Genomic DNA, 248,128 nt, shown 5'->3' on the forward strand with positions numbered 1-248,128 from the left:
GTGAAACAGAACAAAGTGAGGCCTTCAGACAAGAGTGCACCCAGCACACACATCTGAGCTGTGTGTACCCAAATAAGCACCATCAGCTGTGCTGAGCTTTTCTGGAAGGGAGATGAGTGGGATTCTCATCACTTCACTTTAAACATCTCACTTGGCTGGTTCTCAGATATCTCTTTAATTAATGGATGGAAGGGAGCATCGTTAGAGAGCAGTTCATCCATTTCAGGTGTCTGCAGTGTGATGAGAGCAGTTCTACCCAGAGCCTGTTCCTCTGCACTCATTAGATAGAAAGCCTAGACAGTTGGCTTGCATATAAATGTCTGAAGATGAGAGGTTTTCTCACCTATCTCTACAACAGAATCTGGTGGATATTAGAGGCTTTGTGGTAGCTCTGGGTCAGATAGCAAATGCCTGAAAACATCACCACTTGGCTGAGTCATTGCAACCATGCAAGACCTTAATTTTAATTTAAAGCCTGTTTATAAGAAGTTTCTGAACTTTAGTCTTGGCCTAGAATGAGTAAGGCCTAAAAGCAGCCACTGATCCTCAAGATAAGAAGGTCTTTCAGCAGCTGTGTAATCAAAGGAAAAAAACAGCTTTTTTTTTAGATCACTTCTTTAATCTTGTTCCTCCCACCAATGCTGGAATTTGGTGTTCTGCCCCCAGATGCAGAAGGCTCTTTATAGTGTCAGCCTGAATGAGCAGCAGGAGCTTATGCTGTCATTGTGGCTGCACCTTTGAGGCACTGGAAATCACATAACTGAAAGTTGACAGTAATGAAGTTGTGCAATATTTTCAAATAGAGTTTCTGCCACCACTCAGTTCCCACCATACATAGGCAAGGATTTCTAGGCCTGTGGTAGGGAAAAGAATGAAGGGATTTAACTCTGAAGCCCTTGTTGGTATCTGGGGTCTTGATGTCAGCCCTTCACGTGGCCTTTATGAACTGTCATGTTTAAAAGGTTGCTGCCTTTGGGGAGGATTGGGAAGGATTGAGGTATTAGGGTGGTTAACTTACTGGGATGTGAAAGTTGAGTGTCTCATCAGCTCTTTGCAGAGAGGTGCTTTATCTCCTGATGCTGGTGAATAAAATAGAAAGGAACATTTTGGCTGTGTTTATTTAAACAATACAGATAACAGCAAAACACAAAATGTTCGCTTTTTTTGTTTCCCTAGATGCAGGCATGAGTATTTTTACATTATATTGTCTGTGCAATGCTTCTGTTTGTCAGAATAATTTAAAAGAAAACAGCAGTGAAGTTTTTTAGAGATCCCAACAGCTAATACAAATACTTGTCAAATCACAGTAATGGATCAGTCAAGTAGAGACAATTTTGCCTATCTGTGAGAAGCCACTTTTCAAAACAAGATATGTATCACAGAAAACAAGAGGGTAGTAGAGAGTGTTATCAGGCAAATGTGATAGCCCAGAGATGTCAGAGATAACATACCAGCTCTCTAAACATAATGGTTTAATTAAAGTCATTATTCTGCTCACCTGTCTAACATTAACAAGTCCTCACATTTTCATAGGCTGAAACTTTACTGTCTCCTGTGCTCTCCCATGGCTGGGACATTAGTGCAGGGTTCTTTGCCTGCACACAAGCCCCTGTGAATAAATAAATGGTTCTTGGGAAATGGTGTCTGTGGGACTATGGCATTTCAACATTTATAGTCATCCTGAAGCTTGGTGACAAGCAGGTACAACAAAAGCTGAGCAACAGCTTTGTGGAAGAGCACTTGACAGGAAACACAAATTCAAGTCTACAGGCACTTCAGCCACATCACTGCCAGAGCTCTGTCCCTGGATGATCTTTCTTGCTCTCCCTGGAAATTCCCCTGAGAAAGTTTAGTCAGAGAGGCAGATTTGTCAAAATGATTCAAGGAAATTACTATAAGAGCTGTGAACTTTTTTCTAGATTCATCATATTGGAGCCATTGGGCTTGATTCTCCTCCCAGACCTGCTGACCTTCTTTGTCATCATGTAGACAGGGGGTGTAATTTAAACTTTTATGTGGAAGTTATTTGTGCTAAGAACAAATTAGTGCATATAAGGTTAAGCATAAAACTGTACATTTGATCAAAAATGAGGTTTAACTTCTAAGCAATTCCTGATTTGAAATCCTACCCTGAGGCACCTGAAAATATTAAAGAGGATTTTTTTTTCCCAGAACTGCTTTAAATTTACACTCCTTCTTACCAAATGCATGTCTGCATGTAATGCTTTTTGTTATTTCAAAAAGGGAGCCCACCATCATTGCTCTACCACCATGTGGATAAGGAAAGAGTCTTGGACCTAAGGATAGGGACTGGCTGAGCTGGCAAATCAGGCATGGAGGTGGATGGAGAAGCAAGAAGTCCTGCTGGAGTCCAAGCCTGATTCAATAGCCACCTTCTCATCTTGCTCTCCTGGCACCTTACTGTCTCCCTAGGCAACTATAGATTGGAGAGGAGACAAAAAATCTGGTATACAGAACTGCAAAGCAATGACTTGAGCTTGGATGTAGGAAAATGTCAGGGAAACACAGTGAACTAGCAGTTGAAGCAGAGGCGTTGGAGTCAGGTGCTTCAGGTTCTATTTTTGGCTTGGACCAGCCATTTCACTTCTTACTTTGACTTCCCCTCTGCAAGATGAAAAATGAGGATGCCTACAGCTGCCTCCTGGGGATCATCTTGCTAAAGCCAGGACTGTCAAATCTCATATTCTGGATGATGCTCTGTTCTCCTCTGCTTTGGTGCCTGCACCTCCTTCATTTCTCTCTCCCCTCTGCTTTTTTGGGTTCCCACAGGCAAAACAAAGCAGCATCACAGCAACAAATCTCAGAATTGCTGGTGGGTGGGAGCCCACTCTGTTTCTGTATACCCTGGGGCCTTCCACCATAGCATCTGATGTGCAAAATATCCTGGGCTGCCCCTTGGGTGATGTGGGGTGTCTGTAGAGGTGGTGAAGTATACTGAGTAGAGTTACAGCCCTTGTGCAAAGCACCTCCACTCCTGTCTAAATTAGGGATGCAGTTTCTGGGCATGGGCACTAGACAGGTGCTGGAACATGCAGAGCAGAGCTGGAAAGGGTCTGGAGCACAGGTCTGATGAGGAGTGGCTGAGGGAGCTGGGTGCTCCTTTTCCTGGAGAAAAGGAGGTTCAGGGGGGCCCTTCTCACTCCCCACATCTCCTGACAGGAGGGTGCAGCCAGGTGGAGGTCAGGCTGTGCTCCCAGGGAACAGGGACAGGACAAGAGAAAACGGCCTCTAATAGCACCAGGGGAGGTTTTGATTGGATATTGTGGAAAATTTCCTCACCAAAAAGGCCCTGCCACAGGCTGCTTAGGGCAGTGGTGGAGTCACAATCCCTGGAGGGGTTTAACAGATGTGCAGAATTAGCACTTGGGGACATGGATTAGTGGTATCAGTGCTGGGGGAATGGTTGGACTCGATGAGCTTAAAGGCGTTTTCCAACCTAAATGATTTTATGGATTGCTCCGTTGTATGCCCCTGCAATGTCAGGCAGGCATGGCTCTGGAAGGGAACAGAATGAAGTGGTGAAGGCCAAGTGATGGTCACCACCTCAGCCCGGCCATCCTTGCTTTGAATGAACGAGTTTCCAAGGCTGCAGGTGTGTTCTCTTTGCTGCGTTCCCCGTTAAATCCCCGCTAATTAGGGTTCTCTCCTTTTTTACAGAAAGGACCACCAGCTCCTCCTGCCCTTCCCTTCTCGTATCAATCAAAACCGCTGCCACCTCAATTCAGGTGTGCCTACAGAGCTCCTCCTTCCCAGTGCCGCGGGGAGGGAGGCAGAGCAAAAGGTGATTTTAGGATTATTTCGGGTTTTAGGGCAGCTCGGGGCCGCGGGCAGCCAGGAGGAGCCTCCGCGCCGCCTTTCCACCCTCCCACCCGCTTTCGGGAGGCGCCGGGGCCGGCAACCAGGAGGATTTCGGCGCGGTGCGGCCCCGGACCGGCCCCTTTGTTCGTGCGGGCCCGGCCGTGAGCCGGGAGGGACGGAGGGAGTGGCGGTGCCGGCCCCGCATCCTCCTCCGCCCCCGCCGCTCCGCGCCGCCGCCCAGATCCCTCCTCCCGCCCGGGGCTCGGCCAAGCAGGGAGTGGCAGGGCGGCTGCCGGCCGGGCTGGCATCCTGCGCTGCCAGCGAGCCCCTGCCCCGCTCCGCCGGGCAGCCGCAGGGTGAGTGGGGCGGCAGCGCCCGGCCGGCGCCGCAACAAAGGAGGGATGGACGGGGAAGGTGCGGGAGGAGCGCGGGCAGCGGGGATGCGCCGCTCGCACCGATGGGCGGCTCGGCCCCGCGCATTGTCCTTGGGCTGGGAACGGCAGCGAGCATCCTCGGCGGGCCGGCATCCCGGCGGGGCTCCTCGGGCGGGCAGCAGCGGCACCCGGGTTCGGAGGGGTTCGGGGTGCGGGGCTGCGGGGTGTGCACCCACAGAGAAACCCGGCAGGGTGCGGGGTGTTCACCGTGCGGGGTGCGGGTGTTCACCCGGCAGGGTTCGGGGTGTTCACCCGGGGGGGGTCAGGGTGCGGGGTGTTCACCCGGCGGGGTTCGGGGTGCGGGGTGTTCACCCGGCGGGGTTCGGGGTGCGGGGTGTTCACCCGGCGGGGTGCGGGATGCGCACCCACCGGGAGCCCGCAGGGTGCGGGGCGGGCGCTGCCGCTGCTCCTGGGCAGGCACAGCGCGGTGGAGCGGCCAGCGAGGCAGCGGCCTGATGCCATGGAGACGGAGGTGGGAGTGGGTGTCAGCATCCGTGTCTCGGTTCCGAGCGAGTTTTGGGTTTGAAATGGGTGGAAATTTGTCTTTTGTCTTTGGGAAGCTTGGCTGTTTGCTGGCTCAGTGTCCTCGCTCGGGTTTTCTTGGCTAACGATCCCGATCTGGACATTAACCACATCCTGCAGGATCTGCTGTGGGGTTTGTCTGTTGCACGATGTGCTGCTGAGGAAGGCCCGGGCTGAGCTGGCGGCACTGGCACCGTGCTCAGGCTGTGAGATGCAGCAGGGCTCTGCCCCTCGCGTCTCCTGCCACGAAACAGCAAAGGGTGTTTGGGGCAGCATCCAGGGATGGAGGCAGAGGCATGAGCTGTTGTCTCTACAGTCTCCAGGCAGGCTGCAGCGGCGTTTTGGGAGCGCTGGGAGACAAAGCACTGTGTCAGCACCGAGTGTTATTTGCTGCTCTGTCGAGCATCCGTCTCACAGGCCTACAAACCTTGTCTCAGAAACTCATCCTGCTGGAATGGATGTCGAGTTTCACCAGTCCATCCCTTACTGCTGGCTAGAAGTGTTTCCCTGAGGGTGACTTGCAACTCAAGAACTGGTCTGCATGTGGACAGAGATAAATTTGGGGTGCCTAGCTAGGCTTGTTGGCCTCAGCCTCTGCCCTGCTGCCTGCTAACTCCATTCCTCTCCTGTTAATCAGCACAGGTCTGTCATTGCTGATGTGGTGATGCTTTGCAACATAGTGCAGCTCCTGATCTTAAAGTTGGTTGAGATTTTAAGAAATTTTAAGAAATTACTGCCTGCTGTTAGAGCCTGCCAGGGATTAGGAAGGAGGCAGTCTGCTCAAATGGCTGTGTTCTCACAAAAGTTGTCACTGCCTACCAGAAATCTCTGGGAGTACAGGACTTCAAAGGCTCAGCCCTGAGACATGGCACAAGTGACAACATCAGCACCAGCCACTGCAGCACAGCAGGGAGAAGCTGTGCTGGAGCCTGTCTCAGGAGCACTGGTGTGGGGCTGCCCTCAGTTAAGGGAAACCTCGTGTTCTTTTCAGGAGATGCTCTTAGGATCAGTATGGGTGGGATTATCCACTGGGGCTAAGGCTTGGAGGCTGCCATAATCTACTCTAGCAAGGAGCTCTTCCTGGTGTGTTTCCTCTTAATCCCCACTTGTGCTTTTTGGTTTGGCAGGAGAAGTGATGGAGAACACAGAGGGGGTTTTCTGCTACCAAGGGATGTGGTGATGTAAGGACATCCAGGCTGATTCTTCTGTTGTGTTACTGGGTGGTAAAAATGGAACAAGGCATGTGTTCCACCTCCTGATTGAGGCTGTTGGTTTTATTTATCAAAATGCTGCCTCTGTCCATGATACTTGGGGAAATTATATATATATATATATATATATATATTTTTTTTTTTTTTTTTTTTTTTTTTTTTTTTTTGAGAGGGTGTTTTGTAATTCTGGTGAGGACAGGAGACAATATATAAATCAAGTTCCATACCCCAGTGTTGGTACCACTTTGCAGAGAGGACACAATGCATGGCAAGTTTTAGATACTTTTAAAGCTCTGGGAAAGCCCTGGTGTGGGTAGCTAGACCTGAATGTGACTGCCTGTGTTAGACAATGGTGTGCACTTATCTATAGAGATATCTGTAGATATTTATACAGAGATCTATTTTTTCATGGATGCCTTTTATAAATATCTTGTGACTCTTTTCCTCTCCATCTTCCAAAGGCTCAAGAAGGACCAAGGAAGTTGCTGATATGGGTTGAGAGCACTATTTTTTCCTCTGTTGCTGATTTAAATGCCCCCAGTAATCAGTCTCTATCTGTTGTTTTTATCACTGTTCTTGTGGTATTTATGGTAGAATTTCAGGTCTTAGCCAGGGAGAACACCTTGTTTGATAGTACTGGTGATGTCAGGCTCCAGCCTGACTTGGGCTTTGTTTTACTGGTCTGTTTACTGTTTAAAACAACCACATTAAGTTGCTGAACAAAGACAAACTCTTCCATGCTCTGGAAGCCCAGGTTAGAATAAGGAGTTGGGCTTGGTCTTTCTTGTGTCCTGCTCTATTCCTGTCTTCCCCATGTGGGTCCTTCCCATCTCCCCCCAGTGGAAGCTCATTTCCATGGCTGACACTGATGGAGACGCACAGAATTGTCAGTGTATCCCTGCACAAAGTCCCTTTCTGCAGCACCCCCGTGCTCTTGGAGCCTTTCCCTGTTCTGCTGAGAGCAGCCTGTGTGCTCTGTGGAGTGTTGATGCTGAACAGGACAAAGCAAAATCATTTCCCTCATAGCTGGATTTAATTTCTTGCTCTTACGTGATTGTGCAGTAGCTCTTGTTGTGGAAAAATGACTTTGTTGCATGTGACTGATACTTTCTGCTATTCCTGAAAAAAAACAATCCCCTTGAAACCTCTTTTAGATAAAACCTAGAGCAAACTGACAGTGTTTCTGCATCAGACTTTTGGGTAATCATTCCTGTACACTGGTACAGTTTTTTATTATCCCAGTCTAAATAAGTGAAACTGTGGCTTGGTTCAGATGCAGCATAAGCAAAGAAAGATGTGTGAAGAAATAAAGCCAACTTTGTCATATTTTTGTTCCTTTTTGTTGTTGTGGTTTTTTTTTCTTCAGAATGATGGAATTAAATATGATGCTGACTTGAACTGGCACTGAAATTAAGTGGTATTTTCATTTCATTTTATTAATTTGTATTGAGCACTCACCTGCATAGTTGCAGAGAAATGTGGCACAGACTGGCAAAATTCCATGTTGCAGTTTCTGAGCCTGTCATGGAGTCTCCATCTCCTCACCCTGTCTGCTGAAGCACAAAGAGAATCTAAACTTTGGTTTATTTTGAGAGTTTATGCTCTGAATTCTTCTGCTGACTCCCTTGATGATAACTCTGTTTGTGCCTGTGAAAGCCAAATGATTATTTTTGAAAATATTTATACTGTGTGTCTATAAAACAAACACTTCAGAAGAATTTCCCAAGTGCTCTGATGGGTTAGATATTCAAGGGGATAGTGGTGCCATCTCTGCCACTGTTTTTGCAGAAGTCTTGAGAAAAATAGTTTATTTCTATCTATTTCTCCCAGGTTCAAAAGGGGTGCTGTAATTCTGATCCCCTCTGAGGTTTGTGAATGAAATGCTCTGGGAATGTTGGATATGTGCATTTTGGAACTTTTAAATCCCTTTTTGCTCCTTATAAATCACTTTTCTCTGCTATCACACATGCTTCCTTTAAAAAGATGATACAAATTAAATTGCATTGCCTATGCCAGAACTCAAAATTAATTCTATTTTATTTTACTGAATAACTTGCATAGTGTAGTAAGGACCACGTGGATATTGGTTACACTGGAAAGATTTCACAGAAACTTCAAGAAATCATCTGATCCATCTGTCTGTTCCAGATTGGATCTGTCTTCACCTGTCATTCAAGACAGAGGTTGGGAGATTTTTATTTTTCAAAGAATACTGTAGCAATGAAGGAATTTGCACAGCCTTTCTGGGCAGTCTGGCTCAGTTTGAACTCTTTTCTGTAGTGCATGTTTCCCCTTTGTTGTCATTGTCACTTTGCCTATCTGCATGTTTCTGTACAAAGGCCAAAGGTGTTGGACTGATAAAAACCAACACAATTTCTTTTGCAGTGTGAACTTTTGCAGCACATCCTCTGCTGGGGCAGGGAGGGCTTCCAGAGGCACCAGCTCCTGACACAGTCACTGACAAAGGATTTCTCTGGCTGATCTGTTCTTTTTCTTCCTTTGGCATATTCCCCCCCCATTTATCTGTTGCATCATGCTTTGACAACTCCTGTCCCCTGTAATTAGTACTGGAGACTTTTCAGGAGCCTGACAGGCACAGAAAGCAGCAGCACCTTCCCATCCTTTGTGAACACTCACACCCATGACCTGCAAGTGCCTCCCCTGGATGCAGGGACTCTCCTGGTGTGGAACAAACCTCCCTAGTTAGAGAGGCCTCTCCAGTTGTGTTTGTTTAATGGGCTTTGCAGCCTCTATTTGACTGTTGTGTGTCATGTACTGTGCTACCTCTGTGGCTCCTATCAGCATGAAGCTGGCCCTGGTGAATGAAGCCTCCTCCTTGGCTATATTTAGCATTTAGCTATTTGTTTTATAACTGAATTCCTTACTATGCAAATTGGAGCAGGTCAGTCTGCAACCTTGGATAACTGCCCTTTTTTTTTTTTTTTTTTTTTTTCCCTCTGGACTTTTGTTTCCCAGCTGGTAAGTTTGGCATGTTTAGCTGATGACCCATCCACCAGTCATCTCTAATAGAGATTTAATGATGGAAAATATGGAAAAAGGCAGGCCTGTGTAGAATATGCTGGTGAGACAGAGGAATCCTGTTGGAGGAAGGATGTTTTGCCTCTTACTCTTCATTTTCTGTGTGTTTGTTTATGTGGGCTTTTACTTATTACTATGTAATACCTTTTTGAACTTGCTGAGTCTCATCCATAGGAAAACTTTGTTTATATGTATACATATATTTATGTATGTTTCTAGTAAATAATACTGGCAGTATCAATGCCTCATGCAAGCTTAGTCTTGATGTCTCTGAAACATCTGCAAGCACTATTCCTTTATTTATCTCTGAATCTCTCCAAAGCACACTGGGAAGGTGTAGGAGCACTTCCAGCACACTGACATGGAAATGTCAGAGTCAAATAGTGCTTTTTGGTGATCATATGACTCAGGTTTATGGAGTGCTATGATGCATTCTGCCTTAGGGTGCTGCTGGCAGCTTTGATTGCCATTGTTAGAAGTGACAACTCAGTTTTTGCCCTTCCCCTTTGGTTGAAACATGACCAGTTGGTATTAGAGATGTTGTGCCCCTGCTCTGCATTGTGATGTAGGGAGCTGGTTTTTCTAAGGGCACTGCACTTGCTTGGCTAGATGAGATGATATCTTGATCTCTGTACAAAATCCTGGTTGTGGCTTTGCCTGCGTTAGTGGTATAGGAACAGCCAGTTTCTGTGAGAAGTGAAGGAGCTGCCAGGGACACCTGGTGACTCCAAAGCTCCAGCTGGAACATGTAGTGCTGTGCTACTCCAGGAGTGTGGTGGGCTGATCCATCTGTCCTGCCTACCTGCCTGCAGGCTGAGTTCATCACTCCTACCTCCAGAGAAATGAACAATTAAATTGTATTTTTAGCTCTGCTCTGTCTGTCCAGACCCTTTCCTTTTGGCTGTTGGCACCTGTACATCATGGACTGCTGTGTGTGCTTCTCAGTGGCACGGCAGTGTGTGGATGGAGATGCTGATTGAAACCAGGCCATGGAGCTCTGCAGCTCCTGCTGGGTCTCTGCTGCTGTGGAGGGAGGCTGGGACTGACAGCCTGGCCCAGATGTGGCAACCTCTCCTATTCCTGCCAGCCCAGCACATCCTGGAGTGGGCATGTTCAGTCTCCACACCTCTGTGCAATCTGCCTGCATAGGGTGGGGTTTTATCTTCTCCTCCCTAGAAACTGCAATCCCCAGCCTCCCTATGCAGGACATGCTAGGGAGCCAGCTCTGGTGTCACTGTCACTTTGAAATCCAAAGTAAACATTGGATTTTGCAAGGCAGGGTGTGAGGGAAAAGGATCTGTGTGGCAGGAGGAGATAACAGATCAAATTGGACCTTATCTGTCAATATCATAATTTGCCAAAAATTATGATGTTGGTCATTGATAGGGATGTAATTTGAATATGACAGGGGTGTGATTTGAATAAGACATGCTCCTTCTTGTACTCTAAGATCCATGAGCTATCCAAACTCCTGTTGTGTGAGATGAGTGAAGTTACAGGTGGTAAATTAAGAAACTCTATGATTAACACACACTGACTGAAAGCAAACTCTCCAGATTACTGTTCTCCTTGTCTGCACCACTGGTTGTGGTGGGAGCTGTGTGGATCTGGCAGTGTTTGTAGAGAGGCTCAGGAGAAAGCAGCAATTGAATGCACATAGCCCAGAGGTCATCTGCTGCAATGGAAGGCTGAGTTTGGGCTGTGAATCAGCAGGGAGGAGGAGGAGGGTGCTGCTGGGAGCACCTGTGTCCAGCATTGCTGCTGCCATCAGCAACAGGGAGCAGGGTGCCTGTGTGGGAAAAGGGGACTGGGGTTTGCACTTGGTGTCCCAGAGGGAAAGTGGGTTTGCTGCTGCTGAGTGTCTTTGGTTTGGTGGCCTCAGATCTTTAAAGAGGTGTAACCTGCTGCTCTGCCCCCCTCAGTGGACAGGCTGGTGCTGTTACCATCCCTCTGTATGCAGCAAGGACATTAGTGACCCCTGTGGAAGGAAACAGGAGTCCTGGCTGTCTGTGCTGGTTCTTAGCTATGGGGCGATTAGAGGATGGATCTTTAGAGGTGCCTTCCAACCCACCTGGGTCTATTATAGTCTGTATTTACTTTTTAGCTTATCTCCTGTTGTATCTTAACACTCAGAGTGTGAAAGTGGGCTAGTTATTCTTTAAACTTTTGGGAGCAGTTGCTTTGTTTGATGGAATTAGATTGTTAGTATCATAGTATGTGGCATAAAGTTTGTCCCTGGCCTGGTGAGACATCATGGGATGCAGAAGCACTTTGGGTTGCCCATGTCTGGAACAGACTGAATTCAAGTGGGGAGGCTTGGAGAAGGTCAGCTGAGATGACCTGGGAGCTGGTGAGTCTCAAATCTCTGGAATTCTCAGAGGAAAGCATTGCTTGCTCAGAATGGCACAGAGGAGGCAGACAAAGGGCAAAGCTGTCTCCTGGGAGCTGGGCACAATGGGAGGGTGTCAGAGTTGTGCAGAGGGCACAGGAGGAATGTGGGCAGAAGGTTGGCTTGGGTGAATCTGCACTGGCAAGTGGTGGGGGGTTTCCTGGGCAGCAAAGGCTGAATCTGTTTGGAATGAAATATCTTGTGCAGCGGTTTCATAACTAATGGAAAGGGGCTGCAGCAGGGGCAGGGTTACATATTCCTGTCCTGCATCCCTGCTGAGGTTTGGCAGCTTGTGGAGAGGCAGGGTCAGGTTTCCCTTGGTGTTGCACTGGGGTTGTTCTGAGGAGATTCTGCAGTAGGTGTAACACCTGCAGTGGCCCAGGGCAAGGTTCTGTTGGTTCCTGCTGGGATGGCCAGGTCTGCATCACAAAAAGGATTGCATGAACATGGTGCCTTTTCCTAGGGCACTTGAGAGTGTTTTTAGACCAGTGTCTAAAAACATTAGTGGAGCACAGTGAGGAGTTTGTCCCAAGGTACACCAGAAACTTGTTGTATCCCAGTCTTATTAACCAAATCATCTGCAAGTTTAGTGTCAGTCACTGCAGTGCCATCAGACAGGCTGAGCCTGTCTTGTAAAAAGGGAAAAATCAGAAGGGACCCAGGTCCTGGTTTTGTTTCATAATCAAAGTTCAGGACAGAGGTTAGATTATAGAAGGGCATAAATTACAATTCATGTATTAATCTGAACTCCAGTTAGTAACAGATGAAGTGCCAGTGTGAACTTTAGTACTATGCTAAATCAGCAGTCAAAAGCTAGGAAATTCCAGTTCTGCATTCCAAAAATGCAGATCCTTCTGTAGCTCTGCACAGCATGCATAGCATGCCTGGGTTGGTGTATAGCTCATATTTAATCAAAGAAATTGTTTCTCCAGTAGAAAAATACCAAACCATTATAATGGAATATATATGCCATGTATCACTGTGTTTCCTGCACTTGGCTTGCTCTCCTCGTGTTTCTCCTCCAGATGCTGTTTTTGACAAATAAGACTTCCTGTGAATAGGGAACTTGGATTTTATCAAAGCCTCATGAATTGCAGAGAAATCTCTAATAGAACTGAGTGGTGATAAATCAAGTCTGAGCTGACCTGCAGGACACCAGCTGTGAAACCTCTGTGTATGTTCTGTTCCCTTCCCATGTGAGCCTGCAACTTTGGTGTCATGGCCCTAATAAATCTCTGCAGGGACACTGTCCCCTGCCCCCAGGGCTGAACTCGAGGGAGCAGAAACTCAGACAGAACCAAGACCATGTCCAGGATTTTCCCACAAATTGGAGATAGTTTTGCTCTGCAATTAGTACAGAACTGTTGTTATCTACTGTATCACAAGCAACGAGCACAAGCTCATCCAGCCCATAAATTACTCCAAAGGTTATGTAATGACTTCCTTGGATGTACTTTGGCTTTTTCTTTCTGCCTCAGGATTTGCATTGTGGTTTTTAGAGTGCACTAGGAGGGTTTTTCACATTGCTCCTTTAAAAACTCTTGTTCTAGATGTAAATCACAGGATGTTTAGTCTGTTATAGATGTTAGAATTTGTTTTAAAAATACCTGAGCTTTTAAATAAAAGTCCTCTAGGGTTTCCCTTGGCATTCTGTGCTAATTATTACAAAACTTGAGTGAGCAAGAAGACGAAACACACCTTCTCTAGAGGTTAACAACACTTCACACTTGTCAGGGAAACTGTAGTGACAACAGAGCTTTATGGCTGAAAATCTCTTTGAATTCTCCAACTGCAAGAGAGAAAAAACCTGCTGGCTGACAGAGGGTATTCCCTGTTTTTCCCTACATGTGACTGGAAGCAGTGTGAGCTGTATGAAAGCTCCTTTCATTCCTGCAGTACTGTCTCCATTCCCTCTCTGGGAGAAGGAAAGGTTTCCTTGGAAGAGGAGTCTGACCTTAATTAAAAATGAGTGTCTCATTTCCTCTATACTTCAGTTAAGTGCAAGGATTTGCTCCTAATCTGCCATGTGGCTCAGAAATGAGTTTCTGGTCAGGAGTGACTCCTCAGAGCAGTGAGGAGGTGATGGCACAATTACCTTGGATCGGATGGAGCATCTTAAGGAATTAAAAGATAAAATTGCCTTTTCTTCTCAGCACAATCTGTCTCTATTAGCAAAGCTGCAGTTTGGCCTTATCATATCCTGTCTCTGATGGGATTCATTTCCTGTCCCTTTCACACGAGCCTGAGCGCTTCGAGTCTGGCCCCTGGATTTGGAATTCTGTTCTGGAAATCCCTGACCCATCTTTGCAGCATGGTCAGGGTTGTGAGCCTGGGGCACCAAATCTTTACTTGCTTTTGTCCCTAGCATGGGACACTTGGCAGTAATATATCCAGGAATAAGAACTCCAGGAGATGAAAAATCTCATTTCACTGGTAGTGGGAAGGTGCAGAAAAGCTTGGAAATATAGAGTGGATGCAACCAAATGCTCAGAAACAAGAAATAAAATAGCTTAAAAAAAATCAGTACCTTTAGGCCAGTAAAGGTTTTATATAAGGCTTAATAAAGGAATACCAGATTTGGCTCTGAAAGCTTTTTGCCTTTATTTTGTGTACAGAACTGCAGTGATCAGGGGATCAAATTTCTTCTCTAGCATGTTATTTTCAGGGAGATGTTGAGCTTCACATACTGTTCTGAATTCTACATGAGTCTTCTCTTATAGGGAAATCCCTGTGCCTTGCCCAGGGTGTCATGTTGGGTAAACACTTCTTCCATCCAGATCCAGCCAGAAGGAAGCACCAGGCACAGGATGGGATTCAGGCCAACTCAGTCTGGTGTCTGGAAACATGTTCTTGTGTTTTGCAGTTGTTGCACTCAGAAAGTTGAGGTGAGGAGATCCTTATTTTGTGGTACCCATAAGGGTTTTCCTCTTTCCTCTTTGTTACTTTTGCCCATCCTGGATAGGATGTTATTCCATCTGGCAAGTCAGTACTCATGAGCCTTCCTGAGGGTAAGAGGGATGGATGAAGCTGAGCTGTGGATAAACTGACTTCTTCTTCCAGTCCTTGGTTTGTGTTATTCCTCTCCCATATTTATGAAATAATTGACTCTAAGCACCTTCAGTTGTTTGTTTTGAATGTGTGCTGCTCTGAGGCAATTATCCATGAGGCCTGCCAGGCATATCCATGTATATTGCTCCTGGTGAAAGGTATTTCTTGGCTGTACATCTGTACTTAATTGAGAACAGTTCCTGTCTCAGGTTTGGAGATGAATTTTCAGGAGAATAGGCTCTGGAGTGAGTGTTTCCTCTAAAGAGAAAAGAGCTTCAGTACCTCTCTTTTCTGCTAATGAGAGAAATGGATGTTGGGGGTGAAAGTGGAAAAAACGCCCCAAAACTGGTTTATTTAAAAAAAAAAAAAAAAAAAAGGAGGTGCCTACAAGGTACAGGAAAGGATTGAATAAACGCTGGATGAGAACTCCCAGAAATTTACCCTTCTACAATAGCACAAAACAACTCAAAAATTCCCGGGGAAGAAGAATCCACGGGCTGAGAGAGTGGTCTGGAAAGCAGAATGGTGTCCAGGAAGGGGAAAAGGAGTTCATGTGGCAGCCCGGAGCAGATGGGAAATTGATGAATTTCTGGTCTGGGTCTCCTCCTCGCAGCAGCCAAAGTTGGAGGATTCTGATGTCCTTGGGGGATTCCACTGTCCTTAGTGGATTTTGATGTCCATGGAGGATTTTGATGTCCATGGAGGATTTTGATGTCCTTGGAGGATTTTGATGTCCTTGGAGGATTTTGATGTCCTTGGAGGATTCCTCTGTCCTTTCCCGTGCTGGTTCAGCTCCCCGAAGTCTCCGGTTCGGGGCGGTCCCGAAAAACAAGCCAAGCCAAAAACAGTTCAAGGGAACAAGGAACAAAAACAGAGGATTCCCGGCACAGCCTCCGGGCTAGGGGAAGGAAAGAGAAAAAACCCTCTTGCTTCAAGGTAGTAAAAACCCCAGTGTGAGAGGAGGAACGATGGAGCACTGAGCGCTCCAGCCCCGCCCCTGCTCCTGTTGGAGCCACCGCAGCATCTCTGCCCCAAAATCATCGGCTGGGAATGGAGTGTCAGCATCACATCCCCCGACACGGCTCCCTCCCCGAGCCTGTGACTCACTCTCAGCTGTCCCCTTCTCTGGTGGAAAGATGGGGAAGTGAATGTTTTGGTCGTTTGGAGCAGGGTTTAATGTTGTGCATTCCTGGGATGCTTTTCTTGGTTGTGGGAACAGGCAGGACCATTCATTCCAGTATGGGAGGACTGCAGGAAAAATCTGGCAGAGATGTAGAAAATGCTTGTTGTCTGTCTCATCTTGTAAAAGAAACAAAACTAAAATAAATAGAGCTGGTGGCACTGGAGTATCCAGAGGAGCAGATGGGGTTTTCTTTTTACAGTGTATCTGGAAAAAGTCACATTTCCATTGAGTTTTTGCAGGAAGGCAAAGTGTGCAGGTAATATGGGGAGTAGGAATGATAAATAACATAGAGAATAGAAATTTTCAGTTCTCCTGAAGTTTCTGGGTAGAGCTTAAAGACTATTCTGACTTTCAGTATCAGGGAAGAGAGATGGCTCCTGTGTTTCTTACACCGTATATTTGCCTGTGTTCAGCCTCTACTGCTGGAAGCAGATTCTAGAAGAGCTGGGAGCAGGTTTTTCAGGAGGGCTCTGCTAATAGAGCCTGTTGGGAAGCTGAGGGTTCTGTTTGGGAGCTCAGAGCATGTTGTTATCTCTAATGGAGCAGGACAGTGCCCTGTGGAGATACTGGCCTGGGTCCCAGCCAAGGATATTTCTGCAGCACACAAGCTGCATCACTCAGTCAGGAGCTAATGTGGGACTAGGAAAGCTCAGGCAGCATTGCTGGGTGGTGAGGATGACCTAATGGCATCATTTGGAAGAGCTCTGTGCTCAGAGCTTCCTAAAAATCTGTTCTTATGTATTTGTGTTGAAGTGGGGGAGAAGCTGGTGACAGAGAAGGAGGATCTGTCCCCAGCAGCAGGCACAGACTTCCTTAAAAGCATCCCAGACATTTATTTTTATCTGTGTAGTACTGACAAACTGCATTTATAGTAAAATTGACTCCAGTTCATCCTTATTTGCTGTGTGGTGATGAGTGTGGTCAGCCTGCACTTGTGACAGTGACACTTTGGATGGTGAGTTTGCCCTGTGAGACCCCCACACTGTCCCTGGCTGTGGTCAGCCTGCAGTTTGTGACAGTGACACTTTGGATGGGGGAGTTTGCCCCTCTCAGAACCCCCCAAAAGCTGGCATGCAGTGGGCACAGCCAAGCAGGGGATCTGCTTTGATCCCTAGTACCACTGGACAAATTTTTGAATCTGTTTAATGTGACCCCAGTGAGTGTGGCCATGAACTGGTTGTGGTGGTTAAAAAGCATAAAAGCATCTCTCTGTTCCAAGGGGAGAATGATTAGCAGCCTGTGGGGTTCATTTGGTTTTAGCATTAGTGTGTTGAAAGCAAATGTGTTTGTGTAAAGATTTCTGGCAAAAATATTTATGTGGTGGGAATACACTTCCTCTTGTTTGCCTCCCCAGTGTAAAAATATCCAGTTGTCCTGAGAAGAAGCAGAAAATCACAATATCCTGTGATGGGAGTGGACAGCTGATCTTTAGGGATAATGAGATATGGAGAGAGAATGAACTGAAGTTCCTGTCTCCTCAAAGATGGGCAGCAAAACAGAGGAACACACTAAATTCACAGTTCCCTAAAGTTTATATAGTGCTGGCTGCAAAGTTAAGGATCCAGAGATTCTCTCTATCAGAAGACTGAAAAACTGTAAAATCCTTTTTATTCTTCTGGTACCCTTTCCTACTTAAATTCTTCTCTACTACTGTTTTTTTTTTCCTTCCCTGTGTCTTTTCACCTTCTTATCCACATTCCTGGTTAATTCAACCAGCTGTGTGGAAGCACCAGCAGCCCCAGGTTGCTTAATCCTGAGAACAACATCAAACCTTGTAACCAAAATGTAGGACCAGGTAATGAGTAAATTCAGGAGTGAAGCAATGTTGTGAAGAGGGTGATGGATTGAGATCTCAGGTAGAGCACATCACCTGCCAGCAGAAGAGCTGGAAATCAAGCTGGTCTGTACAGTCAAAGCCAGCCCTGGGCAAAATGTGTCCTATGAGATGGAGTGTGTGGGAGATGCCACATCTGATGGCTTGACAGATAAAAGGAGCCTGGCTGATCAGTGTTTCTCACCTCCAGATTCAGTCCTTTTCTCCCTATTTCATGCTGAACAGAGCTGGAAGCTGCAGCCTCCTGCCCAGCTCTGACAGCTGTTCCTTGCCAGCTCTGTTGCAGGAAGGCTGCTTTTCCTCTTCTTTAAGAAGAATTTCTTGCTCTTGTCTGTTATTTCTGCTGTGGGTGATGTGGTTGGAGCATCCTGCCTCTCATCCCTGACTTCTGCAGGTGTCTGAATCCCCCCCAGGTGCTGAACACAAAATTCTTTGATCCCTCAGTTTTTTGCTCCCTCCCCAGGATGTCTCTGCTGATCCCTCCTTCCTTTAAGCTGATGTAGGATCACTGACTCCTACTGCACTTTTAGATGTTTGTGAGCCCTCAGGATCACAGTTTTGGAATTCTCTCTGTGGTTTTCCCTCCTCTGTGTCTGCTTGCAGCTTTTCCTGGAGCCCTGCCATCTGTGCTCGCTCTGGCCCAGCCTGTGTTGAAGTCCTTACTCATGCCTTAATCATTTCCCATCCCACTATTGCAATTCCCTCCTTGTACCATCTGTAAATCTTTGCTGCAGTGTTTCTCAGGGGTGCTGCCTCCCTCCTTAGCCCAGGAAGCAGTGTCTCCAGTTTCTGCCTGGTCCTTGGATTGCTCTCCTTGCTGTTAGTTTACACTGTGCCTGGCTTACTCTGCTGCCACCTTTTTTCCTCCACATCCTTGCCTGCTGACTCCCAGCCTCAGCTTCCTTTTGGCTGATAGGCTCATTTTTATTTATTATTTTTCTTTATCCATTAGGAATGTTGCTTTTTTTTTTTTTTTTTTTTTTTTTTTAAACAACTTAGTCATTTCCTTTATTTTTCTTTTCTTGTCATAAAATTGTGCTTGTTGATGCAACATCCTTGCAAGGAATTTGGAGGTTTTATTCCGTTTGCCTGCTGGGAAGGGAATGACATAAGAAAGGATTGTGACTTCATTAATAAATAGTTGGTAGAGTTATGCTTAAATTTCAGAACTTTGGGGGGTTTTTTCAAATTTTCTTGTAAATCCATAGGGTCAAATACTCTTTTTTCTGTGATAAGTTTTTGGATTTGTCATTAAGGACATTGGGTTCATCCTTCCTTCCCTGTCAGTTTGGAGAGGCTGGTGAGACTGGGGCTGTGCATGAGAGGTGGTGCCTTTTGTGAGGGTTCTGACTGCACAGCAGAGGCTTGGCAGCTGCTGAACTGAGCTTTAGAATTTAAAACCAATCAAAACCATTTCAGTTACTCAAATCCCAAACTGTATTTAAATTCTTGTTTAATGGCTCCAGGAAGTTTCAGCTTTAGCCCAGGGCTTTGAGATTGATGAAAAAACAAAAATTAACTTGAAGATGGGAGATGAGGGAAATATCACCCTTGAAATGAAAGGTTCTGACTCTTCTAGGGCTGTGAGGACAGGGCTGGGCACTGCTTTTTGGGAGCCTGGTTGTTGCTGTCCCACTCATTCTCTATCTGATTCCTTTGTGCTCTTCTCTCCCAGGTGTGTGACCATGGAAGAAGAGGTTCACCATCAAGAATCCTGAGCAGTGACACTGGGACAGCTCTTGGGACACTGGCAGTAGGAGCCTGAGACCCAGGAGACAGGAATCATGCTGAAACCAAGTGGACTTAAAATCCCAGGCAGGGCTGGGAAGCACTCCAGCCCGGTGGGACGGGCATCAGGGAGCGCTGCAGCTGCTGCCAGCACGGGCTCTAAGGAAGGTAAGGGCTCCCTGCAGGGCTTGGGCTGGCACAGCTGAGTGCCTGCCTTGCAGGCAGTGGCCTGGTGGAGCCAGGAATGTGAAATTCCCCATCTGTGTGTGGGTTGGTGGATCAAAACAAGTGTAACAAGTGAATAAATGGGCTCCCTCTCCCAGTTGATGCACAAAACAGGCGAGCTGTGGATGGGTGCAGACAGATGGATCTGCAGAGGTGCCTACACAGACATGGGCAGGGCTGGAATTAGGCAGATGGGAACCTCCCCCATGGCCTTAAATGCTGCCCTGTAGCCACAGCTATTGGCCTGTGAGGTGTAGGAGTAATAACTGAGCACTTAAGGTGATTTGGCCTGTGCTATTTATATCAAATTAGTGCCTTTGTTTGAACAGGAACATTTGAAGCCCTAGGATTTGAATAATGACTTACTTTCACATACCTACACATGCTTGCTGCTGTTGATCCATATCCAGTGTATACATAAGCTATGCAGGCTGCCACTATCAGTATAATTAACACTTTGAGAGCAGTTGAGGGTGTGATTTGCTTAGGATTCAATTTTCTGGCTTATTGGCTGCTGGGTTGTTTTTTTTATTATATATAATTTAGTAGATATCAAAGATGGGAGTTTTGTGTGTCATGTTTTTCATTTCACTTTGTTAAAAAAGGCTTTCTTCTTGCTTTCTGGGGGAACACATCAGGATGATGGCAAAACTTGTGCTTTCACTATATTACACTTTCATTTGAGAAGGTCAGTGGTTGCTTCTTTAGATCAACCTCTTGTCCTTATAATTCAGGCCACTTCCTACATGCCTGGTGGCTTTGCTGTGTGTTTCAGTATCCAAAATACAGAACATTTAGCAGAATTAGGAAAGCCTCTCAGCATTTTTAATCAAGGGGATAATATTTGTCAAAATTTGCTTTAGCATGCTCAGACAAATTAATAATGGGATAATGATGCTGCAAAATGAGGGTCACAAGACAATGCTGCCTCTTGTCAGAGTAATGCAGAAGTGTTTATTATTTAATCAAAACAAAATAATACCCATCTCTGAGTTTCCTGTTTAGCTTGGGCACACTGGGATGGTGATTCAGGCACAGGATGTTCACCCACAGACTCTCCTTGCTGCTGTGCTCCCTTATTGCACATCAGGGGCTGTGCTTTGCTCATGGATTCTGTCAGCTCAGCTCTCTTCTTGCAGTGACCAGCAGTGTATGTATAACCTCTGCCACTGTAAATTCTTTCCCCAAAGAGAACTGTAAAAGCCACAGGTCTAGCTTGGCTTTTTTCACATCTGTAAGGCTTTGTTTGAGGGGCCAGTCACTGCTTGAGGTCATGTGCAGAGCTCCAGACCCTTTGGTGGGTTACAGCACTGTAGGGGTTGGAAAGGTGCTGCTCTTCCCTTGCTAAAAGCTTGGCCCTGTGTGTGGATATTAACAAATATTTGGATTGCAGTTTTGTGTGAATGGGTTTTCATATTAGCCTGATTTCTTTATTTTGTACCCAAATCGAAGATACTGAAATATCCTTTTATTTGTTTGCTATAGAGAAGCATAAACTGACAAAGGAAAAGTTTGATAGGTTTGGCTGTGTATTTTTGGAGTTACTCTTCTGATCCTGCATTTCTGAATTTCCCCCTTGTTTCTCCATGCCCTCAGCTGTGATTGAGAAATGAGCCTGAACTCCAGTGATGTGCCAGTCTAACTCCCCATTCAGCCTGGATTTATAATTGCCACGTGTCATGGAGCTGCTTTCACTTGATTTTAATCACATGAAAAACACCAAAATGAGGGGAAAGATCTGAGGGCTCTCTTGTCCCCAGAGGCTTTGCAGTGGCACCTCAGCAGGTGCATGTCCTGTGTAGGAAAGGGTCAGTCAGTGGCAGGTCAGGGCAGCCTCTGGGCTGAATGCAGTGCCTGTTTGCTGGAGTTCCCTTGTGCCTTGTTCAGCTCCAGCCTTCTGTCACCAAGGGATGTGCAGCTCCAAACGGAGTCTGAGCTTTGCTGGAGGAGTTCTGCATTTTATTCCTGGAAGAAGGTGGGCATGGAGAAGGGGAGAAGTCCTGTGACGGTGGCTGGGTGCTGTGTGACAGAGGTACTGCTGCTCCTCTGCCTCTCAGGATGGTGCAGGAGGCTTTTGGAAACTGGGGAGCTGCTGGAGCAATCACAGCACTGAGCCCTTCCTGCCTGGGAGGGAGAGCTGAGCACGGGGGGGTTACTTTAACAATCTGGGCTGGTGTGTAACAGGGTTTGTAGTGTTACCCCTGACACCTTCTCACTCAGTCCTGCTCAAGAGCTGCTGCTCTGTCCCTGCATGGCCTGTACCTGCTCTTCCTCCTGCAGTTCTCTCCAAAAGCCTGGCCAGCTGCCTCTTGCTCCTCTCCAAAAATAATAATTTTGTGATCAAAATGCGCATCCCAGAATCCTGCTGACTTGCCTATGTGCCCCTCTCTGAGAGCAGCAGCATCTGTGCTGCTGTGGGGCACAGCACACTCATGGGATTCAGCCTTTGGTCAGGGAAAACTCCAAGAGAAAATACTCTTTTTTTTTTTGTGTTAAAGTGGTTTAATTCTATTCCAAAGTGTCCACATCACTGAAACCCTGACTATAGCAGGCACTGACTTGAATTTTGGGGATGCCTGCAGCCAAAGAATCTGGTGGTAGATGGATGTGGAAACTGGATTTCATTAAATTTCCTGGAATTAATCAGATCTGGGCCACTAAACTTTATATGCTTTTGCAAGATGGGAAGAGAAGGGAATTTGTGATGAATGGGCCCACAGAGCCTTCCCAGCTGGTGGAACAGGTGAAAGCTGCTGGGAAGAGAAGCATTCATATTTCAGAGTGGGTTTTGTGTGCTCAGAGCAGTGTTAGAGTAACGTGGTTGGAAGAGAAATTTGCCTTTCATACTTCATGTGGCTGTCAGCTGGCTCTACTGTTTGTTTATAGTTCTTAAATCTCTTATTCAATTAAAAAATTCTACCAAAAGACAGAGGACAAAAGAAATATTTGTATTTTCAGTGAAGCTGGGCAGCATTGAGACTTCAGTCTTTGCTGGAGGCAAAAAAGCCCAAACTTATTAAATTTTCTGTGAGACTTATGTGCATCCAGTCAGAACCCAGCACAGACCTTGGATTTTGCAGATGGATCCTGTTATTCTGAACAGGCAAATGCAAGTATCTGTCACATTAATTTCATATTTAGGCATGGCCAACAATATCAGAACTGTTTTTCAGCAGTTACCTAGTTTTATTGCCAAAATTATGCTTTGATAGCTAAACTATACAGCATATTGCTGGGAGCCTGGCAGTGCCTTCTTGTTTTCATATAAGTGTACATGCTTTATTTTTGATGAAGAATAAATGCACATGGCTAATTAATGTTGGCATAATGGCAACTGTGTGTTGCTTTTGTTCACTAAAAATAAGAGTGAAGCAGACTGGAACGTTCCCAGGGCCATTAAAGAGAAAGGGATGACTAGCTCCATAGGGTAATTTAACTAAAATATGCTGTAATGAGGGTCTGATAAGGCTGAGCTGGGTATCAGGTCCTAGTTAGTTGCATTTGGGTTTTGAGTACTGATGGGTTGAGTTTTTTGAGTGTTGGGCCCCCTTTTGGGGGGCAGTTACTGCTGTGCCCCAGGGCTGAGTTTGCACAAATTTTTATTAAAAATTTTATTTTCAAGAAATGTGATAATGTTCTGAGGGCTGCTTCTAGTTTGAGACTCAGCAATTCTGTGGCCAAGTCTCTTTTGATCTGTACCTGCATCAATCCTGCTGGAGGACCTGGAATCTCACCACCACCTTGGCACTCTTGTGCATTTACTGCCTTGCTCTTGCCTTTCCCAGTGGAAAATCTTAATTTCTTTTTATTTATCTGCCACAGAGTTAACAGCAACATCTTGGTAAATTGACTTGGTAATCAGTTGTTCACCCCTGGAGTTTCTCAGGATGTTTTTTAAGTTAGATTGGCTGCATGCATAGGAGTAAGAAGCAATTTCTAAAATTTTCTGTGGTAAAAAACAGAGGGAGGGATGGTGTCCCTCCTGGGGAATTTATGCCTCAGTAATAAGGGAGAGCTTGGGGAGGTTGCTCTCAGGTAAATATTGATGGTTTGATGGCATCTTAACACAGGCTTTTTTTAAATAAAGCTGCAAGAAACTGCTGAGGCGCTCTGATTTTGTATCAATCTATTAATTCTAATTCCCAAATAAATATTAAAGACACTAAACCACTGTTTTGCCTGCAACAAAAGAAATAGGATTGCAATGTCCAGAGCAGCTGATTGACTGGCACAGACACAGGGACCTAATTCTTGTCTGTTCAAAGGCTTTGTGCCTTTTGATTAATATGAACTTGGAGTGTTGTGTGCTGGTGAATTGAGAGAGAAGACCCCACATCACAGGGCCAGGGGCTGCTATTATTTCTAGCAAACATTTGGTTTTGCTGTTTTGCATCAGGCCTCATGGAGTGATCAGTATTGTCAGCTCCCATCTGAGTGCTGTCCTCAATTAAATCCCTGCTTCAGCCCTGGGGTTGGATTAGTGATCCTGCTGGAAATGTCATTGGTGAAGTTTGATTAGCTCTTGCTTTGTGTTAATGGCTCTGTGTCATCAGTTCCTTGGGGAATCAGGTGGTTGAGGTGCCAGTTTGAGGATGAAATGCCTCTGTTGCAGTGGCAGCAGATTAGCATCCCTTAGCAGGCAGAGCTGCAGGATCCAGGTGTGCACAGGCAGGCAAGGAGTTAACAGGTATCTGAAAGAAAACAAGATTGTTTTGGACAGGAAAAACTGCAAAGGAGATTTGCTGGTTTACTGATCCAGGGCTGAGGTACAGCTGGGGAGTGGGAACTGCAACATCCATGGGAGCTCCTCAGCATCCATGGGAGCTCCTCAGCATCCATGGGAGCTCCTCAGCATCCATGGGAACTGCAACATCCATGGGAGCTCCTCAGCATCCATGGGAACTGCTGAACATCCATGGGAGCTCCTCAACATCCATGGGAGCTCCTCAGCATCCATGGGAGCTCCTCAGCATCCATGGGAGCTCCTCAGCATCCATGGGAGCTCCTCAGCATCCATGGGAACAGCTCTGCTGAGGGATCTTTAGAGCCTGTGTGGGTCATTGCTGCTGAGGTTTGGCTGAAGTGCCCTGTGTGGAGGTTCTGTCCCTCCATACAAACCCAGCTGCTCATGGACACAGATGCTCTCATGAGACCCTGAATATTTGTTCCCATCCTCATGGCATATCCTGTGCCAGAGTGTTCTGGCTTGGTTGTGGGCTTGTTTTCAGCTCACACTGCCTTTCATGAGCTGCTCTGCCTGCCATCTGCACTCTGAAGTACCTTTTGTGCTGGGATTTTTGAAGGTGGTGGTTCCTCCAGCCTTTCTGGCTCCCCTCCTGAAGGGAAGAAGTACCCTTGGTGGCATTCCTTTCCCAAGAAGTGATTCAGTGCATTCCAAGCAATATAAAAAGGGCATTGAATTAATCTTAGTTTAATCAGCTTTACAGGTAACATACAGAGATAACTGTGAGTCTAATTTTAATTGTCTTAATGATTAGATACTCTTGGAAGGATTTGATGCAGTTAATCCTTAATATTCAGCTCGTTCATTGTGGATGAGGCATGAGCACACACCAAAGACATGTGGAGGTCAGACACCCCTCCTGCTCTCTCTTCACAGAGCAGCAGGGAAAGAAAATCTGCTTCCCACAGATGTTCAGCTTATGGAGTTTGGAGTATAATGAGCTGAATGCCATTCAGCTGGGCTGTGTGAGCCTGCAGCAGCATCACTGTGGTTGTGGTTGTGCCCATCAGAGTAGGGCTGCAGCTTTGGGGCAGGATCTGCTCCTGCGTGTTCTGCCTCCAACAATTGCACTAATCCTGCAAGAGCAGATTAATCATTAAAGGCCTGGGCCAATATTCATTGAAATTAAAGGAGAGAGTCCCTTTGGCATAGCTGGATTTGGGATGAAAGCCTGTAGGATTAAAGTAGCATCAGACTGTTGGTACATAATATTTGCCATAGGTGGGAATTAACCATCACACACTGACCTTGCATGTGAGCATCTTCCTTGCAAGCAGTCAAGTAGGTGACTTGATCTCCACAAAAGCCTTAAAACATTTAGAATACAAATATTATTCTCTATTTATTTTAATTTCAGTAGGATATTTACTTTTTAATGAAGATGCTAGTAAGTAAATTAAAAGAGAGAAACTGGTTTTTATGCAGGAGTGAGACCTGTAAGAAAACATTGTTTATCACAACAATCACTCTAAAATAATAAGAGTTGTCAAAATTGAGCTGTCTGTGACTTCATCAGCTCTATTCAAAATACAGTTGATGGTCTCTCTGCTACAAAATGTGTTTGGCAATGTTGTTTTCCAGCACAGTAAATGTGTGTCCTGTGTGCTGCATCTGGATTTTGGACTGGAGGATGCAGCAGAGTGCTTCACTCCATGGATGTGTTTGCAGAATTCTTTGTGAGAAAGGAAATATTTGTGAATGGGGATTTTAAAATGGTCTCAGAGGAAGGCAGTGATGAGCTTAGCCATGAGTACCTCTTAAAAGCTGAACCTGCACCAAGGTTCAGGAGTAAATTTGTGAAGCAGAGCTCTGCCAGTGCTCCAGTTGTAGGGCAGCATTATGCAGAGTTAACTCTGCTGCAGGAGTGTTCCCAGCCTGCTTGAGCAATTCCTACCAAGCAGGAGCTGTAAGTCATTCTCACTTTCTGTAATTTTAAGCCTCCTGTGCACATATGAAACCTCTCTGTTCAAGGCTCTGAATGCATCACCACCTCCTGTAAAGCTTGTGAGGAAGGTCAGTATTGCCCATGTTTTACACAAAATACAACTTGAAGAAGTCTTGCCCATGCCATCCTGTAATCAGATGTGAAAGTGGAAGTTATCTTGGCCAGCAGATTTTTCTGGCCTTTTGTCCTCCCAGCCCTGGCACAGGAGCAGCCGCTTCCATCTCTGCTTCCCCTCATCCTGTTCATTGACTGAAGTGTGTCTGTGACCATTAGTGCCTTTGGAATTTGGCTGAGGGTGTGCAATCATTGAGCTATAAGTTTCTATTCTGCACATGCTAGTCTTATTTCACACTTAAATCTGCACAATTCTTTAGGATTCATGTCCCTGAAGATAACAGAAGCCTTTTGTATAGCTTATATCACAGAAATACTTTCTACAGAATATTTTGTTTGGAGATATTTTCTCATAAAAAAAAAAAAAATCTTGCCAGAAATTAGAAGGGTTGATAGAGATTTGAACAGAAGGATTTCAGGTAGAGGTGGTATGATATTGAGAAAATTCTGAACCCTGAAATGGGCTTGGGAGTATCATCCTCAGTGACTGACTCCATCCTGGCTGGGTGTTCAGAAGATAAAAGCCTAAAACTGATAATCTGATGAAGTGCTGAAGAAGCAGCATGAGAAAGAGTCACAGTCCACATGTGAGTCTTTGATCCTGGTGAGGTGTACTGGGGATGGGGCACAGTGAGTGCTCAGGGTGTCTGTGGGCCCTGTGCAGCTCAGCTCATCAGCTCCCCAGCTCTATCTGTGATCTCTCACTTCACACCATCAGTTTCCCACCACCCTGGTGGCTGCTCACTTTCCCCACCATCACTCCTGCAATGGTGTCAGGTGTCATTTCTGGTGCTCTCTGAGGCTTAGATGTGTTGGGTTTGAGAACACTTGCTGTGGGGGTCAATGTATTTTAGGATCAGATCTGTTCATGATCATGTTTATTTTCAAAAAAGAAAGAAAAGACATCCACTGCAATTAGGTGACGTGCCTGTTCATGTACAGCTCATTGCCTTTTGTATTGGATACTTAGCTGTTTATGGCAGGTATTTGGAATAAAGTAGATGACTCAGTGTTAATCTGCTCTCAAATATCCTTTTTATTAGATTAGGCAAAGCAGAGCCAGCCCAACAAACTGCATTCTGCATAGCATGGGGCTGTGTACAATCAGTCCATTGTGTGCTCTGTGCATGGATGTATGGCTGCAGGAATAAATGGCTGATGGAGTGATGAATCAGAGCTGTGTTCAGTACAGTGCAGCCCCAGGACTGTACCCAGGGTTTTTGGCTGTTATGAGGTGATGTCTTTACCTCTGCTGTAGTTCCTCTGGGATCCTGGGGTGCTGCAGGTGGCCCCTGGAATCTCCTTCTTTCAGGTGGATGACTCAAAGAGATGCTGCAATTGCATTGATTTCATGTTTCTACTGAGGAAGGGGGAAAACTACACACAAGGGAGAAAGCCTAGTGCTTGTCTGTCTGCTGGTGCCATCCCAGTGGTTCAAACCCTGTTCTTAGCACCACTGCTCACTGAAAACCAGCCTCAGCATGCAGATAAGGAGCTAACAAATACTCCTTCATTCTTACATGTCAAATGTAAAATTTTTCTACCTCTCTCCTCAAGAGTAGCTGCAGACAGGGCATGAGGAAATACCTTTTGTGGCTGCAGGCTGGCAGCTTGTACAGAACAATTGCTGTGAAGATTATCCCAACTCCTGGCAGAGGCAAGCAGAGCAAAGTAAAATTGGAAAGTCACAGAAAAGCTTGTGGTTGTACCAAAGAAATATTTCTGAGGTTAGCAGGTAGAAATGAGAAGTGGTTATCTGCCAGGAGAGTAGGAATGAGGAAGATCTGACTGCTGTGCAGTGTTGGTGCATGTCTGGCCCTTATCATGGGGAGATTCCATGGTGCCAGCAGAGCTCACTGCCTGAGCTTGCAGCTTCCAGTTGTACAAATGCCCCAAATAAAGGAGCTTTAAGCCTGAGCTGGGGAGTGTGGAACTCTGCAGGGCTCCAAGTGCAGTGGGAGCACAGGTGTGAGTGGCACAGCTCACCACCTGTCACACAGGGAAATGCTGCACTGGGCTGGTCTGACCTGACTGGGGGAGCCACAGCACTGAGCACTCTGAGGAGATAATGCTTGTACAGAGTGCAGTAAATATTGTGCCCACAGGCAGTCTGTGCCAAAGCTGGAGCCAAACTAGACTGTCTCCTGCCATTTAACTCTTTTTTCCCATGGATTGTTAGAGCTAAGTCAATCTGTTGTGCATGGCTGCTCAGGTTATGCCCCATCAGTAAATACCCTGAGTTATGCACACACAGCTTCTCCTACATCTTGTTCCCAGTTCAGGGAGCTGCTGGGATCCCCTAACCTGGCTCCAGTCTGATCAGGAAGCAATAATTGCCCTCTGGACAAAGCCAGGCTCTTTTTTTGGTGCCTTCTACTCAACATTTGATTGGGACTGAGCTAATGCTATCATTTCTGAATGAGTAAGTCAGTGCCTTTCTGTGTGCACCTGCTTGAGCAATGTACTGCCTGGCTGCTGCTCTCAGTTGGTGCTGCAGGAATGGTCCCAGAGTCCATCCAAGTGGGTTTTGTGTGGGAATGATGCCTGAGCAAAACTCCAATATGTAAGAAGGCTGTGAAATTTGAAAACCCTGCTGCTCAATTATTTCTTCTGGTGAAGGGGAAAGTACTATGCTTTACTTGGCTGCTCTTTACAGTGTTTGGTGCTCAAGATAAATTTCTCCAGTTCAGAACAGTCCCAAGACTGTTGTGCTCTCAGTGCCAGTGCTCTGCCTGGGAAATCGTTTATAAATGTCTTGTTAAAGACCTGTGTCTGCCTCCTTTTCTTTCTTTTTGTCATTGGATCAGCTCACTGAGAGCAGCTGTCTTCACTTGCACCACAGTAGCCCCCAAACCACACTTGTGCCTCCCAGATTCCCAGGGCAGACAGCTGTGCTGGGGTTTGTGGGCACGGAGGGCTCAGGCTGAGCTCCTGCTCAAGCTTCTCCCTGCTGCTGTGGAAAGAAAAGGCTCCAAGGAATCAGCTTTGTGCTGGTTTTACAGAGAGCTGGGCATTCCCAGGGGTGGTGTGACCCTGCTGGAAGGAGCTCCCTGTGCTGGCAGGAGCCTCTCCTGTGAGTATCTCCCCCTCCCCTGCTGGGGCCATCCCATGGGTGACCCTGGGCTGCTTTCTAAAGCTCCTTTCTGCCCTTAAGTCTTTCATTACTTGCAGTGCTCTGTGCCAGGTAACCCAGTTTGGTTATGGGGCTAGTGGGACAAAACTTAGTGAGCCTTTAGAGCCAAGGGCTTGCTTGGATGGAAAACTATGTTTTCTTGTCAGAATAACTTATGGTGAATAAAGTGAGTAAAGCTTTCTTTAGTTGAAGTGATTTTATTGTTTATTTAAGGAAGAATGGAGTCTGCTATTTTGTAATGCACCCTGGGTTACTTTACTATACTAAGCTGGCATTTATTAAATTCTAGTTTTGCAGATTTGTCTGTATGTTATTTCTAGAGATGAGAGGTGGCACATGCTGAGGAAGAAGATATGGGTGCTCCAATCTTTGTTAAACTTGCAGAGCTGTTAAAATTGTGGGATTTTTGTTTTCATTCTTTTTGGTGAAAAGAGGGTGCTTCTCCAGAGATGTAATATATAGGCCCTGTTTAAAGGCTGAAAAATGTTAAATAGAGTATTGAAAAGTGAATGTTGAAAGAATATGGTTTTAAAAATAATAATTACATAAAAATTAAGACTGCAATCTTGAGATGAATAGATCCTCCATATGCTGCAAGGTAATTATCCCTCAGTGAAAGAAATCTTGTGCATTTTCTATTAGTCACTTGCCTCCCTTGTACTGCCAAAACCAATCTGCTTTGCATGTTTCTTTGAATACTGTTGTTTATTTGAAAAGAAAATGGAAATCCTCACACTTAATTATATAGTTTGCTGTTTGTTTCTTTTCAGAATTACACTGGATTTGATCTAGCATAGCTGGTAACCCCCCCAGCTCCTCCATCCCTCCTGTCTCTAGCAGGCACCAAGAATGTGTGTCTGTGGCAGGGCAGATTTTGTACCAGTCAGCATCTTGAATGAGACCTTTATAAGAAAGCCTTTGTTTGGGATGTCTGTTTGAGGTTCACTGCCCTTCCCAGCTGCCTCTCTGGGGGCAAATATTTGTCTCAATGGGCATCTCCTTCCATTCAGTGCAAGACATCTTTGCAATGGTCCTTACTTGGTTTTGCTTCTCATTCATAATTCTCATTCTTATTATCCTCCTCCTCATTGCAGTTTTATTTCTGGATATGCCTCCTCTCTTCAAAGGGGCTAAACACAGGGATGCTGAAGTTGTATCAGATCTTAATATCCACACCACTGGGATTATTCCTGGGAGCAGCAGGGGCTGTGGATTTTCAGGGTACCAGATGCAGAGTTTGCTTCTGTGCCAGATCACAGCCCCAACTTTTCAGCTTTGAACCTGCAGAGCTTTCAGTCGTTGTTTCCAAGTCAGCCATAAATCTCTGGGGCTCCTTCCTCCCACAGTGTGCTGCCAGGCAGTTGGCTATTGTCTGCAAAGTATTGCTTTTTCTCTCAGGCACCCCTTCCCTCTCTGCTTCTGCCTCATCCTTGAAAGGGCTGTGATAAATCTTGCAGAAAGCAGCTACTTCATTGCTGTGCTCGATAATTTGAATTTGGATGTGGCAATGGGCTGGCTTTCACTTGGTTGCTAACAGTGTCATGTCTGTGTAATCCAGGTTGCTTTGAGAAGCTCAAATCCCCATGTGGGAACCTAGAAATTCCACGTGGCAGGGCCTCACCATCAGTGCTGTGAGGCAGCAGATCAGCCCTTCTGCAGGAGCTGCTTTGTGCCTGTGTGGCTGCTGCTGCCAAGGGAAGATCCCTGTGTCCCTGCACAGCTGGCAGCTCTGGAGCTGCAGCAGGTTGTGCTCTGGGGCTGTAAGGACAATGCTGTCCTCCAGCTCTCAGGGAGGTGGTGGGTGTTGGATGGGAGAGTGTCACCCACCACAGATGTTTGGTGCCCTGAGCAGGGATAGTGTCTGACCCTCATCCCCTCCTGAGCATGGAACCAAACAGTGAGCCAGGCTGCTCTAATTCCTCCAGGGCTCCTGCACAGCCCCTGTGGCAGTAAAAGCAGATGTTTTTCCTTTTAGCTGGCACCCCTGTGGCCAGCTGTAGGGTTTTTCAGACAAAATCTTGGCTTCAAATGGGCATTGCAGTCCCCTGGACTCAGGACTGTCCTGAAGCCCTGCCTGGCTGGGAGGAGCAGAGCTGGAGCAAAAGTTTTTAACCAGTCTGGTTGAGATGCTCACAGGCTGCAGAGCTTGCTGCCCTGTCACAGGTTAGTGGTATCTCCAGCAGGGGCCACAGGTGGAGTGAGTTCAGTCTTGTGGTTCTGCTGGGCACCTCCTGGTGCTGGGTAGTGGGTGAGGAGATTATTGATTGCCATGGAGAGGGAATGCAGCCAGGAGTGGGTGGGCAGCTCTGCTGCATGTCAGGCTGTCTTGTGATGTGGAGATGCTTGAGGGTAAAAACCTCTGAAAATTAAAATAGAAAGGGAAAAAGACCTTTTTTAGGAGCACTGTAAAGCTCTTCTGTAAATATACTTATTTCTCCTTCCTGACACAAGATGCTACTGCAGAATCTCTTTTTTTTTTTTTTTTATTTGGTTGTTGTTTTGTTGGTTAGTTGGGGTTTTTTTTTGTGTGTGTGTGTGTGTGGTTTTGTGGGGTTTTTTGTTTTGTTTTTTTTTTCTTTCCTCTTTCTTTTAAATCGAGTGTGCCTCCATTTTATCAATTAACTGCTTGTCTCCTGATTCCCATGGCAACACAGGAGGCTGTTGCATTTCTGAGTCCTTTGGCAGTTGTGGTGCCTGGCAGTGCCCTGGGACACAAAAGGGTTCTGCAGGGAGTAGGAAATACACTGAGCCCTGCTTCTCACACCGAGCTGCTCTTCCCTTCCTCTCCCTCCCCTGTAGATCCAAGTTTCCTTTCCCTTTTGTTTCAGTTGCCTGCTGTTAAGGAATGACCGGTGGAGTGCTGTGGGAGGTCAGGAGGTGTGGGGGCAGTGAGGGGTGGATGGGTTCAGGTCTGCACTTTAGCACAGCTCAAGGCTGAGCTGGTGTCAGGGATGCTGCAGAGCAAGTGCCCCTTCCTCCCTCTTCAGCTGCCAGAGCTTTCTTGAGGGAGGTTTTCTTGCTTCTGTGCCACACAAAGCTTCTGTTCACTCCTTTCTGCAGCAGTTTCTGAGAGCTGGAAGGATCCATGCCCTTTTTGCAGAAACCCCTGTGCTTCAAGGGATTTTGGACACATGGATTTCATTGACATGGTAACAAGAGCCTGTGAACAGGCTGAAACTTCAGTTAAACTTTTAACCTCTCCAGCTCTTGGCTGGCAGGAATTGGTCAGTGTGGGTCCCTAAAAGTGATGGGGTGAGTTTGCAGAAAGAGCTCTAAGCACCAGGTTTGCCACAGTGGTGGCTGATGTGAGGCTTTGTGAAGGCCAAAGGGAAAGCAGAGATTTGGAGCTGGGTAAGATGTGCTGGATGCTCTGTGTGACTCCAGTTTATGAGTTGTTGCTCAGCCCTGGAAGCTGTGACCTACAGGAAGCCCATTTAATCCAGAAAGAATGAGCCAGCTAATGAACACAATAGGATTGTGAAGTTGGGAAGCCTGAGTGGAGCAGATCCTGCTCCCTGCTTGTTGTGTCTTGGAGCCTGGTCCCACTGAGAGGGGGAGGCAGTGGCTGCTGTCAGAGTCCTGACTGCAGTGGGGTCTGTGCTGGGCAGAGCAGCACAGGCAGAGCCTCTTGGATCAAGCAGCAAGAGCTTCCTCATCCCTGGCCTGCAGGTGAGTTAGAGGCTGACAGTGACCTGCAGAGTGTTCTGTGCAGGTACTGCCAGGGTACAGTGTACCCAGTTGGTTCTGTTTGGAGTGTTTCTCTTGCATAACTCTTCTCAGTTTCCTACCTGAGATCTTGTTTTGCTTTGTTTTGCTGTTTCTTGGAAGTTTTTTCTTAGTGAGATTTTTGGAACTTGACATTTTTCTGGGGAGTCTGACTAGAGCAAGAAGACTTTCCTTCTTCAAAACAGCAAATCCAAGTGACTCAGACCAACAGACCAACTCCTCAGGTGCCTGTAGGCTGGAAAAGCTCAGAGATCTGTGGTGGTAATCCTCTTGGGTGGCTTTCCTTCAGCTGTAGGAGGTGCTTGGAGAGTGGCAGTGCCAGTGTCAGGTCTCTGAGGGCAGTGCCATCAGCTGCTCTCACTCTTTGGGCTATCCTAAGACACTCATGGGGGTGAAGTCAAGTTACTCATTGCTGCCATTTGCTTTCTGAGGGGCTGGTGACAGATAGCAGGATCAGAGCTTAGTGTGCCTGGACTGCTCTGGTTGCTGCTGACCATCTGGTTAATGGTTTGGTAAAAGCCAAGAGAAGTGAGTTCAACTTGATCATGGTTACTCTTGGCTTCTCTGAAAACCTGCTGCACAAAAGCCCATTAGCTGCTCTGTGGTTATTATTTCATGTGTGGGTAATGAAAGCCATGTAAAACACAAATTTCTACATTGTGGCCATAATAAACAAGGTGAAGCTTCAGGCAGTTCCTTATTTACATCCTGTATTTTGAATAATTCACCTCATGCTCAAGAATAATGATGCTTCTGCCTGCACTGCTGAGGAGCCTGGGATGAGATTTTCCTGAGATGTAATTACTGTAGTTCAGCATACCTGCCTATCAGACAGGCAGAGAGCAAGAGTGTGTAAAGTTGCATTAAAATTGTGGCTTTTGGGGGCAGACAGTGTTGCACCAGGAATCCAGTGAACTGTTATTTATTTTTTCCTGGTCTAAGTCAGTTTTGAAGTTGTTTGCTCTTGCAGTGAAATGCAGTGAGTCCTAATGCAGTTTGAAATCCTGCTGTAATGTTTGTTCAGCCTTGGGCAGCCTTCCTGCCTTTCTTTGCTTGAGCTTTGCTGCTGAAGGGTCCAGCCACATTGCAGAGGTGCTTGGGAGAGTTAATGTGACCTGTATCTTAACCATTACCTAACACCCAAAACTGAGAGCTGTGCTGAAACTGAGGCTCCAATAAGACTGGAAAAACAGTTTTGATCTCTTCTCAAGTAGCAGAATCCCCCAAATTTTATGTGCTTATAGTTCCCTGTGCAGTAGGTTGAGTTTGGTTGTTCTTGACACTGTGCATACATGTGCTCAAACATGTCAGTGTCAGATCTTCGTGTGTTAGGGTGCTCTGCATGAAACCAGGGTGTAAGTTGTGTTTCTAATTTAATTTATTCTCCTACCTATCACAGACCTTGTTGGTGATAAACCCCTGTAGCCAGCTTTGGTTCTTTAACTTCTTTATCTTCTTAAAATGTAACTTCCTTATCTGACTGCTTTACTGTCTTGTACTATTAAGCATTGAAATGACAGCAGTGGCCTTATTTTCTGCCTATGATTGTTTTTATACTTCAGATGGATGGAACACTGTTTCCTTCACACTTCTTTTTATTTAAAGTCTTTTGTAAAGATCAGAAGCTCGAAGCATCCTTATAGTCTTTGGGTTTAATTTTTTTAAGGTGAAACTGGTTCTTGGATGTAGTGTTGTCCATCTGATGGAGCTCATCTTGGTGTACTGTCCTATAGAATTGAGAGTGACACAAGCCAGAAATTTGCCCAAAAGCCTCCAAACTTCTTGATGAACACATAAGGTTGAGAAAGCCTTCAAGGCAGGGTCCAGCAGCCAGGAGAAGGTTCTCCCTGGGGCTGACTGAGCTCTGCTGGGAGCTCCATGGTCTCTGTTGCCACCAACATTTTCAGTTGGGAATTTTCAGCTAGGGACAGTATTTACTGTCCTTCCTGTGCCCAGCATGGGATTTTCTTGAGCATTCCCCATGTGTTTTTCATGTCCCCTTTGGCTGATCTTCTCAAGAGTTGTTCCAGCTCCAGCCCAGTGAGTTGGCTGGAGATATTTCTGTTCATGAGAGGAGTTTGTACAATCACACCTTAATTGCTGCTCTCTTCTTGTTCAGATAAGGTTCAGACCAGGCAGAGGGGGCCCAAAACTGGTGGCCATAGAAATTGTCAAGTGTTGACTCTGAAGTCTAATAAGACCCAAAATATCAAAATTGATCCCTGTAACAGATGATTCAGCAGAAATTAAGTTCTTTATGCTATTGGTGCTCTTTTCTTTCTTCTTCCCTAGACCTCTAGCAAAGCTTTGAAGTATCTTGCTTTTATGTTTTCCCTCTTTCTAGGAGCTGAGCCTGATCTGTCAGGCCCATTACTTGTGGAAGAGCTGTAGAAGTGTTGCAGACTGAGCTGCAGTGATGGCTGAGGCTGAGCAACTTTCACAGTTCATTACACATAAGCACTCAAGTTTGGCTTGTCCCTGCAGCTGCTCAGGGTGTCCTCTGTCAGCTTCTCTGGTAGCAAATAAAAATTTTTTCCTGTAGACTTTTCTGGTTGATAGCTGCCAGAAACTTCAGCTGGAAGTCCATTGAGCACAGGATATTTGGGACCAAGTCTCCTGCAAACACCCCTACACCAGCTGTGTTGGAGAACCACACTTGGGACATCAGGGCTAATGGCAGCTGAGGATGGCTGAAGGTCCATGGATGTGACCTGCTGGATCTTACTTTGCAAGCTGATTTCCTCAGTTTCTGTTGTGGTTTCTTTTAGGGCTTTATTCAACCTTCTGCTTTAACCCTCAGAGTTTTAATGAAGTTCACGTGTCCTTGTCATTTGTTGCCTGGACCCAGGCTGAAAGCACAAAGTTTGTGACAGGAGGGTTTGAGAATGGGGTCAGCAAGACTTGGGTCACTGCTGTCTTGTTTTCTTGGGTTGACTCTGTTCCCATTCAGGCACCTGTCATGTGTTTAAGGGTCTCCTTTTGTATTATGGAGAGTTTGGCTCAGCTGGACAGTGTGAGCAGAGCAGTGAATACCAGCATCACCTGAGGTATTGCTTCCCCAGGCAGCAGAGAATTGCTGAAAGGCTGATGCTGGGAAAAGGGCACTCTTTATTGCCAGTTGTATTGAGTTCCATGCACATTGTGTGGCCCTGGAGAGCTGAGCATGAAGGTCTGTAGATGCTTCCTGTTTAAAGACAGGTGTCTGCCAGTAAAGGCAGGAGCTTCTCTTTGAAATGGAGAATGTAAACCCCCTCCCTCCAAATTACTATAATTTTGAAATTAAGGGACTCTCAGGCAAAGATATGGGAATTAGGAATAACAGTTCTTTACCAGGAAAATTAAAATAGAAATGCAGTATTACAAAGAACAATCCCAAAACACTGCCAGAGTCAGAATCCAAGCTGACACCCATCAGTCAGTCAGGGTGTTGGCAGCAGTCCCACACTGAACACAGCTCAGGTGTCTGCTTGCTGCAACATTTGCTCCAGCAAAGGGTGCAGTAGCAGCTGGGAAAAATGGGGAATTTGTGGATGCTGCTGTGTGTTCCCACAGGAGCTCTTAGTACCATTGGTGGGACACTGAATGGGGTTCTCATAGTGCCAAGTACTAAAACATCAGTGCCTCACACTTAAAAAAAAAAAAAAAATAAAAATTATTTTTTTGGGTAAAAGGATGTCTTTGGCTTCTTTCTGCAAAGCAGCAGTTCATTGGGCTCTCTTTGGTCCTTAAGCACTTACCAACACTCCTGTGCTGTTGAGCTTATCCACACTAGTGTAGCTCCACTGGGGCTGTGAGGGGGCTGAGGTATTGTACAGGAGATGAAGATATAGGGTCATTTCTTTATGTTCTGTGTGGGACCTGTGTGGGGCAGCAGATGGAGATCCTGTGCAGATGCTTTCCCACCAAGGAAGGTGAGTAATGGAGTCACTGAGGTTTAATCTTCACAGGGTGTACACCTGCAAGCTGAGTTGTTGTCCCACGTTTCCTTTCTGTAAACACCTTTTCCTGGTGTTTCGGCTTCCTTCTAGGATTCCTCCTTATACCCAAACCCTGTTTTTCCTTGATTCACAGGCTCACCTTTACACAAGCAGGGTGCCACATCCGCCGCCAGCGCCGAGAAGTCGGGCTCGAAGGTCGCCGAGGTGGGCGACGATTTCCTGGGAGACTTCGTGCTGGGCGAGCGCGTCTGGGTGAACGGCGTGAAGCCAGGAGTGATCCAGTACCTCGGGGAGACGCAGTTTGCCCCGGGCCAGTGGGCTGGGGTGGTTCTGGACGAGCCGGTGGGTAAGAATGACGGCTCGGTGGGAGGAGTGCGCTACTTCGAGTGCCAGCCGCTGCAGGGCATCTTCACACGGCCGTCCAAGCTGACGCGGCAGCCGCTGGCCGAGGGCTCGGGCAGCGACGCGCCCTCCGTGGACTCGCTGACGGCCCAGAACTTGTCCCTGCACTCGGGGACGGCCACGCCGCCCCTGTCCAGCCGCGTGATCCCGCTGCGGGAGAGCGTCCTCAACAGCGCCATGAAAACCGGCAACGAGTCCGGCTCCAACCTCTCGGACAGCGGCTCCGTGAAGAAAGGGGAGAAGGACTTACGGCTGGGGGATCGAGTGCTGGTGAGTGCATCCTGAGGGAGAGGTGTCTGCCAGTAAAGGCAGGAGTTTCTCTTTGAAATGGAGAATGTAAACCCCCTCCCTCCAAATTATTATTATAATTTTGAAATTAAGGGGTTCTCAGGCAAAGATATGGGAATTAGGAATAACAGTTCTTTACTAGGAAAATTAAAATAGAAATGCAGTATTACAAAGAACAATCCCAAACCCTGCCAGAGTCAGAATCCAAGCTGACACCCGTCAGTCAGTCAGGGTGTTGGCACAGTCCCATTCAATGGTGGCTGCATCCTCCTGCAGGGGCAGATGTGGTTCAGCTGGAGCAGTGCTCCTGGAGAAGGTGCAGTTTCCTCTGAAGGTGCAGGGATGATGTGGAAAGGTCTGGCTTTCCTCTGGAATCCAGTGGGAAGAAGGTCCCTTGGTGTCCAAAATCTCAGTTTTTATCTGGGTAGGAAAGGCTTGGCTGCTCCCCTGGCTGGAGCATCTCCCAGTGGGATGATGGAATTTTATCAGTCATGCCCTGGGACTCAATGGGCCAGCAGCAGATATCTCCTGGAGGGAGGATGGGCTGTGGGAAGATAAAGATGATTGCCCAGCTGGTTTAAAGATGGCCCATGAGCAGATAATGTGTGCCAGGAGATCAGGGGCACTGCCCCACCTGGCTGCAGCAGATGGGGACAGAATTCACATTTCTGGCCACATCCTGTATTGCACCTCAATACACCCTGGAATGGCAAAGGACAAAGATTTGTCCCCCTGCTGAGTGTTCCTGGTCAGCTTCAGAATGAGATGAAAGGAGGACAGGGTTGGTGCTGAGGTGTGGGATGGAGTGAGGTCCTGGGAGATGCCTGGGCCAAGCAGGCATCAAACATCTACACTGTTATTTGGGATGCTGCTTCTTCTGAAAGTGTTTCTTTCACACTGGTGCATGTGTTCCAAAATAATTCTTGTATTCAGGACAAGTCCTGAACTGTTAAAAAAATGTCAGAGAGACAGCAACTGAAATATGAGGGAAATAGAAGCACAATCATTTATTATGTTCTAATCTCATGGTACTCCATAATGGAATGTGTTATTTGGGCTTTCAAGGAATTTGCAGCAGTGTCTTGTTGCATGTTGCTGTACATAATCTGAAAGGACTTGCAAGAATCTCTCCAGCTTGTCACTCTTTCTGGTTGTTCAGTTTTCTTATGTCAGATGTGACACAAACCCCTTTCCTGTACAGAGAGGAACTTCCAGCAGTTTTTAGAAAATGGCAGGACTTTGGGAGAGGTTGTGATGGATGAGTTATACACATCTGATTTCTGTTGTTATTTTCATTATTTGGAATAAACTACCTGATGACTAAGCCAAAATGCCACACTTGTACTAGGAATGGGTTACTGGAAGTTTGCCACCAAGTTTGTAATTTGTGTTGTAGCAAAGGAGATGGAGAAGAATGATATCAAAGACAGGAGGACTGGGTTCTGTCCTGCAGCTCTGTAAGAGAGTTTAGTTTTGTTAGTGTGTGTGATACATAGTGTGATACCAGATATTGAAAGAACCAAGCATTTGGGCAGATCTGTAGTAATATCTGTGGATCTAAAAGGTAAATGTGGCTCTGACCAACAGCTGTGACAGGTTGCAGAGGGATCAGTCTTTGCACATCCTGGATAATGTGAATCCCATTTATCCATGTGCTCCTGGATACCTTCATTTGCACCTGGTTCCAGTACAGCAGAGGTTGTGGGGAGGGCAGACAGACTGACATCTGTTCAGTGGCAGGTGTTTGGTAGAACTGGCTCCACAGTCAGTGTGAATCAGGAGTGTGTGCAGGGACTGTCAGAGCCAGTCTCAAATGTCCTTTTGGGACTATTGTTGTGTTGTCCAATAGTTTTTATTTTAGTTATATAAAATATAAACAATGTAAAGTTGGTTATTTTCAGAGGAGGGAAAGTGAAGATTGGTTCTGCTTGTGCTCATTGGATGATGCTCAGCAAACCTAGTCTGAATATGTAGGTCTGTAAAGTTGAGAGAGTTTTATTTTCTCAGATTTTCCCCAAAATGTGAACAGGAGCTGACACTTGCTCAAAGGTCTGTCTGCTTCCTGATTTCAGCAGAGCTGGCCTCTCATCCCCATCCCTGCTGGCAGCAGAGCTGCTGCTGTCCCTGCAGTCCCAGGACAGGGTGGGCAGGGAGAGGGGGCAGCACCATTCTCTGTTTGCCTCATCTTGGTGTGTTACAGCAGGGAGAAATGAACCTGAGGGTCTGTGCTCTTTGGATGAGTTTATTTGCTCCCATTTTCTGCTTTCCCTCTTGCATGGAGTGTCCAGGTGACAACTTATGATTTTAGAAGCAGCAGTCATTAGAAGGCAAACTGTAAAATATAAAATCTATGGTAAACCTGGCTCTGTTCTTGCTGAACCAGGCAGGCAATGGAATGTTCTCCAGACTTGTTTTACTCCTTTCTTCTCCTGACCCTAAGTTCTCTGAGACAGGACCTGTTCCCTGAGCACTCTGCTCACCTCAGTGGAGTGAATTTTGGCATAGCCACAGCATACAGCCTGGGAGCATCTCTCCCCAGCCTTCTGTTGAGTTGTGTTTTGGGAATGGTTTGGGTTTTTAATTTGTTTTAATGAGGGTGAATTCCTTAAAAGCCTGTCCTCCCTGCCTGCTAATTTATCCACCTCATGTTATTAGATAAAGTTTGTGACTTGTTAGTGTAATAAATAGCTCCAAAAGAGTGAGCCTGGGTTAAGCTTAGTCTCTCTCTGGTTCTAGCAGGAATGCTCAGCTTACAGAACATCAGGAATTGTTTGCACACAGTCATAGAGATCCAGGAAAAGAACAGATAATCACAAGAAGAAATAATTTGCTGTTATGGTTCATTCACATGTGCTTGGCTTGGCAGCTTTTATTTTGCTTATGGGAGGTGTCAGTTCATCATGTTGGGTATTAGAATACATAAACAATAATTCTGAATTACCCTGAGTTCCCTCAAATTCCTTGAGCAAATCTTTGCTCATCTTCTATGGGCTGGTACAGTTTTAGTTGTCTTTATTACTCTTAATGTTTGCTGTTCTCAAAGAGTGTATTTCTATTTGAGAGTGGCTTTTAGATGTATGGGATCCACCAAAGGCTTTTCAGATGACAGAGGATGTTTTTTTGTTTTTTTTTTAGTGGTGATGGAGCACAGGGTTGCAGGGGACCCTTCCAGGTTGTCAGGACACCTGGTTCTCTGAGTCTGGCCATTTCCTGATGGTGCCTTTCTTTAACTTCAATAAAGTCCATTATAGCTTGAAGACATTTTTGCTTTTCAGTTACTTTGTTGTGAAACCCTTTCTGACTCTCCAGCAGTTGCAGAAAGTGACTTTCAGCTTTCCATTAGAAGCTTTCCATTAGAGGAGTTGGATAATATTTGCCTTTGGCACTCAGGCTGTTTCCCAGAGATGTAAAAATTGCATTAAAGAGATGAAAAATCCACCCTAATATTGTAGAACTCATCTCTTGAAGTCTGGCAAATAAATGTGGGGCAATTAACCTTTGCTTTAGTGACAGTGGAGTTCCCAGAATGGGATAATTGCTGAAGTTCTGTTAATGTGAGGCTGGCTTATTGCCTTTCTGCAGGGAAAGAAGGGATGGAAACAGAGCACTGGAGCATTTTCTGCCTGGGAGGAATTTCTGCTTGGTTTTTTGCCTAAGAAAATGTATTTTGCATTCTTTGTGGAGAGGCCTTCTTAGCAGCTGAACTCATTTCCCCTTAGATGCCATTGCTTTCTGAAGAACTGAGGAAAATAGGTGGTTTTATTATATGTCAGCCTAAATAAAAAAATAATTTAAACAAAAAAATTCCTCTCAGAATAGGTATTCTGCCCTTCAGCCATGCTTGTATTTCCTAACTGGGATTGTGCACTTCAGCATTGAAATGGAGTAACAACCAGGACTTTTTAAGGGCCAGGTATATCCAGGGGCTGCCTCAGGTGCTGAGGGGTGTTTCCCCAGACACCAGGATGGGTTCCAGCTTTGTGACTTTGCTGGAACTGGCAGATGTTCAAAGGGGCCAGCAGCACTCTCAGGGAGTCTCATGCAGCAGCCCTTGAGCTGGGCAGGGCTGCTGGAAATGCTCCCTGGCCTTCCCCTGAGCCTGTGGCTCTCATCACCTTGTCTGCCTGCTGAGAACTTTGCCTGCAGTGTGTTGCAGCCCCTGGCAGATGATGGAAGGCACTCATAATTAAACTAATCAAGTTCTCTCTTCAGTATTCCCCATGTCCCTGCCACAGCCCTGAGCTGCAGAAAGCACTGAACTCCTGAGTGAGGAGTAATTTCCTGAGAAGCTCCCTGCAGCCTGAGCCCTGTCCTTGGGCAGAGGCAGCTCCTGCTCTGCTGCCAGAGCCCCTGAGCTGTTTCAGTGACTCCTAGTCAGAGCTCTTTCCTCTATATAATATTGTTATCTAATAATGTCTATATAATATTGAAAGGGGCTTTTTACAGGAGTGTGTAGTGTCAGGATAAGGGGCAATGGCTTCAAACTGACACAGTAGGGTTAGATTTGATATCAGGAAATATTCTTGAGGCCCTGGCACATGTTGTCCAGAAAAGTTGTGGCTGCCCCATCCCTGGCAGTGTTCAGGGCAAGGTTGCATGGGGCTTGGAGCAACCTGGAGTAGTGGAAGGTGTCCCAGCCCATGGCAGGGGATGGAACAAGATTCCATTTTTATGGAATAGAAGATGGTTTCATAGAAACCATCCTGTTTCTGTGCAGTGAAATAAAGAGGGAAATAAATAGCCCAAAGCAAGTGCCCTGCCCTGCTGCCACATGAGCCCTTAGAGGCTCTTTGTGCACACCCTCCTAACCATTCATTTGGGCTGAGACTGCCTGGCCCTTGTCTGCTGGGTGCAGTATCTGCAGTTCAGTGGAGCTGGAAGTGGGCTGTGGTGGAACAAACTGTGTTACTGACAGGGCAGACTTGGTACCTGAGGCAGCCCCAGGAGGGATGCTGGAATTCCAGGCTTTCCTCTTGCACCACCTCCCTAGGATATTATTTTCTCTCTGGTGCCTGACAGATAAATGCACAGAAATGTCTTGCATCAGCAGTGCTGTCAGACTCATTGCTGTGCAATGCTGACTTGTGCTGTGGGGATGGAGGCACAAAGATAAGTGGTTGGATGAAGAGAAACTATAAAAATTCCTGTAGCTTCACATACAGAGGGCTGGCCTGTAATTACAGGCTGGCTGTTTCTCCTCTTACCCTAAAAGCCAGTTCTGGCATTCTCAGGTGACATGGTGTTTATCTGATCAGATAAAGCTGCTGATGGCCAGATGGCACATGCAGGTAAGTTGTATTTACAGATAAACCTGACCACAAGCCAGTTCTCCACCTTCCTCCAGCTGCTGCACTGGCTGTAGCTGGGTCACAGCCCCAGTGTGTGATGGCCACATCTCCCATGGGTTCACACATTTACCCCCCTGCATTTACAGGTCATTATTTCAGGTTATCTTAGTAGCTGGACCCACAGCCTGTGCCTTTGCCAAAAGCACCCTCTGTAAATCAGTGTTATTGCACAGTGATTTTCAATGCTTGGAAGAGCTAAACTGTGTATGATGGGAAAATACAGCTCCTGCCTCTCTCAGCTTGGGTGGAAATAGAATCCTTCAGTGGGTGGATGAGTATGGGGAGGGGGAAATAAAGCCAGCCATTTATCCCCAGGGGAAAGGATGGTTGCTCCAGTTTACAGGCTGGATAGAGCCTGCAGGTACAGCTCAAACCAGAGCAAGCCACACTTGTCCAGTAAAGGTGGTGACCAAGTTCTTGTTGGCATCATCCCATAACAGAGTGGGATAAGCTGATGTGCTGCACACAAAAAGTACTTGAAGATCTTTAGAATGTGAAGCAAGTGTCCTGTGTGTGCTCTTTTCCCCTGCCCCCTTCCTTCCTCTTCCCACAGGGGAGCAGCAGGACAGTCTCAGGGCTCTCTGGGACCCAGGAGCTCTGCAGAGCAGGCACACCAGAGTGTGATGGGCAGCTGATGTTCCCACCTCCACCCTCTGGTCAGCAGCCCTGTCTTGTGGAAATGCTTTGAAAATCAATTTAAATGGGTAAATTAGAATGTTAAACAGAAAGGACAGTGCTGCCTCTGGATTTCTGCATGGAATGTGATCAGGCAGGTGCCTCAGCCATTGCTGACCCCTGAATGTGTGTGACATGTTTGGGGACAGTCCCTGTTGGCCTGAAAGGAACAGAGAATTTTATTTTTCTCTTCTTCCTGAGCAGTATGGGAGTGTGTAGTAAGCAGAGCAATGCCCACAGGCCATGGGGTGAGGGAAGCTCCCAAGGGGTTCTTGCTTGGAGCAGGAAACTACTGTGGGATGAGCAGGGCCATGAGGAGCAGAGAGCAAACACAGGCTGGAGGGGCACTGCTCACAGCAGCCAGGCTGAGATCTGTCCTGCTGCTAGTTTGGTAAATAGTTTAAATGAGATGTTAGCTCTGTTGGAGACAGTGTCAGGAAGGGTTAGCATCATTGTCTTTCCAGCCCTGGGATACTGGTCTGGATCCCATTTTGTCATTTTGTTGGGAAAAGCACAGTAAAATGTGATACTACAATTAGCAGGGAAGGTGTGGATGTCCTTCCATGACTGCATGGTGCTGCTCTGACTGTGCAGCAGACACAGACCTGCTCAATATCCTGGCCTTCATTTTGCTGGAAGGTAGAGCCCAGGACTGTCCCTTGAAACTACTGGGGATGTTTCATTGGGGAAAGGACCAGTCAGCAAGACAGTCTTTGTTTTAAGGCATGAAAAAGGGGGCAGAGACCTTCAGCCTGGAGCTGAATGTTCCAGGAGCTCCAAGGTGTGTGCCTGAGAGGCTGCTAAAGAGGAAGGGCTACCACAAGCTTGTTTAAACTTAACCATGAATGTTTTTACCTGAAGTGGAGAAACTTGGAGTGTTACACTGGTCAAAATAATCTCCAAAACAAAAAATCTAGTATCACTGTGTCAATATAGTTTCCATTTTTTGGAACTTCCAGAAAAAGCTCTTTTTAGCTGTTTTATACTTGGTTTTTGTTGTTGATTTTCCCAAAACAACTATAAAAGCAATAACACTTTATATTTGGTAAAATTCCATTCTCTTGGGCATGAATAATCTCAGCAATAATTTTGGTAAGGTAACTATTAAAGGCTTCTCAGAAAAGCTCTGGGAGTTTTGTTCATTTTTTGAGTGAACCTTGTCAGCTCTAAAAGCTGTGACATGTCTGGGCTGGGCTGTCTGCCCTGTGTCCTCTCCCAAGGTGATACCTCTGATTTATTGAAGGGTCTGATAGAACCAAACATTCTGTTCTGATGAGACCATTTCACACACAGCACAACCTGCTGACTGGCTTCTTCAAAGCATTATTTATTTTAGCAGCATTAGCTGAACAAATCTGCATGTCTGAGATGGGTGGATTTTTCTGGGCCCTCCATCCATCAGAGTTTTTGCATGGCTGCCAAAAGATGGGAAATTCAGCAAGAGGCTCAAGCACTGGCATGCAGATGTGAGAGGCTGACCTTGGCTCCTGACTGCCCTGGGGGAGCCCAGGCTCTTGGAGAGCAGATGTGCCAGCCTGGGCTTGGGGGAGAGCACGATGCTGAATGGCAGGGTGTGTTTTACAGAGAGGAAAACACACACAGAGGGTGGAGAATAATGGAAAGGGAAAGCAGAACACACTGCTCTGGAAGGAGGGAATCATGTGGCTGTTCTGGGGAGTTTTGGACTGCTCTTAGAGTCCTCTCTGGCATGGGGCTTTTGGCTGAAAACAGCTTTCTCAAATATAAAATACCCATAAACAGTGATGTGTACAGAACTGAGGGCTCCTGTGTGTGGCTGGAAGAGTGGGACCCTGCAGTAGGATGCCATGGTCTCACTGATGGAAGGAGCTCTTTGGTTTTTTAAGGCTTGCATGAGACTCTGTCAGGGTCATATGGCTTGGTAAATATCTGACTCAACACCTGGAATTAAAGCAATAAAAATAAAATTGGGAGGGCACATCAGCAATGGTAAGTTCCTATGAATGACATTAAGATTAATTACACTTATATTGAGTTCAACTTGCAGCTAAAGAAATGTATTAGAGTGGCATTAAATTATTGCATTAATATTAAGAGGCTAAATTTGTATAAACTCAAATCAATCAAAATAGGGACTGGCATTTAACTGTGAGTGTTAGGTGAAGAATTCACTGCAGCTGTTCAAATCAGTAACTTGCCAAGTGCCTAATACTGAAATTGAATTGTCCTTTTACTCCTGGGCACAGTGTAGAACCAGAAAGTTTTCTTATGATCCTTTTCCTGCTGGCAAATATTTTACTCTATCCTGTAGCAAAGAGAACATCCCCAAAGATTTTCTTCCATAAGCAGCAGTGCTTTGAATCCCTAGTGAGAGAAATTCCAGAGGACTAACTCAAGCTGTGTGCTGCAGCCTCCCAGGACTTGAGGTAGGACCCAGAGTTCAGAACTGTGCTGTTTAGTCCATAAAGGTGCAGTTATTTTTAGTCTGGGAAACTCTTTTTTCCTTTGCATAAGCAATTTTTTTTAGGGATTTAGAATTGGTAAATCTAACATTCCCACCCTGGAATACACAAACACAGATATTTCTGCATTGGGCTGTCACTGTTTTCTGTAGGAAAATAATTCTCTGTTGATACCTTTTTATATTCAGCTTAATATTAAGAAAATTAATAACTGCAGGATGAAACTGCCAATTTAATTTTAAACTTAGGTTTAAGCTTTCTTCCTTGAATTTAGTCATTAGCAGAGAGAGGCTAAAAAGGCTTGGATCATATGCTGATTTACTTGAAGTATGAACCTTTAGAACCACTTTCCTTCTTTCCTTTTTCTCAGCCCAAGTGTCTGAGTGGGAGTGTTTAGTGCAGAGGCAGCTGCTGCTCAGTGCCACAAACTCTTGGAGCAATAATCAAAACAGCTCCCAAGGTTCCTGACTTCCCTCCTTGAGCCTCCTCAGTAAGCTGCAAACTTGGAGAACTTTAAGTGTAAATTCAGGAGAAAAAGGTGGGATTTATTCTTGTTCTCCATGGTGGGGGAAGAAAGCTGTGCTGGAGGATGCCTGGCAGTGAGCTGAGCCCCACTCCCATGCAGTTTGTCAGCACTGTGAATTGCTGTAGGAAGTGCAGATAAAAGTGGAACAGCTCTATTTTGGGCAGTTTCTTCATCCTGGGAGCAAGCTGAGGAGCAAGGAATGCTTTCCTGGCATTTCCTTTCTCTTGCTGTCATGTCCCAGCATTGCCCAGAACTGTTGGCTGAATGAGCACAGGGCTGAAAACCTGGCAGTGCAGTCATGGCTCTCCAGGTCTGAGCTGTGCCTGCAGGGCTTAAACTCCTTTGTGGCCTCACCAGTCACTTGGTGCAATTAGTTGACACCTTGAAATATGTTTTCATTACATTTGCTCTGATACCTTCCAGGCAGGCAGCCCCAAAATCACTTTGTATTTATTGGAAAGACAACTTTAGTGCTGGGAGAGCTTGATGTGAGAACTGAAACAGAAAATACAGATTTCTTGCCTCCCCTCTCTAAATACCTGTCCCAGCTTCAGTCCCCTTGTGCCAGTGCATCTCTAACCCTCAGCATTTGTCTCTGCCAGGTCGGGGGCACCAAGACGGGCGTGGTGCGCTACGTGGGAGAGACGGACTTCGCCAAGGGAGAGTGGTGTGGAGTGGAGCTGGACGAGCCCCTGGGCAAGAACGATGGGGCAGTTGCTGGCACAAGGTACTGTGGGCCCTGACACCCAGCCCAGGTCCTGCACACTGCTGGGGTGGCTGGGGGACAAATGCCATCAGAGCTGGCAGGAGAGGTGGGGCTGTGTTGGGCTGGGAGGGAGAGTCTCATCTGGAGTCTCTTTTGGACAGCCTTGCAGGGAGATCAATGCAAACCTCATCACTGGGCCACTTTAAAGCAGGATCAGATAACTTCTGTGGAGGAGGAACTGTAGGGAGAGAAGATAACTTACAGTGGGATTTGATTTTTGCTAGAAATTGACTCTGTTAATTGTATTAACACTACTTTCTACCACACATTCCCGTCATAAACTTTCTTCTTGTGCTGTCACACTGTCAGAGCTACAAAAGACAAAGATTTTACTTTATTTTCTACTCAGCTTAATGTTTTATTCTGTTCTTTCTGGGAGCAAATTTCCAGAGAACTGAAAGAACAGTTGGTGGTTGTTTTCTGTCCTTGTACTGATTCTGTAGTGTGATAGGTGCCTGCTGATTGATCTTACCACCTCTGATTCCATAGGCACCTCCACTCTTTTCCAAAAAATACCTTGTTAGTCCCTATAAAACTAGGCAGGGACATCTCACAGGCTGGCTGGAAAGCTCTTTCTGTTCATGTGGGATTTAGTTTATAGAATGACCCAGGCCTTGGATCTTGATCTTGGTGGTGTTAAATCTGAATTATACATCAGCTCTTTGGTGGTGCTTCAAATAGATGTGCAACTATTCCTTGTCCTACACAAGTTCCTTGAGTGGGAAATACTGTTGGTTTCTTGGAGCTTCTGAAGGCAGTCTGGCTTTAGAGGTGAGATTTATATTTCACAGAAATAACTAGGTTGGAAAAGACCTTTGATACCATCAAGTCCAACCTATAACTTTGAAACTGAGGAGCTGAGAGTTCCTGCCTTGTTAGATCTCAGATTCTGTAATGAAGGTTCTTTATGCTGGGTCAGCCTTGTTTTGTCCAGCACCCATGTGCTTTCATTTAAATGAAGAGAAGAGCTGTCTTGTTCAATGTCAGGGCAAGAAAGCAGTAGATGATTGGCAGCAGATGGCTGAGTTTCAGCCTGTTCCCAAAATAAAAGAACCAGGATGGTAGAGAATAAATCATGGAGTGAATGCAAGTTCCTGCTTCCTTTATCATACAGTTCAAACTATCAGGAAGATTAATCTTCAGGGTGCTCAGAAGTTATTTATTGTCTGTGTGCATGTGGAAGGTGTGAAAGGCAGATGTGAGTGTAGTGCTGTCTGCCTCTCATCTTTGTAGCACTGTTGCTGTGTTTTGAATCTCCAGCTTTTGGGAGTCCTCTGTCTTCTGAAACTGCTGCATCTTGGCTGAGGCTGTTCTGGTGTGTGCCCTGTCTGCAAAGGCTTCTCCTTTGTTTCACACTGGTTAGAGCAAGGCTGCAGCATTGTCCATGCCTGTCCTTCATCCAGCCTTTTGATTTTCTTGTATTTTCTTGTGCCCATTTCAACAGCAGTGGTCTGGAGAAGCTGACACAGTGAAACCAACTCCCTTGGTGCATGTAGGCACCCCTCAGTCTTCCCTGTTTGCTGTGGCAGCATGGAATTCTTGTGGCTGTCCTGTTCGTGTCCTGGCAGAGGCTGTCCAGGACTCTGCAGTCTGTGCTTTGCTGGTGGTTGCCATCTAGTGAGCATCCCTGGCCTGGCCAGCAAGCCCAGCACTGCCTGCTGCAGATGGAGAGAGAAGCCAGAAGTGCAGCTCAAGGCCCTGGGGCTGGTGGGAGCAGCAGAGGCAGCCTGGAGCCTTTGGTGACATTGCCCACCTCCACCTGAGTTGGTGAATTGGCTGCAATTTGTGGTGGGTCAGTGATTCTGCTGCAGGCTCAGGTGTGGATGTGCACCAAGGCTGGGCTCTCCCTGCAGCTCTGGCTGTTCAGTGGAAGCTGCAGGCTGTGGATCAGTGCCAGGGGACAGGGGATCACTGTGGGGAGCCCCTGTGGACATCAGGTGGTGCTGATTTGCACTGAGTTTGCTGCATCTGCCTTCCTGTCTGCCCAGGAGACTGCAGAGCTGCTGGTGTGCTTTGGTGTCAATTCCACAGAGCAAGTTCATGTACTCATCTCTAGTAATTTAAATGTTGCCTGCTTATTTTGCTGTTCTCTCTCTGCTCCAGTCAGAGTCCTTGCTCACTAAACTGCCCAGACCTTTTATTTTTGCATTGTTTTCAGCCTTTTACATTGAAGCTTTTTCCATCTATTTCAACATTTCCTGTGCTGTTTTCCACCTGCAGTTTGCATTGCCATCACACCACTTCTCTGCCCTGTTTCCTCTCTGTGATGTGAGCACAGAGCTCCTCCACACTCTGTGAGAGCAGCTCTTGGTTTTCATGTAGATTTTTTTTTTTTCCTGCCAAGTGGTTTGGACCCAATTCCTGCTTCTGAATTATAAAAGTTAATTGCAACCACTTTCAATCTGGACTGAAAGAAAATGGGCAGGCATAGTGATGCAAGTTTGAACTTGCTAAGAGCTGTCAGAGGCTTTTAAGGGAATTAACATTGGAGATTGTTGTGCAGCCAGGAGCACCAATCTGTGCTTACACCAGGCTGAGCTGTGGAAGGGGCTGCCTGTGCCTGCTGGAATTTGGGAAAATGATGCTGAGCAGGGCTTTGGCAGGTTTGCAAGAGGCCAGCCTGTGGTATGGCTGATTTTCCAAACCCAAGGGCCTGTGTTGGCAGGAAGTTGAGGAGGCTGAGAGATTTGGGGGTGTTTAAAGTTTGTTATAGAAAAGAAACGCATCTGAGCTGATGTTTAAAAATTAATTTAATTCTCATCTGGCTGGAGATCAGGCTGTTTCCTGGCCTCCCAAGCACACAGGGGTCTGCCTGTGACACAGCTGTGTGGCTGCCAGCACTTAATAAAGGGGAGTTGGGGAAACAGCTGCTCACATCTGGAGAGAGAGAAAACTAGTGCTAGTAAAACTGGATTTACGTAATTCAGTCATTAGAACCTGTTTTTTTATATTAGCATAGGACAGATTGTTTTATGAGCCAGTATTTAGTTCTGTGCTTGCTGGGAAGCCTATGAGAAAGCTCTTAGAGGAGTTTTTTGGGTTGGCTGCTCCCCTGAAATGGGGGACACAGTGCTGGAGGTGATCTTGCTGCAGTGCAGCTGGCCAGCCCAGATGAACCTGGTTTATGCTGGTCAGCCAAGGCCTGAAGGAGTTTCCAGGGTTTGACACTGAATTGTGGCTCATTTTTATTCTGGAAGAGGGCTCTGGAGAAACAGAATCATTGGGCTCACTGCAGTTGTGGAAGAGACTATGCACTGTAATTATCTGATCCTCCCTTTTCCATGCTTTCATCCTTCCAAGTTTGCTTGCAGAGGAGACAGTTTCTCTGCAGCCCAAAGGAGGTGGCACACGCTGGAGTTTGATGTAATGGTATTTTTAGCCTCAAAGGTTTGAGCTGTTGTGTTCTCCTGTTTGTGTAGGAAAGAATTTTACACTGTGGAAGATTTACACAGAACTGTGTGATTCAGATCTTTTTATTTGACAGAGTCACAGGGTGGATCAGGTTTAAGGGGACCACAGTTGGTCATTGAGTCCAACCTTCCTGCTCAGGAGGGATTATCCCTGAGCACATGGTATTGTGTGCAGAAGGTTCTGGAATCTCCCCAGTGTGGGAGACTCCACAGCTTCTCTGGGCAGCCTGTTCAGGGCTTGGTCACTACAGGGAAGGAGTTCTTCCTCATGTTTAGTTTGAACTTCCTGCCCATGGCCTCTTGTCTCATTGCTGAGCTGCACAGACTAGAGCCTTGTCCACCTCGTGACATCTCCCTGCAGACACTTTACTACATCACCATCTTCAAAGCAGGGTGTCCTGGTTTGAAGGACAGGTGTCTGCCAATAAAGGCAGGAGCTTCTCTTTGAAATGGAGAATGTAAACCCCCTCCTTCCAAATTATTATTATAATTTTGAAATTAAGGGGCTCTCAGGCAAAGATATGGGGATTGGGAATAACAGTTCTGTACTAGGAAAATTAAAATAGAAATGCAGTATTACACAGAACAATCCCAACCCTGCCAGAGTCAGAATCCAAGCTGACACCCGTCAGTCAGTCAGGGTGTTGGCACAGTCCCATTCAATGGTGGCTGCATCCTCCTGCTGTGGCAGATGTGGTTCAGCTGGAGCAGTGCTCCTGGAGAAGGTGCAGTTTCCTCTGAAGCTCCAGGGATGATGTGGAAAGGTCTGGCTTTCCTCTGGAATCCAGTGGAAAGAAGGTGCCTTGGTGTCCCAAATCCCAGTTTTTATCTGGGTAGGAAAGGCTTGGCTGCTCCCCTGGCTGGAGCATCTCCCAGTGGGATGATGGAATTTTATCAGTCATGCCCTGGGACTCACTGGCCATGAACAGGAGATATCTCCTGGAGGGAGGATGGGCTGTGGGAAGATAAAGATGATTGCCCAGCTGGTTTAAAGATGGCCCATGAGCAGATAATGTGTGCCAGGAGATCAGGGTCACTGCCCCACCTGGCTGCAGCAGATGGGGACAGAATTCACATTTTTGGTCACATCAACCCAGCACACAGGTAAAGAGCACAGCCAGTTGGTTGGTGAGGAAGGAGTGCTTGTGCTGTGGCTGTGTTTATGTTCTGGGATATGTTCTGGGATATGTTCTGGGATATGTGCTGTCCAGGCTACCAGCTGTGTCTTTCCTGGCATCTTACCAAGGTGCACCTGAGGTGTCCCTGCTCAAACACCACAAATGCAAACATGGAGACTGCAGCACTACGAGTAGGAAAGGAGAATAATCCAACAGGAAACCATGGCCCAGCAAAGCAGCTGGAGATGAGCTGTGGGCTGGGGCTCTGTGCTGCTGGCAGTGCCAAGGCTGCTCTGCCACTTCTCCCTGGTGCCTCTCCTGTGTTCCAGGTACTTCCAGTGCCCCCCCAAGTTCGGCCTCTTTGCTCCCATCCACAAGGTGATCCGCATCGGCTTCCCATCCACCAGCCCTGCCAAGGCCAAGAAGAGCAAGAGGATGGCCATGGGGGTGTCAGCCCTGACCCACAGCCCCAGCAGCTCCTCCATCAGCTCCGTCAGCTCCGTGGCCTCCTCGGTGGGCGGCCGGCCCAGCCGCAGCGGGCTGGTGAGTGCTGCTCCATCAACCTGCCTTTGGCACCAGCTGCACCAGCAGCAGGGTTGGGGTGCTCCAGTGCAGATTTTAGGACTTTTTGGGCCATTTTCAGTTTGATTTTTAGAGGATTTTTTCGTTTCTCTGTGCAAATTTTCAGGGATTTTTCTAATTTGTTAGGCTGAATTTTCCCTGGATTTTTCCTGGTGCTTTTCCCAGCAATCCTTGGAATTTTGGTGGAGTTTGGGTGTTTTAGTACAGATTTCAGGAGGTTTTGGGCCATTTATTTGGGTGATTTGGAGGCTTTTTGGGCCATTTTAAGTCACATTTCCTTCGGATATCTGGTGAGTGCTGCTGCTCCAGCATCAATCTGCCTTTGTCACCAGCTCCACCAACCAGCAGGGTTGGGGTGCTCCAGTGCAGGTGTTAAGAGTTTTTCTGCACATTTTTTGTGCTATTTCTGGGGGATTTTTGCATTCCTTAATGTGAATTTTGAGGGAATTTCCTGAGTTTTTTAGGCTGACTTTATCCTGGATTTATCCTGGATTTTTCCTGATGTTTTTCCAAATAATCCCTTAAATTTGGACAGGTTTGGGGTGCTCCAGGGCAGATGTTAAGAGCTTTTCTGCACATTTTTTAGCTATTTCTGGGGGATTTTTGCATACCTTAATGTGAATTTTGAAGGATTTTACTGGGTTTTTAAGGCTGAATTTATCCTGGATTTTTACTGTTGTTTTTCCAAATAGTCCCTGGAATTTTGACAGGTTTGGGGTATTCCATTGCAGATTTTAGGACTTTTTGGGCCATTTTCATTTTGATTTTTAGAGGATTTTTGCGTTTCTCCATGCAAATTTTCAGGGATTTTTCTAATTTGTTAGGCTGAATTTTCCCTGGATTTTTCCTGGTGCTTTTCCTAGCAATCCTTGGAATTTTGGTGGAGTTTGGGTGTTTTAGTACAGATTTCAGGAGGTTTTGGGCCATTTATTTGAGTGATTTGGAGGCTTTTTGGGCCATTTTAAGTCACATTTCCTTCGGATATCTGGTGAGTGCTGCTGCTCCAGCATCAATCTGCCTTTGTCACCAGCTGCACCAACAGCAGGGTTGGGGTGCTCCAGTGCAGGTGTTAAGAGTTTTTCTGCACATTTTTTGTGCTATTTCTGGGGGATTTTTGCATTCCTTAATGTGAATTTTGAGGGATTTTACTGGGTTTTTAGGATGGATTTATCCTGGATTTTTCCTGATGTTTTTCAAATAATCATTGAAATTTTGACCCATTTGGGGTGTTCCAGTGCAGATGTTAAGAGTTTTTCTGGACATTTTTTGTGCTATTTCTGGGGGATTTTTGCATACCTTAATGTGAATTTTGAAGGATTTTACTGGGTTTTTAAGGCTGAATTTATCCTGGATTTTTACTGTTGTTTTTCCAAATAATCCCTGGAATTTTGACAGGTTTGGGGTATTCCATTGCTGATTTTAGGACATTTTGGGCCATTTTCATTTTGATTTTTAGAGGATTTTTGCGTTTCTCCATGCAAATTTTCAGGGATTTTTCTAGTTTGTTAGGCTGAATTTTTCCTGGTGCTTTTCCCAGCAATCCTTGGAATTTTGGTGGAGTTCAGGTGTTTTAGTACAGATTTCAGGAGGTTTTGGGCCATTTATTTGAGTGATTTGGAGGCTTTTTGGGCCATTTTAAGTCACATTTCCTTCGGATATCTGGTAAGTGCTGCTGCTCCAGCATCAATCTGCCTTTGTCACCAGCTGCACCAACAGCAGGGTTGGGGTGCTCCAGTGCAGGTGTTAAGAGTTTTTCTGCACATTTTTGTGCTATTTATGGGGGATTTTTGCATTCCTTAATGTGAATTTTGAGGGATTTTACTGAGTTTTTTAGGCTGACTTTATCCTGGATTTATCCTGGATTTTTCCTGATGTTTTTCCAAATAATCCCTTAAATTTGGACAGGTTTGGGGTGCTCCAGTGCAGGTGTTAAGAGTTTTTCTGCACATTTTTTGTGCTATTTCTGGGGGATTTTTGCATTCCTTAATGTGAATTTTGAGGGATTTTACTGGGTTTTTAGGATGAATTTATCCTGGATTTTTCCTGATATTTTTCCAAATAATCACTGAAATTTTGACACATTTGGGGCGTTCCAGTGCAGATGTTATGAGTTTTTCTGGGCATTTTTTGTGCTATTTCTGGGGGATTTTTGCGTTCCTTAATGTGAATTTTGAGGGATTTTACTGGGTTTTTTAGGATGAATTTATCCTGGATTTTTCCTGATGTTTTTCCAAATAATCCCTTGAATTTTGAATCATGCTGCTCCACTGACTGGCTGTTCAAAGCTCCTGCTGTGATGTCTTACTGAGCAGGGTGACAGTGTCCTGGGCACATGCCTGGGGTTTTGGCAGGTGCTCAAGCAGGCAGAAAGCAGAGCAGTGATATTATTAAAAGTTCTGGCTCTGCTGTGGTGTCACTGCAGAACACTCTTGGCTGGGGACAAGGGTGCAGTGTCATTCCTGGGAGTGGACCAAATAACCCCATTCTGGTCTCCACTTGAGCTCAGTCTACCCAGCTGAGCTCATTTCTGGGATTTCATCAGTGCAGGCCATCAATAAAATCTGTCTAGGAAAGCAGATGATACAATGCATGATAATTTTTCCTGACCCAGTTCCCACCCCATGTCCTGTCCTTTGGGAAATGCTGCTTTCATTGCAGTGCAGAAGAGCAATTGAGCATTGTCCAGATGTTTCTCAGACTAATCTCCCCTGTAGGGCCCAGAGCTGGAAGTGCAGCTCTGTTCAGCTGAATCATTAGGTGAGCAGCACTCCAGATTTTACAGGGGGCTTCAGCTGTTGCAGACTGTCGAGGACACAGCTTGACCCCATCTGTGTTGGGCTCTCTTCCCAGCTGACAGAGACCTCTTCTCGCTATGCCAGGAAGATCTCTGGCACCACAGCTCTGCAGGAGGCCCTGAAGGAGAAGCAGCAGCACATTGAGCAGCTGCTGGCAGAGCGGGACCTGGAGCGGGCAGAGGTCGCCAAGGCCACCAGCCACATCTGTGAGGTGGAGAAGGAGATTGCTATCATGAAGGCCCAGCACGAGCAGGTAGGAGGTGATGTGGCTTTTGATCACCAGCTCTCAGATATCTGAATGTTTGATATCCCCTGAGAGTGTCAGATCATGGTGTTACCACTGTGTGTGAAGCTTGGGCTCTGAGTTAATACTGAGAGCTGGGGCTCTTTCTCCCCTCTCCCAGTGGCACATGTGCTGTCTCTGCCAGGAGCAGGAAAAGGCTGTGCCAGAGAAGAGGCACTAGACAGGTTGTGTCTGGTGGATCAATACATTTCAATGCTAAAATGCAAGTGGAAGGCAGATTTGTTCCCTTCAGCCCCTGAATCTGCCTGTGGCTGTGACTGCATTGCAATGATTTTGTGGTGCTGAGAACATCAGCTCAGTTCATATGGCACTGCTTTCCCACCAGAGAGGATGTTTTTATAACATCAATAAAGGCAGGAAATCTGGGAGGAAAACAGGCTGATCATATTAGGCTGGTGTTTCTTTGGTTTTTGCACAAGCATTTATACAGAGGATATTTTATGCATTAAAATGCTTAAAGAGAGTTGTGTTTGTGCTGTTTATCAGTGTGTGGTTCTTCAACAACTGCTGCTGTCCTAAATTCTTTACTTGTGCTTGTAAAGCCAAGTGAGCAGCCTGGGAGTGAGGATGGCACTGTATGTTTGTGTGGTGGCTCACACCTTTCTGTCAGAAATGCAGGAGAAATTGGGAAATCAACTGCAAGCTGACATCCTTCTTGTGTGTTGTGTTTCCCAGTAATTATCAGTAACAAATGAATTAATAGGAGTCTGAAATATCTCTTGCTTCATGACTGGGGCTGAATTGCATTGATAATCTCTGAGCAGATTTTCAGAACTTTTCATCCTAAAGTTCTTAACTCTAATCAGAGTTGGATTCTCCAAAAGGGCCAGGTCAGGGAGGCACTGGATCATTTACAGCTGCTGGAGATGGAGCAGTTTCTGTTGTCTTGATCCCTAAATCCTAAACTCTTTGGAAAATGTGCTCTTACCACACCATCCTCTAAAACAGATCATCAAAACTTTCTGTTCCCTGGTTCTGGCCTTTTCTTCAACAGATCTGTACTGCTTCAGACATGGTTAACTTTTGTGTCTTGGGCTTGTTTTTTGCTCCAGTATGTCTCAGAGGCAGAAGGAAACCTCCAGCGAGCACGAGCCTTGGTGGATGGGATGCAGAAGGAGAAAATTGAGCTGCTGAACCAGCTGGAAGAGGAGAAGAGGTAAGGCAGGAGTGGATGTGTGTGTCCTGTGTGGGCAGTGATAGAGCCTTCAGCTGGTTTTGGCTAAAGGAGACAGGATGGAATAAAAATTGGATGATAAACAGGCACGTGCACCTTGGGCCAGCACAGACCCTCCTGTAGAACCTGGATTTACAAAGACACCTTCTTCCCCTCCTTTTGTGATGGGCTGGTTTGAGGATGTTCTCTGTGAGGAAGGGAAGCCAAACTGGAGTACAGCCTTACTGTGGTGTGTGATTCACCATCTCCCCACATCCCAGAGGCCCCATCTGTGCAGATATCATTTCCTCTCTGGAGAAGAGTGATGATCTGCATGTCATTCTTAGAGTCCAGATTATATACTCCATGTATATAATTAAACCCTTCAGTGGGAATAGAAAACATTTCTGTGTATTAAATAACTGAAAACATTGTTGATTTCAATTGACTGATGGCCCTCCTGTGGGTGAAATGTTCTTTCATGCATAAATCTCCCCATACTCCTGGTAGGCAGCTGACTTTCCCAGCTCCAGCAGGCCCTTTAACCCAAGACAGCTGAGTTTTCCTTTAAATATCAACAGAGGCCTCCCTCTTCTAATTAGAGGAGGTTTAGACAAGGAAGCTTGTTTATGAAGTTTGTTATGTACACTCACAGCTATTTTTATCTGTAACAGAACCATAATCCTTACATCTGGCTACTAGCTAAACATCCTCAGCCTTCTCTTTTTTAATCAGTAAAAAAAAAAAGAGGGATGAGTCTAGCAGAAAATTGAAATATTTTCTACTGTTACTGGCTTTTCTCTTCCAAAAGAGAAGAGTTTCCTCAGCATGTCTGTCTTGATGTGGGGGTTTTTTTGTGCATTTATGCATGGCTGCCCTCTACAATCTCTGGGGAAGGCTCTTCTGTCTGCCAGGGTTGCTCAGAGTTTCCACACTGTGGGAACATTAAACACTGCCCACCCTCTGCCAAGGAGGCAGAGGATCCAATTCCCTTGGAATATTTTGTAAGGACCCTGTGCTTTTGGCACAGGAATTGCCCAGTGCTCAGCTGCAGGATAATAAGGTTTAAATAATCCAAACCTTGTGGTTTGCTTGTTTTCAGGATCCTGTGTCAGAGATCAGTAGCTGTGTGTCTGAGAGGATGTACCTTGCAGAAAGGTCATGTAGGTGTGGAAAGCTGCTTGTAACTCTCCTGCTCCATGGGTCTTGCTGCTCAGTTTCTGCTGAGCTGCTTGTATCCTAAGGTGGTCTGTGTTCCTCTCCTCTCAGACTCTGATTCTGCAGGCCATGACATGATTTTTTTAGCATTATCAATATTTTAGCTTATCAGTAGTTTTTAGGCAGCTTTTCCATTTGTTGATAATGACCTCTCCCTTGATGGTTGCAGTGAAAAGGCTCATGTGCAGTGGCTGCTCAGACAGAGGGTGCTGAGCTGAGTGTTCCTGATGCCTCTTTGTGTCCTTCCCTTCCCCAGGAAAGTGGAGGATTTGCAGTTCCGTGTGGAGGAAGAATCCATTACCAAAGGGGATCTGGAGGTAATTCCTTATGGCCCTGCCAAGATGTGGGGTCCAGAGCTGCATGTGGGGCCTCACTTGAGTAACTTCTGCCCCTTTTGCTCCCCTCTAACAACACTTTATAGATGGCTTTGGACCTGCTGTGAGCACCATGTTGTTCTTTGGTGGGGTGCCCAAGGACTGTTCACACTTGCAGCTGCCTGGAGTTAATCTGTCTCTCTGAATTGCCAAGCCATGTTCAAATCTGTATCTCAACATGTTGGAACATACATTTTTCCACTCTAGGAAAGAACTGACAGTTCAGTTCTTGTCCCAGTGGTATCCTGCTCTTAGCAGCTGATGGGCACACAGTCTCCTGGTGGGATGCAATTGAATTCCAGCCAAAATGCTGTGCACCCTGAGGTATCCTCATGGGCAGTGCACTGCCCTGAGTGTTGCTCAGTGATGCTGTTGCAGTGAACACTGTGCAAACTGGAAGTGATGTTTGGATGAAGTGATGTTGCCCTTTGGGTGGGAAGCTTTTCCATGGGGAAAAAGGAAAATAAAATCTTTCTGTGAAGGCAAGGCTCTGCTCTCCAAATGTAAATCAAGGGAGTTTTCCATCTCTTTAGCTGGAGAGCCAGGTTAGTAACAGCCAGAAAATGTCAATGGTCCTGCTCCTCTGCTTCACTGTCACTCAGCAATAAAAGCCCAGGAAAATGGGAAAACCAGGAAATGGGTATGTTGCTGTGGCTGTGATGCTGTTGGCATAAACCTGTCTTCTTCATCCAGAAGCTGAAGGAGATGTTTGGCAGGATGTAAATTAGCAGTGCCCTGATAGAAGACCTTTGCAGAAGCACAGCAAGTGCAGTTTCTGCCCATTATGTGGATGCAAAATCAGATTTCTGTTCATCCCTGAGCTGACAGCTTTTCCACAGTGCTTTAGAGAAGGGTGGTTGATCCCTGCATCATTCCCTTTGGGAGCAGTGAATTGTCCCTCTGTAAGCTCCAAGTGTTTAAGCCTGGCTGTGTAATTCTGGGACCAGGGCTCGCCAGATGATATATTTGGATTTTTTTAAATTTTTTTTTAAAGCCACCATGCTTAGCAAGATGATCAAATGCTATGGATAAGGGCTCCCATTCTCAGTTTGGGACTCAGTCTTGGATTTCATTTTCCTTTGGGCTGGGAAGGAATTGTTTTGCAATGGGGATGTGGCCAAGCTTTCAGCAGGACATTATGGTCCTGTCCTCACTTCCATGCTTGTCTGTACAAGAGAACAAATAATTTAGGAATGCTTGATTTCCTCTGATCCAGGGAACTGGCATGCTCTCCATGGGTCCAGCATCAGTCCCAGCACAGGCATTGGCAGAGAGCTTGGCTGGGACCAGTTTTTACATCTTGTCTGCCTAATTTGTATGCTCAGAGTGAATCATTGACCCACTAGTTAATTCTCACTTTCCTGCTTTTTTGTAGACAGTTAAGCTTTCCAGAAGCAAGTGATTAACAAGAGAAAAAAACCCCAAAAGCTCTTATTGGAAGCGAGGAGAATACGTGTTCATGTTTCCTGGGAAATGTTGTTCTTGATATTTGTTGTGTAAAATCACAACAAAGTCATGCAGTAGCTGCAAGCACAGCCCTTGGCATCCCTCTCTGGAGCTGAACTAGCCAAAAGCAAAGTCCAGTGACAGTTCTCTGCTTTCCTCTGGTCTTGTTAGTTCTCTTATACCAGCAGCTCTTCCAGGTATTCAGAGGGGAGTGTTTATTTTGACTTGGCAGGAGCAGACATGATGTCAGTGGTAAGAACAGATTCTTGCTCTGGGGTTTCTGCTGAAGGATTGGCTAAATCCCCTGAGGTTTGTCCCAACAGCATCCTTGCAAGCAAGGTGACCAAAAATGTCCATGTGTTGGTGGCCTGAAGATTCTGATCAAGGTTTTGGATCTCTGCTAGAGGGGCTGTGGATTTAGCCTTGAAATGAGTTATGAACTCAACCCACTTTTGGCAGCTGATGCTGCAGTGATTTGGAAGATGAAAACCAAATGTAGGAAAAGCTCTCAGGAAAGACTTTTTGTGGTGGGAGACCATGGTTTACAGGAAATATTATCCTCATCAAGGAACTCATGCTCATCTCCTGGATTCTGCAGCATGCCTTGAATGCCAGTGGCAAGTCAGTTTATAATTTGTGAACAGTAATTTACAGCTAATAGCTACAAGTCAGTCTGAAATTCATATCTGGGCTTCCTCAAAGTGCAGGAAAACCTTGGATTTGAGGTTCTGACTCATACTAGCTAGTACTAGCAAAACAATTTACATAAAAATAATGCAGGATTGAATGTAAATCAAAGATTTAATGACTGTAAAACAGTTCATCTAATTTTTCCCGTGTTTTTTTGGTTGGTTGGTTTTTTTCCCTCTATTTTCATATGTTTTTCCAGATCTGGAAAATATCAGGATTAATAGATACTGAGCAAGAATATCAGGTGGGACTGAGAACTTGACTGGGCACTTGTGTTAACCTCAGGAGCCTGGAGAGAATCTCTTTGAGAAGTCCAGAGATGGGTTTTGTAATAGGTCAGGTCTTCAGGTAGCAAATATCTGATGAGCTGCCACAATTAATTAATTGACATCAATGGAATATTTATTCCTCTTAGTAAAATCAGTCCTGGAGTTCCCTCTCAAGATGTGAATCTTTGGGCTTTACAGGGAGCAGAATTAATTTTATTTAATTAATTAAATGTATTCTTTTTTAATTAGGATGCAGTAAGGCAACTTTTACACTGAAGCTATATAAATTGGAGTTTTGATAATATTTGGGCTCTATACATGCACAGTGATATTTTGCAAGCATAAAACATGGATTTTTATAAACTTCCATTTCTATCATTTGTACACAACTAGCCAAGCCTTGCTTTATTGTAGGGAAGGGCAGAAAATCCTTAAAACTGGCTCCAATAGAAAGAGGGGGAAAGCAAATAATTTTATGAAAAAAATGAGGAGCAAAAAATGGGGTTAAAAATTATTCTGAGCAGGTTTGTTTGTTTTTTGCTTGATTAATTTTTTAATGTGATAGATTAATTTATGTTTAATTCTAAGGAATTAAATTTAATTAAAGGAATTAAATTCTTGTAAGCTAACAAAATGTGAAGGCCAGAGTGTGCATGCACCTTCTGTGTCTCCTCTCCTCTTTTATTTATAGAGAATTGTACATGATATTATGGGGGTGGCTGTGGAGTGCTGAACTTTGCCACCAAGTGCAGATTTGTGGTCCTTCAGCTTTAAAAGTGAAGGGCACTGAAGCAATGCCAGAGCCAGTGCTCCTGGGTTTGGGTAGATTTCATGAACTTCTTGTGCTTAGTTGAATCATTTGTCAAAAAAACAAAAACAACCTTGAAAACAAACCATCAACCAACCAACCAACCAAAAAACCCAAAACAAACCAACCAAAAAAGTTCTGTTTTCTTGTGCCAAAATTAGTAGAGTGTTACTTTACAAAATCACTTTGCAATTCATGTCAAACCCAAAGCACTGATTTATAGAACAGTTTGATATCTCCATTCCCTGATCTCTTCAGTGCAGTGCATTTTTTGGTTTACAACATGCTATGTACAGTATGACCTGGGTTTTTTTCCCCACTTAGTGCAAGATTCACATTGTCTCCAGAGCAAGAAGAGGATGGGAACTTCCAACTCTTTTCAGTCTACCTTGTGATTCTTCTTGAGGAAAGATGTAGAGAATTATTGCAATGCCTTTGCATTTGTACTGGTGGGAGCTTTGCTTTTTAGGAAGTGTCTTCAGCTGATGCAGGAGAACACTGAAGCAGGTTTCTAATGCAGAAGGATGTTTTCCCATCACAGACTCCATCTTCTTGTGAAGAGCCATATGAGTACCATGTAAAATCCCACAGGGACCATTTTCTGTTTGGCTGGATTTTTCCTCCTTGCTTGGGTTTTAATTCTCTTCCTGTTGTGAACTGCCTTTCCTTGTCTTGTACGCTGGAGATGATGTTGCAGCCTTCTCTCTCCCTCTCTCTCTCTCCCTCCTGCCCTGCTCCCACCTCCATGTCTCCCCTCTGTGAGCAGACTCAGACGCAGTTGGAGCATGCCCGAATTCGGGAGCTCGAGCAGAGCCTGCTGTTTGAGAAGGCACAGGCTGAGAAACTCCTCAGAGAATTAGAGGACACCAGGGTAATGGAGCCTCCCTGCCCTGCCTGCACACAGCTTGCACTGCCCTGGTGCTCATGATGCCTTGCTTTGGGTTTCTTTCTTTTGGTTTTTGTGGGGTTGATTGATTTGGCTTGGACTTAAGCTTCCTTGGTTGTTTTTTTTTTGTTTGGTTTTTTTTTTTTTGCTCTTTTTCCCAGAAATAGTAGTATGATATGATTTCTAGCTTTGCTTCTCTTGTGGGGAGCTTGTTTCTCAGATTGAGTTTGCTTCTCTGCCCCACGCCACCATCTGACACATGAGCTCTGACAATTCATTTTTCAATTAACACATCCCAGTAATATCCACACCCTGCACAATTCATTCTGCTTCGAGGCCTCCCCGTGCTGTAAGAGGAAATAACATTGCACTCAACATTCCAGTCCCCCTGCCAGCTGTGGGAGCTGCCATCTGAAGTGGAAAGTGCAGGTGCCCAGCTCTGATCCTTGGCCATGCCTGCAGCTGGACAGATTGCCCAGAGGAATCCTGAAAGCAGCCAGATGTGGAAAGGGCTTTTTTCATGCTGGTGTGGTGTGGGAAGCAGCAAACTTGCTGCAGTGAGCAGCAATGGGTTTGAGAGCTGGAGAAAACACAAATGTGAGGGTCTCCAAAAGGTCTGGATGGTCTGAAGCCCCCTGTGCCCATGTAAAACAATGACCACTGGCCTCCTGGGCTGCTGGCTGCTGGGGAAATGGCAATTGAAATGGAGTGAAATTCATCTCCTGGAGTTTGCCTCAGTTTCCTTCTTTCTTTTGCCTTTTTCTAATATTCCATCCTCTTCTCCATCCATAGTGGCAGCACCCTGTACTCCCTGTGGCTGGCAGGGAGTTCAGCCCTGCCAGGTTGCATTCAGATGGCAAAACATGGATCCATAGCCCTTATGCTCAATGTGTGCCATGGCCAGATTTATTGTCTTGCATCCTCTAGCCTCCTTTGTTATTTTGACTTTGCTAATAAATTCTAACAAGTCCTCATATGTAAAAATCCCTTTTCCTTTTTACACCAGGGTAAACAAATTCCCTTACAGAAGAGAGGTCTGCAGGCTGAGGATTGCTGAGCAATAAAGGAAACATGATATGCTTAATGCTGGTTTTGGTGCTTGTGAAATTCCTGCATGTGCAGTCACATCTCCTCTGTGCATCATCTGGCAAGATGCCTGGTCTGGAAACATAATGCCCTTCCAGGACATTATTTTTCATAAACCACTGTTGCTCCCTAGTGAATTTCAAGGGTTATTTCCAAGCTGTTTTTCTGTGGAAAGCAAGAGGTTTGTATTGGGAAAAATAAATTGCAGTTGGCACAGACATAACTGTGAGATGTGGGTGCTCAGGTTGGAGGGCTCTGGGTGTTCTTCTCTTTATCTGAACTTTGACTGACGCCCTTTGGATTTATTTCCACCGGAGAGTGGTTGCTAAAGGGGGAGGATGCAGTGGTGAGGGGGGCACTGACCTTGTGCTGTTGCTGTTTGCAGCTGACCACGGTGGCAGAGCAGTCCCGGATCCTGCAGCTGGAGGAGGAGCTGAGCCTGCGGCGCAGCGAGGTGGACGAGCTGCGGCAGTGCCTGCAGAGCTGCCAGCAGGCAGGCAGCCCCCAGCACAGCCTGGGCTTGCACTCTGAGGCTCTGAGGCTCAGGGACCAGCTGCTGTCTGCCAACAAGGAGCACCAGAAGGAGAGCAGCCAGCTGAAGGAGAAGTATGAGAAGACACTGAAGAAGTACCAGCAGGAGATGGAGAAGCTGAAGGCTGTCAATGAGAAGTACTCGCAGGAGATCGTTGACCTAAAGCAGAAAGTTCAGCAGGCCACTAATGAGAACATGGGGCTCATGGACAACTGGAAGTCCAAGCTGGACACCTTAGCTTCTGACCACCAGAAGTCTCTGGAGGACCTGAAAGCCACACTCAACTCAGGCCCTGACAGCCAGCAGAAGGAGATTGTGGAGCTGAAGGCAGTGGTGGAGAGTATAAAGCTGGAGCACCAGCTTGAGTTGGAGAACCTGAAAGCAAAGCACGACATTGAGACAGCTGTCCATATAAAGGAGAAAGAGAGTCTCAAACTGAAGCTGCAGGAGGCTTTAGATGAAGTGGAAAAAAGCAACAGCAACTGGAAAATGCAACTGGAAACCAAAAGCAGTCAGCACCTTCTTGAGCTCCAGGATGTGAAGGACAAGTGTCGAGATGCTGAGCTGAGGGTGCATGAACTGGAGAAACTTCATGGTGAATACACAGATCAGACAGAAGCAATAGCTTTCTTGAAAGAGCAGATATCTTTGGCTGAGAAGAAGATGTTGGACTATGAAACATTACAGAAAACAGAAGCCCACAGCAAACAGGAAATCCAAAGATTGCAGGAAAAAGTGCTTGTCTTAGAGAACAAGCTGCAGTCCATGGAGGCCCTGCATCCTTCTCAGCATGCAAATGTATGACTTTGGGGTCATTTTGCTGGTTTATTATCACTGTTGGTAACTCCTCAGCTGCTGCCTTGTGCAGTTTTCTGAGGCCTCTAATATCTGGATGTTTTTTCCTTGCACTGACAGTGCTCTTTCTCCACTGCATCTCCATGCTGAAGGTGCCCTTCCACTCTGGAAAACCAATGGGACAATTAGGGAAAAGGAGCAAGTGGGGCCACATCTGGGTTTGGAGGCTGCTGTGGCAGCAGACCAGGGCTCAGGGTGGGCTCTCCTCCTGAGCAAGCAGTGTTGTGAGCTGGAATCCATCATTCCTGCAATGCAAGGAGCTGCAGCAGTCTTGGTGTGCTTTGGGCAAGGCCCTTTAGGGGTGCTGGGAGAGTCAGCCTTGCTCAGCACCTGGAGCAAGAGAGGAACAGTGAACTGTGGGATGGGGTGGGGATGTGCCAACAGCAGGGCAGGGGCTTCACAGCACATGTGGGATACTGGGAAAGGCTGGTGCTGAGGATTATAGTGGAAAAGCTGCCAGCAAGGGTCAGAATGGCACCAGGCTGGGGAAATAAAATGCCTGATTGAATATGAGACCAGGGAAAATATGAAGGGGTCAAATTACTGTGGCCTTTGTGTGTCTTTAAGACATCTTTTTTTTTTTCTTTTTTTTTTTTGCTATTTGCCAGAGGATGTATCATCCTGCCCTTGTGCATGGCACAGGGAATCATGGCTGGTTCTGCTCTGCAGGGAGATTGCTGCTTATGGCTCTGGGCAGGGCCATGTTTGTGTTTGGATTTTGCATGAGAAATGAGGAAAAACCCAGTTTACATCCTGTGGGGAGGCAGAAAATTAAGCTGTGAAATGTACACATTTTAAGTATACTGTGTTGTAATTTCATTGGTGATGTAGTCTCTGTTCCAGACAGAGATGCCAATGAAATGAATTCTGTGCCTGTGTTTAATTTCCCCATATGAAGAGCCTCACTGAAACCAGTTGCACCTCCAGGGAGCAAAGTCCAACCCATGAATTCCATGTTGTCTAAGTCAGAACATCACACCTTGGAAATAGGCACACTGAGGGCAATAGGGGCAAAGGCCAAGGAGGAATCTCCAGCATTAATAGTGTTTGAAGGGTTACTCCAGCATGTTTCACTTATTAGGGACAGTTGGGCCCAGTAAGTACAGGACCCTGGGAAGAAGGAGTTGTTATTACAACATGTAACACATTATAGCCAATATTCACACAGAAATGAATGGAAAAGAAGAAGCTGGAGGCTTGTTCCAGAGCCCTTTAGATAAATGGAAGGGCTCTGGGGAATATTGATACTGGATTAGAACCAGGGAAGTCTTGAAGTAATTATTTCAACTCTGTGTCAATTAAAATCAGGAGAATATGGGAAGAAATATGGGTGAAAGCTTTTGAGTATCATGGGGAAAATTCTATTTAAAATTATCTTAGTTAATTTAAAGTGACTGCAGTATTCACTGTCCAAGCATTTTAAACAAGCAAAGGTGTCTTGTGACCATCTTTCCTGAACTTCCAAGGGAGAACCACAACTGTGCTTCCCAGGAGTAGTTAAATAGTTTTTTCCTTGCCAAAAGTCCATCAGGAAACATGTTTCTCCTCTGGAGGTGCTCGTGCTTCTGTCTGACTTGTCCCACAAGACTTCAGAGAACTGAAGGGGGCTCTTGGCTGTGGCCACAGCAGCTGCTGGGTCTGGGCATGTCCTGAGGTCCCACCAGAAGCTGCTGGGTGGGAAGAGGTGGGGAGGGCTCAGTGTGGCCCCTGCCACAGAAAGTTTGGCATTGAAAGCTCTGTTTCTCTGGCTTTTCATTGCAATGTAGAAACGAGGGGGGGAAAAAAGCAGAATCCCCTGTATGGACCCAGCATCTGCTTGTTATTATTTTTATGAATGCATTAGTTCACTAATAAATGATTATTTTATCGATGTTTTTATAACTTCTGCAGAAGTTGAGGAGCTCAGTGACTGGTAGGTCTCAAGCTGCATGCTGGAGAGCATTTGCAGCTGGGTATTTGCTGTGGTTGACCAGAGGTCTGAGGGACAGCAGCTCCCACCCCTCTGCATGTGCAGAGCTGGAACCAGAACTTGTGGGGAAAAACCTGAGCTCTGCTCCCTCCCAAGGGAATCCTGCTTTGTGCTCTGCTGTGAGTTGTGTCAGCCTCACTAGTACCCAGCTGGACCCTCAAAAACATTTATTTCCCTCTTGGGAAGGATGTAAAACATCCTAACTTGGACATGGGTTACCTTCTGCTTTGACTTTGGCTTTGAATCTTTGCTAAAGGGTTGGTTTATATCTTACATTTTACATTTATTCCAGATGATTGAGACTAATGATATTTCAGAAGAAAAGATAAAGATGAAGCAGACTATGGAAGGTATGAAGCTATTATTTTTACCCTGTTCTAGTGACTCATACACTTTCTCTTTTTCTAACTTTGTGCTCTTGCAGGGATGGCTGCATGGCAGGGGTTTAGGAAGTCACTTCATGTTAAAATTTGCTGGATGAGATTTGTTATCTGGATTTGTTTTTTTCCTTCTAATCAAGCTGAGCATATGCAGGGGTGGATGTTTTTACCTGTGTTAGATACTCTCCATGCAGATGGTGCAGGTTGGAGACATCTGGGGGAATAGGTGCATTTCCATCACATCACTGATTTTTACAGCAGGTAAAATTCAGACATTAAATCACTGGAGAGGCGTGATGATGGTAGATATTAATGTGACAGGCTTCAGATAATGATAATTACTTTTTATTAAGCTTACTATAAATCAAATCCATCCTTTTAACAAAATGTGAAACTTATACACTCAGGAAGCTTCTATAAAGTGTATTTCAACTTGAATTGCCCTCAGCCCTCTCACAGAGGGTGGTGAGCTGTAACACTGAGTCTGAGCAATAGCAGAGCTGGATTCAGAGTATTTTGTCCAATTTCCATTGCGCTCAGTGCAAGGCAGGCCCTGTCCCTAAGCCTTGTCTGTCTTTGCAGATATGGGATTGTGTAGAACACATTCATGTTATTCCCCATCCATGCAAGTGTCCAAGGCCAGGTTGGACAGGGCTTGGAGCAGCTGGTCTGGTGGAAGATGTCCCTGCCCAAAGCAGGGATGATCTCTAATTTCCTCTCCAAACCAAGCTATTCTCTGTTTCTACACCAAATTGTTTGCTGATTGACAGGTAATTCCTGCCTAGTGATGGCAGAGCTTAACTGGATCCAGCAGCCACTGCTCTAAATGGCCACTCAGCCCAAGTGTGCATTGTTTCCACACTGAATAAACCCTGGAAAGATGTACTAAAAACGGCCAGGTCAGATTTCAGCCACAAAAGCATCAGACTTCAGATCTCCAGCTCTGAGCATGGAAATACATCAGTTCCAGAAAACACGTCTTTTGAAACAGTCTCTGCCTTTCACTATAGGAGGTGGCACAAAGAAACGTGCTAAAAGCTCCTTTTGGGTTTTTTAATTAATGTTTTATTGCCTTTCCCCATTCCTCCTTTGTGGCTGCTTTCTTAACCCTGTCTGATACAACTTCCAGTGTGCCTCCCACCTCCAGGAGTGGTGAGATTTCTCCTGCTGCTTCTCTGCCAGCAGGGTTGCACCACCACAGTGCCCACTGCACCCTGACACCTTCCCAGTTTGCACAAAGCATTTTCCAACCCTCTGAACCTCGTCCTTTCATGCCCCCACAGACCTCCAAGACAAGCTGAGTAAAAGAGACAAAGAGGTGTCATCCCTGGTGACCCAGACTGAAACTCTAAGGGCCCAAGTAAGTGGTAAGTTTCCCTAATCCAGTGTTGGTGGGAATTAAATGTTTCCCTGCTTGTCCTATGCACTGGTGTTGAACAAGAGCCCAGAGCTGAAAAAGGCTGATGTCAAACAGGATGCTGTTGTTTTTTTAATGGCTATTGCTGGTAAAAATTAATTCAGGAATTGAATACAAACTGCACAAGATATTTGTGTCCTGTGACACAAATATGTGTCCTGTGTCATTGTTTGTGTGTAAAGCTAATGAGGCAGAATTCAGTTGAGCTGGGTGTGCTGGTTCCAAGATCTCCCCTTAACTACAGCCAGTCAAGAGCTAATCAGGTCTGTGCTTTTAGGAGTAGGGATTGGGAAAAGGCAAAAAGCAGGAATATAAGTAAAGGACTAAGCCCTGAATCCTCTGCTTCTCACAGCTCTGGAAAATAAATGCAAAACAGCAGAAAAGAAGGCTGATACAGTGTTCAAAGAAAAGAAGAGGTTGGAAGGAGAACTGGAAGCCTTGACCAGGAAAACACATGATGCCTCAGGGCAGCTGGTCCTGATCAGCCAGGAGCTGCTCAAGAAGGAAAGGTGAGTGTGCAGGTCTGGAGGGCAGAGCTGGAGACAGAGGGGCTCTGTGAATATTCATGTTCCTTCTGGGCACAATAATCGACCCCAGAAGAAATGTAGGGTTGCACTGTTGAAATCCAGCTCACTGCTTTCCCTTCTTTAGAGATGCTGATGTGTGAATTAGGTTAGAATTGGAGGCTAATTCCCAAAAGGCACTGCCCTTTCAGTGCTTGCCAGGAGCTGCAGGCCAGCTCAGTTCCCTGTGGAAGCTGGATGAAGCCATGTGCGAGGCAGCCAGGCTGGGGCAGCTCCCGGTCTCTGAGCTGCACAGCGGGACAAGAGTTGGGTGGGATTTGCTCTCTGGCCTTGCTTGGATCTGTGGCAGGGGTGGAGGGAGCACAGCCCCCTCGGTGTGTGCTCGGGGAGGTGCTGACGCTGCCCCGTGCTTGCAGGAGCCTGAACGAGCTGCGGGCTCTGCTGCTGGAGGCGAACCGGCACTCGCCGGGGCCGGAGCGCGACCTCAGCCGCGAGGTGCACAAAGCCGAGTGGCGCCTCAAGGAGCAGAAGCTCAAAGACGACATCAAGGGCCTTCGAGAGAAGCTGGTTGTGCTGGTGAGGGCACTGAAACCCTTCCTGGGCATGCTTGGAGGCTGGAGGGCTCTGTGCTGCGGGGGGACTGGGGAGGAGGGTCGGAGCCCTTGGCTCTTGCTCCAGGGCTTTGTGTTTTCTTTGTGCTGCTCAGCATCTGGTGGGAGTTCTCTTGACAAGGGCTGAGCTGTGGCCTGGCTTAGCAACACCTCATTAAGCAGCAAAGATATCCACATGTCATACAATCACAGAATGTCCCGACTTGGAAAGGCCACAGGGATGATCAAGCCCAGCTCCTGGCCCTGCTCAGGACACCCCAACAATCCCGTGTGCCTGGGAGCAGTGTCCAAGTGCTCCTGGAGCACTTGGGGCTGTGCCCATTCCCTGGGGAGCCTGGGCAGTGCCCAGCACCCTCTGGGAGAAGAACCTTTCCCTGATATCCAACCCTAGACCTCCCCAGACACAGCTGCAGCCATTCTCTGGGTCCTGTCCCTGGGCAGAGATCAGTGTGTTCCTCCTGAGGATGCTGCAGACTGCTGTGTCCTTCTCAGTGTTCTTCTGTTCCTACAGATTTTAGATCCACGGCTAAATAGAGCTACAGTCTGTGGGAGAAACTGAAGGTCGTGCAGCTACCCCACGTGTTTTACATATTCTCTGATCCAAGAATAAGCAGTGTCCTCAAATTCCCGTGTTCTCAGCGTCCTCCAGTGGCTGAGATGTGAATAATTGATCTGAATTGATCAGCTGGGAACAAACTGGTTGTGTTTCTGATCACTTGATGGGAGCTGTGCTCTGCCCTGTGTTACTGTACGGGGCTGGAGCGGTGGAAGGACACAGAAACATGACTCTCTCCTGCATGGTGCAAGAAAGAGCAATTTATTGAAGAAAGCCATGGCTTTAAATGAAAGAGTTCCTGTAAAACAAAACAGAAAATATTAATTGGTCAAAGTGATTTACCAAAATAAGAGTATTGGTCTAATACAGATACGGACAAAAGACTCTCTAACAATTTAAAGTTACAAAGTGTGTGTTTATTCAGCGCTGGGCAGCAGTGAGGTAATCCTCTAATAACACTGCTAAATCACAGGTGATCAGAGTCTATTTATTGGCAAAGGATTCAAACAAATACATATTCATAATAACAGCCCCTCCCATCCCCACTTCCCATGGTAATAAGCTAGAATAGCTATTAAGCATTGATTGACTTCTTAAATTAAGTCTGGGGTCGTTTTCGTGGTTAGGGGTCTTAAAAAGAGGAAGTAAGGCAAGTCTTCCTCACCCTAAACTCTTGACCTTTTCTATCACTGACAATACAGATGATTTCTGGGGATAGTCCAGTTTTTCAAAGAATGGGTTTCTGGTTGCATTATCTATGTTTCTTTGGGTCTGCTCACTAGTTTCATCTTTTCCCATTGTAAGCACAGCTGAGAAAACAAAATGACAGACAATCAATTATTTAAGTTTCAGATAACTACTCCCTACCTAGCAAGGTAACTAAAATCCTAATTTTCTAAGATTATTGTTTCAAAAGAAGGAAACACCTCTTATCCCAGGCTTTCTCACTGATCCAACAGGCATTTATATTTTTTTATAATTCTTTCTCTTATGTTTACATTAGAGGAAGGTCTCTAGCTTGGGAAAAAACGCTAGCTGAGCCTGAGAAAGACTGGAAAAATCCTCAAGATTTTTCCCTGTGCCTGTAACAGCCACACCCGTGTGCGCTGCTGCAATCACAGCGCGGTTCTAGGCATGATGCGGATTTCTGCCCTGAGTTTCTGCAGCGATTGCTGCTATAACATCCTGCTGCTCTCCCTGTGTGCCCCAAGGACAAGGAGAAGGTGTCGGAGCAGCGGCGCTTCTCGCTGATCGAGCCCTCGAGCGAGTCGGAGCTGCTGCGGCTGCAGCAGCGCCTGGTCAGCACCGAGGACGTGCTGCGGAACGCGCTGGAGCAGGGACACCAGATGGAGAAGCTGATGGAGGCCATGCGGCTCTCCTCGGAGAAAACACAGGTACCACCACCCTGGAACAGACCTTATGAGGTCAGCTAAGAGATGCCTGGTATTAGTTTGATATATTCATGCTTAAGAAAATGTGGAGATACGACAGAATAGCATTATGTCTTCAGCTACAATCAAAGGTGCAAAGAAGCAGAGGACTCCTGTGGGAAGGCAGGCTTCAAATTTCTACTGATGTCAGGTTTTTAAAGAGCTGTTTTCAGGGAAGTCTGGATCAAAGCTTCCTAGTTTCAGTTTGAAATTGTTCACCCTTCCCCTTGTGAAGGAGAACTGTTACCCAGGGGCTTTCAGGCTTAGGCTGAGGACATTGCTGGTCCAAACAAATCCTGCTGCAATAGCTAGGGAATTGATGGTTCTGCCCCAGAAGCCACATGTAATTCTGCACCACCTTCCAACCTTCTGTCTCCTCTGATGGAAGCAGCTGTTGCCCAGGTATCTGCCTTGGCAGAAAGAAAATCTTCACCACCTTCTTGTGTTGGGAGATGCCTGACCCACAGCTTTGCAGGAAATAACAGGGATTTGGAATTTGGATGTTTTCTTGAAGAGTTTTAGTGATTCCTCTGGGAGCCTTTTTATTTAATTTCAAGCAAATTGCACCACTTTGTTCATTATTGTGACCATGTTCTGAGCCAGACTTCAAGCCTGATTTTTGATATCAGCTTTGTGGTCAGTGCTCAGATTGGGTGAGTTGCAGGCAGGTAACCACCTGTGGTGGGGTGCTGAGCCCTGGCAGCAGCACTGTTCTTGCCATCCAGGCAGGATCCACTGCCTGGCAAACAGCTCAGTCTCTTATCAGAGCTGAGTTTGAATTTCTGCCTGGTTTTTGTGATCAAACTCAACCTCTGTCCTGTAGGGTTGATTCTGCACCTTTGTGGTCCCAGTGAGGATGGAAACTGGGACTCTTAAACCCTGCAGTCCTGTCTCCCCATAATGCCATCAGCAAATGTGACTCTGATTGCCAAGGCCTGAGCACCCAACATTGGCAATGCTGGGGCTTCAGGCTGCAGCTTTCTTCTCTTGCTTGTGCTGGCTGTACTGTCATTGGGAAGCTGAAAGGCTTCATTCTACTCTGTTAGAGAAACATTATAAATGTTTAAAAGTTCCTGTGCTTTCTGAAGATGGAACAGTCTGTCCTGGTTGCCAGACTTGTCCCCAGAGATGGGAAATGGCAAATGTCCTTTTCAGTGCTGGGTGTTCAGTATGCTGTGCTTTGCAGCTAACACTGCCCCTGGCTGGATTTGTTTTTGGTATTTAAGAGTTGGGGTGAATAGTGGGTCTGTGTCCATAAGGAGCCTGGGGGATGTTTGGTAGCTAAGAGGGATGCAGTCAGGCACGTGGGGATGGAGCCAGGGTGCAGAGGGCAGGCAGCTTCTTGCCAGAAGTGGGGTGGGGGTTTTTGCATCCTCCTTTCCTTGTGTGGAGTGGGCAGCTAAGGAAGGGCAGAGCAGTCTTGCCAAATTTCATTGCTTGTAAGCAAAACCACCAGGATCTCTTCACCTCTTCAGTAAGTGTTGTCTGTTTTCCATTGCAGACTGTTGGAAATTCTGGCTCTGCTAATGGGATTCACCAGCAGGATAAATCCCACAAGCAAGAGGTAAGTTCTGAGCAGGGTGTTGTTTAAAACAGTATCTGCTTCATGTGGTTGCTTGCCTGCTGTGGTGGGGACAGCACTTGGCTAGGGGTAGTTCTGCCAGCACAGTTTGGCTGTATCATTCTCACAGCAAGAGCAAGAGGCTTTGCACAACTCCAGTCCCCAAATGTGGTGAGAGCCTCACTAGAAACCTCTTGAAGCCATGGGGAAGGTGGTGGTGAGGGGTGCAGTGCAAAGGGAGTTTCCCCACAGTCTCCTGGCTCAGTGCTGTGACACTTCTGGCAGCCCTGCTGGAGCCTGCTCAGCCTCACACCTCTGCTGTCCCTTCATCTGGGTGCCATTTGTGGGACATGCTGTCCTGGCCTCCCACAGCAGGCTCCATCTGCCCATACTGGGAAAAGCAGTGGGCATTCTACTCCATGCTTCTTCCCAAAAAAGCCTCTGTGCTTGTCCTCATTTTGTTTACCAAGATCTCTTTTCTTCTAGGAGAAGCTCTGATAGAGAAGAGGTGAGAAGGATCATTTCACACCAGTATCAGCTCCTCTGCACAGTCAGGAAAAACAGCACCACATCTGGCTTTAGCACCTCCAAAAGACCACACACAGTATTTTCACTTTAAAGCAGGACAATGTTTATAATGTACTAACTGATATAATCAGGACAATCCCAGAGTCCAGTTTTCCAAGACAGCCATTGTTCCAGGAGGGAGCAGAAAGACCTCTCTGGGTTTGGTTTCTTACTTGTATTGGTTTTGACTGTGGAATTTGTATTGTTTGACTGCCCTTGTCCCACAGCTGACATTCTGGTTTGGATGACAGCTGCCCTGGCCTGTGGCTGAAGTGTCAGTGGGTCCCAGTAACCCCCCAGGAGCTGCACAGGGATTTTTGCCTGTGCTGTTCAAAGCATGTGCCCATAGGCTGCACCCTTCCCACAGGGTCCATCCCTTCCCTCCCACACACCCTGGTGTCCTGAGGACCTGCACAGGTCAGTGAAACCTGCTGGGCTGATGATGTGAGGTTTGGGGACATGTTCCCCTCGTCCCTTTGTGGAAGACATCACTGTTTCAGAGCAGAGGCTGCACTTAGTTCTTGTATTACAGCATGTCATGGGAAATGATCCAGTTTCAGAGGCATATTTATTTTGTTTCTTCTCCCCTGCCATTTGGGGAAGAAGCAGTGGTGGCTCTGAGTTTGGGGTCAGGCACACCTTGCCTGGGTGTTCTGTCCTGCAGTGAGATCTCTGAGCAGGCCTGCTGGAGTCCTGTGCCATAGCCAGCTGTCCAGCTCAGTGCCCCTCACTCCTGGGGGCTTCTTGGGGTCTGTTCTGAGCTCAGGACTCCACAGATGCTGGATCTCAGCATCACTGGCCTTGGAGCTCCATGCTGGGAGCAGTCAGTGTGGGACAGATGCATTGAGCAAATGGTTCCCTCCTTGCCTGTTTAATTAACAGCTAACTGCAGATTGCCTGGTGCTTTCCAGAGCTGTCCTTGGCTCTTCAGGGTGATGCCCATCCCTGCTAGCCAGGATGGATGAGGTGGAGGTGCTGCTGTGAGCCTGACTTTGATGGCTTCAGCACTCCTCTGTGCAATACTGAGTGTGAGTATTTGGAGCAGAGGCAATCCAAGACTGGAGCCCGCACAGCTCCTGTGTCTGTACCAGCAGAGGATCTTGTTCTTGCTTCCCAAGGCTTTACTCTAACTTTGCACCACAGCTCCCAAGCCATATGAGGGCAGAGGAAGGTGAAAACATGCTCTTAAAGGTCTGAAAGAGCCCAGCTCAGGTTCACTGGTCAGTAGCACAGGGAACAGTCACAGCAATATTCTTCCAGGCTTCTCCCAGTTAGTGCCCAACTCCTCCAGTCTTCACGAGCTCCTGTGCTATGATGGGGCATCTGTGAAAGCACAAGATGGGAGAGGAGATGTGAGCCAGACCCCAGCAGGTGAGCATGATGCCACATCAGCTCCATTGCTTTTTGCCCTGATTTCCCACCAAGTCGTGTCACTTTTTCTGAGTGGGTTGCCAGACTCCTGCTTCTTTGAAGGATGGGCAGCCTGGGAAAGATTTCAGCTTCATGGCTGCAATTTTACCATGGGGAGAATGACATTGAATACTTGACCCTTCTCACCTGATGCAGGTTTGGTGATCTGTCCTTCAGAGCAGGATGGGAGAGGAAGGGGACTTCAGGGAAGTAAAGCAGGTCAGAAATCACAGCAGAAATCTGCATGTGGTAGCAGGAGGCAGAATGTGGGATCGAACTGGCTGGAAATAATTCACATAGGATTCCATCCTGCCTTGTAGAAGTGTTTCTTCAGCTCTTACTAATCACCAGGAAGATTGCCACATATCTGCCTAGCTCTGGGAGTTTCCCAGGGGATTGTAGGAGTGGTCTCCATAACCCTCCTGGTTGAGTATTCATCATCTGAGTGGTTTTGGAAAGTCCCAGAAGGAATTTTTGTTTGTTACAACTCTCAAGAGTGAATACCTCACTGCTGCTTTAAAGAATTTAGAGCTGATGTTTCCCAAAATGCTCCTGTTGGCTGGATGGTCTCTGAAGTCATGTCTGCAGAACCCCTGGGTTTCCTGGGCACCTGCAGGAGGGAGGCTCCATTCTGGTTTGTAACTTATTTTCCCTTACGGGTCTTCTAGAGACTTGTGACCAGCTGCCCTCACCTACAGCAGAGATAAGTGTGTTTCCCACCTTCCTTTGGCTCTGCACAGAGTGGGATCCCCTGGGAGTGGCTATAGGGACCATGTATTTGGTTCTGTTGATCAGATCTAAAGGTGTCAGGCTGGAAGAGTCTCTGGCTCCTGCCTCTTCCCAGGGCCCATCCCCTGAGAGCAGCTCAGACCTGTGGCTTTTCCCATTCAGCTTGGGAGACAATGCAGAACAGGAACAGATGGGCTCAGAGTTAGTGCTGATGTCCTTCTCTGGCTGTAAATGACTCTGCTGGTCCCTGAGGATCAGCCAGGAGCTGCTGGCACTGCCTGGCTCTCTGCAGGCTGTGTGGTCCCTGTTGCAGGGCTGAGGGTTGAAGGCCCCCACCCACTGGGGTGCAGGCCCATGGGAGCTACTCCCAAATAGGACCATCCACAATGCCAACAGGATATGCTGTTGTGTGCTCATGTGTGCTTAGCTCAACCCTGAAAGGGGCCAGGAGGGGTTGGACTCACTCACTTCCCCTCCAAAATTAGCACAGGCTTCCCCAGGGCACCAGCCCCTGGCTGCCCTCCTGAGGTGGTAAGAGACCACTCTAGGGACAAACTTGGAAAGGACAAAGGGGGAGATTCCCCAGCCCCTCTATTTATTTGTAAGTTTAAGTGCTATTTTTACCTATGTGGTGGTGTATAAAGTACTTCATGATACTTGGTCTTACTGGCTTGGTTCTTTGGGACAGAGCTCAGGGCACAGGAGCAGTGGTGCACCCTTGTCCTGTTGTTGATCCAGGCTGGTTCCTGTTTGTGCCTTCACTCCCCCTCTGGCTTCAGCCTTGCTCTTACCTCGATCCCTGAGAGCTGGTAAGGGAGGGCTGTGCTTTCCCCAGCCTTTCTCCCAGCCTGAGGATGCTGTGCTGGTTTTCCATCTGGAAATGGATCCTGAGTATCCTCTGAGCCCCAGAGCAGCAGGGCAGGGTGGGGAGCAGGAGGTGACAGGCTGCTGGAGCCCTGGGCTCAGGGAAGGACCAGGCATTACCCTGACAGTGATGCTTTTCTGCTGAGAGCTGAGCCTTTATCCAGTGAAAAAAACCAGCTTTTGGAATGGACACTACTTAGTATTGAGTGATTTCTTCTCTGACTCTCGAAACCAAAGGGAAAAGATCAGTCTTGCTTGGGAATGTCAGCTTTGTCCCTCCTGCAGCACCCAGAGAGCTGGAGCAAGGGGCAGCACCATGCTGGAATGCTGGTACCAAGCTGCCTGGGTGTTACAGCTCCTGGAATGACAGGTGCCAAGCTGCCAGCCAAGGCCTTACAGCTCCTGCCTCCCCCCAGCCACCAGCAGCTCCTCCTGCAGTAGAGATGCATAAGGGTTTCATTAAACAAAATGATGCAAATGACACTGTAAAAGTCTTAATGAAAATGCCAGTACTCCATTATTCAGCAGCTTTAGCAGCTCAGCACTATCTGTAGGGAGTTATTAATACACTAAGATCCTATAGGCCTCCTGTAAGTTACCAGAGAAAAAATGATACTAGATGTATAAATGGATAATAACCTTTTACCCATACAGTATGTATTACAATTTTGTAGCTTAGTCATTTTTTGGCTATCAGATTTTGTTAGTATGATACAAAAAAAAAAAAAAAAAAAAAAAAAAAAAAAGACAAAGTTTTGACTGCTAATGTCTATTTTGTTATTTGATTCATTTTCTTCCTCTGTACAAATCTGTCTGTGTAACTCCTCCACATCTGTATTCATGTACCATCCCCCTTGTCCTGGCTTGCTGGTGTGGTGAGCTCCTACTAAACAATAAACTCTGTGGCTGAAGTTGGACATGCTGGGGCTGCTGGGGCGTGTTCAGGTGTTGTGCAGTGCACAGTGTCCTGAGCTGGAAGGGGGTGGGGGCTGTGGCACTGCTCCCCCTGCCCTGAGCCTCAGCAGTGACCTTGAGCCATCTGGGTCTGGGCTCTGTGAGTGGCTGGGAGGCTGCAGAGCTGCCCTGGGCTGAGCTCAGCTGGAGCATTTGCTCTTGGCTGTGGGGACAGCCAAGCCCAGCACCATCTCCTGGCTGGGCAGCTCCTGCCAATGACTATCTCCCAAGCCTCAGAGTGGTTGTGCTATTTATTAATCCATGATTATTTTCCATCTAATTGTCTCCTTGCTGACATATGCACAATGCCCTGAGTGTTGCAGGGTGCTGTGCCAGACCCACCTCCTGCACCTCAGCACTGATCCATCCTTGTTTCAGCAGTGCCACCTTCATTTTGCATAGACTGTGCTTGGGTCATCCCCATTCCTTCCAGGTCATCTACCACAGAGCTTCAGAGCACATGGAAATGGGGATTGCAGTGAATGAGTCCAGGACAAGCTGCCACCCCCCAGCCCCCTGCCTCTCTTCCCTGTGTTCCCACCACGTGTCCATGTGGATGCTCTGAGCATCACAGAGTTAAGCTGTCACCCATGAGGCAGGACTGGACAGATTTATGCCAGGGCTTGGTGCTTTTTTCATGGTACAGCATCTCAGTTGGGAATTTCCTTGACTGCCTGTGCCTGTGCCCTGGCTCAGCACTGCCCATATAGCAAGGGAACTTCCATCTCCTCCTGCTGTGTCTTCCTGCATCCAGGGGCTGTAATTCCTTTACAGGAAAGTATTGCCAGCTGCTAAAGATATAGGGGAAATTTGGAATGATTTTCCCCTTCCTTCCTGGCTCCTCCTTTTCCTGGATATAAAATTCTCCACTGCCAAGATTATCTGAAAGTTTTAAATTCTTCCCAAGAGCAGCTGAGTTTTGCAGGTGCTGGTTTTGTTCCAGAGCAAGGAACCAAGAAAATTACAGGTACCTGATGACAACAGCATGAAAACTCTTCATGCAGCCTTATCACAGAGTCTGTGCAGATACCCCTGATTTCCCATTATTTTCCTTTTTTAAGGTGGGTAAGACACTCTTGTCTCTCCAGCAGCTCCCTGCACACTGCAGTGCAAACCAGCAGATGGAAAAGCAGCCCTGGTCAATGGCCCTGAGCAAGCAGCTCAGAGCAGAGTGCAAAGGCTGAGTGAGGCTGTTAAACTGCAGACAGAAACACATCACTGCCTGTTCTGCCTCAGCATTGTCTGTACTGCCCCACAGTACTCTAGGCTAGGATTTTAACTATTAGAGAGAAAAAAATGATGTAATGGTGTTTATGATGCTGAGAAAGCAAAATGGATGGTTAGGACCTATTCTAAAAAGGGGGAAGGTGTGTCCTTCTCTGTACTTACTACAGAGGCACCTTCTGTACAGGAGGAATTCCCTTCAAAAATCCAGCAGTTCAGAATTGAAACTTGCATGCTTTTATTTGATCTGAATTTCCTGACCTGTCTTTTGTAACAGATGTTCCCACAACATTGTGGAAGAATTACAAACTCCAGAACTTACTTTCTTGAGTGTTTATTTCCCTGTCATGTTCTGGCTCTTGGACAATGAGTTAGTCTGCTTAGCAGGGGAAAAAGCCAACCAAACCCACAAAAAACTCCAAAAAAAACACCAAACACCCGTAAATGGGACTCTGAAGTGATCTTAATCCAGTGGTTTGTGATCTAGGACAGAAGGAATACTCTGTCCCATGCATCCTATTCCCAGAGTGGGTAGGAGCAGCTGCTTTGAACTCCCAGAGCTGCACTAGGCTTTGTCTCCAGGTTTGCCTGGAGCATTGTTTAAGCTCCTTCTCCACCAAACATTCCCAGTGCAGGGCCTTTCTTGGCAGCTGGATGTGGAATGTCCAGGTGGTCCTTCTGAGGAGAGCTCCAGGAGTTCCATGGCTCCAAGAGGTGACAGAGCAGTGGGGTGCCTGGTGCTCTGTCAGCACTCACACAGTGGGTGCAGGTTTGCCCTGGATCCCCGTGGGCAGCACACGAGGCACAGGGGCCCCAGTGCCCCCAGCCAGGCCAGCTCTGGGAGCCAGCATTGCCCAGGGAGCAGGGACTGAGCTGGGGCTGCAGGGCCATGTCAGGGGTCCAATGCAAGTTCTCCTCCAAGCTGAGCTACGACATGGTCACATTTCATGGCCACAGCATCGCCCTGGGTGACCTCAAGCACCAGATCATGGCCTGTGAGAGGCTGAAGGAGCCAACCGTGAGAGAAGCTGTGTCTGCTGCACTGCTGGAAGTGTCCAAGTCCAGGTTGGATGGGGCTTGGAGCAGCCTGGTCTGGTGGGAATGCTCCTTTACCTGTCCCTGACGGTGGAACAGGATGGTGGCTGAGGTCCCCCAGCCCAGCCGTTCCATGGCTCCATTGACCCTCCGTGGGCTGGAGCCGCTGGTGCCCAGCAGGGCAGGGGGCGTTGCCTGGCAACGGGAGTTGTGATGAAGAGGAGCACGGGCAGCGCAGGCTCCAGTTCTGCAGGGGATGAGGAAGGAGCAAGGAGCTGCTGCTGCTCATCCTTTTCATTGTTGCTTTTGCCCATCGCTGCTGCCATCCCTTTGGTTCATCCCTTTCATCATCCCTTTTGCTCATCCTGACAGACCCAGCTGGGCAGGAAGGCTTGTGATCAACCATGGATGAAGAGACAAGCAATATCCCTGCAGACACGGCAACATCCCTGGAGGCACTCAGCCTCCCCCAGCTGCTGGATCTTGCCATTGGGGCACCTGAGCGTGGCACTGTGCATTTTGCAGCCATACGAAAACTGCTGGAGGTTGTGCTGATGCACCTGGACTCGCACTACCTGACCACCCAGGAGCCGTGGATGGGCCAGCTGGGTGGCCCCTCACTCGCCGACATGGCCTCTAGCATGGATCAGATGAAGAAGGACTTTCAAAACTACAAAAAAAAGTCTAAGGTAAAGGCTCTTGCCAGCCCCCTGGGTGCTCCCCCAGCAGACAGCCCCTCCCCATTCCTCAGAGAGCAGTGCTTGGCACTGCCCTCACTGCCCAGGCAGAGGCTGAGCCCCTGGCAGCAGCTCTTTGCCATCTGCATGTACTTCAGTGCCCTGGCACTGAGGCAGGGTGCAGCAGGTGGCACTGGGACTCTTCCTGCTGACCTGGCTGTGCCATGGGCTGCCCCTGGCAGGGCGGGACTCTTTGGGGTGTTGCTGCCCTGGCTATAAGTATGACATCTCTGTTTCTCGGACTGTTTCACAGGGTCATCAAGATGATATTGGTGGGATAAAGGCAGAAAATTCCCGTATGGCTGAGGACATCAAGAACATGCAGGAGGCACAGGTCTGTGCAGATCACTGTGGTCCTGAAGGTCATATTCCCCACACACACTGTCCAGAGTCTTCTCTCTGACAATGCTTTCTCCTAGGCAATGGCTGCTGCCAAGCATCTTCAGGAGACAGAAAGTTTAAAGACTGCCCAGCGTCGCCTGATAGAGGACATGAAGAAGATCCAGAACTCACGGGACGAGGTGAACTGATGGGAGCACTTTGTGGGTCTGAGACAGCAGCCAGCACCCTGGGCTCTGCCAGCTGGAGGCTCAGTACCCTTGGCCCCCTAGATGAATGGAAAGTGCTGCCTGCAGGGCCCTGCCAGCCAGGCTGAGCGCTGTCCCCAGTGCTCTGCAAACCACGGCAGGGGTCAAGGCCTTGCAGGTCCCCAGTGACCCTCCCCAGAGGCTCACTGCCACCACACCTCTCTCCTAGGACATGGCTGCCGTCCAGGAAGTCCGGGACGGGATTGACAAGATAAAGGCTCAACTGGCCCTCATAGAGGAAGAAATAAAGAAGATAAAGGATGCCCTTGCTTTAGTGAGCTGCTGGGTGTTGTGTTCATCTTTGGGCTCTCATGGGGAACTTCAGAATGGCTCCACAAGCAGGATTTGGGGTCAAGGTCTCATGACTGGGTGGGGGGCACTGGGGCTTTCTGTGCAGCTGATGTGCTCCCATGCTGGAACAACATGATGTCTGTGCCCTGACTCTACTGTCACTGGCCTTTCCAGTTGAAGAAGCTGGAGGAGGACATTAAAAAGCTGAGGACAGAAACAGCCACGTGGAAAGAAGAGATTAACAAGGAGATCTCTCAGAAATTTGAGTAAGAGGGCAGAAGTGGGTTGCAAACCCTGCAGGGCTCCCAGTGGATCTGGGAGCATCCTGGTTTGCAGGCACAGGTCAGTGCCAGAGCAGCCCTGCAGGGATAACCCTGCCCTTGTCCCCATCTCTGGCCAGGGCTATGAAGCAGGAGACAAAGCGTGAGCTGAAGAGGATGGAGGAGCAGCAGGAGATGAGGAATGCCATGCTGCAGCAGCTGGTGGCTGAGACAGCCAACCAGCTGAACGAGCAGGTGAGGTCCTGTGGGAGGGCTCCCACCACCCACTGGCTGGGTAATGTTGGAGGTCCATGCCCCATCCTCATGCTGTGCTGTGCTTTGCTGTAGTGTGGGAGAGACCCAAACTGCTCAAGATTGGCCTGGATCACTCAGCATCAAGGACAGAAATTAAAGCCTTTTTGCAAATGCCCTGTTGATATTTAGGTCTCACAGCTACTGGCTGAGTAATGCAGGTCTGTCCCTGTGGAGCAGACAGACCCCCTTTGGTCAGCACCTTATGTTCTTCCATCCCTGCAACAGAATCAGGAGCTGGCACAGCAAATGGAAGCCAAATTTGTGCAGATTCAGAGGGACTATGAGAAGCTCAGCTTTGCCTCAGGGAGTCTCCAGAAGGACTCTCAACAAAAGCAGAAAGCAATAGAGGTGTGTGGCTGAAACTGCTGTGTATCAGAGCTTCCCCCAGTCTCAGCTTTTGAACCCAGACAGCGATCACAAGCAATCTGTCTCCCTGCCCTCCTGCTCACAGCACTGTGCTGGTTCCAAATCCCTTTCCTCAAGGATTTTGGGGAGGGGGAATGGGGTGTGCTCCCTGCTCCTGGGTTGTGTGCCCCAGGAGGCAGCTCCAACCCTGCTGTGGTGTCATGGCTTCCTTTCTGTGCTGAAAGATGCTGTTCCAGTCTCTGGAGAAGCTGCAGAAGGAGAAAGCAGATGAGCAGGACATGTTGGCAGCAATAGACCTGGTACAGTCTCGAGTGGCCCCTGTGCCAGCCCAGGGGTTCCTGGGGAGGGTGACAAATGCCCCTTGTCCCTTGAGGGGCTGGGTGGCACAACTGGCCTGGGGGAGGGAGGATTTCCTGAGCGTGTAGGGTCCCAAACCCTTCAGATGGTGGGACCAACCTCACTGGGATGATCAGGGGCCACAGCACCCTGAAAGGGCCATGATGGCCTGGAAGAAGCCCTGCTCCCCCTGCCCCTCACATGTGCTGGCCCTCCCTGCTGTTCCTCAACCCTTTCCCCACTGTCCTCCTGCTGTTCCCCTCTGCTAGAAGGCAGACAAAGCTGCCTTGGACAGCAAAGTCGATTCCAGTCAGTTTGAAGAGAACATGGAGCAGCTGGATGAGAGGATGCAGGATTTGCAGAGCCAGATTTCAGACCAGGAGCAGCACTGGAACGAGGTGCTGCAGAAGTTCAGTGATGCAATGGAAGGGAAGGTGAGGGCTACCTCGCTCCCCACCATGAGAAAATGGAACCTTTGGGACCTGACAGCCTGAGGCAGCATCCCCCTAAGGATCCCCTCCAGGCTTTTCCCTGGAGACTCCACATTGCACCCCGGGGCAGCTGGCTGAGGCTGTGCACTGTTTACAGATGGATCGGATGGAGCTGAAGGCTTTCCGTAAGCACCTGGAGGAGTCTTTGAACAGAAGCATTGACAATTTTGAAAAGAGAGTGAAAGATGACGGTGGTGCTGGGATTAAGAGGTGAGTTCAATGGAGATTCTGGTGGCTTTGGGGACACCAATGGTCCTGCCCCCTCCAGCTGTCCCGTGGCTCTCTGCAATGGCACCAATTTCGCTGCTAAATGAGCCATGGGGATGCTGATGAAGCAGCTACACCAACTCCTTCCACCAGCAGCAGGATCCACACAGGAAAGGAGGCACCAGGAGGGGGCAGCTGCAGGCCAGAGCCCTCCCACAGCAAAACAGGGGTGTGGGTGCAAAGGCTCCCAGAGCCAGGGTGGGAGATGACAGCTCCTCCTCCCAGGCAGGGTGTGGCACGCAGTGTCCCAGATCTGGGTCGTGCCCTGCCCTCCTGGCCGGGCACACGGGGATTTGGTGCCCCAGAGGGGCTGAAAGCAGTGCAAGGGCTGGTGGGGACGGTGACAAGGATGCTGTGCCCTTCCCCTGGCATCAGCCAGCAGGTTGGGGATGGGGAGGAACAGGCTCAAGAGCCCAGGGTTCACCCTGCAAACACCCCCTGTGGCTCTGGGCAGTGCCAGGCCGGCAGCTGGCTGCTACCAGCGAGCTGCTGCCTGTGTGCTGCAGGGCTGTGGCCCCAGGAGCTCAGCCAGCCTCTCCTCTCCCCTCCTCAGGCAGCTGCCAGTGCCCTTCTCGTGCCTGTCCTGTGACCGCATGCTCTCCATGCAGGTTCCTGGCCCGTGAGTAGCACCAGAGCATCGGGGGCAGCGGGGCTGCCATGGGGGGACATGGTGCCAGCAGTGCTGCTGTGCTGGGCACAGGGTGACAGTGTCTGCTCGGGAGGCTCTGATGTGGGGAGCCCCCTCTGCAGCCCTGCCCATCAGCAGGGGGTGTGGGCACTCAGCCCAAGGGCTACAGGCAGCAGGATGCCATGGGCTGCAATCCTATGGGTTTGGGAGTGCTGCCTTGAGCAGGCACAGGTTGTTTGTGCCCTGGCACACATCTGTGACTCCTGCCCTCCCCAGGTACCCCGAGACACTCCCATATTTGCAGCCACTACCCCTCAGCATGGAGACCCGGCACAGCCAAAGGTAGGGGCTTTGGGGACACATCCCTGGCTCTGGGAGTGCAGGGTGGCCCTGCCACAGCAAGGAGGGCCCTGCCCTGTATGGGATGGGTTTTTTCATCCTGCAGCAGGAGGACAGGAGCTGGGAGGGACATGCCCCTGCAGGCAGCACCCCCAGTTCCCTCCCTGGCACAGCAGTGTCCAGCCTTGGATGTCACTGAGGGCACTGAGGATGCTCTGCCCCTTCCCACAGGAGGTCAGTGGTCCATGGCAGTGTCCCCCGTGTGCCTCAGAGCTGTGGGGACTATCAGAGCAGCAGCTCCACAATGCAGCACATCGTTGCTTCACCAAATACAAGTGCACAGATGCAGCGTCTCCTGGTTCTATCCAACAAGGTAGAGATGATGAAGATGGTGACACAAATGAGTGACTGAGGTTCCATGGCATTGCTGACTATCCAGGGACAATCTGTGCCTTCAGTCCCTGGCCAGAGCTGGGTTGGGAGGATTACTGGGGCATGCTGAATCGGGCCCTGCATTGCAGCAGCTGCTCTCTCCTTCACAGTCCAGAGAGACCCAGCTGCTGGGCAGTGGTGGACTCATCCCGAGGGGCCAGAATGACCAGCTTGCTGTGGTGACCAGGGCACAGGATGAGTCAGGTGTGGCTCTGTTAGGGCATGGGGGCTAAGGAGGTGAAGGGATGGATTGTCTGCTGGGTTCAGGCTAAGGGATGAATAGGGCTCTGTGTGCAAAGCTGGGCATGGGTATTTTGTGTCTTGGGTAAGGAGGCGCAGAAGCAGAATGGAGCAGGAGCACTGGCACATGGGGCAGCTGAGCTTGGAGCTGGAGTAAGGTGGGGAATGGCCGTGGCTAGTGTGGGACAAGAGCTTGTGTGCTGGTGGGTAGGGCCAGCCCCTGTCCCGCGGGTCTCTGGCCAGGTAGGGGGTCACTCCTGCTGGTCCCATTCTGGGCGGGCAGAGCTGCTTCATCCAGGGGGCAGTGGGGGCTCACCCTGCTCCTGAACCTCCAGGCCCTGCCGTCTCACGGGTTCCCTTGGCAGGTACAGCCCCCCAAAACACCTGGGCACCTGGGCTGGCCCAGCCCCGCCGGACAACAACCACCCCCACCCAGCTGGACGGGACCCAGCGCCCAGTGCTCTAACTGGGACAGTTTATCGGAAGCCAGAGAAGCCCGCAATGACGGCCACTAGAAACATGACTCTTTAGTTGTCTTAAGTTAATAAAAACCGTTAAAATTACAGGCAGAGCCTTGTCTCACCAGCCTCTCTCTCCCCCGGGCTCCCTGATGCTCCTTAAGCTCCTTCCCCCCGCTGTGGCTCTGCCTCCAGGCCGAGCAGATCGTGCCTGGGCCAGGCCCTGAGGCTGCTGCTGCTGCCGCGGCGCTGCGGGTGGTTCTGGGGCTGCGGGAGGGCTCTGGGGCTGCGGGTGGCTCTGGGGCTGCGGCCGCTCTGGGAGCAGCAGAGGCCGCGGCCCTGACGATGGTGCCCGGCTGGCAGTGCTGGCGCTGCCGGCCCGGTGCCGCTGCAATCCCCGCGGGCAGGTGCCGATGGTGCCCGGCTGGCACTGCCGGCCCGGTGCCGCTGCAATCCCCGCGGGCAGGTGCCGATGGTGCCCGGCTGGCAGTGCCGGCGCTGCCGGCCCGGTGCCGCTGCAATCCCCACAGCAGCGCTGCCGCCGCCTCAGGAGCCGCTCGGGCCCCGGCCCGCAGCCCCGAGTGCGGCTGTGCCTTCATCTCTGCACCGCCACAGCCCGAGCTCGTTTGTCACCTTCCTCCTGCTCTGCCCTTCTCGGGGGCAGCACCAGGGGCTGGCCCAGCGGGTTTCCTCCCGCAGCGCTCCCTGTCAGAGCTGCTTTGCCCGGGCACCGCGGGGGTCCCGCAGCCCGGGGCTGATCCTGCACGGCTCACGATGGTATAAAAGTGTTCATTAGCCACGTATTCTACTTCAGGCGGCCAGAGAGACCCATAACTGCCTTGAGCCGCCTTTCCATGTTACTGAGTTCTCAAGGTTCCACTGACTGTTACATAACTGCCACTTTTGCACATAATTTGCGACTCTTTCAGCCAGGTTTTATAGCCAAACAACACTGTGTGGAGCATGCCTGTGAAAGCTATGAATGTGCCTTTACAGACTGTGTGAATCTTGTCGACAGGGACAGCGATTTAGAGATAGGGAAGTAATGGAAGAAATTATCAAGTTCTGGAAAATGTTACTAATTGTCATGGACTTTACCTCAGCCAAGGCTATATTGAATTGCCGAATGTAGAGGAAAATACAAAGATTAAATATGAATAGTGCTTTGTTATATAAAGAAAAATAAAACCGGAGAAGGGGAGTGTGCATGGTAGAGTGGAACATAGAGCAGGTGATCTGGGAAGTCTGTAAGAGTACCTCAGCCAGTGAGGGAAGGAAGAGAGTGATGCATCTGGGAAATCAGGACTAAAAGTGGGCTGCATCCCCCAATTTGAGAGTCCGTATGGGAACTGCCGCATGGGTTCTGACTGTATTTGAATAAAGTCACAGGACTCCTCAGTCTCTTTTTTGGGCATAAAACTCTGGCTTTGTGAATTCTACCACACACCTGCAGCGACCTTTCTCCCGTCCCAGCACAGACATTCCTCTGTGTCCGGGTCTATCACAGCCCCTGGACAGGTCACTGCTCTGCGGGAATGGGGTGCCCAGCATTTGTCCCCCTGTGTCCCCGTGTGTCCCTCCATGCCCCCGTGTGTTCCCGTGTGTCCCCCATGTCCCCCATGTGTCCCCGTGTCCCCTGGGGAGCTGCTCGTGCCCGCGATGGCCGCTTCCCCCTCAGGGCCCCGCCGGCGCTGGGCAGGATCAGCCCCGGGCTGCGGAACCCCCGCGGTGCCCGGCTGCAAAGCAGCTCTGACAGGGAGCGCTGCGGGAGGAAACCCGCTGGGCCAGCCCCTGGTGCTGCCCCCGAGAAGGGCAGAGCCAGGAGGAAGGTGACAAACGAGCTCGGGCTGTGGCGGTGCAGAGGTGAAGGCACAGCCGCACTCGGGGCTGCGGGCCGGGGCCCGAGCGGCTCCTGAGGCGGCGGCAGCGCTGCTGTGGGGATGTGCCAGCCGGGCTCCATCGGCACCTGCCCGCGGGGATTGCAGCGGCACCGGGCCGGCAGCGCCGGCACTGCCAGCCGGGCACCATCGTCAGGGCCGCGGCCTCTGCAGCGCCGCTGCTGCTCCCAGAGCAGCCGCAGCCCCACAGCCGCCCGCAGCCTCAGAGCCGCCCGCAGCCCCAGAGCCGCCCGCAGCCCCAGAGCCGCCCGCAGCCCCAGAGCCGCCCGCAGCGCCGCGGCAGCAGCAGCAGCCTCAGGGCCTGGCCCAGGCACGATCTGCTCGGCCTGGAGGCAGAGCCACAGCGGGGGGAAGGAGCTTAAGGAGCATCAGGGAGCCCGGGGGAGAGAGAGGCTGGTGAGACAAGGCTCTGCCTGTAATTTTAACGGTTTTTATTAACTTAAGACAACTAAAGAGTCATGTTTCTAATGGCCGTCATTGCGGGCTTTTCTGGCTTTTGACATGAAGTGCCAGGTCGAGCACTGGGTTATGAGTCCGGTACAGCAGTGGGGGGGCTGTTGATGCCCGGCGGGGCTGCAGCGGCGGGGCCAGCCCAGGTGCCCAGGAGATGTGTCTGGGGGCTGTGCCCGGCCGGCGATCCAGAGAGGCGGCAGGGCCTGGGGGTGAGGAGCAGGGTGAGCCCCCATTTCTCGGGGGCAGCCCCTGGCTGGAGCAGTTCTCCCGGCCCAGAATGGGACCAGCAGGAGTGTCACCTGCCTAGGTGAGACATCCTCAGAGATCCAAGCTCAGTTGCCCCATGTGCCTGTTCTCTGCTCCATTCTGCTTCTACCCCTTACAAACCAGTCCAGAGCCCAAACCCTCATTCCCAGCTCAGTAACAGAGGCCTGCCCCAACACTGTACCCAGCACACAGACAGCCTCTGCTCCCCTCTGACCCCCATGCCCTCACGGAGCCACACCTGACTTATCCTGTGCCCTGGTCACCACAGGAAGCTGGTCATCCTGGCCCCTCGGGGTTTGTCCACTACTGTCCAGCAGCTGGGTCTCTCTGGACTGTGAAGGAGAGAGCAGCTGCTGCAATGCAGGGCCCGATTCAGCATGCCCCAGTAATCCTCCCAACCCAGCTCTGGCTGGAAACTGAAGGCACAGATTGCCCCTGGGTAGTCAGCAATGTCATGGAGCCTAAGTCACCCTTCTGTGTCCTGACCTACATCATCCCTACCTCGTCCTGGAGTACTGGGAGACACAGCCCATGTGCACTTCTCTGTGCTGAAGCGATGAGGTGCTGCATCATGGAGCTGCTGCTCTGATAGTCCCCATAGCTCTGAGGCACATGGAGGAAACTGCCATGGACCACTGGACTCCTGTGGGAAGGGGCAGAGGATCCTCAGTGCCCAGCCCTGTAGCATCCCAGGCTGGACCCTGCTGTGCCAGGGAGGGGACTGGGGGTGCTGCCTGCAGGGGCATGTCCCTCCCAGCTCCTCTCCACCTGCTGCAGGAGCCCCAAGGCCATGCCACCAGGCTGCTGGCTCTTTCCCCACAGCCAGGTGCACTGGCCATGGCCATGGCAGGTCCCTGTGCACAGGACACCAGCTGGCAGGAGCAGGGCTGTCCCAGCTGCAGGCCTTGATTTTGGGAACTCCTTTCATAGGAGGCACACAACTCCCCACCAAGCCTGAGCTCACAAGGAAAACAGACACAACTCATCAGATGTGCTATCAGCAACCTTGGGACAGAGATGTGGGCCTGACAGAGCAGTGCAAGGTGGGGGCTGCAAAACCCCCCAGACCTGGGGCAAGCCCTGGCCCTCCCCAGCTGCTCTCTGCTCCCCCTAGTCTCCTCTGCCCTAGCCCAGGGCAGGGCCCTCCTTGCTGTGGCAGGGCCATCCTGCACTCCCAGAGCCAGGGATGTGTCCCCAAAGCCCCTACCTTTGGCTGTGCTGGGTCACCTTGCTGGGAGGCAGCGGCTGCAAATATGGGAGTGTCTCGGAGTACCTGGGGAGGGCAGGAGTCACAGGTGGGTGCCAGGGCACAAACAACCTGTGCCTGCTCAAGGCCGCTCTCCCAAACCCATAGGATTGCAGCCCATGGCATCCTGCTGCCTGTAGCCCTTGGGCTGAGTGCCCACACCCCCTGCTGATGGGCAGGGCTGCAGAGGGGGCTCCCCACATCAGAGCCTCCCGAGCAGACACTGTCACCCTGTGCCCAGCACAGCAGCACTGCTGGCACCATGTCCCCCCATGGCAGCCCCGCTGCCCCCGATGCTCTGGTGCTACTCACGGGCCAGGAACCTGCATGGAGAACATGCGGTCACAGGACAGGCATGAGAAGGGCACTGGCAGCTGCCTGAGGAGGGGAGAGGAGAGGCTGGCTGAGCTCCTGGGGCCACAGCCCTGCAGCACACAGGCAGCAGCTCGCTGGTAGCAGCCAGCTGCCGGCCTGGCACTGCCCAGAGCCACAGGGGGTGTTTGCAGGGTGAACCCTGGGCTCTTGAGCCTGTTCCTCCCCATCCCCAACCTGCTGGCTGATGCCAGGGGAAGGGCACAGCATCCTTGTCACCGTCCTCACCAGCCCTTGCACTGCTTTCAGCCCCTCTGGGGCACCAAATCCCCCGTGTGCCCGGCCAGGAGGGCAGGGCACGACCCAGCTCTGGGACACTGCGTGCCACACCCTGCCTGGGAGGAGGAGCTGTCATCTCCCACCCTGGCTTCTGGGAGCCTTTGCACCCACACCCCTGTTTTGCTGTGGGAGGGCTCTGGCCTGCAGCTGCCCCCTCCTAGTGCCTCCTTTCCTGTGTGGATCCTGCTGCTGGTGGAAGGAGTTGGTGTAGCTGCTTCATCAGCATCCCCATGGCTCATTTAGCAGTGAAATTGGTGTCATGGCAGAGAGCCATGGACAGTGGCTGGGACAGCTGGAGGGGGCGGAACCATTGGTGTCCCCAAAGCCACCAGAATCTCCATCGAACTCACTTCCTAATCCCAGCGCCTTTGTCTCGTGTCAACCTATTCTCAAGTTCCTCAAGGTTTCTCCTCCAGGTCTCCACCATCTGGTTACTGAAAGCCTTCAGCTCCAGCCGATCCAGCTGTGAACAGTGCACAGCCTCAGCCAGCTGCCCCGGGGTGCAATGTGGAGTCTCCAGGGAAAAGCCTGGAGGGGATCCTCAGGGGGATGCTGCCTCAGGCTGTCAGGTCCCAAAGGTTCCATTTTCTCATGGTGGGAAGCAAGATAACCCTCACCTTCTCTTCCTCCACAAAGTCGAGCTTCTGCTGCACCTCATTCCAGTCCTGCTTCTGGCCTGAAATTTGGCTCTGCAAACCCTGCATCCTCTCATCCAGCCTCTCCAGGTATGCTTCAAACTGGCTGCAATTGACTTTGCTGCCCAAGGCAGCTTTGTCTGCCTTCTAGCAGAGGGGAACAGCAGGAGAACAGTGGGGAAAGGGTTGAGGAACAGCAGGGAGGGCCAGCACGTGTGAGGGGCAGGGGGAGCAGGGCTTCCTCCAGGCCATCATGGCCCTTTCAGGGTGCTGTGGCCCCTGATCATCCCAGTGAGGTTGGTCCCACCATCTGAAGGGTTTGGGACCCTACACGCTCAGGAAATCCTCCCTCCCCCAGGCCAGTTGTGCCACCCAGCCCCTCAAGGGACAAGGGGCATTTGTCACCCTCCCCAGGAACCCCTGGGCTGGCACAGGGGCCACTCGAGACTGTACCAGGTCTATTGCTGCCAACATGTCCTGCTCATCTGCTTTCTCCTTCTGCAGCTTCTCCAGAGACTGGAACAGCATCTTTCAGCACAGAAAGGAAGCCATGACACCACAGCAGGGTTGGAGCTGCCTCCTGGGGCACACACCCCAGAAGCAGGGAGCACACCCCACTCCCCCTCCCCAAAATCCTTGAGGAAAGGGATTTGGAAGCAGCACAGTGCTGTGAGCAGGAGGGCAGGGAGACAGATTGTTTGTGTTCCTGCCTGGGTTCAAAAGCTGAGACTGGGGGCATGCTCTGATACACAGCAGTTTCAGCCACACACCTCTATTGCTTTCTGCTTTTCTTGAGAGTCCTTCTGGAGGGTGTCAGAAGCAAGACTGATCTTCTCATAGTCCGCTTGCATCTGTGCAACTGTGGCCTCCAGGTTGTGCTGCTGTTCCTGGTCCTTCTACAACGAAGAACAAATGCAGTACTGAGCAAGAGGGGATCTGGCTGCTCCAGCGGGACAAACCAGGATTACTCAGCCAGTGGACACAAGCCCTCAATGTTAACAGGATGTTTGCATCAAGGCTTTAATTTCTGCCCAAGCCACTCACTGGTCCAGGCCAATTTGTGGCACTTTGTGTCTCCCCCACCCTGCAGCACATCCAGCTGGTGAATCCTCAGCCCCCCATGCTGCCATCTGCCTACCTGGCCCCAATGGCTCATCCTCTCGAACTTGCCCATGGCCATCAGCCGTGCCTCCAGGAAGTCCACCTGCTCCTGGAGTTTCTCACAGCGCTGCAGGAGCTCCCCCAGCTGCACATTGATGTCGAAGGTGCAGCTGGAGCACTCTGCCTTTATCTTCTCCTGCTCTGCCTGCACTGTACACGCTATCTCCCCTATCTCAGCCAGCTGCAGGAAGGGCAGAGGGAATTGGCTCAGGAGAAGGGATGAATGGAACCAAAAATCCTGTGTGCTGTGTGCCTTAGTGGCCCCAGCCAGTTGGGGAATATGGCTGGGAACCCCACAAGGATTACTGCACCCAGCCAGTGGGTGGTGGGAGCCCTCCCACAGGATCTCACCTGCTCGTTCAGCTGGTTGGCTGTCTCAGCCACCAGCTGCTCCAGCATGGAACTCCTCATCTCCTGCTGCTCTTCCATCTTCTGCAGCTGCTGCATCATCTCCTGCTGCATAGCCCTGGCCAGAGATGGGGACAAGGGCAGGGTTATCCCTGCAGGGCTGCTCTGGCACTGTCCTGTGCCTGCAAACCAGGATGCTCCCAGATCCACTGGGAGCCCTGCAGGGTTTGCAACCCACTTCTGCCATCTTACTCAAGTTGCTCAGAGATCTCCATTCTGCTCTCTTCTTTCCACTTGGTTGTATCTGCCCTCAGCTTTTTAATGTCCTCCTCCAGCTTCTTTATCTGGGAAGGCCAGTGACAGTAGAGTCAGGGCACAGACATCTGTTGTTCCAGCATGGGAGCACATCAGCTGCACAGAAAGCCCCAGGACCCCCTGTCCTTCCTCCAGCCCCTCACTCTAAACCCTGGTCTCACAGAGCCACACTGAAGTTCCCCATGAGCACCCAAAGGTGACATCACCCTGTAGCTCACCAAGTCAGCCAACTCCTTAACCTTCTGTGTCGTCTGTGACTGAATTGTCTTTATCCTGTCAATCTCCTCACGTAAATCCATGTAGAGAGAATCCTAGTAGAGAGGGGTGGTGGGAGTCAGTCTCTAGGGAGGGTCTGTGGGGGCTGGCAGGGCTCTGTGGGCAGCAATCTCCACGCATCCTGCCAGAGCACTGGCTGCTGTCTCAGACCCACGACTTGCTCTCAGCAGCACTTCACCTTGCCCTGATCCTCGCGGGATGTCTTTGTGGCCTTTGCTCTGGCTTCAGGGCCTCCTGCCATGCCCTGAGGGATGATGTAGGAAAAAAGAGATGTTAGAGGTGATCACCAGGGGAGCAACACCTCAAAGAGTCCCACCCTGGCTCAGTGCCAGGGCACTGAAGTACATGCAGATGGCAAAGAGCTGCTGCCAGAGGCTCAAACTCTGCCTGGGCAGTGAGGGCAGTGCCAAGAACTTCTGTCTGAGGAAGTGGGGAGGGGCTGTCTTGTGGGGGAGTGCCCAGGGGGCTGGGAAGAGCCCTTTACCTCGGACCCGTAGACTTCTATCTCCTTCTTAATTTCTGTGATTTGAGCAGCTACATCAGCGAGTGAGGGGCCACTCAGCTGGCCTGTCCACGGCTCCTGGGTGGTCAGGTAGTGCGAGTCCAGGTGCACCACCACAGCCTCCAGCAGTTTTCGCATGGCTGCAAAATGCACAGTGCCACGCTCAGGTGCCCCAATGGCAAGATCCAGCAGCTGGGAGAGGCTGAGTGCCTCCAGGGATGTTGCCGTGTCTGCAGGGATATTGCTTGTCTCTTCATCCATGGTTGGTCACAAGCCTTCCTGCACAGCTGGGTCTGTCAGGATGAGCAAAAGGGATGATGAAAGGGATGAACCAAAGGGATGGCAGCAGCGATGGGCAAAAGCAACAATGAAAAGGATGAGCAGCAGCAGCTCCTTGCTCCTTCCTCATCCCCTGCAGAACTGGAGCCTGCGCTGCCCGTGCTCCTCTTCATCACAACTCCCGTTGCCAGGCAACGCCCCCTGCCCTGCTGGGCACCAGCGGCTCCAGCCCACGGAGGGTCAATGGAGCCATGGAACGGCTGGGCTGGGGGACCTCAGCCACCATCCTGTTCCACCGTCAGGGACAGGTAAAGGAGCATTCCCACCAGAGCAGGCTGCTCCAAGCCCCGTCCAACCTGGACTTGGACACTTCCAGCAGTGCAGCAGTTTCTTCCCAATATCCCACCTATCTCTCCCAACTCTCAGGGTGAAGTCCACCTCCAGCCCTTTTGTAGTTTTTTCATTTGCTGAAAAGTGCTCCAGGGTCTCCCAGGGCAGTACAGCCTCGTATTTCTTTTCATCGGTTTAAGATGCGCGTTCCATCTAAGCCAGTTCCTCCACTGGGGCAAACCCAGGGGCTGCTTTGGAGCCTGCATTGGGATCAGCCTTTGCCAGGGAAGCAGTGGGGTGCTGTTCCTCATGCCAGAGATGCAGTGAGCAATTCACTGAGCTGTGGGGTTGTTGAGGCACAGACTCCTTTCTCCTCTGGGGTTCAGGGCAGAGTATCTGTTTGTGAAGCCTTTGCACCATTTCCTCCAAGTCGGGTTTTCTATCAGCCGCACAGTCCTTAAAGAAGACAATGAAACTGCTCCTGCCAATGTCCCCAAGGCTGTGGGGGAAGACAAACAAAGTTCTTCCCTTCAACACCCACCTGCCCCTTTCCAAAACACACTCTGTTCACCCTTAGTCCTTCCTGCCTCAAAGGTCTATGGCAACGATGTTCAGGTTAAGGGGTTGCAATTTTATAACTTTTAATTAATTTTTAAAATTAATCTTTAGCAGTGTAAGTTCAACTCTCAGCCAACTCTCAGCAGTCTCAGTTCAACTCTTAGGTAGCTAAAGTTCTTTTCACAGAGTAGTATCATTAGAGTTTCATTGGGAAAATCAGGGGAACTTTCAGTTTTTCTAAACTAACGATCCGATCCCCTAATCCTGTGAGTTCAAGGCAAAACCCCAGGGATTTTATTAAGGCAGTTTTAGACACACTGTTAACTCCAGGTGGAGGAATTGTGGTAATGGCAAAAATGGGGGAAGAGGCTGAGAGAGGGCATGCTCAGAATGTTCAGCAGGGAATGGTGGATCAGTATTTCCCTCCTGCACATCCGTGGTGGGATCCAAATAATCCAGCTCAGAGACAATTATTGATTCAATATCAAAGATTAGTTATGTTTGGGATAAAACATGTTATTCTGAAACTATGGATGCATCAAAACTCATATCAAGCAGTTCAAAGAAAAGATTAATCCCCTTCTGATTTTCACCTGTGACTCACTATGGTGTGGCCAGAAAGTACAGGGATCTGCATCCTGAAGGGAAGGGAGATCCTTTACAGTTAGTAGTGTTACTTGTGGGGCAATCTGCTCCAGATATTAGAATGAGACTGGAGGGGGAAGATTCTAGGAACCTAAAGAGATTATTGGAAACTGTTCGGGAAGTGTATAATAACACAGAGAACATCAAGGAAAGCAGGACTAGGAAACTCGTAGCAGCTTTACTGAGCCCAAAACTCCCTCCCCAAGGGGAGTTACAGAACAGGAGATGGAGGACACCCAGGGAGGGAGCCTCTCACAGTCAGCCTTTGGAAGAAACAGGCACCTTCCAACCAGGCCACTCGGCTTTTAACATTAGATGAAGCATGGAGGGATGCAGGGGAGCCATCCCCAGCTGAAACCCTGGTGACCCTGACTCCTGTAGCAGCCTGGGGCTGGAAAGACTCTGGCCCTCGGCAGCTACACCCCATCAGTCAGTCAGGGTGTTGGCAGCAGTCCCATTCAATGGTGGCTGCATCCTCCTGCAGGGGCAGATGTGGTTCAGCTGGAGCAGTGCTCCTGGAGAAGGTGCAGTTTCCTCTGAAGCTCCAGGGATGATGTGGAAAGGTCTGGCTTTCCTCTGGAATCCAGTGGAAAGAAGGTTCCTTGGTGTCCAAAATGTCAGTTTTTATCTGGGTAGGAAAGGCTTGGCTCCTCCCCTGGCTGGAGCATCTCCCAGTGGGATGAAATAATTTTATCAGTCATGCCCTGGGACTCAATGGGCCAGCAGCAGATGATATCTCCTGGAGGGAGGATGGGCTGTGGGAAGATAAAGATGATTGCCCAGCTGGTTTAAAGATGGCCCATGAGCAGATAATGTGTGCCAGGAGATCAGGGTCACTGCCCCACCCGGCTGCAGCAGATGGGGACAGAATTCACATTTCTGGCCACATCCTGTATTGCAACCCAAGACAAGTATGTAGGTGATCTTTTAATTGCTACAGGAACTCAAGCTGCATGCATGGAAATGACTCCAAGTTTACAGAACTTTTTGGGACAAGCCAGTTACAGGGTATGCAAGAAGAAGGCCCAAACTGCCAAAGAGTGTGTAATGTATCTGAGGGTCACCATTTCCCAGGGACACCAAAGCCTTGGAACCAAAAGGACGGAGGTGATTTGCCAAACCCCAGAGCCAAGGTCTGTGTGCAAGTTAAGAACATTTCTAGGAATGGGTGGTTGGTGTGGGCTCTGTATTCCTGATTCTGGGCTACGTGTAAGACCTTTATATAAGGCCCTGAGAAACCCCCAAGGAGGTGTTACACCAAGGAGGTGCTGCAGTGGACTCCAGAATGCCAGAGGCTTTCAGACTCCAAGAGAGCTCCAATGCCAGCCCTGCACAAGGATTACCTGACTTGACCAAACCTTTGGAGCTGTTTGTTCATGAATGCTGACACCTTGCACTGCTGGCGTTAGCTCAGAGGTTGGGGACATGGAAAAGGGCCATAGGATATTTTTCCTGGACAATGTAAGTTAAGGGATGTCCTGGCTGCCTTTGTCTTGTAGCAGCAACTGTCCTTTTAATACAAGAAGCCCAGAATGGATCATGGGCCAGAAAAGAACTGTTTATGTTCCGTCTGTGGTCCCCTCTGTTCTAGGACATAAAGGAGGCCACTGGTTGCCCCCTAGTCAAATGCTTAAGTATCAAGTTGTCCTGTTGGATCAGGATGATGTGGAACTGAAAACAACTACTTTGCCTTGCACCCAGCCATGTTCCTGGAATCTGTACCAGAAAGTCAAAAAGCCTCACAAAAGGACTGTCTTGTAACTATTGAGCAGCTTTACTGCAGCAGAGGAGATACTCTGCTAGAAGATTGGGGCTGGGAGATGGGAACAATTTTGTGAGCAAAGGAAAGCAGAAATTTGGGTGTGCAGTATGGCCCAATCAAAGCCATCCCATTAGCTCCCACCACCTCTGCACACAAGGCTGAGCTCCTCCCTCTATGGCACCCTGGAGTTGTCTGAGGGGAAGAAGGGAAACATATGGGCTAATTTTAAATGTGCATTCAGAGCAATACATGTCCATGGAGCTCTCTGGAACAAAGGAGAGCTCCTTTCAACACAAGGATCTCCTGGCAGAAGTGGAGACATTTTCAGACAACTACAAGAAAGTGTTCAGTTACAAGCCAAAGTGGCTCTCATGCATTGTAAAGCTCATCCATTTGGAAATACATCAATTCATGTAGGAAACCGACTGGCAGATAAAGTTGCTAAAGAGGTGGCAGAGAAAAGCATCCTGATAGTTGCTGACTTTTCAAATGTAGCCCCAGAATACCAAGCCCAAGATAAAATGCTGGTAAAATCGAATGGTCCTAGCTTTAAAATATGGTAAGTTTTGCCAAAAAGTTTTATTAAGTAGTTTAGTAGTAATTATTGCATTTTAGTGTCTTAAGTCTTTCTAACTATTCAATGATTTAAGTGGAAGTAATTGTAAAAGAAATAATTAAGATCACTTTCAGAGTGGGGAATTGTTGGAAATGATGTAACTTTCCTAATTCACTATTCTAATTATTTGTTTTCATCAACTCTTTTAATAATTGCTTTAATTAATCATAAGCAGTGCAGTTTTCCACTGGAGCATGTAGCAAGTTTTCCACAAACTGCTGTTAGTGGAACACCATTTGGAAAAATCACTTTTAAACTTTTAAGTTTTGCTAAACCAAACTTGATGTACTTCAATAAACAAATTCTGGGATAGAGAAATGGTGCTGATGACTGGACAGCAGGAATGCAGAATTTGTAGGCTGTGAGGACAATTTGTGGAAACCAGAGATAAAGAAGAAACTAACAAAGATAATTCAGCTTTTAGTGTACTGAAAACTCTCTCTGGGAAAAAATAAAAATAATAAAAAGGCAGAGAAGTGGACTAATTAACATTGTTATCAAATATCAGTAAGAAACGAACACCTTAATTTTAGTATTTGGGATTAGGCATTCTCTATTGCAATGCCAGATGTACAGACTGCTGCACATGGTGTAAATGCTGTGTACAGGAAAGCCCCTATTTAAATACTATATTTTACATCAAATTCATAACTTTTCTCAGAAGAAACATACATATAATAATAATTTCCCCAAAGTAATTCACAGACATTCCCTCCCCTTAGCATATGCATTCTTCTGCCCTGGGATTCTCTTTGGTGGTCCCAGCTGGTTGGTGAACTCAGAGTTTACCAATCTGACCACCTGGTGAACTGGGGCTTCTTTGCAAATGAGGAGAAAAGTTGGCATAGCTGGCCTAGTTCTTTAATTTCCAGAACCTTAGCTCAATGGACTGTAGTTTTATTCCCTTCCTTGGTAAATGTTTATCCTGCTTTTGATAGCGTGGTTCCATAGACCATTTTGGCTTGGCAAAATGAGCAAGTATTACCCACCAGGAGCAAGCAATTCTTCATCTGAGAATGATGAAGCGTGAGAACTGACAAATCAATAACAAATGGAAGATAGAATATTAATTCATGAAGAGAATGATGTAATTTATAGGCAATGAGCATTAATTTTTTTCTCAAAATACACTGTGAAAAGTTTAGAGTGGGTGAGCATGCTGAGTGGAGCTGTCCCCATGCACCCTGGTGCTGGGAATAAAGGAATGCCTGATTCCCAATACTAAATATAGTGTGAGACAGTTTGATTTATCCTGATGGTTTCAGTGACAGCGGAAAAAGGCTCTGCCTGTATTTTTGAAGGCTTTTTTATTACCTTAATAAAACGAGAAAGTTATTTGTCTGAGGCATTGCCACAGCCTTTCCTCTCGGCTGAGAGGTGCAGCACTGCGTTCCCAGTCCTGTCCAGCTACTTGGGGGCTGTGGATGCCCGGTGGGGCTGGAGCGGTGGGAGGAGCCCCGGTGCCCTGGAGATGTGCTGGGGGGCTGTGCCCAGCCGCTGATCCCGGGAGGCAGCAGGGCCTGGGGGAGGCAAGGGTGAGCCCCCATTTCCCGGGGGCTGTCCCCATCTGGGCAGCTCTGCCATCCCAGGAGGGGTCAGCAGGACTGTCACCTGCTGGGCCACAGACTCCCAGGGACCAGGTGCAGACCCAGCAGACAGCCAGTCCCTTCTTCCCCTGACCCCCATGCCCTAACAGAGCCACACCTGACTCGTCCTGTGCCCTGGTCACCACAGCAAGCTGGTCATTCTGGCCCCTCGGGGTATGTCCACCACGGCCCAGCAGCTGGGTCACTCTGGGCTGGGGAGGAGAGAGCAGCTGCTGCAATGTGGACTCAGCATTCCCTAACAACCCTCCCAAGCCAACCCTCCCTGGGGAAACTGAAGGTACAGATTGCCCCTGGATACTCAGCATCACCCTGCCAGCCTCCATTACACATGCCATGTCCCTACCTTCACCATCCCTACCTTGTCAGGGAGGGTCACAAGTCCTTGCAGAGCTGCCTTGCTCCTGAGAGAATCCTGAGTAGGTGGCTCTGTAAAACTGCTGCTGGCATGGTCCCCATGGCTCTGAGGCACACGGGGGACACTGCCATGGACCACCAGGTCCCTGTTGGAAGGGGCAGAGGATCCTCAGTGCCCAGCCCTGTGACATCCCAGGCTGGACCCTGCTGTGCCAGGGAGGGAACTGGGGGTGCTGCCTGCAGGGGCATGTCCCTCCCAGCTCCTGTCCTGCTGCAGGATCAAAAAACCCATCGCATACAGGGCAGGGCCCTCCTTGCTGTGGCAGGGCCACCCTGCACTCCCAGAGCCAGGGATGTGTCCCCAAAGCCCCTACCTTTGGCTGTGCCATTGTTCCTTGATGGGGGGCAGTGGCTGGAAATATGGGAGTGTCTTGGGGTACCTGGGGAGGACAGGAGTCACAGATGTGTGCCAGGGCACAAACAACCTGTGCCTGCTCAAGGCAGCACTCCCAAACCCATAGGATTGCAGCCCATGGCATCCTGCTGCCTGTAGCCCTTGGGCTGAGTGCCCACACCCCCTGCTGATGGGCAGGGCTGCAGAGGGGGCTCCCCACATCAGAGCCTCCCGAGCAGACACTGTCACCCTGTGCCCAGCACAGCAGCACTGCTGGCACCATGTCCCCCCATGGCAGCCCCGCTGCCCCCGATGCTCTGGTGCTACTCACGGGCCAGGAACCTGCATGGAGAGCATGCGGTCACAGGACAGGCACGAGAAGGGCACTGGCAGCTGCCTGAGGAGGGGAGAGGAGAGGCTGGCTGAGCTCCTGGGGCCACAGCCCTGCAGCACACAGGCAGCAGCTCGCTGGCAGCAGCCAGCTGCCGGCCTGGCACTGCCCAGAGCCACAGGGGGCGTTTGCAGGGTGAACCCTGGGCTCTTGAGCCTGTTCCTCCCCATCCCCAACCTGCTGGCTGATGCCAGGGGAAGGGCACAGCATCCTTGTCACCGTCCCCACCAGCCCTTGCACTGCTTTCAGCCCCTCTGGGGCACCAAATCCCCCGTGTGCCCGGCCAGGAGGGCAGGGCACGACCCAGGTCTGGGACACTGCGTGCCACACCCTGCCTGGGAGGAGGAGCTGCCATCTCCCACCCTGGCTTCTGGGAGCTTTTGCACCCACACCCTGTTTTGATTTGGGAGGGCTCTGTCCTGCAGCTGCCCCCTCCTGGTGCCTCCTTTCCTGTGTGGGTCCTGCTGCTGGTGGAAGGAGTTGGTGTAGCTGCTTCATCAGCATCCCCATGGCTCATTTAGCAGCGAAATTGGTGCCATGGCAGAGAGCCACGGGACAGCTGGAGGGGGCAGGACCATTGGTGTCGCCAAAGCCAAAGCCAAAAAGCCAAAGCCAAAGAATCTCCATTGAACTCGCCTCTTAATCCCAGCAGCTGTGTCATCCTCCTTGATCTTACTCTCGAGCTCTGAAATGCTTCTCCTCCAGGTCTCCACCATCTGGTTACTGAAAGCCTTCAGCTCCAGCCGATCCAGCTGTGAACAGTGCACAGCCTCAGCCAGCTGCCCCGGGGTGCAATGTGGAGTCTCCAGGGAAAAGCCTGGAGGGGATCCTTAGGGGGAGCCTCAGGCTGTCAGGTCCCAAAGGTTCCATTTTCTCATGGTGGGGAGCGAGGTAGCCCTCACCTTCTCTTCCTCCACAAAGCTGAGCTTCTGCTGCACCTCATTACAGTGCTGCTTCTGGCCTGAAATCTGGCTCTGCAAATCCTGCATCCTCTCATCCAGCCTCTCCAGGTTTGCTTCAAGCTGGCTGCAATTGACTTTGCTGCCCAAGGCAGCTTTGTCTGCCTTCTAGCAGAGGGGAACAGCAGGAGAACAGTGGGGAAAGGGTTGAGGAACAGCAGAGAGGGCCAGCACATGTGAGGGGCAGGGGGAGCAGGGCTTCTTCCAGGCCATCATGGCCCTTTCAGGGTGCTGTGGCCCCTGATCATCCCAGTGAGGTTGGTCCCACCATCTGAAGGGTTTGGGACCCTACACGCTTGGGAAATCCTCCCTCCCCCAGGCCAGTTGTGCCACCCAGCCCCCAAGGGACAAGGGGCATTTGTCACCCTCCCCAGGAACCCCTGGGCTGGCACAGGGGCCACTCGAGACTGTACCAGGTCTATTGCTGCCAACATGTCCTGCTCATCTGCTTTCTCCTTCTGCAGCTTCTCCAGAGACTGGAACAGCATCTTTCAGCACAGAAAGGAAGCCATGACACCACAGCAGGGTTGGAGCTGCCTCCTGGGGCACACAACCCAGGAGCAGGGAGCACACCCCACTCCCCCTCCCCAAAATCCTTGAGGAACGGGACTCAGAACCAGCTCAGTGCTGTGAGCAGGAGGGCAGGGAGACAGATTGCTTGTGATCCTGCCTGTGTTCAAAAGCTGAGACTGGGGGATGCTCTGATACACAGCAGTTTCAGCCACACACCTCTATTGCTTTCTGCTTTTCTTGAGAGTCCTTCTGGAGACTCCCTGAGATGAAGCTGAGCTTCTCATAGTCCTTTTGCATCTGTACAACTGAGGCACGCTTGGGCTGCATCTGGTTTGTGTCCTGCTCCAAGGAGGAAAAACATCTGACGCAGACCAAAGGGGATCTGGCTGCTCCACTGGGACAGACTGGCATTACTCAGCCAGTGGTCACAAGCCCTCAATGTTAACAGGATGTTTGCATCAAGGCTTTAATTTCTGCCCAAGCCACTCACTGGTCCAGGCCAATTTGGGGCACTTTATGTCTCCCCCACCCTGCAGCACATCCAGCTGGTGAATCCTCAGCCCCCCATGCTGCCATCTGCCTACCTGGCCCCAATGGCTCATCCTCTTGAGCTTGCCCATGGCCATCAGCCGTGCCTCCAGGAAGTCCACCTGCTCCTGGAGTTTCTCACAGCGCTGCAGGATCTCCCCCAGTTGCACTTTGATGTCGAAAGTACCGCTGGAGGATTCTGCCTTTAGCTTCTCCTGCTCTGCCTGCACGGTCCGCGCTATCTTCCCTATATCAGCCAGCTGCAGGAAGGGCAGAGGGAATTGGCTCAGGAGAAGGGAACCAACAATCCTGTGTGCTGTGTGCCTTAGTGGCCCCAGCCAGTTGGGGAATATGGCTGGGAACCCCACAAGGATTACTGCACCCAGCCAGTGGGTGGTGGGAGCCCTCCCACAGGATCTCACCTGCTCGTTCAGCTGGTTGGCTGTCTCAGCCACCAGCTGCTCCAGCATGGAACTCCTCATCTCCTGCTGCTCTTCCATCTTCTGCAGCTGCTGCATCATCTCCTGCTGCATAGCCCTGGCCAGAGATGGGGACAAGGACGGGGTTATCCCTGCAGGGCTGCTCTGGCACTGTCCTGTGCCTGCAAACCAGGATGCTCCCAGATCCACTGGGAGCCCTGCAGGGTTTGAAACCCACTTCTGCCGTCTTACTCAAGTTGCTCAGAGATCTCCATTCTGCTCTCTTCTTTCCACTTGGTTGTATCCGCCCTCAGCTTTTGAATGTCTTCCTCCAGCTTCTTTATCTGGGAAGGCCAGTGACAGTAGAGTCAGGGCACAGACATCATGTTGTTCCAGCGTGGGAGCACATCAGCTGCACAGAAAGCCCCAGGACCCCCTGTCCTTCCTCCAGCCCCTCACTCTAAACCCTGGTCTCACAGAGCCACACTGAAGTTCCCCATGAGCACCCAAAGGTGACATCACCCTGTAGCTCACCAAGGCAGCCAACTCCTTAACCTTCTGTGTCGTCTGTGACTGAATTGTCTTTATCCTGTCAATCTCCTCACGGAAATCCATGAGAGAACCCTAGTAGAGAGGGGTGGTGGGAATCAGTCTCTAGGGAGGGTCTGTGGGGGCTGGCAGGGCTCTGTGGGCAGCAATCTCCACGCATCCTGCCAGAGCACTGGCTGCTGTCTCAGACCCACGACTTGCTCTCAGCAGCACTTCACCTTGCCCTGATCCTTTCGGGGTGTCTTTGTGGCCTTTGCCCTGGCTTCAGGGCCTCCTGCCATATCCTGAGGGATGATGTAGGAAAAAAGAGATGTCAGAGGTGATCACCAGGGGAGCAACACCCCAAAGAGTCCCGCCCTGCCAGGGGCAGCCCATGGCACAGCCAGGTCAACAGGAAGAGTCCCAGTGCCACCTGCTGCACCCTGCCTCAGTGCCAGGGCACTGAAGTACATGCAGATGGCAAAGAGCTGCTGCCAGGGTCTCAGCCTCTGCCTGGGCAGTGAGGGCAGTGCCAAGCACTGCAGTCTGAGGAATGGGGAGGGGCTGTCTGTTGGGGGAGCGCACAGGGGGCTGGGAAGAGCCTTTACCTCAGAAATCTTCTTAATTTCATTCACTTCAGCAGCTACATTGGCAAGTGAGGGGCCACTCAGCTGGCCTGTCCACGGCTCCTGGGTGGTCAGGTAGTGCCTGTCCAGGTGCACCAGCACGGCCTCCAGCAGTTTTCGCATGGCTGCAAAATGCACAGTGCCAGTATCGGGGGCTCCAATGGCAAGATCCAGCAGCTGGGAGAGGCTGAGTGCCTCCAGGGATGTTTCCATGTCTGCACACACTCCGTCCCTGGTTGGTCACAAGCCTTCCTGCCCAGTTGGGTCTGTCAGGGATGAGGAAAAGCAACAATAAAAAGGATGGGTAGCCTGCAGGCTTCTTCCTTCTTCCCCATCAGTCAAAGGACTGGAGCTGGTCTGCTCATGCCTCTCTCCATCACAATTCCTGTTGCCAGGCACCACACCCCATGCTGGGAGCCACGGGGTCACAGACTGATGAAGTCATGGAGTCATGGAATGGCTTGGGCTGGAAGGGACCTCGAAGATCAAAGGGACCTCTTTCCTGTCCCCTGCCATAGGTAGGAACGCCTTCCACTAGACTCCAAGTCCCATCCAGCCTGGCCCTGGACACCTTCAGGAATAGGGCAGACACAATTTCTTTGGGCAACCTGTGCCAAGGCATCATGATCCTCACAGGGAAGAATTTGTTCCCAAAACCAAATCTAACCCTGCCATCCTGCAGTGTGAAGCTGTTCCCGCTTGTCTTGTCATTGGAGGCTGTTGTGCCAAGTCCCTCTCCAGCCCTTTTGGAGCCCTGTTAGTGTCTGAAAGGTGCTTGAAAGATTTCCTGGCTGGACAGGAGAGGCCTGTTTTTCTTTTAATCAGTTTAAGATTTGAGTTACAGCTAAGCCAGTTCTAAGTGTCCTGTTCTGTGGCATTTCATGTTCTTAGTTTCTTCATGCATTGTGGAGTGGGTAGTAAGCCTGGCTTTGCTGTGCAGAACTGTCAGTGTGAGTCGCCATGGGCAAGGTACTGGAACAACCACAAAGTCCCAGATGAAGTCCAAAGTCCATTTATGCTTATTTCCTCACCAAGCAAGGGATCCCCAAAGCAGCCCCTGGGCAGAGGCTGTGGTTAGAGTCAGCAGCCCCACAGAGCTCAGTCCATGTGAGAGAATCACCAAACCTGCTGCTTTCACCTGGTTACAGACATTGGTCTCGGTGGTTTGGCACAGCAAACCCAGAGGCTGCTTTGGAGCCTGCATTGGGATCAGCCTTTGCCAGGGAAGCAGTGGGGTGCTGTTCCTCATGCCAGAGATGCAGTGAGCACTTCACTGAGCTGTGGGGTTGTTGAGGCACAGACTCCTTTCTCCTCTGGGGTTCAGGGCCGAGTCTCTGTGGGTGAAGCCTTTGCACCATTTCCTCCAAGTCAGGTTTTCTGTCAGCTGGACTGTCCGTAAAGAAGACAATGAAACTGCTCTTGCCAATGTCCCCAAGGCTGTGGGGGAAGACAAACAAAGTTCTCCCCTTCAACACCCACCTGCCCCTTTCCAAAACACACTCTGTTCACCCTTAGTCCTTCCTGCCCCAAAGCTCTATGGCAGGGATGTTTTGCTGAGGGAATTCAGACCTGACTTATGAGCCAGCAGAGGAAATAAACCATGGAGGGCTCTCAAATCTGCTTGCAAGGATGGGGAAACCTGACAACATGGAAAGGGAATATAGTTCCTGCATCCTGACAGTGTCAGCCACCTTCTGCTGTTCTTTGTCAGACGTGAGTATGGGAGAGTCCTGCAACTCCTCTGTGGCACATCTTAGCTTTAATGTCTTTAATCACTATTGCTTCCATTTTGTTTTTTCACCTTTCAAGATTTTTTCTTATCCCTAATTTCTTGAGCTTTTTGTTGCATACAGTATGAGAAAGAAAACCAGCATCAAAGGCAGCTGTCTGCAGTAGTGACCAGTCAAGTTCATTTCCAGTGACGTGACAAGGCTTGTAATAAGGAGCACATCTAGGGAAAAGTATAGCAAAGTAAGTTCCTTTCAATGCTGTGTTGTTTATTGTCCAAATATGTCTTGCAAGAGATTGTAGGAGGATGAAATAAGAACAAGAAGAACTAAGAACTATAGGTGAACAATTAATTACAACCATGAAAGAAGATGAATAGAGAACAGGAAATGAAATAACAATGAACATTGAAATAGAAATAGGAATAGGAAAAGGAAGGTAGAACAAGAAGGAAGAACAAATAATTCAGAACATTAATACAGAACATGAATGAAGAATGAAGAACATGAATTAAATTGGCTTCTCTGCCTTCTTCACTTTTTTCATTGGAGGCTCCATTCGAGCTGGAGACCTTGGATGTGGATGTTGTGTTCTGTTTGGGGTGAAAGAAGGACATGATGGAACTAATTCAAAGAACCCACTGAGCCCGCCCAGTGCAGAGGGCACTACAAATGCCTCAGTGCCAGCCCCACTGCAGAGCTCTGGCTCCAGAGGCCATTTCCACAGGAGCAATGGGTGAGTACAGGCTGGGCAGTGGGGGCTCCTTGCCAGCAAAGGGAGAGCAGAGCTCGGGCAGCTCAGCAAGAGGGAGAGGCTCCATGCACCGGTTCTTGCACACTGGGCAGCGGCACCGGGGCCCTGAGGGGCACTGGCCACCAGCTGCTCATCCCCTGGCTCCTGGCTCACCCCAGGCAGGGCCTGCTCCAGGCACCAGGAGTGAAACTGGGCTCAGGCAGCTGTTGGGTACTTCGCTCTGCCCCAAACTGCCCCGTGTTTGACCTGTCCACATCAGGTAAAGGGGGAAAGAGCAGCTTGTCTACCCCTTTGGCAGGCTTTGCAGGGAGCAGCCTGATGCTGCCCAGCTCAGTGCCCCTGGGCAGGTCACCGCTCTGAGGGAATGGGGTCACAGGGAAGCGGTGCCCAGCATCTGTCCCCCTGTGTCCCCACGTGTTCCTCCATGCGCCCGTGTGTTCCCGTGTGTCCCCCATGTCCCCCATGTGTCCCCGTGTCCCCTGGGGAGCTGCTCGTGCCCGCGATGGCCGCTTCCCCCTCAGGGCCCCGCCGGCGCTGGGCAGGATCAGCCCCGGGCTGCGGGACCCCCGCGGTGCCCGGGCAAAGCAGCTCTGACAGGGAGCGCTGCGGGAGGAAACCCGCTGGGCCAGCCCCTGGTGCTGCCCCCGAGAAGGGCAGAGCAGGAGGAAGGTGGCAAACGAGCTCGGGCTGTGGCGGTGCAGAGATGAAGGCACAGCCGCACTCGGGGCTGCGGGCCGGGGCCCGAGCGGCTCCTGAGGCGACGGCAGCGCTGCTGTGGGGATTGCAGCGGCACCGGGCCGGCAGTGCCAGCCGGGCTCCATCGGCACCTGCCCGCGGGATTGCAGCGGCACCGGGCCGGCAGTGCCAGCCGGGCTCCATCGGCACCTGCCCGCGGGATTGCAGCGGCACCGGGCCGGCAGCGGCCGCAGCCTCAGAACCGCCCGCGGCCTCAGAGCGGCGGCAGCAGCAGCAGCACCGAGGGCTGAGATTCCACATCCTCAGTGATCTGTCTCTGATTCAGGTCCTCAGGAACCAGACACACAACCCCTGTGACAGCAGATCCTCATCCCTCCCACACATCAGCTGCTCTGCCAGGTATTTGCTGTGTTTCAGCTGGAGGGACAGAAAGCTCCTGTGCCTGGGTGATTGCCATCACTGCAACTGCAGAGCCATTGCCTCGAGATGCTCACACACAGGAACTGATGGGATCTGAATTCTACCAGCACCCATCCTCTCATGCAGGGCAGCACCACACCACCAGCTGAGCTGCCACCCAGCCCTAAAGGGAGGATGCTGTGACAGGGCAGCATGAAGCATCCATATTTCCATTCACCCCAAACCAAAGCCATGTTTAGAAGCACAACACTAGAATTCTTGTTCTCTCTTCTACAGACAGTGAGTAAAAGCCCCAGATCTGGGGTGCAAGATACCTGCCACATATCCCACAGTCCCCAAACCCACCTTCCCCAGTGCAAGAAATAGTCAAATACTGACAACCAGACTCTTCTCAGATGGGAGCACATTAAAAGTTTATTTCTAATAATATGTAATTGTTCAAGTGTGTGCCTGTCATTACTGTAAAGCCAACAAAAGCAAACACATACAATCTGGAATCTTCTCATGAGAAGGAAACAGGATCTGCAACTTGGCTCTCAGCCCAATCATCCCAAGAACAAAACCAAGAGAGTCACCTTAGGATTTACCAGTGTTGGAGTTTGTACCCCATGTCCCTGCAAACCTCCATGTGAGTCTGCTTGGGAGCAGATACCTGATACATCTGTGTAGTGACCATGGCTGCCAGCTGTGGGTCACTGTCTCAGTGCTCATTAACAGGAGAGGGATGAGAGTGAACATTTGCAAGCTGGATGGAAATAGCAACTTGCATTTATTAAATGTTTTAGCATGTGCTGGGTCAGCTCTTCTGCCTTCTAGTGGTACTGGGGTTTCACAGGAATCTTTGGTCTCATGCTTGTTTTTCACCTGCAAACACTTTCATGTGTTGCTTCCTGCATTAGGAACCTCTTGTCCCTGTAAAACGAACAGCTGCTTTCTGAATCTTTTGCTTTGTAGTTAATGATAATATTTTGTAGCTTCTCTCTTTGTCTCTGTCTCTGTTTTGGAGAGCTGAATGATCTAATACCTTACATCACACCAGGTGTGTGTCCCTCTACTCAGTACACTATAGAAGAGAGGCAGAAGAATCTCCTCAGGACACACATACAAGCACCATGTCCCAGACAGTCCCAGCTGTGTTTGGCAGAGGTGCTGCTGTAACCTTGGGCTGGCTCAGTTCTTCCTACTCCAACATGACCCTTACACAGTCCTTGCTGGTTTTGCCCACACCTTTGGCTGGTGTGAGGTCGGTGTGGCTGGCTGGAGTGTGGCCTCCCACCTTGTGTGGTTCCCTGGCGACCCAGGCGCCCGGGTTCCGCCTTGGAACCCTTCCTTTGTCCTGGGAACCCGGGCACTTGGGTGCTGGCTTTGGGGTCATGGGCTGGTGGTTTGTGGCCCTGATGCTGATGTTAGTCCCCTGGCACCCTAGAAACCCTGCCTTGTGGCTGTGGGTCCTGATGTCTTGCCTCCCTGAGGTGCATCCCTGCCTGCTGTGCTTTGGGCCCCCCCTTCAGCGGGCACGGCTCTGCAGTTACGTTACTGGGCTCCCTGTCGACCACCCCAGACATAAAATATGCATTGCAGACCTTGTCAGAGCTGCTAAACAACTTGCATCTGTCACTGTAGGTATGTCATGAGTCCCTGGGAACACCAACCCAACAAGGATCCTGCCCCAGGACTGGTCCCTCCTTTCCACCAGGGACATCCATCCCAAAGGGGATCCCCACCCTGAACAGCACCCCAGAGCCCTCTGGGGTCTCCCATTTCAGCCAAGGCCCTCACAATGACACTGAGTAGGATCCCAGGAAGCTGGGGACCCTATGGACCCAACCTGGCCTCAGAACCATGCCAAGGTCTTCTCAGTCCTGATTTTGCCCCCAAGGACCTTTGGGAATCCCAAACCTGGCTGGAACCTTGAGAATGACCCAACCATGACCAAGGACACACCAGGGACCCCTTGGCCCTACCTAGGACCCTAGGAATCCACAGGGACACCTGACCTTTCCTAGTATTCCTTAAATCTTGTTCAGGACTCCAGGACTCCCCAGAAACCCCCAAACTTTACTGGACTTTGCCATCCCTGAAGCTCCAACCCTAATCCTGTACTGATTCCTGTGTCCCTGTACTGGTTCTAGGGTCAGGACAGCGTGAGGAACTTCGGGACATCGTCATCGACGCTATGAATTTTATAGAGGACCAAAAGGGCAATAGTGAGCAGTGAGGGATGTGAGACAGGACATGGGACATGAGACATGGGGCAAGGGAGGTGGGATGTGGAGGCCTTGGAGGGGGAGAGGTGGAGGTGAAATAGAAGATATATGAAGGTCTGGAAGCTGTAAAGGGATATTTGGGGAATCCTGAGAGTGTATGGGTTTCAAGGTATACAGCTTCTTGGGGAGTTTGAGAGGATATTTGGGACTATATCTAACTTCAGGAGGGATATATGGAGTCAAAATGAGTTGTTTAAGGTATCTGTGGGGTCTGGGAAATGTTTATGGGGACCAGGGGGAGGGCACATTGTCTTACCTGGACATTTGGGACACACCAGAACCCTTTAGAGCATCTCTGAGGGAAGCTGTCAACACAATCTGGGTGAAGCTGAGCGAGCTGGAGAAAGGTATGTGGCCACCCTGGGACCCCCTGTCCTAGAGAAACTCCCAGGGACCCCATCTGGGCTGGCCAAGGGCTGAATCCTGGCAGCTCATTACAAGGATGTGGGTCCCCAGTGATGCCCAGTCTAATGCTGCTTCCTCCCCACCAGTTCCAGCCTGCATCCCACCCTGTGGTGAGTGCCTGTCCTTCTGCCTTGCCCTCCCCTGTCTCCTAGTACATCTCCCACTTCCCTGGGACCACCAAGTCTCTCTTTCCCAGGATTCCAGCCAGATGCCCGTGTCTTCCAATGTGCTACCTGCCGCTTTGTGGACTGTCAGTTTGCCCTGGACTGCCCAGGTATGGGGACATGAGACACTGTAGTGTTAAGGGTAAGGAAATCTTCCTCAGCTTCCCCCATTCTTAGATTATTTTTGTAGTATTTTTTATGTTTGGTGGCACTTGAGTGACTCCAGTTACACTTCTGGTACTGACTGAGGTTTGAATGGTCTAATGTAGCTTTTAAAGATCTGGGCTAGAAAAATGCAGAATGTGTGCTCAGCAAGGGTGGTCATACATTGGGGGCAGTAGCTTTTGGGATGGAGGTGTGTTCAGAATTGTAATGAGATTATAGTGAGCAAAGTTGATCCAAAAGACAGGATTTCACCACAAAAATCTCTGGGGATTCCTCGCATTTCTCACCCATGGTCCCACGCTGAGCACACCTGCCCATGTGCCCATCCCTGCAGCCAGCACAGCACCATCATCTGTCAGTGCACGTGCAGACGTGAGCTCATGAGCCTGTCAATGCTCCCAGTGCAGGACATGTGGACCTACACAGATGAAACCATTGTGCTGCACTGCAACGTGCCTTTCAAGATCCCCAGAGGCACGCCCGTCACCTGGCTGTTTGTCCCAAATGTGAGTTGCACATGGTCTTGCAAGGGGTGAGCAGACATTCTGAGAGGGACTGCTGCAGGTACAGTGGCTGCTGCCCCAGCAGGGTCTGGGCTGGAGGGAGCAGCTGTAAGCACACACAGGATGCTTGCTCGTGTGAAGCAGGCTGTGTGTTCACAGATCCGTGTGTGCAAATGTAGAATCAAAATCACGGGATGGTTTGGGTTCAAAAAGACCTCAAAGCTTCTGTCATTCCAGTCCCCTGGAATGTGTACAGGGACACCTTCCACTGTCCCAGGCTGCTCCAAGCCCCAGCCAACATGGCATTGGACACTTCCAGGGATGGGGCAGCCACATCTTACCTGTGCCAGGGTGTCATGGGGAGAGTGGAAGCCTCAGACAAAATTTATTTAAGAAGCCCTGCTGCTGAGTCTGAGGGTCAGAAAGGATTCCTTTGTGTATTTAGACTCTTTCAGAGAGATGGGTTCAGATGAAGGTAAATCCTTCCTTAGCCTCAGAATTTGCAAACAGTTTAAATCTCAAGAATTATTTTGGCTGACAAATCCTAATGATGGCAAATCAGATATATTTCTAAAAATGAATTATTTAATAAACAAATGAACAGGCAAAATAGATGAAAGATCTTAATCAGAATTACTACACAGTATAGAAGAACTACTATTAGTTTATAGTATAACATAGAACAGTGCACCATATCAAGGAATCTATATTAAAGCTAGCAAAAGAAATAATATTGAATAGGACCCCAATATAATTTACCACCAAGACAACAATAATGTACACAGATTTCTTCACTCAACCCCTGGGGGATTAACAGGGAAATAGGTGTCCCTATTCATGGGAGAAACTCCACACATTTTCAGGAAAATGTATAGCAGCTTTCTGCTTTGCAGAAGTTTGCTGTGACTTTTACAGTGTAAAGGGACTTGCTGTCAGTCAGAAATCCAGCTTATCTTCCATGTCTCACTTTGACAGTAAAATGTTTATTGGTACCTGGGTGCTAACCCAGTAAGCAAAAATAACTCATTACAGAGAGGTTGTCCTCTTGGAGTCCTCTGACTGGCTAACAAACAACAGGGGATGAGATGCTCTGCTCCACAGGGCCTCACACTCCCAGGGAAGTTCTTCCTGCATGTGCAGGGAGTGAGTTTTGTGTACGCCCTGGTTGTGCATCCCTGGCTGTACGTGCATGTGGGATGGGAGGTGTGTGCACTGCACCAGCCAGGATTGCAAGAAGCACGGAGGGGACATGTCAAGGATGTACAGGACACAGGTGCACAGTTCTGTGTGCCTGCTGGTCTGGGTGGTGCTGATGTGTCCCCCACGCCCCAGCTGCGCACACAGGACATGGCACTGTTCAAGAAGGTGAATGGGAATCCAGAGAAGCCCTTCAGTCTGACCATTGAGGAGCCTGCTCCAGGAACTGTTGCCTGTAACCTGGGGGAGCCTTCCAAGCCCATTATCCGCAAGTTCTTCTACCTGAACGGTGAGCCCAGACAGCTGAGTGCCCTGGGGCAGGGAGCAGCGTGGAGCAGAGGGGGACCTGGGACACCTGGGCCATGGCAAGGGGGTGAGCAGGGTGCCAGGACACCTGGCTTCATGGTGGACAGGTGGATCAGAGCATGTGTTCCCTGGGCCTGACTCCTCTGGCAGCGTGTGGGTGGAGCAGGGTCCCCCAGATGCCTGGGTCACTGGGGACAGGGGGGTCTGTGGCTGGAGCAAGAGCTGCAGGGATAGCTGGTCCCTGGGTGCAGGACCCCATGATCTGAGGAGTCTGGGTCCTACAGTGTCAGAGGGAAGCGTGGAGGAAGAGAAAGAGCTGCAGAGTGTGTTCAGCACTGTGCTGCAGTCGATTGATGCTGAGAAATCCCAGCGCTCCATCCCAACCCTGGGGCTGGCTGTGGCTGCTGGCTCCACAGCATTTGTTCTGCTGCTGCTGTGAGTACTCATGACCTGCTGAACTGCACTCTAAAATTCCCCATGCTCCTGGAGCTCTTCACAGAACAGCATGGTGCTCCCTTATCCCCTCTGGATTCTCAGTCCCTCGGGATTCCCTGCAAGTACAAGGGGACCCAGGTATCCAAGGGTGGGCCAGCACTCCTAAATTCACAGGACACTCCATGTCTCCTGGGACTCCCTTTGTCCTCTGGCCCATTCCAGGATCTCCCCCTTGCACCCAGTAGCACTCCAGGATGCCTTTATTTCCCCTAGATTCCCTAATTGCCCCTGAAACCCTGCAACTTTCCCCTGTTTTCCCTAGAACCCTTGCTGTCCCTTTGGGGGCACCAGTTACAGTCAGGTACCCCAGCTGCCCCCAGGATGCCACAGCTTCACCCTTGGGCCCATCAGTTGCTCCAAGGACCCCCCAAATGCTCCATGTGTCCCTGTCCTCCCCATATACACCCTATTGGGAATAGGGTGTGCTCCCTGCTCCCCCTTTCTCCATTCCTCTTCCTGTCTCCCAGGGCCACCTGGCAATGCCTCTGTGTCCATCAGACCTGCCCCAGACGTGGACATCAGGATACCAGAGAGGATTCCAGATCCCTGGATTCAGTGTAGGGGACTTCAGCACATGGATCCACCCCAGAGAACCAAAATTTCTGCAATTATTTTTCTTGTGCTGAGCGTTTGGATGGGAATAGTCTTAAAATAGAAATACAGAGTTCTGAAAACCTGGATTATGCTTGTGATAGAAATATTGGGTTCTTGGGCTTGCAGACATTAAAACCAGGTACTGGGCAGCATTTCCTTTCCCTGGGTGAAGATCCCAGCTGCAGAGCTGTCAGTGATGGTGACAGTGCAGGGTGGGGGACAAGAGTAGTAACTTGACAGACTTGCTTTAGAGCTGCCTTAAGTTGGTCAAGAATCAATGGGACTTGTTGAGAAATACAAAGGATGGTTCCCTTGGCTGCCCCTGACTCCAGCAAGGGCCAACAAAGGAACAATGTCAGGAGCAAAGCTGGCCAAAAATCATGGTATCAAAGTGGGATCTCAGGGCAAAAAGCGGAGGGGAAGCACCTCTGCTGGCTTGAGATCAGCAGATGGACAATGTCTCTCCTTCTCCCTTGAAGGGAGGCCTCTGGTTGAGCTTCACACCTCCAACTGCATTGGAGCAGACCTGGGAATAGTTATGTATATATAACTGGGTTAATATATATTCACAGCTAATAGATCCCTGTTACTATCCCTTCTGTCATAACACATATTAACAATCTGTAGTTAGTGTATTTATCACCAACAGTTCTGAATCTGCTTTCCTGTTCCTTCCCTAACTCACACTATTTGTGAACCTGGATTGTGTAAGTTCTATTCAGCTGGGCCAGGCCATGTTGGCAAATTGCACTACAGGGAGTCTGTGATCTCACAAGTTCCCACTGAACACAGCCAGATTTATCATGCCAGATATTGTATCAGATCTTCTACTTCTGTGCACTGCCTGTCCCTGCCATCCTTTCTGAGTGCCTTACAACCAAACTATTCTACCTTTGCATGTTTCCAAATTCCCTCTTCCCTCTGAGTGCTTCTCTGGATCCCCTCTTACTCATTCTGTACACTTGCAACCACTCTCAGATGCACTCCATTCCTTTCCAGCTGCTTTCATGTCCTCTTTGCTCCCCTTGATGTGCTCTCTTAGAACCCCTCCATTGTTCTCCTTGCATGAACAGACCATTGCCACTCTTGTGCCCTCCATTTCCCTCTGTGTGCACCCAGACCTCATCTGTCCCCTCCTCAAACACTTAGATCTTCTTTGGTCCTTTCAGCATCTCTTTAGTGCTGACTTTTCTGCCCTGGGCAAGTTCACATCCCTGTTTTTCACAAGAATCAATCTGTTTCCCTCAGATTCCTCTGCTGACCTCCACCAATGCTCAGATCTCACTGTCCCTTCTGTGGGTGCTCAGTTCCTATGGGTTCCACCATGATATCCCTCTGTGCACTCTCAATCCCCTCTGGTTTTCCTCCATGCATGCTTAGATCCCCTCTGTACATGCTCACATCACCATTGCTGCTCTCCATCCACCTGCTTTTGCTCCATTCCTGGGCATTCCTTGCTTTCCTCTCATCCTGCCTGGCCACTCTCCCAAACCCAGTGCCCAGAGGCCACAACTGTCTCATCTGACACAGAAACCTTTCATCAGACCCTTCAGCTGCTTCCTACAGGTTAGGACTCTGTTCCACTGGGGAGTCAAGACTTCTCCTGCTTCCCCCAGACACAGACCCCTCCACCACGACCCTCTGCCCATGTTGTGTGCCCTAGAACCCAGCAGCTGCTCCAAACACTGCCCCACAACAGTTCAGATCCCTGGGGATCTTGGGGCTGCTCTGCTGCCCCACCCAAAGCCAGGCTGGGCTGGACTGGAGCAGATTAAACAAGAGCCCCTCGACCTGGCAGCACCAGCTGAGTGGTGGGAGGCAGGGACAGACCTGTGTTTGCTCTGGCTGGTGACTGTGGCATTCAAGTGTTTACTGAGCAATACTCTTCAAAGTTTGCAAATATGCTGCTCCCAGGGGAAATTCCATCCAAGTCACTAAGCACTCACAGAAGAGACCATTCCAAGGATTCTTGCTGGCACAGGAATTATTTTCTTTGCAATCCAGAACCACAGGCACCTCCTCACCACCTCAGCTGGTGTTTTCTGCAGGAAACCAACCTGATCTCTTCCAGCAGGAAAGGGGGTAGGACCCACTGAGCCCGCCCAGTGCAGAGGGCACTACAAATGCCTCAGTGCCAGCCCCACTGCAGAGCTCTGGCTCCAGAGGGCATTTCCACAGGAGCAATGGGTGAGTACAGGCTGGGCAGTGGGGGCTCCTTGCCAGCAAAGGGAGAGCAGAGCTCGGGCAGCTCAGCAAGAGGGAGAGGCTCCATGCACCGGTTCTTGCACACTGAGCAGCGGCACCGGGGCCCTGAGGGGCACTGGCCACCAGCTGCTCATCCCCTGGCTCCTGGCTCACCCCAGGAAACTGGGCTCAGGCAGCTGTTGGGTACTTTGCTCTGCCCCAAACTGCCCCGTGTTTGACCTGTCCACATCAGGTAAAGGGGGAAAGAGCAGCTTGTCTACCCCTTTAGGAGGCTTTGCAGGGAGCAGCCTGATGCTGCCCAGCCTGCTTGAGTTAACAGCAATGCTGGCACCATGGGAAGGATGGTCACGTTTCTTCTTTTCTTCTTGTCCCTTTCTACCAGCTCAGTGTCTTCTGCTCCTTGCTTCCCTGCTCGTCTTGGCTGCACCAGGCCATTCTGTGCACACACAAACCCTAAACTCCTTCAAGAAATCTCCCTCCAACACTTCATCGAGTGTTCTGAAGAGAACCAGTAGGTAACACTCTGTGGGCATCTGGTGTTGTGTGCATGTGTTCAGCCAGCTCTAGGTAGGGCAGGACTGTGCACTGTCCCTAGCCCTGGCACTGCTGAGATGGAGGATGGTGGAGGTGTGCCTAGCTCAGGCTGCAGTGCTCTGTATCTGTGTGTGTGTGTGTGTGTGTGTGTGTACACTGTGCAGGCTGGGAAGGGGGGCTTTGTACTTGAAGGGATCATTTTTCCCCATTCCCTTAGTCACAGGCAGGGGCCAGGTCCTCTTCACCTTCCTCCCAGCATGACCCTGCTGTAGTGTCACAATCTCATTTTCAGGAGACCCAAAGGAGCCCACTGGTGCCCATATTCAGTCTCTTGGACTGATATCAGCATAGTTCAGTCAGTCTGGGACCTTTCAGTGGGGCTTCCATGTGGAAAAGGAACAGAGGGTTGAGGCCAACCCACTCTCACCTACTGACTTCCCTGGGCTGGGAAAACTGCCTATCCCCCCTGTGCTCTGGCCAGGTGAAACTCCCTCCTGCCCAAGGTCTTGTTCTGATGCCCTGGTTTTGTTCTGTCCCCTCTGTCCTGCCCCAGCTTGGCCCAGGGACTGCAGTGAGGTCCCTGCTGGCAGCCCCAGCGGTGTGTACATCATCCAGCCCGTGGGGCTGCACCCCATCATGGTGTCCTGCCAGCTGGGGGGAGCAGACGGGGGCTGGACCGTCATCCAGAGGAACCGGCAGGACACGGACATCGCCTGGGCCGAGTCCTGGAGCACCTACAAACACGGCTTTGGCAACGTGCACACTGAGTTCTGGCTGGGCACCGAGTACATCCACCAGATCACCAGGCAGAAGATCTACCAGGTCAGGTTTGTCATCTGGGATGCTGCAAACAGCATGAAGTTCGCAGACTACAACCTGTTCAGCTTGGATGACGAGTCCCAGGGCTACAGGCTCAGGCTGGGAGCGCACTCAGGGACAGCAGAGGATGCCATGGACTCAGACAACCCCAGGAAAGTGCACAACAACATGAAGTTCTCCACAAAGGATCGGGATCAGGATACTTACAGAGGGAACTGTGCCTCCCGCTATGGGGGTGGGTGGTGGTACTCAGCCTGTTACTCTGTGCAGCTGAACGTCAGGGGGGGCCTGACATGGGGCAAACTGTGCAAGGGGAACTGCAGAGCCTCGGCCATCCTCATCAAACCAGCTGCATACCACTAGAACTCCTGCCCTTCTGAGCACATGGCCAGGCCAGTGCCCTGCTGGGGCCTGTTGGATGATGAGGCCTTGGGGGGGAATAGGGTTGTTCCTCTGGATCAACAACTGCTTTGTTTTCCTCCTGTCCTGAAAAGCAGCAAAGTTCCTGGCTCTGTCTCTGGCCATTCACCTCTGGTGGGTTTTGGGAGGGAATACTATTAGAATGCATCTTTATAAACACTGTAATATCCAAGCATGCTCCTTCTGGAGAGAGCTCTGTGCTCAGAAACCTAAAACCCTCCTGATCAGCATGTCTTATGTTCTTTCTGCTTTGTGGGTACAGATGTTTTCAGCAGAAAAGTATCCATCATCACCAGCTAACCTAACCTAAGCTATACTGAGCCCAGGGCAGGCCATGTCCCCAGGACATCCCTGCTGCAGTTTGTGTTCATCCTGCAGAATAAAATCACTTTCAGACCTGCATAGTGTCTTTCACTTACTTGGGAACACCTTGCAACTGCTGCCCATTTCCTGCCAATGCACACCTGAGGCTCCTGGTGCAGAAAGAAAAAGTTTTCAAAGTAAAATTTTTTCATACAACTCAAGTGAGGAATTAGAGACAAAACTTTCACTTAAAGAAGAGGGTTGCATCCCAAGGTGGGGATTTTCCAAAAAGGGAATGTAACATCACACAGCCAACAGCAAGCACAGGGTGAGAGGGAAGCATCAGATCAATTCAACCCTGCCAGCCATGACCTGGAAAGCCAGGCCAATGTCATCCTGCCCCATTACCCTTGTGGATGCTGGGGGGGAACTGGGAGAGTGGAAAGGAACAACAGCACTGCAAGGACACACAGCACCATATGGTTGGTCTGTCTGGGCCAGTGTGAGGGCTGAGACAGCCTGACATGGCAGGGACCCCAGAATTTCAAGATTCTGGATCAGCTTGGGTCTGTATGGAATTGCTCCAGTGCAGTGATAACTTTGTGCACTGGGCAGCTCAGCAGTGGACACGGTACCTGTGATGTGGTCCCTGATGCTGAGCAGGGGGAGGATGTTGGTCTAGCAGTGCTGAACAGAGCAGGAGATGTCTCACTGGCTGTACTCATAGATTCACAGAATATTCTGAGTTGGAGGGACCCACAAGGATCATCGAGTGCAACTGTTCTCTAACAGAGAGCCAGGAATGCAGCTCAGCATCACTCAGGGCTGGCTGCTGGCTGGAATGCTCTTTGTCAGGAGCCCCAAGCCTTCATCCAGCCTCACCCCTTCTGTTAGGCTGTTCAACCAGGCTGGAGCACCATGACTTTTTAAACCAGCAGACATATCTCTTAGTCCAGAAGTGCCACTCTCAAGTCAGCTCCAGCTGGGAGCCTTTCTCAGCCAGCAGCACCCTCGTACCTCCCTCTTGCCATGGAGCAGTGCTGCCCACCTGCAGGTGCCTCCAAGGCTGCCAAAGAATTCTCCTTGAGAACTCGACAGCTCCTCAGGAGTGATGCACTGCCATAGCTCTCCTGGGTGCCCTGGGACCTTGGTCACAGACCTTGGCTCCAGACTCCCATGTTCAGCATTCTGAGCCACAAACCTTCCCTGAGCTCAGCTTTCCTTCCACAGAGTGGGGAGAAGAGCTGTGGGTTCTTTCAAGCCCTGTGTTCAAACTGCCCTGCATCACCAGGGAACTTCACAGACACATTCCCTGTCTGCAGCAGGAATGGTGGGACTGACTCACCCACATCACTCACACCCTCGGGGAGTCCACTGCCCTCTCCACACTCCAGGCTGTGATGGTTTCTTCTCTTTCCCAGCACAGCAACCACCCAGCCACGAACAGGGGCAAACTATGAGTGAATGTTTTGCATGATCAGGGCTTTGCTGGCCCTGTTGGCTAGTTGTAGCCTTACAGCCAGTGTGCAGTGGCTGGAACAAGCCATTGAAAGGAATATTGCCTGACACACTTGCTTCCCCCCAGGTGTGCCACCCTGAAGACTGGGCAGAGTGATCCCCCCCCAGCTGTGTGCAGGCAGACATGAGGCAGCACAGTCTGGCTCCAGGGTTTATTGCAGCTGATTCCTCCCACCACGGGTAGCAGAGCTGGGGGTGTGCAGGGCATGGGCAAAGCGGGGTTCACCGACTGCAGGGGAGGGGAACTGGCAGCACGTCCCACCCCAAAGCAGTGCCCGTGCCCCCGTGCCAGCCAGCACCACGGCACCGGGCAGAGCTGCCGTGTGCCCAGCGCTCCGGGCAGCGGCTCCGGAGCCGCGGAGCTCCGGGCAGCGGCTGGGCAGGGAGCGGGAGCTGTGAGCAGAGCGATGGGCACTGGGACCGGCGTGGGAATGGGGCACTGAGCTGGGGACGGTGGCAGCCCCTCTCTGCCGGGGCTGGGCGTGCTCAGCACACATCTGTGGGTTTGACCAGGATGAGGGAGGACGCGCAGTCACCGCTGTCACAGAAGCCTGGCCAGACAATGTAGTTCTTGGCGTTGAGCAGGACGTTCTGGCACCTGTTGTACCACCACCCCCCGTAGCTCTTGGCGCAGTTCCCGCTGTACTGGTCCTGGTCCTTGTCGACCGTGCTGAACTTCATGTTGTCGTGAATGCCGCCCTTCTTGGGGTGGTAGAGGGTCAGGTAGTCGTCCCCATCCCCGGAGTGGCGGCCCAGCCTCAGGGGGTACCCGCTGGCCTCGCTCTCCACCCTGAAGATGTCGTACTCGGCGTAGTGGGTGACGTTGCCCTTGTCGCGCACCACGAAGCGCACCTTGTATGTGCCCTGCTGCGTCAGCAGGTGCAGGTACTCGGTGCCCAGCCAGTAATCGCTGTGCACGTTCCCGAAGCCGTACTTGTAGGTGGTCCAGGACTGCTTCCAGTTGAGCTCGGTGTCGCGGGAGTTCCTCTGGACCACGGTCCAGCCCCTGCCCTCGGTGTCCATGTCGCACCAGACCACGCGCGGGGGCGAGCGCGCCGGCTGGATCACGTACACGCCGCTGGCGCTGCCCCGCGGCAGGCGGCTGCAGTCGGGGGGGAACCCTGCGGCTGCACAGACACGGGGACAAGCACCCTCAGTCTACCGGGACAGCAAGCAGGTCACTGAGGGCTAGGACAGAAAGGAGTGGTTCTGTCTGTGGCTTCTCCACTCCCTCCTCCTCAGCGAACCTGAAACCATCTGAGCCTCTGTAAGAGCTCCAGAACCTATTCTCATGACTTGCTGTTTCATTTGGAACCTTCTAATGCATCTTGCCAAGGAAAGAAGGGTGAAAAAATCTCCAGGATTGCCAATGCTGTCCTCCAAGTATGTCTGGCCCATTTACTCTTGATATATAGAGCTGCAGCTCTTGCAGGGACCAGAAGTATCCAAAATGCCCCACTGGATGAGGATATGTAATGAAAATTTGTTTTCCCTGGGGCTCATGGCCTTGGTCTTATAGGGGTCTCTTCCCTCAGCTTGTTATAATTTATCTGTCTCATGTCTTGCTAGCCAAACTAATTTGCAATCTCATTTGTTTTTCTTAGGAAAATCTCTCATCATCTCTCATGGGAGACAATTTGCTATGGGTAATTCCAGTTCAACTCATGGAACTCAGAGGTCTTGCAGGTTGTATAACCCTCCCTTAAAGGGAGGAAGGGGATGTCCCTAATCCAACAAGAGCTAAACAAAAAGCCAAATAGCTAGGAGGATCTCTCCTAGGGCTGAGCCAACAAACATGGCACAGCAATCCTTCCAGGCTGTGGTGTCTGGCAAAACCCTGTTGGTTTCAGCACAGACCCACCAGGGGGGTGAAGGGACCTGGCAGGAGTCAGGCTGTAAAACCCAGGGGTTGTGTGTGTGAGGTGCTGTGCCACCCTCCCTGGCCCAGAGCAGGCCTGAGTGTGCTGCCCTGGCCCCCCAGTGCCCCCCTGGTGCCCCTACTCACCACTCCTGGGGCTGGCAGAGGCAGCAGGGGGCTTGGCCGGCCTGGCGGGGCCGGCGCTGGCACGGAGGAGCAGCACTGCCAGCAGCGTGGGCAGCAGCAGCCAGGGTGTGCCAGCCTGCAGTCCTGGGGGGAAAGAGCCCATCACCACCCAGTCCTGCTGCAGTGCCCCAGGCAGACAGGAGGAGATTTCCTGGCCCAAACAACCCCCTGCACTCCCTCACTCCTGGGGAGGATCCCTGAGCAGCCTCAAGCAGGGAAAGGACTAAGGTGAAGCCCCACATTGCCTCCCTTCAGAGGGTGGGAACTCATGGCACAGGCAGCCTGGGGCAGGCACAGCTGGCACCAGGCGTGGGTGGTGTTTGCTGCTTTGCTCTGGCACCCCTCCTGCTCCCAGGGAACTCCCAGCTGCTGTGCTGCTCATCATTCTCTGCACACCCACCCTGTGAGGTCTCATTTGAGCCCAGCACCACTCAGAGTGAGGTGCACCTGAGCAGGAAACTCACCCATCACGACAGCACAGCTGCACAGAGCAGGAGCCCAGGGGTGCACCCTGCCATGCCCAGGGCCCTGCTGCCTTTATAGGCCCTGCACACACCCAGGTGTGCTCACACTCCTCATCTCTAGAGGCACGAGGAGGCACTTGCAGGTTGTGACTGGAGCAGTTTCCACAGCTGAGGGGAGGCACACATGTCCTCCCAGCCAGAGAGGTACAGAATAACCCCCTCCATGCTGAGAAATTTCACTTATTGACTGTCCCTACATAAACACTACATGTGAATTGCACTCTTGGAGCAAAATCTGGAGAGCAGTGATCAAAGTGAAGTGGAGAGACCCAGCTTTTCAAGGATCTACAGAAACTAGCAAAGGGGGAGAGGGCTGTGTGACCAGTCCCAAGCAAACCTTGAGGACAGGTCCTTAAGAGAGGTGCCTGCTCACTCACCCTTCCCTGGCAGGATTTGGGATCAGTCCCTGGGCTGGAGCCAGGGACCCCTGGCACCTGAGTGTCCCCTGGCACCCGAGTGTCCCCTGGCACCCCAGTGTGCCCTGAGCAAGGGCTCCAGATAAACGGGTGTCCATGGGACCCTTTGCCACTCTCCTTCCCAATCCCCACCTTTGGCCTTCTGAGTCCCTACTGATCCACCTTCAGTCCCAGAAATGTTCCCAGGAATTTCTCTGTCTTCTGGATCAAAATGCTCTCCAGACAAACACTTTGTGGGGAGCTGTTCTTACCAGAGGGTCCAGGAAGCTCCTTAACCTTCCCAAGTCAAATTTAAGAAGATCTATCCCTTCCACCTTCTTCTTCTGTGTTGGTTTCTGATCAGACTTTTTTTCATTGCACAGTTTCACCCCTGCTGTTCACAGCAATCCAGGGTCAAGCTGATGTTCCCACCAAACTTTCCATCCTGTGGAAATCAAGCAGGCCTTGATGGACAGAGGCATCCAGACCTCTCCAAGATGATGGATCCCTGGGTTGCCAGGATGAGAGAAAATAGCCTCAGGTTGCATGAGGGCAGTTTTAGATTAGATATTAGGAGACATTTCGTCATGGAGAAGGTTGTCAAGCACTGGAACTGCCCAGGGACAGTCACCATCCCTGGAAACATTCAGGAAACATGGGAATGTGACACTTGAGGACATGGTTTGTTGGTGAACACAGTGATGCTGGGCTGACTGTTGGATTCACTCATCATAGAGATATTTTCCAACCTTAGTGATTCTGTGATTCTTTGATCAGGCTCCATCTGAACCCTCCAATGTCACCTCTGCCAGCCTGGGGGAGGTTGGGAGCCAGGGGGAGCTGAGGAGGGGATGTTTGTCCTGCCAGCTCCTGGCACAGTGCAAAGGGCTGAGGGTGGGCTCTGTGTGAGGCAGTGCATCCAGCATCCTGGACAGAGACTCAGGGCAGAGGGCAGGGATGGAAATACTCCATGGCAGGGATGTCAGCAGTCCCCCCAGGAAATAAACACCCACAGAGTCTAAATCCATCCAGAAAAAGTGGACAGAGAGGGGCTGGAGTCCCCCACTGTGCTCCCAGTGTGGCTCAGATGAGGACTGGAGGTCAGGGCTGAGTTTAAAGTGACCTCAGGAGCCCAGGGGAAGGTGCTGGGTGGGACAGGGCCATGACAGCTTTTAACCCTGAAAGCACAAATCCCCCAGCTGGGCTGGGCTGTGTGGGGCCAGTGCTGAGATTTCAGGGCTGGGGAGGGGAGTGTGCAGAGAAGTGGAGACACAGGGTGGATCAGGATCAGGGGATCTCTGGGTGCCTCTGGTTTGCCTCAGTGCCAAAACAGTGAAAACTTGAATGGGCTGTTCAGGGAATCTGGGTCAGTTCTGAATGTCAGGAAATGGAGGGCCCATCACTTCTCTTCTTTTTATTTTTTTTTTTTTTTTTTCATCTTTGAACACATTCAGGCTGATTTTTAAAAATCTAATTTCCATTCCTTGCCCTTGTGTGTGCTGGCTCTCATGACCCTGTGCACCTCCAAGGAGAGTCTCACAATCACAGGGTGATGGAACAGTTTAGGCTGGGAGGGGCTTCTGGAGACCCTCTGGTCCAAACCATGCTCAAGCAAGTCCTTGTCCAGTCAAGCCTTGGACACCTCTAAGAAGAGAAATCCCACAGCCTCTCTCTGGGCACCTGTCCCAGTATTGGATCAAGCTCATGTTAAAGCAAACCTCTATTTCTAACCTGAGTTTCCACCTTCCAGCTTAGATCCATTGCTTCTCATCCCACCTCCTTGAGAATCTGGCTCCATGTTCTCTGTGTCCTCCCATAAATTGGTTTATGTCAGCAATAAACTCCTTCTGTGCCTGCTCTTCTCCAGGTGGAGCAAACCCAGTTCTCTCCAATTCTCTGACATGTCCTGAGCTCCAGGACTCCAACCAGCCTGGTGCCCTCCAGACTTGCTGCATTCTGTGTCTTACGGTGAGGGATCCAAAGCAGTCAGTGCTCTGAGGATCCTGACTCCCCCTGCTCCCCACCCTGCTCTGGGCAGCCACAGGATCCCACCTCAGCCTGGACAATCCCATCCTTCCCAGCATCTCCCCACATCCCAGCTGTCCTGCTGCTCCTAGCTGGATCCTTCTGGAGCTGAAGCTGCTGCTCTGCACAGGGGAGCCCCACACAGCCCTCCACTGTGGAAATGAATAATCCCTTCCCTCACCCTCCTGGCTCCATTTTCCCAGATTTTTCAGCAAACAGACCTGTGGCTCTTCCAGCATGGAACATTGATCAAGGCCAGGTCACACAGGGCTTGGAGCAACAGGGTCTGTGGACACCTGGATGTCCCTGCCCACAGCAGGGGGATAGAGCAGGATGATCTTTGGAGAAACCTTCCAACACAAACCTTTCCAGGATCTTGTGTTTCTATGAAATACACTGAGCAGGAGCTGGGGGCCAGGATAGAGCTGGGCATTTGGAGAAATCCTCTCTGTGACCTTTCCCCTGCCTGCTTTGCTCATCCCAATCTTCACATGGGCCACAGCTTCCTGTAAAACCTGGAGGGTCCATGACCACTGCCCACACTGCAAGGACACAGTCTGTGACAAAATCCCTGCCTGTGCAGCCCAGGGTGGCTGCTGGGCTACAGGAACCCTCCTAACTGAGAGCTCTGCAGGTTTCCATCCCTGGGAAAAGGGAGGTCTGGCATTTTCTATACACATTCATGGTGTGAGCACTCCTAGAACAGAGAGGGGCTTGAAGTGAGACCATTTCACATCAGAGGCACTTCATGATGCACAAACCCCCTTGTGACTGCTGCAAGGGCCACCCTGGTGTGCTGGGGCAGCACAGGGGGCAGGGCAGGGGGGCAGGAGGCACTGGAGTGGAACTTTGTCAAGTTCAGGGCACACTTTCCCAGGAACACTGGAGTGCCTCTTCCCTGAAGGGTCTGTGGGGTTCCCAGGGGCTGCTGAGCTCAATGTCAACCCTGCAGAGAGTGACTTATGCCTGGTGTTTGATTTCCATCCAGGAGGTGAAGGCCATTGGGGTATTTACTCACCAGTTGAGCTCTGTGGAGATGCCCCAAGAACGTCATGCCTGGGGAAACACTGCACAGTGAACTGTGGTTATTTTAAGGCAATTGCTTATTGGCACCAAATTATTTGCTTTGCCTCTGAAGAAAGCTCTTCACCTGTGGGACACACAGATTTCTTTGTGCAAGGACTGGTCACTTGATGGTGAAGAGCAAATAAGCCCTAAGCCCCTGGTCCTGCTGCCAACCACAGGCCAGGTTTGGGTCTCCTGCCTCCACCCCCTCACCTGCTCAGCCTTATAACTTTGAGGCTGGGCACCCCTGCAGCCAGGCCAAACCAGCCAGCTCTGTGCTGCACAGGGTCCAGAGACAGCATGGGTGAGTGTGGGGTGGGAGGGATGGGGTGGGGTGGGATGGGATGGGATGGGATGGGATGGGATGGGATGGGATGGGATGGGATGGGATGGGATGGGATGGGATGGGATGGGATGGGATGGGATGGGATGGGATCGGATGGGAGGGGATGGGATGGGAGGGGATGGGATGGGATGGATGGGATGGGATGGGATGGGATGGGATGGGATGGGATGGGATGGGATGGGATGGGATGGGATGGGATGGATGGGAGGGGATGGATGGGATGGGAGGGGATGGCACCCTGTGTGTGGCTGCAGGTCACAGGGTACCCCAGCACTTTGCAGGGTCTGTCCTCCCCACACCCTGGGTTTCCTGGAGTCCATCACCTGGTCAGTGCCTGCTCTGCCCTGGGCTGGGAGCTGGGGCAGGAGCCTGCATGCTCTGCATGTCCAGGTTGTACCAGTGTGACCCTGGAGTGCCACACAGACCATTTTATAGTTTAGTATTTACCATTCTTTGCAATTTTCAGTTCCCCAAGGAAAGTGCTAATACTCTAGACTAGAAAAGGGATTTTTTAGATTTTCCTGTAAGTGTGATATTGAATAGGTACCCAGATCTGGAGGTCAGATGCTCAAAAGCACATTGCTGCCCCCAGCAGAACACCCACAAGAGGCTGATCCTCCTCCTGCATCTCCTCCCTGTGCAGAGTTTTCATGGCCAGTCCCAGGGGAAGGGCTGGCAGTGAGGAGAGCATTTCCTCCCTGGGGGCCTCAAGGAAAAATGTCTTTAATCATGCCCCTAAACACAAGTATATCAACACACCAAATGTTGTGTAGGAATTGAGAAGTGGATCAGTTGGACTGAAGTGTGTTTGCTGTAAAGCTGTAACCAGCATGAATGGTGGGACATCTCTGAGCATTCCCAGAAAGGGATGTTGGTCTCCAGGGTGGCTGCAATTCCACCCAGCAGTTCCAGGCTGGCATCCACGATTATTTTCCTTCTCAGGCATCCCAGAGGATGGTGCCAAACCCAGGTGCCCCTGGGAAATGCAATAGGTGTTGGTTCTGCTTGGTTTTGAACAGAGAGGGCCAATCTGTGTCGTACCAGAACAGAATTGCCCATGGGCAGCATCTCCACAATGTCCTGCTCTTTAGGAATCATTATAAACTTTCTGTTATTTTACTTAGCTTGAATACTGCAAAAACTGTGCTGGTTTTCCCTAGTGCTCTGAACCAGAGCAGAGCAGACCAGCTGTCCACACATGGAAATTTTACGTAGCCACATAATCAGAGAAAAGAAATAACTCACCCCAGACCTGACTCCTGCAGGTCTGTGCTGCCTTTCTTTCACACAAGGCTCTGCCTGTGGCTCATTCCCACCCAGGCCAGTCCCAGCTCAACCCCCATCAATGTGCCATGGCAGCTGGGAAGAAAGGGGATTCCTCCCTCTGTGTTTGTTGTCTCTAGTCCTGAGTCTTGAATTTTATAGGGATTTCTGACTATGGACACTTTGGGTTTGGACCAGGTTTCAGCATTTTTTGGTCTCAAATACCACTACAGCAGGCACCACCACCTCTAATGTGCATATGGCAGCTCATCTAGATGAACTCTTCTACATGGGGCTCATGGCTGACAGAGCTCTACACAGTTTTATTTTCCTGTTTTACTCTGAATGGAATTACTGGTTTTCCAATAGAAGACTCATGACCTCTTCCTTCCAATCTCTTCCCATTTTAGCTACCCAGTGCCTTTGTCTCCTACTTTTGACCTGCCTGCTGGCCCTGGCAGCATCTTTTCCTGATGTTGACATAAGAAATTTGTACCTGCTCAATGGCACCATGGATGACATTATGAATGCTCCCCCACAGCCCTCCCAGCTCGGTGAGTATGACCCCCCAAGCAAGGTCCTGCTCAGTCAGATCCTCAGCAGCCTGCCCACACCTCTGGGAATAATCTGAGAGTTATTAATGACCTGAGAGTGTCTGACTGGGACAAGAGTAGCCTTAGGGTGCCCCTCTGCTTGCTGCCTGCCTCATCTCCTGCATGGCATGAAGTTCTTCTGTCCATAAGGGACAGAATAGCCCAAATCTCAGAGCTCACAGGATCCCAGGAGAAAGGACAATTTGGCCTCATGGCAGCAAGACCAAGCCCAGGGTCTTGTGGGCCATGTGCTCTTCCCTGGAGAAGAAGGGTTAAAGATGCTCTCAGTGTGTTTTTGAGACATGGAAAACAGTTCCCATCTCTGGAAATCACAAGGTCAGTGGAGAGCTGAGTTCAAGGAAGGCCTCAACACAAAGAGGAAATAAATGAAGTTAATATAAAGAGTTTAAGCAGTGGCACTGGCACAGGCAATCAGCCAGGTGATGGCACAGAGTAACCTGCAGGTACCAGGGTGTGTAGGAGCAATGAGGAAGCCTTGAAGGAATGCTTGGGAAAAAGCCAGGGGCTGTGGGTGGGATGTGGCAGGACAGAAAGAGCTGGTTCCCTTCCAAGGGAGGAGGAAGTGTGCTGAGCAGAGGAGCTCAAGGTCCAAGTTTGGTGCTGGTTCCAGATCAGCTGTCAGGAAAGTGCCAGCACAGGGAGCACCGTGACTGAGACAAGAGTTCAGCAAGAGCTGCAAGTCTGAGTAGAGAAGGAATGTGTGCTCTGGGCTCCACAGGAACATGGTGTGATTTTGGGGTTGTCTTGTGCAGGGCCAGGAGTTGGACTTGATGACCTCTGTGGTTTCTTTCCAACCTGGGATATTCTATGGTTTTGTGATCTCTCACCTACAGCACCGTGCTCTGAAAACATCAGCAGCATGCTGGGTGAGCAGGGAGGCATTCCAGAAAGGACAGGCCAGCACTCCAAAGCCTTGATTTGGAGAGGAGTGCTTCCAGAGGGATGGGTGTGAAGGCAGACAGGAGCAGAGGCAGGTGCCTTACAGCACAAACATGAGTGAACAGCTCCATATGGCTGTAGGAAAAGTAAATGCCACGCTAGGAAAGTCCTCCAGACCATGTCACATGAGGGTCTCCCACTCCACACAGGCTCAGGTTGTAAATAAAGTCAAAGGGAGTCCAAAAGAGAGTCAATATCAAAATTCAGAAAGTCAGAAGTCTGGCAGGCAGACTATGTCAGGAATGGGCTTACACAGAGTGCAAGAGCCTTAAGGTAAGCACAAGGAGGAGGTGAGTGCCAGCTGAGACTGAGGCAGGGAGCCTCAGTTTGGGGATGTCAGAGCAGCAGCTGCAGGGTTAATTGCCTGTTTCAGAGAGGGGACAGGAATGGCTTTTGTGATTCCATGAGCCTGTGACTCATCCCTCTGTTTTACAGCCCTCAGTGGATACAGAGACATCCTTTAATTGCATTAACTGATTCTAAACCATCCTCTCTTCCAGCACACCCTTCAAATCCCCTTGTGAGCAGACAGCTCTCCCAGCTCCTGACCCCTCAGCTGCTTTTCCTGTGGCTGCTCTCACATTTCTTCCCCCTCTTTAATCCCTCTTCTTCCCAAGTCCCAAGTGCTGCTGCTGCACTAACAGCCAGTGTTGCCACCACCATTAGGGTTTTTCCCTGCACAGTATGACCCAAATCCTTTCCACCAAAAGAGCATCAGCCTCACTCTAACACCGTGTAAATTCCCCCAGCTTGCCGATGTCAGAAATCGGTAAATTCCTCTGGAATCAGGAACAGGAACAGAAAAACCTGGAATGTCACCTGGAGGAGACTGAGCTCTCCTACAGGCAGGGCCCTGCCAGCTGTGCGGGCTCAGAGCTGTTCTGTGTGTTCTGCAGGTGACGGGGACGGACACGTGCGGCAGGTCCGGGACACGGCGCACCGCGCGCCCGCCGGCCACGGTGAGTGAGAGTGAGAGTGAGTGAGAGTGAGTGAGTGTGGGTGTGGGTGTGAGTGTGAGTGTGAGTGTGAGTGAGTGAGAGTGTGGGTGTGAGTGAGTGAGTGTGAGTGTGAGTGAGAGTGAGAGTGAGTGTGAGTGTGGGTGTGAGTGTGAGTGTGAGTGTGAGTGTGAGTGTGAGTGTGAGTGTGAGTGAGTGTGAGTGTGGGTGTGAGTGTGAGTGAGTGAGAGTGTGAGTGTGAGTGTGAGTGTGAGTGTGAGTGTGGGTGTGAGTGTGAGTGTGAGTGTGAGTGTGAGTGTGAGTGTGAGTGTGAGTGTGGGTGTGAGTGTGGGTGTGAGTGTGGGTGTGAGTGTGAGTGTGGGTGAGTGTGAGTGTGAGTGTGGGTGTGAGTGAGTGAGTGTGAGTGAGTGTGAGTGTGGGTGTGAGTGTGTGTGTGAGTGTGAGTGAGTGTGAGTGTGAGTGTGGGTGTGAGTGAGTGTGAGTGTGGGTGTGAGTGTGGGTGTGAGTGTGGGTGTGAGTGTGAGTGTGAGAGTGAGTGTGGGTGTGAGTGAGTGTGAGAGTGAGTGTGAGTGTGGGTATGAGTGTGAGTGAGTGTGTGAGAGTGTGAGTGAGTGTGAGTGAGTGTGTGTGTGAGTGAGAGTGTGAGTGAGTGAGAGTGTGAGTGTGAGTGTGAGTGTGAGCGAGAGTGTGAGTGTGAGTGTGAGTGTGAGTGTGAGAGTGAGTGTGAGTGTGAGTGTGTGTGAGTGTGAGTGAGTGTGAGTGTGAGAGTGAGTGTGAGTGTGTGTGTGAGTGTGAGTGAGTGTGGGTGTGAGTGTGAGTGAGTGTGAGTGTGAGTGTGAGCGAGAGTGTGAGTGTGAGTGTGAGTGAGGGTGAGTGAGAGTGTGAGTGTGAGTGTGAGTGTGAGTGAGTGTGAGTGTGGGTGTGAGTGTGAGTGTGAGTGTGAGTGAGTGTGAGTGTGAGCGAGAGTGTGAGTGTGAGTGTGAGTGTGAGTGTGTGAGTGTGAGTGTGTGTGAGTGTGAGTGTGAGTGTGAGTGTGAGAGTGAGTGTGAGTGTGTGTGTGAGTGTGAGTGAGTGTGAGTGTGAGTGTGAGTGTGAGTGTGAGTGAGTGTGAGTGTGAGTGTGAGTGTGAGTGTGGGTGTGCCCGTCCCCGCTGGCCCCGCGCGGCCTCCCGGGGCTCTCTGACCCTCAGCCCCGTGCGCTGCCCCTCCCAGGGCCGCGCTGCTCTCCAGAGGGGCTGCAGAGCTGGCACAGCCTCAGGGCGCTCTGCCACCAGCTGTGCCCTCTCCAGAGGGGCTGCAGAGGTGGCACCGCCTCAGGGCGCTCTGCCACCAGCTGTGCCCTCTCCAGAGGGGCTGCAGAGGTGGCACCGCCTCAGGGAGCTCTGCCACCAGCTGTGCCCTGGGCTCAGTGCTGGCTCAGCTGCTGCTGCATGGGGAATTTTCCAGAGGAAGGTCCCAACTGGAAAGTGATGCTTCATTACTGGGAAGGGCTGATTAGTCATTTAACTATTTTCACTACACAGTTGATGAGAAGACTGGGTCTGACAGAATTACTGAACTGGCTGGGTCAACATTAGCCCATAAGGCCAAAGGCAGGTCCTGCCTGGTGGGGGTGACTGGTGACAGAGGGACTGGCAGTGGGGCACATTCCTTTCCCTGTGTAGGTAAATTCAGCTGTTTGTATGAGGTGTGGATATTCTGGAGCATGGAAAGGCCATAATCAAATCTAACAAGTCAGAAGTCTCTAAAGACCTACTTGGGTAAGGCCAGAAAACAACAATGACTTTGCCCTGTTGAGATCCCAAGGGCTGATTTAATTGCTAGAGATATGGATGTCATGATCACCCTCTGTCTGGGGCAAGGTGCTAAACCTTTGTGCTGTACCAGCAAGTGACTTTGCCCCCCAGATTGGAATTTGTCTGTGGTGAGGCATCATCTTCGTGTACATCATTGTCATGTACATAATTTTCATGTACATCATTGTCATGTACATCATCTTCATGGCACAGGCAAATCACTGAGGCTGAACCCACCCAGCCATGCCTGGCTTGGTCTCACCAGACATTTTTGCAGCATCAGTTTGAATCCAGTCTAAGGAAGATGTGAAGCTCAGCACTTACACTGATCATGTGAAGATTTTGATTTACTCTTGTAAGTAAATCAAAATCAGGCACGGCAGGAATACAGCCTAGGAATGTGTGTACAATGATGCAGGCAGTAAGGAAATGCCCCACCTTTAGGGGATTTAATAACCAGCTCTTGTCTCCAGCCTCAGCCTGGCCCAAGGACTGCAGTGAGATTCCCCGGGGCAGCCACAGCGGTGTGTACATCATCCAGCCCAAGGGGCTGCACCACCTGGTGGTGTACTGCGAGATGAACGTCACCCACGGGGGCTGGACCGTCATCCAGAGGAACCAGAGGGACACTCCTGTCACCTGGGCCGAGTCCTGGAGCACCTACAAGTTCGGCTTCGGCAACGTGCGCACCGAGTACTGGCTGGGCACCGAGTACATCCACCAGATCGCCAAGCAGAAGGTCTACCAGGTCCGGTTTGTCATCCAGGACTCTGCTGACACCTTCAGCTTCGCAGACTACAACCTGTTCAGCGTGGAGGATGAGACCATGGGCTACAGGCTCAGGCTGGGCTCCTACAACGGCACAGCTGGGGATGCCATGACCTCGGACAACCCCAACAACATGCATGACAACATGAAATTCTCCACCAAGGATCGGGATCAGGACACCTACAGCAAGAACTGTGCCTACAGCTACGAGGGGGGGTGGTGGTACTCGTCCTGCTACTCTGTGCGGCTGAATTACAAGGGTGGCATGACGTGGGGCAACCTGTGCAAGGGGAACTGCAAATCCTCTCTTATCCTCATCAAACCAGCTTCATACTGTTAGTGCTTCCTCCTCCTGTCCACAGTGGGCACTCTGCAAAGGCTCTGCATGGCCACAGAGTGTGAGCCTCTCTGGAGCAGAGCTGGGAGCACCAGGGTAGCAGGGCTTTAGTGAAATGCCACTTTACAATCCCCCACTCCAATTGCAGACTCCCCTCTGCTCAGCTCCATGCTCCATTCCCCTGTGCTTGCCAATGATTCCTTGTTATTATGTGCATAATCAAGAATTTAAAAAACACTTATGAAATTTGTGGATTCCACGTGTACCTTCTCTGTAGGAGGAAGATGCACAGCCCTGGAGTTACATCAGTTTCCTTGCTGTCTCCAGAGCTCACAGAAAGCAAAAAAGCTGCATGCCCCAAATTTCATGTACTCTGAGCCCCTCTGCAGTGTTTGATAAAGCATCCAATAAACATGCTTGCTTGAGCTCATTCTTCAGTACTGATATCTGTTCTGTACCTCAGATCTTGTCCCCTGGGACCCAAGAAATCCCATGTCAGGTGCCAGGACTGGAGTCTTCAGGCTTATCATAGATTCACACCCTGATTTGGGTTGGAAGGGACTTTAAAACCCATCTCATTCCAAACCCCCGGCCATGGTAGGGACACCTTCCACTAAACCAGGTTACTCAGCCTGGAGAGAGAAATCCTTGAGTGTTTCTCATGCACGTAAGAAAATTAAACCGATACACTGTGATAAAGGCCCCGTGATCTGCAGAATACACACTTTTGGGCACTTCTTTACATTGTAACCTAGGACACCCAGTGACAGAGAGCCCCAGTGACAGGGAGCCCCAGTGACAGGGACCCCTCCGCTGCCACCTCTCCTGAGTCAGTGGGTTACAGGGCTCCGGGCTGTGACAGTGGCTGGCTGTGCTCACAGAGGATGCTGGGTGTGCACAGAGAGTGCAGGGTGCTCACAGAGGGTGCGGGGTGAGCACAGAGGGTGCAGGGTGTCACAGCAAGTGCAGGATGCTCACAGAGGGTGCAGGGTGCTCACAGAGGGTGCGGGGTGCTCACAGAGGGTGCAGGGTGTCACAGCAAGTGCAGGATGCTCACAGGGGATGCGGGGTGCTCACAGGGGGTGCGGGGTGCTCACAGAGGGTGCGGGGTGCTCACAGGGGGTGCAGGATGCTCACAGGGGGTGCGGGGTGCTCACAGCAGTTCCAGGGTTTCGGGCAGGAGCAGCGGCGGTGTCCCCGGCCGGGGCGGTGCGGGAGCGCTCCGCGCTCCGCTGCGGCTCCTTTAAGAGCGGCGGGGGCGGCGCGCTGCGGGGGCGGGGGGTCCCGGTCCCGATCCCGATCCCGATCCCGATCCCCATCCCCATCCCGATCCTCATCCCCATCCCGATCCCCGGCCCCATCCCGGTCCCGGCCCATGTCCCGGCCGGCGCCGCCCGGCTCCCCGGGCCGGCTCGGGGCGCTGAGCACGGCGCAGCTCCGCGCTCTGCTGCAGGACGAGCCGCGGCTGCAGCGCGCCGCCCGCCTCTGCAGGAAGGTACGGCGGGGCCGGGGGGCCGGGGGGGCCCGCAGCCGGCACCGCGGAGCTGGCACGGAGCAGGGGGACAGCCCGGGCTCGCTGCTCCGGGGCTGTCCCGGTGCGCACGGCGGAGCCGCCCTGGCACTGCGGGTCCGGGCATCTCCCGCCGCCCCGGCTCCACCGCACGCTGCCTGATCCTGCCGCCCGTCATCCCGGGGGCTCCAGGGGAGCCGCAGAGTCCGGCGGGGCGGGGGAGCCTCGGCTCGGGCATCCCGACCGCGGTTGCGCGGGCTCCCGGTGCTGGTGGCTCGGGCCACCAAAGCCATGGCCACCAAAGCCATGGCAACCGAACCCACGGCCACCAAAGCCCGTCCCCTGCCGCCGCATCCCCCAGGTCTGCTGAGGCCCCGGCTCTCCGCCCGCCCTCCAGCCCGGTCTCATTTTCCGCAGCCGGCTGAGCCCCGCGCTGTGCCGGCTCCGCTGCAGGTTTTTGTAGAATCGCTCTCGGCCCGATGGCAGCGGCCTCCCCAGGTGCCCGAGTGCAGGCGGTGTGTGCGCAGCGAGGGCAGGGTGCGTTCCCTCCCGTGCCGTCCCTGTGCTCTGCCGAGCCATTTCCCCGCAGAGGGGCTGGGCAGCCGGCGCTGGGCTTTGCCACGGTCAGGTTTAGCCACGCTGCATAACCCGGCTCCATTCCCGGGGGATGCACCCCCTTTCCAGGCAAAGCAGAGGGATGGAGACAATGCAGAAAAAGGGGTTTACCCCCGGATGGACACGGACCCCCACCCAGCGAGGTGCTGGATCTGACTGGTCCTGCCCATTTCTCTCACTGCTGACACACACGGCCCCAATCCCGTTCCCACAGTTCCAGAGTCTCCAGCTGGAGCGGGAAACGTGTTTGGCTTCAAACTGCACCCAGGCCAAGGTGAATCTGTCCCTGCGCCCACGGCTGGAGGACGGGAAGGCTTCCCTGGCCATCAAGTACCAGGAGCTGCAGGAGATCCGGGAGGTGTGCTGGGACAAGCAGCAGCGCCTGGGTGAGTGGGGTGACCCGAGGGCTGAGGCACAGCCTGGCACACCCAGAGCAGCCCCTGTTAATACGGTCTGGGTGGGCTCAGCATTCTTGAACCTGCCCCAAGGAAATTGTTCACTCATGATCAGGAGTGCTGGGGGATGATGTTCCAGTAAATCATTAGCTGGGACCAGTCACAGAATCACAGAATCATTGGGGCTGGAAGGCACCTAAAGATCATCTCATTCCACCCTCTGCTGTGGGCAGGGACATCTCCTAGACCAGGTTGCTCCAAGCCCAGTCCAACCTGGCCCTGAATGATTACAAGGATGAGGCATCCACAGCTTCTGTGGGCAGCCTGTGCCAGGGTGGGATGGAAGCCGTGGTGTGCAGGTGGCTCCAGGGATGTGTTTGGGGTGTTTCAGTGCAAGGAGGGGGCACCTGATGTTTGGGGATGGGAAAGACAGCAACCCCAGCAGTGGGGGTATCCAGGGGAAGGCTGGCAGCCCCATTCCCTTCTGACACAGAGACCTACCTGGAGAAGTGGAGCCCACAGAGCGCCCTGGGCCAGCTCCAAGCCAAGCTTGATGCCTCCGAAGCAGAGTCAGAGGTGAGTTAGCTGAGACCCCTGAGCTGTTGTCCCTTCCTTACCATGCCCTCCCGTATGCCAGGGCCTGCAGAAGAGCCCTGGATCCAGGGGGTGCTCCTTCTAGTCCCCCTGCCCATCCCACAGGAACAGATAAAGCAGTTCCTGACCCAGGAGCTGCCCCTCGAGTCCTTTCTGGAGTCCTTCTGCCAGAGCCGCACGCGCTCCCACATCTGCCGGACGCAGCTGGAGAAGCTGCAGGAGCTGCTGCAGAAGGAGCAGGTGGGCAGGGACCCTGTGGGCACTGCGGGGTGCCCAGGTGCCCCAGCTGGCATGGCACCAGCCCGCCTCGCCCCGTTGCAGAGCGGAGTAGCCCCCAAAGCCTTTGATCTCTCCTACGGCTTTGTGCCCGCCCTCCTCATCCCCTCGGAGGCTGCTGTGCCCTTTCCCGTGCCGGCTGCTCCTCCCAAGCACCATCTGCCAGCCCTGGCACAGCAGCCGGCCTCTCCCAGCTCCGAAATTCCCAGCCTGGGCTCTCCCCTGCGCCTCGTTGGACACATCCCCCTGCTCAGCCCCCAGCCTGGCCACAGGCAGCAGCCACAGCACCAGGAGCAGGAGCCTCCCCACCGGTAGCAGGGCAGGGGTGGGGCTGTCCCTGCTCCTGTGCCTCCACGGGGCTGTGCAGGGAACCCGGGGCTGGGGGTGGTGTGGGCACAGCTCCAGAGGGCTGCAGGGTCTGTGGGGCAGGCACAGGGTGGGTGCAGGCAGAGGGATGGTGCTTGGCTGGGGCAGGTGCCATGGCCAGGCAGGGGGTCCTGCATTTGGGGAGCTGCTGGGGGGAGGGCTCTGCATCCCCAGCAACAGGAACGGTGGCAGGAAGTGGGGGTGGGTGGCTTGTAGGGATGTCAGTGGGCTTAGCTGGGAGGGATAGCAGGGAAAGGGCACAGGAGCACTGGGTGTGCCACATGCTACCTAAATAAAGCCTCTTTCCATGCTCCGTGTGTTCTCCGCCCTTTGGCTCTGGCTGTGAACAGCAGGACGGGACAGGCAGGGAGGAAAGGGTTAACAGGGAGGTGCCTGGCAGCCAAGGAGGGCCCTCCAGCCTGAGAGCCCCCAAACCCTTCATCTGCACTTGGCTCAGGACATCCCTTCCCTGGGGAAGCTGAGAGCTCCTGCAAGGGGTGCAGGGCCTGCCATGAGTGTGTGCTCTCCTCAAGAGAGGTGCCAGGGACCAGTTTGGCCCTGCAAGTGGGGAAGGATTTTGGTGCCTCCTGCCAGCAGCAAAGCCCTCACCCCATGAGGGTTGTACCCCCTGGCCAGCTGGGCTTGCTCACAGCTTGGCAGCCACTGGTCACATCAGCCTGTTCTTGTGCCCTTTGTCATTTCTTATCCACCTCCCCCATTCTACCAGCCCTCACTGGAAGAAGTGACAGGAGGCCTGAGTTCTCACCCTGATTCATCCCAGGCTCTTCTGTTCCTTTCCTTAGTATCACACAATGGATGGTGAGTCCAAGGGCTGGTGTCCAGGGGACAGCCTGGTTCCTCCAGCTGCAGCCTCCTGGGCATCCTGGGGGGCTTGTTCCCTGCTGTGGCATGACCACTGTGCTCTTTGTTAGCTTTTGGGCTGGTTTCAAACTCTTCTTGTGCTCTCATACCCTCTTTCCCAACTGCCTGCCCAACCTGCATTGTGCCACTGGTATGGAAATCATCCCAAGCAGCAGAAGGCCCTGGCTCAGGCTACAAAACACCCCAAAATCCAGGTCATTAGCTGGCAGTGTCTGATCACCCTCCCCCAGTGAGGCTACCTGGCCTTATGCCAAAACTTCAGCTCTCATTTATGGCTAACATTCCAGTATTTCCAGTTAAAGCAGATTTAAAACTAGGATAAACAGGGGCCAGCCACTGTGGCTTTATTGGCATCTGAGGAGGTGGTAGCCACTGGAATATCTGGAGTTTCATGAGGTGGGACTTTCCTAAGTCCCACTTTGGGCTCAGCCTGTCAAGGAAAGGCTTGTTTGCCAGTCAGGCTCTGTGTGCACCAGGGCCCAGCGCCAGAGGCAATGCTGGAGCTGTCACTGCCCTGCCACAGGGCACCAGGCACAGCACTGAGGCACTGATGGTGCAGAAGGAGCCAAGCCACCCAAAAACTGCCCAAAAACCCAGGCAGTGCCTGTTCTGCATGGCTCCCAGGCTGGGCAGCCCCAGGCTGTGTCCTGTGCCAGACAAACCTCCCTGGCCCCATGCAGCTACTGAGCCCCCCCAGTGCCCCACGAGTGGCTCCCAGGGTGAGCAGCTGCCTCTGCAGCCTGGGAAGGTGAGAGTGTCCTGTGAGAGCTGCAGCAGCACAGGTGACAGTCTAAGCACCAAGGTAAGCTGTGCTGCCGTGGTCTGTCTGTCTGTCTGTCTGTCCATAGGAGCTCTGCAGCACCCCAGGTACCCAGGCCAGTTCAGGAAGCACTAGGCAGGCCCTGGCAACCCCATGGTCCTGCTGGGCTGGCCACCACCTCACTTTAGGGTGGGGAACCTTAGGATCCTTTGGGAAGCTGCCAAGCAGGTGAGCCCCTGCCCTGGGGAGGTTCCTCCCACCCTGCCCAGTTTGGAGCACACACTAGCTGGCCCCCAGGTGGGGGAATGGACACCCCAGTTGTGCTGATCCTGGCAGGGGTTCCACCCTGGTGCCCCCTGTGTCCCTGGGGAATGAGGGGTATCTGCCTGCCCACTGCCAGCTCCAGGCCCTTCACAGCCAGCTGGGACTGGGGCAAGGTCCTGCACAGGGCAGGCAGGGACACTGGCTCACAGGCAGGAGCTGACAGGGTGACCCCTCTGCCCCTCCTGCCTGCACAGTGGCTCTCCCTGCCTGTCCCTGCCCTGCAGAACAAAGTCAAGGAGGGTAAAGGTGCTCCTGCTCACTCTGGGGAGGAGGAGAGGTTGCCACTGGGTATGCACCTGCATTCATTTCTGCTGGGCCCAGCCCCATTGGCAGCTGCTGTGCAGCCAGCCCTGGGCAGGGAGCTGGGGGTGCCCCCCATCCCTGGCTCTGTGAAAGCCAGGCTGGATAAGCACAGCCCCCAGCCCAGGAGAGCCAGAACAGCTGGGAGAAAAGGGGTGCCCCCCTCCCCCAGGGAATCCTGAGCCACAACCCCCAGGCAGTGGGGTGCAAAAGGGGTGCAAACCTGGACTAGGAGCAGCCAGGAAGGGGGTGCCAGTGTGCCCCAGCTGGGGCCCCGAGCAGGCACCAGGGCTGCTGAGGGAGGTCCATTAACAATTAACTCTATTAACCAAGGAGTGGCCTCAGGGGATGCTGCTGAAGGGGGGGGAGCTGCCCCCATCCTCGGGTGCTGCCAAGCATGGCAGCCCTTCCCTGGGAGGGCAGAGCCACCAGCAGCAGGACTGGGCAGAGTTCTGCCCACACAGTGAGGCTGGGGCTGTACCAGGGGCTGTCCCCCATCCCCATCCCTGCCAGACCCACTCCTTGTGGGGTGCAGGAGGCTGATGGCCACCCCTGGTTGCTGCTCAGGACTCTGCAGCTCCCTGTTCCTGTCCCCATGTCCCCAGCCCAGCTGGCACCACTGAAGATCTGCCAGCAGCCAGGTTTGATCCCTTCCTTTCCAAAGAGCAGGCAGCTGCTCCAGGAGGAGGCCCTGATGAGGCAGTGAGACCCCACACCCCCAGCAGCTGAGGGGAGCAGCTCAGCACCCAAACCTGCAGTTATGGGGGTGTCAGCCCACAAAAAGGGGCTGGTAGGAGTGGGGGATGGGGTCTGCACTGAGGCCTCAGCACTGGGGCATCAGGCCTCACCCAGCATCTTTAAGTTTCCCTGGAGCCTCAGATTTCCTCAGCTTGTCACAGCATCAGATTACCAAATTGCTGTTAACTACTCCGATTTTGGTGTTTCCCTTTGTCTGTTGTCAGTGATTTAAGGGTGGGAATGAGCAACACCAAAGAACCCAGAAGGGGTGAAGGTGCAGGGTAGAGCAGTCCAGGCCTGGATGGGATGGGATGATGGCTGAGGCCCCACCAGCAACTCACCCTGGACTGTTCCTTCTGGTGACACACAGCTGGCAAAACCTAGTGCCAGGGGTAAGAGAGTGAAGGACAAGTATCCAACACGGACATATCACTCACAGCAAGGGAAATGTGGAGCCACAGAGCGAGGAAGTGAGGGGTAGGATGCGCCAGGATATGTGTAAAAATGGCCCCAGTGGGCTGGAGATTGAGGAGGAAGAAATGCCTGCAGTGAACATCACACTCCTCCCAGCAAAGGCCTCAGGATGCTCATGGTGACATCCCCAGCTGAAACTGCACCCCACCTCCCCCTGTGGGTACAGGGCTGTGGACAGCTGCTACTGCAGCCTGCCTGAGCTGTGCTGTAGGGACTGGATACATCCTCAAACAGGGAAAAGGACCTGGGAGTATAAGCTGCTCCCTGCTATGACCCCTGCAGATGGCTGCCTTGCCCCAGCTGCAGGAGGGTGGGCTCCTGTCCTCACAGGAACAACCCTCTGTGTGCCAGTATCCCCAGGAATGCATCCTGAGATGTAACACAGTAACATGTGTTACACAGGGAATTACTGCTCTTTATTCTCTGCTGATCTTCCAATCCTGTACAGCTCACACTCCTATCACCATCAGCCCCTGGCATCTACACAGGCTGTGCTAAAGGAAAGCAGCATAAAACCCAGTTGCTCCTGGCACCTCTCCATCAAGGAAACAACTGGGGAACAACAAGAATACAATGACACTGTTGACACAAGGAGAAAAAGGGACAGAACACTGGTATGCTGGGAGCTGCTGGGCAGTCTGTGCATTTGGACCAGCTCCAGCCACTTTCTGCTCAAGCTCCTGAAATCCTTCCCAGAGCAGAGAAGCAGTCAGGCCTGACTAGGGTAAAGGTGACACTGGGGAGTTTTAGGCAGCACTGGAGAGTTTTAGTTCCTCTGTCCAGCAGCAGGTGAGTGCAGAGGGGATGTCACCAGTGCACAGCCACTCCTGGCTGTCAGGCAGCACAAAACAGGACCTCCAGCAGCAGAGGGAAGGCCATGGTGGTCCAGAGGCCACCCTGCCCTGCTGACTGCAGCATGCCCACCCTTCCCAGCAAGGGAAACAGAACTCCCCTCCCTGCCCTCTCCTTCACTGGCTGAAGTCAGGATGTGAAACACCTGCCTGCCCTTCACCCCTACTTTCCAGCAAGTGCAAGGAATATTTACCACCCAGGCCCACCAAAAGAAAGATTTGTTATTTTGCCACCAATTTATGGCTGGATGTCTTTAATCTTCAAGATACATCATAGAGACCTGATGAGGAAGAGGAAGAACCAGCAGCAGGAACTGCACAAAGCACATGTTTGGGTAGGAGCCAGAGAAGTGCTCCCTAGTGCCCACTGCTTCCCATGGACATCACTAGCTTTTCCAGCCTGGAAAGTAATGTTTCCTGCCAAATTCTGCCAAAAAAAGAAAAAAAAAAAGCAGCTAGCTCTGATCTTGTGAGTGATTTGTTTTACAGAATGAAGAAGAGAATGAAAGTGCAAGAGCAAGTGCCAGAGCCACAAGGCTCTGCAGAGACTTTCCCTCTGTGGCCAGCGAATTCCAGGCTCCTGAGTCTCCCATGATGATTTCAGCACTGTGCTCCCAGGTAAAGGGACACACTGGCAGCCAGTGAGGATCCTGGAACTCTGCCCCTGGGCTGAGTTTACTCCAAGCATGCAGCAGCCTCTAGTGTGCAGCTGGAAGTGGCACAAGGCTTTTGAGAGCAGGCAGAGAGCAATCCTGCACAGCAGCAGACATGGTGGTTCCTGCTGTGCCATTGCCTCAGGCTGCAAACAGGATTACAGAAACCCACAGGGCAATCCTTTTTAACATTCTTGTGTGGGACAAAACACAGCCCAGGGTTTGGGCTCTGAGGCAACAAGGGCTGGGCTCCTGCTCACCCCACTGCCAGCAAACCCAGTGACACACACAGCCTTTGGCACGCTCAGGCCACTGCCAGGAAACTTCTCTCCCTGCAGGTAGCATAGCACAGGTGAACCTTCACCCAAGGAGAAAAGCTTCTGAGGAACACAATCTTTAGTTTTTAACAACACTTCAGTATTTAAATAGGCAAATACACTTGTGCAAATGATGCTCAGGTAAAACACAGAAAACAGCACTTGGTGCTCACAGGTGCACCACAGCCAAAAGCCTCAGAGGGAGGGGCTTGTGTAAAGTTCCTGGCAGGCCCTAGACAGGACAGAGGACTTCAGACACCAAAGTGTTTTGCCTGCACCTCCAGGCAATGTCACACACTGATCACGGCATGAGCCACCATAATTTCATTTTTCAGGTCTGAATCTAACTTCTCTACCTGCCATTCTGAGCAGGCTGGTGCAGTTTGGATGTCAAAAGCTCCCCAGAGATGTAGTACCAGGTGTGACAGCACAGAGGAGGCAGGTCTGGAATCAGCAGAAACCAGAGCCACACCTGATCATGAGTGAGCACAGCCCTGAACACACACAGCACCTCTGAGAGCCTTTAATCCCTGCTGCAGCTCACAACAGGCACGTGGGGCACACCAAGGTCACAGAGCTGTGCCAAAGGAGGGGACTCCTCCCTGTCCAGAGTCCAGGAACTGTGTTTGCTTGCCAGGCACTGTGCCTGCAGGTGGTATTGGCTGAGGGGGCACACCAGGAACCTGCAGAGTACCTTCACCCCCTTGCAAGGTCATGCTGGACAGCACAGCCCAGCCCAGCCCAGGGCACAGAGGGTATCCAGAGGTCACATCCTCACAGCCAGGGGCACTGAGTGTCTGAAGGTCACAGCATATGAAGCCTGCTGGTCACACACCGTCCCTGAAGGTCACACTGGCAGGGTGACACGTCCCAGCCCCAGCAGCAGACACGGGCTGTCGGCCAAGGGCAGTGCAGGGCTCACCCCCAGCCCGCTGCCAAGCCCCTGGTGACGCTGAGGAGCTGTGTGGGCACACCTCACGTCCCGCTGTCACTTGAGGCCGTAGAGGACGATAACACTCAGGAAGAAGAGCAGCCCGACCGAGAAATCGGAGAGGGCCCTGAGGCGCCCCTCCGCCGCCGACTCCTCCCGCCGCAGGCGCAGCTGCTCCCGCCGCGCCCGCAGCAGCTGCTCCCGCTGCAGCTGCTCGCCGTAGTGCGCGCGGTAGAAGGCGTCGAAGTCGAAGGGCGGCGGGCCGGGGCCGGGGCTGGGCCCGGGGCGGGCGGCGGGCCCGCGGGGCGGCGGGTCGGGCGGGCGGCCCGAGGGCCGGGGCGCGGCGAGCAGCTCCTCGGCGCTCAGCAGCCCGCGGTCGTACTTGCGGCGCAGCGCGGCGCTGCCCAGCACGCGGTAAGCCTCGCTGACGGCGGCGAAGCGAGCGGCCGCGGCCGCGCTGCCGGCATTGCGGTCGGGGTGGTACCGGAAGGACTGCTCGTAGTACGCCGTCTTGATCTGCGCCGCCGTGGCGGTGGACGGGACGCCCAGCACCTCGTAGAGGTCGCGGCGCGGGCGCGGGGCTCCGGCACCGCCCGTGTGCGCGGCCCGGGAGGGCGGCGGGGCCGCGGGGAGGAGCCGCCGCAGCCGCGGCAGCACCGCCGGCGCCATCAGCGCCCGCCCGCCGCCGCCATGCTGCTGGGGCGCGGCGCGGCGCAGCGACGTCATCGGGAGGCGGGGCCGGGCGCTGAGCCGGTGACGTAACACACAGGGACAGGGCAGTGACGTCAGAAGCAGCGCGGCGCAGTGACGTCACACAGCCGCGGCATGGCGGGCAGCGGCCGCCGGCCCGAGCACCGCGGGCCGCCCGAGCTGGTGAGCGGGGATGCGGGGGGAGCGGCTCCTCTGGGGCGGCCCCTCCTGCGGGAGCCGGGCCTCACCGCCCCGCCGCTCTCTCGTTACAGTTCTACGATGAGGCCGAGGCACGGAAGTACACCCAGAAGTACGGCGGGACTGCGCTGCGGGACTGCGGGGAGGGGTGTCGTCATGGGGGGACCCAGCGGGGATGGGGGGCTGGTCCTGGGTCCTGCCGGGAGTGGGGGGGCCCGGCCCCGGCATGTGGCAGCGGCGGGGCGGGGAGCGGAGGGAGAGGCTCCGATCCTGACGGAGGCCGGGGGTGCTCAGGCCTTGCCGTGAGGGCCTGGGGCAGCGCAGGGACCGGCTGGATCCTGACGGAGGCCGGGGGGTGCTCAGGCCTTGCCGTGAGGGCCTGGGGCAGCGCAGGGACCGGCTGGATCCTGACGGAGGCCAGGGGGTGCTCAGGTCCCGCCGTGAGGGCCTGGGGCAGCGCAGGGACCGGCTGGATCCTGACGGAGGCCAAGGGGTGCTCAGGTCCTGCCGTGAGGGCCTGGAGCAGTGCAAGGACCGGCTGGATCCTGACGGAGGCCGGGGGTGCTCAGGTCCTGCCGTGAGGGCCTGGAGCAGTGCAAGGACCGGCTGGATCCTGACGGAGGCCGGGGGTGCTCAGGCCTTGCCGTGAGGGCCTGGGGCAGCGCAGGGACCGGCTGGATCCTGACGGAGGCCGGGGGTGCTCAGGCCTTGCCGTGAGGGCCTGGGGCAGCGCAGGGACCGGCTGGATCCTGACGGAGGCCGGGGGTGCTCAGGTCCCGCCGTGAGGCGGGGCGGGTTCAAACCCCGCAGTGTGCGGGATGTGCCGCCCATCGCTCACGCCCTGCCTGTGCCTCAGCTCCCGCGTGGTGGAGATCCAGTCGCAGATGTCGGAGCGTGCCGTGGAGCTGCTGGGGCTGCCCCAGGACCGGCCGTGCCTCCTCCTGGACGTGGGGTGAGCGGCACACGGAGCTGCTGGGGCTGGAGGGGGGCACAGGGCAGGGGGGGACTCAGGTCCCACAGCACCAGTGTGTGTGGGCTGAAGGGGAAGGACAGGCTGCTGTAACGTTGGTTGTGTCCGGCCAGCAGCAGCCTCAGACCAGCCCCATGATCCCAGCACTTCCTCCCTCTAGCTGTGGCTCTGGGCTGAGTGGGGATTACATCTCTGAGGAGGGTCACTACTGGATTGGCATGGACATCAGCCCTGCCATGCTGGGTGAGCACAACTCCCCTGAGACCCTCAGAGGCCCCAGAGGTGGGAGCTGAGTGTCTGAGCTGTGCTCTGTTCTGTGCAGATGTGGCTGTGGAGAGGGAGGTGGAAGGAGACCTTCTCCTTGCAGATGTGGGTCATGGCATTCCCTTCAGGCCTGGCATGTTTGATGGCTGTATCAGGTGAGTCTGTGCATGTAGCTGAGCTCTCCTGATCCCCACATAACTGCACAGTACACGTGGTGCTCATGTGGTAAATCACAGGTGAGAGGGACTGGCCCTGCCAGCCCCTCTCTTTGCTCTATGCAACTTGGCTCCATCACTCCAGGACAAACCTCCAAAATTCTGGATAGAAGAAACAGCTTGTGACAGCTGTTTCCCAAGTGATGCTTGTCCTTTTGTGCTGGTGAGCTAGGAATTCTCTTGGAGAAAATAAAGTAAAAGTGGGGATATTGTCAGGATGGCTGAGACCTTCACCAAGGAGGAGAACAAAGTATGTGGCATTGCTTAGAAAAGTCGGTCCCTGGATCCAGGATTTGATGGTTGGTTCTGGGATGAAGGGGACAGAAGGACTTACCTGCTCAGAGAACAGCTGGGAAGAAGCAGGGACTGTCCATTGCTGAGCCAAAAGCTCTGGTTTAGAATGTTCATTGGGAAAACCTGCTTGGCCAGGCAAGGGACACAGCTGAGCTCTCAAATGCTCATCAGGAGCTGTAATGATTGGACTAGGATAAGGAGTTCAAGCTGAAAGGGGGAAAATTTGGGTGAGATACAAAGAAGAAATTTTTCCTTGTGAGGTTGGTGAGGCCCTGGCACAGGTTGCCCAGAGAAGCTGTGGATGCCCCATCTCTGAAGTGTTTAAGGCCAGGTTGGACAGGGTTTGGAGCAACCTGGGATAGTGGGAGGTGTCCCTGCCCATTGCAGGGGGTTGGAACAAGCTGAGCTTTAAGGTCTCTTCCAACCCAAACCATTCTGTCATTCTATGATTTGAGCACTCAGACTAGAGGGGATGCTTGGTGTTGCTTTTGTCCTGTAACTTGTGCACCTTGTTAAGTTTTGGTATAGTGAGTCTCCAGAGAGGTTTGTGTAACTACAAGGCAAAGCAACACAGAGGAAGTTAAATAATTTCCCTGAGGCCCAGCACATTCCTAGTGCAGGAATTCAGTTCTAAGGGGGGTGGCATGCTCTGTGAAGGAGCCAATGACTCAGTGTCCTGGGGGTCTTATTTTCCTTCTCAGTATTTCTGCAGTGCAGTGGCTCTGTAATGCTGACAAGAAATCACACAGCCCCCCAAAACGTCTCTACAGATTCTTCTCCACTCTTTACACTGCCCTGGTAAGTGCCACCCTCTCCCAGCCCTCTGCTGCTCTTATGTCTTTGCTGGTGCTTTTTAGTGCTTCAGGGTTGTTCTAAGTAAATGCTGCTCTGAAGCAGGACTGGCAGGAGCACCCACTGCCTTCTTGCCCAGTCCTGCTTCTCAAAGTTGGACTTGATGGTCTTAGTGGTCTTTTCCAAACGTAACAGTTCCATGATTCTGTGATCTGGTGTTCCTCCTGTGCCTCACTGTCTCTGTGGGCTGAGCAGCTCTCCTGGGAGCCTTGTCCCAGGGGTTTTGGGGAGGAGGGAGCTCATGTCTGGGGCTGGGATGGGGTGACCCAGAGAGTCCTGCACTGGGACAAGTGTGTGATCAGCTTTATTTCCTGCAGGCCCGAGGATCCCGAGCTGTGCTGCAGCTGTACCCTGAGAACTCAGAGCAGGTACAGCCCATCAGTCATCAGGAGGGGTTCAGGCAGAGACATCATGTACTGTTTGGGGCTCTGAGTGCACTGTGTTCTTCCATATCAAGGCTGTGTCTCTTCCTGCCTGACACTTCTAAAGCTCTTCAAGAGCCCAGAAAGATAACCTGTAAGGAGGATACCTTGTGCAATTTCTGTTGTTTCACAGATTGTCTTGGGCTGAGCCTTAAAATTAAAGTGGTGGGACAATGTGAGTGTGGGTTTAAAGACAAGCTGTAGTTATCAGCACTGCACTTTAACTCAGATCTGGAAAATGCAGCTCAGTATCCCTCTAGAGAGTCCACTGTGCCAGCTAACCCAGGCTAGACTGAGGAGCAGGGAGAACCAACAGAGGCAGGGAATTGGTGTCTGGGTGGTACTGCAGAACCAGGGCATGGGTGCAGAGCTTAGCAGGAGGAGGGAATTCCATCTTGGGAATGCCCAGTCAGGTGTGCTCCTCCCTGAGGTCCCTTGGGCTTTCCTGGGGGTGACTGCTAATTAACTTTGTACCTGCTGCTTTTCCCAGCTGGAGCTCATCACAGCCCAGGCCATGAGAGCTGGATTTACAGGGGGAATGGTGGTTGATTACCCCAACAGTGCCAAAGCCAAGAAGTGAGTCCTGGATCTCTGTGTGTGTTTGGGGTGAGACCTGGGTTTAGCAGTGATGATTTTTAAATTTTTTTTCCCCTGAGCTGTTCTCTCTCCCATTATATAGTCTTGGACAGAGGTTAAAGCTTAGCTCTGACTCTGTTATAAACCATCTCAGTCTTGCCTGGGGGTAGACTCACATGCTGAATCCCACTTTCATGCTCCTCATTCTTGTTCTTTCAGGTTCTTCCTCTGTCTCTTTGTTGGGACATCTGGCACGTTACCAAAGGTGAGGGCCTCCATGAGGCAGTAGAGCTGCTGTCCTGGCTGCTGGATGATGTGGAAGAGCTGTGGGCATTGTGGGAGCCACATCTGAATGCATGTGACTTCATTTATACATCTTCTGCCAGTCACCAAGCCCTGCTCTCAAATAATCACAGACTGGTTTGGTTTGAAGAGACTTTAAACCTCATCTTGTTCCAACCCCCTGCCATGGCCAGGGACATCTTCCACTATCCCAGGTTGCTCCAAGTCCCATCCAGCCTGGCCTTGAACACTTCCAGAGATGGAGCAGCCACAGCTTCTCTGGGCAACCTGTGCCAGGGCCTCACCACCCTCACAGGGGAGAATTTCTTCCAATATCCAGTGTAACCCTGCCCTTTTTAAAGCCATTTTTCTGACATCTGCTGCTTTTTGCCATGATTTCTGGCAGATCACTTTGTTCCTGCTCTGGTCCTTCCCCTTGTATATCCCACAGTTTTGATGGGCTGATGAATAGCTGTGCCTGGTCCAGAGGAGAACACAACTTCCCAATTTTGCTTTCCAGGGCCTTGGTACCGAGTGTGCCAGTGAAGAGCCACACCAGGCAAAGTTCACCAATGAGAGGTACAGTGTGGGGGTCAGGCTGCAGGCTCTTCCCAACAAGGAGTGGGGGACTTTGAAAGCTGTTTTACCACACTGCTGCTGTGTGAGAAGTGGGAGGGGAAGGGCAGGGAGAACTCACAGCAGCCCAGGAGAGAACTGCTTTATCTTCCCAAGGGCCTGGACACAGGGAACTAAACTAGCTAGTTCCCAGGGCTTTTTCATGGGCTGTAGGTGCTTACCCTAGAGCTGTAGCTGAGCAATCAATCGTTGTTTTCTGTCCAGCACTGGGCTCTCCAGCTGATGTCATGGTGTGGGAGAGGGAATGTTTACAGGGCTCATGATGGAAGCAAGCTGCTGTCCCTGAGTCCTGGCATTCCCTTTTTCCTCCTGTGCAGGTCTTTGCTCAGCTCTGCTCAGCTGTGGCCTGGGGGTTTCTGATGCTGGCCAGGTCTCTTCCCACTGCAGTGGTGCAGGGAGGAGCCCCTCTTGCAGCCAGTGGGAGAGACTAAACAAAACAGAGGAAAGTCGTCGTGGCTGCCAGGAGCTTGTGGCTGCCATGTTTTCCTGCCTCTTACATTGCTGTTCTCTGCTCACCTAGTCTAAGGGATGTCTGGTCTTGGAGGGCAGTAGCAGAGCTGGGAACTTTTGTAGGAAGCCTCACTTTGTTGGTTTGTAGTAGAGCAGACAAGGGGAAGGTGGTTGTGCATGAGGCTGTAATCCCCTGGGATCCCAGAGTGCAGCATGCTGCTGGTGTGACACAGGGTCATGGGGCTGGGCTGGATGCTGGAGTTGTGGGTCAGGATCCCTCAGCTCCCAGCCAGGGCTGGAATCAACCTCCTCCAGTGTGTCTGGAGTTTGGCCACCTGCCCCAGTGCTGGCTGAGCCTCTTGCCCAGGGGTGGCGGGAGATAAAGTCACTACTTCTGTGACCCAGTTCTGTGTGACAATCCTCAGGGACAGAGAACATACCTCAGTTCCTCTCCAGCTGCTGTCCACTCTGCCCACAGGACACGGTTCAGAAATGTCAAGGGCAAGTCAGTGAAGAAAAGTCGGGACTGGATCCTGGAGAAGAAGGAGCGTAGACGGCGCCAGGGCAAGTGAGTTCAGCTGACTGCTGCCTCAGGCTGCACTGGCCTGCTGTCACCTGCCCAAAGTCCTGTCACAACCTCCCTTCCCCTCCTGAAGTGACCTGCAGGTGGTGCTGAGCTGTTCCTGCTTTTCCCACAGGGAGGTGCGAGCAGACACGAAGTACACGGGTCGGAAGCGCCGTCCTCGCTTCTGAGCTCCTCTGGACATGGAAGGTGGCATGTGGGTGCCTCCAGAGAGCCTCCTGTGGATGGCACAGGCGGCACCCCACACCTGGGGACTTGCTGGGACTGCTCATTGTGCCTCTTAAAGCTACAGACTGGCTCAGGTGCTGCCAAACAGCAAAGCTTGCAGCCCTGTTTCCTGGTGAAGGTGCAGACAGTGCTCTGGCCACTTGGGTGTCTGCAGTGCCATCACTTTTCTTCCTGAGTGCAGTGAGCCAGCTGAGCTCCAGGTAAGCCAGGATGTGATACCCAGTTCCTCACTAAAGAGTCACAAAGAGTTGGAAGTGTTTGCTGGTCTCCTGTGTCCTGCCCTTGGTGCTGGTAGTACTGAGGTGGGAATATGGTACCTCTATCCCTGCCAGCTGCCCCTCTGCCTGCAGAGGATCCACACTGTCAAGGTGTAGATCCATGAGGACAAAGTTGCTCCTGGCACAAGTGTTCTTCCAGTCCATTTAGTCCTGTTGGTGCTTGGCACCAAGCCCACTCTCTTTTCTTTAGTGCTTCCAGGGTGCTGGGGCTGACTGGACCCCCCCACCCCTTCCCTTGAAACAAGGAGAGGTGGCTCCCACAGCTTTACAGTTACAAATGTTTATTCTACATAAAAATTCCACAAAATGGGAAGCTGTTTTGCACCCAAAGCCTTGGGAGAAGAAAGGAATGCTAGCAGGTAGGGAAAGAGGAAAGGAGAAGAGAGGCAACATACAGTGTCATCCAGCCCAGTGAGACAGAGCAAGCCAGGGTCAAGATCCACATAGAAAACAAGGACACTTAGCTCACAGTACAGCAACAGTAGAACTCCACGGGGGGCTCGGAAAGCCTTCAAGTACATTAATTACAAAAAAAAAAAAAAACAAAACAAAACAAACCAAAACCCAAACAATCCCCAGTTCGAGTGCAAGCTGTGCGTGCCCCACACTGCTCATGGAATACTGCATCAACACGCTCCCGGCGTGGGGAGGGCGGGTGGCACTTGGAACAGAGGGGGTGGAACCCAAAGGACAAGCGGGTGCAGGTTGGGGGCTGGAAAGAAAAGGTGAAACATCTTCCCAAAGCACAACCACACTTGGTGATTTGGTCTGTACATGCAACAACAGGTAGGTAAAAAGGAACTCAATGGGGCTTCCCGTAGTGCAGGGGTAATTATTGCACCAAAACACCCTCCCCTCACAGCGAGGACAGTGTGAGCTTGCTGTGGGGCAGCAGTGGCAGCCTGCTCCTCATCTCCCTTGCTTTGGAGCCCAGCACTGCTGCTGCCCACGGGATCCCAGCAAAGTGCCAGTGGCCCTGACTGGCCCCATCCAACTCCTGCTGCTGTGGGGGCTGCTGGCAGTGGTGGTGCCAACAAGGAGCAAGGGCCAAGAATCCCCCCAGTGCAGTTCTTGGCCTTGTGCCTTGACAGGGGTGCCACAGCCCTGATGTCAGGTGACCTTGTGCCACTAAAGCTGCTGCCTGGAAGAAAAAATAGTCACCTTGTGCTAGCAGTGGGCATGGCTGCAGGGCAGGAGCATGGCTGAAGGGCAGGAGCCTGGGAGGAGGGTTTCCCTGCCTGCCCAGTGTTATTGCTTCCTGGAGGGGCCCTGGGGCTCTTGCTGGCCTGGCAGAGTAAGCAGGGACGGCAGTGGCAGGGAGCTGCTGATGGACAGGAGCACGGCCACTCCCTTTTCCTGCAGCCAGACCTGTCCCCTGGAGCAGAGACCCTGCCCTTGCCTGCCTCCTACGCCTGCCTGCATGGTCCTGGTGCCCCAAGCCCTTCAGAGCACACAGGCTGCAGTGCTGGAGCTCACGTGGGTTGGTGTGGGACTGTGAAAGAAGGGGGCTCTGGTCTGGGATGTTCCCATGGCTGCACCCTGAGGGGCTTAGACTGGGCAGTGTGGGGAACCAGGCTGGACCCACTTGCAAGGGCAGCTGCATGCAACAAGGGGCTCTAGGGGGGACCTTGGGTGGCAGAGAAGAAGCTGTGCCAGAGCTGCTGCTGGGCAGGGCTGGCCCTGGGGGCAGCACTATGGCTGCAGCCACTGCCTTTGTCCTGCACCCAGGGGTACCACACACAGCCACAGCACCCTGGCAGCTTGTGGAGCAGCCCTGCCCTGGGGCTGGTGGGAGCTGGGAGGTGATGCTGCCCAAGGCTGGAATACTGGCTGCCATCAAGGGTCCCTTTTCTGCTACCAGCACCAGCCAGCCAGCCCCTGTCCCAGTGTGGCAGTGGGCCTAGCCTAACATGGGACTCCTCTGTGGTACTTTGGCATGTGCACAGGCCAGCCAGAGCCCTGGGGGCTCCGGAGGAAGGTGAGGACAGAGCCCTGTCCCTAGCCTGAGGGAAACAGGCAACGGCAGTACTGGACCCCCTGAGCTGCCAGTGGGCTTGGACCCCACAGCAGCTGCATCTGCCAAGGGCGTGGCACAGGGTACAGGGCACCCAGGTTGTCCCACAGCACCCCCTGAGAGCAGGTGCCTCACTGGATGGCTGGGCAGAAGGGCAGGGTGCCAGGAGCAGCAGGGTGCCAGGAGGTGGCAAACAGGCAGCCAGGCACTGGCCTGTTGAGAGCCTGATGGGACACAGGAGGAGGAAGGCTGCTACTCCTCACCTGCAGGGGGCTGGATGCAGCAAGGGCTGCTCCTGGGACCACAACAGGAGAAAGCCCAACTGCTTCTAACCCCCAGCCTTGGGTGTGAAAAAGCAAGGCTGGAGCAGCCTTGCCAGGGGCTGTGGACATCAGCAACAGTCCCAAACCCCAGTGGGCAGAGTTCAGCCTGTGGGCACGGGGAGCCAGGACCACCATGTGCCAGGGCTGAGAGCACTGCCATGAGGCTGTGGTGCAGGATGAGCAGCCAGTGAAATTCACTGGCCTTAGGCTATCCTTGCCATCCTGTCCTGTGAGGCCAGCATCCAGGAGCAGCACTGGCCCTGATGTGCCCTATTCCTGTCCCCAGGCAACTGTGATGGCCCCAAGCAGCAACTCCTCATTCCACACTGCTCCACCAGGCACCCACCACCTGCAGTGGCACCTCCACCCTTTGGCACCCTGCTGAGGTGAGAGCTCATGTAGGGAGGGGACAGCCCTGCAGGGAGGAGTGGCAGGGATGGAGCCCCAGAGCCAGACACAGTCACTGGCCAGGCAGGGCTGGGTAGAGCACACCCCTGGGGAAGGGCCCCGAAGAGAAGCAGCCCAAGGGAAGGTGTTTGCAAGCACAGATGCGGCCGACTGACATGAGAGTTGGAGGTGATGGGCAAGCTGGGGAGGCTGACTGGGCACCCAAGGAGCCCTAACAGCCGTCATCAGTCCCTCCTCAGCCGTCACTAACACAGACTGTCCATCCCAGGATGAGCAGCAGTGCCCGAGGGCACTTCTGTCCCCACCCCCGGTCCCAGGCAGCCCCCCAGCCCGGAGCAGTGATGAGAGCTCGGGTTCCCCACCAGGGTCCCCCTCGCGCCCATCACCATGGCCCGCCCCCTGCGCCCCGGGGCTGGAGCTCCCTCCACACAGACGCACCGCACCGCACACACAGCGTCACAAACAACCATGCATGAAACTGAAATGCTGCAGGGGCTCCGGGCTGCGCGGGCGGCCCCGCTGTGGCTGCAGCCCCGTGGCACGCGCGGCTCCGTCCGTCACACACACAGTCCTCTGGGGCGGGGCTAGCCGAAAATGCCGCCGAAGGTGGAGGCGATGACGATGCCCAGGATCACACAGCAGATGATGATCATGATCTTCTTCTGCTCAGGTGTGCCAGCAGCAGCGGGGAGAGAGGGGAGAGGGGATGGTGAGTGTTGGGGCAGGATGGAGCAGGAGTTTGGAGTTTGGCACTCTGTCCTGTTCCCCTTTGCCCACGTTGGGCTCTGAGCAGCACCCTGGCAGTGCTGGGCAGGGAGGGATACCCCTGCTCCTGCTTCTGCCTGGGTTGGCAGAGCTGAGGTGGTGGCCTTCAGGTCCCCAAGCTGATACAGGACCAGGTGATGGGAGCAGGACAGACAGCTGGCACTGTGCTCAGGGTCTGAGCTGAACCATGACCTTTCCCTAGTTTGTTTTTGGGTTTTCTCTGTTTTTTTTTTTGTTTGTTTGTTTGTTTTTGGTTTTGGTTTTTTTGTTTGTTTTTGTTTTTGTTTTTGTTTCTGGCAAGGGATGTGGCTCTCACAGCACGCCTGGTCCAGGGGTCCACCTTGTCCCTTGTCCTCCCCCCAGGCAGCACCCCTGCCCTATGCTCATTGTCAGCTTTCCCACAGTCTGTGCTGGGAGCTTTGCCTCAGCTGTGCCACCCTCAGGGCCTGGGCTGCTCCCAGTGCTGTGGGGCAGTGCCAGGTGCCAGCTGGGCCCTGTGCCTGGGAAGGAGGTGCAGCAGTGCAGGCAGGGCAGAGGGGCCGTGACTCACCCGCCTGGCTTTGCTCTGGTACTTCACGGCTTTCTTGGTGTCGGACACGGCGCGCTCCACGTAGTCCACCGAGTGCTCCACGTTGTACTCGATGCGGTCAATCATCTCTCCCTGCAGGGGGACACAGCCCACGTGCCCACGCAGGGCTCAGCTCCTTCCTGCTCTGCTGCTGCCTGCCTCCGGCTGGATGCTGCCCTGCCCAGCAGCCCTGCGTGGAGAGAAGCACCATCAGCTGCCTGTGGCACCGGCTGCTTCCTGGCTGCCAGCTCTGCACCGCATGCCCCATCCCAGGGGATCTCTGTGCACATCCCAGCAGGGAGACAAGCAAGGCTGAGGGCCAAGGGAGTTCCCAGCCTGGTCCTGGCACTGACCTGTCCAATATCTCAGGTGACATCAAAGCCATAACAGGACCTACACCAGCACCACACTACATGCTGCTGGAACAGGAGGCATGGCAGGGAGCAAGGACAGCACCAGTAGCACCATGAGGGATGCTCACAAAACCATGCACGTGCAGGGACCAGGGACCACTGCTCCATTCCACACAGGTGCTGCACTGAAGGGTCTGGAGCAAGGGCAGCCAGGATTGCAGAGCCCTGCAGGGACCCTGCCCCTCTCTGCCCCTGCTGCAGGGGTGGGCTGGGAGTGGGGACTCCTGTGGGTGTGGGGACTCCAGCCTTGTTCACCTCCTTTGGCCCCATCCTGACTGGGCAGGGAGACAGCCAAGTCCTGCAGCAGCTGGACAGGGTTGGCAGGAGTGGGAGGTTTGAATGCCTGTGTCCTCCTGCATGGCATGGAGGGAATTGAGGCCACAGAGCCAAGGGCTCATAGCCAGCAACTCTGCAATGCTCATTTCTCAACCTAATGCTGGAAAGCACAGGGAGGACAGACCCTGGGGCTCAGGGGTGCTGAGCACTGAGCCCACCAACTGCTCCCTGTCTTGTGTAAAACTGCTGCTGCTTCTTCCTACCTGTGCCATGCCTGGGGCAGAGCAGAGCTGCCAGCCTTCCATTCCCAGTGCCAGCAGCTTCGAGCTTCTCACCCACAGGACAAGGGTGCTGGCACTGTCCAGCCCTTACAGCAGGGCACAGAATCATCAATTCCCCACACACGTCCCCCACTGCAGACAGGACCACCATGCCCTGGTGGCCCTTGCTGTCCTGCCACTGGCCATCCCAGCCCCATGCAAGCAGCAGCCATGCAGGAGCAGCCATGCAGAGCAGAGCATGCAGCACCAGGGGCTCGGCCTTTACCTGCCAGCGACGTGTCCTCGGGCCATGGCAGCATGGCGGGCAAGAAGGGGGGTGAGCAAACACAGGAGCACGGGCCTGGCTGAGGGGACTGTGCCATGGCTGGCAGCACAGCCAGGGGCACCCTGAGCTCACCCACCTGGGCCTGCTGCTCCAGGGAGGAGGAAGAAATCTCCCCCTGCATGGCAGCACCCACTGCCCTCCTCCTGAGCCTCTCAGTGAACCTCCCTCCCCCACCACTGCCCCCCAGCTGTGGGTGCCAGGCTCCAGCCCTGGGAGCCCAGCTCAGCCCCACTGAGCCATGCTGCTCCCAGGTGTGGTTTTTCCTCCCAGCACCCACCCAGGCAGGGGAGCAGTGTTCTCCAGCCTGCCACCCACCACAGGGAGCCCCACTGCCCTCCAAGCCCTTCAGGGGAGCCCTGGGCTGCACCTTGTCCCCACCTGGCTCTCCACCAGCATGGCCATGTCCATGAACATGTCGTGCAGCTCTCGGATGCTGTTCTCCAGTTTGATGATCTCACTGTGCCGTGTCTCAATCTCATTCAGTGCCTGCTTGGTGATGTTTGAATCCATGATGATCTGCAGAGAAAATAAGGCCTCTGAGCACCATGCTCAGACCCAGCTCCCATGCTGGGACTGGGGGCACCAAGAGAGGGATGAGCAGGAACTACAGAGCCCCTCCAACCACCCCAAGGCAGGCAGCTCCAACAGCATCCTCAGGCAGAGCTGAGCCCCTGGGCCCCCTCCATGAGCTGTGGCCATGACTCCCACACTGAGGCCACTGTGGCAGCACACCCACCAGCCCTGCCCTGGCTGAGAGGAATGGCTCAGCTGCAGCTTCTGTCAGTGCTTACCCCAGAGGAGAAGATGGCCGGGTTGCCGCTCTCCAGCATGTCCTCCAGCTCCTCACTGGTGGTGGTCCTGCCAGCTGCAACCACACAACACAGGTCAGCCAAGAGCCCCTGTCCCACCAGAGCTCCCACAGCCTCACCACAGGGCTCTGCTGACTCCATGTAATTTTCCCAGGAGTGGAACAGAGAACAGGGGCAGTTTGAGGGGCTGCCCTCTCACAGCCTGGCTCTGACACTCCTCATCTGAAGGGCACCAAGCTGCCACCTTGTCCCTCCTGGACACACCTGGGCAGGGAGCAGTGCTGAGGGACCAGCAGCCAGCAGCAGCCATGGTGTCTGTGAAGAAGGGATGGGGAAGAAACCACAAGCAAGTTCTTGACAAGCCCTGTCCCAGCCAGCTCAATGCCATGAGGATGCTGGGCTCAGCTGGACTGCACAAGCTTTGGCCCTGCTGCTGTGTGACAGAAGCCAGGCTCTGTCTTCCCCCTGTAGCAAAACCCTCCATGTCTCTGGGGACCTCCAGCCCCATGGCTCCTCTAAAAACAATTCACCCACACCACATGTGTCCTTTCCTTCCCTTCCCCACCCCACAGAGTGAAGAGAAATGCTGATCACTCCATGGCTGGCACTGGTCCCTGGATGAACTGCAGAGTATTTCCTGGGCTAGCAGCCATGTGGGACACATGGAATTACAGCCAAACAGATGGAGATGCTGGGCAGGGCATTGGGGTGCCCAGTGGGGTGGGGAGGGTGAGCAGGTCACCTGAGACAGGGCAAGTGACACCCCACCAGTGCCAACAGGGCAGTCAGGCAGGAACAGCTCATGAAGTGACTCCACCAAGCTTGCTGAAACCAAAACCTGCAGAGCAGGGCTCTGTAGGTGCTCCCCTGTGACAAGCTGCCTTGCAGCCAGTGGTACTGAAAAGGACAACAGCATCCTCCAGGATGAGCCCAGGGCACCTCAGAGTGGGGGAAATGGGGCAGAGCAGAGCACAGCTCTCAGATGTGTGGGCAGAGGCTGGAGTTCTGTGTGAGGCTGGTCTAGACAACTATGACCTGGTAGTGACCCCAAGCCCTGAGAAGCTGCTGTTTTGAGTCACAAAAACAACCTGAGAGGGGTCACAGATGAATGTGAGCCCTGAGCTTTGCCACCTATGTACTCATGGATCTCAGGAGAAGGGAACAGAACCTGAGAGGGCTGTGGGGAGCCCCGGGGTGGGGGGCTTCAGCCTGGGGCAGTGACTACATCACCAACTCTGCCACTGTCCTACTTGTAGAGCCAGATGTGGTGAGAATGGAGAAACTTGCTGGGTGCTGGGGAGCCCACCCTGAGCAGCTGAGGAGTTCCTGCTTTCATACTCTGAAAACCCAAATGATTTACTGGCTTTGCTGTCAGAGCTCCCAGCACTTTCTATCTTTGGACTCCTGAGCAGAAAACAAGAGCTGAGGATTTTGTGGAGATGTGTGCAGTCACCACATCCCAACTGAGCTCTGTTCTTGTGGGAGCCCCTGGAGCAGCTGGGGCTGAAGGCACTGGCTGGGACACCCCAGGCCAAGCAGAGTCCCTGTCCAGGCAGCACTCCTGGTGAAACATCCCTAAGCTGGGAACCTAAAGTTCCTTTTGATGAGTCTTTTTGCCAGGAGATATTTTCCACTGTCTTGATGGGGGAATCCAGCTTTGGCAAAGGGCTGTGCAGAGGACTGTGTCCCTCCCAGCACAGCCCCATCCCACCTCTGCACCTCCTCTGTAGCAAAGAGAAATGCACTGATCTCCCACTCTCCTCCACACCTCCATCCTGAGGAGAACAAGAGTCTCTTGCTATCAGGGACTGGGACATCTGCCCTTCACCACACATTGCTCCATGGGGCTCCTGAGCAGCCCTTTCCCTGCACCCATCAGGCTCTGTCAGGAGCTGACAACCTGGCAGGATGGACAGAGCAGAAGAATAACAATATATCTTCAGAATTTAAGCAGAGCAGCAGAGCCCTCCCAAAATCCAGTAAGAACACAAGAGGAAGGTTTCTTTCAGGTCTGCATCCAATCAAGGACATGGCTGAGTCCTTCCAAATCTCCTCTCTCAGAGGGAGGCACAGGGATACCCTAAATTCCTGTTCACATGACAAGCCACTCCTCAGCTGTCAACTGCAGGGTGATGTTGGCTGAGGGATGAGTCAGGCAGCTGGAGCAGCACATCCTGCTTTACAGCAAACTGGCAAGCTCTTGTTGACTCGTGTCAGTCAGCCTTCCCATCCAGCCCTGTTAGTATCAGACATCAGAAAGACTAATCTGAACAAAGATTAAGGCTTGCACAGCTGTGTCTCCTTCTAGCCCTCCACAGAAATCCCCACACCCCACAGCACCCAGATTCCCAGGCCAATGAAGCACATTGCCACAGGTGACCACCAAGGACATGAGACTGACTCACAGATCTCCTGTCATTATTCACAGTGAGTTGCTGGAGGAAAGAAAAGCATCCAATTGGTTGTTAGGGGAAAAAAAAAAACCAACCTAAGTTCAAGCCTTCCATTCTCAGCACAAACCCCACAACATGTCTCAGAGTGAGATTATTTGCAAAAATCTCCTTTAATCTCTGCATGCCCTGACTTCTCCCTTGATTATTCCCCTAATTACACAGTTCTTTGCTGGGAGATAATCCCCTTGCTCTAAACTATCCAGGTATCACTGACTGCCCAAAAGAAGCATAAGGAGGAGAGTGTTTTTATAGACAGGCAGGACTGGAATTCTCAGAAGTGATGGGCTCTGGATGACTCAGAGATCTTAGTGCCACAGCAGGGTCACCTGGGTGAGGTGTCACCAGCCTCAGAGGTGTCACCTGAGGTCCACCCTTGGCCACAACATGATGGCTGCTAAGAGCCATCAGGTCCTGGGCCCAGAGAGGTGCCTGGGGCAGCACTGACACTTCTGCTTTCCTGTGCAAGGGAGACCATCAGGAGCAGGGAGTGCTCCCATCTCCAGAATTCCCTTCTCTGTTTTCATGTTTAGCTTAGCTCATGCATGAAGAAGAGCACCCTGAGGAAGGACAAGTACACACAGGAATCAGGAATTCCCATGAGCTTCTCTGAATTAAAAATTAGCTGCAAACAATTCCTCTCCTTGTGCTCTCTCTGCAGCATTTTGGGCTGTACCTTGCTGGATGCACTTTGCCCAAGGCACCACCCACAGAAGCCGTGTCCCAGTCACTCCACAGCCTCCTGGGCTCTCCTGGAAGCTCTGCCCAGCAGTGGGAGCAGCTCTGAGGCACTGGGAGCCAGAGCAGGTGTCCCCATGGCACACAGAGCCCAGCTGTGGCCCATGCAGGTTACTCACTGATCTCCAGCTGCCTCTGGATCCTGCCCTTGCAGCGCTCCCGGTAGTCGGTCTGCGTGGCGTTGTACTCCGACATCACCTCCACGAACTTGCGGGACAGGGTGGAGTGCTGGAGAGAGACAGGGCAGGGGGAGGCTCAGCCTGAGCACTGACTGCACCTCCAACCACCCCAAAGCACTGCCAGCCCACATGCTGCTCCAGAGAGTGGGACAGAGCACAAGGGGGCAGGTGGCAGCAGGTGACACGTCTCCAGGGGAGTGGACCAGAGGCGCCCCTCACCCAGCCCTACCCAAGCACAGCCTCCTGAGAAGATCCCCTGGGAGGCTGGCAGCACCCTCCTTGCACCACTTGCACCTCAGAAACCTGGAGGTGAGGCTATGGCACTGCCCTGGGTTGAGCCCTGCCTGCCACTGCCATGCCAGACCCTGCACAGGCACAGGCTGGACCCAATGGGAACACTCTGCAGGGCTGGGGGAAGTACCCAGCCTTGCCCAAAGGCACAATATAGAATCATTAAGGCTGGAAAAGACCTCCAAGATTATCATGTCCAATCTAGGACTGATCTCCACCTTTTCCACTGAGTGCCACCTCCAGCTGTTCCTCCAACACCTCCAGGGATGGGGACTCCACCTCCTCCCTGGGCTGCCCCTTCCAATACTGACAACCCTTTCAGTGGAGAAATTCATCCTGAACCCCCACTGGCACAACTTCAGGCTGTTTCCTCTTGTCTTGTCCCTTGTTCCCTGGACACAGAGCCCAGCCCTCAGCTGACTGCACCCTCCTGTCAGGGCATTGTAGAGTGGGAAGGTCCCCCCGGGCCTCCTTTTCTCCAGACAGAGCTCCCCCAGCTGCTCCTCATCAGACTTGTGCTCCAGACCCTTCTCCAGGTTTGTTCCCATCTCTGGACATTCTCTGCACAGTGAGGGAACAGGGAATGCCAGAGGTGCCTGGTACCACCAGCACTCAGCTGTGTTGGTGCAGGTGTTCACACAGCTGGAGCAGCCCCAGCCAGCACAGCCCCTGCAGGAGACAGCACTGGAGACACCTCCAGGGTGTGCCTGCAGCTATTCTAAGCCAGCAACAGCACAGTATTTATGGAGAGCCTCAGCTCCTCTCCCTCCTCCACCACAAACTCACATCAACACCCCTGGCAGCTCCAGCTCCATCCTCTGCTCGAGAGGTGCTGGCCCAGAGCAGGGCCAGGACAGCTCCCAAGCATCAGCTCAAAATCCAGCAGCAATGTGAGATTCCATCCAAGCAGCTCTTCTGCTGCTCCAAAATTGTTTTTCCTAAAATCCACTTCATTCTCATTCAGCTGAAAACTATAAACATATGTTGATCTGGAGCCAAATATAGCCTGGGTGCTGAGTGACACCCTTCCTGCTCACTAGCACACCATGCTGTACCTCTTTTGCTTAAGAAGTTACTTAACTCAGTGTTTATTTTCTCAGATTATTATTTTATGTTCCCATGGGCATCCCACACGTCTACAATATGCATGTGATTTTTCAAGGAGTTTTGTGCAAAATCGGCTGGAAAAAAGCATTTTAAATGGCTTTCAGACATTAAATAAACCTACTTGAATATTCACAGCAAATAAAAAGCATATCAAAATGCACCTTGTGATTGAACTCATAAAAGAGAAATTAACTCAAGTTAGGGAAAGGATTTGTTTCACTCAGGTCTAGCAGTTCTTCACTCCCCAAACACAGGACCAGGTGATAAAGGTCTCCTCAGGTCCAACACCAGCCCAGGTGATAAGAGCAGCACTGGCTGCCCCTGCTGCCTTTGCTAAAACACATTCTTGGCTGCAGAACAAGGCTCTGAGCTGCCTTGTCTTCACCCCCACCCCCAGCACAGAGGACACAGCTCTGCAGGGATGCAAGGACAGATTCCAGGCTGCTGCAATGGCTGCATCCCACTGGGATCTCTCTCACCAAAGCATCACCAGAAGGTAAAAGTTACACAGCAGCTCTGCATGGCTGGGCAGGAGGACAGAGAAACCCATCCACAGCCCAGCACAGGCCTCTCCTCCCAGCACTTGCTGGGCTCCCTCAGCTCCATTCCCCCTTCCCCTGCTGGTGCCAGGGGCAGAGCTCACCTGAGTTTTCCTTATCCGCAGGTCGGCCGACGACCGGTTCAGCCCCTCCTCCTGCTCGATACTCTGCTCGATGCCTGCTCAGGGCACAAGGACACGTTACTTTGTGCTTCTGGAGAACAACCACTGCATCTTTAAAGTTGTAAAAGACCTCCAAGGTCATCAAAGCCAACCTTTGACTGATTACCTCAAGCCCATTAAACCCACTGCCAAATGCCACATGCACTCATTTTTTGAATACTTCCAGGGATGGTGACTCCACCACTTTGCCAGAGTGCCTGTTCCAGGGCTCAGCCAAAGGAAAGGGATTGTTTGGCAAAGGGACTGTGAAAGACTGGATTGAGGAGCAGCTGGTACTGGGCAGTTCCCAAATCCTGACTCCACCACTCAGCCTGGCAGCAAAGCTCTGTTTCATGCCTGCAAAGCACCTGGTGCCTGGCCACTGGCTGTGATTTGGGGCTGAAAGGACAGCACTGTCGCCCCCAGGCTGGTGAGCCAGGATTTCCACATAAAATCAATGTGATGCTTAGGTCTGATTGCCAGTATTCAAACAAATTGGAGAGCTGTTTCCACCAGAGAGGCAGGAGGAGGAAACCCAGAGCTGAAGTGTGTCTGCAAAATACCAAACCTCAAGACTCCTCCAGGGAACCTAAAAATAGCAGCTCCTCCAGCTGTCTGGACTGGCACAGGGAGTACCCACCATGCTGGCAGGAGTGCCCTGCACTGTGCTGAGCATCCATGCAGCAGCACAGGGATCTGCCCCTTTCATTATGAAGGTAATTTTCATGAAGCCCTCACTGCCCAAAGCCTGTGAATCAGGGCAGGGAGGAGCACTGTCATGTCCCACTGTGCTTTGGGCAGGGAGAGGTCACAGGGGTGCAGGGCAGGAGGGCTGGCACAGAGCAGGACAGTGCAATCCTGCCCCATCCCTGAGGTGTCCAAGGCCAGGTTAGACAAGGCCTGCAGCAACCTGCTGTAGTGGGTGTCCCTGCCCAAGGCAGAGAGTGAAATGAGATTACCTTTAAGGCCTCTCCAACTCAAACCATTCCATAATTCCAGGATTCCATGACATCTGCTCCTCAAGGCCAGCTCAGGACTTATTAATTCAAAGACTTTATTTCAGGAACTTACAAAACTTGGAAGAAAGCTCCCATCAGCAGGCTGGCCAGTGTGCAGAGACACCCATCTCCATGTAAACCACCCAGTGTGAGCTGGTGCATCCCCAGAGTCTGGCTGAAGACCCCATTCCCACCCCTGATGTCCCACAGCTCTCAGAGCCCAGCTGTCCCCAGCACCTTCCATCCTGAGCAGGTCCCTCAAGCCCAGCACAGGCTCCTCTTGCAGCAGGGGCTCCCCTCTCCCTGGAGCTGCCCCTCACCCTCCAGCACAGCTCAGCATATTTAATCATTAACTTCCTTCACACTCATCACAAACCTCTCCCCATCCCCAAGGAATGGTATTGGCAAACACTGGGCATTTCTGATCATTAGTAACATCCCATTTGCCCAAGAAGCTAGCAATTAGCCCCTGCATGAGTAATGTCTGGCCTGAAGAAGGCAGTTTGTTGTCAGCAGATGCTGTTTTTGATCAGTCCTGACTGTTTTCTGTCATTGATCATGCTGGCCATGAGGCAATTTGGGACAAAGCACAAGGACTAGTCATCTGCTGCTCCAGGTAAATATGATAGCAGAGAGGCTTTTCTGGAAGCAGGAACAGGAGCCTGTCCTACAATCCTTCAGGCTTTCAAAGTCCCTTACAAAACACTGAACAAAACATTCTGGAGAAAGGATTTTTATTTTTTTAAGGCCAAACCCTATCAGCTGAGATCTCAGTGTGTCCAGGGCTGTAGAAATGGATCCCTTGGACTGTGGAATAGGTAAGATGGCCCCTGGCTCTCCTTCCTGACTCTAACTGAGATCATGTGCTAGCAGGACAATGGGAGCACAGGTCTCCTGGCCCACACATGGGACATGCCACAACAGTGGTGACCTACCTAATAAATAAGTGGTGACCTGAGTCCTCCACGCTGAGACTCCCACAAAACCCTGGGGTTAGTGAGGACACTGCTGCTTAGGGGGAAGCACCAGCTCCTCTCCTACCCTTCAGACACAGCCAGGTGTCCTGCACCACTGTCAACCAACCCCAAGACCACCACAGGCAGATCTGAGGTGCCAGGAGTGACCTGCCTCCTGTCTCAAGATGCTGCTGCCCCTCTGACTCCCTCAGTCCCCTGGGGTCCAGTCTTGGAATTCTGGGCTTGTCTGAGTGCTCCAGCACAACCCTGACCATCAGTGGGTTGACAGGCACCTTGTTCTCACACCTCAGAGATTGACTGATGACTAGTGGAAAGTGAAGGTCACACCCTGCAGCACATCCCACAGCAGCACCTCTTCACTCACCCAGACCTGAACAGAACCTCAACAGAACCAAGCTGGGGGTGTGCCCAGTGTCCATCCCCTGCCAGTGCTGTGGCACAGGACTTACTCAGAGCCCACCAGCTGCTCGAGGTCCCATTCCCTCAATTCCATTCTGGGAACGGGGCACAAGGGGAGGCAAATCCACAAAGGGCAAATAAAAGCATCTGGAGGGTGCAGCAGAGAGGGAAGGTGATGCTCATCCCTGGGAGCATTTGCAGGCTGGAATTATTCCCAGTATTTGCACAGGAGTGCTGCAGGCAGAGCCCCAGCTCCAGCAGAGGCCAACACTCACTCTTTAGTTTGGAGCGCACTTTGTTCGCCGTCTTCTTGATGTCAGACATCAGCTCCTCCAGCTCCTCTTTCGTTTCTGGGGAGAGAGGAGAGCAAACATGGATGTGCTGCAGACACACTAAAACCTGCTGCCCTGCACAGTGTGCAGGTCTGAGCTGGGAGCACTTCAACCCCCTAACTGGCAGAATCTCCAGCCCCTGACTGGAAACACTCCCATCCCCATATTGGGAACAATCCACCCCCAGACTGGGAGCACTCCCACAATCCAGACTGGGAGCACTCCCACAATCCAGACTGGGAACACTTCCACCCCCAGACTGGGAGCACTCCCACAATCCAGACTGGGAACACTTCCACCCCCAGACTGGGAGTACTCCCACAATCCAGACTGGGAAAACTTCCATCCCCATATTGGGAACACTCCCACAATCCAGACTGGGAGCACTCCCACAATCCAGACTGGGAACACTCCCACAATCCAGACTGGGAGCACTTCCATCCCCAAATTGGGAACACTCCCACAATCCAGACTGGGAGCACTCCCACAATCCAGACTGGGAGCATTCCCACCTCATGCTCCATGGTGCACTCCCCTCACACTCCTGAGACCTCCAGCTGCCTCCAGCTCTGGGGCCCCAACAGAAGTGTTAAATTGAACAAGAATGAGGTTAGGTTAGACATGGGGAAGAAATTTCAGACTATGAGGATGGTGAGGCCCTGGCACAGGCTGCCCAGGGCAGCTGTGGCTGCCCCATCCCAAGAATGTCCAAGGACAGGCTGGATGGAGCTGGGAGCCACCTGGTCCAGTGGAAGGTGTCCCTGCCCATGGTGGGAACCTTTCAAATTCCCTTCAAACCCAAAGCATCCTGTGAATCTGTGATCACACACAGGTTCCTCTCCCAGAAACCAGCATGTCCTGAAAGAAGCCAAGCTGTGCAGACGTGCCCCTCACCAGTCTGTGCTTCAGAAGTGCCAGACCCCTGCACACAGCAGCAGGGCTGGAGCAGGGCACAGCCCCATGGATCCAACTGTGATCTGCCAGTGCAGCTCATCCTGCTGCCACCCCAACACCCCCTCCTGATTTTGATGAGATCAAGACTTAATTAAATAAAACTTTGTTTAATAGAGCTGAGGCATATTGACTGACTCATGTCAATGGTTCTGATGGCAGCTGCCAGTCACAGGCACAATTAGAAAATCCTGATGATGGGAATGTTTTGGGGGAAGGTCCTGTTGTTCTGGTGGCTGTACACACTCCCATCCCCCAGCTACAGACTCCAGCACTATTGGGAAAAGGAGAGAAGGAACACATCTGTGAAATCCTTCACCCCAGGATATTTGCTGGAGAACAGGCACAAAGGCAGTGACAGGAATGGGATATTTTCAGTTTAAATTCTTATTTAAGTGACTATTTATTTTTTCCCCATTCTTAATAAAACTTGCAATAATAAGAAATAAATAAATAATAAGAAATTGTAATATGAAGAAATTTCTTGAAAGAATTCACAATAATAGGAAAGCAATAAACAATAAGAAATTGTTCTCAAATTAATAACTGTAATAATAAGGAATTAATAATTATTTCTTAATAAAGAAAGAAACCAGCCTGGGCTGAGTAACTCCCTGCAGCCATCCAGGCTGGGCAAGCAGACAAGGACCAGGCTGCCATGGCAGCCCTTTAATAAGGGGAGTGATCCATCATTGTTCAGGTAACTGCCAGGAGTGGTCAGGACTGGAAGTAGCCCTTAAGGAGCAGCACTTCAGATATTGGAGAGAAATTCTTCTCTGTGAGGGATGTGCCCCGAGCAGCTGTGGATGCCCCATCCCTGGAAGTATTCAAGGACAGGTTGGACAGGGCTTGGACCAACCTGATCTAGTGGAAGGTGTTCCTGCCCATGGCAGGGGGCTGAGATGAGATGAGATGAGATGAGATGAGATGAGATGAGATGAGATGAGATGAGATGAGATGAGATGGTCTTTAAGGTCCATCATGGTTCTGTGTGGACTCTGTGCACTGCTGTGAAGCTGCCACTGAGGATACACAGACAAGTGGTGAGCACAGTCCTGTGCTGGCCACTCAGGGAGTGCACAAGACCACACTGATGGAAGGAGGGGACAGGGAACAGGCCTGGATGCCTTCCCTCAAAATATTTCCAACTGAGCAGCATGAAGAACACTCCTTCTGGCTGGATTTGAGTCACAGGCCGTGTGAGGATTACTTGGCGGCCTGGCAGGCACAGGCTGCCCAGACAATTATTTTCACATCCACCGTGTCTGTTTAAGTGACTCACCCAGATCTATTTAACCATTCACAGCCAGTGACATTCAGCCACGGGAAGCTGAAGTACCACAACATTGCTGTGCTGTGGCCAGCATCACTTCATGCCAGAGTGGCACTGAGGGGGCAGATGGGATGTTTCAGAGGATGAGTCAGGCTCCCCACAGCCCACCCAGGATGTCTGCTCCATTCCCACTGGCACTGAGCACACAGAGAGCAGAGATGTCTGTCCCCATGGCCACGTGTCCCCAGTCTCTGCTGGCAGGGAGAAGGAGCCTTTGGTCCAAGGTCACAGCCCTGAGAAGCCCCAGAGCCTGCTGTGCCCTGCCTGGGAGGCAGCCCAGGCAGTGCAGGCAGCAGGAGGAGTGCAGGCAGGGCCATGAACTCTTTCTCCTCCCTCTGCCAACTGCTAATGAGGCCCCTGTCTGACAGGGAGCAGACACTCAGCCCAGGCTGGCACTGCAGGCAGGCAGGAGATGGCAGGAGGCAGGAACAGGCAGGAAGGAGCAGACAGGATCAAGAGTGAGCAGGCAGGAGTAGGCAGAAGCAGAAGGGAAGAACAGGCACGCAGGAACAGGCAGGAGGAGGCAGGAACTGGAAGGAGCAGGGAGGAGCAGGCAGGGGCAGGGAGAAGCAGGGAGGAGCAGAAAGGAGCAGGGAGCAGCAGGAAGGAACAGGGAGGAACAGGAAGGAGCAGGCAGGAGCAGGCAGGTGCAGGAAGGAGCAGAGAGGAGCAGGCAGAGGCAGGGAGGAGCAGGGAGGTAAATGCAGGCACTGCTACCATAGCTCTCTGGACATCATGGTGACAGTGACTTTGCTTACAAGGTGCTCAGCCCTTGAGTTGCCTCACTCACCCTCTGCTGGGACCAAGAAAATTCACCTCAGCAACCTGCAAGTCTTTACTGACAATAACCAACCAATATCATCAAGAGAAGTGCAATTCCAAGCTAATTCCCAGCTGAGTTACCTGGCAAAGCTGGAAGGAACTTTTTGGCAAAAACTCAGCTCTTTCAATAAAAAAATGAAAGAAGATCCTGAGAATAGTTCCTCGAAGGAAATTAAAAAAAAAAAGTAAACCTTTCTTGCTTATCTTAAAACTTCCATTTATGGAATGTTGGGTATTTCTTAAAGGTGAATGCAAAGAGGAAGCACAGACCTGAAAGCCCCATGAAATCTGGTCTCTGGGAGCAAATAACAAGGAATCCTTCCTAGGAACCCTATGGAGCTGGCAGAAACATCTTCCATAGTGTTTCATGGCCTCAAAGAATACAAATGAAATCTGTTTAAATCACTAGTGATGAGATTGGCTGGAAAGGTCCTGCACCTGGGTCAGGGAAATCCCCAGTAACAACAGAGACTGGGGGATGGATGGATGGATGGATGGATGGATGGATGGATGGATGGATGGATGGATGGAGATTAGCTCTGTGGAGAAGGACTTCCCAGCTGAAGTCCCATTTGCCAAAAGAGATTTGTGACCTCTGTGCAGTCCTTCAGTTCCCAAAGGCTGACATTTATTCTTGGAAACAGAGCTCAGAGTTTCACATTGCGACTTATTGATTCAAGCTGTGGAGAACAAGAAGAAAAACATCAGATGCTGACTCAAAACCTCCTGGTTTTCTAGAATTTTTTCAACTCTGACCAACACAACCATTTGCAGCAGGTATGACAGAATGGGGAGCAGGCAGAGGGGGACAGGAGAGAACTGTTCAACCCCTGCTCCAAGCAGAGCCAGGCCTGTCCCATCCATGCAGGAGCAACACAAGGAGCTTCAGCTGCCTGTAGGCTGTAGACATAGGACATGGCAAGGCCATCCATCTGCCTTTGCCAGGAGCAGGGCACAGGAAACAATGAGTGCTGTCAGGAAGGACCACTAACTCCAGGATTAACTTCCTGCATGCCAGGAACAAATCCTGTTCAAGATGCAGCAAAGAGAGACCCTGCTAGGGTTCAAGGTCAGTGCAAAATATCCAGGTTTTTACATAGGAGCAGAACAGAGATGATGCACAGAGGGGCTTGAAAAACTTGTGGGATCCTCTGGGATGAAAGATACACCCTAAAACACCCCTCATTCATCCACCTGGCTGTGTTTTGGGGTGATCCAGAACAGATTTAATTGTAGTATTTGACTTTCTACATCGTTAAAAGGAAGCAGGTGACATCACAGAATCCTGGAATCACAGGGTGGTTTGGGTTGGAAGGCACCTTGAAGATCATTCCAATGCCCTGCCATGGGCTGGGACACCTTCAACTAGACCAGGCTGCTCCAAACCCTGCCCAGCCTGGTTTTGGACACTTCCAGGAATGGGATATTTAACTGAGCTCCTGTAACACATTAGTAGGTAATTAAAAGCTGGTACCACCAGTGGAATTGCATTTATATAATACCATTTGATACCAGTGGTGATGGGTCCTGTTCCCTAATCTCTGGACTCCCAGCATGATCCCCACAGGCTGCCAGGCCAGTCCAGTCACTGAGGATGGAGTCTGAGGCCACTGGCTGGACACTGGGGGTTTTCCACCAATAAATGGACTTGTAACACCACAGTGGCCATGGGCATCCTCAGGTACCAAGCCCAGCTCAGCCCTTCCACAGCCTGTTGCTGAGACAGCTATCCTGACCACCTTCAGGATGTTCTCATTCTGTGGTCACCTTCCTCTGACTGCTCCTGCTGCTCCAAACTAGCCTCAGAGCTGGAGAATTCCCACAGGAGGGCAATCTCAGGATGACAGGAGAGCTGTGCTGTGTTAACCAGACAGTCACTGAATCACCAGGGCTGGGAAAGATATTCAAAATCATCAAGCCCAACGTTTGACCAAATACTACCATGCCCACTAAACCATAGCACTGCACATCCAGCTGTTCACTGAACACCTCCAGGGATGGTGACTCCACCACAGTCCTGTGACAAGACTTAACCACTCTTTCAGTGAAGAATTATTTCCTAATATCCAATCTAAACCTCCTCTGGCACAACTTCAGGCTGTTTCCTCTTGTCCCTGCTCCCTGGGAGCAGAGCCCGATCCCTGCCTGGTTGCCCCTCCTGTCAGGGAGTTGTAGAGAGCAAGAAATGCTCCCCTGAGCCTTCTTTTCTCCAGACAGAGCTCCCCCAGCTGCTCCTGGTTTTCCAGACCCTTCCCCAGCTCTACTCCCTCATCTGGGCACACTCCAGCCCCTTGATGTCTTTACTGGAGTGAGAAGCCCAGAACTCCACACATCCACAGTGCCCAGCACTGATGGATGTTCCCTGCCCTGGTACAATGCTGGGTAACAACAGCTTCTTCTGCAGCCACTTTCTGGCTGTTTATGACTCAACAGCACCAATGAGGGGATCACAGTGCTCACACCAAAGGGCCTTGGTTTGGTGACAAGCCCATGCAAGGGGGGCAGAGCAGAGCTGGTGCAGTGCCTTGCTCCAGTTTCTCTGTTTTCAGAGAAAGTTGGATCTCTTTCTTTTTCTTCCAATTAACACTAAAGCACCAGTTTGTAAACAATGAGGGATGAAGGAGAGTCATGTGTAAATGACATAATGAATGCCTGTAGATTGACATGAGCTTGAACCAAACTCCTGTAACAACATGGCTCCCAAAATCAGCTGCCCACCCTGCAGAGGTGTCCTGGAGCCTCCTGCCTCACACTCAGCAGCAAACCCAGACCCACAGCTCATCTGCAGCATCCTCAGCCCAACACTTCCCACACTGCCTTTGCAGCTTACAGCTCCACTGCAGCAGCTGCTGGGAGAGCAGGAGGTCACTGGGCTGGCAGCAAACAGCAAGGGTCAACAGCTCAAAGCAGGGGGAGTTTAGGAGATCTTTCAGTTAAAAGCAGGCAAGGGATCTGATGAAGCCCTGATAGAAGCCCAGCATCCAGGGAATGCTGTGGGGGTGAAGGCAGGTGGCTGCACCTCCAGGGACTCATCCCACCTTCATGAGGGGCACCCAATTAAGACAGCAAAATTTATGCAAGCAAATGGCTGTGGATGGGTGTTCCCACCTGCTGCAAAGGTGCCCATCTGTCAGAGCTTCTCAGCCCTGCAGCATCATTCCCAAAGCTGCTCTCCTGGAGCAATAAGCTGGCTGATGAGCAAACACTCCTCCCCTTTCCATGGCCCTCTGTCTTCCCTAGGGCTCTCCTCCAAGCCCTTCCACTCATCCTGTTATCTCCAGGGCAGCACCAGAGAAACCAGCCCCCCACTGCCTGCTCCTGTTCTACCTGGAGCCACACACAAACCCTTGGCAGCTCCAGGATGGACACATGACACTCGAGATGCAGTGCTGGAGCTCACAGGGAGCTCCCAGCCCTGCCACACACACTGAGGGCACAGGTACCAACTAAAGCTCCTCAGCTCTATTTTTACAACACTGACTGCACTCTTACCTTCTTTAGCTCTGACTGAATCCCACTTTGAATTCTCCATTATTTTACTCAGAAGCAAGGTCGATTTAATCAGTCAATAATTACCCAGCTCATTCCCTCTCTCTTTAGAATCAATGCTCTTCTACCTCCCAAGCTCTCAGTGCCCACTAGGTGTGCCAGAAATTATTGGAAATCAACACTAATGGCAAAGGCACCATCTTACTCAGCTCCTGGAAAACTTCCAGATCAATACCTTTAGGCATCCTGAATCCAGCAGTGTCTATTTTTGGTATCAGCTGTTTAGCAACAAACTGATTTACTGCTGGAATGTTGGAATTTAATCAGCATAAGATACATCTTGTATTTCCCAAAAAAAGAGAAATGTTTCCCATATGTTTGTGTCCTTTCTGCATTATTCCCCAATTTTCCTTTACTAATGCATCAAAATGGTTCAGAGGTTCTGCTCTTCTTTAAGCACCTCAGGAAAACTTCAGTGTGTCCTTCAAGCCACTGCTAGGTGGGTTTTCTGGCTCCCTGTGACTCCCAGTTCCAGTTTCTGTGACACTGGGAGAGGGTGGGAAAATATTCTCCTCCTCACCGTGCAGGGGAGAAGAGACCAATGTAAATCCATGGCAAGTGAAACTCCAAGAGCTGGAGGTACAGAGAAGTGGTAAGAAACACTGAGACATTCAGGGAGGATAAAGTGCCTTAAATTTATTCTGTGAGCACTGGATATCAAGGAGCAAGACAGGACCACCCAGGTGACTGAGTGTCCCTGGTACTGAGACCTGCCCTTGAAGGGTCCTTCTCCCAGGCTGTGACAAAGATAGTTCATACTTCATCCAAATAAATCTTTCTTCCACGTCTGAGGAATACAACTAGGCTAAATTTGGGATCACAGACAAGCAATTGCAATTCTGTAGGGTTTTAACTGGTCTCATAAACAGAGATGCTTGGAGCAATTAAATAATACCTTTTTGTCCCAAGCTTTAATCACAGGATCATGGACTCACAGGGTGGTTTGGGTTGGAAGTGACCTTCAAATATCATTGAGTACAACCTCCTGCCAGGGGCAGGGCCACCTTCCACTATCCCAGGTTGCTCCAAGCCTGTCCAATCTGGCCTTAAACACTTCCAGGGATGGGGCAACCACAGCTTCTCTGGGCAGCCTGTGCCAGCCCCCCATGGGCTGACATTTCTTCCCCATGTCCACCCTGACTCCACCCTCAGTTCAACACCACTGTCCTGTGCTGGGACCCCAGAGCTGGGGGCAGCTCCAGCAGAGTGGAGCAGAGGGGGAACATCCCCTCCCTCCCTCCCTCCCCTGCTGCCCACACTGCTGAGGATGAGCCCAGGAGACATTTGGCTTTCTGTGCTGCCAGTGCCCATGGCAGGGTCAAGTCCCATTTGTCACTCCCCAGAATCCTCCAGTCCTTCTCTGCATGCATGCATCCATCACCCATCCATCCATCCATCACCCATCCATCCATCCATCCATCCATCACCCATCCATCCATCCATCACCCATCCATCCATCCATCCATCCATCCATCACCCATCCATCCATCCATCCATCCATCCATCCATCCATCCATCCATCCATCCATCCATCATCTATCCATCTCCCAGTCTGTGCTGGCACTGGGAATTGCCCCAATAATGATGCAGAATGTTGCTTTTGATCTAATTCAACCCCATGAGTCTCTCATGCTTTTGGCAGCTTTATTCCTGTATTTCAGTATGCTAAGGCACTTTCCCCATCCCTGCCCAGGTCCCAGGACACACCAGCTCTTTCCAAGATCAGACACACTCCAAGTGCTGTATTCAAACTGTGAGTCTGTGCCCTATGACTGAGCATCCCAAAGGATGGGGGAGGAGAGCCTGATGGAGGCACTGGGTGCAGCACAGGAGGGAGGAAAGTCCTTCACCCCTGCACAAGGTGACACACAGGGAGTCCATTTGGACACAGAGGCACAGGGCTTTGAGCAAAAGGAAGCCAGCTGGGGAATTGTGGAAAGGTTATTTTTAGAGTTGCACATTTCCATGATAAAGAGCAAGTATTACCTCTGGCTGAAAACTTTTTATAGCACTGGCAGATAGAACTGACCAGAAGTAGTCCTACCTCCCAGAGCTTCAGCTGGGAGTGAGCTTGACATGCTGCAGTTGGTACCCAAAGCAGCAAGTGTGAAATAAAGACTCAAAATGCACCCAACAAAAAGAATTCAGACACCTGAACCTGCTGAATCCAGACTTTTTTTTTTAAAAAAAAAAAAAAAAAAAAAAAAAGTATGATTTCTATTTTTAAACACTAACTGAAGAGCAGGGAACTGTGTCAGTTCCTTCAAATTGTCAGGTCTCAGTGAGCACAACACACAGGCAGGTCACAGTAGCTAGGAAGGGCTTTCAGGACACCCTGCAGCCACTGTCACCTGCAGTCACTGTACGCTGCAGCCATCATCCCTGCACAGCAATGTCTGGCAGCTTCTTCAGACTCCACTAACTCAAGGAAATGGGATAGCCCAAAATTCCAAGTTGGAAGGAAGGTATAACCCACAGGTTATTTACAGGTTGCCCTGTAAATTTGAGAGATCCAAACAGCTCATTCTCAGGGAAAGGACAAAAAGAGGAAAAAAATCCATCTCCCAGTGCTGGGTACTTGTTCAAGGATCTTTTCATATAGCCATGGACTCGCAGATTGGTTTGGGTTGGAAAGGACCTTAAAGCTCATCTCATTGCAATCCCCTGCCATGGACAGGGACACCTTCCACTAGAGCAGGTTGCTCTAAGCCCAGCTTTGAAAATTCTATGGATGGGGCAGCAACAGCTGCTCTGGGCAACCAGTGCCAGGGCCTCACCACCCTCACCAACCTTTCTTCCTTATGTCCAGCCCAAAATGTTTTGCAGATGATGTGGGCAGCAAGGCAGGGTTTGGTCCATCCATCCCCACCTGCACACACGGCTCCAAACACATGTGAGTTCCATGTGCTGGGCCCTCTTCCATGATCCCCATCCCAAGGCTGACTCACTGCCTTTATCCTTTGATTGTTATCAAAATCAGGTATCAGTTCCTGATGCAGCTCTGGAGCAGGGGAATACAGCTGCCACTGGCTGAGTGAGCCTCTGTGCTGTAGGAGCTGTGTGCCATGACAGCTGTGTGCCAGGGGAGCTGTGTGCCACGGGACCTGTGTGCCAGGGGAGCTGTAGAAGCCATGTGCTGTGGGAGCTGCAGGAGCTGTGTGGGATAGGAGCCTTGTGCTGCAGGAGCTGCATGTTTTGGGTGCTGTGTGGGAGCTTTATGCCACAGCAGCCATGTGCCATGGGAGCTGCACATCTTGGTAGCTGTGGGCTGTAGGAGCTGTGTGCTGTAGGAGCTGTGTGGTGTGGGAGTTGAACGCTTTGGGAGATGTGTGCCTTGGGAGCTGTGTGGGAACTGTGTGTCATGGCAGTAATATGCTGTGGGAGGTCTGTACCATGACAGCTGTGTGCCATGGGAGCTGTGTGCCACGGGAACTGTGTGCCACGGGAGCTGTGTGCCAGGGGAGCTGTGTGCCATAGGAGCTGTGTGCCATAGGAGCTGTGTGCCATGGGAGCTGTGTGCCAGGGGAGCTGTGTGCCACTGGAGCTGTGTGCCATAGGAGCTGTCTGCCAGGGGAGCTGTGTGCCAGGGGAGCTGTGTGCCACGGGAGCTGTGTGCCACGGGAGCTGTGTGCCAGGGGAGCTGTGTGCCATAGGAGCTGTGTGCCATAGGAGCTGTGTGCCATGGGAGCTGTGTGCCAGGGGAGCTGTGTGCCACTGGAGCTGTGTGCCATAGGAGCTGTGTGCCACAGGAGCTGTGTGCCACGGGAGCTGTGTGCCACGGGAGCTGAGTGCCATGGGAGCTGTGTGCCACGGGAGCTGTGTGCCATAGGAGCTGTGTGCCAGGGGAGCTGTGTGCCCTAGGAGCTGTGTGCCATGGGAGCTGTGTGCCATAGGAGCTGTGTGCCATGGGAGCTGTGTGCAACGGGAGCTGTGTGCCATAGGAGCTGTGTGCCACAGGAGCTGTGTGTCATAGGAGCTGTGTGCCATGGGAGCTGTGTGCCACAGGAGCCGTGTGCCATAGGAGCTGTGTGCCAGGGGAGCTGTGTGCCAGGGGAGCTGTGTGCCACGGGAGCTGTGTGCCAGGGGAGCTGTGTGCCATAGGAGCTGTGTGCCATAGGAGCTGTGTGCCACAGGAGCTGTGTGCCATAGGAGCTGTGTGCCACAGGAGCTGTGTGCCACAGGAGCTGTGTGCCATGGGACCCCTGTGGCACGGGAGCCACATGCACTGGGAATTGTGTGCCATGGAATGTCTGTCCTCCTGCAGAGGTTTGGGAGCTGCAAGCCCAGCAGCCATCCCAGCAGCCATGGCAGTGGCAGCAGTGCAGACGTGCTCCTCAGCACGCTCCTGCAGCCTCCCTCCCCTCCCAGCTCTGCATCACTGGCAGCGTCACTGCGCTGTCATCGCTGCTCCTGCCTGCTCAGCAGTGCACTGCAGGGGAACCCCCCGGCCTGGGGAGAAGGAATGGGCAATCCTAAAAGCAAGAGGAACACCCAGCCTTGATTTCTCCTGCTTCATCCCCCCAATTTTCACACAGTGTCCTTGCTCTGTGCTCTACGACAGGGCAGGTGACCTCTGACAGAGGGAGGAGGAGGAGGAGAGAGGGAGGGAGGGAGGGAGGGAGGGAGGTGTGTGGGAGAAAACCCAAACATGTCTTTAACAAGAAAGATGAAATCACACAACTGGAATGAACAGAAAAGAACAGAGATGCTACAAATTCCTGCAAAACAATGTAAGGATGTGCTTGGGCTGGATGGGAAAAGGGGGGAAACAGGATGGATGCAGGTCTGGCATTGCACACAGCACCTGCCAAGGACTCGCCCTGCCCAACTCTTGCACAGGCAATATTTTTGTGTATTGTCTCCTGGTGCTCCCTATGCCTCCTCCTCAGCATCTCCTCTCCCACTCTCTCCTGGCCCCACATCCTGCAGCCTCCTCCAAGCCCTCCCCCTCCCTCTCATGTTGGATCCTCTTGCTGTCTGTCTCCTTTAATTATGGCTCCATCTTCACACTCTGGAATTCACTCTCCTCTGCCAATTTATTCTCCAGATTCCTTCATTTGCCTTCCCCATTCCCTCCAATGCTGGGTTCAGTTTTAGGCACCTCATAACAAGGAAGACATTGAAGAGCTGGGGAAGGGTCTGGAGCACCAGGGGCAGCTGAGGGAGCTGGGGGGCTCAGCCTGGAGAAAAGGAGGTTCAGGGGGGACCTTCTTGCTTTCTACAGCTCCCTGACAGGAGGGTGGAGCTGGGTGAGGGTCATGCTCTGCTCCCAGGGTACAAGGGACAGGACAAGAGGAAATGGTCTTAAGTTGTGCCAGGGGAGATTTAGGTGGGATATTGGGGGAAATTTTTTCATAAAAGGCATGTCAAGCCCTGGCACAGCTGCCCTGGACAGTGACAGAGCCACTACCCCTGGATGTGGCACTTGGAGACATGGCCTAGTGGCAGTGCTGAGGAAACAGTAGGACTTAATTATCTTGGAGATCTTTTCCAACCATAATGATTCCATGATTCTACCCCCCAGATGTCAGCAACCCCAACACAATCACAGCAGCTCCTCCTACTCCCCTGTTTGCAGAAAGGGATGTCCTTCACTCTGCAGGGAGGTATTTCTACCTTTTAGAGAACAGGATTTATATTCTCTGGGGGGAATCCCTGGGGAAATCTTGCACTGGGGTATCTTCCAACCATGTCTGGCTGTACCCAGGGTATTCTGTACACCACACTCACAGCAGATCCTGGTTCTCAGCATTCCCCAAGAGAGAGAGGCTTTCCCCAACAACCACCTTCTTCCAAGTTATACTTTCCCACATTTGCAGTGCCCCAAAGCAAGATGTGCAGGGAAGGAAAAGCACAAAGCAGAATGTCTCTGGTTTTATGGCAGGATACAGTAGCCAGGCACATGTGGGTATATCTCACCCATGCTAGCAAGCTGGACACAGTGACCAGATGATTAAAGATTTGGGGTGGGACAGGAACAAAATGATGTATGAGTCCCATTGTGGGGGTCAATCCTGGGGCAAGTTCCATTTCATTAAGAGCTTACAGTCTGAAGGAAAACCCACCCACCAGTCTACAGGGGTGGCACAGGAGAGCTGTGTTGGCTTCACACATCTGATCAAAAGGAGCACTTGATTAATTACAAATCCAGGCTAAAGTCAATTACAGACATACTGGAGAAGGACAAGTCCCAGCTGGTTCCTAGGGATAACAATAATCTAACAAATACAATTCCAGAACCTTGTATCTGCTCATACACCAGGCTCAGGAGGTTCCAAGGAAGGCTGCAGCCAATGGCAGGATGTGTGGGGATCAAAGGCATTTTTTTTTCCTTGCAAAAGAGCAAATCTGAGTCTCCCCAAGCTCAATGCAGCACTGTACTGAAGACAGGCAGTGCAGGCAGATGGGTCTGTAACCCCAGCCCCTAACACAACACTGACCCTGAGTCCCCACAGTGTTTCCACACTGAGCAGACAAGGATGTACTGTGAGAAAATCAAGTGCAGCAGTGGCTGGAAAGCAGGATTTAGCCCAAGGGAGGTCTAGAAATTCTGCTTGATTGCTGCACGTGGGTGCTGCCCACACACACAGCACCTAACACCACCCAGTGTCAGCACATCTGGTTAATCCAATTTTCCAGAAGCTGGTGATCCCTAATGCTTGGCTTGCCAGCTTCTTGAAGTCTGTGCTTATAGAATCTCCTCCTGGGTTGAGGGAAGCTCAGGATTCCCATTCCAGGCTCAGGGATGCCACAGCACTGCCAGCCTGGAACTGGGGCAGGAACTGTTCCAGGTACCACCCCAGGGTGCAGGGGTCAGGAGTGACAGGTTTCCACCCCAGGAACCAATAATGATCTCTGAACATCTGAGAACCACACACTGACCATCAATGGATATGGTCCACTGGGTGGTGAAGGTCTGTGCTCCCAAGCAGCCACCCAGGTGATTCCCAAAGGTCACTTCCCACTTCAACCAGGCTTCTGTAAAAATAAGGAGCTGCAGTGCCCTGTGGACACACAAAGGGAAATTCCTCATCTGGGCACTGGCTGAAGCAGCTGAGAGGAGACCCAGGAAAGCAAGGAGGTGGCATTAACAGTAAAAGTTGTTCAAGAACAAGAGAAAATTCCTTACAGATAGATCCCATGGACATGATTGTTACAATCTGCTCTCACCTTACAGGGAGGGAGTGCTGGAAACTGAAGAGCTGGTCAGTGTCCATCATGTCCTTTCATCAAAACCATGAACTCCTGGACCCCCTCCTTTGTCAAAGCCCAGTGGTAGGGAGAACCAGGACACACACCCAGCTCATGGCACAGGAGTGACAGGCAGCACTGTGGTCCTGGACTGGTCTGGTTGGCTCCAGCCATCCCCCACCCATGCCTGATGACACCATCAGTTCCCTTCTCTCTGAATTGCCTGCCTGTCCATGTCTTGCAATACAGGATGCTCCTAATCTCCCCCCCAGACACACTGTAAGGACCAAGGAATAACCAGGAATAAACAGCATCAAGGAGTCAAAATCCAACACTGGAGCAGTGCTGCTGTGGCCAGATGGCTCTGAGGAGCTGAATCTCCATCAAGATTTTGTGAAGAAAATCCCAGCCTTTGAAAGCAGTACCAGTTTCCCACCCAGCAGTAACAGCTCAGGCTGGTGCTGCCTTTCAGCAGGATTGCACATACACATTCTGGCCACAAGCTGTTCCCCCTGGCACAACCAGCATCCCACTAGGGACAAGTCCACTTCCTCCTACCATTAATTCTTACAGATTAGGAACCTGCAAGGATTGAATAGCTTGTTCCAAAGCTCTTCCTAGTTGTCTCAGTATCTCCCTGCTGGTGAGGTAAGGTGGGAACTTCTGTCCTCGTGCTGTGGAAGATGGCATGTGACAGATGAAGCCCCCAAACACCCCAACAACACAGAGAGAGAAAGGCCAAGCCTCTCCCCCAGCACCAGTGCTTTCCCCAGACTGACCCAATGAGAGGCTGGCCAGCAGGAGATGCCTGGCAAGCAAGGGTGACAGCTCTGCAGCAGCTTTTATCCACTGCTGCCCCAGGGCTTGCTCTGCTGACACTTCACAGGGGGCCACACCTCCATGCCACAGCACAGGCACTGGCCCACTGCACACACAGAGCAGTTTGTCAGCACTGTGGCCCAGCTCTGCCTGCTCCATCCTGACATTTCAGTAGCTCTGTGGGAGCTATTTTGGTCTCTGCCAAGGGCAGAGCTCTCACACAAGCAGCCAGAGGAAGGGGGAGGCAAGGGGGATGCAGGAGGAGAAGCCTCCTGGACAATGCAGAGATCAGCATCACCACCCATGTCCTGGAGCCCACTGCCCCACACAGGCTGCTTGAGAGAAGGGTGGATTCACTTCCAGCCTGCCCCAGTCTGGGGAGTTGGGAAACTCCACAGAGCTGTCCTGGAGGAGGACATGGAACCACCCCACACAGGGAAACCTGCCCTGCCAAGCCCTTCCACCACCTCCAGAGGCAGCCAGATCTGTCCATCCCAGCTTGGACAGGCACAGGCTGAGGCTGTGCCAGAGCAGGGGCAGCTCAGCAGAGCTGCCTGCACAGCCCTTCAGAGATCACAGAACCATGGAGCAGTCTGGGCAGGAAGAGACCTCCAAAGGTGATCCAGCCCAACCCCCTGCCAAGGACAGGGACACCTCCTGCCAGATTAGGCTGCTCCAAGCCCATCCAGCCTGGCCTGGGGCACTTCCAGGGATGGGGCAGCCCCAGCTCCTGTGGGCAACTTGTGCCAGGGCCTCACCTCCCTCACAGCTAAGAATTTCTTCTTAATATCTAATCTAAATTTCCCCTCTTTAAGATTAAAACTGTTCTCCCTTGTTCTGTCACTATTTGCATGTAAAAAGTCACTCTCCCTCTATTCTGTAAGTCCTCTTTAGGCTGGAAAGGGATTCTAGGCTCTCCCCAGAGCCTTCTCATCTCTAGGCTGAGCACCCCCAGCTCTCTCAGCCTGTCTCCAGCCCTTTGACTCCTCCACATTTCCCTGTGGACCAGGTCAGAGAGCACACCTGAGCACCAGGAACTGAGCCTGCAAGAACAGCTCAGGGCAGAGGGGGCAGCCAGCATGGGCTGTCCTGCTTCAGCCCTGCTGGGCACTATTTTGCCTGTATGCAAAGCAGGAAGGTATTTTCAATTTACATTCATCCTGCAATGTTAATTAGGAGCCCCAGGCACACATAAGGAAGGAGAGTTTTCCAAGTCCCACATCCCATCAAGCCACAATTGCTGTGTAAAACTCCAGGCTGTGCTTGAGACAAACCTGGACAGTTCAGAGCCTGGTACCTTCAGGTAACTCAAGCTGGTCTCCTACTGTATTTGAAATTGGAAATAGGAATACCAACCCCAGGGGATCACAGGGTTATGGTCCTTCTACTGGTGATGGAGCAAGGCAGCAGCAGCATTTCCCACAGCTGAGGTGCCAGAGCAGCTGACTGCAAGAAGACCCCACCAGGGGCTCAGAAATGCCTGCTTACATCACAAGAATTTGGATTCTTCACATGACAAATTACTTCAACCATAAAAATAAGGAATTTTTTTTTCCCATTTTTCTGCTGCTCACAGCTGATGGGATGTCATTGCCAGTTGCTCCATCTGTATCAATGACCATCTTCCCATCAGTGGCTGGTCCTGACAGGAAACCCTTCATCAGCAAAGTTAATGACTAGTTTTTTCACTTTGGGCTGCTGGAAAAGAGCTTCTCTAGTGAGAAGCTCTCTATGAGAGAGCAGAAGCTCAGAGTTTCTCTAGAGAGAGAGCAGAAACTCCCCAGGGCCTCAATGCTGTGTCCAGCACCCTGCTCAGACCTGGTAATGTTGGAAATGGAGCTACAATGGCAAACACTGAAAAGTCCTTTTATCAGCACTTTTTTCATGTAAAACTGAACAATAGGGAAAACAAAAAACAACAAGATTGAGGGTCTAAATATCACTTAATTTTCTTTTCAATTAAGAGCAAATTTCACACATCCTTCTCTAGCTAAATCTTGAGAGCAGCTCCATTTGATGTGGCTCCACCACTGCAGAAATGGAACAGCAGGAACTAAGCAGGATCTTCTTAAAATTCAGAAGAAAATAAGGTGGGTGATGTTCTGCCTACATTCTCCAACTTGCTTTCCCACCAGGCTGCTTTCCTGTAGCACCAGAAGCTATTAAAAGCCCTTGCAGTAGTCTCAAGAGCACAGAATTATCTTCCAGATTGGGAGCTCCAGATTCCTTTTGGTCATGGTGAGAGATATAATCCACACATGGTGCCATTACCCACTCTAAGAACTGTCTCTGCAAGAAACCAGATGGATGCCAAGAATAAGGCACTTCTTATAGCTGAGGCATTTTTAAGAGATGTTAACATGCCTTGCATAAACGTGTCCTACTTTCTGACTTGGGTTGAACATACATGAGTCACTCAGCTGCATCCTCCTAAAAGCCCACACCTGCACAGAAAAATCCCACCTCCTCTCTCACACACCCAACCTGATCAGGAAGTGATGACAAAGACATGAACATGCTGGTTTTATCACCATAATTATAAACTTTTAAGATCTCAATGGAAAAAAAATGCAACTCCACTTCACTGCCCAGCGTGCTGTGGAGTCACCTTCCACCATCACCACAGGAGGATTTGTTACAGGTGACTCTGAGCTCAGCACAAACCTGGTCCTAAAAACAAGGTGTCAGCTTGAGGTTTGAACTGCCTTTCATCACAAACAGTGGCAAGAAGTGCCACAGAGACTCTGTGCTCCTTCGATGCTCTCTGCCACACAAGATGGGGACAATGGGGACACTGGGGACAATGTTCTCCACCACACAAGGACGAGGCTTTGCTGCCTTCAGAGAGCAGATGGAGCACCTGACTGGCTCTGCTGCTCCTCCCACGGAAATAGGAGCCTTTCAAGTCTTGACATTGGCACCTCTCTTCAAAATCTCCTCACTATGCTAAGAAGGACAAGAAAGGAAAGGGCTGCTGGAGGTCACACCAGCCGTGGTTTCTCACTGGTGGCTCTGGCCAACAGAGAACTTTGGAATTTCAGACTTGCTTCTTCAACAAAAAGCTTTAAAGAGAAAACCTGTCAGTGTGAGGACAGCAGTGCCCTGCAGCTGAGAGGAGGAGGCAATATCACAGCTTGTTCAGCAAGCCAAAGGCAAAGGGAGCACAGAAAAACCCTTCCAGCCAGTCTGCCCCTGCTCTGCTTTCAACCCAGAAACTTTTCAGCAGAAACCTGTGGGTTTCTATCCACTGACTAATTGAAGTAACCACAGATACAAACTGCACTGTCTTCTCATCTCTGCTTTTTTGCTCTAGATAAATGCTAATGCACCTATGCTACCTCAGCTGCCCTCAGAGCTCCAGAGACCCTTCAGGGTCAGCTCCATCTTGAACCCAGAGGCTCCTTACCTGAGGTTAAGGTCCCTCCTTCTCCTGAGCCTTTGTATGACCAATCTTTTAAGGCAACCCTTAATTTAAGAGACTAAAGACCAATAATTGTTTGACTGGAAACAGTGAACTGGAACCCTTTGACATAACCTGTCCAGATGTAATACCCAACTGATTATTGGAAGTTTTGAAATATTGATGTAACTCAAAAATTTCTCACATTGCAATAAAAAGTCAAACAGTATTGAAACCATCACCCACAGGCACAGAAGGAGGGATGGTTTCATGTCATTCACTAGAGAAAGGCTGGAACTGACATAGACTCATTCTGTGGTATGTGGACACGTCAGGATTTGGTTATTTTCCATCATAACTTTCCTCTGAAGCTGCTCCCTTCATGGCTGTGGTTCAAAGGGCAGAGGAAATAGTTTCAAATCTGGTTCCAGGTCAGATGGGGCTTGGAGCAGCCTGGGATAGTGGAAGGTGTCCCTGCTCATGGCAGGGGGTGGAACAAGATGAGCTTCTAAGGTCCCTTCCAACCCAAACCACTCTGTGATATATGATTCTATGATACCCACCACTTTTGACCAGGCCTGAAAGGAAAAGGCTTCCACCAAGTTCAGACTGGGACCATGGAGGTGACAGCTACAGGAAGCCAAAAAAGAAGCCTTTGGGTCATGGGAAATGGCAGAAACGTCCACAACCAGCACCAAGGGCATTTCACAGACTAACAGAATCATGGACACAGAGTGGTTTGATTGGAAGCAACCATAAAAGCTCATCCAGTTCCACCCCTGCCACAGGCAGGGACACCTTCCACTGTCCCAGGCTGCTCCAAGCCCTGCCCAGCCTGGCCTTGGACACTTGGACACACTTGCCACAGCTGCTCTGGGTACCCTGTGCCAGAGCATCACCACCTTCACAGGGAAGAATTTCTCTCCAATATCTAAAGTGCTGCTACCTAAGGGCTACTTCCAGTCCTGACCAGCCCAGCAGTTACCTGAACAATGATGGATCACTCCCCTTATTAAAAGTGCACAGGGAAGTGGTTCACAGGAGGCTGGTAATAAAGAATATCTGCACAAGATGGCCTTCAGCTGCACACACATCAGTATTTACAGATCAGAAGCCAAGTCCTGACCTGCAAGATTCTATACCCCTTGATTAATTATTTACCTCAAAGCTAATTAATCATCCATTAACTCTTGGTGAGCACTTCTACCAGTAGGGCACATTCATGGAGTGACTCAATAAATGCTTCCACCATTTAGAGTTTCACATGATTAAGAAGAAAAATCTTCTATGAGAGAGCCCCAGACACCTGAGAGGCCATGTCCCAGTTGTATTTCATCTTCTTTACCAGACAATTCTTGGGCTTTGCCCTGATCCTGTTATCCATGCCATGATGCTCAGTGCTTTTCCAGACAGCAATTTTTTTAGTTGCATCCAAAGCAACTCTTTTATTTGCATTTTTGCTAATAAACCAATAACTTGATTAGGAAAATACAGTTCTGCTCCACCTCTGTGGGGCCTAGAAACTCATTAACAGTGCTGAGAGATAAGATTCTTAAACCTATTAAGCAGGCTCTGCTGGCATTAAAAACAAGTTCAAGATTTGCTGCCTGCTCCCAAAAAACATTTCTCTCTAACAGACCCCAGAGACTGAGGCAGGATCAGTGGAAAGGGCTCCAGGGACACAGGAGGAGATGTCACCACAAGAGAAGTGACAGGGCCACTAACAAGCTACACTCTCCTTTGAGAGTGTTTGGCCCTAGTGTTGTCCAGCCAGAGCCTTTGTAGCCAACATGCCCAAAACCTCAGTAATTCATCCCATTTCCCCAACCACAGAATCACAGAATCAGTCAGGCTGGAAAAGCCCTCTAAGATGACAAAGCCCCCAGCACTGCCAAGGCCATGACTACTAACCCATGTCCCCAAGTGCCCCATCCACACATCTGTTAAATCCATGCAGGAATGGGGACTCCACCACTGCCCTGCACAGCCTGGGCCAAGGCTGGACAACCCTTTCCATGATGAGATTTTCCTCAATAGCCAATCTAAACATCCCCTAGTGCAACTTGAGGCTGTTTCCTCTTGTCCTTCCCTTGTTCCCTGGGAGCAGAGCCCAACTCCCTCCTGGCTCTATTTCCTGTCAGGAGCTGTGGGGAGTGAGAAGGTCCCTCCTGAGCCATGGCCTGTCACTGTCACTAACTGAAGAGACAGATTAATTTCTTTGTCCCTATCAGCCAGCAGCTGTAAACATCTCTCATTCAGGCTGCTGACTATCAACCCAAACCCCATTTCTCATGTCTCAGCCACAAGCCAGGATTTACAGAACACCTCCCCAGCCCACGTGTCCTCATGGCACTGTCTCCAGAGGAGACTGGTCCAAACACAGCACATCATCACCAACTGGAGAGGAATTGGAGCGTGTTAACAACATGACAGGTCCCTGCCAGGGCAGCCCAGCACTCCACTGATGCAGGAATTGCATCCCTGAGCCACGTTAGGTAGAAGGTCTCTGGTGTGAGAAAAATCACTCAGCATCACCACATCCCATGAGTCACCCCCATGCCCAGGCCAGGATATCCCTTCTGGGGCAGCCTCAGCAGGCTGAGTGCCCCAGCTAAGCCATGGGGTATCCAGGGTGTGGGCAGCCCTGGGGTGCAGCTCATGGCTCCATCCCACCCTGCACATACAGAGCTGTGCAGCATCTGCAACGCTCTGGTAGGAACACACAGACTGCAGGCAGGGGACCCCAGCACTGGTAACTCAGCAGCAAAGTGCCAGGGAAGAAGCCAAGTGAAACATCAGGGGAAGTTTTTTCTCCAGCTGAATGATTTCCAGCTCATAAGCAGCAACATCCCAACAGTGGAATGGCATCACCTTTCCATGATACTTCACTTTCCAGTTGCTCCCCATATCTTATTATTTACACCTGCCTGCTGAATTCACTTGGAAATATCTCAGGGTCCTTTCCCACAGCTCTGCTCTAGTTGAAGGGTCAAAATCCATGACTACACAGAACCACCACCCAAGGAGGGGAGGCTGCTGGTTGATGCACTGGAGGCAGCCCAGTGGCAGTGTCCACACAAACTGTGGGTCCCAGTACAGCAGGGATGAAGGAGCCTCAGCCCAGCTGTGCAGACAGCAGTTTTGTCCTGGGACTGGCTATCTGACAGCTTAAATCTTCCCTGGAGAGCTGGGAAGCACTCTGCTCCTGATGGGAATAGCTCCTCCCCTGTGCTCCCCACTGCCTGCTGGAAGCTTGGCCATGACCTTGGAGGTTCAAACCAGTACAAAAATGAGACAGACACTGGAGGATGCAAAACAGCTTCCAGCATGGCTGCTGAATCACAGCTGCTCTGAGCTCTGGGGAGGAGCTCTTGCCAGAGGGAAGGTTGGGGAACTTGAGAAAATTGGAATTGCACAGAGAGGGTTTTGATTAATAGACTGTGGATGGATAGGGAATCAGTGGGGTGGTTGTGTCCAAACTGATGCAGTACATGGATGGATGGATGGATGGATGGATGGATGGATGGATGGATGGAGATTAGCTCTGTGGAGAAGGACTTCCCAGCTGAAGTCCCATTTGCCAAAAGAGATTTGTGACCTCTGTGCAGTCCTTCAGTTCCCAAAGGCTGACATTTATTCTTGGAAACAGAGCTCAGAGTTTCACATTGCGACTTATTGATTCAAGCTGTGGAAAACAAGAACAAAGACATCAGATGCTGACTCAACCCTTTCCTAATTTTCTAGAATTCTTTTCAACTCTGGCCAATAAAATACTTTGCAGCAGGTAAGACAGAACAGGCAAAGATGCAGAAGGGATGGAAGAAGGAATAGAGGACATTCTGTGGTCTCTAAAAGAGGAGAAATTAAAATTACATATTAGGAAGAAATTCTTCCTGGTGAGGGTGCTGAGGCCCTGGCACAGGTTGCCCAGAGCAGCTGTGGCTGCCTCATCCCTGGAAACATTCAAGGCCAGCCTGGACAGGGCTTGGAGCAAGCTGGTCTAGTGGAATTTGTCCCTGCCCATGGCAGGGAGTAGAACAAGATTAGCCCTTAAGTCCCTTCCAACCCAAACCATTCTGTGAATCCATGACTTCATGAACTTCCAAGCCCAGTACTATGGGAGCTGCTGGCACTTGCAGCAGTGCAGCTACAGGGATGCTCTCTGTGAGAAGATCCTCATCAGGAGCTGCCCCTTTGCAGGGCACAGCCAGTGCCAAACAGCTGCAAAACAGACACTGCTGGCCAAAGCTGAGGCCATCAGTGACAGTAGCTCAGGTAAAGGCTACAAAACAATGTCCAACAGCAGGAGTGAGTGAGCAATGAGAACATGTGAGAGCAAAAGCCCTGCAGACCCTGAGGCCGGTGCAGAAGGAGGGGCTGGAGCTGCTCCAGGCACCAGGGCAGAGCTTTGCCCTGCAGTCCCTGCTGAAATCCACAGTGAGGCAGGATGATCCCCTGCAGACATGGAGGACACCACACCAAGCATGTGAACATGTCCATAAGGAAGCTGTGACTTCACAGAGAGCCCAGGCTGGAGAGGCTCTCTCTTGTCTGTAGACTGAAGCTCTAACTGTGGCCCTAACACCCAGAACCATTGCCCACTCATACCATCCCCTTGTCATTCAAGCTGCTATTCAACCCAAACTCTGAGCCTCAGCCTCACCAGGACCTGAGACAAGCTAGAGAGAGTTCACATTCATGGAGGGGAAGACACTGGTCTGGGCTGTGGAACATGCCTGAAGACAAACCCTAAGTCCTCCCACTCCCCCAGTCCCTTTGCCAACAGCTCAAGCTGGGCAATGGGGGATGGGGACAACCCAGGAGAGAGCAAAGGAGCCTTACAGGGGAAACAAAAATAAATCCCAAGTTGTGATTCGGCTTTTGAACAGCTCATGACACCAAACACTGCCCAGCTCAGGAAATGGGAGGTCCAAGAATACTCAAGAATGTCCCACAGATGTCCAGGCCATGTGCTTGTGTGTGGGTGGCCAGGTTGGTGAGCACCAGTGTGCCAGCTCTGCCAGTGGGATTCCAAGCCCTTGGATGGCAGGCAGGCAGCTCTGGGCAGGCAGCAAGGATCAGCCTGCAGGCTTTGGGCTGGCAGCTGCCAGAGCAGCAACCTCTCTGAATCAGCAGCTCCCAGGCACTTCCAGGAGGCACAGCCCTTCCAAGCAGCTCTCTGCAGGGCTTCCAGGAACAGCAAACGGGCAGCAGTGCCCCCACGGTGATTAATCATCTTCCTGGGATGCAGGGAATCGTTATTTCCCACTCCCTGCAGTGTGTGCTGCACCCACACACCACGGCAGCTGGGGCACCTCCATCAGCCAGGGGGGCAGCAGCAGGGCAGTGGGCACAGACCTGCAGAGAGGGGGCTGGAGCCTCATGCAGAATGTAGGTGTGCTGTGAGGCTATAAAACACAAGGATTTTGGGGGCAGTTCAAGGGGAAACTGGAGATATTTGCTGTCTGAATGTTTTCTCCTGAAACAAGCACTGCAAAGATTTAGGACGACAGTCAAACACTTGGTTACTGCAGTGATTCTGTCAAACATACAGCAGCACTGGCTGAACTGTCTCTAAAAGGAACAGGATTATCATGGAATCTCTTAGGTTGGAGCAGCCCTCCAAGATCATTGAGCTCAACTGTTAACCCAGCACTGCCACCACTAACCACATCCACACACCTGGTAAATCCCTGCAGGGCTGGTGACTCCACCATCACCCTTCACAGCCTATTCCACTGCCTTACCACAATTTCTGTGAATACATTTCCTCTGATATTGCTACATCCTTTCAGTGAGCTGTAGAGAGCAAGAAGGTCCCTCCTGAGTCTCTTTTCTGCAGGCTGAGCATTGTTTTTAGAACACTGGATGCAGAACCACATGCTGCACAGCACCACAGCCATGCCATGGGCCAGCACCACTGGACTGGACATCCTATTGCAGGACTCTTTGTTTTGTCACTGTTCAGGAAAAAGGCCCCATGTATCTCAGAAAACCCCAGAAGCTCTATCAGTCTGGCCTGAGCTCCAAGCAGCTGCAGCCCCATTCCTGAAGGAACTCAGCTTTGCAGAGGGGTGGGGAGGGCAGTGGAGAGCACAGCAGGGCAGATGTGCACAGTGCCAGGTTTGCCCCAGGCTGAGGCAGGACAGCTCATTTCACCAGTTCCTGCCAATTCCCAGCCTCAGACACTGGTCACTGGTCCCTGAGCTGGTTTTGTGAGGAGTTGTGCTCTGCATGGATCAGTCAGGGGTGGGACAGGCACCCATTCCCACCCTGATATCAGAACCCCCTCCAGCTGGGCTCACCTGGTTGCTGCCCAAGACTGCCAGGGCTCCAGGAGTGTTTTGGAGCTGCTTGCATCCCCATCCAACCTGTTCTCCCAGCAGGCTGTCCAGTCTCCCACTGGGTATCCTGGCTGTCCACCCCTCAATTCCTCTCCCAGTTTCTCCTGATCAGTTGATGTTGGCAAACCATGGCAGCCAAACTGAGCACAGCACCTGCAGCTTTCACACCAGAGGACCCCACACCTATCCAGGAAACCCTCATTTCCCAGGGATGCAGCCCAGACATGACACAGCTCCAGGGTAAGAGGAGCCATTTCTGGCAGCTCCAGCCCTGCCCAACATGAGGTCTCCCTGCTGCAGCCATGGTCTCCCCCCTTGGCACGTGGCCACCCACCTTACCAGCCCAGTCAGAGGTGCCCTGCACCCACCCACCCATGTCCCACCCCTCCACCAGACCCAATCCACCTGTGCTGCTCTGTGCCCCTCTATACCCACTGTGACAGCTCTCAGGATCCTTCAGAACTCAGATTTCCTGCTCTGGCTACCTCAGACTGCTTGAACTCTCCATTCTTAATTGACTTCTTCTCCCTCTCCTCCCACTGAAAGCACAGCCACACACAGCTCCTTGCCACATGCAGCACAGCCACATATCTCCCTGCTGCATGTGACTACAGTCACCCAGGGACACACACAGCCACTGCTTTCCCAGATCCAAATGGATTTTCACCAATAATTCCTCCTCAAGCTATTCCCAGCAGCTTTCCACTCATTATCCCTGGCTTCTTCCCCTCTCAGTAATTTAGTTGTAGCTTTGTAGAGTCAGTTCTTGGAATGTGCCCATAGCAGGAGCTCCTGGTGTGCCCACAGTGGGATCTCTGAGGTCCCAGAGATCCCAGGACTTCTGGCCACCCTCCTCCTCCTGCCTGTGCTGCTGCCCAGCTCCACTGACCAGATTCTGCTGCTCCTGCTCTCAGCATGCCTAGAAAGCACCAGTCTCCCCTACGTCAGAATAATCTCAGGAAAGAGTAAAGGGATTTAAGGTTTGCTCAGCTCAGCCCTCCTAAACCCATTTCTGCAGATAAGGGATTATCCCCAGCGTCAGCACCAAGACAATGATGATTCAGCAAGAGAAGGCAGAGCTCCAGCTGCAAAAGAAATGCTGCTGGGGCTGCAGAGAGGCTGCTGCAGAGCCCCCTCCCCACCTTGGGGTCCCTGCCCCTCTCTGCCTGCACCAGCAGCACCCCAGGAAGCCACATGCTGGGTGTCATGGCCATCCAGAGGAGATGTGGCTGTCAGGGGTGTCAGTGCTGTGCCAGGGCAGGGCTGGCCTCCTCACCTCGTGGATGCTGCCCCTTCTGATCCTGCTGGTTCCTTCTCCCAGCTCTTTCCAGAGCAGCCCCACATTGCTGTTCTTCACCCTTTGGTCTTCACACCCCCTTAACCACCTCCCCCCACCCTGACAATGCCAAACCTGAGAGCCAAAAGCATGAGGAATCCCAGCCATGCTCATGCCATGATCAGGACTGGAGGCATGGGGAGGGGATGGGGGGGATCCTGGCTGCTGGAAGAAGATGAGAGAAACTCAACAACAAGCCAGTGTCTCTGACACCCCAGGATTGTACCACTGATGCCACCAATGCCACCCAGCACTCCACCTGCTGGGGACACCACCACAGCCCAGCTCACTGCCCACCAGAGCAGGGCTCCTGGCTGCTACAGAGGGGGCTCTGGCTCTTCTTCTCCCCTTGATGTACAGGGCCCAGCTGGGAACCTCTCCAAATCCTGCAGGAAGAGGCAATGAGGACCCCACATGCTACAGGCAGCCCCCCCAGCCCACTGCATCCAGTGATGGCTGGGAGAGCCCTGGACTGGAGCTGAGCTCTGGCAGTGCAGACAGCAAGGGCACAGCTGCCATGTCCCCTCATGTTTTGGCTCCTTTCCCTCCTTCCTCCCTCTTTCTAGCCTCCCTGGCTTCAGGAGAGGGCAAGCAGACTCACTGTGCAGCCAGCTCAGCTCACCCATCCATCCACGTGGATCCCAGCCAGGGCTGCAGGACCAGCCAAGGCTGGAAACCCCAGCAGGAGTGGGACCACATTCACACACACAAGCTGAACCAGCACAGAGACAAGGGTGCCACAGGCAGCACAGCTCAGGGCACTGATGGCCTCATGTCCCCTCACCTCCAGGGCTCCTTACCATCCCAGGCCACCCAGCACACAGAGCAACAGGGACTGAGGTGCTGTCCTGGGTGACACTGCTGCCAGTCACACAAAGCCAAGGAGCCACAGGTCCCTCCTGCACTGAGATGGGAGCAGCAGCACCTTTGGCAGTCAGGATGGGCTCCTGCTCCACAGCCACCTCCTCACTGCCCAGCACACAACAGGCTCTGGGATGTAACAGGGAGTGCAGCCCAAAGGAGATAAAGTTTTCCAGCAGCAGCAATAACATAGGTTCCAGGAATGCCACTAATCCTTTGGGCTAAATTAAGCCCAAAATAATTACAGAGCAGCTGATTTTCTCTTTTTTCACGTTGCCATGAATCAGACTCCAGTAAATTGATATTTACTCTGCACTCAGCGTGGTGATCACCCAGTGCTGCTCAGGGTGATGGAGCAGGCAATGGATGCTGGTGATCATGGAGCTGGGGTATGCAGGAGAACTGCATGGGAGAAGGGATAACACATTAAGGGGAAACAAAAGAAAAAAAGGCACAGGGGCACAAGAGAGGACAGAGATGTCTCAGGTACCCTCACTGCAGCACAGGATGATGCATGGAAAGCCCTAATCCTGTGGGCAGCACCCAGGGGCTGGCAGTGGGTGCCACCAAGCTGGGCACAATGCAGCTGTGGGTGCCTCACACAGCTGGTGGCAAAGGGAAGGTGAGGAACAGCATGAGAGCTGCTGCTGCCATGACCTGAGCATCCCAGCACTCATGGCATGAGCATCACTGAATCCACAGCACGAGCATCCACAGCATGAGCATCCCCACACCCATGGCTGAGCACCCCTAAACTCACAGCCCTGGCACCCATGGCTGAGCACCCCTAAACTCACAGCCCTGGCACCCATGGCCTGAGCACCCCTAAACTCACAGCCCTGGCATCCCTGGCTGAGCACCCCTAAACTCACAGCCCTGGCATCCCTGGCCTGAGCATACCCACCACCATGCTTGCCCCTGTTCTGCCTGCACCCACTGGACCAGTGCCAGGAGGAACTGGACTGGTTTAGAGCTGAAGGGTGGCATTTTGCCAGCTTGTTCCCAGAGACCATGGGGAGAGCTGGTCACTCCCTGGACAGCTGTGACCACAAGCTGACATAGAGCTGAGTCCTTGCTCACACACAGAGGAGCTGCCATGACCTGCCAGCCCTTGCTCTGTCCATGTCCTTCAAACAAACATTGCCTGGTGCTATCCAAGCCCAGCACCCACCACCCAAACACAGGAAACCCCAGCCCATGCCACACAGACAGACCCCAACTTCCACAGAGAAAGTGAAGGGCAACCCAGTCTGAAAAGCTCAAGGACCAGCAGCTAGGTCTAAAGTCCTGGAGACCTGATACCCTGGGGTACCCACCTCTTTAAAACCAGGTGCTGGGGCAGGTGCTGGGGCCTGGGAAGGCTGGGACTGTGCAAAGCCTACACAAAACATCTGAGCTGCTATGGTGACCTGCCAGGATGGAGCCAGAAGGGCAAACAGCTCTTTAAGCAAAATGTATTTGTTCCTGGGCTGACGTTGGTATGTAAATCGATTGGAAACAGACTCAGGCTGGAAATGAGAAGACCACTGGAGGGTATGTCCTCAGTGGCCCTTCAACGAGGATTACTGGCAGGAGAAACAGAACTCCTCCAAGATGGAGCTGGAGCAGTCTGTGCAGGGCTAACAAAAGTATCTGTGTGACACAGGGACAGGACAAAGCCACCTGAGGCAACCCAAGCACAGTGTGGCATTGCCATAAGGGCCATGGGGAGCAGGAGCACCATGCTGCTAGGGATGGCCAGGCCAAGTGATGTATTTGAGACAGTTTGGGAGATCCTGGACCCTCCCATCCCCACATCAAACACCCCTCCAGTCTCTACAACACACACTAGGCTTGGCATAAGGGGCAGCCCCAGCTGCACCAACCAAGGGAGAAAAGACAGGCAAGAACACATTCCCTTAGGGACCTGCCTGGAGGAGGGAGAAGCAGGAAGCAGAGTCAGGATGCTGAGAGCCACAGGGGCAGATGACAGCTGTTCTCACTGTCCCCATGAATTCCTGCTCTGCTGTGGCCCTGCTGCCACACCATGCCCTTCCACCCTGCTGAAGCCCATGACATGCACCAGCAGAACTGGTGTGTCCTCCAGCCTCAGTCCCACTCCAGGAGCTGCAGGAAACAACCAGAATCATCAGCTTCCCTGGGCCACTCATGATTTTATGTCCATCAAAGCCACTCCACACCCTGACATCCAACTAGGCCAAGGACAAAGTCCTGCACCTGGGTCAGGGCAATCCCCAGTGCCAGCAGAGACTGGGGGAAGGCTGGAGAGATGAAGGGTGGATGGAGAACACCCTGCAGAGAAGGACTGGAGGATTCTGGGGAGAGACAAATGGGACTTGACCCTGCCATGGGCAACTGGCAGCACAGAAAGCCAAATGTCTCCTGGGTTCATCCTCAGCAGTGTGGGCAGCAGGGGAGGGAGGGAGGGAGGGGATGCTCCCCCTCTGCTCCACTCTGCTGGAGCTGCCCCCAGCTCTGGGGTCCCAGCACAGGACAGTGGTGTTGAACTGAGGGTGGAGTCAGGGTGGACATGGGGAAAAAATATCAGCCCATGGGGGGCTGGCACAGGCTGCCCAGAGAAGCTGTGGTTGCCCCATCCCTGGAAGTGTTTAAGGCCAGATTGGACCAGGCTTGGAGCAACCTGGGATAGTGGAAGGTGGCCCTGCCCCTGGCAGGGGGTTGGAATGAGAAGAGCTTTAAGGTCCCTTCCAGTCCAATCCACTCTGTGAATGTACCCCTACTTCAGGCCAGACTGCCTGGGCAGGGGCAGCTCCCAGCTCATTCAGGCTGCAGATGAAGGGTGAGAACAGAAGATGAACAGGGGAGATATGCTGCTTTTGCTTTCTGTGTCCAGGACATGCCCAGACACCTTTTCCCAGATGCCCTGCTCTGCTGGGGCTACACTTGCTTCACCTTCAAAGTCTGATGAAGTCTGGGCTGTCTCTGATTTCCCATCCGAGGGAAGCTGGGAGAGGGAAGGAGCAAAGAGAAGACAGGAGAACAAAGTCACCCTCACCTGTCCTCTCCATTGCTCCTCCCAAAGGAGCATTACAGCCCTGAGCCTGCAGCCTCCAACACAGCACTTCTGCAACTCCTGGTCTTCAAGAAAACCTCCTCCCTGCCCTGGTGGGACCAGGCACCAGGGAAAAGTAGCCCCTGGTGGTAAGTGGAGCTGAGAGGGCACAGAAAGCCATGTCTGAGGGGGCAGCTCCAGCAGGAACCAGCCCCAGCCTTGTTCCTCCAGCAGCACTGGGCTTCCCACTGGGACACACTCCCAAAGGACCTGCTGAGAGGTGAGGCTGTGCTTACAGGAGAGCCCAGAGACAGCTCAGAGGGTCCAGCCAGCACCCAGCCCAGCACCTCAGCACCCAGACAGCTCCAAACTGTTTCTTTATACACAGGCCAGTGCTACCTCAAAAGCATCAGACAGAAGTGAGCAGCCACAGTTTGTCTCCTTGCCTACCTGACACATCTCTCCACCAGAAAACGGTCTGCTAGGAATAACAGGGGCCACTCTCCAAAGAACTCCCTGCAGCCAGAAAGACTGAACAAAGTCACCTGTGCCCTGGTGTTGAATGCCATCACCCTGAGCCTGCACAGCTAAAATGATGAAGCAAGAAGTCAAGCATCCATGGAAGGGAACCTGTCCTTCTGTCCTGGTGCAGCTGCCATGGACCGACGTCCAGGTCTGAAATATTTACTGGGTCTCCCAAAGCCTGCAGAGATGGGCTGAGCTGACAGGCTGAGAGACACAACTTGGGATCTGAAGATTTCTGTTCCCAGAGGCAATCCATGGAGCAAACAGCCTTGGTTACATAATGCAGTGCTGGAGAGCATGTGGTGCTGTGGAGCACGGCCACTGGAGGGATGCAACACTCAGAGAGGAGGAATGGCAGAGAAGCCCTCCTGACCACTCCAGGAAAACAAATCTGATTTCAATCCTTGCTGGCTGGAATGCCACCCAAAGCCACCTCCTCTGGGATGTGGCCTGAACCAAAGACCAAGGAGGAGCAGCTGATTCCAGTGCCAGCAGCAACAACAGTCGCAGTACTCACTAGGAAGGATTTTAGGAATGGATTTACCAGGAGCTGTGACTCAAATCTGGAGCAGCACAGCAATGGCCCCAACCCAAGAAGGAACACAGCCCCACCATGCCCAGCTGGGTGGAGAGACCCCCCCAGTGCCCCTGCAGGCAGACCCAAACCTGCCAGGGCTGCAGGCTGTCACCTCACTGGCTCAGTGCAAAGCCAGACAGCTGCCCACCCACCGGGCTCCAAAATAAGCCCAGGCAGCAGTGGCAAGCCAGATCCAAAAACAGTCTGTGCAGCCAGAAGAGGGATCAGCAAGAAGGGAAAGATGAGCCCTTCCATGAGACACAGATCCTGCCCCTCCACATACCAGGCAGGCAGATAAATCCAGTCTCACACAGACACTGGACCTCCCTTTCCCCTGCAAACAAAGAACACCAAGTGCTTGATTCTGCCTAAACACAGCCATTTAAAAAGCAGACTGCAGTGGGACTGTGCCCATGGAGTCCCTCTCTTCTATTACTGACCCAGCTGTTCACCAGCAGCCACTCCTCTCCATCCATCCTCCACTCAGTGTTCCAACAGCAATGCCAATCACTGTCCATACATTTCCCAGACTGCCAGCCCAGCTCTGTCCCTGCCCAAAGCCCCACTCCAAAGTCCTCCAGCTCCAAGAGGGACTTGCTGGTGGTGTTTAAGGAGTTTGTATCTCTGACAGAGAAGCTACACCCACACCAAACCAAGCTGCACAGCACATGTGCCTCCAGACAAGGACGAGAAGTCCGTGACATTCTCCTGTTTCCTGGAGGAACATTTCCCATCATTTTGCAGTGAAAGTTCCACATGACGCTGAAGTTCTTGGAGATCACTGAGAAATAACCAAGGTGCTGTTCCAGAGGGGACAAGCAGCTTCCCAAATCCCTGCAGAGAACAACATCTCGCTCTGATGGCCATACCAGGTGTCACTCCCTGCCATGTGAGCACATCCCAAAATCAGCCTCTCACAACCTACATTTTAGTATGCCTTGGCTCCATCCCCATGCCTCATGGGAACTTCTTTCTGAATTTCCAAATTAATCTCAATAAATTCACAGCCCTGGGTTACAAATAGCCTTTGCATTAATGAGCAGGCTCTCTGTGGGTTCAGGAACATGGGAGGGTGGGGGTGAGGCTACCAGCACAGCCACAGGCAGAGCAGGTCCAGAGGTGGACACCAAAATGGTCAAAGGGCTGGGACAAGGGGCAGCGGGGTCACACTGGACATGGGGAAGAAATGTCAGACTATGGGGCTGACAAAGCCCAGAGAAGTTGTGGCTGCCCCATCTCCAGAAGTGTTCAAGGGCACATTGGACAGGGCTTGCAGTAAGTGGTCTGCTGCTGTAGATTTAAGGTGTCCCCCCTCCATGCAGGGATGTGGAACTGGATGATCTTTAAAGGTCCCTCCTACCCCAAAGCACTCTGTGATTGAGTCTGTCCACCTCCTGAACACACCACAATGCTACAAATCACTCATTTCAGATTCATGTGTGGGCTCCTCTCTACCTGTCCAAACAATTCTTGGTATGACAAACTGAATTCTCTACAATACCAAGGCAAAATAACATAAAACAAAACCAGAAGCACTTCCAATGTCCTGGATGCTTCTGGAAGCCATGGGAATGTTACCACATCTTGTTCACTGCAGATCTCAGACTTTTAAATAGATTACTATGCTTTTAGGCCATGAGTGCCCTTGGATCCACCTGTTCCACAACAAGGGCTTTGCAAACACTGAAGCTGGAAAGCCTCTGCTGACCTCACCACCCTCACAGCAGACTCCAGAGGACACTGCTCCCACCTGGGAACAGGGAACCACAGCACTCACAGCTCTAACTCTGACAGATCCCCCAGACACCCAAACGTTGCCACCTCTTGAGTGCTCAAATCCCTAACTCCAGCTCCTCACAGCAAACCTCTTCAGGGGAAGGCAAGGCTGGTGAAGAAAGAAGTCTGGAAGGGATAGACTCTTTGACCAGCCAGCAACAGACTGAGCCAGAGATGGGCAGCTGGGACCTTGCATCTCTGTCCTGGGGACAAAGAGGAGCCATAACATTTCTGGGCCCAAGTAAGTGACACTTGCTCTGTTCTACCTTATCCACAGACTTTCCCAGGCAGTCTAGGGCAAGATAACAGCCAACCACCACAAAAACAGCCATTTGTTCTTCCCAGGCTCCATACTGCCCTATCCTTTCAGAAATTCCCCTCTGGCATCTTCACTGGACTCTCACCACCTCTCCAGGTTTCAAAGGCACCAGTCCCCAGGCAAGTCCAAGCTCTCCCTCACACCCAGCCATGGCCACCTGCAGACACAGGGGACTGGCCTGGCTCCAGCCACCCCGTCAGCGCAGCCACGTGCCCACAGCACACACAGAGCTCACAGCTCACTCACTTTCATCAGGGTTGGGTGAAGCGAGAATGGCGCTGTGCTTCCTTTTCACTTCTTCCACATTCTCCGAAATTTTATCAATGAAGCCTCGAATTTCTTCCACCTGTGAAGTGAGACAAGACAGGTGGTTTGCAACAGACTTTTGGAAAGTGAAGGGATTATCATACCCTATTCCAAAGCAACCATGGCATGTCTGAACCACAGCAAACATCCTCCTGGATAAACATTTTCCATCTTGAAACTATAGCACCACTGTGGAATCAGATCTTCTCCATCCCACCAGCCAGCTCTGAGTCACAGCAGTGTAATACAGACTGTATGTCCTGTATTCTTTGTGATACACTGAGAAACTACTGGGATTTATATAAATCAGCATCAGATTGATTCCCAGACCCTGCGCCTCTGGCAGAACTCTGCTGAGACTGCACAAGCCAGGCTGGTAGTGGCTCAGTCCCCCATGGCTCCTTGCTCCATAAAAAGCTCCAATAATCCCCAATTTGATCCTCACCCCCACCCCCGATTCCAGGGAGGCCACATTTTCCAAAAGATCCATTCTGGCATTTTCCCTTCACTTCTGTGATACAGGAAGACAACAGTATCTCCCAAGAGGGGAAACCTCTCCTGTGTTCTCTGCCTGCCAGGCTGCTTACCCTCTAACTCAGTCTTCTCCTTCGGCTCACACCACTCCTTTGCTCATCTTCCTCCACCTGCACATCAGATTTATCCCAGTTCCCACTCCATTGCCTGCACAGATCCATTTTAACACCCCCCACACACATGCCATGCTAAGGGTGTGCTAAAAATCCGCAAGCAGATCTTACAGCCACCCACATGCCAGAAGACAACCTCTTGTTTGGGAACGGGAGGCACAAAATTAAATCAATCCCATGCAGAGACTGCTGCTCTGCAGAGGTGCTCTGGGGAAAGGCCTGAGAGCTGCATGTGAGGCTTTCCTGCTCCCATTGCCTGGGGAACAGCCTCACTGGGTTCTGGAGGAGCAGGGGGAGCAGGAAAACATCCATAGGGCAGCACAGCCTCAGGTCCTGATGTTCAGCACTCAGCATAACCCTGGGCATCAGCTGAGCAGCACCAGCCAGGGCAGGACCTTCATCCCCATCCCCAGTGGCTGCAGGAAGCCTGGACCATGCACAACCTGCCCTGGTGCCAGCAGAAAGGTCTGAACCAGCTTCACACTGCACTGGAGGAACAAACCTGCTCAAAGAACTCATCCATGAAACGATCCCGGTCCACACTGACGGTGACTTCATCATCATCATCACTGTCCTTTGCCTGCAACAACACAGAGAGAGAGGCATCAATGAGTGCTTGCTGCAGAGTCCAGGGCTCTATTGCAGGAGCTCCTCTGAGGCATCTCCCCCCACTCCAGTGCTGACTTGCTCCAAGGAGCTGGGGCAAACACTTGCCAGAGTGTGGAACACCCCAGGAACTGCCACTTCAAGCCTCCAGGACACAGAGAGCAGAGAACAGACACATCCAGCAGTGAGAGACGCCCAAAATACCTTGGCAGCCAGTGCCACATGGCACAACCTCTGCAGTGAGCATGGGACACAGCTAAGGACACCCCACATCCATGAAGTGGGAGCTCCAAGGGCACCCTCAGCCCTGAGTGAGCACACTGGCTCTGCAAGGAGCAGGAATGGGAAACACCATGGATTCCACCATGGGAAACACCAGGATGCTGCAGTGGGAAAGCATGAGAGATGTCATGAAGGGAAACACAAGGGATGTTGAGACTGGGAAAGCACAAGGGATGCTGCCATGGGAAAGCACGAGGGATGCTGTGATGGGAAAACACGAGGGATGCTGCCATGGGAAACACAAGGAATGCTGCCACAGGAGAAAGCATGGGCGATGGCGTGATGGGAAAACACGAGGGATGCTGTAATGGGAAACATGAGGGATGCTGCCACAGGAAACACAAGGAATGCTGCCACAGGGCAGCAGCAGGGAAGCTGCAATGGGAAAAGAGAGATGCTGCAATGGGAAAACATGAGGAATGCCATGGCAGGAAAACATAAGGGATGCCATGATGGTGAAAACAAGGGAAGCTGCCATGGGAAAGCACGAGGGAAGCTGCCATGGGAAACACAAGGGATGCCGTGATGGGAAAATAAAAGGAGCAGAGTGCAGGAAAGGTGGGAGCAAACAGATAACACAGCAGAACTAGTAAAGTCACAGCAGGCAAATGAGGGGTTGTCCTTGTCTGCAGAAGCATGTGTGTCATTGTCACCAGAGATGAAAACACCTCCTGTCCCAGCAAGGCGGGGGATGCAAGCTCTCAAGGGAAGGAAAAATTACAGTCCTCCACATAAGGAGACATTTAAAATATTATTATCCAAAGCAGTTGCATGACGGAGGGAAATGGAAAATTAACAGGTTGGAAAAGTTTCTTCTTACTCCACCTTTACAAGAGAGAAGAAGCCAGTGGAATGGAGATTTAAGACTGCCCCTGTTCATCTCATGATGATTGCAGTTTTTGCAAATGCTTACACATTACCCCATGGCCCCTCTGCACTCTGCAGAGAGATTGCTAACACAGCCTCCAGAGAGAGCCCTCTCACACTGAAATAAGCCAGATGAAATATCTATCCTACTCCCTAAAATAATCTTTCCACCCCACAGTGACTGATTTGGGCTGTATCATCCAGAATCCTCAGCTTTCAGCCTTGCCACCACTTGTGGCACTTTTTGCCTGGGTGACTCACTCATGAATAGCTATCCCATTCATGGTTATCCAGAGCCCTTGTGATCAGAGAGCCCCCACAATTCTGGTGACAATCTCATCCTGACAAGGAAAATCAGGCATGCTCTTACTCAACATTCTATGGACTCAGAAAACTGTGCCCTGAAAAATGAAATTGTGCAGCAAAGCCACTCAGGCCAGGAGCTACCAGCACAGTGAGGCTGGGGCATGGCCAAAGCTGTTGGCCTGGGAGTGGGTTGGCACATTTAAATCCCTCCAGTGATGGCGACTCCACCATTGCCCTGCACAGCCTGTTCCTGGGTTTAATAACCCCTTCTGTGAAGACATTTTGCCTAATATCCAACCTGAACCTTCCCTGGAGCAACTCGAGGCCAATTCTGCTTGTCTTGTCACTTGATAACCTGGGAAAAGAGCCTGACCCTCACCTGGCTCCACCCTCCTGTCAGGGAGTTGCAGAGAGTTAAGAAGGCTCCTCCTGAGCCTCCTTTTCTCCAGGCTGAGCCACCTCAGTTCCTTCAGCCATTCCTGGTCCTCCAGACCCTTCCCTTGATCTTTTCCCTTCTCTGGATATGCTCCAGCCCCTCACTCTCTTCCTTTTCCAGGGGCCCAAAACTGCCCCCATGATTTGAGATGCCTCAGCAGTGCCTAGCCCAGGGGATGGTCACTGTCCTGGGGGATGGTCACTGTCCTGGGGATAGTCACTGTCCTGGTCCCACTGCTACATATATGCTGGTACCAGCTGGGCTGTACAGTCCCTTCTGCATCAGGCAGAGCCAGCTTTTTCCCTGAAGCTTTTTGCATCCAAAATTCTGCAGCTTGCTCACACCAGGTCCACACCACCTCTCCCACCCCCTCCAGCAGTCACAGTCTGGCACTGAGAGCCAGAGCAGTGCTCAGGCTTTGGGCAGGGCTGGATACATGACCACATCCAACACTTCCCACCCCTCCCCGGAGCCAAGGGCAGGATTTAGCCGTGGGCTCTTTTAAATCCTTCCTGCACACCAGTGCCACCAGACAGCCCAGTCCCTCCTCCTGTCCCCTGTCATCACTGCTCCAGCCTTGCTCAAAGCCATCTGAGCACAGTGACAGCTGCCACCCCCCAGTCCCGACCCCGATGCTGACTGTGCCACTCCTCCAGCCAGCAGCAAGCCTGGCTGAAAGCTTAGGTCCACCTGGGGTCACCAACTGGTTCCAGAGCAATGTTCACATATGCTCCCAAAGCATCCCAAACATTCCCCCAGCACTCACAGCACATGGGAGGAGGGCTCACCATCGAGGAGGTCACAAAGAGCCGTGTCCTAAAGCTAGGAATGCGTGGATAGATCTTTGCTACAGAGATACAAGTACCATCCATGTTCACATTCCACTTTACATATCACACATACCTGTTAGGTGTGCTGTGCTTGATTTTAAGCATCAACAGCTTTTAAGCATCACACACTTTGTTGGGTGGTACTGAGAGCCCACTAAATGGGCAATTACAACACAGACCCCCAGCTACACCCCCCAGAATCTTGGATAATGCCAACAGATCCTGGGGACACACGCTGTGAGTGATGGAAGATGTACCTGGCAATGAAAACACCACCCTGGATGTGTGGTGCCAGGTCAGGGGATCTCTCTTCCCCCACCTTGCTAAGTGTCCCCATGTCAGGGACAAGGACATCCACACCAGCCACCACACATGGAGGGGCTGTACACACATCCTGCTGTAGCTCCTGCCACCTCACCATGCACCCAACAGGACGGATCTACAGGAAGGAGTCAAAGGGAAGGGAGTCAAGAGCACCCTGTGAGGATGGATCAGGGGATTCTGGTGGGTGACAAACAGGTCTTGACCCTGCCATGGGCACTGGCAGCACAGAAAGCCAAATGTCTCCTGGGTTCATCCTCAGCAGTGTGGGCAGCAGGGGAGGGAGGGGATGTTCCCCCTCTGCTCCACTCTGCTGGAGCTGCCCCCAGCTCTGGGGTCCCAGCACAGGACAGTGGTGTTGAACTGAGGGTGGAGTCAGGGTGGACATGGGGAAGAAATGTCAGACCATAAGGGTGGGTTGCCCAGAGAAGCTGTGACTGCCCCATCCTTGGAAGTGTCCTAGGCCAGGCTGGATGGGGTTTGGAGCAACCTGTGAGAGTGAGGCGTCCCTGCCCCTTTCTGTAGCCTGTGAGCAGAGTATTCCCACTGCTAATTTTAAGTGCAGGCTTGTATCTAAACCAGGAAGGCCAGGGACTGGCAGCAGAGGAAGAGCAGCAGGAGAGCAGGTACCTGCCAAGATGCTCTTCTCCTTGTCACCTCTTGCTTGTCCCTTCCACATCTGAAACAGGCCTGGCTCATTGCTCAAAGGATGCCACACCCCTGCCTAGTCCTATCCATGCTGCCATACCCAGAAATCCTGAAGGAAGGGACCCACCACCCATGGAAGGGGTTCTGCCAAAGCCACATACAGCCTTGTGGGAGTAACTCATGGCTGAGGGCAGACCAGTCCTGGGAGCACAGAGGCTGATGGACAGGCAGAGAGATGTTATTTAGGGCAGGCACTGGACAGGGAGAGTGGCACAGAGCCCAGCCAGAAGCCCCATGAAGAGGAAATTACACAGATGGAGCCTGCTGGTCAGGAGGGCACATGTCACTTGTCACTCCGGGCTGGAGAAGGGCACCATCTGTCCAACCCACGTCACTGGAAACACCCTCAGTGCCTCCGACCCCCTGTGCCAGGCAGAGCATCCCAGCCCAGCACCCCCAGCCCCTGAGCCAGCAAGCAGCAGCCATGTCCCCCAATGGGTGACTGGGACTGGGGCTGGAGGAGATGCCACTGGGAGAACAGCTCACAGGATGCAGGGCACTGATGGATCAGCTGCTCCCAGCATCTCCCTCCACTCTGGCCCTCACTGCTCTACCCCAAGCTTGAGGTGCCTCCCCACTCATGATTAATTCTAGTGCAGAAGTCAGAAGGAGACCAAAACTTTCCAAAGGAAATATAAAGTATCACACAGCATCCCAGCATTTTAGCTTCATGCACACAGCTGTGAGCATCCCAGGTTTTCAAAGTCACATGGAAAGCTCCTGTCTCAGTCAAAACCACCTGCAGGTGCTGCTCAGCACAGCCAGCAAATAATTCCCCAGTCTGGGAACTCACAATGCCAGGCATACCCTCCTCCCAGTGTTCCTCCACTTACGCCTCAGGCACTGTCAGGCAGCAGCAAGGACCCAGGGCTTCCAGGCTTTTCCCCCACACAGGCTAGGTGAGGATAACCCTTCTTTTGCAAGGTTTTTATTTCTCCTGTGTGCCAGAGGCCAACCAGTAGCACCACATGTGCCCTGCCCCAGCAGCTGGGATGGCTCTGGGAGCTGCTGCCTCTTCAGTGCCATGAGCAGCAGGAGGGCAGGTCAGTCAGAGCCTCACAGGGTTCAAAGTGCCCTCCACAGGGGCCAAAATCCCAAGTGGAGGCAGAGGCAAACTGTGAAATCACCCCTGACAAAAAGGAGCAGCAGATGGGAAAACATCCAGAGCTCCGGAGCATCCTGGCTCTGTAGGTTTTGTAACCAGCACATGCTAATAAATTTATTATTGAGGAAATTACATTCCCGTGGTTCCAACCCACCCCATTCTCTCTCCAAGCACTTTCTGAAAGAGGCAAAGGTGCACAGAACACCTGAAAATGATGCTTGCTCTCCTCCAAACAGCAACATTGACAGGGTGGGCTGTGCAGGACACAACCAGGTCTCTGTCACCCCACAAGTGGCCACACGCAGCCCCAAGCTCCTGTCCTCTCCTGTCAGTGCTGCAGATGGATTTGACCATGTCCAGGGAGCTGGAGCAGGCAGCAGAGGCAGGGCAGAGGAACAATGGGCTCAGCCACTGCTGGACACATCTGAACCCAGACACATCCCTCTACCAAGCCCTGCTGGCACATTTTCCTAGGAGACACCTGTGTCCAAACAGGCAGTGGAGCCTTGCCCATGGGGCTGTGGGGTCAGGCCATGCTGCCTCCCACCCCACCAGAGACAAGGCAAGCCTCACAAAAGCACAAGGGAAAGGAAAAGGCACACCAGCTCCCATCCCCCTTTTAGGGACCACTCAGTTAAGCAAAGAAAGGCTCATCCCTGAGATGCAGGAGGCTGCTCGACAGTTTCACTCCCAGGCTGCATCTGTTTGTTTTTATTTACCAACACCTCCGTGCTGCTCTGCCCAGCTGAAGAGATTCCAGCCATCTGGGCTTGACTTGCTTTGTAAAATGATGTCCTTTTTGTACCAAGACCAGAACACAGCAGGATGCACAGACTGCTCCTGGGGATGCCCCTGAGCAGCTCTGGGTCACGTCTGGGATCGTGTCCCCACACAGTTGGGGTCCAACACCCAACAGCAGTCACCTTGTTCCCCATGTCCAAACCCCCAAGCCCAGGGCACTGCTGCTGACACTGAGAGCTCCCAGGGCAGCTCATTCCAGCATGCAGCTGTGCAAGGAAGGACAAGGTCAGAATAACTCAGCAGCGAGCAGCACTGACATCCCAGCCATCTCACAGAGCCTAAAGAACACATAGGAGAGCACCCAGATATCTGCAAACATCCCAGCCTGGCTCTGGGATGCTTGGCAGCACAAGGGCAACTCAGCCTCACCTGGATTAGGTCCAGAGCACACACACAGATCTCCCACCCACCAAACAAGTCCCTCACCTGGGGCTGCCCCGACCTCCCCATGCTTCAGGGTTTGCTTTAGGCATCTGCAGCAGCTAAAAAAACCTTTCAAGCAGGGCTGAAGTCCTGCTCCTGAAGGTTTCCAGGGAGGTGGTGTCAAGGCTGAGGATAAGGACAGCCAGAGGATATGCTCCCAGGAGACAGCCCTGAAAAGCTGAACCACCCAGGACCTTGGTTTAAACTACCCATGGCCTCAGACCTTTTTGCACACCATACAGAACAGCTGTGAACCATGATCAACTGGCCACTCCATGGCACACAGGCCCCAAACTCAGCTGTGTCTATTCCAGTATTAAATCCAGCTGGCAGCCTGTCACCAGTGGTGCTCTGCAGGGATCACTGTTGGGGCCACTCCTGTCTAATACCTTTATCAATGATGTGGACAAGGGCATCGAGGGCACCCTCAGCAGAAGACACCAAGTTGGGTGAGATGCTGACCTGCAGGAGGGATCTGCAGAGTGATCTGAACAGGCTGAATCAACGGGTAAAGGCCAATTCTGAGACATTCAATGAGGCCAAGTGCCAGGTCCTGCACTTGGGTAACAACAAACCCATGGAATGCTCCAGGCACAGGACAGAGTTGCTGAAAAGCTGGGAAAGGCCTCGGGGTGCTGGCCAGCAGTAGCTGAACATATGCCCAGGTGGGCAAGAGGCCAATGGCCCTTGGTTTGTATCAGAAATAATGTGTCCAGTAGGACCAGGGCAAGGATTGTCCCCCTGTGCTGGACACTGCTGAGGCACCACAAACCTTGGGGTCAGTTCTGGGCCCCTCACAAGAAGGTCACAGAGATGCTGGAGCACATTCAGGGAAAGGCACGGAGCTGGAGAAGGGTCTGGAGCACCAGGAGCAGCTGAGGGAGCTTGGGGGGCTCAGCCTGGAGAAAAGGAGGCCCAGGGGGAACCTCACTCTCTACAGTGCCCTAACAGGAGCGTGGAGCCAGGTGGGTGTCAGGCTCTGCTGCCACAGAACAAGGGACAGAACAAGAGGAAATGGCTTCAAGTTGTGCCAGGGCAAGTTTAGTTGGATACTGGGGAAGAATCCTTCACAGAAAGAGCTGTCCAGCCCAGCTGCCAGGGCACAGGCTGTGCAGGGCAGTGCTGGAGTCACCATTCCTGACCAGACTTAACAGATGTGCAGTTGTAGCACTTGGGGTTAGTGCTGGCCTTAGCAGTGCTGCAAAGACAGCTGGATCTTAGAGGGGTTTTCTAACCTAAGCAATTCTGATATTCACCAAAACCAGCCCACACCTTCCCATTAACAACTTTATTAATAAAGCTTACTTCAACATTCAGCAATATCTGCATGTGTCAAGTGGTATTTCCAATTTCCAACACTAGCAGTGCAAGGGAGAACATGATTTCCAAGAGTTTTGTCCTTAGGTGCTGGTTTGCATTCCTGCAAAATAATTCCCAGCCTTTGGCACAAAGCACAAGCCTTCTATCAGAACCATGAACACTCTTAAGCTCAGTTTTAAAAGCAAACAGGTAAAATTTTCCTTAACTCTGAGGAACAAGCGTCACAGGTAACAGAGATGCCACCAGTGCTGGAAAGGGCAATGAGCTGAACTCACTGACCTCCTCCTGTAGCTCTGAAGCATGGACAGCACTATCACCTACTGGAAAAGCACCTGTACTTTACAGCCAGTACTTCACAAATTTATAGTCATGGCTGAAGAATAATTTGGTTAAAAACAGACTTAAATAATCTGAAATTAATTTCTTAACATCCTCTAAGTGGCATTATCATTGTTACAGCTCCTGTGCAGACCAGAGCTCCCCATGGGCAGAAGAAGGACCTGCAGGCACAGCACTCATCTCTTATCTCCACTCCATTCATCAGGGTCAGCACACAGAGAGGTCTGTGCTGGGATCATCACTGTGCTTTGGTGTCTGCCAATGTCACCAAGCCCTGGTGATGCCCACTAGTGACACTGCAGTGTGTCCTAGGAAACTGTCAGAGAGAAAAGAAGGAAAGCCTCAGGCAGAGAAGGTGACACAGGCAGCACCACAACTCCCCTGGCTGTGAGATCAACACAGTCTGCAAAAGGATTATCCCTCAAATCCCATTAGCCCACCTACAAACAGGCACTCATGGAATACACTGATTTGGAACAGACCTTCAAGGATGCTCCAGTCCAAGCCCCTGCCATGGGCAGGGACACCTTCCACCAAACCAGGCTGCTCACATGGTCATGAAAGCTCAATGACATTTCTTTGGTGCTCTTGTCTAGACCTTGTAAAAGAACCTCAGCATCATCCAGGTGAGACACTGATCCTCAAAAAAGGCAAAGGTCCTCTGGAAACCCAATACAAACAGTCATTTCATACACAAACCCAAAGCCTGACAGAACCTGCTGGAAGATCAGCAATGGCAGAGAAAAAGGCAGTGCTCATATTGGAAAACCTGCAGCTCACATGTGCAGAAGTACAGCAGGATGGAACTGGTCACTGCAGGAGCTTTCTCCTGAAAACCCACAGGACAGTGAGCAGAAAACTTCATCTTCTGTTATTTCCCATTAAAAGAAACCTAGGTCTGCAATATTCACCAGAATGTGGAAAACTGCACTGTTACAGGTAGTTCAGTCCCACCCTGCAGCAGATTTTGATGCTGCACAGCCAGGTCTGTTCTCTGCCCCAGAATGTATCCTAAGGTGCCTGTGGATGCCTGAGGAGGAGGAGGCAGCAGGGAGGATGAACCTTCTCCTGTAAAAGGAATGTGTTGGCCTAGGAGCAAATGAACACAATTTGGGGAGGAGATTTGGAATTCCACAACCAGTCAGGAGCTGGTCTAGGGGAAGATGTCCCAACCCATGGCAATAGGGTTGGATTATATGGTTCTCTAAAGGTTCCTTGGCAACTGAAGGGAAACTTTTCTTGAGCCTGAGCTCTCCAGGGCTGCTGGAGCAGAAGGACTTCCTGTTCTCCTCTGGATGTCCCCAAGAAAAGCCTTTGGCCAGCATACATAATGGGCTCCACTCACTACTTCCACCACTCCTGCAAAAGGTGATGGAGGAAGAAACCCTCCTGCCAGAGGAGAGCAGCTGATACTCAGAGTATCACTGAAAAACGTTGAAAGATGTTTCAGAACATCTCTCATGTAGGACCTGAGCACACAGAAGTCTGTCTGCTGTCTCCCTGGAAGGAGGGGGAAGGAAGGCCAGGCCAGAGAGGGCTCAGAACAGCCTGGTCTAGCCAAAGGTGTTCCTGCCCATGGCAGGGGTGTTGGAACCACATGGTCTTAGAAGGTTCTTTTCAACCCAAACCATTCTGTGAGCCCATGACACACCTCATGCTACAGCCTATCCCCTTTTCACAGCCATGTCTGCTCCCTGGTTTGGGGGGCAAAAGCAATGCCCACACTTCCAACACCAGCTCTGGTTCTGGCCACTGCAGGCAGGGTCTCAGGCAGAGGTGCAGAGGTGCAAGCAGCCTGTGACACATCATCTCTGGCCTCTCCCCTTCTTTCAGTTCAGCAAAACTTTCTACTCCTTGTGCCACCACAGTTGCCTTGTTTCATATTCTTCCTAAGCAAAGACAGCCTCTTTGGCTTTGTGCCTGCTCTGGTCCTGACACAGCATTGCTCCATCTCCATTTCCCATACTGTCCTCTGCTTGCCCTCCCCTCCCCTCCCCAGGCATCTCCTCCAGGATCATCCTGCAGACACCATGGCACAAGGACACTCCCCTGAGGCAGGTGTGCTCAGGTCACCTGGAGCCAGAACAATACTACACACTCTGTCTTCCTGGTCGTCCACCCGGGCTCACTTTCCTCCTTTTTGCTAATATACATAATTTTCTGGAAGAAGCAATTTATCACAGTACTTAGCTTAATGAGCCTTACTGTACATGTTCTGCCTGTAGTGATAATTTTGCATATTTCCTGAGAAATCTTGTTAACGGGGAGATACATGGCAAAACAAACATTTGTACAGCTTCCGAGCAGCTCACACACAAAGACACTTGGATTATAACAACAGGGATGAGACTGAACCCTTTTGGCTCCAGCCTCTCAGACATCCCATGCACAGCTGACCTATCTGGCTGCATACTATCTCTCTTATCACTCTCTGATGCCCACAGATTGACATCAGGTCCCAGTGGGTCACGAGTATTCCTGTATTCCAGTTGACTTCAGTGGGACCACCAAACCCATGCACCAGACCTGAAGCTCCCCAACACACACCTAGGGACCCTGGGGCTCAGAGCCTCTGAGGTCTGTCTGCCCCTCAAACCCCATCCATCACCCCACCAGGCCCCTCCCAGGCTGGGGACATGACACATCACCCAAAGACGACCTGGAGTCTGGGCTTTGCCTGCAGCCATGTTTAAAGCATAGAAAAGGGTTTTCCCAGTTTTTGGCTTGCACTACCACGGTGTGCACCCACTGCTGTGAATAGCATCCCCGTGGCACAGGGACACCCAGGACACCTCAACTGCTGGGGAGAACAAACACCTCACACAGGAACATGTGGGGCTCATCTACATCACTCCTGTCACCTTTTTCTGTCCCAGATGCCCAGCCCAGCAGACCCCAGGAATGAAGATTCACCAGCATTTCACATCTCCTGCTCCAGGACCCCAAGGGAGCAGGCAGAGGAGCTTCCCTGCCCCATTGTCTGTGGGACTAGGAATGCTCTTAAGGGCAGCCATGATGTCTGACCTGCCATGGCAGCTCTGCTCCTCCCCACGCCCAAAGAATGAGCATTTCAATAATGCTAAACCCCATCAAGGCCAGCCAGAGCAGGCGGCAGTGAGCCACGGACACGGCACAGCCACCGGCTGTCACCCACCATGTGACAGCCCCACTCCCGACTGGGACACAGGACAGCTGAATTATTTACGTGACCCTTCTGGCTGAACAGAAGAACTGAAAAGCACTTATGGCAACGAAGAGGGTTAAAAAAGGAAAGGAAGATGGCATCTGAACGAGTAAATATATTCATCTCCAAGGTCTGCAGGGACTTCTGCAGCCGGGGGGTGCTGGAAAAGATGGAGACACACAAGACCCGACCTCCGCAAAGAGCAACTGTGGTCGACTTCACATTTGTGCCCCCAGGAGAGAAAGCCTCAGTAGGAACAGTTTGGAATTAAGAGGAAGGGATGGAGTGAGGTCATGCTGTGAGTCCTGGGGCACTGCTGCAGATTTCACTGCCACAGGAGGGGTGGGGGTGGATGCAGAGAGCTGGACCTGGAGCCCACCTTGCTTCCTCTCTCCTTTTATTTTTAACACCCATCTCCCACAACTCCCACTGGCAGGAGGCAGCGCTGGGAGCAGGGACTTGGCTGTCAGGAGTGGGGATTCAGCCAGCTGGGGAGGGCAGTGGCACGGCAGAAACACACAAACATCACTGGAGAAATGCACACAAAAACAGCTGCTGGAGATGAACAATGGCCACAGGAGGAAAGCGCACCACCAAAAATGGGCCCTGTCAATGGCTGGGGGAGTGGAACCGCATGGTTCCTTCCAACCTAAAGTACTCTGTGATCATGCAACACAGGCACATCTCCCTTATTCCCTCCCACTCCCAAAACACCATTCATAATTACTTTACCATTTGGACCTGTGTCACAGCCTGCAAATCCCAATGTCTCACTCAAACTGAGCTGTGAGCTCTATGGCAGGACGGAGAACCATGGGACAGACTCTCACTATGCTGCACGTGCACACCATCTCATCAGGGTTGCTTTTGGGGGCACTGGGGAAAGGGACCAGCTCCAGACCCACGGCAGATGGGCAGGAAAGACCACTCATAGCCACAGCTGTGACACCTGCACAGAAGCCACTGTAAACCAAGCTCTGCTCAGCCCCATCCAAGGATCCTGCACGGCCCATCCTCAGCTGCTCTCCTCCCCAGCTAGAGGACACGTTTCATCTGTAAGTTAAATTTCCTGTCCCTGGTTCAGAGCAGACCTGGGGACACTACTCCCACAAGGGCACTGAATAAGCTCCAGCAAGGCTGATCCAAACCAGAGCTGAGGTTCAGAAAAGAGCTGGGATTAGCATTTTGAATTTCAAGTACCATTTAAAAAATCCCATTAAGACATGGAGCTCCTGTTCTGTACAGCAGTGACCGCCCTGCCTCTCCTCCTCTGCTCCAACAATGCCAGCTCTTTTTTTATTAATCCTCCTTTTTTATCATCCCTGGCAAAATTTAAACACTGTATTAACATGGGAAGAATCGACCCAGGCTATTAATGAGGCAGCAGAGAGGAAACAAGTTCAAATGCTTCTGACTCTGTGTCCACTGCAGCATCTCGCTCCTCCCTGGTGTCTGCCACCACCAAGGGTGTAAATCCATGCTGCCTCACTCACTGCAGTCCTGCCAGGACCCACTCATATCCGGGGCAGATGCATGCTCAAAAGCATTCCTCCATCCTCAGGAGTCCCCAGGAAGAATGCTGCACCCTCAGCATGAGGCTGATGAATAAGGAGCAGCAGCAGGAGTGAGGTGAAAACACATTTTATTTTTCTTAAGGCATATTTAAAGGAACAGAGAAATTTTAAAATACTCCATGGCATCACTTCTCAGCCAGCACTGGCTGCCAAAAGGACATTCATGAGGCTTCTTTTTACTATTATTATTAAAAAGCCTGTTTTCCAATCCCATTTCACAGCCTGTGCTGGTGGTGGAGACAGAGCCCCATGTTTGGGTGCTTTCCAGGCAGAGTGGGGAGGCAGCTCTTGAGGGAGCCTCTTCCTCCTGCAGAATCCACAGTCACTCCCGGGCATCTACAGCCAGCCCTGGGCATTCAGAGCTGCCCAATCACCCCAGCAGCCACCCCATCATCCTGACAGCCACCTCCTCAGCCCCTTGCTGGCATCACCCCAGCTCCATCCTCCTGCTGTTTTTCAGACCAAACCAAACTCCCAGCCAAGTGATGCCGGTGGGAGCTCTGATGCCCGACCACGCTGGACACCCACAGTGGTCCCCACTGCACCTCGCCCTATGGCAGATCCTTCCCCACGGGACAGACCCCCCTCGCAACCCCAGGCGGCTCTGCAGCGCCAACCGCGAAGTAATTAAAAAAAAAAAAAAAAATCCACAAAAAAAAACCCCTAACCAAACACGAAAAAACACTAGAGGGAGGACAGGGGGGTAGTACGGGGCGGGGGCTGGAGCACGGCTCCAGGATTTCGGGCTCTGCCCCTCCGGGCACTGCCGCTGGCCCCAGAGCCCGGCCCCAGGCGCGGGCAGCGGCACACGGCGGTCCCGAGGGGGCAGGAGGGGCTGGGGAAGGGCACGGGGGCCACCGGGGGCTCCTCCGCCGATGCTCGGTGCGCGCCGCCGCCTCCCACCGCCCGCGCTGCGGGGCCGCGGGGATTCCGCACCGGCTGCGGCCGCACACGGAGCCCGGCGCCTCCCGCGCACACGGGTCACGGCGCTGGAGCCCCGCGGTGCCGCGGCCGCAGGCTGCTCGGCCCCGCCGCAGCGGCTGCGCCGGAGGATGAACACGCAAAACGGGAGCGGCACGGTCCGGCTGAGCTCGGCACGGCCCCGCCGCCCGCGGGCAGCCCCCGCCCGCCCCGCTGCAAATACACCGGTGCAAATGCACGTCTGTATCCGGGCTCCCCGCGGCGATGCTGCCCGGCGGCCGCGGCCCCCGGTACCGCGCAGATCGCCGCTCGCACCGCCCGGCGCTGGGACAACCGGAGCGGTCTGCGGCGCGGAAAGCGCGGCCCGGGGGACGCCCTCTCCCACCCCGACATCCCGGCGATATCCGGGGGGCTCATCCCCTGCAACCGGCCCCCGCCCAACCCCCTCGCCGCCGCCGCCGCCGCTCAGGGCAGGGCGGTCCCCGTCCAGGGAGAGGGGCCGAGACGGCTTGGGGCGGTCCCCGATGGGGGCAGAGGGATGCCCGCATCCCCCGCACGCCCGGCTGCGCCCCGCACTCACAGCGCGCAGCTCCCCGGTCCGGTCCTTCATCCTCGTCCCGCTGCCGCCGCCGCTGGGAACGGGCAGAGCGCGGGGAGGGGCGGGCGCGGAGCATGCGTGCAGCGCGGCGAGAGGGGCGGGGGGACCCCGGGGGGACCCTACCATGATGGGGGCACCGGCAGGGGGACACGCGCACCGCGGAGCCGAACTGCGGGGACGCGGCACGGCGGGGGTCCCATCGCGAGTGAGGCAGGGGAGGGGCACGGCCGGGAAGGTCACAGCTGCAAGGGGATGTCACCGGGAGGGTCGCGCCGGGGGGCAAGTGAGGTGTCACAGCTGCGGGTCACACCCAGGGGAACTCACACGTGGGGGCGTCACATCTCGGGGAAGGGTCTCACCGGGAGGGGGCCACGCGAGAAGGTGACAGCTGCGGGTCACACCCAGGGCACCTCACGCTTGGGGACATCGCATTGGAGCGGGGTGACACTTAGGGGGGCCACAGGAGGAAGTGACATCTGGGAAGAACATAGGGAGCGATCGCACCTGGGGAGGCCATACCTGTGGGACATCACATCACGGTGCTCTTCAGGGTGTGGAGGGATGCACAGCAGGGCAGACCCAAGAGCAGGGTCACCCTGGGTGTCCCCGGGACGGTGGCAGCGGTGCTGGGGCTCCAGGAGACAGCAAGGTTTGGGGGCTGGCTCTGCCTCCAGCCTGGGGACAAGCAGGGCATGTTGGGGGATCCACCCTGAGGACCCCAAAACCAGGCTCGCAGGGAGCAGAAAGTGCCAGCAGGGCTCAGACAGATGCTGCCAGTTTGGGGAAACTGTCAGTGGCGGGGAGACACCCCTGTCCCTCCCGCTCCAGGGATAAAAAGGAGCGAGGTGTCCCATAGCCGGGACCTGCAGGTGCCTGCAGCTCCTGGGGCCATGGGATCCAGCCGCAGGGCCGCGGTTCCCGCAGTCCGCCCCGCGTCCAGCGTCCCTGGGGTGCCCAGTGCTGCGGTACACCTGTGCAAAGGCCCAGGGTCTCGGCCAAACCCAGCGCAGCTCACCTGTGTACAGCCCCGCACATCCCTCACAGCCCCGCACAGCCCTCACAGGGCCGCTCACCCCTCACAGCCCCGCTCACCCCGCTCACCCCTTACAGCCCCGCTCCCCCCTCACAGCCCCGCACACTCCTCACAGCCCTGCACACCCCGCACACCCCTCACAGCCCCGCTCCCCCCTCACAGCCCCGCACACTCCTCATAGCCCCGCTCACCCCGCTCACCCTCACAGCCCCGCACAGCCCCGCACACCCCTCACAGCCCCGCACACCCCTCACAGCCCTGCACGCCCCGCTCACCCCTCACAGCCCCGCTCGCCGCGCACTGTCCCACACACCATGCACGGCTCCCCGCCCCGCACAGCTCCACTCTACCCCACACACCCTGCACTGTCCCGCACAGCCCTGCTTGCCCGACACAGCCTCATTAACCCGCACGGCCATTAACCCCGCACAACCCTGCTAACCCCGCACAGCCCCATTAACCCCGCACTGCCCCTCCCTCATCCCTCCCCCCCGCAAAGGTGAACCCGGCCGGGGCTCCGAGCGCGGCTCTGGGGCGCGGCGCCCCCTGGCGGTTCCAGACAGAACCTGCGGAGTTGGTCCCCGGTATCGGCGGTATCGGCGGTATCGGCGGTATCGGCGGTATCGGCGGTATCGGCGGTATCGGCGGTATCGGCGGTATCGGCGGTATCGGCGGTATCGGCGGTACACCCGGTATCCCGGTACACCCGGTATCCCCGGCACACCTGGAACCCCGGTACATCCGGAACCTAGGTACACACGGTACACCCGGTACCCCCGGCACACCAAGTACACCCGCCACCCCCACTATTGCCGGTACCCCGGTATCCCCGGGGCGGGGTTCGGGCTCCCTTCCCGCCCCTCCGGAAGAGCTCATCCCTCCCGGGACAGCACTGCCGGATTACACCAGGGCCGCCTCAACATTCCCTTATTATCCCATGCGTGCTCTTCCCCAAATTACCCGTATCCATCTCTTTCGCACCCTTGCTTCCTCTCTAAACCATCCCATAATAAACTCTGTGCAGTCCTCCACATCCCAAATGTATTTCATTCTTATAAACAGCTATAGCCCCTCTCTCTCCAATGGTGCTTTGACACCAGGGCCCTGGGCTGAGGCTCTACCTGGACAGGGTGTCCCTTCCCCTGAGTGCCCCACTTGGGTCCCTATCTACCCTCGTCCTTCTGTGCTCCCCCAGGCTTGTATGGATGGGACTTGTGTGGGGTGGGTTGGTCCTGGAAGGGACCCAGCCAGGCACTATTTGGGCTGCCCTTCCCACCAGTGTCTCCCCATGTTCCCTTCCAGGTGGGCAGAGGAGCTTTATTGCACATCCCAGCAGTGGGATAGTTCCCAGCGCCAGAGACTGGTTGAATTCACTCAAGCGACAGGAGTACTGTGGACTTCCAAAAGAGACATCACTCTGTCATTATGCTGTCACCCCCGTGAGCTCTTTGCAAAGCTCAGACTTTCTCCCTGCTGTGGAGGCTGGACACATCAAGGAGCTGTCTCTCCTGCCACCACCTCCCCTCGAGAGCGGTGCAAATTCCATCCCCAAGGCCATACCAGCACACACAGCCCCCGCCTCTAATGCAGGAGAAGCTGAAGCAGTGGGTGCAGATTGCCCAAAGTCCTGCCTGGTGCCAGCAGCTCAAGCTTCAGCACCTTCTCCAACTGCCCTTGGGATCCTCATGGATGGCTCTTGGCACAGCACATGTGCCATACCTCTGCCACCGGCTGCTGGTGGTTTCTCATGCCCGCCCAAGCCTAATGCCCCCAGGAGGAGCCTCCTCCTCTTCACTGCCTCACAAAAACCTGGATCCTTCTGCATCATGCTGCCCTCAGGCTTTCCTGGAGACCTGGGAGCATCAGGGTCAAGGCTTCCAGCAGGGAAGGGACCACTCCCTCCCAGACATTAGAAACCCCTCCTCCCAGCACATACATGTATTAGTCTGAAAACCAGCTCCTTGCATGCCAAGAAGTGGAACACGAACAGGTTTCTTGGCCACCACCATCCAGGTGCCTGTAGAGAGCTCTGATGTCAAGGACACTCGTGGGCACCTCAGCTGGGAATGCAGGAGCAGGATCTCATTGGTGGAACTTAAGCATTGGGCACAGTTTAGGGGCTGGGCACAGCTCAGGTGATGGCACAGCATTTCTCCTGTTGGTGCTGCACTTATTTACTGCAACATGTTAGGGCAGAGGCTCACTCCACCCCAAGGAAGGGGACACAGACCTTGTTGCTGTGAATCACTCCAGTGCCAGGGATGGTCTCACTCGTGGAAGGATGTACAAAGCCACCACCATACTGCAAAGGGAAAGACATTGTCTGGTGTCAGAGCAGCCTTCCAGTGCCCACCATGAGGTTTCATCTCCCCTAATACCTCTCAGCACCCTGTCAAGGGAAGAGGCTGTTCCCAAGATGGTCCCATGTGTCCCACGCTCTCCATGCTCAGCCTTCCACAAGGCAGGTGAGGATTCCAGACACAGCTCTCTGTCCTTGTCACTCCAAAGAGCCAGGACACCACACTCTGGCTGCCTCAGCTGAGACTGGCAATGAGTCCAACTATGCTTTTGGCTATTGCCAAACAGGAGCACCTTCCCATACTGGAGCTAAGGCTGACAGTTCATCCTGCCTGTCCCCTTGTGCCACTGCTGTGGCCCCACACTTGACTGTCTCCATACTGCCACAGCTCAGCATGCTGGACAGATTGTCAGTACTAACACTGAGCTACCAAAGCAGGACAGGTCCACACCCTCCTCCAGCCCAGACCTTGAGCATGACCACCCCATCTCCATCTTCCTCCTCTTCTGAGCTCCATTGAGTGCTATGGAAGCACACATTCCCACTTTGAAAATTTCTCTGCCTGCTACACAACAGCATTTTACATTTCCAGACCATACAGCTTTCCAGCTCCAGGAAGGCCTGCAGGTCCCCTCTGTGCTGGCTGCCATCACCCACTTCAGGGCTCTGCTGAGGGACAGAGCAGGATCTGACCCAAAGAGTTGAGACATAGCTGTGGGGTGACCAGTCTGCCAAGAGCCCTGGGCATGCAGGGGCTCATGGAGAGGGTCACACAGCTCCTCACTTGTGCTACAAGCAACAGGGGCTTGCAAATCCAGGGAGCCAGAGGCAAAGCTTGCTGGAACAGTGCCTGTGCCTGCAGCAGTCGTGTATGGATGGACTTTCAGGTGTCAGGCAGCCCAAAATGCAGCACAGAAACCTGAGGACACATGAGGAATTACAGAGGTGTTTTGAGCAGAGGCTGAAGAGGATGGCTGGTGCAGCTGCAGCAGATCCAAGATCGATCCTGTCATTCTCAAGGACTTGCCTCCATTAGGAGAGACAGAACTGAAACTGCCAGTGGAAGAATTCAGACACACACAAGGGGGTGCAGAATAAATCCTCACCAGAAACACAGAGAAAAGCGAGTGCTGGGCTTGGAGTGAGGCTGACAGTGCAAACATGGTGGAAACTCAGAGTGCAGCCCTGAGCCAGCAGCTTGGCTGCAGATCAGAAACCACCTGAAGCTGCTCATTCATTCATTTTCAGTCACTGTTGTCACTTCAGGGACACTATTCACTTTGGAGGGACAAAGCACAGATCCTGCAACAGCTGCTAGAAGTTATTTGTCGAGGATTAGGCTGGAAAGCTGTTCATGGAGGAACAGACCAGAGTGACAGAGCACATCAGTGCTGGGGGAGCCAGGGAGGTATTCTCTGTGCCAAGAACACAGGCCAGGTCCTGTGGTACAGGAGAGACAGCATCTCAGAGGCAAGGAAGGGCTGAGCTGGATGGGCCACTCCACACCACCACCCTGCAAGGGAGACACACCCCTCATCCCACACAATGCCCAGGGGGAGATGCCAGGGAGGGCAGGAGCAGAGGAGGGAAAGGTCCATATGACCATAGTCACAAGTGGATCCAGCTGGAGGTTTCCTCTCCCCACTCAAGGAAAGCAGGTATGTCAGTGGCCATTGCTCCACATGCTTGTCTCCATCCCAACAGCCATCAAAAGTTGTTTTTGGACAGCTAACACAGGCTGCAATCCCATGTCTCCAAGGATGGGAAGATGCTGCCCCATGGTCTTTCCAGGGACAGGACTCCTGTCTCTACTCTGGGGAAAGTTCATATAAGCAAACAGGGAGATGATATTGTGAGAAAGGGGAGCTGTGCCATGACTTGGAGAAGCTGAGGCAGGGAACTCAGAAAGACATTGGATGGGGGTGGAAAACTGGGAAGAGCTGTGTGCTCTGGCCAAGAAAGTCAAAATGGGACAGGAGAAGGTAATCAATGGAAAAAGAGAGGTGACCAAGCAGAAGGAGAGGCAATTCAGCCTTTTGAACACATCTGTGGTGGAAAAAATCAGCATCATGGATGCAAGAGCATCATGGCACTCAGAAGAACATGAGCAGAGGGAACAAGATCTCCCAGGGGGTGGCAGAGTGGGACAGGAGCCCTCCAGAGAAACAATAACCACCTGAAAGGAACCACAGGCTCTCTCCACCTCCTCAGCCTCCAGCAGCAGCCTGACAACACACTCAGGCGCAAGCTGCCACTGCCAATGCCCCACACAGGAAAATTTCCTACAGAGAAAAGAAAACATATGATAGGGATGATCTGTATTCTCTGTCTTTACATAAGGAAGAAGTTGAAAAACATTTCTCAAGTTTTCACAGATGAGCATCCGTCATCTGTTACACTGCCTGAAGAAATTTGTGTGTTAGACCTTGATATTCAGCCTGACCTTTCTGGCTTTCTAAAGTCACATTAAGTCATGGGATACCCACCTTCCACACCTTCCCAAAAGCTGATCCTCTCATTCTCAGATCTGGAAAGCTTGAAACAACCTGGAATTGCACACCTCCAAGCCAAGTTTCACTTTCACGCATTGTAGAAATCCTGCCAACTGTTGTGAAAGTCAGATGATTTTAAGTACAAGAACTTCTGAATAAATTATAGAGAAGTCTGATTCCATCAGTCCTTTCTGATATTCTGTTTTACTCTAGAAAATGATTCTGACAGATGAGAGAGAAAGGGAAGCATCTCCAGCCTACACAGCACTAGGGCTCACTTAAAAACCTGCTCGAACCAAAGCACTGAGGGATATTCAATCAAACCAAAGCAATTGTTTCAGTGCAGGAACAGGGCACATGGACACTTATATCTTGACTGATCCAATGAAGTGGGATTTTGCTCAGGTCAGCTTTACTCTGCTGTGCATTGAAATATTGGCATTAACTGCAGAGAACGTGGGCTGCACTTTGGGAGAACAGTGAGCATTAATAAAACAGCAGCAGGGAGTGAGAGGCAAAGCAGCCCAGAACTTCCCTTTGCTGCTGGGAGCCCTCCTCCAATCCCGTGGCTAAAATTAAAACATATTGACCCAACAATCAACCTCCAGTAGAGATTTAATAACGACCACTTAAACCCTGTGGTGCAAATAAAATACTCCTCCCCTCCTCACACACCAGCCGGGGCAGGACAAATCTATGTAGGACTCCTCCTGCCCAGAGCTGGCAGCTCCACACATCCCAAATCCCCTGTCTTGGTGTGCATCCCAACATCCTTCCCAAATACCTGTCCTGTGCACATTCCCACCATCCTTCCCAAACATCCCTCTTGGTGCACACTCCAGAGTCCTTCCCAAGCCCCCCTCCTGGTGCACATTGCAGTGTCCTCCCCAAATCCCTTCCTGGTACACATCCCTACATCCCAGCATCCTTCACAAAGGAAGGATGCAACTCCTGGTGCACATCCCCAGTCCTGGCATGGGGCCAAGCTAAAGATGTCCTGAGATGTCCTGGCAAGCTCCCAGTTTGGAGTTATCACAGCCCAAATCTTCCTCCATTGAGACCAAAACCCATTCCTGCAGTCCGACTTTGGTGGGAAGCTGTTCCAATCACGTGAATGACTCATCTCTAGGGGTTTTTTTCTGTTACATTTACACGGATGCTTATTTGTATCATGCAGGCTCTTTCAACTGCCCACAGCCTTTTCCTCCACCAAGCTATCACTCCTGCCATTCCCTTTTGTTTGCACAGCTCATTTAATCAGACCCTGGAAGGCCCTGAGGGCCTTTGGGCTGAGTCCTGCCCCCACGCAGCCCAAAGCACTGTAAAGCTGCTGGATTCAGCCTCAGACAGATGCCCATTCAGCTGGAAGTTCAGTTGACTCTCAAAAACCCATCATAGCTCCAGTCTGCTCAAAGGAAGAAGCAAAGCCCCAGAGAAACCAGCTATGCTGCTGCAGTTGGTGTAATCAGAGCTGGGGTGCTGCCAGCCATGCAGAGACCACCAGATCTCACTGCTAGACCCACTCTGGGACCCTCAAGGATCTGCAGCAATTCCTGCTCTGTGCCTGCTGCAGGTTCCTCCTGCCCTCCCCTTTCAGTTCAGGGCTCCCCCATCTCATTAATTCATGTCCACCCATCCCAAGCTCTTGTGCACCCACAGCAGTCCTTCATCACACTCCTCCTGCTGAGTTTCCCTGTATGGGCACTCCTCCAGTGAGGACTGTAAGGACACTTCCATGCCTTGATGGCTCATGATCCTCACAGCTCCAGGGAGGACACTGGTCTCCCCTCCTGCCTGTCCCCAGGCACATCTCCTGTTCAATCTCCCCACCTGTGCACACCTGGTAACTGCACGACCCTACTCCAGCCATACAATCATGGACTCATGGAACAGTTTGGGTTCATTCATCTCATTCCAATTCCCTGCCATGGGCAGGGACAAATTCCACTAGACCAGGTTGCTACAAGTCCTGTCCAACCTATCCTTGAACACTTGCAGGGATGGTGCAGCCACAGCTGCTCTGGGCACATTGTGCCAGGGCCTCACCACCCTCACAGGGAAAAGTTCCTTCCCAATATCCCACCTAGCCCTGCCCTTTGTCAGTGGGAAGCTATTCCCCCTTGTCCTGTCACTCCAGGCCCTTGTAAATGGTTTCTCTCCATCTTCCTTGTCAGCTCCATTCAGAACTGCAAGGCCACAATTAGGTCACCCCAAAGCTTTCTCTTTTCCAGGCTGAACAATCCCAATTCTCACAGCCTTTCCCCACAGGAAAGGTGTTCCATCCCTCTAATCAACTTGGAGAACTCCAATTCCAGCTGTGCACACCTCCTCTCCAGGCTGGATTCCTCGGCAGGCTCAGAGCACAAATGCCAACTGTGACTAAAAGATCAGTGACATTTTCATATGTGTACATGTATATGGAAATTTGCTAATTTAATTTATAAAAGTGTAAATTCAAAGAACATTTGCTCAGGGGTCTCTTCAAGCCAGCTTTTACCAGCACCTCTTCATTCTGTCAGGCCAAGGAGACTGCAAGCATGACAGTGAAGAACTGCAAACAGTCTCTTACTTTGGAAGAGCTGCTTGCTTGGTTCTAGTAATTTTTAATTTTAAAATTTTCCTCTCAAATTTCTCTATCCAGAGTTCTAAGTAGCAAAGTAAGATAATGATGTAAATCTTAGTGCATCTTGCAGTCAGGACCCTAAATCCTGCCATAATAACTGGGCAATGAGTCAGGAACCTGACCTCATTAGAAAATTCCACTCTAACAGGATCTGCCATTGGCAAAATTCCAATTCAAAAGGTGTTTTGTTACTTTATTGATTAAAAAATTATTATCATAGCCTTTTAACTCCATCCTGAGAAGCATTTCAGAGAGATGCAGTTCAGCTATTAGTGATAAGCACCACAAAAACACCCAGAAGGGTGTGATAAACACACAAGGCCAACACATGAATAACCATTAAAATAAAGAGACAAGTGCTACATACTCACTGAATCTTTTCATCCTGGGTCAGTCATTACAGACCATGACACAACACAGAGATCAGTTCTGCTGCTCCAGAGTCACCACATCAGCACCAGGCACATCAGCCAGCTGCAGGGCCAAGGACACTGTTCTGCTGTGCAGGCCACACTTCCATCACATCCTGGTAGCCTCCTCCATCAAAGTGAGGGGCAACAGGCAAGGGAGGTGAACAAAAATCTCCTTACGATTGAAATTGCCAGATGGATTCAAGCTGCCAGTCAGATCTAGGAATTACAGCAAATGTCAAGGAAGAACAAATTCTGAGAGTTGCTGACTCCTTTTTGGAGTTTGTTTTCTTATTGAAGACTGGGAAAACATCAAAATGGCAAGAAGGGAGTGAGGAAAACAATGGAGCACCAGGGAATAAGGGGATGTTCTAACAACCACACACATGGCTGCAACCATGAGTCTCATGCTCCCTGTGAAGGAGGAACATGCAGAGCAAAACAAGGATGGCCAATTCATATGTCATATCCTGCCTCTGAATCCTAAATTCACAGACACATTCAAACCTGTATAGTCTAAACTTGAGATTTTTCTCCCCATCCCTTGGAACAGAAAACACATAGAAATGTGACTTGTGCACAAACCAGCACAGCACTGTCAGTCTGCAGGGAGCTATGTTCCTCTGAACTTGAGACAGAAATAAAAATAGGGGAAAAATGAGAAAAGAACAGAAGAAATGGGGTAAAGAGTGGGTAAACACAAGCTTTCCCAGGAAGCACCAGTGCTCTGCAGAGATGCAACAACGAGCCACCAACAAACATCACCCTCAAATGAACAGCTTGAACAGTTCAAAGTTCAGCTGCTGTGCAAATGTTATCAACTGCTCTCACTGTCTGCAAACCTTCCAGCCCAGCCAAAGCTCTGTGGTTAACTAAGGGGAAGGTGTATTTTCAGCTGTATTCCTCAACAAAGAAACTTCCTGCTCACCACTGCAGAGCCAGACATTATGGGCACACACAAGAAAACACAGAATTAAATCCTTTTGTCCAGTTTTCCATCTGTCTTCCTTTGCTTTAATTTCATTATTACATGTGGCAGAGAGCTCTCTCTATAGAAATAAATCAGTCTTTAGGTGGATGGATTCATTTTACTATTGATTGCTCTGTACACAACAGCTAACAACAATAATCAGCATTTCTCAAGAAGTTATCTTGAGAATAACTCCATTAATCTCAAACAGCATCCATGCCTTTACCTTCAACATCATCCTCTTCTCTAAGAAGACTAAATTTACCAAGTCATGTCAATTTTTCTCATTATTTCCTTTGCAATCCCTGAAAAGGTGTTACAGAGTTCACAGGTTACATGTCAGTATTTCGGTAGAAATGTAAAAAATTTGCTGTATTGTTAGAGCCTGGTAACAAAGGGCCTTGAAAAACAGGGCTCCTTCCATTGTGGAAATGCAAATTCTGGGTCTGGAGGTGTTACAAGTTCTCTCCCTCATCCAGGTTAAACAGCAAAGGAAGGGCTTCTGAAGCTTCCAGGCCCCAGCACTGGGACTCCTCTGCTGAGGGGTGGGAGCCTGTGCTGGAGGGAGGGTGCCAAGTGCTCCAAGCAGCAGAGGTGACACTCATGGCTCTGGTGGCTGCAGTGCAGTAGAGGCAGAAGTGTTGATGAGGTCCTGGGGAAGGCTCTCCCGCGCTTCCTGCATCCGGCGCCGTGCCCGCTGGAAAGCCTCTACAACACAGGGACACAGGCCAGAATGCATAACACAGCCTCAGGGAAGGGCAGGGGTGTGTCTTTTCAGTGAACACCATCTCTCCTGGTACAGGATCCCACTTCCTATGAATAGGTTACACCACCAAAGTACCTGGTAGTGTCCACCTGCTGCTCTCTGATTTCTATACACAATGGAATCAGAGACAGCCTGTGCCTTAGTGCCACCAAATCTGCCCAGTGCAAGGCAAGAGTGGGCATCCCAGTCCAGGCTGTGCCCTCACACAGTGGTTATCCCTCCTGCCTGCTCAGAGCTGATGCCTTCTGAAGTTTCCAGCTCAGAACAGAACATTTAAGCTCTGCCATGGACTCTGAGAGCTCATAGGGAGGGGAATTACTCCCACAGTAATGGATTATCCTGAAATATCCAGCCCACTCTGTAAAAAGGGGGAAAAAGCTCACCAAGACAGAATGACACTGAAGGCCCTACCCAAAACATTGTAGACAGAGCTCTGCTGGCTGAAGCCTCCCAGTCGGTCCAGCACACTCTGCATGCGCTGCCTCAGGGCACTGCTCTCCAGAAAGGCTCTGCACAGAAGCACAGCAGCAGGTCAGGGCTGCCAAAAGCAGCACAGGAGATGGGGTTTCTGGAGCTCATACTCCCTTTGCTGCACTCACTTGGACTGCTGCAGGCAATAGAGCCGGAACGTGACGCTCCCTGTGGTCTCTGTCCGGAAACCAAAGCGGCTCAAGCGCTTTCCCTGCAGGGATGGCACAGGTTAGAGCAACCCCACAGTGAACACAAGCTGACAGTGCAGTGCAGTGCTGGGGCAGGGTTTCAACAGCTGCATCAGGACTTGTTCCCACACAAAGCTGCCACTAACATCACCCTGCTCATTACACCAGCAGCACCTCTGCAACCTTCTGAAGAACATGAAGTTTCTACCTGCCTCACACCCATCAGCTTCTTGCTTCAGAAAGCTGTTCCAGCCCAGATTCCTGACAGAAACCCAGGAGAAGCTCACAGCTGGTACCAAATGCTGACCTGACAAATACTTTATAGGCAGGGGTAAGCCAAGGCTTTGGTCCATGCTCCCCTACTTCTCTAAGCTGCTCATGCCTCAGAAGGCACAGCTCTGCTTCAGTGTTTGCTCATTCCTCTGTTCAGAATCACAAGACTCACAGAGGAGACATTTCTTTAGTGAGAGAGATAGGACCAGCAGCTCATCCTTGTTCAAATCTGGTCCAGGCTGACCATGGACACCTGAACCCAAAAGCAAAATGCACCATGCCGTGGCAAGAGGCTACTCTGCAGCTGAGCCCACCTGGAAGGTCGATGGTGTCCGGATGTAGGTTAAGTCCTCCAGCTCAGGAGATCCCCCAATGAAAAACCTCCTCATTTCAGCAACAGTTCCCAGCCCCACAGGACGCCAGGTAGGGATGGTGAGCAGGTGGACACCTGGCCCAGGACAAGAGGACAGCTCAGCTTCTGTGGCCTGTGATTTATCCAGACACAGAGGACAGCAAAGGCAGGTGGATGCCTGCTGACCCATCCCAGAGCTGTCTGGAAATGGAAACACTGCACAGTATCAAAAATGTTCTAAAAGCATGTTCCCATTGAGCCAGCCCATCCTAGTCACACAGCCAGTGCTGAAAGTACCCCCTGCCCAACAGCAGCCTCTCCTCATAACCACACAGGGGTCACTCACAGGTCCCATGTGGGACACAGAGGGCTACTGCCATTGTAAAGATGGATGCACAGCATCACCCCAGAGCTTTATCACACCAGATACTGTGATGGCAGTATCAAAGCATAGAGGCAGCAACTCAAGATGCACCTCACATCCTTCTTTGCTGCACCCCAGACAGCTGACAGCCCCCTTCAGTACACCAAATCCCTGGGACTGGCTGAATCACTTCCCAAGAGGACCACTCAACTCATTCTCCCAGACAATTAGCACAATGTCCCAAGGATGCTTTACCTGGACATGCTGGCAGCACCAAGGACCCATATCCTTCCACACGATACCTCTGCCAGAAATCCAGGGACAGGACCTCAAAGTAGAGAACAGGCCACTGAGGGAGATCGTCTGCAAGATGGGGAGCAGGTCATAGCTTTGAGAAAAAGAATGCTAAATGCCCAACTCCACTAGTAGGAAGCCAAAGAATCAGAGAATCATTTAGCTTGGAAAAGACCTCCAAAATCATCAAGTCCATCCTGTGACCAATCCCCACCTTGTCACCCAGACTAGAGCACTGAGTGCCACCTGCAGTCATTCCTAGGATACCTCCAGAGATGGGGACTCCATCACCTCCCTGGGCAGCTCCTTTTAGTGCCTGACACCCATCATGTGAAGAAATCCCTCCAAGTGTCCAGCCTGAACCTCCCCTGGAGCAACTTGAAGTTTCCTTTTGTTCTGCCCCTGTCAGGGAATTGTAGAGAAAAGGTCCTCCCTGAGCCTCCTTTTCTCCAGGTTGAGTCTGCCCAGCTCCCTCAGCTATTCCTTGTGTTCCAGACCCTTCCCCTGTTCTGCTCCCTCTCTGGACACACTCCAGCACCCTTCCACCACAGTCCTTTCTGTATTTCTCCTACAATGACTAACAAAGATTTATGGTTGATTAGTTTTCCCCTGTAAAAGTTGAAACTTCGGATTTGAGGCTGAAAACAGAATTATTGATGAAAAAAATTGGGGAAAATTCTTTAAAAGCAAGTCCAGACTGGGCTGTCAGTTATCTTTGAACAGACAAAACAATGTTTTGTGAATGATCTGAAGCCAAACAGCAGAACCTGTTTATCTCTGTCTTTTCCCACTGTTATTGGGGGAATATTAACTTGGATTCTCCTACATCTCTCCAAGCATTTATTTTTTCCACAGTGAAACAAACTCACTGTGTTTCTTCTAGTCTGAAAATTCATTAGTGTTGGTTGAATACCCAAATCCAAAGTGTACATTGGATTCAAGTGGCAAGGCATGCCACAGAGCTGTCCCTAGCAATTGTATCCACAGAGCAATAGGATTGGTGAGGCAGCAGCAGAACAGGCAGCAGAGAAGCCCAGCTTAAAATAGAGCTGAAGTTTCAAAGTGACATGAACTATCTAGGGATTATACAGGTCACTGAGCACGTCTACAAATATAAGACTCAGCACAGAGTTTTAGTTGTGTATAAAAAAGCTGACTGGTTCTTCAGCTGCAGCATCCCAGGGCTCTGTGCAGCACACCAGGAACAGCAACATGGCCCTGCACGCCATGTTTAAGGAGACAAGCCAAGATCCAAGTAGTTTTCCAACCAGATAAAGCTGCCTACAGCCTGGAAACAGGGCAGATCCATAAATCCATAAAAATGCTAATGGATTCCTGGACAAACACAGGATGTGTCCAGGAGCTGTGTGGTGGCAGGGTGAATTTTCTTGAACCAGAAACATTTCATCTCCAACAGGACAGATAGCATGATGGCTACAGTGGAACCAAAGGATTTCAGAGTAACAAGGAAACACACCTTCATCTTCTTGGGTGTAAAACATCTCCACAGTGAAGGGGTAGCAGAAGTATGCCACCTTATCCTAGAAAAACAACAGGGTAGATATCAGATTCCTGGACAAGAGAATTCAGCACCAGCTTTGCAAAGGGCATACAGAGCTGGGAGAAAGGAACTAGTGGTAGAAAGCAGGTGATGCTGCCCAAAAAGATCAATTACATCCCACAAAAACATGACTGCAGGATGAACCTGCATACACTCCTTACTGCCACATCAATGGAATAGGATGTTGAAAATAATGGAAAAGGTGAGTGACACATCTCAAAGGAAAATTCAGTCAGTTGCATAACTACAGGGCAGTATCAAACTTTACAGCCAAGCACAATACCTCAAACAGTGGTATTACTGAAATGTTGTGTGATAATTGCTTTTGTAATATCAAAACATATAAAATACATTAAAAATATGATTAAATTCTAAGTCAATGTAGAGTCTCTGCACATTCCTGCCCCAGGCAAGCTGGAACAATGCTTGGTTACCTCAGAGCATTGGAGAACACAAAAATCAAAGCTCCAAAGGCAATCAGTCATAAGAATGAATAAAAAAGTGAGGTTCCAGAAAATGCTTGGGAATAGTTTTATTTGGTCTAGTTTTATTTGGAGATGGTGACTCCTTGAAGAAATGACAAGTATAATTAGAATAAGGAGAAACCCACACATGCTCTGGTCTTGAAGGGAGCCCTCAACTCAGGGCCTTTGCTGAATATATCTGTAGTTTGTTACACATGTTCCACTCCAGAGACTGCCTGTTCAAATTGCTCTGCAGGTCTGAAAGTGTCCTTACCCAGCCCACTGTCTTGGTGGCACAGGTCTGTGTCACTCCTGAGAGCTGCTGGAACGGGGAGCTTGACCACTCTGGGGGGAACAGGAAAAGATGAAGGCTTGGGGTGAGGCCAAACTTACAAACCAGAGCAGCTCAAAGCAGAATGTCAGTCCCTGATGACTGGGGTAAAAAGTAACATCACCCACCCTGACATTTAGAGAATCACTGAACCATTGAGGTTGGAAAAGCCCTACATTGTCATTGAATCCAACCTGTGACCAACTCCCACCTTGTCAATGAGGCCAGAGCACTGAGTGCCACATCCAGTCATTCCTCAGACACCTCCAGGGATGGGAACTCTGCCACTGCCCTAGGCAGCTCCTTCCAGTGCCTGACCACCCTTGCCACAGAGAAATTCTTCCTCATGTCCAACCCAGACCTCCCCTGGTACAAGTTGAGGCTGTTTCCTCTTGTCCTGTTGCTTGTCTGGGAGCAGAGCCTGCCCCCCACCTGGCTGCACCCTCCTGTCAGGGAGCTGTAGAGAGTGAGAAGGTTCCCTCTAGGCCTCCTTCTGGCTTAGCCCCCTCAGCTCTCTCTGTTCCTCATATGACTTTTCCCTCTCCAGTTCCAGGCACTGCTCTTTAGAACATCCTGAACTGTCCAAGAAAAGCACCAACTCATGTCAAGAGAAAAAGCAGAGCCTTTTCTAAATGTACTGAGTAGCAGAAGTGGTATCTTGACAGATATATACAGAGAGGGGAGGCAGAGCCATAGCTTTAGGAGAATTATACATGCAGCAGGTATGCATGTAAGTGCTGGCAGCCTTATTTATCCATCAAAATTTAATATGTTAATATCAGCACAAAACATGATACAAGCACTGAAATCAGACAAGGTCACTGTGGTGGGAAGCACAGGAAGGCTGTTCTCTGCAAAATCAGGAAGTTTGGATAGACTGGTCACCACCACCTCTACATCCCAGCCTGAGCTGAGTTCTGCCATTTTAGCTCTGAAGGCCCCTGACTAGAACCCAGCCCCAACATCAATTTTTGCTGACTCCCAGCAGAGCTGGTCTGATGGACCATCTCTTAAATTGCTGTGGTGTGGTTGGGAATGTGAATACTCACGGCTAGGCAGCTCCAGGAAGAAATGCACATAAAGGTTGTCATACTCATAGCCTTGAGCTGAAACTGAGAAGAGAGAAGGAACTTCAGCTCTTTGATTCCACACAAATTCTTCTAGCATTCACTGTAGATTTTTGGGAGAGCCTCCTCCACCAACAAGGAAAGTCAGTTACTGCTGGAAGCTGGGAAAAGTCTTCAAAGGAACAGGAGATAACTCACAGAGAAGATTCCTTCTCCAGACTAGCCCTGTCCCTGTATCCCTAACCAGATGAGGAAATTCACACATTTAATTGGTTTCTTTGGGAAGTGAATAGAGATTATAGCAATCTGCTCTCCTTTTTTCAGATCTACGCCTTCTTAGAACAGCTACAGCATTTGTAACCTCCAACCTATAAATGCCTCTCAAGGGATTAGTCTGCAGAAAACAGGGAGGAGAAGGAAGTAAAAGATTCTAGGGCCTCTTGAATCTAGGGATTCAAGAATCCTTGGATCATACCCTCAGCCATCCCAGCACACCCACATTTGCCCCTATTACTGTTTAGAATAAGGACTCACCTATTTCTCCATTAATGAAAAGTCTCAGAGTACCAGGAAGAGGCTGGAAAAATTAGCAGATAAACAAGATAAAGAGCTCAACAATCACCAGTGCAACCTCAGCAGTTTCTTCCCAACAGCATCTCACACAGGTATTTCATGGGTTTTCAGACATGAATGATTTACTGTTTTGGCCAGGGAAGAGGTTTGATTTGTTCTATCACTTCCAGAATTGGACAGTCCCTCTGGAAAGAGGCTCTAAAGAGACCAAATCCCTCAAAACCCAGCCTGCAGGAATTTATTGTTCTGTAAGCAGGTCTGTTACAGATGTCAAAGTTGATGTAACACAGTGAGAAGCCCCTTGCAGCAATCACAGCCCTGCTTCTGCCATGTTCCTGCATTTGCCCAAGATGAGGGAGCAGAGAGAAGCACTGCAACACTCTATCAGAGTACTGGAAAGCACAGCTTTCTTTCATTGTTTTGTATTGTATTTCACTGATTTGTATTCACTGTACTGGCAAACAGTATTTGAGCAAAAAAAGATTGCAGTTGCATAATTCAGTGAGAATGGAAACTGCATGAGTCTGATTGTGAAAGGGGCTGTTTATTTGCACAAAGTGTTTGACCCTGAAGAAGTTAACAGCAATCACTGTCTCTGAAGACATAAACCTCCTTCCTTCTCAAAGTGCTACAATCACAGGCATTGAGGCACTGCCTCACAGAGACTGCAGTGTTCAGCAGGCCCTGAATGGGCAGGATGGATCTCTGCAGACCCCAAATCCACTGCCACTTGTCCCTTCTGACCCAATTTTCTGCTCCAAGTCACAAGGTAAAAGCTGCCAACCCCCTTCCAGAGCAAAACAATCTTTGGAGACTGTGCTGCAAGTGGTAACTGTGTGAACCAGGTCACCAGGCCCCAGAGACAGCAGAGCCCCAGTCCCTGCCAGTGCCTCTGGAACTCACCATTTCAAAGTCTGAGCCCACGAGCCCACTGAGGTAATCCCTGTGCCGCCCATACAGCTGCAAACACAAACAACAACAAAAACACTGGCATTTTGATTATATCTGCTGTTATGTACTGCAAAACTTAAACTGTATATAAACTCAAATCATTACCAGGCTTAGCACATGTGAGGTTGTTACAGCAAATATGGAAAATAGAAGTATCTAATAGAACAAAGATGCATAACTGCTAACACTGCACAGAACTTCAGCTTTGGTCCTCCAAGGCCAGTTTTAAGGGAAAAGAAACTCTGAAAAATCAAATCTTAAATGATATCTGAAAAACACAGGTACAAACTACTCCAAGGAAATGGCCAGGTGGAGATCAGTGTAGTGAAATTACGATTTCCTTGGTGACCACAAAACCAGTAAGGAAATGCACAAATAAAAGCCTAAACCAAAAAGTACTTTCATGAACTGTCAAGAGACAAAAAGGCAATTCAGAAAAATCAAGATGTGAAATGGGATCCCAATATCCAGGGACATTACATTACAAGACATTAATAAATATATAGGCAACAAGAGGAAGATTAGGGAAAGGGTTTTCCCACTGCTCAAAAGGGAAGGAAAAACACTGGCAGGTGACACTAGGAAGGCATGGAGTTGGGGTGATTTCTTTCATCAATTCTCACTCCCTAAATCACTGCAGCCAGAGGCAGGACAACTACAGACAAGATCTCTTTAAGGAATAAGGGATGAAGCAGGGAGTTTTTGCTGTAGTTCTCAACTCCCTGAGCATGATGAGGCTCAGAGCAGTGACATCTTGTCACTTCAGGTGTGCAGAACACCAGCAGTTACACTTCCATGATGATTTGAGTGCCTCTGTCACTCAGAATTAGTGAATATGCTCCATGGCCAGTACTTACATCTCTGAACACACGCTGCTCCCGCTCCTCCTCCTCTGGCTGCACCTGGGCAGATGCATTCTCAATGGTGTATTCCCACACCTCTCGCTTCTCTCCATCTAGCTCGATCCTGCAGAGCCCCAGAACACACGGGAAAAACTCCCCCCATTATGCAGAGAATAGGGACAGGTATCAATGGGGCCCTCCTGACCAGCAGTGTCCCCTCTACCCAGCCTGTAAACTGAGACAAGGACACAGCTCTCTCCTCATTCCCAAGTGCCTGCCAGCACCATTCCCTCAAAACAGAAGACTTGCTTATGTCCACCATATGCATAACATAATTTTACAAGGGATATAGTGATAGAACAAGGGGAATGGCTTCAAACTGACAGAGAGCAGGGTTAGATGGATATTAGGAAGAAATTCTTCCCTCTGAGGGTGGTGAGGCCCTGGACAGGGTGCCCAGAGCAGCTGTGGCTGCCCCATCTCTGGAAGTGCCCAAGGCCTGGTTGGACAGGGTTTAGAGCAGCCTGGTCTAGTGGAATTTGTCCCTGCCCAAGGCAGGGGGTGGAATGAGATGGGCTTTAAGGTCCCTTCCAACCCAAACCATGATTCCATGATAACCTGTATCCCTAGAGACTTGCACCAAAGCCCCACACAGCACACATAGAGTGACACTGAGTGTAAGCACACAATAATATTTTCTTAGAAACCCCTGAAATAAATGAAATATTTCTCAATTTAAGTGCTGATCCCCTGGGTGACCAGGAAACAGCCATTTCAGCCCCCAGTCCCAGGAGGAGGAGCCCCAGCCCTGCCCCACTCACCGGTAAGCTCCTTTGGTGCCACTGAAGTCAGGCTTCACTGTGATCACCCCATTGCCATCCACCTTGATTGTGCAAAGCACATTTTCATACTCCCTGTGACCAAGCCTGAAGGAGGACACCAGGAAAACACAGTCTAAACAGAGAACATGGACATTCTCATGCTCTGGAACAGCAGAGCTGGTAAAGGAACTTGGGGGTACAGAAGGGAACACATACACACTTTCCTACACTGGTTTAGAAGCCTTTTGGAAGTATACACTCAGCTACCTCCTAAGTGAAGAAAGAAGCAGAAAGAAGTTGCAGCCCATGTTACTGAGCTCTTGGACTCTTAACTAATGAAAGAAATAGGAGTTTTGAGTAAGGAGGGAAGATGGATTTTCTTTTGGGAAATTACGATTACTTCAGGATTTTACTTACTTCCCATAAGGTCCCAAGTCCCCCATGATGTACATGGTCTGGACAGGTGTGTTAATTACATGATTGTTCTTTATAAATTCTTCTGAAGGTTCCCAGGTGATGATTTTTGACTTCAGAGAACTTGCTTCTCTGTCAACAACAGAACAGCACCAGTCACAGCTCACCTCAGCAGCACCAAACCCACCACAATGAGGAGTCACAGTGCTGGATTACACGTGTGACACTGCACAAGCCACCAGCTCCCACAGACCAGGCTGATCCACAGCTGGGACACCAGCACCACAAAACGTGCATGAACAAGCTCCAAGCCTGAGTTTGAACTCACACAGGCCTACGGTCCTGTCTTCTCCTCCTCACATTGGCCATCCTCTCGACCAGATGTGATGGCACTTCATGATCCAGGTCAGTTACCTTCTGGCAGAGCTGGAAGAACAGACAAGAACCAGCTTAACTGGACATACAGTTAAGACCCAAACACAGCTCTCCTCTTGGAGGAGGGAACAGGTATGCACACAACATGCAAGGACAAATTGCTAACTGCAGAATTCCTTCCCTGTTCTGGTGGCAAAATACAGCTCACTCCACCCAGCAAGCTTCTTGTGGAGCAGTGCTCCTAGAGAGCCAAGTCCCTCTGGCTGTCCCGACCACTGCTCTGAACCAGGGACATCCCACCCCAAGTCTGGGGCACCAGGGGAAGCTGCTTTGCAGCAGTGTGCTCTGCACTCAGGGTATCTGCCTGGCTGAGAACCAAAAAATGTTCCCTCTGCAGTAGGACTGGAAGTTTTGACAGACACTGAGTAACTAAGAGCTGGTACCTCCTCTAGGTTGGTGAATCGGTCGTGGTCGGTGTAGGTGAAGATGCGACAATTCTTCCGACCTCCAGCCTTCTCCAGTTTCTGGATCTCCTCATGGTACTGCCAGTCCAGGGGAGTCTGGCAGGCTGACTCGTTCAAGTACAGATCCACCTCAAACTGACAGCACCACAGGTAAAGCAAAACAGCTGCCCTTCACCAGCTTTGGCAAAGCCACAAATATTTTTCAGCTTTTTTCCAAAGCCACCCCAGAGACAAGACTTTTTGGGGACCCCAGCAAATATCCCAAGCTCCAGAGCAGCCCCAACACTGCTCAGGTACGTGGCAGCCAGCAGCACCACTGATGCCCGCTTGGAAAGCCTTGGGCACAGCAGCTCACCTTGAAACAAGGAACCCCACAGTGAGGTGCAAAAAGGGGGTGTCAGGAAGCTCCCCCAAGCCTGTACAGTTCTGGACAGGACAGGAGACACATGGAGCTTTTGGAGCAGGTTCAGCAAAGGGTGACAAAGTTCATCAAGGAGCACCTTTCTTACAATGAAAAGCTGAGGGAGCTGGAACTGTTCAGGCTCGAGAAGAGGCACTGAGAGGGTACCTCATTGTATGGACCAGGCTGTGCTCCATGGGGACCAGCAATGGGACAACTGGAATGGGCAGGAACTGATGCCCAGAAAGTTCCACCTGAAGACGAGAAAGAACTCTATGGTCACCCTGCGCGGTGACCAAACACTCAACAGGCTGCCCAGAGAGGGCGTGGAGTTTCTCTCACCAGAGGTATTTCAAGCCAGCTGGACACAAGCCTGAGCAGCATGCCCTGGGCTCCCTGCCTGAGCAGGGGAGTCGGACTGGATGACCCCAGCGATCCGATCTGACCCATCCCGCCGAGTCCCTCCCGCCTCCCCACCGCACCCACCTGGCTGAAGAGCTTCTCCTGCCACCCCACCTCGACCTCCTCCTCCTCCAGCGAGTCCTGCGGGGCTCTCTGGGCGCCTGCGCGGGAGGCCGCGGTGACCCGCAGCGGCACCGCTCCCGCTCCCTCGCTGTCGGCCCGGCCCGGGCGCTCGGGGCCGGCGAGCGGCGGCGCCCCCGGCAGGAGAGGCCCGGCCGGCGCGACCCGCTGGATACGGACCCTGCGGGGAAGGAGCGGGGCGTCAGGGCTGTGCGGGCCAGCGGAGGCGGCCCGGGGCCGGGCGGGCGCTCACCGCAGGCGCAGGTTGCGGACGGGGTCCCGGGAGCGGTACACGGCGGGCTCCCGGGAGCGGCACACGGCGCTGCCCCCGAGCCGCGCCGCGCCCGCCATGGCCGCGCTGCGGGGAAACGGCGTGCACGGGCGGGCAGCGCCCCCGCGCGGCCGGAGCCTCCCGCACAGCCGGGCCCGCACAGCCCGGCCCGCACAGCCGGGTCCGCACAGCCGGGCCCGCACAGCCTGCCCGCACAGCCCGGCCCGCACAGCCGGTCCCGCACAGCCGGCCCGCACAGCCGGCCCGCACAGCCCGGCCCGCACAGCCGGGCCCGCACAGCCGGTCCCGCACAACCGGCCCGCACAGCCTGCCCGCACAGCCCGGCCCGCACAGCCCGGCCCGCACAGCCGGCCCGCACAGCCGGTCCCGCACAGCCTGCTCGCACAGCCCGGTCCGCACCGCCCGGCCCGCACAGCCTGCCCGCACAGCCCGGCCCGCACAGCCGGCCCGCACAGCCAGGCCCGCACAGCCGGGCCCGCACAGCCCGGCCCGCACAGCCGGCCCGCACAGCCGGGCCCGCACAGCCCAGCCCGCACCGCCGGGCCCGCACAGCCGGGCCCGCACAGCCGGCCCGCACAGCCTGCTCGCACATCCTGCCCGCACAGCCGGTCCCGCACAGCCGGTCCCGCACAGCCCGGCCCGCACAGCCCGGCCCGCACAGCCCGGCCCGCACAGCCTGCCCGCACAGCCCGGCCCGCACCGCCGGGCCCGCTCCGCACACGGAGACCCAAAGCTCCGCGGGAGAGGCCTCCCCAGGGCCCTTGTGTGAGGGACATCCCTCCGTGTGAGGGGGGATCCCACACATCCCTCAGTGTGAGAGGTGTCCCCATGGCCCCTGTGTGAGGGACATCCCTCCGTGTGAGGGAGTATTCCACACATTCCTCGGTGTGAGAGGTGTCCCCAGAGCCCCTGTGTGAGGGGAAACTCCCTCAGCCCCCGTGAGATGGAGGGTCCCACACATCCCTCACTGTGAGAGGCGTCCCCACAGCCTCTGTGTGAGGGACATTCCTCGGTGTGAGGGGGGATTCCCCACAGCTCCTGTGTGAGGGAGTGCCCCACACATCCCTCGGTGTGAGGGAGGGTCCCACACTGTGAGAGGCGTCCCCATGGCCCCTCTGTGAGGACATCCCTCCGTGTGAGGGAGTATTCCACACATCCCTCGGTGTGAGAGGTGTCCCCACAGCCTCTGTGTGATGGAGGGCCCCACACATCCCTCCCAGTGAGAGGCGTCCCCAGAGCCCCTGTGTGAGGGACATGCATAGTTAAGGTGTTCCTTAGTCTGTCTGGTCTTAACCGGCCTAAATTCTTTGTTTTATGACTAATTGGCTTTGCACTTGCCAATTTTCATTAGTGCTATGTTTATCTATCTCTAAAGCTAGCCACCGGGTGATTTTTTTCTTCTTTTGGATCTATTCAGCATTATGCAACTAGTTAACCATATACTAACCACTACACTGTTATAAAAAGTTGTTCGTATCAAGTCATATAAGTATAAAAGCTATGATTCAGGTTATATAGATATAAAAAGCCATGATTCAGGTTATACAGGTATCAGATTACATAGATATATAAAAAGCCATGATTTAGGCTATACTGATATCAGGTTATATAGATATATCAGGTTATACTGATATAACTCAAGCTATATAAGCACCTTGTAACTTTGACCTCAGTTATACAGGCATCAGAACAAAGGGGCTGGTGTACTGGGGCTGTCCCACACCCGCGGGACAGGCGCGGGGCTCGGCTCTAGAATCGCCCCAAACGGGGCCAAGAGACACTTCTGAGACCCAGCCCAAGAAGTGGAATTGAAATAATATTTGTTTTATTCAGCACACCGGGCGCGGGGATCACTCCTGCTAACAGCGCACACACCGGTACGCAGCAGATCACAACACGTGGTTACACTCCATGCATATTCACGGCTTCCCTTAGGAAAGGTGTGGTTATGCAAACTATTTCTTAGAACTCATCATTTTCATTAACATTCCCGAGCGCAGGGGCAGCGCTCGCTGCGGTGGCGCTGAGGAAGGCACCGCGCTGCTCCCCTGATGAAGGCTGGGTGTCTTCATCACCGTGCCCGTTTCACCTCTCTCCTCTAGGCATGTGCAGCCTCTTGGGAGCTGTTTCAGCGATTTCCTCGCTGGATTTAGCAAGCTCTGTCCTTCAGTTTTGCAAGCCAAATATATAATGATGGGAATTAAGCGGCTCTATATCTTTGAGGTCCTGGATTTTTTACTAAATCTTATGGCTAGAGCTGGAATCTTCCTTTCTTTCTATGATTTTGTTTCAAAATCCCCCTTGAATCAGAAAACGTCATGAACTGAATGCAGTTTCCTTAAGGGTCTCAGCCTTAGCAGAGACCCATGCAGATGGCAGAGCATCACCTTCTCATGGTCTCTGGAGAAAAGCAAGTGTGTTCTTTGCTCCTTGCTGATGTGGCAGGAGCCACAGGAGGTACCCCCCTCCTCTCTACCACAGATGGGTGATGCATTTAGAAGAGATAACCCAGGGCTAAATGGCCCAGCAAGGGGTCACCTCTGGCGCCAAAAGGCTCAGGCCTCAGCTAAGAATCAACATCTTAGTCTGCAGAGCAGATGTGGAAAGAGGTAAAAGAAATATTCTTGACTGAGAAACGCTGTTTTACAAACTGTAAGAGACACACGAGTTATCACAGAGGTAGAAGATTCTACACACAACAGTGTGAAAATGTGGGAGACTTCTCCCTGGATTTGAACACAAATCCATGGTTACTTCCCTGGGGATTGAGGGAAAGGATCTCGATGTGTGCCCCACCAACATTTGGATACATGGAATCCTAAGTTATATTATTTCCTTTCTAGCTGTAACATTAATAGGTACCTTTAACCTCACACTGTGTACAACTACTAGTATTTTCTCTTTTTATCCTTATTCTTGTGTAGTATTAGTTTGGTTTAAGTCTTATGTATGTTAGTTTTATGTCTATTAAATAAATAAATCACTCTATAATAGACCAAATCAGCCGTTATTAAAGAACTTGTGAATGAGAGTGAGTTTTGGGGTGCTGGCTGCCTCAATAAAGCTACTGCCTTCTGCCAGAGGCCTGGGCAAAAGGCAAGGACTTATCTAAACCCCCACATCCATTCATAACACTGACAGCTCTGGGAACCTGTGAGCCCAAATGGTGCAAGATGTACCCCCAGGACAGACACTGCCATGGGAGGGAAAGATGTGGGACTGAGCCCTGATCCAGAGATGGGCTTTTCTCTTCACTGGAGTATTTGTACACCACTAAATGGGGAAAAAAAATAATTCTTGGGGCACAAAGGAGAATCAAGGTCTTCACATTCTTAATCCCAGCACAGTAGCTGGTTCTTTTTAACTTTTTAAATGTTTTTCTATAGTTATGTTTCTTGCAGCTGCTGTGACCATGAGGTGCCAGATGCACTTGTCCCTCTGGATGGTCCCAGTGTCTGGAACAGCACTTGGCCTGGGTAGAAGGCTCAGTTTTTGCCAGCCAAGGATGGAGGAATAACTGGTATAACTGCTTGGGCCCTAGTCAAGCCAGCAAGATTTGGTAGAGTTTGGAAGCAGAATATTTTTAGAGGAGAAACTACAGACCTCTTTTGATCTGTGTGTTACTTAAAATTTAAAGTTTAATGAAATTTAATACAACTTAAATTTAAACTAACTCAGCATAAAATTAATACTATTTAATATCAGTTAAAACTAATATCTGTCAAAAAGATACTTGTAACTACAAAATCTATGCATCTTCTTTTTGGCTTTGTGTTGAAGCTTCATGGGTCAGGAATGTACATTTTTGTATCTCCCAGTCTCAAATATTCCTGTCCCACTGGAGTCCCATTCATGTTTTCCTTGCTGTTTGTGTCCTTTTTTCCCTTAAAAAATCCTTCCTTCTGTCAGTAGCTAATTAGTCTGACTTGCAAACATAAAGAAATGGTGTCAGAAGCAAGCCCTGTCCCCTCTATAAAAACTTTAAAAGATTTTGTGATTAGTTTATTTCAAAGCTACTTGTCATTAGAAACAAAAATGCATGAGGGCACCTCTCATACTTTTGGCTGCAGTAGTGGTAGCTTTGGGGTTTTTTTTCTTCCTTTCTGTTTGGAATCAGTTTCTTTACTGCTGTAAAATAGACTCTTCTTTGAAACCTGTGTATCGACAACAGGAATTTATCACAATTCTGTCTGTAAATGGTATTGGAAAATAGCCACTTAAAAAGAAAGTGGTGAGGAGGAAATTAATCTTGAGAAGGTTTTCTTGATAAGGAAAGGATGAATGGAGTCTGCCTCTGCTTGGTGGTGCCATGCAATAAGAAAAAATGGGCAATGGGCAGAAATCAATGCACATGAAGTTACACCTGCACGTGAGGCAGAACTTCTTTACTGAGTGAGTGGCCAAGCACTGAACAGGTTGCTCAGAAGAGGGTGTGGAGTCTCTCTGGAAATATTCCAGAACTGTCTGGATGCAATCCTAAGCAAGGTGTTCCAGGACTGTGAATGGCCAGGTCTGAACATGTTTTATCTCAAATATTCTGACTGTTCACACAGGAAAGTTCTGATGGAAAGTGAAAATCCTGCAGAGGTGGTGCAGCACTGAGCCAGCCTTCTGCTCTGCCTTGAGAGTCATGCTCAGTCCCCAACCCGAGTCACTACCTGGAGAATGGATGTGCATGAACACAAAGCAGCCTGAAAAATCTGGTTTACATAAGAGGCATGCACCCAGGTGAATTACAAAAGGAAGTGGCTCTCCCCCCACTCCCCTCCCCCTTGCCCTGTCCTCATCTCTTCTTTGTCTCTCAACCCCAGATCTGGACATGCCATGTGGCAGGACCAACACAAGATCTACAAACTGGTGATATTCTTTTCCCTCCCTCTCTCTCTATTCTGTGCCTTTATTTCCCCACCTGGGAGAGCACAGCTATCATATTCTCCCACACAGTCTGTACTGAGCACAGAGGGATTTCTTGTTCCTTTGGGGGTGCTGGCTGGTGCAGGTGCTTGGCCTGCCTGCTGCCTGCTCTTCTGAGCTGGGCACCCCTCAGCAGGAGATGGTGCCCAGTGGCACCAGTGTGCAGGTCAGAATGACCCTGGGCTGCCTCTGCAGTGCCCCCTCCACCACCTGGGCTATGCAGGGCATGGGGGGACAGCCAGAGGGCTCAGCAGTGAGATCCACAAAGGACTCAGCAGTTATATCCACCTGTCAGCAGGTATTCTCAGGAGGACCACTTGATGTGATGCTGTCATAGTCATCAGGGGTGTCAGGGAAGGTGTTTTCTTCATCTACCAGTGTCTGCATGCACTTCTGCCACTTCCTCCTTGTTGCAGCCACCCTCTGCCCTGTACTCCAAGAGGTGCAGGAGATTCTTGAGCGAGATGGTCAAGTTGGGGACATCAGGGGCAGTGTCATTCCATCTCTCAGCCCCACTGCCACTGCTTATTCCTTGGGGCAGCCACCTCCCAACAAGTATTTGCAGAAGGCAAGGAGCTCATCAAGGTCCTTGTACTCAGATAAGGGATCTTGGCCATCTCTCAAGAGGAGACAACACCTCCAGCCTGAGCTGGGACAAGACAGAACTAAAACTGCCCTACCTGCACACATGCACACACCCCAAAAGGGGACTGTCCCTGAGTCCCTCACTGTATGCTATGGATACCTGTAGCCCCACCAGCCCACTGAGCTGTCCTGTACAGCAGAGCTGCATGGCAGTGCTCTCCCTTGAGCAGACCCAGCAGTCAAGGGGGCTCCTCGAGGCTGAGACCTTCCTCAGCACGTGGATCTATAAAGATGTGAGCAATGTACATGAGGCCTGAAAGTCTATTGTGTGCTAGTGAGAGTTCTATATAACCAGCTATAACTTAATTACCACAAGTAGAGTAAGTAGCAGAGTGTTTAAGCACTAAATCATTGTCTAAATTTTCATGTAAATAATAATTTAAATAATTGTCTACATTATCATTAAGTAATCTTCAAATCACGGTCAAATCCCTGTATAACAAATATTCAATTCTTGATTACTCATTATTTGATTACTCTCTGATTTTCATTCAGTCACTGATTAATTACCATTAGGTCATCATTTGGTCACTAATAAAATGCTTTTAGTTAGCCCCATAGCAGTGACTTTTTATAATAATTCCCTTATGACATGTGCATTCACAGGTACATTTCCCTTTACACAGTCACAATCAGATGCAGCAAGTGACACTGTGACCAGCCATGGTAGCATGACAGATGGAGGGACTGTCACACATAATGGTGTTGATATAAATGCAACTGAAGACAAGGTTACAGAAGTGGTACAGACCCCAATCCAGGTATGGTTGTACTGCCCCTGCAGGGCCCTAGGGCACTGTGTGGTTTATTTCTATAGTGGGTGCTGAAGGCACTGGCTGCTCCCATGGGTTTCATTGTCCTTCAGCAGCTGGAAGAAGAATAATTCACTTGAAGTTTGCTTGGAAGAAATCTCCAGCTGCAGTAAATCCATGGGGCTCAGGGGCTCAGCCCAATGCTAGTGTGGGGCAGGGGGTTGATGAAGGTCTTACATTCATCACCTTGTTTTTCAGAGGTGGCTGCTACCCAGTCACATGAGGTCCTAAGGTGCTGCAGGTGGGCAGTGAAGCCCAGGGTGGAGAAAGACCAACAGATGATGTCCATGTGTAGTGACTGTATTCTACTTGATGTCTCTCTCCCCTCTCTCTACCCTTTCTTTCCCACCCTTCTTTTCTGTTTCTTTACCTTACAACTATTGTTAAATAAAACCTGCATTAATGACTTTCAAATATTGTCTTGTTTGCAGCTTAATTTGGGCAGAAGCATCCAGCACTTATCAGATCTTAACAAAGCTCATCCCTGAACAGTGGCTTCAAGGAGGTTTGTGATCCTCTGCTCCATTGTTCCATCTTGGCTGCTGAGGGAGAGGATAGCTCCAGCAGCAGCTGTTGAGCTGTCCCCACACCAGCTTCCAGGTCAACAAGAAAGTCTCCTTTTGCAGCCAAAACTCCTATAGGAGCCCTTAATCAGAAAAGACAGGTTTTGGGGACAGGAGGTGTTACCCAGTACAGCTGGAAGAAAATAGAGTTTTCCATTGAGTCAGCCCTTCCCTGGGGGGAATATGCATGGGCAGAAAGCAAAGAGAACCACATCCCTGCTCAGATCAGGTAGCTCCAGCTCTATCTTTTGTGTAACCCCATTATATAATGCCTTAACCTCCATATTTACAATCAAGAGCCCAGGTCCTGTATTTTACAAAGATAATGCTGCAGTGCATCCCTTTGTTTGCAGACATCACATTTTGATGCCGTTAATTGTATAGTGAGGATTAATAAAACATGAAGTTTAAAGATGCCTAAATCACAGTGGGGAGTTGATAATCTCTGCCAACAATAATATTTGCACTTTATTTTCATCCTAACATCCAGCCATGGAGTGAAGCTTGGGCCAGGGAGCAGCACTACTGCTAATGGACTGGGTGAGGATCACACAGGGATCCCAGCCTGTGCTTTGGGCATCACTTGGACATCCCTGGATGCTGTGCCTGTGCCCACAGCTAGACAGTGATTTAAGGCTGAGTTTAGCAGGACTGAGGTAGAGAAGAGACAGGAAGTGCCTTTCTGCACGTAGAAGTGATTTCTGTGCACAGATGTGTCTGTCCTGCACTAACAGCATGTCCTGTGGCCAGCCATGGTCCAGCTCTGAGGACCCACCACCCCAGGGCATGTCCCTTTGGGATGTCCCCTCTGAAAGGGGCAAATGGTCCAGGGCTCTGGTGCTGGGAGGTTTGTGAACCCCCAAAGGTGCAATTTGGCTTTTGCAGAGTCTGCCTGTGTCCCCACTCCCTGCTACAGCCCCCAATACCAATGACCTGGCTTGCTGGGATACCACAGCCTAGCACCCCCAGGGCTGAAATTGAGGCTGGGGATGTGCTGCTTCCCTGGCAGGGCTCCTTCCTCTCCATCTCTTTGCTGCCTAGCAAGCATCCTTGTCAAAATCGCTTATTTCATTCCAGAACAAAGTTACCTGAATACATTTGCAAGTTGTACTGCACTATCAGGGTAATCAGAATTTAATTTGATGCAGTCAAGGTTCTAAGAAGATGTTATCAAGAAGAACATCAAAGCTGGCTTCCTGCACTTGGAAAGGCAACTGGAATGCTTAGTCCAGATTTCTCATTTTATTGGAGACTTTCAAAATATCAGTCTAAATAACAAAAAATTATTATTGAGAGTATTTGCAAATTAATGTCTTTTGTAGATGAACAAAGGCCCACTTCCTTTGCATGTCAGGGACAGTCTCTTATTAAATCCTGCTAATTATACAATTTGTTGTGTCTAATCATTTATTCACTTGCAGAAATTAAAGCTGAAGCTTATTTTCCTATGTGTTGAACCATGCTGTTCTTTGGAGTCCCAATTCTGCAAAGTGAGGATGCTCCCACTCAAAAAAGGGAGACCCTGTGGGTACAGCAATGGTGGGAAAGGTGGGGTGGAGACCTGGGCTGTTTCTTTTGTGCCTATGTCTCTGTTACACACTTGGTATTTTTATCATTCCCAGCTCTTGGTACAGCTGAGGAAAAGCTACAGCTCTTCCTAGTGAATACAATTGTATGACAATTCCAGGTTTTATTCTTAAAATACAGTTTAAGAAGGAAGAAATGTGCCTCTGAAATGTGCAAGGAAAGTTGAAAATTTGACCAAAAGGTGACCCTGGAGATGGGATGCTACTTTTGGGGAGGTTTTATTTGATGTGGGGTGAAAATGTGTTAGAGCACCAGTTGGTGCTGGGGCAGGGGACGGTGGAGCAGTGAGCTTTACCATTTTCACTTCAAACCCCATGATTTGTGTGCCAAGCTCAGGCTGTTGGCTGCCCAGTGTACATCAAGCTGGTCACAGGGGTGAGTGATGGTAGCCACTGTAGCCATCAACCCCTCTACTCCTTTAGGTCCTGTTTCTGCAGAGACTGATCCCAAATGCCATCATGTCCCTGCAGAGGGGACACAGGGGACAGCCCCAAGCCCTACTTCATCCCTCAGAAATGTGTCAGGGAAGCTTAGGGGGAAAGGAGGCTCAGTCAACTTCGTTAGGGAAATAGTATGGATCTTGTGTTCAAACCTTTGAAGTGTTAATTAAAAAGAATTATGCAAAGGAGCAAGGATTTGAAACATTCATTTGAATCTCAATAAGGCATCTGTATTAAAAATAGCAGCGGGATCAACTACAGATACAGCAGTTTTGGAGCAAAACGACCCTGGCATCCTTGGTTCTGCTAGGGAGAGCATTCCTGCCTGCTCCCTGCCCTGGATGGGTGCTGTGGAGCAGAGCACAGCTCAAGGAAAATATTTTTGTGCCTAATATTTAAAGATCTTGAGAGCATTTCACTTAAAAAAAGACCCAGTGGGGTCTGGCATGGCACTGAGATGTAGAGCATGGGTAAGTAGAGCAGATGTATGGGTTGGTGTGGTGGGTGCAGGGCTGGGACCACTCCAGAGGCACCCAGCATGGGGCACTGCACAGCCCATGCAGACTGGACCTCAACCCTCCACCCAGTACAGCCCCTTCTCAGTTAAACTGGGAGAAAGTGCTTCTCCAGCCTGTCTCTTAATTAAAACCCCCAGCATGTTCTGGCCCTTGCTCATTCCAATAAAAGGAATCCAGGGTATTAATTACCAGATCAGTGGATACCATGGTGAAGTTTACTTTTGCACTGTGAGAATCCTGGGGGAATGTCAATGCCTCCTGCCCTTGGCACCAGCCTGCAAGGGCACGAGCAGGTGGGAGCCCCAAGCTGCACTTGGGGGGCTGTGCCAGGCACCCAACCCCAACCTGCAGAGAACTGACACCCTTAGCTCATCCCCAGCATGGCAGCAGGGGGGTGGTGAGGGCATGGGGCTTTCAGTGGTGATGGCTTAGCCAGGGACAGTGCCAGGCTGCAATCATGGGCTGAAAGCAGCCTTGAAGGGGAGAGCAAGGAGCTTTGCTGGGGCTGCAGTCCCACGGGAAAGGTGGCAAGAGGCAAAGCTGGAGCCACACTGCGAAATTCTGCAGTGATTTCAAAGGCTGAGGCTGTAACCTCAGCTGCAGATTTGATTAAAAATGGATGAATAACAGCCTGACCTTGGGCAGGGCTCAGGCAGGCTCACCCCCAGACCCTTGCTGTGGGGAGGAGGTGATGCTCTCAGCCAAAACACGGTGTGTGGATAACCCTGATGCCTGCCTTTCCACCTCACAGAGTGGGGTTTCCACGGGCTGGGCCTCACCTGTCCCTTCACAATGCCTGAAGTCTGCAAAGTGCTGGGTGGTTGGGTGCCCTTGGGATTTTGCTGGTACTGGGGTGAGGGTGTGCAGGATTCTCCATCCCTTGAACTCCTGTCAAAACCAACCCCAGTGGTATCAGAAAGGGCCCTTTACTCCTACCAGGTGACATGAGGGTCAGAATGATGGGGGAAGTCAGAAAGTGGAAATCTCCCTGCTCTGCTCCCCAGGACACTGTTCAGGGGCTCTGGTTCAGTAGCACTTCACTGTCTGTCCATAGCATGGGAATGATTCAATGGACTATAAAACAGCTAAAAAAGCCTTTTTTGTGTTGCACTGGAACAGAGCAGTACAGCTTGGAAAAACAGCAGTGGGCACTTAGTGGGCAATGAGGTGTGTGAGGTGCAGGTAGGCAGAGCAATAATCACTGTAAGCCATCACTGATCCCCAGTGGGCAGGGAATGGGGAGAGTGGGCATTTTTTTGGTCTTACAAATATATTTGGGACCAACAAATGGGTTTTTGCAGGGAATCTTTGCTGATTTTTACTCAGTAGCATATACCTTGCAAAAGAATTAACACTCCATTGGGCTGCCTTGAAACATGGCTCTCCTTGTAGGAGCTGGTTTGGGACAGGATGGACTTGCTACAAATACAGCCCCAAACCTGGTGGTCAATTCCTGAGTGCAAAATCTTGCTTTTCCAAGTGAAATTGATGGCTGGAGAAGCTCTTCCCCCCTCCACAAATCTCAAAACTCTCATCCAGTTATGCAGATCCCAGTATTTTCTCCTCTAGGCTTTTCCTCATGTGGTTTTTGCATCTCCCAGCCCTGCTCTGGGTGATGCCAGCCCCCTGCAGCCACACTGCTCACCAGAGACCTGCCTGGGAATATGAGTTTGGGGTAGGCTTCCAGAAGCGTCCTGCTCTTTGATCTATAATTAAAAAACCATTTTGTTTTGTCTTGGTCGCTTTAACCAGCAATTTGCTATAGCAAAAGAACACAATACCCCTTCAGGAAGAAGAAATACACTCATTCTTTCAATTAAATTTCTCCTGACTTTACTAAAACTTTTCCCCTGTTCCCTCTTCTGAAGAAGCAGCTTTTCTCTTTTTTTTAATTTTATTTTTGTGATCTCCAATTCCACCGAGACAGAAGAAATCAGCATATCAGAGAAAACAACAATCCTTGTGATGCCCAGCAGTCATTAATTAACAAATTATATAAAAAAAGAGTTCTGCAGATAGGATTGTTTCCCGGTGATGTTGCCTTTTCTTTTGTTGGCACTGTGACAAGGAAGTTTCTTTATTGCTGAGATAGAGCAGATTAAACCATCCCTCTCACACTGGACTGCTTAGTGTGGCTCATTCTTTTGGTCCCCAAATAAAACATCCTGCCCCCACTTTTACCCTGTTTTGACAGGTTTCCTCCTTGATGGGAAAGAGATGCAAGAGTACATCTGAGCCATAGCACCTGTCCCCCAGCTGGACCAGGTGTTCTTTCCATCAGCATGAGCATCCCCAGAGGTTGGGGGCTGAGCTAACCTGAGTGGATTCAGTTTCAGTGGAACATCTGTGGAACATCTGCAGTCCCACCAGAGGTGAAGTCCACCTCCTCCCTGAAGTGCACAGCCCCAGCTGGTAGCAGCCCCAGGAGATCTCCTCAAGTGGCCCTGCTCTCCTTGCCACCATCTTCCCAGGCTTCTTCTCTAAATTTCAGGATGATTTTGGCCTCTCCCTGTCCCTAGCTCTCATACCCCTACTCAGGTAGGAGTAGGCTCTGCTGGGAGCTGTTGGGACTGAGCTCCCTGTTCATACACTGGTGACCAAAGGTGGCACCCATGGCTCTCCACTCTCATTTCAGTTCGTGGGCTCCAATGGTGAGGAGAAAAATGAGACCCCAAAGCAGCTGTCACAGAGCCATCCCCCAGTGCTCAGCATTCACATCTCAGACTTGGGACCAGCTCTGCTGCAACAAGGCAAAGGGCAAAAATACCCCATGGCTGTTAAAGCAAGCCAGCTGCTTGTCTTTGGCCAAAGAACCTTGGAGCCTCTCTTTGCTGAGGTCTGAGGGCAGCATCCTTTCAAAGGATCCCAAAAGTGTTGCCTGCAGCTTATTTGCAGTGGGGATGAGTTGAACACATGCTGGGAGACACTTCATTCTCCCAGTACAGACACCATCACTGACTGAGCTATAAATGCTGCTATCAATGCTGGCATTAGCCTGACTCAAGGATGGCTGCAGGCAGGAGCTCTGTGCCACCCAAACCTTTGTCTGCTGTGGGGCCACAGTGCTTCGAGGGCACGGAGCAGGGGATGTGCACAGCCACAGCACAGGGGTGTTGCATCAAAACACACGTTTTTTTTCACCCTCTTTTTATTAATCATGCAGATTTCCCCACTCAGGGTTCACAGGGCTGGGTGGGCACTGTACTGGGGGAAGTGACTGAGGCCACCAGCAAAAGCAGGACATGCAAATCTGTCTGCTCTGTGCAGGCAGCTCCCCCATACTGTTCTTGGTGACCTAGTTAAATTAATTTTGGTGGGTGGTTGTTTTTCTGGTGGGGTGCTGCCTTAAAGTTAATTAGCCAAAAGATGCCCTGATTTCTCTCTTCACAGTAAGATCTGTCGTTTAATTTGTCAGCTAGTGTGTTCTCACACACCATTCATGGTCCCAGGCACCATGGGTACGAATTAGGGACCAGCTCTAACCACCCCAGTGGGACCTGTCTTGCCCTGAGAATTCCTACTGGAAACCTGCTGGGATTTGCTGGACCCCTGTGCAGCCCTCAGACTATGGTTATGAGTGCAATGAGTTTGCCAGACTTGGTGACATGGGGAGTGACACACGAGGTGCTGAGTTCTTGCAGGATGCTCAATGGCACAGAAAAAAACCCCTTCTATGCTCCTCCAGAAACTGGAAAAAGTGTTTCCTCTTAAAATGTTTTCTTCTCCCTGTGGCCCTGGAGAGAGCATATAATGGAGCAGCTGCCTAACACATACTTCAGGGAAAAGTGTCAGTACTTGTACAACTTCAGAGGTTAAAATATTGCCAAGTTATTTTCAGTAGTTTTTCATTCATTAGAATTTGCCATTCGCCAACATGCAGCAAGGAACTCACAAGAGCATCACTTACTCCTGGTGGGTTGCTTTCCCCATGCCAAGCTATGCTGTGCTAACCAAGGTGTGCAGACCTGAGCTGTGCAGGACAGCCTGTGCTGAGCTCCTGAGGGCTGAGGGACGCTGAGACAATGGGGATGGGAGATTCAGGGGGATGTTAAGGCTGGTGGGGGTTGATAGGGCTGTAGGGTGCAGGGTGGCACCAAGGCACGGGGGTTGTTGGGGAGCAATAGGGTTGCTGTGCCTCCAAAGCACCTGTGCTAAGGAAGACAGGCTGAGAGAGCTGGGGTTGTTCGGCCTGGAGAAGAGAAGGCTCTGGGGAGACCCTAGAGAGCTTAGAGACCGTTCCAGTACCAAAATGGGCTCCATGAGAGCTGGAGAGGGATTTTGAACAAGGGCCTGGAGAGAAAGGACAAAGACTTCTCACTGCCAGAGGACAGGGAGGAATTTCTTCCCTCTCAGGGTGGGGAGGCCCTGGCACAGGCTGCCCAGAGAAGCTGTGGATGCCCCATTCCTGGAACCGTTCAAGGCCGGGTTGAACATGGCTTGGACCAACCAAACCTAGAACAAGATGAGCTTTAAGTCCTTTTCAACCCAGACCTTCCGCGACGCTACCATTCCGTGCCACACCACGCCAAGAGCTGCCGATGCACAGCGCAGCGTGTCCAACCCA

At 51.4% G+C, this 248,128-nt stretch overlaps 13 protein-coding genes and 1 non-coding gene across 18 annotated transcripts; 8 read left to right on the forward strand and 6 right to left on the reverse strand.

Moving 5' to 3' along the window:
- Positions 1-4,032: 4,032 nt before the first annotated feature.
- On the forward strand, positions 4,033-77,939 carry CLIP2 (CAP-Gly domain containing linker protein 2). Of its 2 annotated transcripts, XM_056506679.1 has the most exons (17): positions 4,033-4,175; positions 19,155-19,375; positions 37,166-37,704; positions 47,315-47,439; positions 52,336-52,549; positions 55,439-55,636; positions 56,740-56,843; positions 58,315-58,375; positions 62,412-62,516; positions 64,003-64,947; positions 67,266-67,323; positions 68,637-68,720; positions 69,123-69,279; positions 69,711-69,870; positions 71,673-71,855; positions 73,393-73,455; positions 73,939-77,939. In XM_056506679.1, exons 2-17 carry the CDS (start codon positions 19,264-19,266, stop codon positions 73,948-73,950), a joined length of 3,120 nt encoding a protein of 1,039 aa, XP_056362654.1. In that variant the 5' UTR covers positions 4,033-4,175; positions 19,155-19,263; the 3' UTR covers positions 73,951-77,939. The 2 variants fall into 2 exon arrangements, with proteins under 2 accessions (XP_056362654.1, XP_056362655.1); XM_056506680.1 differs by lacking the exon at positions 62,412-62,516.
- An 82-nt stretch (positions 77,940-78,021) lies between these two features.
- On the forward strand, positions 78,022-86,846 carry LOC130260890 (polyamine-modulated factor 1-binding protein 1-like). Its single transcript, XM_056506681.1, has 15 exons — positions 78,022-80,924; positions 81,226-81,306; positions 81,392-81,493; positions 81,729-81,833; positions 82,025-82,116; positions 82,251-82,365; positions 82,651-82,773; positions 83,016-83,090; positions 83,397-83,561; positions 83,716-83,828; positions 84,439-84,504; positions 84,790-84,855; positions 85,084-85,225; positions 85,395-85,488; positions 85,890-86,846. Exons 1-15 carry the CDS (start codon positions 80,640-80,642, stop codon positions 85,988-85,990), a joined length of 1,725 nt encoding a protein of 574 aa, XP_056362656.1. The 5' UTR covers positions 78,022-80,639; the 3' UTR covers positions 85,991-86,846.
- Positions 86,847-88,289: 1,443 nt separating this feature from the next.
- Positions 88,290-94,259, reverse strand: LOC130261112 (glutamine-rich protein 2-like). 2 transcript variants are annotated; one of them, XM_056507027.1, is made up of 15 exons: positions 93,717-94,259; positions 93,411-93,476; positions 93,175-93,267; positions 92,894-92,985; positions 92,645-92,759; positions 92,271-92,474; positions 91,903-92,028; positions 91,586-91,660; positions 91,115-91,279; positions 90,848-90,960; positions 90,159-90,224; positions 89,808-89,873; positions 89,102-89,243; positions 88,839-88,932; positions 88,290-88,536 (listed from the first exon to the last, which is right to left on the reverse strand). In XM_056507027.1, exons 1-15 carry the CDS (start codon positions 93,993-93,995, stop codon positions 88,355-88,357), a joined length of 1,878 nt encoding a protein of 625 aa, XP_056363002.1. In that variant the 5' UTR covers positions 93,996-94,259; the 3' UTR covers positions 88,290-88,354. The 2 variants fall into 2 exon arrangements, with proteins under 2 accessions (XP_056363002.1, XP_056363003.1); XM_056507028.1 differs by having other exon boundaries at positions 88,292-88,536; positions 91,903-92,025; positions 93,717-94,163.
- A 4,962-nt stretch (positions 94,260-99,221) lies between these two features.
- Positions 99,222-104,643, reverse strand: LOC130261113 (glutamine-rich protein 2-like). The gene is made up of 15 exons (XM_056507029.1): positions 104,226-104,643; positions 103,857-103,922; positions 103,624-103,713; positions 103,342-103,433; positions 103,093-103,207; positions 102,727-102,930; positions 102,359-102,481; positions 102,043-102,117; positions 101,573-101,737; positions 101,307-101,422; positions 100,611-100,676; positions 100,260-100,325; positions 99,890-100,031; positions 99,629-99,722; positions 99,222-99,444 (listed from the first exon to the last, which is right to left on the reverse strand). Exons 1-15 carry the CDS (start codon positions 104,454-104,456, stop codon positions 99,332-99,334), a joined length of 1,758 nt encoding a protein of 585 aa, XP_056363004.1. The 5' UTR covers positions 104,457-104,643; the 3' UTR covers positions 99,222-99,331.
- Positions 104,644-109,179: 4,536 nt separating this feature from the next.
- SPACA6 (sperm acrosome associated 6) lies at positions 109,180-114,034 on the forward strand. Its single transcript, XM_056507030.1, has 9 exons — positions 109,180-109,463; positions 109,973-110,047; positions 110,386-110,454; positions 110,599-110,622; positions 110,709-110,786; positions 111,244-111,347; positions 112,677-112,830; positions 113,132-113,282; positions 113,810-114,034. Exons 1-9 carry the CDS (start codon positions 109,214-109,216, stop codon positions 113,901-113,903), a joined length of 999 nt encoding a protein of 332 aa, XP_056363005.1. The 5' UTR covers positions 109,180-109,213; the 3' UTR covers positions 113,904-114,034.
- A 1,876-nt stretch (positions 114,035-115,910) lies between these two features.
- On the forward strand, positions 115,911-118,316 carry LOC130261115 (fibrinogen-like protein 1-like protein). Its single transcript, XM_056507031.1, has 3 exons — positions 115,911-116,123; positions 116,524-116,652; positions 117,229-118,316. The coding sequence occupies exons 1-3, from the start codon at positions 116,060-116,062 to the stop codon at positions 117,855-117,857; spliced, it is 822 nt and encodes a 273-aa protein (XP_056363006.1). The 5' UTR covers positions 115,911-116,059; the 3' UTR covers positions 117,858-118,316.
- Positions 118,317-118,416: 100 nt separating this feature from the next.
- Positions 118,417-122,459, reverse strand: LOC130261116 (fibrinogen-like protein 1-like protein). The gene is made up of 3 exons (XM_056507033.1): positions 122,244-122,459; positions 121,741-121,863; positions 118,417-120,862 (listed from the first exon to the last, which is right to left on the reverse strand). The coding sequence occupies exons 1-3, from the start codon at positions 122,245-122,247 to the stop codon at positions 120,222-120,224; spliced, it is 768 nt and encodes a 255-aa protein (XP_056363008.1). The 5' UTR covers positions 122,248-122,459; the 3' UTR covers positions 118,417-120,221.
- Positions 122,460-125,711: 3,252 nt separating this feature from the next.
- On the forward strand, positions 125,712-133,243 carry LOC130261117 (fibrinogen-like protein 1-like protein). The gene is made up of 4 exons (XM_056507034.1): positions 125,712-126,092; positions 127,808-127,951; positions 129,847-129,909; positions 132,175-133,243. The coding sequence occupies exons 1-4, from the start codon at positions 126,089-126,091 to the stop codon at positions 132,807-132,809; spliced, it is 846 nt and encodes a 281-aa protein (XP_056363009.1). The 5' UTR covers positions 125,712-126,088; the 3' UTR covers positions 132,810-133,243.
- An 814-nt stretch (positions 133,244-134,057) lies between these two features.
- On the forward strand, positions 134,058-136,879 carry VPS37D (VPS37D subunit of ESCRT-I). 2 transcript variants are annotated; one of them, XM_056506633.1, is made up of 5 exons: positions 134,058-134,301; positions 135,146-135,317; positions 135,820-135,902; positions 136,026-136,160; positions 136,242-136,879. In XM_056506633.1, the coding sequence occupies exons 1-5, from the start codon at positions 134,182-134,184 to the stop codon at positions 136,509-136,511; spliced, it is 780 nt and encodes a 259-aa protein (XP_056362608.1). In that variant the 5' UTR covers positions 134,058-134,181; the 3' UTR covers positions 136,512-136,879. The 2 variants fall into 2 exon arrangements, with proteins under 2 accessions (XP_056362608.1, XP_056362607.1); XM_056506632.1 differs by having other exon boundaries at positions 136,026-136,879.
- Positions 136,880-141,952: 5,073 nt separating this feature from the next.
- Positions 141,953-143,518, reverse strand: DNAJC30 (DnaJ heat shock protein family (Hsp40) member C30). The gene has a single exon (XM_056506433.1). The coding sequence runs from the start codon at positions 143,516-143,518 to the stop codon at positions 142,850-142,852; it is 669 nt and encodes a 222-aa protein (XP_056362408.1). The 3' UTR covers positions 141,953-142,849.
- BUD23 (BUD23 rRNA methyltransferase and ribosome maturation factor) lies at positions 143,438-149,700 on the forward strand. Its single transcript, XM_056506432.1, has 12 exons — positions 143,438-143,665; positions 143,755-143,792; positions 144,537-144,632; positions 144,811-144,893; positions 144,973-145,069; positions 146,125-146,221; positions 146,593-146,643; positions 147,188-147,273; positions 147,493-147,538; positions 148,076-148,134; positions 149,120-149,209; positions 149,340-149,700. The coding sequence occupies exons 1-12, from the start codon at positions 143,618-143,620 to the stop codon at positions 149,392-149,394; spliced, it is 846 nt and encodes a 281-aa protein (XP_056362407.1). The 5' UTR covers positions 143,438-143,617; the 3' UTR covers positions 149,395-149,700.
- On the forward strand, positions 148,561-148,692 carry LOC130261129 (small Cajal body-specific RNA 20). The gene has a single exon (XR_008841918.1). It is a non-coding gene; the product is annotated as a small Cajal body-specific RNA 20 (non-coding RNA).
- A 290-nt stretch (positions 149,701-149,990) lies between the features above and the next one.
- On the reverse strand, positions 149,991-212,552 carry STX1A (syntaxin 1A). Its single transcript, XM_056506431.1, has 10 exons — positions 212,456-212,552; positions 198,355-198,432; positions 197,146-197,245; positions 164,027-164,101; positions 161,321-161,394; positions 159,220-159,328; positions 155,895-155,968; positions 155,482-155,619; positions 153,791-153,901; positions 149,991-153,137 (listed from the first exon to the last, which is right to left on the reverse strand). Exons 1-10 carry the CDS (start codon positions 212,483-212,485, stop codon positions 153,060-153,062), a joined length of 867 nt encoding a protein of 288 aa, XP_056362406.1. The 5' UTR covers positions 212,486-212,552; the 3' UTR covers positions 149,991-153,059.
- Positions 212,553-222,404: 9,852 nt separating this feature from the next.
- On the reverse strand, positions 222,405-234,160 carry MKS1 (MKS transition zone complex subunit 1). Of its 2 annotated transcripts, none has more exons than XM_056506872.1 (17): positions 234,047-234,160; positions 233,758-233,974; positions 232,851-233,006; positions 232,361-232,458; positions 232,036-232,164; positions 231,619-231,723; positions 230,813-230,921; positions 229,908-229,964; positions 228,966-229,008; positions 228,414-228,476; positions 227,308-227,378; positions 226,486-226,549; positions 224,970-225,077; positions 224,313-224,446; positions 223,666-223,748; positions 223,478-223,575; positions 222,405-223,008 (listed from the first exon to the last, which is right to left on the reverse strand). In XM_056506872.1, exons 1-17 carry the CDS (start codon positions 234,142-234,144, stop codon positions 222,902-222,904), a joined length of 1,740 nt encoding a protein of 579 aa, XP_056362847.1. In that variant the 5' UTR covers positions 234,145-234,160; the 3' UTR covers positions 222,405-222,901. The 2 variants fall into 2 exon arrangements, with proteins under 2 accessions (XP_056362847.1, XP_056362848.1); XM_056506873.1 differs by having other exon boundaries at positions 222,405-223,113.
- Positions 234,161-248,128: the final 13,968 nt, after the last annotated feature.

This window comes from Oenanthe melanoleuca, chromosome 19 (assembly GCF_029582105.1).
Source record: "Oenanthe melanoleuca isolate GR-GAL-2019-014 chromosome 19, OMel1.0, whole genome shotgun sequence".
NCBI lineage: Eukaryota > Metazoa > Chordata > Aves > Passeriformes > Muscicapidae > Oenanthe > Oenanthe melanoleuca.

Bases quoted from the DNA above. Each gene is read 5' to 3' on its own strand.
- LOC130261115 (XM_056507031.1), top strand. From the start codon at position 116,060: ATGCCTCAGTGCCAGCCCCACTGCAGAGCTCTGGCTCCAGAGGGCATT. The intron at 116,124-116,523 runs GTGAGTACAGGC...CCTTTCTACCAG, and splicing joins CATTTCCACAGGAGCAATGG to CTCAGTGTCTTCTGCTCCTT. The intron at 116,653-117,228 runs GTAGGTAACACT...GTCCTGCCCCAG, and splicing joins GAGTGTTCTGAAGAGAACCA to CTTGGCCCAGGGACTGCAGT.
- BUD23 (XM_056506432.1), top strand. From the start codon at position 143,618: ATGGCGGGCAGCGGCCGCCGGCCCGAGCACCGCGGGCCGCCCGAGCTG. The intron at 147,539-148,075 runs GTGAGGGCCTCC...TTTGCTTTCCAG, and splicing joins CATCTGGCACGTTACCAAAG to GGCCTTGGTACCGAGTGTGC. The intron at 148,135-149,119 runs GTACAGTGTGGG...CTCTGCCCACAG, and splicing joins GCAAAGTTCACCAATGAGAG to GACACGGTTCAGAAATGTCA.
- VPS37D (XM_056506632.1), top strand. From the start codon at position 134,182: ATGTCCCGGCCGGCGCCGCCCGGCTCCCCGGGCCGGCTCGGGGCGCTG. The intron at 135,318-135,819 runs GTGAGTGGGGTG...CTTCTGACACAG, and splicing joins GGACAAGCAGCAGCGCCTGG to AGACCTACCTGGAGAAGTGG. The intron at 135,903-136,025 runs GTGAGTTAGCTG...CCCATCCCACAG, and splicing joins CCTCCGAAGCAGAGTCAGAG to GAACAGATAAAGCAGTTCCT.
- DNAJC30 (XM_056506433.1), bottom strand. From the start codon at position 143,518: ATGACGTCGCTGCGCCGCGCCGCGCCCCAGCAGCATGGCGGCGGCGGG.
- SPACA6 (XM_056507030.1), top strand. From the start codon at position 109,214: ATGGGCTGGTGGTTTGTGGCCCTGATGCTGATGTTAGTCCCCTGGCAC. The intron at 110,455-110,598 runs GTATGTGGCCAC...CCTCCCCACCAG, and splicing joins GCTGAGCGAGCTGGAGAAAG to TTCCAGCCTGCATCCCACCC. The intron at 113,283-113,809 runs GTGAGTACTCAT...CCTGTCTCCCAG, and splicing joins GCATTTGTTCTGCTGCTGCT to GGCCACCTGGCAATGCCTCT.
- LOC130261117 (XM_056507034.1), top strand. The intron at 127,952-129,846 runs GTGAGTATGACC...TGTGTTCTGCAG, and splicing joins CCCACAGCCCTCCCAGCTCG to GTGACGGGGACGGACACGTG. The intron at 129,910-132,174 runs GTGAGTGAGAGT...TCTTGTCTCCAG, and splicing joins CCGCGCGCCCGCCGGCCACG to CCTCAGCCTGGCCCAAGGAC.
- LOC130261113 (XM_056507029.1), bottom strand. From the start codon at position 104,456: ATGGAAACATCCCTGGAGGCACTCAGCCTCTCCCAGCTGCTGGATCTT. The intron at 102,482-102,726 runs GTAGGCAGATGG...TCCTTGGAGCAG, and splicing joins GGATGAGCCATTGGGGCCAG to GACACAAACCAGATGCAGCC. The intron at 99,445-99,628 runs GTGTGGCTCTGT...TGCCTCCCCCAG, and splicing joins CAGGGCACAGGACGAGTCAG to GCCCTGCTGCCTCCCGGGAT.
- MKS1 (XM_056506872.1), bottom strand. From the start codon at position 234,144: ATGGCGGGCGCGGCGCGGCTCGGGGGCAGCGCCGTGTGCCGCTCCCGG. The intron at 224,447-224,969 runs GTAAAGCATCCT...GTCCTGGGCCAG, and splicing joins GGTGCTGCCAGCATGTCCAG to GTGTCCACCTGCTCACCATC. The intron at 223,009-223,477 runs GTAGGGCCTTCA...CCTGTGTTGTAG, and splicing joins CTCTGTCTACAATGTTTTGG to AGGCTTTCCAGCGGGCACGG.
- STX1A (XM_056506431.1), bottom strand. From the start codon at position 212,485: ATGAAGGACCGGACCGGGGAGCTGCGCGCT. The intron at 198,433-212,455 runs GTGAGTGCGGGG...GTGTTGTTGCAG, and splicing joins GGACCGGGGAGCTGCGCGCT to GCAAAGGACAGTGATGATGA. The intron at 164,102-197,145 runs GTGAGTGAGCTG...CTCTCTCCCCAG, and splicing joins TTCACCCAACCCTGATGAAA to AAACGAAAGAGGAGCTGGAG.
- LOC130261112 (XM_056507027.1), bottom strand. From the start codon at position 93,995: ATGGATGAAGAGACAAGCAATATCCCTGCAGACACGGCAACATCCCTG. The intron at 93,477-93,716 runs GTAAAGGGCTCT...ATCATCCCTCAG, and splicing joins TAGAAGTCTACGGGTCCGAG to GGCATGGCAGGAGGCCCTGA. The intron at 90,961-91,114 runs GTGAGGGTTATC...CACTGTTCACAG, and splicing joins ACTTTGTGGAGGAAGAGAAG to CTGGATCGGCTGGAGCTGAA.
- LOC130260890 (XM_056506681.1), top strand. From the start codon at position 80,640: ATGGATGAAGAGACAAGCAATATCCCTGCAGACACGGCAACATCCCTG. The intron at 81,307-81,391 runs GTCTGTGCAGAT...GCTTTCTCCTAG, and splicing joins AGAACATGCAGGAGGCACAG to GCAATGGCTGCTGCCAAGCA. The intron at 82,117-82,250 runs GTAAGAGGGCAG...ATCTCTGGCCAG, and splicing joins GAGATCTCTCAGAAATTTGA to GGCTATGAAGCAGGAGACAA.
- LOC130261116 (XM_056507033.1), bottom strand. The intron at 120,863-121,740 runs GTGAGTAGGGGC...GTGTCTGTGCAG, and splicing joins CTCTGCCAGCCCCAGGAGTG to CCGCAGGGTTCCCCCCCGAC.
- CLIP2 (XM_056506679.1), top strand. From the start codon at position 19,264: ATGCTGAAACCAAGTGGACTTAAAATCCCAGGCAGGGCTGGGAAGCAC. The intron at 19,376-37,165 runs GTAAGGGCTCCC...CTTGATTCACAG, and splicing joins CAGCACGGGCTCTAAGGAAG to GCTCACCTTTACACAAGCAG. The intron at 68,721-69,122 runs GTAAGTTTCCCT...TGCTTCTCACAG, and splicing joins TCTAAGGGCCCAAGTAAGTG to CTCTGGAAAATAAATGCAAA.